Genomic DNA, 242,702 nt, shown 5'->3' with positions numbered 1-242,702 from the left:
GAGGAAGCAAATCATAACCATGAAAGGAGCAGCATAAAGGATTGCTTTAGAGTCAATTCTCCTGTCCACAATGCGGGGAAATGCTTCACTTCTAGGGGATAAAGAGATCTAACAAGGGAGACAAAGGGCTGTAATTGTAACTCCCCCATCTCTAAATCTGAGGTGATGAAGGAAAAGAAAGTGGGTGGGTAGCTAGCAAGAAGAACCTGAAACTGAGCTTTGTCACCAAAGTAAAATTAGCACACTGAGAACCTTTGTTTCCCACAAAACTTTTAGCGTGGCATTATTTCCCATATCTCCGCGGCGGAGAGCTCTTTTACAAATTGTAACAAGCAATCACTGAACTTGAACTAATTTCCCTTCCTTTTCCATTTCAGCTAATTAATACCGCGGAATTAGAGTTGGCTCTCTAGCAGTGCCCTATTTAGAGTCTGTCAGCATTGCCATTGTGGCCACCCTTTTAAATGGGACACTCAGAGCTGCCACTGATAATACCTTAAGCCTGAAACCTGACAAAGCCTGTCAATGATTGGTGAAACCCATCAGGATTTCTTCAGATGTAATCTGCCCAGTGTTGGTTTTCTAAAGTGCCATTCTCAACATTCAACTAGAAATGTAAAAGGGGGAGGACGGGGACTGCCCGGGTTGCCAACTGACCAGGAGGGGAAATAGAGCCAATTCTTCTCTTGTCCCTTTGTTGTTGTTGTCATCAACATCATCATTTAGATTTCTTACCTGTCTTTCACCATAAGGTCCAAGCACAGGTTACAACAATGTCAAAACGCATTATTAAAATTGGTTAAAACAATTTGCAGTCATCAGTCCCAGCATACTTTATTGGGTTATGTCGTGAACTGTCAGGACAATGGGGAGGAGGAAAGAGGATCCCCTGCGAGGGGTGTAGCTGAGTCTGGGACACACCAGGGCAAGCAGAGGATGGGGAAGAAGAAGAGGAGGAGGAGGAGTTTGGATTTGATATCCCGCTTTATCACTACCCGAAGGAGTCTCAAAGCAGCTAACAATCTCCTTTCCCTTCCTCCCCCACAACAAACACGCTGTGAGGTAAGTGGGGCTGAGAGACTTCAGAGAAGTGTGACTAGCCCAAGGTCACCCAGCAGCTGCATGTGGAGGAGCAGAGACACGAACCCGGTTCCCCAGATTACGAGTCTACTGCTCTTAACCACTACACCACGCTGGCTCTCCAGGAGAGGCTGGTGTGTAGGAAGTACTCACAGGGTGACAGAGGATGATGAGGGGATGGGGGTCAGTGCACAGGAACCAAAGCAGCAGGACCCATTGCCCGCGCCAGAGGGGCCCCTGTCTCCATGAACAGAGCAGACTCTGAAGCATAGGGAGCAGCAAGAGTTCTAGGAGGCTGAGGCAGACAAAGGCCCACAGCCCATCTCCCTAGCTGGCCAGGTGGGGCTCGTTAGCTCTGGGAGGAGGGGTGTGATTCCTTAGCTGGAGTAGGCTTGGAACAGGTGAGGGTCTCATGCCTCATCAAGCCCAGGTGCTGTAATCAGCATGCAAAAGCTGAGGTGCTGGGCCTGCTCAACTGCTCCTGTTGATGGACTCAGCTTGCATGCTGCAGGATTTTTGTGGGACCATGCCTCAGTTTGGACCTTGGACAAGTGGATTGACACTGGACTGGAGACTTGACCTATTGACTTGCCACCAGGTAGGCCAGGGGTTCAGGACAGGGTATCTGAAATAGTAAAGGGGGAAGTTTTGGAAATTGCAACAGTTGCAATCACATTACGCATACTAGTAGTCGCAAGAAATTGGAAATCCAACAAACCAGTTTATAACAGAATAAAAACATATGGGATATAGGATTGTTGGCAAAGCTTACATATTATAAGAGTTATTGAAGTACGCGTGCCCCGTGTGCCAAACAAACACTTAAAAATGGGGGTTGTTTATTATTATAATGTAAAATCCCAAAACTATGTTTGACTTTATATATTACTTTCACTCATATAATTTGACATTCTACTTACAAGAGAAAAGCAGTAACCAAAGACATCAAATAAGTCATATAATGTTTCTTAAATCATAATTGACTGTATGGTATTATGAAATTACCGTATTTTTTCGTGTATAAGACTAGGTTTTCCCCCTAATAAATTATGTCAAAAATTAGGAGGCGTCTTGTACATGGATAGTGCCGAGGCCATTTTCTTAAATCTGAGTCCCCCAAAATAGGGAGCGTCTTATACATGGGGGCATCTTATAGACGGGAAAATACGGTGTATATATATAGATGAAATATTTTATTTCTTTTGTAATCACTTTAATTTTTTTTAATTTTAAAAATAAAACAAAAAATGATGTGCAGAGATATACACACTATAGAGTCAAAGACCAGGGTAAAGAGGTGTAGCTTGAGCATGTGGCAAAAGCTGTACAATGAAGGTAACAAACAGACATCTGTGGGGAGAGAATTCCACAGCTTAGAGTCTGCCACAATCCCCCAAACATCCAAGGGCAGTTCAACTCTCAAAGCGCCCCCCTCTGTTGACTTTAACTGTAGGGGAGATTTGCAGACCCTTCAAGTGTCCCTATTTTCCAGGGACATCCCTGATTTAGAGAAGCCGTCCCGGTTTCTCATTTGATGACAGAATGTCCCACTTTTCCTTAGGATGTCCCTATTTTCATTGGAGAAATGTTGGAGGGCATGGAGTTATCTGGGTGGCGCTGTGGGTAAAAGCCTCAGCGCCTAGGGCTTGCCGATCGAAAGGTCAATGGTTCGAATCCCCACGGCGGGGTGCGCTCCCGTTGTTCGGTCCCAGCGCCTGCCAACCTAGCAGTTCGAAAGCACCCCCGGGTGCAAGTAGATAAATAGGGACCGCTTACTAGCGGGAAGGTAAACGGTGTTTCCATGTGCGGCTCTGGCTCGCCAGAGCAGCGATGTCACGCTGGCCACGTGACCCGGAAGTGTCTCCGGACAGCGCTGGCCCCCGGCCTCTTGAGTGAGATGGGCGCACAACCCTAGAGTCTGTCAAGACTGGCCCGTACGGGCAGGGGTACCTTTACCTTTACCTATGGAGTTATCTGCCCCCCCCCCCAAACTGTCTGAAGGCAATCCTTCATGTTTCATTGTTTTTATGTATGTTGGTAGCTGCCCAGAGTAGCTGGGGCAACCCAGTAAGATGTGTGGGGTATAAATAAGGATGTTCCATTCCATAATGATAATTTTACTGTTTTCATTGGAGAAATGTTGGAGGGTATGGTCTGTAGGGAAGTATTTCAGCTATTTTTAGCTGCATCTGGAGGTACAGAAATCAGTAGGCAAACTGATGACAAACACAGGTTTGACACTGCTCACATGTTCAAAATGTTTGCATAGGAGCCTATGTATTCACACATGTGGGCTCCCAGTGCACAAGAAAAGTGAGATTGCCTACCTGTTGCACTATACAACTCTCAGTGGGGTTTAACATTTGATCCTTCTTCCAAGGAACTCTGGGAATTGTAGCCCTATGAGGGGAATAGGGGTCTCCTAACAACTCTCAGCAGTCTTACAAAATGACACTTCCCAGGATTCCTTGGGGGAAGCCATGACTGTTTAGTGGTATGATAGTGTTAACTAGATAGTGCAGTTGGAGCCTTAGTTTGACTCTTCAAGGCTGGGTTAAAAGTTGTTTATGAGGCAGGAGGGGCAGGGTTGGGCAGCATAGAACGCCTGTTTACCTGGTGTAAGATGAGGCATGCTAAATCCAACCAGTCCCATCAAACTTGCTTCTTCTCAAGCACTCCACACAACATTTAATATCCCATCAGCATCCTTCTGTGAGGCAGAAGAAAGCTCTTCATTCAACACGGTGTCAGCTTTGTCATTTGTAATCATGTTCTGGTTCCTAAGCTTATCCATTCTTCCCTGTGTACCACATAAGTTTTCCGAATGATTATTTAAGCATGCCTCCTTTGCCTTCTGTGAGCTCCCTGGCCCTCAGTTTTTAGCTTACGTTTCCCTTCCCTCGTTTCATGCCCAAAGAATTACAATTGCCTCTTTCTTATCACACTCATAAAACATAGAGCTGTGCCTCATATAAAACCGCACCATTTGTTTTCTTTGCAATCCAAGATACTCTGGGCATGCATTAAAAATAAATGGGGGCTGTGTTTGTCAAAGGTTTCTCCACAGTCAAGAGGGTAAAAAAAAAACTTGGGGGGGGGGGGGAGAAGAAAAAGCTGTTTTCTCTAAAAACAGAGACAACGGTAATTTTTACAATTTTGTCATAGGTTCCATGGTTTCAGTCTTTTTTGCAAGGCCAATGTATCATCCATGTAACTAGGCCTGGGATTGTGTGATTTGCCCATTTATCATTTCAGAAAGAAATAAAGATACGTAAAGTAAAAAAGCATAAGGGCCCCTGGTCTTGCTATCAATGGGTCCTCAATCATGCTAGGGCCACAGAAACATCTTTCCCAGTATGCGATATTACTTTATTGTGGCGAAAGGGCTTGGGTTGTATATTCTTTTACTGCTTGATAAACCTATTTAGATACAATACCACAAATTGGGTGGCTACTTCTACAAGAGGTAGAAGTTGTTTTGGGGTTTTTTTAGCAAAAGCCTTCTAAAGCTAATGAATGCAATCAATCAGACACATTTTGCACTAATCAGTTAATTAGGCACTGGGGGGGGGGGTCCTTCCTTGTCGCTTTCCTGAACCTACAGCTGGTCAACTTAACTGGATGACCCTGAGTTCTGCTCACATAAGAGGTATAATCTCCTGTTTAGAATGTTATGTATGTAGGTGCAATCCAGAGTAAATTTAGTGAATCTAGGTGGTAGTAAAAAAATCTATGGAATTAAAGTTCAAAGTTAATTTCGGCATGTATTACCTTTGGTTAGTGGCAGCCCTTGTCTATAGCCATTGAAATTAGGGAATAGTCAATATAACTAGTCAAAGGGGAAAGTAAATCAATAAAATACAGGAATGTCTCAGTTGTAAAATGGTGTTTGTGTGTGTGTGTGTGTGTGTGTGTGTGTGTGTGTGTGTGTTTAAACCACCAACCATGTACTGCCCTTTGATGAACCCAGCTTAAAGGCCAATGACCATAAACATTCCTGAATAATGATAGACTTCATTAACAGACCCCTGACAGCTGCATAGGGGGAAATATGTCAAGACTTGAAGTTTTCACATAGCTTAGGGGAATAGAAAAATAAACTTTGTTGCTAGATGAATTTGATTCTACACTTGGTGGTGTGTCCGCATTACTTGAAATCCATTCAGTGAAAGGAGTTTGAGAATTGAAACATATTCAGCTGAATGGTCATTTTAACATTTTTGGCTGCTCGGGCACAGTTCCCACATGTCCACATTGAAAGGTCAGTCCTTATTCTGTTCTGATGCTGCACCGAACTCTTGCATCAGTGGTCTTTTTGCTTCAATGGAGGGTCCTTATTCATGAGTACATTGTGTTGCACAGGAGACTTAGGTCTTTAAGATGCAGGAGCTCAATGTACAGCTGTGGGCTCCTGCATGAAATCACTGTAATGTATTGGGAGGTCCATGATCTGACCAGTTCATCCACCCACAGAATAAAATGCCAATCAATGTGATTGTGAGGCAGGGAATGCAAGTTTCTTGTCATATTGACTATATTTTCCTGTATAGATTCTCAGTAGGCACCGAGAAGACAACAGTGCTTTGCTTTTGCCCTGGCCCAACTCTCTTCCCCAAGAAACTGCCACATTCGACTACTTCCATTCCTTCCATCTCTCCTCCAGTGAATACCACCAACAGAGCATCTTCTGTACTGATAACTTCCTGTCTTCAATCCAACTTCTCTTTCGCTGATTTCCCCTCATATGCGTGGGCAGTAGCCAGGTCATGGGCAGCCCTCGGCTTCTTTCTGGGTGGCCCACCAAGACCTGAGGAGTTCTTATTTTCCCTAACTTCCAAGCCGATAAGACATGAGCCGGGCAGCAGAGAAAAGATCATTGACTGTTCCTATGTTGCCTTGAAACAGCAGTTTAGGAAGGAAGAGATTAAAGCTTCCATTTCCCAGCAATGATCCAGGTGCAGCCTGAATGACTGTCATTGCATTGCTAATAGCGGCACAAAAACATTATCCATTTGAACATCAGGATAGCTGGGGTGCAGGCCTTAATTCCCCTCAGTGATCACTATGCAGCTTAAATGTGTGCCTGTTGACTGTGTGGGTGTTTACTTACACCAACCAGCATTAGCGAAGGCCACATCCATTGTCTGTGGCTCTCAGGAACCACCCACTGCTGCCTTCTGGCCCTCGGGGGCAAGAAAGGTTGCTCACCCCTGCCCTAATATGACTTTATCTCAAGAGCACCTTCAACATTTTCCAAGTGTTGGGACCATAGTGATAGAGCACATCCTTTGCATGCAGAAGAACCCAGGTTCAATCTCTGGCATTTCTGATAAAAGGGGGATCAGGTAAAAGAGTGGACAGTGTCACCACCAGAATACTGACCTAGGTGTCTCAGAACACGGTTAGATGGATGCTGACTTGGTCCAGTGGCCAGCCAAGGAATTTGTACTGAAAGACTAGATGAGATGGGGAAATAGAGGGAGATGTTCCCAAGTACACACACACTCTCTCTCTCTCCATAGTCCATTCTGCTAAAAACATTAGCCCAGGGTTCAGACGCAAGAAACAGGCTAGGGTCATTTTGAAAAGTGGGCAAAAAACAAATAAAATAGGATGCTTGTACTTCTGTGTCTGGGGTTGTTTTCTTTACATTGTGGAGCATTTTGACTGACAGATATATGTGGCTTCTCTAGCCCTAACACATAACTGGGAGAGGGGGATGGGTCACGTCTAGGGCAAAGGTGACAAGTCCGGACACCCTTTCTGGTGCGGCGGTGATGCAGGACAGCAGAAGCTCCTTCATGGACCCAATGAGGGAACCCCATCATCAGAGTCCCATCGGGATGGGGGGCTGAATGTAGCGCCCGCACCACCTATCAGAAGCCAGATCCTAGCCTGCATCCCAGATTGGCAAATGGGGATGCAGGCTCGGACACGGGCTGGGCCACGAGGCGGAGCAGGAAGGCTTCCCTTGGGTCCACTCCCTGGCCATTTAAACAGCCCTCACCTGGGGCCGGACCTGCTTTCCCCTTCTCACTCTGCCCTTTATGTGCCTGGTGCAAACAGTAGTGTTGAAACGAGTGTTTGCTTACTATCCTTCAGAATTCATTGTTCAGATGGGAAGCAAAGACATTTCAGACCGAATCTGAACTACCTATCAATGGAACTCTTCTCCCAAAGGCAGGAGATAAGCTTTATGCCAAATCCCTCTTCACCTGTAGTCAACTGTGCCCTCCCCCAAGAAAAAAAAAAATTATTCAGAGGGTTGGGGGGACACCTGAGATAAGATGCTGGAGGTTACAGGGAGAGTTGGCAAAAAGAATCATCCTCACCCCTTCCTCTAGCAGGGAGACTTCACTATATGGTGGTACCTTCTATCAGTGGAAGGTAGGATAGCTCAGTCAGTGAAAGCACGAGGCTCTTAATCTCAGGGTCATGGGTAGGTGACCCTCGTGGTCCCTCCCAGCTCTAAAATTCTATGATCCTTTAATACTATTAGTCCTTCCATGAACAGAAAGGCCAGTCTGGGACACATACTTTTTCCTCCTTGTTTTTGTTGATACCAGCAACAACTGCAAAACATTGGCAACTCTGTTAAAGAAAAACAGTTTATGCCTAAATTCTCCATTCCAAGCAACTACATTCTTTCTTTTTATCACCGTATTTGTTACGGGGCTGCGTGTGTGGATGGTTATTAATGGGGATGTTTTCAGGGATGTTGTAACAATTCCTCTTTCATGCAGCACTTAGTTTTGCCTTGCTCACACAATCTTTTTTTCCCCCAAAAGTAAATAAAAATATTACACTGAAGAACCTTTAAGACTGGGGGGAAAACATCATTTGTATATATGAGACCAGCTAAGGATCTGGAAATATGAGAAAGTCATTTCATGGAATCCTGGCCTGGTATCAGGAAACTGTGGAGAAGTAAACATTACCTCTCATCTACTGACCATGAGGTCATAGTACACTCAATTATGAAAAGTAATTTATAAATGATTTCTACATATTACCAGTTCTCTAAATTCGACTCCTTCAGAGAAATAGTTGGTCGCTGTTTCCCTGTGTTGTTGTGTTGTTGTCCCTTCTGCTCCTGGTTGCAGCTTTTGAAAAGCAAACATTTCATATTTAAAAGGGAGGAAGTGATTTTAGTTTGCGGATGAAGCCAGGCAGAAATCATCTGAGTTTCCAGCCTTTCCAAATGTGTGATATGAAACTGCAGCAGCAGCTGCTGCAGATTCTTAAGAGGGTCGAGACGAACAGATGAACTTGCTTTTCACCAATTATAATTAATTGGCACCAAGGTGTTTACATTTCTGCTGTCATCTACATGCATTAGCACTAGGTTAATGTGCAAACCGTAAGCTAAATTATGTACTATATAAATCTTTTCATTAGATACCATGCCCCTTCTCCTTACTTCCTGAGAGTAACCTTTGATCTTCCGTCAACAACAAAAATAATTACCATCTCTGCCCAACCTGGGTTTATCCATGTAAGTCAGGAATAGCTGCTGCACAGCTGGACACAGATGTTCATGTCTCCATACCTAAGCTCTGCAGAGCTTTCCACAGTCATTTATATCACTCTTGTTATGAGTTTATCAGTGTCCATATGTTGCACATTGTAAATGTACTGTAATATTCAGCAAATTTCAAACAATAATGAATCAGAGAGGGGGTGGGAAATAAAGGAAAAGAAACAGGAAAAGGCAAAAGAAAATGAAAGCTTTCCTAACACTTTAATTATGTGCCTAAGTCTAGATTTATTTATTTTTTAATAATGGATGCAAATTTCAACTCTCATCTGCTAGCAATGATTCAATCAGCTAGTCAACTGATTTATCAACTGGTCATAACTACAAGCAGGAACTAAACCTCTTTCTTACCTGCCAAGTATATTTCAAAGACATATAGGGACAAAGCCAACCAGTAAGATAGTAGCACCATAACCAAAAGCCCGTCCTTGACTTAATGTGGATTGTGAACTCCTTGTGCTTCTTTTAATTCCCTCTTGTTCGCCTTCAAATACTGCTGTCCCACACTGTCTCCTCCCCAAAATCCAGAGATTCTCTATGTGGTCAATATAGGTCTCCTATTTGGATTTTCAAACATTGGGACTGATGCCAGATAATTAGTTCAGTTCTGTTTCTAGCCATTACGAAGAAGGGTTCACCCCATCATAGGTGGTGAAATTGGATGCACCCGATCCCACTCCCACCACCTCCAAAAAGGGCTAATGTAAAGAAGCAAGGACCCAGCCCTGGGAACAGGTCTCTCGTTCTATTCAGTAGCCTGGTGCCTCAGCCAACCATTCTGCAACAAAGAGTGTGTCCAAAGGAGCACATCAAAGTTTATCCCAAGACTCTCTTCACCAGCCTGCATACCACTGTTTCAGGAAGTGGTTCTTGCTTTACTGGCTGAGGGAGCCGACGTTTGTCCGCAGACAGTTTTTCCGGGTCATGTGGCCAGCGTGACTAAGCCGCTTCTGTTCTGTCAAAACCAGAGCAGCGCATGGAAATGCCGTTTACCTTCCCGCCGGAGTGGTACCTATTTAAGTACTTGCATTTTTGGCGTGATTTCAAACTGCTAGGTGGGCAGGAGCTGGGACCGAGCAACGGGCACTCACCCCGTTGCGGAGATTCGAACCACCGACCTTCTGATCGGCAAGCCCTAGGCTCAGTGGTTTAGACCACAGCGCCATTATAGTGTGTCCTTTTTTACTATGATGGTGCCTATTGCTTGTCCAGATAGAGGATGGGGGGGGGGGATTGGAGGATGTCAAAACTCTGACTTCTTCAATGCTGGGATGTTGTCTACTGTAGAAAGGGAAAATGCACACACACACACTTTTTTTTTTTTTACTCAGGCCCACCCAGGTATGCAGCCCCCCAAAAGAGGGAATGTGACCCTCAAGCTGAAAAAGTTTCCCAGCCCGTGATTTAAAACATATTGGTGGACCATGGGGATTGGGGGGGGGGGACAGACCACCTAAGCCAGCCCACCCCTGCTGCAAAGTGATGTGTGTATATCCATGAGTATACACACATTACCTCATTGAGTACACAGACACTCTTATTTGCTGCATTAGTAAGCCTACGGTGCATTCTGATACCATAGACAGTCATTTTCTGGATCTAATTAAAACTCCCACTTTGGTTGATTTGAGTTTATGAACAGGCAACAGAAGGGGCAATGTTCTGTCCCACACAAGCTTTCACTTGCCCTGTGCTAGAATAGTGTCCTCCATTATGAAGCAAAGACCATGTCCTCAATGTAAAAGTCTTTCAATTTCAGACTGTTCTACTAATCAGCTGCTTAGTGTAAATTTCAGCTTTCTAGCTAGTGTGGAACTGGAGGTAGCTAAGTCATTTGGGGATATATTTTCTGTTCCCAGTTTCAAGGGAGAGAGGTAAGGATGCCCCATTTTCAGACTTGTCTAGCAGTCAGGGCATGTTGGGCTAAGTGTGTACAACATTTCAGCTTCTTGACTCCTCCATTTTGAGAGAGCAGGGTAAGAAACAAACATTCCATTTCCAGTTATTTTTTGTAACAATATTTTTTGGGGACTATGTGTACACAAGTTGTATTTCCTAAAGGCGAAAGATTTCCTAAAGGCCTCTAACCATTTTGACACGCCTCCAGTCTGTGAAACTTACATATGATGTGACTGGGCCCATTCATACATAAAGCTAAGCCAAACCATGGCTTAGCACGAAGACACAAGTGTGCTGGTTCCCAAGAGGAGTTGGAAGCTCCCTTGCTCTTCTGTGGCCATTTTAACTCAGTGCATTGTGGCAGCCAAGCCAAGGTTTGGCCCAGCATCTCATTGTCCAAGTCTAGGTTGAGTGGGGCTGAGAGACTTCAAAGAAGTGTGACTAGCCCAAGGTCACCCAGCAGCTGCATGTGGAGGAGCGGAGACACGAACCCGGTTCCCCAGATTACGTGACTACCGCTCTTAACCACTACACCACACTGGCTCTCGCCAGTGGAAGAGAGAAAAGCAGGTGTGAGTTCTTCTCTTGGGGTCAGCCATTGTAAGACATAGTTTGGCTTGCCATATTGTGCAAGCCAAGCCAACGTGTATGGATTTCAATGAAGGAAGAAGCATAACAACTTAAGTGTGATTACAAGTCACCCACTGAGCTCACTGGAGCTTATTCCCTGGCAGGCATCCTTAGGATTGCAACAAACAGTGCCTGTAGATGCCTGAAGAAATACTGAACTTTTCCGTGTATAAGACGAGGTTTTATTCCGTGTATAAGACGAGGTTTTTATACTCTAAAATAATGTTAAAAAACTGGGGTCATCTTATACATGAATAGTGCATTGGGGGGGTGGGGAGACTGGTTCCAGCTGTGACCTGCAGCTTGTCAGTGGTGATTTGGTGGGTGATTGGTGGCTGTGGCAATTGGGCATGCATTTGCTGGCTGCTGTTTGCGAGCGGGCAGACGCTTGTGGGCTTCTGCAGTGCGAGTGATTGTCAGCTCCACAACTATGGGCAATCCTCCCCCCAAAAAGCTCAACACCTCTGGGCCATTTCCCCCCCATTTTCTTAAAAATAGGGGGCATCTTATAAACAGGGGTGTGTTATACACGGAAAAATACGGTACTTCCTCATTATTGATAAGGTAGGAGTCAGACACAGAGTGCCGCCTCATGGGGGCGAAACTGTTTTGGGCTCCCTCAATGTTGAGGGGGCAGAGGAGGCCAAGCACAAGAGAGGAGCTGTCATCCACTGAAGCGGCTCAGCACTCAGTGCTCAGCTCGGTGCGCGGCACCACTCCGCGTGGGGTACTTGCCACATGCAGCCTCCCAACCTCGAAATGTGGTGCATGTACAATGTCAGGCCCCTCAATCATTGGCACTAGGTGGCACCTCCAAGTCAGACACTCAATACCAGGCCTTTGTTTCAGTTATTTTATTCAGCTGTTTTACTGCTTGCATTGATTATTGAATTTTTATCCCTCCTTTCTCCCAAAGAGCTTGAAGTTAGCCATGTTACATTGCAAGTGTTTAATGCTTTGGTACATACATAGTAATTGTAACATATGAGTACAGAGCATGTCCAAGTCAGCCAGCTCCTACTAGGGATGGCAAACCCAAGCCAACTTCCCTAATAGGTCTAAAGGGAGAGAGAAAAAGTAAGAAAACAGATTCTTCTAAGCCACACCTGAGAAAGGGAAAAAAGTGACCAACTTGGCAGGCAGTATCTGTGTTCTATTTCCTGAACAGGGTCTGTGCAAAAGCTATCCCTAGGAGAGCTGTTAGCCTTAAATAATAAAGCAGATAACATGCACAGTGGACAGCAAGTGAGCTTTGGAGATAAACAAACATCCTGTTATTTAATAACACAACACCGCAACAAAAATGGATGGCACACAAAGGCTAGCTGTGCTCCTCTCAGAATTTCTGGGCAGAGAAACTGGGATGGGGAATTCATCAGATTTCTCCAGTGGGAGGAACATTTTTGAAAGGCGAGACTTGCTATTAGCAGCAATACCACTTCTCACTTCTCCGTCTTGTGGCGTAGAGCTGCAGAGCTGCCCTCCCAACATCATAGTGGACGTTGGAGAACAACGCTGGGTGCTATTGTGGATGCAGGAGCTTGGGGAAAATGAAGAGTAAGGGTGGCGGCCCACTTAACTAAGACAGCAACCCTAACTCTCAAGTGGGAGGACTGGGTCTGAGTGGAGCAGTTGGAGCCACCACTCGCACTGGCTCCAGCCTGACATAGCAGAGACATCTGGACTGGGCCTATAAATGCAAGGTAGACTGAAGTGTAGGGGGGTTCCCACGAAGCAAGACATAGTGATAACAGCAAAAATCTTTACTGAACTAACAGAATTGGACAATGCAGCAAACTGCTTATATACATTTCTGAAGGCCTGGGCCACTCCCACTTTCAGCATGATTGGCTGTCTAAACTCCCAAGTTGCGAATCATAACTCAGAGTTTAATTGGCCAATGGCAGTGGCCCAAATCCTGAAATGTTCTGTGATTGGATATCATGTATCAAATCAGAACACAGGGGCTCAGAATCCTTAGTCCAGACTCAAGCTCAGGCAAGCACAGACCACTGAATACATAACATAGACCACCACATTAAAATCCAGCAAATCATTGGATACACCAGCTCCATCCTTCCCTGCCCTCTGAAACACCCCAATTCAGGGATCTCCTGGTGACTGCTGGTATGAGCTTCCACCTACACTTTCAGTAGGCATAGCAGGGTCTTCTGCAGCAGTGGAGGTCTCCCACCAGCAGAGCCAAACAGCCACTGCATCCAAACACCACTTACAATGGCAGATCAAGGGTTTGGATTGCTCCATTGTTTAATAACCCTAAAGAAGATTCCTTGTTATTAAGTCATTATGCTGTTAGTTCTACTTGAGATATGATGGTTTTATGTGCCTCTAGCCTTAAACCTGTTTGGCTATTTATGGAATCAAATATTTGCTTTCTCCCCCTCGTTGCACTTAAAACATATTGTTACTATACAAATATTCAGAATACAAATGTATCATAAATGGACGGTGATATCTGTAATAATAATAGTAATAATAATACACAGAATACAAAATGGAGAAAATAGGTTGCTGCCTCAAGGATAATGAGACAATTTAAAACACAGAGAGTAAAATTTGCCCATAGAATATGGTATTGACTGCATAGGAGCTAATCAATTTGTCTAAGTTTGCCTTTATTTTTGTTTGAAAGGAGAAGATTGCTAATTTGGTATTACTTTTCATGAGGAGTTATGACATGCTCATGAGAGTTTTTTATTTACTCTTTGCAGCGCCGTCTTACATCAACGGCCTCAAGAAATGCAAGGGATTTAATTTTCTCAAAATTTAGTTCTATTTAAGACAAACTAGTAGCTTCCAAAAGGGTTACAAAATGATGGGCTCCAAAGTAAATTGAATCAAGTAGATTAGTACTTGCCTATTAAACTGCAATTAGCTCTTGTAGCAGCAAGACGTCGTTTCCTGTAGTTTGTTTCATATTTAGTTAGCTGCTTTGGGAATATAATCAGGAATCCACTGTGGTCTCTCAGGAGCCAGAAAGTTTAAACTAATTAAAACTGGACCAAGAAAACTCTCTTTAAGAATCTTGCATGAAAGTGTAATGACCTTGGCCATTGACTTGCAAGGAAATGTTATACAAGTATTTTTCAAATTGACAGACACATGGAAAGTGTTTTATTAGCTACTGTGAGAAAGAGGTATGCTTGGACGCATGTGCAACTAAAATCCCAGTAGCGTATAGCAAATACAAGCCTTTGGAGCATGTGAAAATTCTTGTGCCAGTTTCCTTTTTCCCCTAAACGGAAGCAATGGTAGCAATGCATAAGGAGAGGGGGGTGGTTTGGTTTTTGTTTTTCCTTGTTTACAATATCTTTTCACTGATGATGCAATTGCAATGGTGGGTTGGAACTGCAGAACCTTGATGCTTTGTAACGTTTGCACTTCTGTCAATGTGTTGTTTATATTCTTGCTGAGCAGATGTACTCAGTTTGAAAACTTAAGTAACTATGGAGTCAATCCAAAAATTCTGTTCTACACTCAGAAGGATGCATTCCGTAAGTGGAACTCTCCTTCCATGAATGGAAGCTCCTTTGCTGGCCAGAAGGAGCCAGCTCTGGATAATAATGGGTTATTCCTGTTCAGCAAGTTTTCCATATAATATAGCCAAGAAAGAAAAAAGTCATGGCAGAGCAAACAAAGGTTTCAGATTTATTAGATCTTAAAATATAGACTTGTATTTCAACAGAACATTTCAAAGAATAATATAATCTTCAATTTCATACACTCAAAATGGTACACCTTTATTCAAAAATATATTACTTAATGTACCCAAAATACACTTTTCAAACTTTATTTAAAATAAATTCAGTTCCAAATAACCACAACCTTTAATCTATCTAAATCACAGGCAAATCCATTTCCTTTTTAAATGCTTCTCAGATTAATTTTAACCTTCATGATTCCTCTTCAAAACAGCAAGTCATAAAAGATACCTATATTAAAATGCATTACAGTACATGAACTGCAGTTTAACTAAGTAAGGCTTTGTGGTAAATTAAAAACATAGTTAAAAGCAGCTGGAATGGGAGGGGGTTTTTTGTCAAAAAGAACTCTAACAGAAGTAATTGTTTAGTATTTCAACAGATTTTTTGAAAGATATTTTAAAAACAGGAATAAATGTTATTTGTAAGTGAGATAAAGTAATTTTTCTGAAACGCCATACAGCTGACCGCATTTTTCTGCAACAGTGTGCACCCTTAGTTCCCCGTCACAGACACAAATCCTATTAAATAATGCTTGAAGGTGAGATTAAGTAATCCAAGAAATAAGTAAATGAGCATTCTTCTTAACTTAAATAATGCTCTTTGAGGACTGGTTTGAGGGCATTTGGGGCAGGGGGGTTATTCTCTGCTTATTCTCCATTTCATTAACTCACTCACTGGCTCATGTGTTTTGTTTTGGTCGATAAACACAAACAAATCCATCGCAGTAGCATTATAGTTTAATAGACCAATAGCATTTACTTGAGGTAAGAAGGTTGTTCTTCTACATTCCACCCTGCCCTGCTCCCGTAACTTCAAAAGCTATGGACCCAGGCAACAAGCAACCCCCAAAAGCTTAATGACTTCAGAAAAATTTGCAACCCCACAAGCAAATAGAGGTAACATAGCTCCTATGGTTACACTCCTTCTGCTAAAGAAAATAGCTTTGACAATTATGTGCAATCTTTCAGCCCCTGCATTTAAACTGCCATTTATTTATTTAAACACGGTTCAGCGTTTTTCTTTATCTAATGGAGTAGAACTTCTAAAAGGAGAATTGTTTTTAGCTAAGCATTTTTTCTCTCTCTCTTTTTCAGCCTTTCCTCAGTGCCTTTTCTAAATAAATAGCCCGCCAGAGTTTTCATTGGCACAATGTAGCCAAATGTATTCAATTTCCTTTAACAATATAAAACAGTCACGGGAGTTCTGGGGTTTCTGAGTTAAAGAGAGAGAACTATACAAAGGCTTTTTTAAAAAATGAAATAAATCTCGGCATGATTAGCTGAAAATCTGCCTTCAATATTCTAGTACATACTAATATAATAAAGCGTTTGCAATATCATTCATACAAAAGAAACTATATACCTTTAAATAAATTAATGCTACTATGTACATAATACTGTACATGAATGAAAAATGACATAAACTGGAATAAGCTGTTTAAGGTCCTCGTTTCCTTAAAAAAAGGCATTCTATCACCTTTACTATAATTAAGGGAAAAAACATATGATTGAGAATCTTCTTTTTTACAAACCGATTCTAGTGGCAACCACATGATCGCACCACCATGTTTCTGTACTTTTTCAAAATAACATTTGAACTGTCATCAAAATAGAGCACAGAGATTGCATTCAGTTTTGTTGGGGCACAGCAAGGCTTAGGGACATGATCAGGGAACATCAAATGGACCTGGAAAAGGAAGAGAGACAGGCAGGACTCAGCTACATTCATAAAGATAAAGTGCATTATATGGGTTATAACACTGTGACACCAGATGGCACTGTGGAGTCCCATTTTTCGCCAGTGGGATTTCCCTGTATGAAGTTTACAATGCATTTAACTGAAACGGTTTTTTTGATGTGTCTAGATCCAGCCATAGTTAAACTAAGGCTTTACTTGTGCAGTCGTACCTTGAAAGTCGAACGGAATCCATTTTGGAAGTCCGTCTGACTTCCAAAACATTCAGAAACCAAAGGGCGGCTTCCGATTGGCTGCAGGAAGCCAATCGGAAGCCTCGTTGTATGTTTGGGTTCCAAAAAAACCCACTCGAAAACCTGAACAATCACTTCCAGGTTTCAATTGTTTGGGAGCCGATTTGTTCGGGAGCAAAGGCATTTGAGATCCAAGGTACGACTGTAGAGTTATATCCATACTTTCTGCTTGCGTTGATGTACAGTAGGTACATTGGATTGTATCCCATAAAGGTTTCTCAGTTGGTCATGGATTTGCACTACTGAAAAACCCCTCCCTCTCTTCTCCCCATGTGTCCCCCATGCACCCTCAAATCTGCTCTGGGGCTAGGTGTGGAGAAAAGGGGATTGGAAGTCCCACTGTGCAAGTGGAGCTCCTTGTGCTAATGGGACAACTTCATTGGATTTGAGTTAGAGCTAGACTAAGTTGAACATAGATTCCATTGCAATTAATGCAACAAGTCGGCAATGGTTGTACTTAAATTCCACTTATTTCTCCTTCAGCCACAGCGGGCACCAGTGAATGGAGCTCAACTCAAAGGTTCTGCCGGCCAGCAGGAGCAAGCTCAGGATTCCAGCCAACGTAAGTATGTTACGGTGCTCCAGTAGCGCTGGCAAGGGTGGGGTGAAACCACAGCATATGTGATTGCTTTTTGGAAGGAGCAGGGAAGAGACTAGAGGAGGCCATTCCATGAAATGGGCTTGGATAACCATATGGAAGGCAATGCTGAACAGCTTCCTGAAATGAATGGGAAAGGTAGTGGAAACATTGGAGACTGAGGGAAAATACAGGGTCTTTTGTACTTGAAAGCAAGTTAGGAATAATATTCTGCACATGTTGGGTGAGTTGGGAAGCAAGGAGGCCGTAGAGAAGGGAGTTGTAATAGGAAGGACAAAAGAGTATTAAAGCCAGGATAAAAACTTCAGCAGTAATAAGTTTCGTTTGTTTGGTAAGACTGTTAAAATCTGTTATAGCCATCTGCCCAGCAGTGATATAAGTCTGTAGTCTTTGCCAGAGAACACAGAACAGGCAATCGGGAAACAGCTTTTATATAACTGTTACCACGAAAAGATCGTTTACCAGGGAGAGATCTTTTCGAACAACCATAAATCCTTTAAACACACACACACTGTTTAGTAGAAATAAAATGCACATGCATTTCCTAAGGTTGTTTAATAAATAAAATGAAACTTTTGGGAATGTGTGTGTCTAGTTTAATTTTGTAGGAACTGTGGAAATATCACGGGCTTCTCACTTTTGGAGGCAAGGGGAAGCACAATTTTCATTTTATCATTTCTTGCCTCTTTCTCATTTGAAGATGTAACAGATTAATAAGAACAGTGGTCAGCAGTAATACTGCCAAAGTTAATGAATGCACTTAGGAATGTGAATTTTCCCAGCTTGTAATGCCTGATTGTAACCCCTTTGCCTTGAAATTATTCCTCTGTTTCTAACCTAAATAAATAATATTTCTAGATTTTGCACATTCTGCAATCGTCATACTAGGTGCTCACATCTAATAGCCACTGCTGGCATAAGGTTAGAAAGAAATTACTTTAATGCCTCACATTTCACATAATTACACACACACACACACACACACACAATCGACTCAGGAATTTCCAAGTTCAAATAAGCCAAATACATCCCAAAGGCATGCATTAACCATGTACAGCCTGATTCAGCTGTAGTGTCTGAGAAAGTTAAGCTGCTGGTTGTTGTTTTTTTCAAAGTGTGCTTAATAAAGCTTTTCTTGGAAAGCTACAACCTCATTGGGAACAGCCTGGTTGAAACCTTCACTTAGGTGAAGTCCAGGGAAATGAACAGTAAATGTCTTTAAATATTTTTAAAATTGGAAATGCTTATTATCACAAGGCCCTTTTTTTATTGTTTCACAGCAAGTGTCCTAATAGAGGAAAGATACTTATTGGCATCGTCAGCATAGAGGTGTCTGTTTGCTACAGTCTTGGAGCCCAACTCCCATGCAGTAAGTATGCTAGAAAACACTTGCTACAATAAGCCAGTCTGCCATGTAGGAATCCCAAGGACTAATTGCCGAAAACAAAAGGCTGACCCTTATTGGAGTAATGTGATCACAGTGGAAAGGACTTTATTACAAGTTGCATGCATGAGCAGTTAGGTCCCCAAACTGCACCCTACACTGAATTCTAATATTCATAATTTGAAGTAGAACATGCCAGACTTTTGCATGTACAGTGGTACCTCGGCTTACATACGCTTCAGGTTACAGACTCCGCTAACCCAGAAATATTACCTCGGGTTAAGAACTTTGCTTCAGAAATCATGCAGGGGCAGCAGGAGGCCCCATTAGCTAAAGTGGTTCTTCAGGTTAAGAACAGTTTCAGGTTAAGAACGGACCTCCAGAACGAATTAAGTTCTTAACCCGAGGTACCACTGTACATCTAAATTGGAAGATGACAGCTGGAGGGACAAACAACAGGTGAGGCAAGATATTCATGATCAGATCTCAGGACACTTTTTTCTTGCAAGTTTAAAAGCAAGCTGGGTTGTGCTGGAACAAGATGCTGTGGAAGAGGGTAATCCTTTCGCTTTGATCCCTTCTTTCTAGTTCTAAATAGATCCACTTACTAAAAGCGTTATCAGCTCTGCAGTTGGGGTGGGAAATGCAGGTACATGTTTTTTGGTCCTGAAAATGAACGACCGAGTCAAAATTTTAAAATATCATGGGAATGTTACTGTATAACAGTGCTTCAGGGGTTTCTTACAGAAATATGATTATGTGGTTTGTTTAAAATATTAATCTGCTTGGAATGAAATGTTAGCCCAGTAGAGAGGTTTCTGGATATTTTCTTGCCTTTGTATTGAAAACTGCTGAAGCAGGGGAAGACAAAGAAAGAAGGGCAAGCCCAGAAAACGTGTGTGTGTGTGTGTAGGATGCTGTCTCCCAAATAATATTCTTACACTTAAGTACACTTAAGCAAAGCCCCGCTGGTATCCAGTGCCAAATGTATTGCTTTCCTTTCCTTTGGACAGCATCAGTGAGGCTGAGAAGAGGGTCTTGCTGTCTGGACTGTCAAGGCTTGTGCCCACTTCTGTGCTGCAAATGCAGCAAAAACAATGCAGGAGGCAGCAGTTACAAGTAATAAGCCCAACTTGATCTACAGCCACAGCAGGCACTGCAAGTTCCAACAGTTTGACTTTACCCCCGAAGGCACACACTTCCATTGTCTCCGGAGAAAGACTGATATCTATGAGATAATGTATTTACATTCCATTGGTTCAATTCAGACATAATTCCACCTCTTTTCCTGGATGGCACTCATTACATTTAGGGATGCATACGTACCAGAGTCTGCACTATGGCATGATTTGTTGCATTCATGTGTGCATTGAGAGGAAAGGAGCATTCTCCGTCACAATAAAAGGCAGCGTAACCCTCTGGAGCTATAATCCAATCCTAGGCAACAAACAACAGAACTTTTAAGTACAAACTCAGTACTTTACAGGTAAGAGAGATACTTTCAGGAAGCTGAGGTGCCAAATGAGAAGAAAAATCAAACAGAAAAAAAATCAAAGACAAATGAATATTGAATTCCACCCAGAAATGTATACAGCAGGGATGTCCAACTTCCAAGAGACTGTGATCTACTCCCACAAAAAAATAATAATAATGGCAGTGATCTATTGTGATCCATTGTAATGACCAAAGTTGTTGAGCTTTTTAGGGAGAGGAAGACCCAAAGTTGTTGTGGGGGGGGGATCGATCAGGATCACGTGATCGACCAAGGATGACCTGCAATTGATAGGTAGATTGCAATCAACCTGTTGGACATCCCTGGTATACAGTAATGGTCCCAGCTCTTCCAGATCCTGGGTAGATGTCAGTGGATTAATATGTATGAACTTTACAAATATTGTACTGGCGATCTTCTGCTCTGCTAGCAGCACATTGTTGTCAATTCCTGAAAGGGGGGGGCAAGGTAGCAGACAGCTTGGGCTAGCAATACCACACTGGTGTTGGGAAGCTAGCAGATCAACAGAACCCCAGTGGCAGCTACTGACCCTTGCTTTGGAATTATTAGAAATAAACAAGGGACACTGCTGACAGAGTGAGGTCCAACACTACTTTCCTGTCTCTAAATTGTTGGCATATCAATTTTCCATGAAACAATATTTATTAATCTGGGATAACTGAAAATTGATCAGGTAGTTTCCTTTAGCAGCTCACCAAAACGAGCATAATTACTACGGAATGAGTTATAGACTGAATTTCAAGATTTGTTGCAAAGATTCATGTTCAACATCCCTCCTCCTGAATCCTAAGCACCAGTTGCCATTATTATTCTTTTTTGCTGTCTAAAATAGGACTGATCATTGCCCCTACCTGCCAGCCTAGGTCTCTGAAGCTCACGTACAGTTCATGTTTTTTACAGGCTTGTTTCTGCTCACTTGTGTTATAATCTGCAGAAAGGAAATAAAATGTATAAATACTTCTATGGTTCAAAGCATTCATTATTTCCTCCTTAGATATTACAAACATCTTGATATGAGTAAATAGGAAACCTGCTTTTGATATATGAAGTGTTTCAGGTAATTGCATGTCATGCTGACTGCTGCTATTACTGACTACCGTAATATTAGCAGAGGAGCTTTAAAAGAATTATATTAACAGCAGACCCCCATACATGTCTACTCAGAAGTACATCTCACTGAGTTCAATGGAGCTTCCTCCCAGGTAAGTAGATGTAAGATTACAGCCTCATTTTCCCTCATAAACCCGGGGCAGGCAAGAGGCTCAGTTGTAAAGGACTCATTGGATGGGAGTATAATAGCAACTAAATAAACCTGCCACTGAATTATGTCAGTTATGGGCATTCACCATTTTCAGGTGGGTGGCAGATGCGGCCCCTCACTCTCTGCTGTCATCCCAGGAATTAGCTTGCACGTGTTTGCCAGCCATTTGGGAATTCCCCTAGTTGGCAGGATCTCAGGGCAGGACTTCCCACCAGAATGCCAGCTTCAAATGGGCCAATCAGAGGCCCCGCCTGATGGGCAGTACCTTGCTGTCTGGCAAGGCATTGACTGCTGCCATAACCAGCTATGATATGATATATCAATTGTAATTGCATGCCTATTTTAAAAAACAGTAGCTAATTATCTCCCCTTGCCAAAAAGCAAGCAGCATGATGGATTTTCCTCAACCTGCAAAAAGTTTCATTGTGGTCAAGGCACACAGACATAGGGTAGTTTTCATGATGCAAACGGCAATATAATAGAAAGAACTATAGGCTCTTCATCAACATCATGCATCTTTGTTGACAAGCCTCCCTGGCTACTCGTATAGTTGAGTCTATTGGCATTTAATACAGTGAAAACATTATTCTCAAACCCTTCTGGCTGTCCCAGTCTGTTCTGTGTGTCCTGCACCATACCTGTAGTACTAATATTGCTGTAATTTCCCCATATTTACAATGAGTTAATAACCTTGACCGTTAAGAGAAATGGGTATAAAATGTTACATACCTTCCACTTCTACTGATTTCAGGTTTCCAGAATGTTCATAGTCAAAGGAGTGTTTTAAGTCTCTAGCTTATTTTTTATAATAAGACAACACATCAAGGAAAGACTGCCTCATGAACTGATTTTCTAAGAATGTCAATGCATATTTTGTGCCCACTCAGTGTCCAACCATGTTAACATCTACTTGGTTACTGATTCGGTTTTGGCATCTTAATGTTCATCATTACAGCATTTCTACCATTATAAGAGTAATTCTGTCAACTTTGAGGGGCTTCCCTTCCTTGATTTCTGCTCAAGAGTTTTTCCAGAATAGGCCTGTCTATTAATTTTGCACACAAGATGGAGAGAGAGAAAAATGTACTGTATTTGCTGGCTGCTTTTTTTGGGGGGGGGGAGAGTTAGACCAGAAACACAAAAATGTACTCACCAGCTTTTTGGAAGTCCCCATCTCCCCTGTGTGAATTTTTATTCAAAAAAAACACAAAAAACCCACCCAAACCCCTCTAATATATGTAAAAGTATCATTTCAGCTTCTTTCTCCACAGTGTTAAAATTGTTTTTAGCATTTTCATAACAGATGAGTGCTGCCCAGATGTGAAAAAAGCCTCAGCACACTTGATGTGAAACTAGGCATTCAATATCCAATCATAGGGGGAAGGCGGGGGAGAATTTGATCGCACACTTATTTAGAATGCAAAAAAAAATCCCTAAATTAAATCCATATTCCTTCCTTACATTTCTGCATGTTAGTAGAGACAAATGTGGGATGCAATATTACATTGCATGGTAAGTGGCTAGGGTGACATTACTATACGGAATCTGGTGCCAAAGATCCAATTTCACTGACTAGGGATTCAAGGTCCATGTGCTTATTCTGCTAGGAATCAAAATCATGGGATACTGTGGCTGAATAAACTTTATACCCAAATAATTTAGGAACTGGAATTAGGTTTAGTAGAAAAATACTTTGAAGGGAGAACAAGGAAATCGGATATAAAAACTCCTAAATGTATCCATTGGCGGGCAGCAAATATTTGAGATGGGATTGAGTTTGTCTATATACTAAGGATTATTGCATGTTTAATTAAGTTATTACACATCTGGGCTGCAGTCATGTGCACATTTACCTATGAGTAAGTACCGCATATCTGACTAGACATGTATAGAATTGCACTATTAAGCATGTCCCACATCAATAAACAGAACAAGTTAGGCTTTTGTTTCTCAATGGAAGTCTGTATTTAGGGTGAAATTTACACTGTTAAAATACAGCTTTTGAATGAATATTTGACTCAGTGAAAGAGCTACTTCTGTTCATTTCAAAAACATGACTGCAATATTGGTAACAGAACAACACCATGGAAGTTGGGGAAACTCATTGCATTGTATGAGGGAAAGAAGAGAAACATAAGAGTAACACTTAGGCTGGTGAAACTCTATTGACTTCTGTGATTAAACCCCACTGGCGTCTATGGGAAGCAATGCACCCCTGGTTTAAAGTAATGGGTTTGACTGCACAATCACTTGTGCCTGAGAGGTCTATATGTCTCCATCTGGCTTGTACTGGGTGGGTAAAGCCTCAACCCTGGCTTACTGTTACGTGCAAACCTGGGAATGTCGGCTGTTTCACTGTAACGAATCATGGTCAGTAAACCAATTACCAATCATGCTACATGCGATCTCGTGTTTGGAGCAAAACAAACTACAAACCCAGGTTCAGGATTGTAGGTTTTCCCTCCAAACACAAACCAGGAGGAGGAAAGATGGAACAATCTGCTAATTGTGGTAAACCGTGGTTTATGGCTTACCATGACATGTGAACATGACCTTTGTGCTTCCCATTCTTTCTGGGGTGTATTGTTTACATGTTCTGTGTGTTCTCTACATGTTCTGTATATATTATGCATTCTTTGTCTTACCCCCAACGCTCTGCATTCTTGAGGAATCTTGCGGAGTGCTGGATTTGTTGCGGTTCTGATTTTTCTTTTTGTTGTTGGCAGCTCGGACAGATCGAAAAAGGACTTCGCTTGCTTTGAAGAAAGCAACCATGAATGGCTGTTTTGACTGAGGACCATGCCGTCCTATAAGGCCAGCAGATTTCACGTTGATACTCCTACCTGCAAAATCAATCAACATAAGCATATTTACCTAAACACAGAATAAGCTAAGCCAATAGGTGAAGGAGCCATGTTAGAATAATAACTCTGGAACATTATTATTATTGTTATTATTGTGTTATATTCAAAGTAGCACTGAGTAACAGCTATCTAGAGTAGACTGCCTACACACAGTGCCTCCATTTTGCCAGCAACCACAGTCAGTTTGTTGGCCCTGATTCAGCTCCCCACTGGCTCCAGGCACTGGTCCAGCGCTTACACAGATGTTATCCTGATATATGTTACAGAGGAACAGAGTTGTGTATCATTAGTGTACTGATGGCACTTCTCAAATCTCCCAGAAACCACCCTGGATGACTTCATGGAGATGTTAAATGGCATCGGGGATGAAATAGTTCCCGGCAGTACCTCACAGCACCCCACAGAAATACTCCCCAATGTTTTTCTCTGAATTTGACCCCAGAGAGAGGACCAGAAGCACTGCAAAACAGTAGTCCCAATGCCCATCTCACAGAGCTGGCTCAAGAGGATACCACGATCAATGGTATCAAAACCTACTGAGAGATCAAGTAAGAATAATGGGCTTGCATCCCCTCTGTCCTTCTCCCAATAAAGGTCACCCAAGATGACAAAGACCTATCAATAACCAGGCCTGAACCTCAACTGGAACAGGTCAAGGCAATCAGTTTCATCCCAAAGTATTTGCAACTGTTGAGCCACAACCTTTCCCCCAAAAGGGACCATTCATGACTGGGTGGTCATTTTCTCAAACCAATGGGCCCAGGCTTGATTATTTTTTCCTCAGGTGTGGTAGCATCACCGCTCCCTCCCACAAGCATACATTGACCACAGCTTGGATCCACCTGGTTGTACCACCTCAACAAGCTTTTAATAAGCCAGGAGGGAGAAGGGAATGTGTTGTTATTCACATCATTGCAAACACCTTGTCCACTTCATCAGGCTCCATCAACTGAAATGTAATGTGAAAGGCAGATATGCTAGACATACATAGAATAGCCTCACCTATTTTGAAAACGGTGTAGCGCTAGAAGAGAATATTGTGTGTATTAGAATCCCACATTGTGATGGCAAAGTAGTCAACTTTTTTTTAAAAGCCACTATCCTCTTAATTTAAAAAAACAAGAACGGCTGATGGGGAATCCTGTATACTCGACACAAATCAATACGAAAGAGAAAGGCAGGCATCCTACATATTTATACTTTGAGTCATAAATAATTTCAAAGCATTACTCAAATTTCACCAAAAGCCTTAAGTATAGGTACAGCTGAGGCTTCAGTCTTTCAAGGAATAATATATAATAGAGGTTGAAATATGTACATGATTGACTCTAGTTTTACTCCCAGGGGGATGTACATATTTCTCTATAATATTTGTTCAGTCAGGACTGAGCACTACACTAGATTATAGACTGTGACCCTCTGGGGCAACCGGGGGTGGAGGAGTGTTGGAGGAAGGCGTTGAAAATGAAAAAAAAAGAGGGGGGGAGCTAGTCACTAAAGCTGCATCCATATGAATTTCGAACAAATAAGCCCCCAGCTCTTAACAGAATTTATTTTGGCAGCCCGAACACCTTTGTGTCTCCACGTATTATGCAGAACCCTTCGTTCCGCCAGAAACCGAGACAGTGTCATGTGAAGCTATGCAGCTGTACAAGGGGAAAGCGTACAAAATTCCTTAAAATAGTAAAAGAAATTCTGAATTGCTAGCCTGGTTGGCAGCAACGTCCCTCTGATCTATAGCAAAGTAGGAGATGGGAAATGGTTAAAATCCTCTGAGAAAGAAGCATCTGCTTTGCAAATGTATCATGCCATTAAACTCAATCTCGCTTGAGAAAGAACTTACTAATAGTCATAGGAGTAAGCCTTAAACAAATAAGCATATAGGCTTCCCTTTTAAAGGCAAACTTACAGTGGCTCTCTGCCAGGGTCTATATTTCTTAGAAAAACTTCTATCATTGGCGTAAATGAAAGAGGCAGTTTGATTTGTGGTTAAGGCAGTTTCCATTCTACTTCCACTGTAACAAATGTATTAATTCAGCTCAGACTTCCTCCTCCTGGCAGCCCTTTTGCAGTAAAAAAGAGAAATTAGAAGTCGCAGCCAAATACCGTACCTTGAACTGACCCACTTCAATACATAAACACTTTTACAACATGTTTATTCAGGTGTAGCACTTTAAATTGCTTTAAGATGTTTCCAGTGACAGAGAAACCAGCAAAGGTGAAAAAAGGAGAACTGAGAAAGTTAAGCAGTTCGGGAGCGGAATGGAGTGGCCACATATTAAGAAAAAATATATATGAAATAATTGCTGCTTCATGGAGGGGGAGAGTCTGGAAAGGAAAATATGTATTTGTTCAATTTCTAATTTCATTTAAATGATTGTGAAATAATATAGTGCAATTCATTGTTGAATGTGAAAGTCTTTAGCAAGTCGGATCTGGAAAACCTTTTACAGATTATTACAACCTGGACCAAACCACAGCGTTCCACATTTACCTTCCTTTTTCTAGGAGTCCTTCTGACGAGGCTCTCTGTTTTGTTGCAAGGACTTTCAATAATTTTATTTTACCTATAAAAGATTAATACCTTACTGGCAGACATTTCAGGAAATCTATTAGATGTATATGTCCTGAATACTATAAAGGTATGTGTGAGACATTATTTTAAAGGGAGTTCACTTTGGTTTTGAAGGATCACCCCCCCACACACACACACACTTTTGCTTCTCACAACCTAAGTTTTCTGAATTTACAAAAGTGTTTTTTGTGTGAGAAGCAAAAGTGGGGGGGGGGGTTGAACCTTCAAAACCAAAGTGAACTCCCTTTAAAATAATGTTTAATATTATTAAGTTTCCTGTCGGTTTCTTTTTAGATTTCAGCAGTGAGATGACTATTAAGATGCCACAAGCTAAGGTTTACTTAAGTCCTCAAGATATACAGAGATACTCTTAAAAATTAGTCTAAGCCCAAATACCCTTTGAACACAGAGGCAATTTATGTGACTCTCTATCTGCTGTTTACTTGATCTTTTGAACAGCCAAGGTAAGCTGCGAGAAACAGTTTTCCCCACCCCTCACCATAGAATTATGGCTCAGCACTTCTATTTTTCTACATAAAAAAACCAATAAATAATCATTTATATTTCAAAAGGTTTGCTCGGCAGTAAACTCCCAATGACTACCATTCAACATAGCTCCACGTAAGTAAATTTAGCCTTATACAAGTTGATAATTCTGGAGAAAAAAGCATGTTACAATCATCAAAGCACTTAATTCAGAATTGCCCCATTGGTCTCAAAACTACTACAAAATTAGTGGTTTCATAACTGAAGGCTCAGCTTATTTATTATGGCCAGGATCCAAACAACCATGCAACTAGTTCCATGCACCCAAGGGAGTTTGGGGCTTGTGTTTTCTGAGCAGCAGACCCTCATGCCACATAGCAAACCTCTTTCGAACCAGAGAGCCTTTCAAAAACAGTTTGTGATCATGAGCCTGCTATTCAAAGGGAAAATGTTAAACCGAATGGGGCTTGCCTGAGGCACCTGGGTGGGTCTAAAGTAGCCATCAGTGTGTATAAATCAGTCAGTGTGCTTAAGTCATCTGATTATGGAATGCTTGCTAATAATTTTAATCAAATTCAGCTTGCTCAGATAAAAACAATGCATGTAACATAGATCTGGGAAGCACATACAGGAATCACATGTACTACCATTTTGGGATTCTAATTGACAAAAATAACCCCTATGTGTTTCGTTTGTAGATTTCCACTAGACAGTGTCCGAAAAAGCAGATGAGTCATTGCTGCAATCCATCCTTTCCCATGTCTGAGGAGTCCTCCCCACACATTGGAAGGCATATTTGAAATGTGGAAAACAAGGGCCTTGTGTACGGGGTGGGGGTGGGGGTGGGGTCGATGAGATTCTGGCACACAACTCCATGTGCGTTTCTGGTAGCGAAATTCCACAGGTAATGAAAATTCTTTCTTTCAAAAGCAACCCTGATCAAATCATCTCTTTTAAGAAACTCACCCCAAACTACTAGCTGTTTGAAAGATGCCAAAATTGTGTTTGGTCACAATGGCAGGAGATGACAGGTTATGCCCAAGAAACTTTAAAGCACAAGTCTATGTGTGTCTAGGCAAAAATAAATTCCCACTGAGTTCAATAGGGTTCATTCTCAGGTAAATGAGTACAAGATTGCCTTATTTAACTAGCTTCTGCATTGATGGCTAAATCATGCGTGCATCACACTCTGAAATCAGTAGACCTAATTACCCGGTTTTACACTGAGTTGCCATGGCTGCTGCGGAGAGGGATACTGAAAGTAGTCACCCACTACAGAATTGCATAAGCTTTCCAAAACTTGTGATCGCGTTGCTAAAGTTCATATTGCTTTGGCTAAGCATAAAAAACAGCAACTTCTAATGATTACCTTAAATGCAAGGCAGACATTACGGCTCTTAATTTTGTTTCTTTCCAGTCTAGATGCTAATGCAGAGAACTCATTCTCACTCATCCACTTGCTCAAAAAAAATGCCCACCTCCTTACTTCTTTGGCTGCTGCTCTGACAGTGATCTGCTCTCCTCTTTCTCCTTCCCACCCTGATGCCTGGAATTCTGTGGCTGAGACAGTGGCATAGCATGGGTTGCCAGCAACCAGGGCCACACAGTGGCAGTGGATGGATGGGAAACAGATGGAGTACATATTCACATCACCCAGGAGATCACAGCACAGATATAAGAAAAGAAGAGTCATTCTGTTGTCTAGAGAGGTCACTTCCTGGTTCACATGGAGAAGTCGTTCTCAACAGAGCCCAGTGACGGAAGCACAGAGCTGTATTGAGGCAGCACAAGGTGCTGAAGTTTTGCAGCCCTAACAATTTTACGCCCAGGGCAATCGCCGCTGTGCCCCCTCCCCCCCATGCTACACCACTGGGCTGAGATGCAGTAAATGCTCTATGCGTTCTGGACAGCAACACATATCTGGGGAGAGGGGGAGAGGCAGTGACATGCTCCCCCAGGCAGTGTTCTGACACCCGCCTGTTCCAGCGTGTCACAGCCTGTCCCAGAGAGCCAGCGTGGTGTAGTGGTTAAGAGCTGTAGACTCGTAATCTGGTGAACCGGGTTCGCTTCCCCATTCCTCCACATGCAGCTGCTGGGTGACCTTGTGCCAGTCACACTTCTTTGAAGTCTCTCAGCCCCACTCACCTCACAGAGTGTTTGTTGTGGGGGAGGAAGGGAAAGGAGATTGTTAGCTGCTTTGAGACTCCTTTGGATAGTGAGAAAGCGGGATATCAAATCCAAACTCCTCCTCCTCTTCTTCTTCTTCCCCTGCACTGTGAGGTCTGGGATAGTGTCATGCAGTTGTGAAATATGTTAGAACATATCTACTTGTCCTAATAAGGCCATTTATCAACATGGGGTATGAATTTATTTTCTTGATAGGTGCACAAATTCATTCCAACTGCTGGGTGAAGAATGCCCTCTCAGTTTTGCAGCATCACCAACAAGACCACATTTTTGGCGACATTCTCAGAGGGGTCGGAAGGGGGACCCCCAACTTCTCCTTCACAAACAAAGCATCTAGAACGGCACCACTTCATGATGTTGTGGCAACCAAGAGAAGGGGTAATGGGAAAGGAACATGGTGGCCTGGCTACCCACTAACTGCAAGTGCTCTGTGGTTTTAAGAAAAGATGCTGTCCACCCTCATCTTTACCGATAAGCTCCTCTGCCTTCCCAAATTTTAAAACTTTCACCAGTCCGAAGGTTAATTTTTCTTCCCACTGTTGTCCACTCAAATCCCACTACAGTAAAACCTCGGTTCTTGGACAGCTCCGTTTTTAAACGTTTCGGCTCCCGAACGTCTGACACGGCTTCTGCTTGAGTGCAAGAAGCTCTTGCAACCAATAGGAAGCTGCGCCTTGGTTGTCAAACAGTCTTCCGGAACAGATTACGTTCGACAACCAAGGTTTGACTGTACCTCTGAAAAGCTCAACACAGCTCTAATTATTTTTTAAGCTGTTGGCTTGACAGGCAAAATGAACTTTCTTTATCCATCTGATTCTAAAGAAAACCATAAGCTGCTATAAGGGGTTTTTGAATTGCAAATTACAAGTGCATTTGCATGGAAGGAAATTCCTTGTCATTTTTCACCAATACTTTCTACAACTTGAAGGTAGCTATAGCTTTTCAAAACATTTGGCTAGCAAAAGAAAAAGGGGGGGGGAGGCCAAGCTGACACTACTAATTTAATTCCACTCCAAACCCAATTTCTTTCATTTAGTCTCGTTACACACTATATTTAATTTTGCCCATTGATGCGTAAAGAAAATACGTTTCGGGAATTTGCAAGGAAAACTCCCCACCTCAATCTGTAAATCTTTCTTCAGGGATTATAAAAGAGCTCAAACTGACATGCTGCTTAGGCCTTTGTAAGTCTGACGTTGCCCAAAGAAACCATTTTCATTGATGCATTAGCACAAATAATTATCATGCCAGAATAATCTTTTCATATAATCTTTGTTGCGGAGTAATAAGAAACAGGAGGAAGGCAAGCAGTTCAGAGGAGGAGGAAAGGGATATGTCGGTGACCCAGGACCCAACCTTGGAGAGGCAGCAATGCAATTTCAAATGTTTCACATACCCCAACCCAAATGTTGGCTGCAGGAGGAGGGAAGGAAGGAGGGAACACATTTGAGACGTGTCTCTAGGGACACTGGATTGCTGGTGAATTCGAATGCAAGCTGGTCTTATCTGCACTGTCCAGAATCCACATATGTGTTGGAACTTGGTTATTCAGCATCTTTCACACACATGGAATCATAGATTAGTAGAGTTGGAAGGGACCCCAAGGGCCATATAGTCCAGCCCTCTGAATGTTCCAACACAGTTCTCAACTAAGAGAGAGAATTTAACAATTATACAGTGGTATCTTGGTTTATGAATTTAATCCATTCCAGAAGTCAATTCTTAAACCAAGGCATTCTTTCCCATAGCAGAGGGGACTCAATTTACAAATGGAACACACTCAACAGGAAGTGAAACATGTTCTTATTCCAAGGCAAAGTTCACAAACCAAAAACACCTACTTCCAGGTATGCAGCGTTCTTAATCCAAGTTGTTCATAAACTAAGCTGTTCTTAAACCAAGGTACCAATGTATTTAAAATTTTTGATAGAAAAACGTTTTAGAATTGCACAACTATGGACTCAAATACACATTTCAATGCAGAAACAGATGGATTCCCTCTCCTCAGCCTTCCACAAACCAGCTCCTCTGTGTGGCAGAAACCTGCTGCCCAGTCCCAAACTGCCCCATCTTTTCCTCCACCTGAAATATGCTTTGGAGGACAAAGAAATTGCATCACCAGCTGCTCCATCTCACCTTTAGCAGGGGAGGGGAGAGAGATGTTGAGAACAAAGGGGCTGAGTGGGAAAGCTGGGAATGTGAGAGTGAAGGACCAGGAGGTGTAGGAAGCCTCCTCCCACCAACACTTTCCACCCCATTTGTTAAATATCACAGGCTATTAACTAGTTAGAAATATGTGTGGCTGCCACTGGGACTTCCATTCTCCTAACTGCTAAACCATGCAGAGAGTTGTTAGGAGACCGCTGGTCCCCTGACAGAGCTCATGTTCGCAGAATGGTTTAACAGTCAAACTCCCTTCTCAGGTGGGAACTCTGGGAATTGTAGCTCTGTGAAGGGAATAGGGACCTCCTAAGAACCCTCAGCAACCTTAACAACCTACAGCTCCCAAGATTCTTTGAGGGAAGCCATGACTGTTTAAAGTGGTATAGTACTTTAAAAAATGTATAGTGCAGATGGGTGCCATGGTGGGATGTACATATATGTGTAAGCTGTTCCATGCAACCTGTCCACCAAAAAAATGGGGGGGGGGGATAGATCATGGTGGGGAAGTTATATGGGCCTTTACACCTCCTCTCATACTATTTCCTACATGGGATCAGGGTCAGGGGTGCATAAGCGAAAGGCTCATTTCTCCTTCCCACCGCTTATAGTGAATGTGAACCCATCTTTAAAATTCATTTGTTTGGCATTAAAAATGAAAGTCAAAAGAGCTGCATTCTTAAGACTGAACTGTAGCCAAATGGTTTTAAAAAAATAAAAATCCCTCTCATGGCTAAGGTCAGAATTAGTAGAATTAATTTGACAGAGTTGCTTTGGGGTTTATCTGTACATGCTGAAAATCATATCTGAAAAGCACTTTAAGGCAAACCTCTTGAAAGATTTATGAATATTTCAGGGGAATGTTTTACACATTCTTTCAGTGCGGCCTGACAGATTATTTAAAAAGGAGAAAAATGTTGTAATCATTGTAGAGAATGTGCTCATGAAATACTTGACCCACCATTCCAATTTAATACAGTTCCAGCTCTGAATGGTGTGTAGGAGTGCTGCTTTTTATCCCAGTTTAACTCGTTTGTAACGATCACAAAAAGATGATAGCATGGAAAGTAAACAGGAATCCTTAATAAATGACTTCATTAAAGGAACAAAAAGGACAGTGATTTTTCAAACAAATGTACCACTTTTATATCTAAACGACAGTTATCTTCTGTATTAAAGTGAATCTGTATCAGCCCAGTCTCCCATTGATCACACTAACACTTTCTGATGTGTATTAAACCAAGCCAAAAATGTCCTCGATCATTTGTTACACTGCATAATTAGAGTTGTGTTCTGTGCTATACATCAGTGGAGCCCAGCAGCATCTGAATCATGTCCCAAAATGTTTACAATCTCTTTTATACACTGAATAAGACGTATATTCAGCAGGGCTGCAGAGAAAATTTGCTATTTATAATAAATGGGAAATACACAATGCAAACTTGATGGGCTACTGTGAATAGACTCCACAGGGGAAAACACACACACACACACTGGTATTTAAGAAACTATTGCAAACAAGAGATTAATTAATAGCATTCAGGAAGAGGCTTGCATAAATAGAAAACCCAGAAATAAAACAGAACAAGGCCTAGATGCCAGAATGTACAATGTGCTGTATAGCATTTCAATTACTTTTTGTGATAAGCATCAAATGAGAGGGGACAAACAAAACTGGAAACTCACAACAACAGCATTCCCTTGGGACAATTCTTACACTGTGAAACTCTCAGATTAGATGCCTCCCAAATTAGATGATTGAAATCTGTAATCAGATCTCCTGTTACTTTAAATGTTTGGAGAGAGAGAGAGGGCGGGGGGGACTGGGACAGAGACTGAGAAAATAAATACAGCTATGGAAGCAATGGGAAGGAAGATCTGTCCCCCCACCAATTTCCTAGTGAAAAATTCTCCTCTTAAAGTTGTTATTTGCCCCTGCAGGGAACACCTACAGATATTTTCCTAACAGATCAAACAGCACCTTCAGGAAGGAAAATGGTGGGTAGAGGAGAAAGACCAGTGGTCCCACAGTGGCTTTTAACAAGAAATTAAAGAGAAGGTGATCCAATCACAGATCTCCATTGACTCATCTACTTTGCCCTTTAGCCTCACCCATTAAAACCAACCCATTAGCTAACACTGTAAGGGATCCAATGGTTCCTAAACTTTTCTCTCCCACTTGAAAATTGCTGAGGATCTTGGCAACAACTCACTGATTTTTCTGCCTGTTGCAGGACCTGTAACTCACAGTGCTAAATCCTGTATGATTTTTAATTTCCTTTTTGCAGACATGCCATGAATGAAGGAACATAGTTTGGGAACCCCTGGACTGATCCACATCTTCATAAACCTTACAGCTCTAGACTTAAAAACAAACAAACATAATATTTCGATGAATTTCATCCTACATATTGAACCAACTTGGACCCTGTGATCATCATCTGAAGCCCTTCTTTGTGTGCCTTCTCTACAAAAGGTCTGGATAGTGGCAACAATAGAGTGGGCCTTTTCTGTGGTGGCTCCCCACTTGTGTAATGCTCTCCCCAGGGAGGCTCACCTGCCACCTTCATTACATATCTTCAGGCACCAGGCAAAAAACGTTTCTCTGTAATCAAGCCATGGGCTGATTAAAATTCTATGGACTTTAAAATGTGCTTGTGGGAGAGGGAAAATTGGTTTGTTTTTGTTTTATCATGTATTTTGTGTTCCCATTTTGTATTTTTATGTTGTGAACCACCCTGTGATCTTTAGATGAAGGGCACTATACAGATTTAATAAATAATAATAAAAATACATATTGCTTTTCAGCAGAAGCATGTTGTTTTCTTACAGCCTCAAAAAAACGTAAACCACAAAAGCAGACTTCAGGTTTATTTTGTTATTTTTTATGTGTCAAAACACAGTACTGATACACAGGATGTCAAAAATCTTAAAGAATGTTCTGTATATATGAGAAAGGAGCGCAACATATTTCTCCTGCCCCCGCAAAAATAAAGTTTTCTGAAGCTACATACATTTTGCACTGAAATTCAGTAACTTGCCTCTCATGTCTTGTATCAGTGTAAGAGTCATCCTCTCTCCTTTAAGACCATAAATGTTTTCAGTCACCAAAAGCCTAGAATGTAAACTTCAAGGTACCCAGTGGATTATTGGAAAGAGATAGGCAGCCATTAGAAGGGAGAATTAAAACAACAACAACATGATCCTTTCTTAATTTACTGCAGCCCTGGGGAAACTAAATTGTATGTTGACAGCTTCCATATGTGTTTTGTTGCTCTTTGGACCTACAATTCAATATAAAATGTGGTTTTAGCAGAAAATCAGCTACATTTCATTCAGAAATGATGCTTATGATACAAAATATCATTTTTAAAAAATGGATTCCAATGCCATGTGGCCTTTTGTACTTTTCTCAGCATTATCGGGGGAGAAACATGAACTATAACAACCAGACATTTTCCCATAGAATAGATGTTCTCAGTATATGGTTATTTCATACCACATATTTTTCTTTCCTGCTCCTAGTATAACAAAGGATTTACAGTTAAGAGCCACAATCCCAAAGGAAAGCCATAAGGAATTTGTTTTAATTCAACAAGACTTAAGGACCAAAGCTCACAGCAAAAGTGATGGGGCTAAAATCTAGGTTACACAGACAATGTTGCAACTGGGAGAGGCAGTCCCTGGCTTTTGTCAACAGTATGAGACAAGCTAGCCAGTGATCTGGGTGTGTGGTAAAGCCTATATTCAGGGCAGAGTGCATGCCTATTTGCATACCAGATCACGTCAACCCATGTTTCTCTGTGCTCAAAAGACTGCAAAAACTAGCACCAAAAGCCCTCCAGCACCACATCAGATATATTTCGGTGGAATCTGCTTCTGTTTCCCTTTTGCATGAATAGACACTTCAATTGCTTGAAATTTCATTTAAAGATTAGGTAAAACTGATGGAATGTTGTTGTTGTTTTTCCAAAGGCCCTTTCACAGGACCACTGTACCTGTGGTGGCTCACAAAAACGCCTGTCTTGTTCAGCTTCTTGTCAGTTGCCTGGGGTCACCGGCCACAACAGGATCAAGCTATTTCCATATGTGAGTTTTAATTATCTTTTCTGATCATGTTATAAAGACACAATTAACCTGCTCAGAAGTTTTTAAGCAGCAAGCACAGGCCCAATTGCTGTGTGCGTTGGACCAATGTCAAGAGTACATTTTTTTTCTCTTTACTGAGGTTTTCTTCTGTCTATTAATTTAATTTGAACCGTCAGGATTTCCAATGGTAGCACCAAAACCAAAAATAGAGTTTTCAGTTTGTGTTCTGGCAATGCAATCATTTGACTCCTTTGCTAGTATCTATACTAACATATTATACTGACCTTATTCCTAGCTAGCCTATTGGAGTTTATTTGGGCTTTGAGCCAATACCTTTCTTTATAACTGATTAATTAGGGTTGCCGTATTTCAATAAGTGAACTTTCTTTTTGGCAAAGAGAAGTTTTTGAGGGTTTTTTTAAAGGAAATTCACCAAATTCTGCACTTCTGACATTTAAGTGATTTCCGCCCGGACACCATTTCTGACGGCCGAATCCTGGCTATGTCCAGGAAACTCCAGACGTATGGCAAACCTAAATAAATATTTAGATTGTATAGGCAAAGGGTCCCTGTTTACATGAATTCAGTTGCACTGCCATAATCCTGCACTAATCAAAGCCACTGCCCAGACATGAGAATTATGCAAGTGCATGTCTGAATTGCAGCAAAAGTAGGACATTCTGCATGTGTTCCCTGCATCAGTGAAAATGCCATGACTTGCAATGTTGTGCTCAGTGCTATTTTTCTATTTTAAAAAGAGAGGTGCTGGAGCTCACTATGAACGCCTCCCTTATAATGGCAATGGTGCCCATCTGAGAGGTGCTGGAACTGAGTTCCATCAAGTTCAGGGTTTAAAAAGCTGTGGTTGTACAGGTGAAAGAGCCACTGCATTTTGTTCACTGTCTCCAAGGCTACTGTAATATCTTTTATCCAATATATTATGTGCCAATGAACTGCTGGGTTAGACGACAAAACTACCACCAGGATGGGAAAATCTGTCGTTTTGTTTTCTCTCTATTTCCCATTTTTTCCTGCCTTAAGTTCAGTTTTCCAAGGTTCCACATCCGCTTATGATTAAAAAACAAAAAAGTCTTCACAAAAAATGAGTAGCATTTTTTTCTTCATTTCTAATGTACACATTTTCTATCCAGTTTTGTCATACAGATATATAGATTGCTACAATCTCTGATACTCTGTCTCCCTAAGAAAAAAAAAGAAGAGTTTGGATTTGATATCCCACTTTATCGCTACCCTAAGGAGTCTCAAAGCAGCTAACATTCTCCTTTCCCTTCCTCCCCCACAACAAACACTCTGTGAGGTGAGTGGGGCTGAGAGACTTCAGAGAAGTGTGACTAGCCCAAGGTCACCCAGCAGCTGCATGTGGAGGAGCGGGGACGCGAACCCGGTTCCCCAGATTACGAGACTACCACTCTTAACCACTACACCACACTGGCTCTCTAACCCCAGTGCTGAGGGTGTTGTTAGGTCATTTCTTCTAACGGATTGCCTCTTTAATTATACATTTAATTTTTATTCACCCTTTCGCCCAAAGGAGTCCAGGGTGGCAAATTGTAGGCAAATTTCAAACAATGCCTGCAGACCTTACATCAGTAAGTAAAATAAATGCAGTATTTCCCCATTACCAGAAGAATCAGTCCAGCTTACTTCGGCTATTAAGAGCTCTGTGTGCATTTCCGTTATTCCTAATCAGCCCTCCCTCCTTGCACATTGCAAGTTGCTCATGATCTGGACCAAGAGGAAGCAAGAGAGAGAAAGCTGCTGTTAAGCCCAGTAGGGTTTCCTTGTCATGTGGCCATTGAACCGTCACATGGAGGATTGTAATAAAATCACAGGGCAAGAGGGTATACAGTCCTTAAAATCTGTATAATTCATAGACCTTATGCAGCATAGATATCTACTCTGCCCAGGTAAATATAGTATAGTTCATAAGGGAGTCAGTAACTGGAAGCCCCAGTATAAAACCTGGCCTTCTAATAGCTGCAGTCTTCCCCATCCCTTGTCCCAAGAAAGATAGCAAAGAGATCTGTGGAAGGAGGCCAGATTATAGAAATGAAACTTGCTAGCTGGCTGCTGTGCAGGAGTAGAAGTTCAAGGATAGGTCTTGTCCCTCCAGCACCTTAGAGTGGCCACCCAACAAAATCAGTTGCTGGCTTGGGATCTATGCTACATATAACACCACCTTCATAACATCACTGTCAGTCATCACCAGAAATATGCTGCTTTGGCACAGTAATGCATGATGCAAAGGATCTGTATGGTAAGTGGTTACACATGTCAGTCAGATTCCCACATGGAGTCACTATGGCATGAATTATGTTTACAGAGTCTTTCACACATTCTAAAATGTAGAGCATCCCACAAGTGTGTAAACGACAGGAAAACCACCAAAAAATGAAAGAAAAATATCTATTTTGGAATGAGGTATGTAAATGTAGCTTACCATCCATCATTTCTGCACAGAGCTGCAATCCTAAATTATTCTGTGGATTAATCACCCAGTGATTGCTGGTCACGGTGATGTCAAACACAAGCCAGCCAACGTCAAACGCTTGAGCTCGTCTTGTATCTAACAGAAACAGGTCTGCGTCCCTAGTTTAGAAAATAAAGAGATAACATTTAGAAATTAAAAGTAAATTATGTCTTGTATTTAGACTTTGCTTCTGCCAGTAAAGCGTTTGTTCTGGCGTTGCAACAGCAATGGTGAAAATGGGTGCATGACATCACTGACATTTCTTTTGGAAATAAAGGCTGTGGTCCACAAACCAGAGAACTTCAATTTTGGTTGTCGGCGGTGATTCATAAACACTCTTCATTTCTCTTAAGGGAAATCTTTTCTGTATTGTGTCTCTTAGCTATGCTATGCTAGTTCCATGGTAATATATATGCAGTGAAGAATTCCAGTGTGTACATTAAACATCTATCTTTGATCGAGCAGAGGCTTCTATCAGTGAAATGGAGGCAATTTTCTCATTTCCACACATGTCCCCTCCCTCATCAGTTCCATGATTATTGAGGGACCCTTCAGAACCATATGCAGGTGGAGGGACGAATCAATCAAACTTGCCTCCTTCCCTGTTACACTGCTGGAAACCTCTGCTGGATCAAAGAGCCTTCTGTCGGTGCGCAAAGGATGTCATTGGACACAACCCATAGAAAATAACAGAAAAGCCCTACACGAATCAGGCTTTTGAACATGCCAATGGTATTTTGAGCAGTTCCCCCCTCCCAGTGATTATTAGGAGAAAAGTTATATATTTATTTGGTTTACTGTGGGGTCCAATGAAAACCACACTGAAAATCAGGTCAATTAATCTAGATAGGGCTTGTAGACATCAGAGCCTCAACAGCAAAACCTTTTCCAAACTCGGTCAGTAGTTTAGATGTTTTAGCTCTATAGCTCACAGATATTTCTGGAAACACCAAACCTAAAGATCATCACTTCGCCCACTTCTTACTAATGGAATATTTGCATTAAAAATTACTTATGGTGAGGAGCGTGGATGTGGCAAATCTAATCTTAAAAGTTCATTCATGGCTTAATATGCCCAACAAGCTATTCCACTCACACACAAAAGTCTTATACAGTGTATAGATTAAGAAAGTAAATGTAGCTCTTGGTTCTGTAAAAATAAATAAGAGTTGAGCCATATAGTATATCCCTTGTTGCAGTTAAATTAAACTTGGCTTGTCGTATTCATATTTCAGGGCAATGTGTGTTTTTCAAAACTAGCTATTTAAATTGTGCATGTAATTCCTACATTTGCTCATCCATAACGGTTAACTTAACTAATCATTTACATGATGAAATTGGAAAATTGGATACCTGTGAATTTTCCTTCTGGCACCCTCCCTGGGCAGCAGTACAACAGATGGGTTGTTCAAGCTTCCAACCACTAGGAGAAAAAGACTCCAGGTAGAGGCTGAAAACAGACATGCTGGTATTAGGAACCACGGCTCTGTTTTGAATCCAGATCTATATAACCTATTTTTCCAAACTTGCCAGGCTGTGTGGGTATGATGTAAAAGGCACTTGCTGGGCTCACATGGACTTTGTCCAGGGCTTAAATGAAACTACACACTGTGCAGAGGTACAAAAGAATAAGTGTTAAGAGCTGGGTTGAACTTTCCCCTTCATACTTCACAGAAAGCCTAGCATCCCCTTCTAAAGGGCAAATGAAATGCCATAGCACCAGCTTCTATTTATTCCCACGATTACGCACAGAAGCTTTAAGTTCTGAGCACACACCCCTGGGAGAAAAATGCAAAGTTCTGGGGTGATTTAGGCCTATTTTTTTTAATGAGGTGAGAAACCTGTGCTTGGGCTATACCACCTCAGGCTACAGATTGGAGGAGGGGTGTCACATGCTCCTCATAAACACCTAGCTTCTCAAGCTTCTAGTCTAGCCATCCCATAAACATGCTTGTTTTCTAAGTGCAGGGAGCATTTCTGTGTGAAGTATTAAATAATGTGTGCCCTCCCTCAACTACTGTTAGAAGCGGTACAGTTCAGTTACCACCTCAGAGAGGGTTCAAATTCCACATGATGCCACAATCTCCTGATTGATTGTTTTCTGTATGCATGTATTTTTACTAGATTTCTGGCTGCACAGGGTGAAGAGTGCTTAGTCCTTTCTCATGCATGGTCATTTCTGGAGGTAGTTCTAGTGATCAGACTCACCCTTCTAAAGTCGTATTGCCATCCATGAGGTAGGGATGGATCATTTGAGGTACCTGCATTCACATGCATGCAGGCACACACGAACATACACACTTGGGAATGCATACCTCAATTTATTCTTCACCCAGTGCACTCCCACTCCTAGTTTGGGAACTGGTGTCCACACAAGGTTAGCCATGATCCATATCTAGCATCCTGTAGAATGACCTAGCTGTGTTTTAAGCCTGTAATGTATACACACTTCCCATGTTGGGGGTAATTATGATTTTTAAAAGGGCATATGAGGAAAGAGATACTCCTTCCTCCAGTGCCACTCCTGGAATAAAATTTGCCACTCCCAACAAGCATGCTGAGTTGCTGACCCCAACATAATACAGCAAATATGAAAATGCTGAGGAGAATCATAACGAGCTGAGGAAAATTAACATGAAAACACTGCCATGATCCAAGAAATGCCAGTGACAGGTGGGATGGAAATCTGTCCAGGTAAGGGATCTTAAAAGGAAAATTCACAGGTAATACCCTTTTTTTTTAATTTTTCCATTCGTAAGTACCTTTACTATGCCAGATGAACATGAAGAATGGCATGGCCCCTTGGCAGACAAGAGTCAGAGTGTGACTTACAGAGCAGAACTGAATATTTATGTTGAGTCGCTGATGTTGACAGTTCCAGTTAATATGATAAGTAATGCTCAGATATATTGTGATTGGTTGCACAGCCACTCTACCCATAAGCAGGATTCTGTAAGCAGAAGTTTCCTGAGATAGTCTGCACCAGCAAGGATCAAAATGTGACAAATGTGTTATCTGATTTGCCTTTGAGTCAAATTGCCAGCAGCTATCTCCTAGCCATGAAACGAGCCTTGTCAGTGGTTTACGTTGAAATGATGCCAGGTCATGATCTAGGGTTCTGATGTCTTACAGAGGTCGGTCACATACCACTATGAAATTCTAAAGCAAAACATGATTCAGGAGGAAAGGGCAACCCTTCATTTCCACCCTGGTTTACTTGCCTCATGCAGCACAATCCTATGTATGTTTAGTTAGAATTAAGTCCCACTGTGTTCAGGGGAATGTAATCCCTAGTTTGTGTGCTTAGGATTTAAGGAATGGAAGTATTCCTCTGCTGGAATGTGTGCAGATAAATAAACACAAACGAAATTCTGACACTTAGGCTGCCATTCTATCCACACTTACCTGTGAGTAAGCACCACTAAGCATAGCAGAACTTGCTCAGGAGTAAACAAATAGTAGGGATGGGGAATGAATTTGATTCAGTTCACATTGAAAGGCAAACCTAACTAATTTTCACTTTCTGAAACAATACAGAAACTGAAATATAGCCACTGCTCTAAATTCATACTTCACAGAATTTTGCAATGCAGTTCTCTAGCTGAAAAATGTGTGTTAAATAAAAATGCATATAGTGGTCAAAACAACATTATGCTAGAGAAAATGATAAAAAATGTGTATATTACATTAGGCAAAATTAGATATAAAATGAGGGGAGAGGTTCACCGTGAGGCAGGGTTTAGAATTTAGATGGCATGCTAAATCAAACCTTGGCCTGGATCAGTGCTGCGCAGGAGCAAAAACAGCTACTGGACTCCTTGTACTGCTTATCATATTGTCTATATGCCAATAAAGGTTTGAGATTGAAGTGGGGGGAGTCACACTCCTTTTCAGGAGCTCACACATTCATGAGGTCCTCATAAGCCATAGTTTGACTTTCCATGGCATCTGAAGCAGGTCACTGCCTCACTCGCATACATCCCAGGCGCATAGAAAAGAGATTCAGCTCTCTTGTTGCTGCAAATGGAAAAATAATTTGAAAAAGAAGGCACCTGTTTGGATACTCCTTGATTATCTGATAAATGCTAATCTTAATGGTTTCGTTTTCAAATCGACTGTAACTTCGATCCTTGTAAATCCGGAATTCAGCTGCCGTCACTGCCTCTCCGTGAGGGATCTGAGTCAAGTCAAATCGAAATTCTTTGTAATGCCTTCGTTGGTGGGAAAAGTCCTTGTCCCTTTCAACTGTGAAAATAAAACAATGAAAGGGTGAAAAAAAATGCATATCCCATAGTTAATTCAGGATTCATTGTACATTCTTTAAAACATAAACAAAGAGGGCAACGGGAAATTAGACTAACAGCCAAACCACAACTCCTGAATTATACAAGTCAAGTGTCATTAGGTCAAAGAGGAAAGCCCCTGGTGATTGCATTCAACATTTCAGCAGGCAGAAAGCTGAAGGGAGATCAAGAAATATGACAAAAATATATGGCCTAAAAATGTGGGGAAAATAAAAAGTTACCAAAGAACTAAGGCATTGAGTTTGGTTTTGCTCTGTATACATGTAGGAATAATTTGCTGATTATCTTGGTGTGTATTACTGAATGAAGCATCAGAGAATGAAGAAAAGAAGAAGCCGGCTAAGTCATAATTCTATAACAGGGCAAAAGACTAATTTACACACAGATGTGCATTTGCATTGACTGAGTGAGTGTGTAGAAGAAGTCTGTTCTCATGGGGATTTGCTTGGCTGGACCAGGATGCCTGACTCCAGATTAGCAGAGCAATCCAAAGGATATGAAGCCAGTGGAACTTAATGCTGGTTTTAAGTTAAGTTGGTGTAAGTTCCCCCTATTCCAGACACCATTCAGAAGTGTGACTACTGCCACCTGAGCTAATCCAAGCTTGGTAAAAGGGAAACAAACCTTTAAAACAGAGTTTTATTGTACCCTCTTTTTACCAACATATATTCCATCAGGTTCCCAGGTCATGTGAATGAGATGAAAGAGGTTTGGAATAGGTGTAAGACTCTTCTTGTTCCATCCCATCCCTGCCATGTCCCTGGAACGCCTTTGGGGGAACTTACACCAGAGTAGGTTCCGCCAGCTGAGCCAGCATAGCTTCTGCTAAAGCAGGTTGAGTGACTTACATTGGCATAGCCCAGCTGATCCCTGGCTCAGCTGGGAAAGCCAAAGTTCTGCCTATTCCAAACTTGCTCACCCTGGTGGATCTTGGATTTGGGCTGGGCTGTTAGGTTTCATTAAAGATACACTTGGAAGTCAAAAGAAACTAATGCACACAACACTATGTTTAGCAGTAAAATCACACACCCACCCCATTAAGCATAAACACCTCCAAATATCTTCCTAATACTCTTTAATAATAATTTTAAAAACCATTCCTTGATGTTTTAGTTTATTTTGCCATTACTATGCAAGTCAGGCAATAATTTTGGCTTTATGCTGTTCAGAATAGCTAAGCCATAAATAAATTCGACCATCCATTAAGGATGTTAATTTTTTTTCAACATGACAAGGAACCCTAAGCTTCTGGGCTAAATAACCTACACTAGGACCCATAATAGGGCACTTGGGGTTGAAATATTTTTTAAAGGGTTTGGTTTTATTGCTAACAAGAAACTTGAACAGACACATATAAAGAGGTCATCCTGCTGTCATAAGATAGGGAATGTGAGAGAAAAGAAGCAGGAAACACCTGATTTGGGAACTCTATTTCAGGCTGCGAAACTGAAGGGGGGAAAATGTACCGAGATAAACTTGTCCTCTTTACAAAGACGCAACCACACTTAAATGCCTCTTAAGAAGCTGCAGAACTGCCTTAGTGAAATTAAAACGTTGTTACATTAGCACTGAAATGCTTTTCAGTGTGTTCAAGGAAACGGAGCACATCATGTTTTATGAGTAAAACTGGTGCCAAGCCCTTTCGCTGGTCTTTCAGTATTGCATATATCTAATGGTTCCAACAACAAATACAGCAGAATTCTCAATATTTTGGGAAATATGTGCTGTTCAAAGGGAAGCCTCCTGGTGTGGCAATCATCCTTCATTCTTTTTAAGTTTTCAGGGGACGTCAGGGAGAGATAACCATGTTCAGACAAATGCAGCGGAGCCTTCTCCTTAACCCTGTTCAGGTATTAGAGCTGAACAGGAGCTATTAACATGAGTTAAGAGCTTTGTGCACCAGCTTCACCTGCAAAGTTTTTGTGTGTGAGTCCTGCCCTATGTTTCCAACCTTCCTATATCTTGAGCCAGGCAGGGCTGAAGAGGACTCCTTGCATGCATTTGCTTGAACACAAGCATGCATAATCAGGAAATCTGAGAAAGCCCGTTTCCCAATCACACAGTTTTTCTACTTGCATTCAACTGAAAGTTGGTAGAAGCCCCCTTCAGATCTTCCCTGTTCAACACAGGAATATGTGGGACTGACCAGGCACGGGATGTGGGTGCTGGGAGCAGCGTGCAGAGCTACCTGCTTCCCATTCATATCAATATGTCAAATGATGTCTTGTGATGACAGAATGGGGAAGGAGGCAGATGGGAACAATAGGCTGCTGCCTATTTATTTTCTATTATTTATTTCAGTCAACAAAATTCAAATGTCACTTACTAGAACAAAAGGCCTCTAAGCAGGTTTACCAGAGTCTCAAATATTCATTTAAAATGCCAATAAAACAAAAAAACATGAAAATACAAGTTACTGGGGAAATTTAAAGTAGAAAATAAAACCAGGAATTTTAAAACACTTACAGTATAAGCTTTAGAAGACACCTGAAGGCAGCCCTCTATAGGGAAGCTTTTAATGTGTCATGTATTATCTAGTTATATATGTTTTTTAAAAATCTGAAAATGCAATCGTGAGCAAGACCTGAAATTAATTCACATGCATAATAGCTCTAACACTTTACAAATGTCTCTTGCTTTCTGTTAGGACAGCTTTATATGACTCTTAAATCTATTAAATATTATGTGATAGGGGATGGCTGAACCTGACTCACTATATTCTCTGCAGAAGCAGAAAAGTAAACCAGTCTGTACCAACCACCTCTGGGTGACGGAGGTTACTGTAAGCTGACACAGAACAAAGTGCACATGTTTACATCTTGAACCCAATGAAATGATAGTTTATCTTCAGTGAATACTTTTGGTTATCTGACAAGCTCAGGTCAAAGGTCTCAAGAGTTTCCTCTTGAAATTACTGAGTGCTCTTTCTGATGAATGATAATTAAAAGCAGAGGCTGGAGATATCAAATGTGGTAGGTGACAGATAAGTCTCAGATAAATGCAAGGACTCTGGTTCCTACACACTCAAAGGGCAGAGGCCCCAGGAATTAGTTATTGTGTTACTGGGAACAGACAGAAACATCAAACAGCTCTCTGTCCCTTTCTCTATCTCCCACCTTCAACCTGCTCTCACCCACACGTCTTTGATTCTTCTTCAGGAATCCTAAGTGACGCATGAGAAAGAAAGAACTTCCACAAAGTAGAAAAGGGAATTAGATCGGAATGAAGGACTACATGTATTATTATTTTTTCTTCAGGCACTTTAAATCAAAAATATATGAGCTGTGATTGCTTGAATATATTATGCACCATGCTGCCAATATTTGAACTCATTGAATTACAAAGCTATGAAAGGAGCAAGAGGCCACCAAATCTAATCCCTTGTCCAAGGTGGAAGTATTCACATATTAGCCCCCTAGGAATAACCCACATAATCCAAGCCATAAACTTGGGGCTGTGTGTGTGCCACAATCCCATAACAGTGTTGCCTCCAGCTGCAGGTGGTTCTAGTGTGGGTCAGCCAGAGTCCATAGGGGTCAGTTTCCTGATCTGCCACAAGAGAGGTTCTGTTTACATGCCCCTCCGCCTGCCAGCAAGACAATTTGGCTGCAACCTGGATCAGTTGAACGTGGATTACTCTGAAAGCAAAGTCACACTAGTTCCAGAAATGCAGCGCCAAGAGCTAAGTCAATGCTGAACGAATCATACCAAATTGTCAGAGCTAGGACAAATGGTAAAAACATGATCTCCTTCTCGTTCTGGTCAGACCACAACTTCTAAAATGCACTTATGTAGGAATCATTGTCTGTTTTTGTTCGCATCCCTTTGCTCCGAACAGAAATTAGAAACAAACATCACAGTTGATAACTGGCTCAAAAAGACTTTACATGTTGCACAACTTATCGCGTGTGTGTGCTGTGGGGAACTGCAGATCCTGAGGACTATGTGGGTATTTGATGGACCCTCATAACGTATCTTAATAATCACCCTCTCTCAATATACTGCCCACAAAGTACGGATTCATCTGGAAGTAGCTTTAAGTAGTATTTTCCCCTAGTTTTGCACACCTATTGCTTTCCTAGTTTGCCTATTTCCCCCCTTACTCTTTTCCTTAAAATTAGATGTTAATCTTTCATTGGGCTTTTTAAAATATACATGTGTAATATATTATATTCAGTATTGCAAAATCTATATTTATGCTATTATCTTCTTTTGCAGGGCTAATCTTACCTAATCTTTTGAAAGGGGTATCAAAAGCTTTAGCTGCTCAGTTTCCAAAATTACTAGAGCTAGGAGGAAATGAATTTTCTTGCACACTCATCTATCTGGAAAAGTCTATGTTATATTTTCGATTTCTTTTAGAGCCTAAGGCTAAATTGGTTCATAGAGTTTTAAAATATTCAGACACATTATAGGTAAGGAGCAACTAAACAAAATGACCCCTAGAACTCTCAATCTCTGCTACTTCCGTGCAGGTTTCCTTAGCTACTAAAACCAAGGTCAAAGCACTAGGTGCTCCTATTGCAAGCACTCTGAACCCCACACTCCTCCCTGCCCTGAAAAGAAATAGACCTAACAATTTGGTCCTTGGCAGAGACTCATCTGCAGACATGGAGATGTATTTATGGTCTATGGGCCTTGTGTACAACTTTTTCGAGGGGTCCTATTGATTGACCAAAATCAGTGTTTCCAAAACTTGAGTCTCTAGCTGTTTTTGGACTACAACTCCCATCATCCCTAGCTAGCAGGACCAGTGGTCAGAGATGATGGGAATTGTAGTCCAAAAACAATGGGAGACCCCAGTTTGGGAAACACTGACCCAAATAAATGTGGCTATATCAAAATTAGGTGTGTATGAGAAAATGATGATAATGTTTCTGCCTTTGCACTGTGCTCCTCATTCTTCAAACAACCTGGGAACAATTTGGGGAAAGGTGATAATGATGACGGTGCCTCTGCGTGGGGCTTGCCCCCTACACCCCACAAAACAACAACTTCACAAAACAAAACTGGGAACAGTCAGGGGAAATGTGATGGTGATTATGATGCCTTTGCATTGAGTTCCCTGCCACTGCATCGAACAGTTCTGGAATCATCCCAGCTGTACAGCATGCAACAGGGACAGGAAAGTTACCATATTTTCCACTCGCCCTCATAGTCAACTGATGGCCCATTTCTCCTGTGATTTCTAGCCAGGGGTACAAGATTGGGGTGGGGGTGGGTTGACTGGTAAAACCTGTGGTTCACTGCTGAACTAGAACAAACATCATTTGGGTTGTCTGTGGATTGACATTTGTTCCGCTTCAGCAATAAACTGTGGGTCTTCTTGGGAAAAGCAACAAAACAAAAAAACCCTATTGGATCCCTAACTAGAAACCATAATTATCTGCTCCATAACAGCAAACAAGCACTACAACATTTGTTCCTACATGCACACTTTCAAGCAGCTGCATGTCACATGGCTGGCAGGCAGCAAAATGAGCAACAGATGACTATCGCAATTTTAGTTCCCACCCTAACATACAAACACTTCTTTAAAAGAGTAGCTGCCTACCCACTGTTCCATGTGGCTGACAGGCAGCAAAACAAATAGAGCAGGAAATGGTCTTCCTCCACTTCCTCCACTATTACACAAACGCCCCCTGAAGCTCCCCCATGCCGCGAGCCGCTACCTGCTTCTTCCATGAGGCCCGTGGGCAGCAAAGCAAAGAGAAGGCAAACGTTCACAGGACATCTTTAGCTCCCCGCTTTTCAGAAAGCCCTGCCATGGGCAGCCAAAGGAGAGGAGGTGGAATGGCCTCAATACTTCCCACACCCTGACATCCTCCCTAAACCCAAAGAGGTGGTACCCATCCATCATCTCCTCTCCATCTTTGTCCCATGACAACTGCTCAGACAAATCCTTCCCTCCAGAAAGGAACGGAGGAATCAGCATTGCAGCCAACTGGAGTTGTAAGTGGGTGAATCCAGAAGAGGGTGGATCTTCTTTCCATCTCCATCAAGGGTTCTGTGCTGCAGAGCCAGAAAAAAAATTATACTCATCCCTCTGCTTGTGTTGGGTTCATTGCCCCCAACCTTAGAACTTTCTTTCTAGAAGAACTGGGGACTTTTTTTTCTTCTTTAAATGAAAGCTTGAAGTCTGGGGTCCCTGATGCTACAGGCTCCAGTGAAATTACTCCACAATTATAATTCCAAGGGATTCCTATTGCCCCGTGTCCAAACAACACACTTATCACAGCTCTGATCACTCATTGGCTAAAAACACTGAAAGGCAGGAGCAGCCAGGCTGGCTCATGTAACAGAAATGGCTTAGAAGGGTACCTGTGCATTATGCTTCATAATTTTATCTCTAGAAGGGCAAGAGATGTACTTTAAAAAAAAAAAAAAGAAAGCTCAGAATCTGGCACCCCTGTTCTGGGGTTTCAATCAAGGCCTTTGCAGGCACTGTGATGGCAACTCCATCCCAATGGAGCAGCCTCCAGTGACTTCAATCAGGGAATAGGAGAAATGATGAGTGGAAATAGTGCAACAAGCTAAAATACTAGAATTCAACCATGTAGCCAAAGTAAATCATTGTAGCCAAAGGAATCCTCTCAATAAGCAATGCATACTAATAACTTGGAGGGCTGTCAGATGCAGAGAGCCCTAATTTTGCACATAATGTGCATATCTATAAATCCGCCAGTACAGACTCCAACTAGCATATGATTTAGGCTTGTACTTCTGTAAACCCTCTAACCCTAAACCTGCCTTTATTAAAGAGTGTTCTCGGTGTCTTTCCTTTACTTTTCTCAATTTTTAAAGCCCCCATTTAAAATCACCCATGTGAAAACAACAACGTATTTCAATTAAGGAAACCATATCACCCCATAAAGCAATGTTCCGATGAAAAGTTAATTTGTAAACATGTGTTATTCATTCCATTTATAATTTCCTTTTACTTTCCAAGTCATATGTAGCTGTTTTGCAAGTCAAAACAAGCGCTACGTTGCAGCTGCCTCCCTAATTATTAAATTCTGGAAGGCATTACAGTTGTTGATTTTAAGTGGGGGAAATGACACCTTGTCTTTCCTTACGCTAGTCTGATCCTTACCAGCATCAGAACGTTTAAAATGAATGAATGAATTGGCTTGATAAGATGTCTGGAAACCAGAAATCAAGGAAAATATTAGTACTGCAACACAGAGACTACAAAGCTAGATATGTATAGATATTTCTTAGAGCCTGCTGAACTCTGTCCATTCCTTTGTAGACTAATATATTTAGCTGCTATATTATGACGTTATGTATCTCAAGATCAAAAAGTGTCCATATTGCAGAATCATACAGCATTAGTTAGTAGTTCCTAAACGTTTCTTCCCATGGACCACTTAAATGCCGTTATCATTTTTACAGACATGCCACAGACATTTGCAAACCACTTGGTGGTCCATGGATCTTTGCCCTAGAGTACTAATCTACAAAAACTCTCAACTGATCCCAGCATGGAGCCCTCTGATGTTGTTGGCCTACAACTTCTATCAGCTCCAGCCACTATGGCCAGAGATAAGCAACAGCAAGGGTTGCAGTCCAGGAATTCACTGGGTCCATCTGTTCTAGAATGTAGCTGATGCATAGCACTACAGCGGTGTGCTTTATTTCAGAATATTTCACATACATAAAATTTTACAGAGCAGACCCCATCACTTCCGTGGCTGGCTTTGGTTTCATTTTCATTTTTCATATGTCTACTTTGCTCTGTATGATACAGGCACAAATATTTTTTTGACCTCCTAGATGAATAATCCTGGACTACCCTAACACCTGCCCACTCTGCATATGTTCCTGTGTACAGTGGTACCTCAGGTTACATACGCTTCAGATTACAGACTCCGCTAACCCAGAAATAGTACCTCAGGTTAAGTACTTTGCTTCAGGATGAGAACAGAAATCGTGCTCCGGCGCAGCAGCAGCAGCAGGAGGCCCCATTAGCTAAAGTGGTGCTTCAGGTTAAGAACAGTTTCAGGTTAAGTACGGACCTCCGGATCGAATTAAGTACTTAACCTGAGGTACCACTGTATGGTGATCTGCAAAGAAAGGAGGTGTCTTAGTAACCTCCCCACCCCCTCACCATCCTCCAGATCCTCTAAGTGTCCCTATTTTCCAGGGACAGTCCTGGATTTACAGAAGCCATCCCAGTTTCTGATTTGATCCCAGAACGTCCTGCTTTTCCTTAGGACGTCCCTATTTTCATCGGAGAATGTTGGAGGGTGTGGAGTTATGCAGCCCCCCAAGGAGGTAAGTAATTATACAATCTTTAGAAGACATCCAAGGGAAGTTTTTAAATGTTTAATGTTTTATTATGTTTTCATATATGTTAAAAGCTGCCCAGAGTGGCTGGGGCAACCCAGACAGATGGGCGGGGTATTATTATTATTATTATTATTATTATGGAATAGGACGTCCCTATTTTCATCGGAGAATTGTTGGAGGGTATGCATCCTCTAGACCAGGAAGTAAAAATGATTCACCCTGTTACATGTAACAGGATTAGCAGTCACATTGAAGGTTCTTAAACTACTTAAATACCTGTTGTGGAGCGGAGTGTCCTCAGGAATGAAGCATGAGAGGGAAAAGGTTTAATCCTTCTCAGCAGGACAGAGTGAGATTTTTAAATCAATACTGCAGGACTTAAACCTTGCTTCCCTGGGTGCTGTGCTTCCAAAGACAATCACCTTCATCTGATGCACCTCATGTCCTTCCTGATTGCTCTTCACATCATTAACATCACGTGTAGTTTCTTCTTATAATTCTTCCAAGTCAGCAGAATTCAGCTTTCCTTATGTTAATCTTAAATTGGAGGTATTTCGCAAAGCATTGCTATGCTCTGGGGTGGGAATGCATTTGAGGGTGTAATTCTGGATCACAAAAACCCAGATCCGTCAAAACTTCACTTCTCAGAAGATAGCCAGTTTTCAGACTGATCCCACTTGCTCCTGTGCTGAAATCTGAGGGGTCATGTTAGCTTTCCACTGTTCTGTTTCTCCATAATAAAAAAGTAAACACCACTGGCAATTATTATAAGCATTTCAGGTGCTGATTTGCCAGATCTTAGCAACATACTTCCAAGAGAGCTCAGCTCATTTGCCATCTTTGCAAGAACACTTACTTCACAAATTTAAATAGATCTAAAATTTTTAGCTTCTAGATTGTTCAGACCTAAAGTCTTGCAGCCAGACCTTGCCAGTCCTTAGACCTGAATTGCTGTGGGATCCGAGTCAATTTTACATTTGAAATTTAATTAAATAAAAGCCTTTAGATCACAAACTAGTGCCCTAGGTCATAAATACACAAAGTATGGTACACTCAGGCTGTAATACCAATTTCCCTCCCTCAAAACAGAGAGCCCTCTAAAGAATGACGCTAACACTACCTTTTCAGTAAGGAAAACTTAAGAGAAATTAATATCATTCAGGTATGGATTGGAATACACTAAAGCTCCTGTTTCAAGTTGGGAAGTCAAATTTTCCACATTTACTTCATGTCCTGTTAGGGAGCCAGCTTCTGCTATACTGTTCCTGATTAGTAAAAGGGTAAGGTGAGTCTATAATTGCCTATAAGTCAAATAAATTATTCAGCCTGCTAAGGTTGAAAAATAAGAGGAAAATCAAGTTCACGTTATGTTGCTTTGGTTACAGTCTACTGTTTTCGACTTGACTTTACTTTTGTTCAGTAGCAAAAAAGAAAGACCCATTAATAGCAGAGTTTTCAAAAACCTACAAGTGAGCATGTCAGTTCAAATCAGCCTGGAGACTAGTGAAATACACAAAAAAATAAAAATCTGCTTGACACCCCCCACCCAGATACAATGAAGGCTCAGAAATCTTCACTGCTATTGAATGTGTCAGGTTCTTTGCAAAGCACTGATTCCAATAATACTCATAACTCATTTTCCTTGAATTTTTTCATACCCAGGGTCTGCTCTTACTTATGCACTACCTCACTAGAGCATTTGACTTCCATTCAGCTAGAAAAAAACAGTCATACAATTTCTGAATCAGGTATGTGTCAATTTGAAAATTTGCGTGGACCATTTGTGAAAAAACTATAGCTCAGGGGCTGAGCATCTGGTGCAAGGTCCCCGGTTTAATCCCTGGGAGTTCTGCGCAAGGCTGGAAGAGAATTTGTGAAACTCTGGAGAGCCACGGCTAGTCAAGTGTAGACAATATGCTGGTTGAACCAATGATCTGACTGAGTATAAGGTGCCCTCCAGTGATCCAGTGTTCACTGGTTTTGAAGCTAATAGAATATGTCAGGGCATGTTAAGAAGAAAATAGCCAAGGCCAACAAGTTAGGCAAGGATGGACACATTAATATTAAGAAGCACTTCTTGTTCTCAAGGACTTTTGCCTCCTTCAGAAGATCAGCATAAAACAGATGGGAAACCCAGGGGTGGATTAGCCATTAAGCAAAATAAGCACATGCCTAGAGTATCAAGGGAAGGGGGCGCCACCAAAAATTTCTACTGCCAGATCATAGCTGTCAACTTTTCCCTTTTTTTCCCGAGGAATCCTATTAGGAATAAGGGAATTTCCCTTTAAAAAAGGGAAACGTTGACAGCTATGTGCCAGATTTACCATGTGCCATTTGGTGCAGCTGAACAAAAATAAATATTTATACAAATATACAAAAATAAACATTATTTTCTATCTTACTGTAGATTATGGCTTATTATTTTGTGTGTGTGTGTCCCAAAATCTTTTAAGTGCTTAGCATAGATGCCAACTCCTAGGAACTGGGGCAGTTTTGCCCCCTCCCAATGTATTTTTAAGGGGGGCGGGTCCCCTCAATTTTCAGAGGGTGTTCAGCTCCACTCTTGGCTCCTCACAATGTCCTGTCAGGCCCCCTCAATCCTCTGCAGACGCTGATGCCTGGAGTGCTTAGGGTGTCTAAAGTTGTCCGGCCCTAACAACTCCCATTATCCCTAACCATATGCTGTGTCAACTGGTGCTGCTGGGAATTGGATTTCCAGCCTCAGATCCCCCATCCCTGACAATAAAGTATGAAAAAAGTAGGCACACTTTCTGTAAAATACTTTGGTTCTAAGGGTAGTGCCATCATATTTTAAGAATGGCAGCAGTCGTTGTTACAAAACAATAAACGATCTAGAAAATAGTACCTTGATAATCAGAATTAAGGGAAATTCCCCCCCCCTACACATTCTTGCAATCTACAGCTAATTAACGCATACATTTGAATTAGTAAACACCAATCCTCAGATGACTATAGTTGTGTGATGTTGCTCAGGAGTCTTGCCTGTATCTAAAACAGCTTTTTAAAAGTGAAGAATGTGCACACATTTTGAATGGAAATGTGTCACCCTTTCATATCACTCTTAAGAGTTCCCCCTCACCCCATACCAAGTACAAAGTAACATACATACTAATCCCTTTTTTAAAAAATGCTTTGGATGCCTTGGTTTTACATAAGGACATGGAGATCTTTAGGACTGATCTTGAGCATGCTTAAAACTCCTCTTTTTTTCACACCTGAAGCCATGTGCTTGCTGCTGCTGCTTCCATGACTACGGCTACATTGAGAAGGTTTGAAAATTTCCACCACGTGGTTTCACTTTACACTGTGTTTATATAACATGTAAGAGACACTTGCCCCCTCGAGAGAAGCATCACTCGCATATTATGTAAACAGACTGTAAACCAAAAACACATGGGACTGACATTTTTAGATCTTCCTAGAGCTGAATGCACATTGTTTCAGCTATGTGAAATGGATATATATAAATAATTTCTATTGAAATGAGCAGGGCTTGCTTTCAAGTAAACGTACAGTATTTACCAGCTTCCAGGTCTTAGAGGTGCACAACATTACCATTTTTATTCATTTGGTCAAAGCGCAAACGACTTGAAGCCAAAGAGCTTTCAGCATTTGGAATATACACAGAGGCTGGAAAGGTCATCAAGGACTTCCTGGAGAAATATTAGATGTACACAAAGAGACACACACAGAAGTCCTTATCTCCAGTCAGACAATACATCCTAGACTTACTTAGAATCAGAGTTGTGCCACTGTTTTGTGACAGAACACACATGTTGCATGTACTGGAGCCCAGGTCTGGATTCTGGCATCTCCAGTTACAGTTGTACCTTGGAAGTCAAACTGAATCCGTTCCGGAAGTCCATTCGACTTCCAAAACATTTGGAAACCAAAGCGCGGCTTCTGATTGGCTGCAGGAAGCTCCTGCAGCCAATCAGAAGCTGCAGAAGCCCGGTTGGACATTTGGTTTCCCATAACCAGAACAGTCACTTCTAGGTTTGTGGCGTTCGGGAGCCAAAACGTTCAAGAAATAAGCTGTTCGAAAACGAAGGTACAACTGTATTTTAAAATTTAAAAGGGTCAAAGAGCACATAATAATAACTACAATAGTAATAATTTTATTATTTGTACCCCACCCATCTGCCATGATGTGAAAAAACCTCAGCCTGAAACCCTAAATTACTGCGGCCAGTCAGAATGGACAACACTGGACAGATAGTTTGACCCCTTGCTATGTTCCAGATGGATGCTTCCTGTGATATCTACAAGCCTCAGATCAACCCTATCTGCACTCAAGTGCTGTTACTGATTATTCAAAGGGGCTACATCCCAAATAATGCTTTTGGAGAGCATTCCAACTCCCAAAAAAGCAAACAGGAAAGCCTTTTTTCACAATAGGAAGACAATCTCCCTCTTCAGAAAGAACTTGATTCAGAGTTCCACCTTACTTTAAGATCTTGAAACTACCATGCCACCCATCAGACTAAAGAAATAAACTCACGAGACTGGGCTTTATTACAACATTCGCTATTATTAGCCTTCATATCCTCTCCATAAGGCTTTAAGAACTTTCATCCTCATTGCAAAACATTAAAACAGGATGCAATTAAGTAAAATTAACAACAGGGGTCAGATGGTCAGCAGATAAAAATTGGCCCGAGCAAGGAATCACGCAAAGGCCAGGGCTGAAATGAATCCACAGTATTGGTTTTTGCTTTTGTTTCTTTTTTTAAAAAAACAAAGCAACTTTAAAATAAAAAGCAATTTCATTTTAGGCAATTCAGTTTTCATAAATTTAATATGCTATATTTTGCCTTCCTGATTAAATACATAAAGGCTGCAATCCTAAACACATATCCTAGAGAGCAAGCCACATTTAACACAATGGGACTTCCAAGTACGGTAACCAGGCATATGATTGTACTTTAAGGCTGCAAACACACCAGATCTTTAAAGCACATTAAAAGTACAAACCGTAGTTTGCTAAGGATGCTGGGAATTGTAGGTATGTGAGAGGTAAACTACAATTCCCATAATTCTTGGGAGGGGGCGGGAATGTACTTTAAAGGTCTAGTGTGTAACAGATAGATATACAGTGGTACCTCGGGTTACATACGCTTCAGGTTACAGACTCCGCTAACCCAGAAATAGTACCTCAGGTTAAGAACTTTGCTTCAGGATGAGAACAGAAATTGTGCTCCAGCGGCGCAGCAGCTGCAGGAGGCCCCATTAGCTAAAGTGGTACTTCAGGTTAAGAACAATTTCAGGTTAAGAACGGACCTCCAGAACAAATTAAGTACTTAACCAGAGGTACCACTGTACTGCATTATACCTTTTGCATACTTTGTATTCACCTGTAGTAGCACTAACTTTGTCCATCACAAACATGACACTAGCGCAATACTTAGAAACCCTGGAATCAAAATTTTGTTGCGCTGTTGGGCAGAATCTTTTATTACTTTAAGTAATTAAAACACATATATAGGCTGAAGTCGGTAGATTCCCCCAGACAATGGACTGATGTGTTCCCATTTCCAATTTAGCACTAACCATGGTTTGCCATGAAATCCAACTTGGCAAATTCTGTTGGGCTACAACAACTCTCAACATTCTTGACCACTGGCCATGCTGGCTGGGGCTGTCAGGAGTTGAAACCCAACAACACACGGAAGGCCATAGATTCTGCTACCGTACTCTAAAATATGGAATGCAGAATTCTGTGAATTAAGACAATGAATTAAAACAATCCATTAAAATCCCCTTTTAAAGATGCTTTGGAAGAATATATAATTAAAACACAAGCAAGAATTTTTAACTATTGAAGGATACATTCCAGTTCAGTTGCAGAAATAAGCAGAAATAGGTTACTCTGGGGGATTTTATAGACACTGAATCTAGTCTTTCTGTTTGGGGAACAGGGTCTCCAAAATGTGTTGGCTCCTCCAATAAGAAGGGCACTTAACTCCTAACATTGTCCAGCTGGACAGAAGGATATATTTTGTTTATAAATAAGAAGTCGGGTTTGGGCAGAAACAGAGCGTTGTACAAATTATTTGGGTGGAATTTCTTGGCAAGGCTGAGACTAAACTTACATGTTTTGTCTTATTATGTTGAAAGGCAGCTCCCAGTTTTCCATATTGTTTCACTGCAACTCTTCTCATTGCCCTTTTTCTATTTTCCCTTTGCCATCACAGTACAGTTCCTTGGCCACTTTTGTCCAGTCTACTGTTTTAATTCTGTGGCCAGGATGAACTATGTAGATATTTGGTATCTCCAACGTGAGGACTGCACAGATGCATGGAAACAGAACAACTGTGTTGTGAGTGACAGTGAGCAAACAGGACTGGGAACTATAAGGACAAAGAAGGAAGTGGGAAAAAGAAACAGCATAATATAGGAAAATAGGGAGCTGCTGTATCCTTTGTTCCGTCTAGCTCAGTATTGTCTACACCACTGCTATTTTTCTTGGGGGGGGGGAGGTGCTGGAATTCACCTCTTTCTCTTAGAATGGCAATGGCATCCACCTGAGAGGTGCTGGAACTGAGTTCCAGTGAGTCCCCCCCTGAAAAAAAAGCCCTGGCATACACTAACTGGCAGTGCTACCTGGAGATGTTGGCAACTGAATCAGGGACCTTCTGCAGAAAAAGAAGATTCTCCACCACTGAGCTATGACCTACCTTTAGCCTCAGCCAAGAGAACAGAAGCATTCTAAACACCATAGAACCAGCATGAATATTTGCCGGAAGGTTTTTGGTAGCATCTTTTTCATGATGGAAGCATAGTTTTTGTTTTTTGTTTTCCCATGGGTTGCTTATTACACACCACACTTTCTTCAAACTACAAGGTGGGTTACCAAACAGAGAGATTAAACGTAGACTAATGGCCTGCAAACAAACAATAATGTTTAAGAAATGTGTGTCTGAAAACAAGGACTGAACGTGAAACACCCTACGGTCAACTTTGCACAGAAAACATCTCAATCTTCAGGGTAAAAATTGAAAGTCCCTCCAACACCACTCCACCAAAACAAACTAACCGGTTGTCAGGACTGACAGGTTTTGCCTGCTATAGCACTCATGTGTTTTATAGGAATCTTTAGCCAGGGGTGTTATTTTAAGAGATGAGCAAATGGGGAAACCCCATGGCCTAGCCAATAAAATATGAACTTTAGGTGCAATGAAGCACTCATAAATATGACTCTGAACAAGGGGATTCATTGTTTTGACTGACCTCCTTTTTTGCTTCTCTTCTGATCTCAGCCTCTCTGTGTGCGTCATGGCAGCCCTCATCCTTTAACCTGTGGTTTTTAGAAAGCTAGCTACTATGTTATTTATGGCCAGAAGCATTAGTAGCTGCTCTGTGTACTCCCTGCATGCACACATACTGAGGTGGGATGGGGTCTTTTGGTGCATGTGTTTTACTTTGCTGGGATGAAAGGATTTGCTTCTGGAACTGAGGTGGTTGCTGCACTTTAAAGAGGCCTCAGCAATTCGGATCCCTCCCTCTGGTACTAAAGTTGTGATATCTCCCCCCCCCCCCCGGCTGCTCTCTTTTTAACATACTGTCATATTTTATTGATTATTTCACTTTTCATTTTACCTAGAATATTTTTCCCAATGTACCACCCTCATGTTATCCCACTGCCCACCAGTTTTCTGAAGGCAGCTCTGTATGGGAAGTTTTTAATGTTTTATTGTGCTTTAGTATTCTGTTGGGAGCTACCCAGAATGGCTGAGGAAACCCAGTCAGATGGGCAGCATACAAAATTATATTATTGCTACTACTACTACTTTTAGATAAGGAAGTCAGAGAATTCCAACAAATATGGGAAATGAAGTGCAGTAGAAATTGCTGTAGTTCATGTGCTTCTCTGTGGGCAGGAAAGGAAATCACTTAAGTGAATATAATCAAGTTACATTGTTTTTAAGTTTGCAAAAATCAGCTACTATGTTGTTTTTAGTCTGCAAGCAACATGTAACTGGGTTTTTTTTTTTTACATTGTTCTGGCATTTCCTTTTCATTGAAATGAATGTAAGGTGAAAGTTACATAAGTTACTTAACTTGCATTAAATGTTGGGCAGAGAAAATAATGTTATTTGGTGATAATAAAATTGTAGCACTACAGAAACAGTGCTGGCTGTAATGAATACAGGTTGAAATGGATATGATTGCTTCCTTGCATCCCTGTTTTTAGATCAAACATTGCAAGCATTGCTGCACGCTAAAGGCAAGTTCACACAATCACTAGTTACACAGAAGCATTACCACAATCTATGTTGTCTCGCCTGCTGCATAATGCAAGTAAAAAACACACACCATGAAATTCAATTACTGAAAGCTAATTTCCTGTGGTGGTATCTTGATTCTGTCACTTGGGAGCACATTTGTAAGAATGAGTACCCACAGAAGGATTACATAAAAATAACACAATAGCAGGGCTTATCCAAATTGTATCCCAATCAGTGTTTCCATGGTAAAAATATAGCTACTATAGATGTGTGATTTACATATTCATAAATCCACCCTCACGTAGTCACTCGTGAGTGTGACTTGCACACTGCAGAACACACACCACATATTTCACTTTCAAAGAATCTCACACCATCTCTACCACAATGCTTTCTGATAAGACTGAATATTTTACATGCAACAGGATAGTTAGGGTGAAAACCAGTAGCATGTATGGAATTCAAGTTCAAATCCCACATCTACCATGGATTCTGGATGGCATTCCACGAAGAGCACCAATCAACACAGTTTTAAATCCAAGATCTTCTATAGTATTATGGGCTTTGATCTTGTTGTTAAACACTACTTCAGCTCTGTTGCGTTAATGTTTTATATTTACAGAATCCTGGGAACTGTAGTTTGTTATGGGTGCTGAGAGTTGCTAAGGGAGCCAATTTCCCTCACAGAGCTACAAATCGCAGAGTGGTTTAACAGAGTAAATCTCTCTTCCCAAGGAACTGTAGATCTTTGACAACTCCCAGAACCCTTAACAAGCCACACTACCCAGGGGTCTTTGGGGGAAGACATGACTGCATTAAATGTATAGTGCTAATGGAGCCATGCAGTTAAGCACAGCCTATCAACCAACCAGCCAACCAACCAACCAACCAACCAACCAGTTTCTTTGGAAGGGTTTGCAAGAGCAGCCTGGGAAGCAGGGAAAGAATCACCACCTCACCGCTAGAGAGTCATTCTTCATGCAAGCACTTTCCTCACATGGCAAATACCTAATAGCCTGCCTTATTATTCATCATAGCCAGGGATAGCTGTCACAGAGGTCTTTGTGTAGGAACCGGCATGCTGGTTAGGAATATTACGCACCACATGGTTTTCCAGGAAACAAAAGGTTGCATCAACAACCAAGAGGTGTTATTATGGATGACTTTAATTGCTATTCACGGTTGCTATGAGGTTTTCTATGTGCATGAGTGTGTTTTTCCCTAGTAAGACATGTATTGTACCTAACCCACAGCTTCCCGCCCAAAGTCTGTGTTTAGTCTGAAAAAGCAACTGATACTGAAAAAACAAGCGGAACTGTATCAGTCTCCTTCCTAATGGCAAAACTATTAATAACAGTACATATTTTTACACATATGTATGTCCCTTCACCATACACTCCCAGCCATCTGCTACATCAGTTTCTCTTGGGTTATTGGTGATTTCTTTCATATTTTTCTGGCAAACCAAGATGCTGAGTCTCTTTCAAATCCACGAGGAAAAACAAAATAAAATATATGTTTTCAAAACACTGCTGGATCAATTACTTCAGAACAGTTAGAGTAAATGTCCTAACTGTACACATAACACACACACATATATATCTATTTCAGAACTCATTCATTAATGTGAATTGCCTGTTTTCTGTACCACATTTTCAAAATCATTCATGACCTTTCTGACTGACCTCTTTATGTGAATATAATACTTAACCAGCAAATGGGGGTGAGGGGCAAAATTGGAAATGTGGGAGAGCGCTGCCAGGTAAGTGAAACACGCTATTTAACTTGGTTTCATTTCAAATAAAGAAAATACAATTTTTACAGGTTTTCCAAGGTTACTATGACAATACTTCCCACCCTCATAACCTGAGTTGGCCAAGTTTGTGGCAAACATGTTTTTGTGAAAAACTGAGAGGCAACAGGTGTTATGCTACCATGAGCATAAATCAGAATGTTATGAGTACTGGAGAAAACAGAGGTTTGTTTGCTTGCTTGTGGAAATGCTTGCTTCTTTCAAAAAGGAAAAAAAAAATCCCACACCTAGCAGTAGCTGTCAATTTTACTGGCAGTTACAGTGGTATATAAAACTAGCTGTTTCCATGCATAGCCCAAAAGTCAGTTTTTTCCTCATTAAGATAAGAGAGCCTTGCTAATCTGAAGTGGGGCACCACAACCTCAAAACCCTGTGAACTGGCCCTCAGTTTGTACAAGATGTGTAAATCCTAGTGTTTGTGCAATGCTTTTCAGGATCCTGGTTTTTCCTTACTGATATATACATGTGTGTAAATCTTTCAGAAATTTCTTTGAACTATGGAGAGGTATATAAATAATAGTAGTTGATAAGATGAATTAAAAATTCCCATTATTCAGCTTATTCCTGCTGCTTGTAATGGGGTGGGGGTGGGAATCCTTCAAGAATTTGAAACAGAAAATCTACAGTGGAATCTAACTAAGGGTGGTATTCAACAAATTTCTAATCAGAGTAGATCCATTAAAATTAATGGATATTAATTTCAGTAGGTGTACTCTGAATAAAACTTAGTGGAATATTACCCTAATAAATTACTTCCTTGCTTTTCACCCTCAAACCTACACTTTGACAGTATTGGTAAATAAAAAGAAAATTGAGGATAAGTACAATCATAGTGTCTACTGAATTTGGAATTATCCGTGGGAACAATATGCCAAGCATCAATCATCCACTGCCTGTATTTATTTCACTCTCATGGGAGTCTCATTGAAAGTAATATACAGAATGTAAAGAGCCTTCCACTATTCAACAACTCATTTGTAAAATAAAAAGGTAACTTAGTTCCCCAACCCCAGTGATTCTTTGATAGTTTTTGAATAAATGTAAGCTAAAAATGGAAATAAATCTCCGTTGGCAAGTTTTTATTTCAATCTATAGGAGATCCTTTTAGAGGAGAAGCTGGGCACTATGAGTTAAAACTATTCTTAGCTTTTGTCTACCATAATCAGATAACGGCAATAGTAACAAAGGCATGGATTTACCTATCTTTGTTAAGTAAGGTGTCCTGGTTGTCTCTGAGTACTAGAATACTGAAGTTAATTATTTCTCAATAAATTTAAAGGGTTTTTGGTGACAATTTCAGTGTTACAAACGTCAGCTGAAAGGGAAGAGCAGAATGAGAGGTTACATTATTATAAACATAAATGAGAATACTACTAGCAGAAAAGAAAAGAAAAATTTAAAAAAGTATACATTTGCTCTTCTTAAGAAGAAGAAATCAGGATTCAGAGATGATGAAAAGGCAGACATCATCTTAATTGCAGATTACTTCGTTTTCCCCTCTAGCTTGTTTTCAAAATTAGCATTTCAATAACCCCTCAGGCACTTCTAAATTTCATTAGCAAAGCATGCAAACATTATCAAAAATTATTCTGTCAGAATAATTATTATGACCACCTTTTGTTCCTCAAGGGGGGGGCAGGAATGCCTCATAGTACAAGTGTCCCTCAAGACTAATTTTATTACCTCAAGCTCACAGAAAACAGCATTTCTAAGACTTAGCACTTCACGTTTGTTATTTTTAGCATATGGGTTTTTTAACAGTTACAGTTGGCAATGCAATGATTTATGCAAATTCTTTTATCACCTCATGGGGGATTAATGTACTGTAATTTGATAATAGCCCTCCACTTAAACACGGTCAGCTCCTTCCAAAACAGAGCAATTTGATTGCAACTGACTGATAGCTCGAATCACAAAGAACTCCAGTGATACTTCCAGTCACAAAGAGCTTCAATTATTTTGTAAAACAAATCTTGCGGAGTTAAAATAAGGACTGCCCATTTGTCGCTCCCATCTTTTCCCTTTTACACCTTAACCCAGATTGCCTGATGGTTTTCAAATAAATAATAGAAGATAGTTGCCTACATGAAGGATTAACCCTGCAATTCTATACATGTCTTCTTAGAAGAAAAGTCCCACGGCATTTCATGCTGCTTACTCCCAGGTAGGTGGGTATAGGGTTGCAGCATAATTTAATTGTATGGCAATGACATTAGGCTATTTAAAATTAAAATGTTTAGTTAGCTCACTTTATGCACTGATATTTTGAAATAGATGTCGCAAAGTGGGAAATGCTTTAGAAGCTACATAACGCACAACTACAGAGGGGTGAAAAACTGTAGCATACTTTGGGCCAGCTCATAGAAACCTAATAAAGCTTGAAATTCAATAATGACTGCACAGAGTAACCACAAGAAGAAAAAAAGCCTTCCATTCCAGATTCCATAAAAAGACTCTGATATGCAGCTGCTTCTTAAAGTGCTTCCAAAGTAGTAGGATATAAGCAATAACGATCTAGAAAGGGGGTCGGTGGGAATCTAACTCATAAGAAAAACAATAGTCTATAAAGCAAATCTTGTAACAGTTTTGTCTGTGTTCTGCATAATCGCTAACCCCTGAAGATCTATGAAGGATTCGGGCGTGGGGGGTGTAGGTACTGTATTTCCTTAATAGCACATTCATTTACTGAATGATCCTGTTTGAACCAGCGGAGCTCAGTCCTGACACAAGTCAGAGCAAACGAATACGAAGTGATACGTCAATCTGCCTCCATCAAGGATCTCTGTTAAAATGCATAAATTTAAACACTTGCTTGGTACTTTTTGGAATCCTTGGCTTCCCTTAGCAAATATGCGTGGGTCTATATAGCCATTTCAACTTTACTTTGGGCACAGGAGTTAAATCAAGCTACAGATAAGGGCAAAGCAAAGGTAACAGTAGGACAACATTTGAAAGGAATGCGAGAAATGAAACTCCTGAGGAATAGTTACACTTACAAAAACAAACAAAAATCCGGACTGCAATTGCCTTAAAAAGCACACAATAGTACATTTTCAAAGAGATTTGAAATCAGCTTTCTGCTACCAAAGAACTGGCAAAATATTGTTATTCTTATAGCAGCTGAACTTTGTCATTTGGTGCTTTCTAGGACATAAGGTATTAGCAACTGACTGGAGTAACTTCACTATAGCGAATAAAAATTCAGAAGATGCTATTTACAAGACACAGCCATTGCAAGATATTTCAGGTCATATGCTGGAAAGAATAGCTGTATACTAGGAGAAATAATGTTGTTGTGGTTATTTTGAAGAGCTGAACACACACTCCTTACTAGAGAACAGCATATGCAAGATATTTTCCCCCTTGAACTGAAAACTGGCAAACTGGTAAACAATTGCTTAGTAACAACATTCTTAAACTGACCTTTTCTATTACAAGGTGGGCATGTGGATCATTATTTCATTATGCAGTGTATTGTAGTTATATTCCTTCCTGAATCATATACTCAAAAACTGGAGACTCTAAAACATGCTCCATTCATTATGTTTCTGATTCTAAATATTATAGAATTAATATTTTTCAAATATGCATGGGAGGGAGAGAGGGCTCCCAGACTTAGACAAATATGAGAACTGTGGCTATAAAATAACAACAAAGGAAAGGCAGTGAATCCCACAATACAAGAATATTCACCACAGATCTTCCTCTTAGATAGGAAAAGCAACAAAAATCTCAAGAGATGTGAAATCTTTTTAAGGCTGCAATCTTATGCACAATTACTAGAGAATAATAACAACCCACACTAGTTGTGTCCACAGTAGTTATGTCCAAGTAAAACTGCACAAGGTAAGGCTGAATCACTATCTATAATCTCTGAAACAACTAAAACTTATCTTCCAAACTGTCTGTCCTTTTGCTTCTTCTCCCACACAATTCTGTAACTTTCAAATAAGACCCTTCAACTTCCTATTCCTTTAAGGTTTTTTTTGTAGTGCATAATCCACCAACTCACATGCTTATTTTTAAAAAGATTTTACCAAAAAAACACCAAATAAAAACCCTTGCTACTAGCCTAAGGCTACACAACTTCATTACATCAAGGAAAGAAGTCGAGAGAGGAGAATTATAAAAACTGACTTTAACATAAACAGTGAGAGAAACCTACACACCCCATGACCACCTACAATGTAGCCTGTTTTAGCATTAGCTCAACATCAGCTTGTATTATTAATACACCTTCCAGGGACCAATTTGGCCATGACAGAAGCCAGCTTCTAGGTCCTGGCTCCTAGCTTGTCAAACACAGAGGAACATATCAGAAAGAAAGAAAGCAACATACCTAAATTGACAAAGCTCATGACCATATCTGCATCATTCAGAAAGTTGGTATCATGCAGGCTAGCTAAGGGAGGGCTCCGTGTAGTCAGCGGAGTTGTGCGAGATATGTGTATCCTCCGAGAGTATCCATTTGGAGATGCTGGGTACCCCTTCCTCAGCCCTTTGCTCTCTCCGCCAAGTGATCCCCTGAGCGAATACTCCAGTTCTTCAGTATCTTCTTCATTCGTCATGGCATTGTAGAGGTCGAGCATGAAGAGGGGTGCTGAGGAAGCTTGCTTTCCAGGTGAAAATGGCCTGGGTCTGTGAGGCAAACCCAGGATGGAGAGAATCTCTCTCTGGATCTCTCTTCTTTCATGGTTCCGCAATCTCCTGTAAATGAAACTGGAGTGGACGTGATTGTCTCCTATGCCTGCCTTCACAGAACCCATTAGAATCCAACAATTCCAAAGTAAGCTCACCAGAGCTTTGAGCACAGTTTTGTCCATATTTATATATCTATAAATCTCAATATGCAAAATAAATAAAAACAACAAAAAAGTAATCCCTTTCTTCCACCTTCTACTTTTCCTTATGAGGTCTGCTTTCCTGGTGGCTGGGGGGTAAGGGGCAAAAAAAAGAGGTGAACTGTAAATTACCTATTCTTCATGTCAACGTTGTCATTTCTGAGCACAACATCTTGCTGGTTTTATTTCTCCGCTTATTTAAATATTACAGGATGTGTCGGGGCGCAGTTCTTTCTAAGAAAGCTGAAATTCGGACTTCCAATTTTCCACTGTTGTTACTGTTTTTTCTGCATTGATGGAGCAGAGGACCAGAACTTGGTTAGTTGATGCAGGCATTCCTGTAAAGAACCGTAAAGAACCAGTTTTGGGGGATGTGGTTCTATTAAGCGACAGACCATCTTCAGTCACACAGGAGGCATTCTCAGAGCAGTCTTCTCCTGCAATGTTTTCAACTCAATTAACTGCTTAAGACTCTTCTCCCACCTTTCATTCTTTCCTGGTCTGGGCTGCAGCTTCGTGGTGTAACATCTAATTTCCCCCCTAATAATCAGCTGAGAGCATTAACATCCTAAGTTCTCTCCTTAATGTCCAGCAAATCTGAAACATGTACCAAACATTTAAAAGGCCTTTCCCTGAATTCATTCAGGGAAGGGGGGAAGAGAGAGAGAGACCCTGCTGAAAATCCACCCTTTGAGTTCCTTAACTGTTATTTCCACCTCTAGCAGGCAAAAACATAGCAGCTCCCTTCAAGAGAGATCTAAAAGCTAATGTAAGCACAACCCTGCTGGGAGAGAAGAGGCTTCTCATTGTAATTTGAAACGGGCAAAGTGAGGGGGGAAATGGCTTAACCCTTCTGTTACCAGACAAAGCTATTTCCCCCCCTTCAGATTACAGTCCTGCCTCTAAGAGGGCGAGATAATGACCTCTTCAAAAGGAGTGTGGCACCAAATATCAATGAATATAATTATGTGTGTGGCACATGTAAAATGTTTTCAAAATCCTTGGTCCACAGGATTATATTTTTTATCATATTGATTAGCATAATATATGAAAAAACTTTTTTAAAAACCCCGCAACCCACCTCTCTCCTTGTAATAATTATGGCACAATGCACCAAAAGTTAAGTACTTTAAAATTCCGTCGATATTGTTGGGCAAGGACTTTGAGTGCTGGATGTGGGTTTGTTAATTTGGAAGAGCACGATTCAACAAAGTCAAGCACTCTAAAAACAACCTGAGATTGTGGGGACTGAAAAACATGTTGAAGCCATACAGAAAGTAGCTGGAATTAATATGCTTAATATGCTTAAACGTGCTTAACTTTGGTCAGGTTGTACCCCTTTCAAATAAAGAAAGTTGCATTCTTTTCTACTTAGCTGAAACTCATTTTAAAATGATAAATTAGAAATTATTTACCAGGTGTTGGAAGCAATGTGTTGGACATTTAACAAATAATTAGTTTCTTTGTCATTATGTATTAATAGCATCTTGAATTTCTAAAGATTTTCCCATGGCTGGATCTTGTCAAGTCAAATAAATGCAAACGTATAAATACATAAGTTTGCTAAATTATTTGTTTCATTTTTCTGCTTCACAAATTTCAAAAGAAAGGAAGGTATCTCATCAATACAATGAACTTCCCTCTGGAGACATATGCAGACCTCCGGGTTATACAAAATACTGCATTTGGCAGAATGGAAAGGTTTAGGGCTAAGTCACACCCACAGTGTTTCTCCAGTCAGTTGCTCAACCACTGCTAAGTCACAGCTGACTGTGTGAGCTTCTTCTATTGAAGTTAATGATTTTCTGTTTGTAGTGTTTGATCTGTCATTACTATAGCATGTGTGGAAGCCATCAGAAAGTGTTGCAGTCCTCAGATGAGGAGCCTGCTTGTGTCAATTCAGCCTTTGCTCCTGCCTGAATAGATCTGCCCTTCCACTTCAGCGGAAGGAGATATTGAAAGTATGCATCTGTTTCCATCCACCGAATTACACACTTCATTTAACCGAATGGAAAAACACATGGGCGCTTCAGTTATCAGCTGATAAAAGGAAGAAATCTCTGGATTTGGGCAATATAGTATAAAGTATCCAAAATAAAAAAAAGAGGTTGGAGTCATAAGAGGCTGCAGACACTTCTAAAGAACCAAAAATGTACTATCTCTGTATTAATAATAATCGACCCAATAAATAACAACATCACCTCATCCCTACAAAACCCTTGAAGACCAAGGTCCCCCAAGGAAGAGATCTACAGAGCAATTTTTCCCAACTGGATCTCCTCCAGATATGGCTGGACTCCAAGTCTCATCAGCCACAGCCAGCATGGTCAGGGATGATGGGAGTTGGGAACATCTGGTGATCACCAGCCCAGAGAATGTTCCTACAAAGGAATGGAAAGCGGCAAGGCTGTTCAAATGGGGGCAGACATTTGTAGAGGAGCATGAGTGTTTAGCAAACTGCTTAGGATCCCTGGGAGCATTGCTGCAGCTTGTGATGTGGCATGGGGTCTTCTGCTCAAAGACAGGCGGGGGGCTGGGGGTGGGGCAGAGGTCCCATGGAGTACATGCAAGCCCTAGGATCATTTAAAAGGAACTACTGGCCTCAGTTTACAGTATAAACATAAGTTTGACCTGACCTCCTAGCAGCTGCTGATCAGCTTGGCTGGTCTAACTAACAAGAGTAACTTGTTTCAAAACATCTGAGTTAACATATGATTATGCCGCGTATCTTCTTAGAAGTCAGAAGCTGAGATTTCAATCTTATAAATAAAAACACTAAGCTTAAAAAAACAAAAACGAGGCAAAATTGAGGTGCTTTCCTTGAAAGGAGAGTTACATTCTGGCTTCAATGGGCACATGAAAGACCTGTGATGTAAACCAAACTCCTTTTGAATTTATGGCTGTGTTCTATATTCAGTTTCTTTGGGGGACGGGGTTTGGCTTCTTGTATTTTATTATGCTTATTTGTTGCTTTTAAGTGTCTGTATAGGTTTTGTGTATTCATTTTATTCACGCTTCTGCACACCGCCCGGTAATCTTTGGATGAAAAGCATCCAAGAAATATTATCAATAGGTAAGAATGGGATCTTTCCCAGCCCAGCAGAACTTTATGGAGCAGCCAAGTCAGCTGGGACAGATAGCTGGGACAGGAGGTCGAGGCAGGCAGCAAACAGGCCTGGACTGGGCACAATGCCATCTCATGTGAAGGGTTGGTTCAAGGGCCAGCCGATCCTTACTAGATCAGCCCTGCCCTACCTCTGGCAAGTGCCATTCCATGGGATTTCTCTAGCTGCCACCACTAGCACCAGCAACCTCCGCCCTGCCCCCCACAAACACACATTTGGTGGGAGGAAGGGAAAGCTTTGCACCAATGAAGTACCACTGGCACCTGTCTGCAGGTGGTGGCTTGTGAAAGGCAGGCAGAGCTGGCCAGGCTGAGCACAGGAACACCTTTGCCCTATCCACCCCTGCTCACAAGGGGCTTGGATCGCCCTGTTCGTATTTATTGCTGTCTGTTTTGGATTTGTTCACATCATGGATTGTATTATGGTTTGTAGTTTAAATATGTTGTTCACAGGCCGGCACTGGTGTTTATAAGCTAACGTGCAATGAAAGTTTCCCCAAATGGTGGAATATAAAAGCATAAGAATAAAACTAAAAGTGTTTCCCCCCTTTTTTCAGCTTCTTCAAAGAACATGATCTGCTGCCTTAAATTTCAATTTAATGAAAAATTGGGGTGGGGGAGAGGTTTCCTTGGGCACATGGTGTTGCATTAGACTTCCTTCAAGTAGACCTATTAAAATCAGTGGTCTTAAAGTTGTTCCCGCCTGCTGATTTCAATGGGTGTCCCACAAGCACAATTCCAAACATGTCTACTGAGCGAGGGGAGGAAGACCTATGGAATTCACTGGGGATTACTCCCAGCTAAGTGAGGTTAAGAATGCAGCCTAGGTCTAATGTTGTTGTTGCTTAGTCGTTTAGTCATGTCCGACTCTTCATGACCCCATGGACCAGAGCATACCAGGCACTCCTGTCTTCCACTGCCTCCCGCAGTTTGGTCAAACTCATGCTTCGAGAACACTGTCCAACCATCTTGTCCTCTGTTGTCCCCTTCTCCTTGTGCCCTCCATCTTTCCCAACATCAGGGTCTTTTCCAGAGAGTCTTCTCTTCTCATGTGGTGGCCAAAGTATTGGAGTCTCAGTTTCACGATCTGTCCTTCCAGTGAGAACTCAGGGCTGATTTCCTCAAGAATGGATAGATTTGATCTTCTTGCAGTCCATAGGACTCTCAAGAGTCTCCTCCAGCACCATAATTCAAAAGCATCAATTCTTCGGCGATCAGCCTTCTTTATGGTCCAGCTTACAACCCACTAATAACCACGTAAGCAAAATCTTGCTGCTTCTCAGCAGCAGCCTATTACCCACAGTAGTCTAGTGGGAAGTCCACATGCAGGGCATGTATGTGGTAGCCCTCTTTTTGGCCCATCAAAATTGATATTCAGAGTTGTGCTGCCTCTGAACATGAAAGCTCCATTTGGTTATTGTGGAGAAGAAAGAAAAGGGAAGGAAAAGGAAAAAATATTGTAAGAATATTTCCTTTCCAGAAAGATACTGAACTATCTGATGTCTAGCAAAAAAAGAAGGAAAATTCTTATTTAATCTAATTAGCTGCTTCGATTTCATTTCACAGAGACACAGATGCAACACACACATACAAACTCTGTTTCGAACACCACCCACTTCGCTGCTAAGCATCTCGCAGCATCTGGATTTCATTCGTACCAACCCGATCAGCTCCTTAATGGGGAAAGAACAATACTGGAAGCTGCTCTTGCTTGTCCAAGAAAAAGCAAGTGAAAATGATACAACAAATCTACACAGCAAGTAAAGACCAAAGATTCATGAACATGCATGGAAAGCCTGACCAGTTCATGGGCATCGCCAGCAGAAATTGTCGCAGTGAAAAAATTAAATATGAAAGAAAATTGGGCTACCTATAAAACTGTATTAAAGGAAGAAAACGGAGAATTGGAATTAAAGAATTACACATAAATTAAAGCTCATATTAGTGATTGGTTCCAATATATTCAAATTAAGTATAGATTAGCAAAAGACCAAAAGTTAGGATTTGAAAAAGAAATATCAAAATTCGATAGATACTTAATACAAGAAAAATAAACAAATATATCTAAATTGTATAATCTGATTTTAGAGTGGGAAACAAAGGATGAATTGGTTAAAGCATCAATGATTAAATGGGCGCAATATATTGGGAAAAATATTATGTTTGAACAATGGGAAAAATTGTGGAAGGAAGATATGAAATTCACTATGTGTTATATACTGAAAGAAAATTACCTTAAAATGCAACATAGATGGTATTTAACACCTGAAAGAATAGCAAAAATGAATAAAAATTGTAGCGATGTCTGTTGGCGATGCAACACGGGAAAAGGTACTACGATACATATATGGTGGAATTGTTTAAACACCAAACAATTTTGGGAAATAATATATAATGAAATGAAAAAAATGTTTAGATACTCATTTAGGAAAACACCAGAAGATTTTCTATTGGGAATAGTACCAGGAAGCCTAAAGGAAGAAGATAAGACTTTATATTTATACGCAACAGTAGCAGCAAGGCTATTGATTGCGAAAAACTGGAAAAGTGGTATAATAGCGACAAAAACAGAGTGGCTTGCCAAATTATTGGAGTATTACAATATATTCAAAACAATGGAAAAATTGGAAGGATTTCAAAAGAAAAGATAGATAGGGACTGGAAGGTGTTTAAAAGTTACTTGCAAAATCCTATCGAAAAATCAGAACTCCTATTAGAATAAACAAGTTCCGTTTCAAATACTGAAATTTCAAATAAGATGGATAACAATGTGTAATAGAAAAAGAAGTATGAAATTAGGCTAAAGGTGTGTGAAATAAAGTAATAGAAGTGGAAAGAAATTGTAATTGAGTAGATTGGAAGTCAAACACAGAGGTGGGGTGTGGGGTGGTGGATGGTGATGGGGAAAGGAATTATTTGTGGGATTGAGTGTAAGTATGTTTGAACACTTTTAAGGATTGTATGAAATGTATGTTTGTATGCTTGTATATGTGTATTGATGATGAACTATTTTAACAATAAAAACTTATTAAAAAAAAAAGGAAAGCCTGACCAGTTCAGATCTAACCATGTTTACTTGAAGGTCCATCACTTCTTTTTCAATACCTAGTTATTAATACAACTTTCATGACAGATGTTTATCAAATCTATTTCCACAGGGTAAGGCAGAGGAATAAGAGAGATGATGGTGGTGGTGGTGATATTTATAACCCACCCATGTGGCTGGGTTGCCCCAGCCACTCTGGGCAGCTTCCAACACATACAGTGGTACCTTGGGTTACATATGCTTCAGGTTACAGAGGCTTCAGGTTACAGACTCCGCTAACCCAGAAATAGGACCTCAGGCTAAGAACTTTGCTTCAGGATCAGAACAGAAATTGTGCTCCGGCGGTGCGGTGGCAGCGGAAGGCCCCATTAGCTAAAGTGGTGCTTCAGGTTAAGAACAGTTTCAGGTTAAGAACGGACCTCCGGAACGAATTAAGTACTTAACCCGAGGTATCACTGTATAACATGGCAAAACATCAAACATTAAAAACCTCCCAATACAGTACTGCCTTCAAAGGTCTTCTAAAAGCTGTATAATTATTTATCTCCTTGACATCTGATGGGAATGTGTTCCACAGGGAGGGCGCCACTACCGAGAAGGCCCTCTTCCTGACTCCCTGTAATTTCACTTCTCGCAGTGAGGGAACCACCAGAAGTCCCTTGGAGCTGGACCTCAGTGTCTGGACTGAACAATGGGGATGGAGACGCTCCTTTAGGTATACTGGGCCAGGGCCATTTAGGGCTTTAAAGGTTAGCACCAACGCTTTCAGTTGGGCTTGGAAATGTACTGGGAGTCAATGTAGATTCTTTAGTGTAGATTCATACAGGCATGTATCCTACCAAGCTTCTATCATGTCCAAAGTTGCAACACAGAAGCAATCAAGTGTCAGATAAGGACTGCCGGAATCTTTATGCCACATATGAGCAACTGTGTCCTCCTGAGAAGATTGAAAAAAGTTCTGTTAATGAACTCATCTCTTGGTTTTAGTAAAGGCTCATAAAGTGGAAGTACTTTTTGCAGAGAAATGACAATGAAGGCACCAAAACAAGAGCACGGGGAGAGAGTAAACATTCCTAGAGACTGAGACATAAAATCCAGAGGTGTTTTGTTGAGGTAGGGATCAACATTGCTCTGCCGAGGAACCATTTCTAAAGCTATTCACTGGGACAACTGATCTACTAATAAGGAAGAATGCCTCAGAGAACATGCAACAAATACATAGCACTTTAAGATTAACAGATTTACAGCAGAATATATTTTGTGTGTTACACAGCCCACTTTGCCATATGCACCTGACAAAGTAGGCTAGAGGCTGGATCTAGACACATTTTTAAAAAAAAAAAAGTTTCAGGGAAACGTAATGTAAAGCTCATAATGGGAAAAAGATGTTGCTGGAGGATTGAACTCTACAGCCCATATGGTGTCACAGTGTTATGACACATTAAAAACTTTTTTTTTTGAACTAATGTAGCCGAGTCCACAGTCTAAAAACGTTTTATTGTAATAAACGTGTTAGCTTTTAAAGGGTACTACAAAACCCATTTTTCTCTGCAACAGACTGACATAGCTACCCTTCTGGAACATGAGAATGTGCAGATTATCTTTCCCTCACCAGTGAATCTGTAAATTCCCCTGTCTTCTAGGACAGGAAAGCGGAGTTTGTAGGTCCGTAAATGAGGCATGCAGGTCTGCAATCCTAGACATCTTTATCTTTTAGAAAGTGATCACTGACTGCATGAAATTGGTGACTTACAATGAGACAAGAATTGGTCAGATGCAATATTCCATGATTTGATAAGGAGTAGTAAGCGTGGATTATAATATATTCTTATCCATGGGTTTAACTTGCTTTGTTGAAGACACACATTGATTTAGGGAACATATTTTTAATTTGCATGTGTTACATTCAAAACTTACTTTCGCAGAACATTTTCAAAGGTACTGAAAGAGTAGGTTCAGGTCAGAAGCACTTATGTTGCATTTACACAGAGGTTTATTCCATTTTCCTGATGTTTCCCTAACCATTAATTTCCACATTATATTTGAGCTTTCACATGATGCAAAGGCCACCTCTGGAAATATAGTGGAGCTTAGTGTAAGTTTAGCACTCATTTCTTTATGATTTGCAAACAATCCCCCCCCCCCCCGAAAGCAAGTAACAGAGAAATGAGTACTAAACTTGTGGTAAAGGTAAAGGTAAAGGGACCCCTGAATATTAGGTCCAGTCGTGGCCGACTCTGGGGTTGCGGCACTCCTCTCGCTATATTAGCCGAGGGAGCTGGTGTACAGCTTCCAGGTCATGTGGCCAGCATGACTAAGCCGCTTCTGGCGAACCAGAGCAGCGCACAGAAATGCCATTTACCTTCCCGACGGAGCGGTACCTATTTATCTACTTGCACTTTGATTTGCTTTCAAACTGCTAGGTTGGCAGGAGCAGGGACCGAGCAACAGGCACTCACCCCATCACGGGGATTCAAACCGCTGACCTTCTGAACAGCAAGTCCTGGGCTCTGTGGTTTAACCCACAGTGCCACCCGCGTCCCTAAAAAACTTGTAGTGCATTCTGCTATATTTCTGGAAGTGGCTTTTGTATCATTTGAAAGTTCAAATATAATGTGGAAGTTAACATGTCATTCAAGCTAAAAGATTCCTAACCAGAGACAAGTGTGAATTTAATATATAAATATGATGCCTCTATAAAATCAAGCTGGAGCTGAAGTGCTCAGGTGTGCGTTTTGCTATGCTAGGAGAAAGAAGCAAAATCAACTTGCCTCCTTCTACCTGGAGTGACATAAACCCCCCTTTCTGCCAATTCAGACACAAAAGATCATTCTTCCAGCTAAACTGCCCAGTCATTTGTGACTGTCTTCTCCTTCACTTGTGAAGCTGTATAAATATCACTAGAACACATGCTTACTCTCTCCCCTGATAAAGCAGAATATTTTTAAATGCTGGGAAACCAAATGCAGGGAGGAGGAACACCCGCATTTGTTTACAGTGGACATGGTTTTCTGAAATTTGATGATTCATAGGAAAAATCATTACGCTCTGTCTTTAGTGTTCATTACTACCATTTGACCCTCCATCTCACACAATTAATGACACAATCCATCACCACACCACTGTGGTTTGTAAGTTTGGATACCAAAAGAGACTCCAGAAATCCTCTTTGGTTTATATTAAGGCTATGATTAGTGCAAGAATTGCACAGTGGCAAATGTAAAACATTTGGCTGCAGAAAGCATTTGCAAGTAGCAGCGAAGAGCACTCCTTTAAATTTTGATATTTGGCTTACCTACTAAAGTGTTTTATTGAGCTCCAGCTGCAGAGTTGTACCTGTTAAACTCATTGTTCCTTGGCTATACAATTTCCTCAAGCACATCTGTTTTGCTCCACTGCTGTCCTTATTTCTCATTCAAGGAGTCACTCCCTAGTTTTTCAGATCTGCTTGAGGTTCCGTCATGATTTACAGGAGAAGGAAAAGGAGACATGGGGCAAATGCCCTGATCATATTATTGACTTTCCCCTTAAATAAACTTGATTCTCTTACAAATTGAAAATGCTAGTATTCATAGGGACACCGGAATCTGCCTTGTACGGAATCAGACCACTGATCTATCTAGCTCAGTATTGTCTACATTGATTTCCAGGGTATCAAACAGGAATCTCTCCCAAACCTGTTTGCAGATGCTGGGGAAAGAACCTAGGACCTTCTGCATACGAAGGAGACACTCTGTTGCCAAAAGCCTTTCCCCTCTGCACACATGCACACAGCCTACCGGTTTCCTTTACTGAGAACTGCATGCCTTGTTGTAGCATCTGTGCTGTTGTGTTTTAAAGAAATGATTCCCTTCCATGTTCGGTAGACTAATATACACACATTTCAGGTGCAATGGTTGAGAGATCAGAAGCATGCCTCATGCTCCTGCAGTCCTCTTCCCTTCTGACATGGCAAGATCGGATTGCTAACTCTTAAACAGCAAACAAGTTCCATGTTGCATGGGCTTTACCCTTTGCCAATCTTATATTCAAAGCTGAAGATAATATCTCTGCCATGGCTCTATGCCAGGGGTCAGCAAACTTTTTCAGCAGGGGGCCTGTCCACTGTCCCTCAGACCTTGTGGGGCGCCGGACTATATTTTGGGGGGAAATATATGAATGAATTCCTATGCTCCACAAATAACCCAGAGATGCATTTTAAATAAAAGAACACATTCTATTCCTGTAAAAGCACGCTGATTCCCCGACTGTCTGCAGGCCTGATTTAGAAGGCAATTGGACCGGATCCGGCCCCCGGGCCTTAGTTTGCCTACCCATGCTCTATGCCATACCCTTTGAAACCAGCTCTCTAATCTCAGGAAAATCTCAGACATTCTCCAGGTTGCTGGTGTGTGTGTGTGTGTGTGTGTGTGTGTGTGTGTGTGTTGTCACTGCCATCCAGGATGCAATTAACATAAATGCTATCAAAGGCTTAAGCAGCTCCTTTTCAATCTTCCTGTAACAAATATTTAAGAAGGAAACAAATACAAGTGGGAACCCCTATGCAAATTCAAACACTAGCAGGTGTAGAATATTCTGATCTAATGTGAACAGAGGGAAAGTGATTTGAAAGCAAAACAACAGTCAGATGTGAACAAGTCAACTGAATGCTTGTTGTTGACATTTGTAAGCTGCCCTATGACAAAAAAAAAGTTCATAGGCTGGCTTAGCAAAAAGAAAAAAGATCATACTATATAACTAATCTTACAAGCCAATGCAGTAACAAATAAAACTCAAGAGCAGAGGGTTGGGTTTTGGTTTTGGTTTTGGTTTTTTAGTGTGCTAAAAGGCCTGGGGAAATAAGGCCTATGTTGTCCCCTCAGCACCAGGCGAGTCTGCCTGGGGATGGCATCTCGCAGAGGTGCCACCACTGAGAATCTGTGGCCACCTGTCTCACCTCACCTGGCAGTGGCACTCAGAGAAGGCCCTCTGGAGAGCAGTCTGGACAGGTACGTGAGAGAAAAGGCAACCCTTCAACATGAAGCTAAGTCTGAGATACACATGCAATGGAGCCACATCAAAGGAACCACACAGAGAATGGCTACCATGTGTGGGTAGCTAATTTGGGAGACACACCCCAGACTGGCAGCGAAGCTAATCCAGGCCTCACTGGACTGTTTGCCTGTTCCTCTCAATGGGCATCCCCTGCCCTAAAGCTATTCGTTATTACATGCAATTAGTTGCTCACAGAAAGAGAGGGATCTCGGGGCCACTATTTACTTATTTTCATACCCCAGGATGGTCTTGAAATTTGCTACATGCCACAGGGCCTTGGAACTAGCCAGGCTAGAAATGTAAACAAACAAACAACCTTTTCTGGGTCTCAGACTTCCCACCGCCAAGCTTCAGCCCATTATGATTTTTAAAAAATATATATATAAAAAGAACGGTTACATTATAAATTGCTTAAAAATGGGCTTTACGGTGAAAATGGTGACAGACTTTACTATGGCAGCAGCAGCAGGCGCCAGTCTAATTACAGTCTTCTCAAGACATAACTTATTACAGGCTCCGCAGCAGAGCCCGCGACTTTGTGTTTTAATTCAGAAACCTGGATTTTGTTTGTCATAATTGACTATTATGCTGCCCCCTTTTGCCAGGACGCTCTTGTAAAAAAGAAAAAAAGAAACTCTTGCCTTAAGTGGTCATTCCTGCTTAGACATTTTGAGCAAACCGAGCCTTTGGAGAGCCTCTCACAGCTAATTATCAGCTGTCCTTTTCAGATATGTCATTTGCCCAACATTTCCCTCAGCTGAGGTTCATATTACTCTGCTAATATATGTAGCCAATAGATAATTTGATCTATTCCTTTTTCAGGGCATTGCGTGCTTTCGGAGGATATACGACAGAGGCAAATGCATCACTGAGAAAGAGGAAGCCGCTTTGTGGCAAATTTGCATTTGTTCATTTGTATGTGTAGATGCAGATCAAGAAATAATAATTTAAATAGAAATACAATATAGCTCACCATTGGGTGGGTGATGGTGACCAAGAAACCTGTGGAGAAGACTAACCAGATTATATCTCACGTCTGCTGTCCAGCTGCTAACTGTTGGTGGGCAAAGTGGTCACAGTCCCTGCTTTCCCTCATTTTGGCACTTTGTTTTTGAACTGGACTTGGGCCAGTTCTAATATAGGGCATCTTACAATGTAAAGGACTGTTCTCAGACAACCCTCCTCTAGAGGACAATGCTCCATATTTTAAAAATGACACATGGCTACCCGATTGCATTCAATTTGAAGGAAAATCACCGAATGCTTTTGGAGTCATATATAACAGGAATCATTGAGAATATTGCATGGAATGCTGCCACCTTTTGGTTTTACAAATTATTTGCATGGGGCATAACTGCTGTATTTTGCGACTTCTGCAATGACTAATTTCAAGAGCACACACGTACCCATATCATTGATCCATTTCCATTGGACTTATGTTCACATAACTCCTATGTTCACATATAGAATACAGAGTTTGTTAAAATAGTATGTTCTCATTTCTACTTGGACAGGGTATATAGTTGATGTTTATCTACATCCTTCTCTTCTGTTGCACTAATATGTCTATTCTCTCAGGACAAGGATTTCTGCTTGCCAGATAGCACAATCTCCCTTCTCCTCCCCCTGCATGCTGTTCTGGGGGAGAGCAGCTCTCCAAACCTCTCAGAGACCATTTAGTGGTGCAGGGGCACACAGCGGAGGAAAGGGGGAGTTGTTGTGCTGGTTCCTGCACAACTCAAGCTTACTGACACCCTGCCCCATGCCCAACCAGGTAAGCAGTGGCAGATACAATTACTTAAAGAAACATTTGATATGCATAGGGGTCTTGAATAAGCTGGTGATATTGCATAATAGCCAATAAGTTTAACACTGCAATCATTTTTTTCAAGCCTCAACCGGCAAAATAAGCCCACCGGTAAACTTACCGTTAAAGGTACCAACTGATAGTACCCCAGTCAAATAGTGCTTCTAATACCCCCTGGTATAGTTTAACTAGAGTCACGTACCACTGAAGCATCATTTTAAACAGAGCCCTTTTAAAGTTGAAGCTACAGGCAACTCCCTGCTTGCACAAGGGTTGCGCTCTGTGTCTTCATGAGCATTGGTAAAGTGTGCATAAGCCCATCCCGTTCTACCCCATTCTGCCCACTTCTGGAACAAAAAAATGGCATGCACATCAGTGGTCACATGCCAATCGAATGCATGAAAAACGGTTGGTACCTGCATTGTGCATCAGTTTGGCTCCTTGCGGCAGATGTGGATATGTGGCCAGATACTATGGAAAGAAAAGTCCCACAGAAGGCGATAGTAACAAATTACAACCATAACCATAAGGGCATTCTCTGCGGCAGCCCCTAAGCTGTGGAATTCCCTCCCCACAGAAGTGGGTCTGGCACCTTCACAATATAGCTTTTGGTGAATGCTGAAGATGCTTCTCTTCACCCTGATCTTTGACTTTTGAGGCATGTGCTTTTCAGGACCCACCCTATTCCTATACCTGTAATTTATTTTAATTGTTTCTAATTTATGGATTTTAAATTGTTATAACCCGTCTTAGGACCTCCCGGTGAAGGGCAGGAAGCAACAACGACAAATGCAGGTTTGCCACAAAAATGTCCAGTACACTCAGTGGGGAGCTTCAGATCTACTTAGCAGCATGTGAGCTATCAGAAACTAAAGTACTTTAATTCAGAACAGAAAATAAGAGTGTAGATGAACAGTTAATACTACTAGCAATTCAACAGGCTAATTACAGGGTTTTTTCAGGCTTCTCCTAAGCTTGGACTCAGCAGTGATTCCTTCTCAAGTCAGATGCTTAGAACAGGCCTACAAAATATATGTATATAAGCTGAAACCCCTCCTTTTGGATGCTGTACCCAAGAGAAAAGACATGTTTAGGTGAGATTTGAAATGTGGAAGTGACTCACTCATTCAGACAGTTCCTGACAGATGATGCAATGTAAGTGAAAGACCACAACCAACCAAGGGGGAGATCTCCAGGAAGAGAAGAGAAGATTGGAAGAACAGAGAAAGCAAGCTGACGGAGGAAGTAAATATAAGGTCAAAAAGAGAGGGCGGAGTAAAACCCATGGAGATTTTTGCAAGCCAGGACTGCAGTGAGGCAGCTGTTTGGGAGACTGGCAGTGCAGATCTATAATGACACAAGGACTGTAGGTCTCGGCTTAATAAAGACTTATTGTAGGCTACCCACAAAAAAAACTGTTCCTCAAAGAATGCAGCGTCACTAAGCTAGTACCAGACTGCTTGCCTTAGAAACCCACACCCAGACCTTTAAAACTGGCCTATAATTCACCAAGTCACCTGTGTTTTTAGCATAGGGGAAATGCAGAATTGAAGGAAGCTACTATTTAGTGCTGCTGGCATTTTTCCCTGTTCCACTGTATTATGGGTTTTAGTGTGAGATCCAATGAAGTATAAGCCAAAGTCCATTCATGCTTCCTTTTCCTCCACCCTGCAGCTCCCTCTGCACCCCCAGAAGTTGGGGACCCCTCTGGAGTAGATCTGGGGGGAGAACAGGAGGCTGGAGAGGAGAGGAACCAGCAGTCCAAAGGGCAAGTGAGAGAAGCGACACTCATACCTCCCACAATCTTAGCTGTGTTTTTGAAAACCAGAAACTAAAACAGAACCCTAAGGCCTGACATGCAAATGCAACAGGCATTTCTACTGGTTCTGCACAAGCAGTGGTTGCAATGTTAGACTGAACCCCTTGTAATTTTAGGGAGAAATGTTTAGCAAATTGATCACAGCCGTCCAAGAAGGAATGTAATAATTCCTGTAACCATATGAAAGAGCTAATGCTAAGCCGCTAGACAACACTTTGCTGACGCAATGCAAAAGGCAAATGTCCACCACTTTAAGCTGTGTTTAGTTGGACTCTGCTTAAGTCTTCTGCCAGTTGTGCTTATATTCCTTTGTAGCATTGTTGCCCTTGATAAACAATGAAGAAACCAGGGAGAGAACGTTGGAAGAGTAATTATATCAAGAGGCTGCAACAGTCAGTTCCAGTAACCAACCCGACTACAGATAGGAAGTCCACTGAAAATGGCTGATATGTCCTCCATGACATTTTGGGAAATCAACTAGATACATTAGGTTCCAGGGATGTGTTGTTTAACCTGCTCCCATGACCTCTAAAGCTCTCATGACCTTTGCCTTGACCAAGTAATCATCTTCCCACAGCAATAGCAAAAAACCCCACACACCCCAAATTAAGATTGCAAACATGCAAAACTTCAGGTTGAACCCATCAGCACATGTGGGATCATGGACCAAGGGGGAAAACTTCAGACTTGTCATGGAAGCTATGCAGCCTTGAGCTGTATCTGACAAGGCAAATTCATGGATGGGTGGAAACAGCCAAATATAGCACACAAAACAATGTTATTTAGTCCCCAAATATATACGCAGTAAATTTGCATTACCATTGTTTTTAGAAGCTGCTCCCATGACAGCTTGACTATTTGGATAGAATGGCTTTAAAACACAACAGATGGCTACAATTACATGCTGGGAATTACACTTCTGGGTCTAGAATAACTGAACAGAGCACAATAAAATAAACACACTAATTCCAACTGGATTGGCCACAGTTTTTGAAAACGTATACACTGACATATACAATAAATCTTGTCACCAGGAGAGGCACGCTTCAAAAAATCTTGAGAGCCTGGAGTCAAGGCATGGAAGGTCCCGTTTTGCATAGGACAATCTTCTGTTTGCAGCAGCCTTCAATTTGAAGGGCTGACTAATCCAAGTCTGCTTTCAAAATAAAGAACAGTAAGGAGGCAGAATGGTGGGGGCAGGGCTTGAAGTTGCCCATCAACAGTTAGCACCTGGAAAAGGAGACTGAGCAGGCACACAGTGCTGGAATGCTTACTTGAAATCTGATAATGCCACTCAATTGCCTAAACAAAGGATAGAAAAGTGTATGTGAGTGCATATCAAAAATAGGCTACGTTCTATATGTAGAATGTGCATGTGTTGCTCCACCCAGCTGCCAATGGCATGTGGCCCCTGTTAGGCTGGCCAGAAGGCAACGTGGCCCTTGGGATGAAAAAGATCCTGCACCCCGCACTACGACAAGAGTTGAGCTTAGGTGGGAGCCAGCCGCTTCCTCCTACTGAGTCATAATGGCTTTTCCTCCACTTGCTCAAGCGTGCTTTGGGGAAAGGAGATTAAGTTTAGCTTTAATTTAGCCAGCTAAATTGAGCTTTATTACTGGAAACAACTCTGAGCTTTTCAGTTCCCCCTAATAAAGTCAAAAGGCCGGCGGATGCTCTCACCTGAGACCACTGTAATGTTTTATTTGGATTAAATCTTCCGACTTGGCAGCTCTGTGCTGCCTCCATAGACACGATTCATTTTAGCTTTATATCCTCCCAGGTGGTTGATTACTTATTAGCAAGAGGACTCTCTCTCTCTCATAGTTGTGAACTTGTTCCCAGCATTGTCATGAAATGCTAAGCAGGCAGGCAAGCAAGTCTTTCCAACTCCGCTTGTTTTGCTATGCAGTCCAGTCTGGTAAATACACTTGAATCATTAGATCCGATTTGATCAAGATGCCTTAATTTGTTGAGCGTCTTTAGTTCCTGGCTTCACTAAAGCAGAGAATAAAAGTGCAACTCTAACCATATCACTTCAGAAGTCCCAGTGAGTTAAACTGAACAGTCATGGCTTCCCACAAATAACCCTGGGAAGTGTAGTCTGTTAAGGGGGCTGAGAGTTGTCTGGAGACTCCCTATTTCTCAGAGAGCTACAATTCCCAGAGTTCCCTGGGAAGAGGGGTTCATAGGATCAGAGAGTTGGAAGGGACTCTAAGCGTCATTGAGTCCAAGCCCCTGCAAATCAGGAATCTCAGCTAAAGCATCCATGACAAATGGCCATGCAACCTCTGCTTAGAAACCTCAAAGTAAAGAGAGTCCACACCTCCAGAGGGAGTCCATTCCTCTGTCAAACAGCTCTTACTGTCAGAAAGTTCTTCGTGTCAGAAAGGGTTCATTGTTAAATGAAAGGCTTCACTTAGTTAAATGAACCCTTTCATTTAACAATGAAAGTGGGTAACAGAAACCTATACTGCAGGGATGGGAAGCTTCGGCCCCTGGGGCCAATGCAGCCCCCGAGGAGGGCTTCGTATCTGGCCCTCAGCAGCTTCCAGAGGCCACACCCCTCTCTGCCTCTGCATTGCACCCCCCTCAGTGTTTTTGCCTGGCTGGCAGGTGTCCTTGAACCCTGCCTTTTTGCTGGATGGACAACTGAGTGTGTGTGTGTGTGTGTGTGTGTGTGTGTGTGTGTGTGTGTAGAAACTAGCCTACTGTGGAAGGCTAACATTTACATTCCTTTTGCCTCCATTTACTTTTGCCTCTGGCTCCAACCACAGCTGTCAACTTTTCCCTTTTCTTGCGAGGAATCTTATTCGGAATAAGGGAATTTCCCTTTTAAAAAGGGGAAAAGTTGACAGCTATGGCCCCAGCCTCCACAGAAGGTGGCCCAGAGGCAAATGCAGGTTTTCGCTGAAAGAGGTCCCCTGCCCCCCACCCCCGCCGCCATGCAGTATAAACCTGGATGAATTGGTGCACCATCAGTTGACGCTGAAAGCTTCAGGAAGTCTGTGCCAGCTTTACTTTGGAGGTGAGGACATTCGAAAGAGTGGAAATTAGGAAATTCCTTTCTCCCCCACCTCTCTCTCTTCTGCCCTGGTTCACACGCTGGTGAATTCCTCTCCCCCCCCCCCCCCCCCATTTCCAGTTCCCTCTTTGGTATTGCAATGAGCAAGAATAGCCACATCGCCCCGAGTCTGTTAGCATCATTGCCACAAGGAAGGGAAATAGCACCTCCATGTCTGTGACATGATGTCTGAAGTCCACACTGGCAATTTGCCTCTTGGTTACATGGTAGAAAAATAACTTGCTGGGTTTTAATTTCCCCATCAGCCTCCAATAAGGCAATAGTACTTCGGAGGTTTTAAACTCTTGCTTCTATGTTTCTAATGATTTGCTTTTAAACATACTTGCTTCGCTATCACACACAAATGCAGGGCAGCTTAATTTATCGCTTGCAACTCTCACATTTTATGCTGTATTCTGCAAGAGGCATTTAAGTAATGCCAGCATAGCAAGGTGTCCCAATAACTAGTTGAGCTAAACAGGGGGGGGGGGATGTTGAAGGGCTGATTTGTTTTCCTGTTTCTGTTTTGCTCTTATGAGTGTAAAATGTATGTAAAATTCAACGTATGTAAGTCAACGATTCAAGCACACACACACACGAACTGAGCACAAATGGCCTCATGAACTTGTCTGCAGTATTTGTGAGCAGAGTAATTGTGTGAACCATGCCAATGAATTTGTTGAGCAGGAGGAGAAATTATTTCAACGGGTTATCAGGACTGAAGCAGTGGCAGGAGGAAGAAGAAGAGTTTGGATTTGATATCCTGCTTTATCACTACCCGAAGGAGTCTCAAAGCGGCTAACATTCTCCTTTCCCTTCCTTCCCCACAACAAACACTCTGTGAGGTGAGTGGGGCTGAGAGACTTCAGAGAAGTGTGACTGGCCCAAGGTCTCCCAGCAGCTGCATGTGGAGGAGCGGGGAAGCGAACCCGGTTCACCAGGTTACGAGTCTACCGCTCTTAACCACTACACCACACTGGCTCATTTCCCCTTTGCCTAAGATTCTATGCCCACGACAAGTGACACGCAGTGATGCAATCCAGTCACCATTTGGCATCCTTCACAGCATCCTAGACCAGGGATGGGGAGTCACGTTTCCACATAACCTTCCAAGAGCTACAAGCATAGGTGGGGTTAGGGCAGTGCAACTGATTCTGCCGCACTGGGCACTGAGCCTAGGCATCACAACAATGACATTGTGAATTCAGCAGAATGGAGGGCGAGACATGGCGGGGGAGCGAGCACCAAAGTTTGGCCTCACAGAGGGCACCGCTGAAACTCGGAAGACCAAAGTCCACCCCTGACACAAGCCAGCGACGGTCAGAATAAAAAGTGGCTGGAGGAACCATTGTGACTTTTACTTTTGCACAGCAGCGGGCTCCATTTCTGCCATGCAAACGTCAGAAAACCTCTTCTAGGCCAGCGGGAGGGATGGCGGCTATTCCATGACACCTTCCTGTCAGGCAAATGTGCTCAGGAAGAGCACCAAGCAGGATGTTGTGGGTCTTGTGGAGGGTTTGCCTCGGGCTGCATTTTGACCTGAATTTTGGACATACTGGCATTAGGCGGCAAAGGTATATTGATCCGAATTATTTATTTTTAGCTGTTTTTATTGTCATGATTTTGCTGTTTATCTTGTACATAATTTTAAATCAGGAGAGGGTGTCCTGCTGGCTGAATACGGTGCCAGTATTATTTATGTGGCATTTCCTGCCCTCACTCTTAGTCCTGCTATTTTGCACTTTTGCTTCTGGCTACTAAACAAGATGTCCTCTAAGCTAAGGGACTGAGGAACTGAAGCTTTCTCTCCCTATGATGGAGGCGGTCTTCCTTTGCGGGCTGTTGCCAGTCAACAGCTCCTCCTGCTGGTCCCATGAAGCAAAGGAGTTGAGCTGAGTGCCCAGACCTCATTTATATAGGATGGATTGGGGTGGAGTGAGGAGTTAGCTTTTTTCTCTCTTTGATGGCCAGTGTAACTGATAAAGATATGTTACCATTTATGATGGGGGCAGCTAGGCAAATCACAGCTAAAAACTGGGGAAAGAAATCTAGATTTGGATCACAAAACGATAACATGTAGAATGGTGCTCTAGCAGAAAAGCTGTGAAAAAGCCTTTAAGAGCTACAGAGTGATGAGCAAATACTGATGATTTGAGTGCTTTATAGCATATGGATTTTATATATATATAAAAAGAAACCTGGGCAAATCAAACCTCCAGTCACACATGGCAAGCTATGAAGAGACATCTTGGCATAATGCGACTGGAAGATAATGTATAATAACATGTTTTCTATTACTGAGGCGTGACGAGATATATGTGACATGACTCCCTAGCCAGATTGTTATATGTATTTTATCTGTTTCTGTTATGAAAACAATACAGGTATTTTGGTTGTTTTTTAAAAAACAACCCACTGCTGATGGTCTGACATGCTTTTCAAATACACAGTTGGATCTGCAGCAGTAGAAGAGCAGAAAAATATTTTTTTAGTGTCCTTGCCTTAAGCATTTTCTGCCATCTAGTGATCACTGATTTGTAGTACTTGATTCTTGAGAATCTTGTGTGTGTTTGCATGCTAAGTGCAACATTTTTTCTTAGTTGTTGTGGATAACCCCCCCCCCATATATATATATATATATATGGCGAAGCTCCTAGGAGACATTTCCCCCTCCCCCCACCCTTTTCTTTTTTAAGAAAACTAATGAGAGTGATTGACAAGCAACCTCCACATTTGCAATTTAAGGCCGATGGGAGTGAGGAAAATGGAAAAGTAGGTTTCAGATACAGGAGCAGAGGAAGAAGAGAAGACTTAATGCATTAAAAGGGATGTGGATAAAAACAAACAAAATGGAAGTAAGGTATCCAAAGATATGACTGCCAAAGTTTGAGGACTGGATTCAGCTAAACAGTTGCACTAGCTTGGGGCCAGCACATCGAGTCACACTGCTGCAATGGGTCTTTCCACACGCCCATGCCCACCAATTGGCTCTGGGGGAAGATTGTTCTGTCCGGCCAACAGAAACATTCTGCTGACAGAACTACCACAATAGTACAACACCGAGTTCCTCCTGATATTGCAACATATGATACAGACTCTCCATATTCTAGATAAAGTTAGTCATGACTCAAGCCCCATCCATTCAGAATTATCTTCACTGGGCAACTGGTATGGGAAGTGGGATGAGGCTTGTTGGCATCACTGCTAACGATTCAGGATTCCCAACCACATCAAAGTCTCTATGTATGTACAAGGGAACTGTACAGGGGTTGTTTATGCATGGAGTTTGGGGTGGGAGAAAGAGGCTCATGGGTGCCGTGTGGGGGGCAATGGGTGCCACCTTGTACATACCCCATGCATTCAAGGAACAGGCGGACAGAAGGGGGCTGTGCTCATACTGAAATCAGTGGAGCAAGTTAGCCACTGCTGCTTTCATTCCCATCGTTTTGAATGGGACATTAACCCCCTTCTTTTGTGTTGATGCAATCCATTCGCTCTCCAAATATTACTGGACACAATAATTGTTGGACTGCAATTCCCTATTAGCCTCAGCCAGCATGACTAACAGTCAGGGATTATGGGAGTTGTAGTGCAGCATCATTTGGAGAACCACAAACTCACCCCTGCCCTGCTGTAATGTCTTCCAAACCCTACCTTAAGGTCTGAAATTGCCATGCATGCATATTCTCAGCACCCGAATAAGACAGGATCATAAGGATAAACAGCTCACATAACGCTTGTTTAAGGGATTGAGATGGGAGTTAAGGCAGCCAGTTACACTACTCTGTATTATTTATCATTCGTTTATAAGATTTATAGCAGCTCGCTTGTCCCCCCGTAAGCATTTTCTCCCTTGCTTAAATACTGTGCGTCTGTTGCCTATCTGCTGAGCTCTATCTAATCCCGAAGCGGAGACAAAGACCAGACCAGCACTTGAAACGAATGTTGCTGAGTGTCTGTCTTGCTGCTGCAACACACGTCACAGCTGCTGTTTCCTGGAGCAGTCAGGTTTCAAACAACCCCTTGAGGTTACTGTCAGGTGAGCATTCTGCACAGCTATCCTGAGAGATATCTGGTTACTATCTGCCTTTGAAAGCCGGCAGCTGAAATTGAAAGGGCTACTAGATGATAGTTTGGAGAAGGGTCGAGGGGGGCAGGTAGGTGGGCACTATTTGTGACAAAGGAGGAAAGCAAGGAAGACTGTATTTCTTATCAGGGAATATCAGCAATCTGAGTCTTCCTCCTCCAAACAGCAGGGACCAGGCCTCATCAGGCCTACTGTGTCATTCAAGATGTTTCTTTGCAGGTTTCTCTGAATGTTTTCAAACTCCTTTCTTTTCGTAAGAAAAAAAACCGTTGTCATTTAAAGGAAAGATAAAAACAGCTCCATACGGTCAGAGAATCATCTCTGAATATTCCACAGCAACAAACACAAATTAATACGTATTAACCTCCATCATTTGAAATTGTTGCCCACAGCTATATTGTATCTGCATCGGTTCTGGTTTTACACAGAGAAACAGGAGGTGAGGAGAAAATATAATTAAAATATGTGCTTCATGCACATCCAACTTTTGCAACTCCTCCAAGTGTCTAATAAAGTTAATAAATATATAACAGCAGCAACCTGTTATTTTTAAAAAAAATAAAAATCAATAGAATATGCTAAGTTAATGAAATTGTCCCGTATGAAACAGGGAAAGATGGAGCCTATTGTATCTCAAACTTTAGTCTTGTATTAAGATCAATAGCCAAATGCAAACAGTTATCTCTGTAAATCAGATGGCAAAATTGTCACTAGGGGCAGACAACAACTGAAACTTTAGGCACAGATTAACTACGTAATTCAGCACCTGGAATAGCTCCACTGGATGCAATTACAGCTGAACCTAACAAGATGGCTTCCCTCCTGCCATGGTGTTGCCATTAAGCCAAGTTAGCAACAGAGCAACCATCAAAGCTTTCCAGAGAGAAGCAAAAGCGAAAGAGCCCAGGCAGGAGTTCCACCAATCTGCCTGGTGGGTGTTGGAAAACTAGCCCCCTCGGGAGAGGCTGGCCCCTCTCCCAGGCTCCAGGGGCTTGTTTGCCGGTGATCTACCCTGGCTGGCATCCCGGCAGTCCAGGAAGATCTTGATAGGCAACACCTCCCTGCGTGAAAGGTGCACACCCCCCTTCCCCTTGCATACCAGCAGGAGAAAGAAGATAGTCAGAAAGTCTATTACATCTCTACTTTATTTCTGACTTTACAACTGTACAAAAACAGGTCCGTTCACTCAGACTTCTCTGAGCAACTGAAAGAGACTTCCTTCACAAAAGCAACAGGAAGGTCTCATATTACACAAAGAACAAACCCCTGTGAATTCCCTTGAACATCCTGTCCCACGGTCAGGGCCATCATGTGATGTAAACATCGAGCTGCTAGTTTGCAGCTGCGTAGTACTCATATCCCAACAGTGGGAAGGCGAGGAGGATATAGATGAACAAAAAATGGACCACCTTCCTTCAGCAGCTGCCCCTGTAGCCTCTCCAAGAGCCAGATGACAGACCTCTAACATCAGGGTCTCTTTGGTCCCCGCCTCACATGGACAAGGATGGACAAGGCAGCTGCTTGGAGCTCCTTCTGCTTCAGGCTCTGCCTTGTTTCATGCTTCTCTAGATTCCTCTCCTCCTTCACCCTGGAAGAGGGCCTCCTGCTGCTGTCACACTGTTGGAGCACGATTTCTGTTCTCATCCTGAAACAAAGTTCTTAACCTGAAGTAAAATTTCAGGGTTAGCAGAGTCTGTAACCTGAAGCGTATGTAACCTGAAGCGTATGTAACCCGAGGTACCACTGTAATGCATTGCAGTAATCTAACCTAGAGGTTACCAGAGCATAGACAACAGTAGTTAGGCTATCCCTGTCCAGATAGGGGTGTAGCTGGGCCACCAACCGAAGGTGATGGAAGGCACCGTGCCACTGAGAGCACCTGAGCCTTCATTTGACAGCAAAGGATCCAGACCTTTAAAGCCCTAAATGGCCTTGGTCCAGTATACCTGAAGGAGTGTCTCCACCCCCATCGTTCTGCCTGGACACTGAGGGCCAGCGCTGAGGGCCTTCTGGCGGTTCCCTCCCTGTGAGAAGCCAAGTTACAGGGAACCAGACAGAGGGCCTTCTTGGTAGCGGCACCTGCCCTGTGGAACACCCTCCCACCAGATGTCAAAGAGAAAAACAACTGCCAGATTTTTAGAAGACATCTGAAGGCATCCCTGCTAAGGGAAGCTTTTAATGTTTAATAGACTATTGTATTTTAATATTCTGTTGGAAGCTGCCCAGAGTGGCTGGGGAAACCCAGCCAGATGGGTGGGGTATAAATAAATTATTATTATTATTATTATTATTATTATTGGAAGCTACCTCCTACTGAGTCTACTGGTTCGCTGCAGCTCTCCAGTATTTCAAGCAAGATGTGTTGGGAGTTGAACCTGAGGCCTTCTACATTCAAAGCAGATTGTCTACCGTTGAGCTAGGGTCTGGGTTTGGATCAAGTGGAAAACCTGTATTTTCTAGCCTCAGCGTGCAACGGCTCCAGTTGCAGTGACCAAAGAGGTGCTAGGAACGGCAGGCAGAGGCAGCACATGCTGGGCAGGGAGTTTGAGGTCCACACTCCAGAAAGCCGTTTCTGCAGATAAATCTCTTTTCAAATAAGCTTTCAACCAGATAATTCCAATTTAGAATGAAGGACACCAAGTCACGGCATGCAATGACCATGGAGGAATTTCCACACAACATGGAGAAAGGTCATCACAAATGTGTGCCAAGACCAGAGACAACCAAGGAAGTGATTGTGTTGAGTCGAACAAAGCACTGTCAGTCATTAGTAGGACAAGAGTCTGACCCGTTAACCTTGTATGTTGCTGCACCAGAAAAAAGGAAAATGGAAAGTAGTCCCAGCAAAAGAGATTGCCTGCCAAATCTGATTGGAGCTGCCGCTGATTTAATTTGTAGAGAGGGGATGCATTTATTTAAAGGGGGGGATACAGTGGTTTCCCAGACAATCATTGGGACTGATTTGCTTGGCAATTTCATAGTGTTTATTTCCTTAAATTAGAGTGTACCAAGTGTAGGTGAATGGCCCAGAACTGCGAAGCCTGCACCAGAACAAAATGCATGCTAGGACAACTGGCCTCTTATAGAGAATTCCACTATGTGTGGGTTCCCTTTTATATGCCATGGAACTGCTGCCTGCCTCCATTCCAGTCACAGAACCACAGAATTGTAGAGTTGGACCAGGAGCCCCAACGGCCATCTAGTCCAACCCCCTTCCAGTGCAGGAATCTGCAGCTGTCCCATACGGTAATCGAACCTGCAACCTTGGCATTAGCAGCACAACGCTCTAACAAACTGAGCTAACCAGGCTGAAACCTATACTAGGAAACAGGGACTCTGCAAAGGATGACAAACCCAAACTGGGGAAACCTAATCCGAATATAGTGATTTTAAGTTTCTTGAGCTATTTCTGCTTCTTTTTCCAGCATACTGCCATACATCCGGGTTTTCCTTGCCATTCTGCCAATTCGGCACACCCCGCCATTTTTACACCCGAAAAACAGGACATGTCAGGAATTCCTCTCATGTATGGCAAGCCTAAACAAGATGGGAACACCTATCACTGGCTCTGGCTCCTCCTGCTGCTGTTGTCCTCCTTTTCTTCTGCCCTACCATTCTCAATGTGCATCACCCACCATGGAAACCACATGCCGCAAGGAAGCATGGGGAATTATATGTACAGTGGTTCCTCTAGTTATGAACTTCATTCTGGAGATCCGTTCTTAACCTAAAACTGTTCTTAACCTGAGGTACCACTTTAGCTAATGGGACCTCCTGCCGCCGCCGCACCACCGCCGTGCAATTTCTGTTCTCATCCTGAGGTAAAGTTCTTAACCCAAGGTACTATTTCTGGGTTAGCGGAGTCTGTAACCTGAAGCGTCCGTAACCCGAGGTACCACGGTATTCAACAGGGAAGGTATTCTTCCTTTCAGGAGTAAAACAGAAGCGTTAAACCAAGTTTGAACACTAGAGGGCAGTGCTTTCTTTACAATACTGTATTTAGCAGAAGTCAGTTTCAGGGGTGAAAGAAATGTCTCACTTTGCACTAAACATGAGAGCCATTGGGCATTTTCATAGGCGCTGTTATTTATTTCTAGATAAACGATCTGCACAGCAGATGACTCCTGGTATGATTTTTCAGATAATGTGACTGGCGGAGTTGCTGAAGGACACCACCAGTCGCCCCACCCCTGAGCTCCCATTTCCCAATCTGCCTTGTAGTTTATCTGCTAGCCATTGACCTAAGACCTGGAAGGTACCTGAAAGTCCAACCCTTTGCTGGTGCAGGAGGCCCACTCCTACAACCAGCCAACCTTTGCTTAGAAACCTTCAAAGTATAAGAACCCATCACCCACCAAAGTTGTCTGTACAAGGTTGTCTGCCATTAATCTGAACTGATTTTATAATGAACTGATTTTAGAATGTTGTATCATTTTACTGTTGTTAGCCACTCTGAGCCCGGCTTCGGCTGGGGAGGGCGGGATATAAATAAAAATTATTATTATTATTATTATTATTATTATTACTCTACAAGGTTTGTACCATCAGAAAGTTCTTCCTAATATTCAGTCAAATTTTTATGGTTTTCAATTTGAAGCCTTTGGTTCAAGTTCTTCCTAATATTCAGTCAAATTTTTTATGGCTTGCCATTTGAACCCTTTGGTTCAAGTTCTGCCCTATGGGGCAAGAGAAAACAAATTTGCTCCAACAACAGCAGCCTTTGAAATGTCTGGAGATTGCTGTCGTATTGCCTCTTAATTGTCTCTTCTTTAGACTAAGCATAGCCACCTCTTTTGTTCATAGTCTTAACACTTTTTCCAGCGTCCTTCCAGCCTCTTCAGTTTATCTGCACAACTCTCCTTGCCAGCCTCCCACATAGTTGACTGAGTAAGAAAGATCCCACACTGCCTCTCAGCACTGCCAAGGGCTTTCCTTAGCAGCTACAGTTAAATTTCCAGTCTTCTTGCCATTAACACCTCCAGAGATTGTTCCGCCTTCCCACTTTGGCTTTGATCTTCAGCTTTTGACACCCCCTCCCAAAACAGCTCAGTCACATAAGGACATAGGAACCGACTCATGAAAATCCACAAGAGGGAGATATAAGTTCTTCCAACTTCCTAAACATCTCTATGTATCTGTTACCTGTCCCATTATTTATGAGAAGAGTGTCGATAATGACTTATATTTGCCTTTATTCAGCAGATAAGCAAAAGCACAAAAAATATACTAAGATGCAAGGCTTGGTGATAAGTTTCATTATACAAAGCAATTTCCATTTGCTCGGATGATTAGCAGGGCAGCTCAGGTCTTTTGTTGGGGTTTTGTTGATACTGATATTAATCTTTGTATTTCTTTTATATCTTATGACTTACGTGGAAATTTTTCAGTTTGGTTGTGTACTTTTCAATGTGTTTTATTTCTTATGATTCCTGCATTGCAGGGGGTTGGACTAGATGACCATTGGGGTCCCACCCAACTCGACTTCTGTTATGTCTGTAATTTTGTAAATGTAAATTATACACAGCTTTGTAAACCGCCTTAACCATGGTTTTAACTATGAAAAGGCAGCATACAAATAAAATGGTGGTGGTGGTGGTGGCAACAACAGTGGGATGGAGAATTTGTTTATGGTTTTGCTGATATATATATTTGGGGGGGGGGAATAACAAAAGCAAATTAACTTTAGAATTAGCTGAAATTTAATTCACTTAAACTTGGAATTAACTTTAAATACAGTTCAGCCCCAGTTCTGTTTGGGTGAATTAAACTCATCCAAACATTGGCATAAAGGGGAAGCTGAGATCGAGAACATCTCCTGCACAAGGCCTCATTGAAACCAATACCAGTGGGGTGGGGGAGAGGAATATGCCTAGCACACACCAACTTACAGCTCCAGTTCTTTCCCCCCCTCCCCACCAGGTTCTGTGCAGAGGTGAAAACACCATATAGAACAAAGTGCTTTGTCAACCTTCTCTAGCAAGCATCAGCACTGCCAATATTGTTGTTACACTCAGCGCGCATGGTGCTTTTGCAGAGTACAATAGGTTAGATCTGTGCCCCATGGAGCTTACAGTTCAAAGGTGGGAAACAGCAGAGGAAGGGGAGGTGGGATATAGAGGTGTCCTGAACCCCTGGCCTACCTGGTGACAAGCCAAGTCCCAGGTCCAGGATCGATCCATGTGTCCAAACTGAAGCATGGTCCCACATAGATCCTACAGCATCCAAGCTGAGCTCCACCAACATGGGCAGTTGTGCTCTGCTTCCCTTTTGTACTTTGCCTGCTAATGGCAGCACCTGAGCTTGATGAGGCATGTGACCCTCACCTGTTTCAAGTCTAATCAAGCTGAGGAATCACACCTCTCCTCCAGAGCTAGCGAGCCTCACCTGGCCAGCTAGGGAGATGGGCTGTGGGCCTTTGTCTGCCTCAGCCTCCTAGAGTACCACTCCTGCTGCTCCCTGTGCCTCAGAGCCCACCATGTTTGTGGAGACAGGGGCCTCTCTGGCTCTGATGACTGGTCCTGCTGCTCTGGTTCCTGATCGTCATCCTCTGCCACCCTGTGAGTACTTCCTACACCAGCCTCTCCGCATCCTCTGCTTGCCCTGGTGTGTCCCTGTCCCGGCTACACCCCTCGCCAGAATCCCCTTCCTCCTTCCCGTTGTCCTGCCAGTTCATGACAACCAGGCAGCCTCCAAATTCCATGCAATATGGCCTCCGTGGAATATTCCACAGAATTCTCTTGGATGGCTTCGCCCGTCTCCAATTTCATCCTGACATCTCCACTACTTCTGTGGTTTCTTTTCTTCCTAATTGTTCAAACATATTGATAAAAAGCTAGAAAGTTGCTCGAACGTATATTGTTCCAAGAACGTTAAATTCCAGGAATCAACTCCTATTCTGCCAAATTATTTGTGCAGTGTGTTGAATTGGAAAAAGAAAAAAACCATGCAGCTGAGGCAAAATTAAACAGCTTCTGTGTGTGGCTGATGTTGAAGGAGTCTGTCTTGAAACCTCCACACTTTAATAGAACTGCCACATGTCCTGGCTGCTCAAAGGCATCTTCTTGCTTGTTGCTAAGGCCCTTGCTTTTGGAAACTTATTTCTTCTGCCTAATGTTAAAACACGACACTGTGCTGTAAACAGGCAAAGCAAAATGGGAAACTCCTTTGCTAGGAGCCATTGTTATACCTTTAAGGCAGTGCTTTTTTCAGGGTACGCAATGACTGCACCTTTTGTTGTTGTTGTTAAAAAGTGTGGCACTTGCTGTAGCTACTTCATGGTGAGTACTGGCACCTATTTTTCTAGAAAAAAACAAGCACTGCTTTAGGGTATATATTAAAGATATGCTTCAGCTTGGATATACAGGGCAAGCTTTTTAATTAGAACCAAGTATGCTGCCATAACGGTCATTCTAGGGAAAACTTGAGTTGGCTGAAAGATTTTCATCTGCAGAATATTATTTTCTGTGAATTCTGTACTCTGACCTTTCAAAGGCTTTAAGCTGAGCATTTGCATGATGCAATAGGCAGTGATTTGGATGCCCTGTCAAATTCTTATTAGAACTGGAAAGGCAAAGTAATGCTATTAGGTGTTATTGTACAAGACTGTGGAGAGGAATACTATAATTGAACAGAAAGCTCTGCATTTATCAGGCTCTTTTGACAATGCAGGGCAGGGGGTGGAACAGGGTACAAGCTCCCGAGCATCCAAATGTTAAAAAAAAAAAAATGTTGCCTCTGTTGCTTCTACAAGCTGAGGTGTGTTTAGTACACAGTAGCATACTATGTGCTGAAACGAGTGCATAGGAAGCAAAGTCATTGTTGCCTTCCTTGCCTGATCTACTACAGTGGTACCTCAGGTTACATACGCTTCAGGTTACAGACTCCACTAACCCAGAAATAGTGCTTCAGGTTAAGAACTTTGCTTCAGGATGAGAACAGAAATCGTGCTCTGGCAGCGTGGCGGCAGTGGGAGGCCCCATTAGCTAAAGTGGTGCTTCAGGTTAAGAACAGTTTCAGGTTAAGAACAGACCTCCGGAACAAATTAAGTACTTAACTTACTTAATTCCATTTTTGGCTCGCAAGCCAACCAAATAGCTCTGAATCTGAACGGCTCTACTTTGGACTGTAAAACTACTTGATATGTACCAAAATGGAAAGGATGTATAATTCATCAACGATGTTTTGAGGCATCCCTGAATGCAAACATGGAAATTGATGCTTGTTTCATTGACAGAGATGTTTAATAAATCATGTGCAAGGTTTCTTGGCTTTCAGATGGGGACAGGACAAGGGACGTTTCCTAGCCAGGACATCAGTTCTCTGCTCTAGGGATGGGAGCCTATGGTCCTCCAGATCTTCTTGCTTTTCAACTAACACCATCCAGGCCAGCTTGGCCATTAGAGGTGATAGAAGTTGGATTTTGTTGTTTAGTCGTTTAGTCGTGTCTGACTCTTCGTGACCCCATGGACCAGAGCACGCCAGGCACTCCTGTCTTCCACTGCCACCCGCAGTTTGGTCAGATTCATGTTTGTAGCTTCGAGAACACTGTCTAGCCATCTCATCCTCTGTCGTCCCCTTCTCCTTGTGCCTTCCATCTTTCCCAACATCAGGGTCTTTTCCAGGGAGTCTTCTCTTCTCATGAGGTGGCCAAAGTATTGGAGCCTCAGCTTCAGGATCTGTCCTTCCAGTGAGCACCCAGGGCTAATTTCCTTAAGAATGGATGCGTTTGATCTTCTTGCAGTCCACGGGACTCTCAAGAGTCTCCTCCAGCACCATAATTCAAAAGCATCAATTCTTCGGCGATCAGCCTTCTTTATGGTCCAGCTCTCACTTCCATACATTACTACTGGGAAAACCATGGCTTTAACTATACGGACCTTTGTTGGCAAGGTGACGTCTCTGCTTTTTAATATGCTGTCTAGGTTTGCCATCGCCTTTCTCCCAAGGAGCAGGCGTCTTTTAATTTTGTGACTGCTGTCACCATCTGCAGTGATCATGAAGCCCAAGAAAGTAAAATCTCTCACTGCCTCCAATTCTTCCCCTTCTATTTGCCAGGAGGTGATGGGACCAGTGGCCATGATCTTCGTTTTTTTGATGTTGAGCTTCAGACCATATTTTGCGCTCTCCTCTTTCACCCTCATTAAAAGGTTCTTTAATTCCTCCTCACTTTCCGCCATCAAGGTTGTGTCATCTGCATATCTGAGGTTGTTGATATTTCTTCCGGCGATCTTAATTCCAGCTTGGGATTCATCCAGCCCAGCCTTTCGCATGATGAATTCTGCATATAAGTTAAATAAGCAGGGAGACAATATACAGCCTTGCTGTACTCCTTTCGCAATTTTGAACCAATCAGTTGTTCCATATCCAGTTCTAACTGTAGCTTCTTGTCCCACATAGAAATTTCTCAGGAGACAGATGAGATGATCAGGCAGTCCCATTTCTTTAAGAACTTGCCATAGTTTGCTGTGGTCGACACAGTCAAAGGCTTTTGCATAGTCAATGAAGCAGAAGTAGATGTCTTTCTGGAACTCTCTAGCTTTCTCCATAATCCAGCGCATGTTTGCAATTTGGTCTCTGGTTCCTCTGCCCCTTCGAAATTCAGCTTGCACTTCTGGCAGTTCTCGGTCCATATACTGCTTAAGCCTGCCTTGTAGAATTTTAAGCATAACCTTGCTAGCATGTGAAATGAGTGCAATTGTGCGGTAGTTGGAGCATTCTTTGGCACTGCCCTTCTTTGGGATTGGGATGTAGACTGATCTTCTCCAATCCTCTGGCCACTGCTGAGTTTTCCAAATTTGCTGGCATATTGAGTGTAGCACCTTAACAGCATCATCGTTTAAAATTTTAAATAGCTCAGCTGGAATATCATCACTTCCACTGGCCTTGTTATTAGCAGTGCTTTCTATGGCCCATTTGACTTCACTCTCCAGTATGTCTGACTCAAGGTCAGCAACCACACTATCTGGGGCGTACGATACATCCATATCTTTCTTGTATAATTCCACTGTGTATTCTTGCCACCTCTTCTTGATGTCTTCTGGTTCTGTTAGGTCCTTTCCACTTTTGTCTTTTATTATGGTAATCTTTGTACGAAATGTTCCTTTCATATCTCCAATTTTCTTGAACAGATCTCTGGTTTTTCCCATTCTATTGTTTTCCTCTATTTCTTTGCATTGCTCGTTTAAGAAGGCCTTCTTGTCTCTCCTTGCTATTTTTTGGAAATCTGCATTCAATTTCCTGTATCTTTCACTATCTCCCTCGCATTTTGCTTGCCTTCTCTCCCCCGCTATTTGTAAGGCCTCGTTAGACAGCCACTTTGCTTTCTTGCATTTCTTTTCATTGGGATGGTTTTAGTTGCTGCCTCCTGTATAATGTTACGAGCCTCCATCCATAGTTCTTCAGGCACTCTGTCCACCAAATCTAAATCCTTTAACCTGTTCCTCACTTCCACTGTATATTCATAAGGGATTTGACTTAGATTGTATCTTACCGGCCCAGTGATTTTTCCTACTTTCTTCAGCTTAAGCTTGAATTTTGCTATAAGAAGCTGATGATCTGAGCCACAGTCAGCTCCAGGTCTTGTTTTTGCTGACTGTATAGAGCTTCTCCATCTTTGGCTGCAGAGAATATAATCAATCTGATTTCGATGCTGCCCATCTGGTGATGTCCATGTGTAGAGTCGTCTCTTGTGTTGTTGGAAAAGAGTGTTTGTGATGACCAGCTTGTTCTCTTGGCAGAACTCTATTAGCCCTTGCCCTGCTTCATTTTGAACTCCAAGGCCAAACTTGCCAGTTGTTCCTTTTATCTCTTGACTCCCTACTTTAGCATTCCAATCCCCTATAATGAGAAGAACATCCTTCTTTGGTGTCATTTCTATAAGGTGTTGTAAGTCTTCATAGAACTGGTCAATTTCAGTTTCTTCAGCACCAGTGGTTGGTGCATAAACTTGGATTACTGTGATGTTAAAAGGTCTGCCTTGGATTCGTATCGAGATCATTCTAACATTTTTGAGATTGCATCCCAGTATAGCTTTCGCCACTCTTTTGTTGACTATGAGGGCCACTCCATTTCTTTTACGGGATTCTTGCCCACAGTAGTAGATATGATAGTCATCCGAACTGAATTCGCCCATTCCCGTCCATTTTAGTTCACTGACGCCCAAGATGTCAATATTTATTCTTGCCATTTCATTTTTGACCACATCCAACTTACCAAGGTTCATAGTTCTTACATTCCAGGTTCCTATGCAGTATTTTTCTTTACAGCATTGGACTTTCCTTTCGCTTCCAGGCATATCTGCAACTGAGCGTCCTTTTGGCTTTGGCCCTGCCGCTTCATCAGCTCTGAATCTACTTGTACTTGTCCTCCGCTCTTCCTCAGTAGCATGTTGGACGCCTTCCGACCTGAGGGGCTCATCTTCCAGCGTCATAACTTTTATATGCCTGTTGCCTTTGTCCATGGAGTTTTCTTGGCAGGGATACTGGAGTGGCTTGCCGGTTCCTGCTCCAGGTGGATCACGTTTGGTCAAAACTCTCCACTATGACCTGTCCATCTTGGGTGGCCCAGCACGGCATAGCTCATAGCTTCTCTGAGTTATTCAAGCCTCTTCGCCATGGCAAGGCAGGGATCCATGAAGGGGAGAAGTTGGATAGTGGTTCCCTTTCCCTGTTGTAAACACTTGCCTGGGAGTAAATCCCAGTGAGCTCAGTGGTGCTTATTTCTGCTTAGGGTAGACATACATAGCATCGCAGTATAAATGTCAGTGGGCCGTTAAAGGGGCAATGGCTACTCTCACATTTGTGCAGCTGTCAGTTCCATTCAGGTTTCCTGACTATAGAAAGTCTGCTCTTGCCACACGACTAGCCACGAATCGTGGCACAGAAGGAAGGTGCCATTGGATGAGATATTCCACACATTCTATTACAGGTTTGGACCTGGTTTGGGGGTTGAATTGGCCTTGGTCACCCTGATGGAAGATCTTTATTGGGAAAAGTATAGGGGGAGTGCAACCCTGTTACTGTTGCTTCATCTCTCAGTGGTTATTTACCACATTCGTCCTCCCGTCAATAATGAGGGCAGCATTCGCAGGATGGTCTTATTACATGTTATCATTGTAACCACTGCCCTATGAGGTTATGTCAGGCTGGGAGATTATGAATTTCCTATTTAAAAATACTAACCATGCAGCTCTATGTGTGGCTATTGAGAAGTATACATTACAGTGGGACCTCGGGTTACATACGCTTCAGGTTACAGACTCCGCTAACCCAGAGATAGTACCTCGGGTTAAGAACTTTGCTTCAGGATGAGAACAGAAATCGTGCTCTGGTGGTGCGGCGGCAGCAGGAGGCCCCATTAGCTAAAGTGATGCTTCAGGTTAAGAACAGTTTCAGGTTAAAAACAGACCTCCAGAACGAATTAAGTTCTTAATTCAAGGTACCACTGTATTGGATTCAATAGACTTACTCCCACTATCTTCTCAAAGTATTTATAGAAGACGTGCCTCAGATGATGATCGCAAGGTCCAGGTTGGTTCATATGGGGAGAGGCAGTCCTTGAGGTGCGGCGGTCCTGAGCTCTTTAAGGCTTTATAGGTCAAAACCATATAGGATGCATAACTGTTTATGTAGAGAACAAACCATGTAGCAGATTTCTCCTTATAATGCAGAACTGAAACTAACCACACCCTGCCAAACAGGTAATTCAGCAGTCCCATGTATGGAAAACCAGGATGAGGCAATACACTACAATAGAGGACCCCTATAGTAGTCTCTCTGTGATTTAATTGACTTACGTTCATTTATGGGCTTTTCATTACACAGATCATAACCTTCTGCTGAAAAGCGGATTCACAATAATCCAAATACTTTCATTTAATTCCGAAACAGACTGTAACATTTACCATCATCAGTAAACCTTTTGGCATCTCGCACTACTCAGAGATGCCAATGATTTCTTATTTCCCCTCCTGTTCCTTGTTTTGCACTAGGGTGGTATGAAAGCAGTAAATGGGGAGGTTTGCAAGAGGGTAATAAGAATGTCAACAACAATTAAAATGAAGCTTCTAGCCTTGACAGCTATAAAGAAAAACCTGGATAAAACATTAAGCCTCTGTAAACAATTAGATGGCATATAAAAAAGGGGTTGTGTAACTGAAAACATCCAGGTATGCATGAGAGAAAACTGTGGGTTTTATTAAGGGCCTTTGGGGCATATATAGTGTTTATCCTGATTGGCCAAGGATCAGAATACCCAATGGCCTTAGCCAGCCATTATTTGTGGCCACCATTTCCCAGAGTCCTCTGGCAAACACAGAAAACAATGGAATGAGAGGGGGCAGCCCCTCACTTCTCACTGGGCTTTGCATACACACTGAAGTACCAAGATAATATTCTGCTTTGAAGGTCTACAAAGCCCAGCCTTTTCAGAGGCTGATTCTTCCTCTCCTCCAAGTCCTCTGCCAGAAGACTCAGGAAAGTGATGGGAACTGTCTTTTCCACATGACATGAGGTAAAAGACCTAGTCTGAGATGCCTTGAAACAATGTGTGAGGTACTTGGGGGGAGGGTGTCCATAGGAACATAGGAAGCTGCCTCATACTGGGTCAGGCCACCGGTGCATCTAGCTCATTATTGCCCGCACTGACTGGCAGAAGCTCTCCAGGGTTTCAGACAGAAGTCTCTCTCAGCTCCATCTGGAGATGCTGGGATTGAATTTTGGACCTTCAGCATGCAAGCCGATGCTCTCCTGCTGAGGTGCAGCCCATCCCAGTGTGGTGCAGGCAGACACAGGGAAGGGTCAACGGCATTCACATGGTGTACTTGGACTTTCAAAACAGCGTTCAGCATGGTACTTCACTGAAGGCTCCTGTGCAAGCATAGCAGTCATGGAATAAGAGGCAAGGTCTTCATGTAGATCAGGAACCGGTAAAGAAACCGGAAGTAGATGGAAGAATTGAATGAGCAGTTGAAAGAAGAGTCCCCCAAGGATCGGCCTTGGGGCCTGGGCTTTTAAACTTGTTTATAAATGACCTAGAGTTAGGGATGAACACATCCAATAGGGGCATGTGCTATCTCAGGGAAGATCATGCCACTCTGCCTGGTTGCTAAGCTACAACTCCAACCAATCTTGTTGTAAGAATTTCAGACTGTTTGCAAGTTTTAAAAAAGGGCTATAGAATAATGGAATTGGAAGGAACCACAAGGGCCATCTAGTCCAACCCTGGAATCTCAACATGTGGTGCCCAATCCAATATGAAACCATACTGGACCCTGCTTAGCTTTGTAAATTTACTAGCAATTTTATAGCTATATACCAAGGCTTTGGATTGAAGTTAATAAACTTTATATTCAAATCTTTGAATTATACGATTAGTCCAGAATGGATACGATTAGTCCAGATGGTGTTTGGAAGTGAACAGTCTTTATGCTGAAATAACTCCAATGTTCCTCCTGTAAAGATGTTTTGTTTTATTTATTCCTGCTGGAGTTATTGTTGCTCCCTGCTGAAAAAGAGTAAACAACGTTTTCTCCATGGAGCACTTGGAAACTCCTGTGTTCCGCAAATCCACATCAAGTGTAAAATACTAGTATTATCCTCCAAGTTCTCCTTAAAAGTCTAAAAGAGAACATCTTTAAGCAATAAATCTATCCCACCCCCCTCTTCATTGTGGTCCATGGATATTTTCCATAGATGACTTTAGCAATGTCATAAATTGAGGACACATCACATTTTATCTCTTAACAGTAAATGTGCTAACAGTTTGTCTAATTGCATTAGGCACATCAAAAGCACAGGATGACATCTAGGCTATGATTGTTTCATTTTTATTACTTATTCATTTCAGAAGCACCAGCTAACCCTGGCCAGTAGCCGCTCCCCTGCCCCCAAAGCCAGCTGTGGTTTCCAAAACTGTGCAATGTGTAATTGGAATCTATTATTTGGCATGAGCAGTAAATTATTTGTTTTCTTGCCTTCCTGCCTTCCCCACCGCCTTCCCCGAAAACTCCTGCCATGCCATTGTATCCCATCAGAGATGTCGCAAATGGTAAAGCACTTTGCAAACCTAAAACTGTTACATAAATATTGCTCCTGTTTTGATAAATGTGAGATGAGAAATCTGAGAAAGCCAATAAACAGTATTGCATTAACCTTCAGAGGAAAGCTAGATAGACTCCTGTTTCACAACTTAAGAACCTCACACATGAAATTGTTTTTTCTTATGGGCACATTGAAACATCACCAGTTCCCAGAAAATAATTCCTGCCATCATAACAACTAGGCAAAATATATTTTAATTTGTCAACGCTTTATGCCTTACTGCCCCCAGGATCCCATAACTGATAATGATTTGTTGAAATGTTTGTTTAAAGCATTGTGCATGGAAGAACATTTTGTTACGCTTTCATAAATTGTAGCAGATCCAAATATTTCCCCTGGAAATTGAAGCCAAGTTTCTTCCCGTCCCGAAATTTCTTTACCTGACAAATTGGCAGTTCAGCTGATGTGCACTTTCTGCTACCAGCGAACATTTGCTGTCAATGTTTGAGATTTGGGAACTAATATTCTAGTAGATGTCAGGTAAGACTTGAAGGAATTTTGCAGTATATTCCATATATCTGCTGGAAGGAAAGGGGGCAATTTTTAAAACGCCTCCTATTCCTTCCCCATCTCCTTTGAAGTAGGTTGGGGGAGATCACCTCACCAAAATATGCCTCCTTCACAGTTCCTTCTCTTAGCAGAGAGATGTCAGTTGAATACCATCCATTATCTACTGTTATTTGTCAGAGCCTTAGTTCAAAAGAAGCCCATTGCAATTATTTTGTCTCTAGAGTGAAGTTTACAACTTGGGACTGGAAACTTTCAGAAGACAAGGTGCGCCATGCTGGCAGAATTGATTGCTACCCACATACTGGCAATGAATGGCAAAGGAAGTTTAGCCAAACAAGAAAACAATAGGGAGGAATCTAGGTAGATGCAAGGGCACACATCCACTCACACAATAACACTTCCCTTCCTTGCCTATCTGCTGAAACCTTCTGTGCCCGTCAGTTCTGTTTCAGAGTGTCTCCCAATCTGGAGAAGATTGGGGGTCCATGTGGTTGGCTGTGGGTGGGGAGAAGAAGGGAAGGAGAAGAGGAGGACCGCAAACCTGTACTATAAGCAAAAGTCCATGCTGTTCACAGAGAGACCCATTTGGACGTTACCCTCTGCGTAAAGGTATGCTGTATTGTAACTAAAAAAGGAATCAGTTCCTTCGTCTGAAAAATGAGAAATAAAGTCCTGGTCTACACATGCTGCAGAATAAGGCAGAGCACGAGAAATGAAACAATAAGATAATGATGTGGTAGAAATAAATGGAATCATTTCAGAAATGGTGGTGGAAAACATCTAATGCTGATCTTTATTTTTGTTGAAAATGAAGCTCTCCACCAGCTAGAGAACTAACACCGCTGGGAGTGCGATGAGCTAAAATCTCTCTCCATCTAAAGCTTTGTTTTACCTAGCAGAGAATTTTGGCTGGGAGTGAACATTTAAAAGTGGCACCTCCATCTGCAGGCTGACTTGGGACAACCCAATCTGCCATTTTAGAATGCTGCGTTGCTTTGATCAGGCCAAAGAGGAGCTCAGAGAAGTGAATTCTTGCCAAGATGGGTCCTGAGAATTTGCTCAACACCAGAGTCTCTTAGAAACTAGAATACTCTTTTGCAGCATCCGTAGGGACAGCTCTTAAGAGGAAAACACACACAAACAAACATATATTGTATTGGCCCGAATATAAGCCACGCCTTTAAAATTGGAGGAGGGGGAAGGGGAAAAAAGAAAAAATATATGAATATAAGCCACTTCATTCCTCACTGTTCCTGGCTGCATACTGGGTGGGGGAGGGGTTGCACTGCATTGCCAGAGGCCTTTGCCCTTCCTCGTTCTCTTCCTTCCTGGCCTTGGTGGAGAGGCGGGCACTGCTTTGCCATGCTCCTAGCGCTATTTGCCCCACACTCCTGGCTGCATACCATAAGGTCAAGAATATAAGCCACACTTTAACTTTTCACGGTCAGAATTTGGGGGGAAAGTGAGGCTTATTTTCAGGCCAGTACAGTATTTGAACATATTTTCTTTCAAAACACACAATTGTCAGTGTCTTTTGAAGCTTTTTTTAAAGGTCACAACTATGTCACAACATTCAGAGAATTGCATAATTTGAATCCACCTTCCAGGTGGGGCAGATCAGGTCAGTGTGTATCAAAATTCACAAAAATAAAATCCCCAAAGCATTCCTACATCAGCAATCATTACTGTATTTCGTATGTCCTTGAGCCTATTTTTTAGTTACATTAGCTTAATATTTGGTTTCTAGTCTAAATAATATACATTTTCATATTTTTGCAATGATTTGGTTCTATGTTTTATGGCTGTCTTTCTCTCTCGCTGCAGTCAGTGGCTTGTACACTACATTAATTTGCTCTTGTGCAAGTTGCCCATAAAGGTTTATCATCATAAGGCTAATAGAGTCATTAAGCAGCATCGGTTTTGCTACAGTAAAGGATCAAGTAAGGTGATCTTTTTCAAAAAATGAGAATGTGGAAATGTGAAAGCAGTCTGTTTCACATCTGATGTAAGTTTTGAGCATTTATCACTATGCCACTATACCTTTTATCATCTTCTCAATGATTGCCCTCTCCCATTTTCTGAGAAATAAATGTGAAACTACTGGAAGGATGTATAAAAAGTCATATTTGGCTTTTCTAAAAAAACAAACACTACTTAGGAACTTTTTGTTTTTACTGCCAATTTCCAACCAAGATATTAGATAGTGTTGTGCTGGGATCCTTCTGATTTCTTGCCCGATTCTCCAGACCCTGTTCCTAGATGCCAGTTATTTCCTAGCACTCAGTAGAGCTATTTTCCTTCATCCTTTGCTATCTAAGGGGCCAAGTTCTTCAGGCCAAGTGAATGACTACTCTCTTCACAAATTAATACTTATGTGTTTATTTAAAATTTAGGAAAGCCCCAAAGCAAAACTGGTGCCACATTGTTACCAGTTGAAAAGATGGTGAAACCTACAAAGGGGTTTGCTTGTTTGTTTTGGTTTGTTGTTGTTTTTGGTAGAAATAAGAGCATGTTCCTACTGTTGGTAAGGATTTGACTCAAATCTCCATGTCTGCAAATACCAATTCCAGATGGTATTTACCTTGCAAGATTCCTATCCTCATTAAAATAATCCTCACAGTACTTTGCTTTTCCCCCCCATACATTGGAACACTCTTATTCTGAGTCAGACCATTGGTCAGTATTGTTTACACTGGCTGAAGGCTGCTTCAGATCTCTTAGAAAGTGGTATAACTGCCCTCCACTAGGCCCTTTGCCACAGCTCTCTGGAACAGATGGGGGGTGCAGGAGGCTTGCAAAGAGAGGACTTGGGGGGAGGGACTTGGAAGTCTTTGCTCAGACAGAATGACCTCACTGGATACCTTTTTTTTTTTGCATCTGTTATTTTATATACCGTATTTTTCGCTCTATAAGACACGCCAGACCACAAGACGCACCTAGTTTTTGGAGGAGGAATACAAGAAAAAAATATTCTGAATCTCAGAAGCCAGAACAGCAAGCGGGATCGCTGTGCAATGAAAGCAGCAATCCCTCTTGCTGTTCTGGCTTCTGGGATAGCTGCGCAGCCTGCATTCGCTCCATAAGACGCACACACATTTCCCCTTACTTTTTAGGAGGGAAAAAGTGAGTCTTATAGAGCAAAAAATATGGTATTTCTTATTGTGGGTTACGTTGGTACTTACATTGCAACCCACCCTGTAAAAGGTAGGCTTATAAACTGTAGAAAATAAAGAACCATGAGATATTCTCTGAAAAAGACCATCGGCACATGCATGAAATGAGTTCTCAAATCTGGCACAGAGAAACAGATTTCCAGGCTGAGCCACACTGAGCTGTCACTCAGATTAAGCTCTGCTAGCCTCATGTACACAAAGACGTATGTCTACAGGCTGCCAATTAATCTCTGCATCAGAAGCCTATTCCAAGGGCGTACTGAAGACAAAACACCCAGCTCCTTAGTATTATAATGTTCAAGCTTGATCTTAGTTCCTCCTCTACATAGTCCCTTGGGGAAAGAACACAGCTCAGTGACAGACCATGTTTTGCCTACAGAAGGTCTCAGGTTCAATACCCACCGTGAGCAGGGCTGGACTTTGTATGTTCCAGTTTTATTTTCAAGGGGAATAAATGTGCTTAAGTTCTACTTGGGATGCACCTAGTGCTTGAAGGGGGGCGGGCAAGATTTTTCCCCCTGATTTCTCCCCTCTTAAGTCTCCAGCACCACCTCCCATCTGAACCCTTTGGATCAGATTTTTAGTGGACATAGCAGCCTATTGTGAAGTGGGGAACAGATACCAAAATTGCTTTCTTCCACTATTTTGCAGGCAAGATTTCTCAATGAGACTTACTACCAAGTAAATGTGTAATGGATTGCACCTAAAACTGCTTAACTTTGGCTGCTGTGTGCCCCTGATATGTAGAATAACCATAAGCTTTTGGTTACATCAGAAATATTTGGTCCAAACATATGAATAAAAATTGAACCTTCATTCAAATCTTTATTTTTGCATAAAATTTATGTGGTTTAAGCTAAATGGCAAAAAGCACAATACTGTTTCTGAATTTATGGTTTTGCTGTGGTTGCCATTGGAATGTTCCTTTTGGAGTCCAGAAATTATGGACATAAATAGAACTTTTAGTTATTTGGTGTTTCTTTGTTTTATGCTGATCTTTTTAAAGGATGTTTTGCTTCAGAATATTAAAATCCAAGGCAATTACAGTACAGGCTGAAGCATTCCAGATAAATGCTTTGAAATTTAATGAAATAAATACTTTTTAGAAGTACAGAGGGAAAAATTATACATAAAGAGTGGTGTTCCACATTAATTATACTCAAGATCAGGCCAGTGAAAAAAATCAACTTAAATTACTAGTTTATTTATTTCTTTGGGTCTGCTACCCACAGTATGATTTACATTGATAACAGTCAAATAAATGTCAGCAAATCGACATCTCTTCTATTGAAAAGTCACTGCTTTTAACTCAATACCACACTCCCTGAAGGCAGGCAATTACCCACCAAATACAGGAAAAACCAATTCCTCATGAACTCTACAGTGAAGAAAGCAAGTTTAATGACTGATATTGCTACGCAGAAGAGCTTTCTGCCAGGAAAGAAAACCCTACATTGCTAAGCAGTGGAAAGATCAGTCTGTGTAATTATTAGGACATTTGTAATTGTAATTAGTCCACAATTACAATTGTCAGTTCAACAGCCCATATTAAGTTGCAAACTCAGACATTATGAAAGCCAAGAAATAGTTGGCATGTACAAAGCTAGCACAATTTGCAACGTTAACATTCCTTTGCATGTCTTTTTTGTTGTGGTTTGTATTGGCTCATTGAGCAATTGGCTCGTATGGATTGCGTTTTACACAGCCTGAGTGTTGTTTTTAGTGATCGTCATGGAATGCTGGTATCTGTGCAACAACATTATACTACCACTGGCCTTTCGCATTGTGTTTTTGTGTAGTGAGGTTGATAGTATGGCAAGGAGGAGAATAGGCTTCATTATTCGTGGACTGATTGCTGCAAGTTTGCACTCATGCAGTTCTGTTTAATGGATATGCCTGTCTGCATACAAATAAGATCACCAAGACCAACCTATTTTTGTTATCATTAGCACACCTATATTAAAAATGGCAGGCTATTCAGAGGGAAAAGAGCAAGTTAGCTGCAAGGCCCCAATCTGGCATGTGCTCGTAAACTGGATCAGAGTCTGTATCAGTTTGCTCTCCAAAATCCCCCAACTGCTATTATTGGGAACAACTGACCATAATCTGTGCCACAGGGCTTTGTTTTGCTGCCATCTGCTGGATATCACATATGAAGGAGCACAAAGGATCTATGCCAGGTACCTTTTATTCTCAAACGCATCCAGACACTGACATTTGAAAATGTAGGATTTACATTTTAAGAAACAGTATTGAGAAAAGCATAATATCTGGACAGCTCCAGAGCTGGCTTCAACTGGATTCTTCACCAGGTATTCTATAAATTTGCATTAGAAGTGGCAAACAATTACGATGAATATTTAAAAAATAATTATGCATTTTTAACCAAACTAACTGCACCAATAACATTCTCAATCAGTATTAAATAGCACCTGTCAGAAACCCATTTAAAAATATTAATCGGACTGAATAATCGTACTTTGTCTTCAGTAATTACAGACTTGAAGCCCACAGACAAAATGGTCCCCTGGTTCTATGGAAACAGTTCCTTTGCAGCAATCAGTCTTCCATTGCCTGTACAGCTTTTTCTTGCTCACAGCATATTTCTACTCCTGTTTCTAGGCTATGTGCAGTTTATCTACAACTCCCCTTTCTCTTCGGTTCCTCTCTTCTTCAATTCCCCCCACCATCTGCCCATCTTCTTTAAAGGACTTCACACAACCTTTCCCTGTATTTCTGCAGACTTACTACCTGCTTTGTCAAGGGGGTCTGTGGGATTTTGGAGCAGCATTTTGTATACTGTGTCCCTTTGCTGTCGGGAGGTTTTCAGAGGTGGTCAAGGGCCTAGTGGCTGCTGATTTTACTGCTGGATTGTTTAAGAAGGCATGTAGTTGATGATGTGTTAGCCAAGGTATTTGGGTGTCCCCCAGTTTGTTGTGTGTTTCTTGCATTGGTGGGGGTTTGTTGTTTTTGTAGCAGTCTTTTAGACAGTGTAGACCTTTGGTTTGCCAGGTTTTTATCTGGAGGTTTTGTGCTGCGTGTTGGAATAGTGGGTGATAGGCCAGGCGGGTTAGAGGGGATGGGGATAGTGATAGCGATAGGGATAGGGATAATTTGCCTACTTTTCCCTTCCAGGATTTAAGCATGGACTGTGTGAACCTGTTCAGTGTTGTGGGGATTTTCTTTAGTTTGTTTTAGAGAAATGGGTATGCTGTTGCGGGGATGTTCAGGTGGCTTGCGGGAGGTATACAGATTGGCGTAAAATTCAGCAAATTCTGAGGTTATTTCTTTGGCAGAGAATGTTATGTTACGGTCTTTTTTTAGTGACGCAATGTATTCTTGTTTTGAGTTATTTTTTCCTGCATCTGTTTGCTAATAGACTGGAGTTCTTCCCTCCATATTCGTAAAAGCGTTGTTTAGAGTATAGGATGTTAATCATTGTTCGAGAGAGTCAATTTCCCTTCTTTTTCGTTCTATGAGTTTAAGTAGCTTTTTGGCTCCTGTTTGTAGTTTGATGAGAGGGTTGTAATTTGTTGTTCTAATTTACCCATTTTTGAGGAGCTTTGTTTTTTAAGGGATGCCCTCTCCTTTATGCAGGCTTGTCTGATTATGGCTTTCATTGTGTCCCGGGGGGTGGGGTGAGTTATGTCACCCACATCATTGTCCATACAGTAGTTTTGAAGAGACACTTTTTAGCTAGTTGGTTTGTGATTAGGATGGGGCTAAAGGACCATGATGGGGGTAATTTGTGCTTCCTCTCCTGAGGGTAGCATCTACTGGGGCGTGGTCTGTGATTTTAATGTTACCAATGTTTGTTGTTTCTACCAGGGGGGATCAGGCCTTGTAAGCAGAATGCTGTCCAGTCTGGACATTGTTGCCTTTATCTTGTTGGTATGCAGTTGGGCGAATAATGTTCTGTAGAACATAATTCACGTGATTAATAAAAACTCAGCTCAACAAGTGAAAAAAATTGCTTTTATTACCACAAAATCTTAAAAAAACTTTTTACCTTGAATGTCAAGCATATTACTAATGACAGAAAACAACAACAACAAAAGGCCAGTTATAAAGCTTTGCGTAGGTGCAATAAAAGACTTTTTGCATTAAAGCTTAAAATAGCGTCAACTTCGGATAGAAATTGTACAACTGAATTTATTAGGATGCCAGCAGTGCTTCTTGATTGCATCTTGTTTTACAAAATAAACACAGAAATGCCTTAATTAAAATGTACAAAGAAGCAACATAAAGAACACTGTAGTTATGTAGTAAGCATAAAGCACAGCTTGTAAACTTTTGTTTGACAACCGCAGTCCTATGGAGCATAGCAAAAACACCCAGTTCTATAGTCAGCTGAAAAAAATTAAATATGGTTAAGCTTGGTTGTGCAACAGTATGATAAAAAAATGTCCAGAATATAATTAGAAACCTTTTTCATATAAAAAAATGCATTTTTAAGTTTTTAAAGGTGCCTCTAGAGATTTCTTTACTTGTAGATGGAAATGTAAAATTGGATAGTCGCATGGTTGTTTTGAGGACAACATGGGGGTTGTTGTTTTTTATATATATAAAAAGACTTGGATTCATACATTTTTCAAAAGAAAACCGTTAACCAGAAAAATATGAAACATACACAAATGGATGAAATCGACAAACGAAATAAAAATCAGCCATGTTCCATTAAAATTCAGATGCTGCATATTTAGGCTGGATAAAAAATACTTCACAGTGGTATACAGCTGATCATGAAACATTGAGGACCCAATCCAGCTTCCAGCAGTGTTGCCAATGGACTTCAACAGTATCATTCAGTTAAAATTCACTTTCCAATCCAGATAAAGTTAGTCATGACTGATATCAATGGGATTTAAATAAACGACAACTATGTGGTTTCATTGTTTTTAAATGTACAGTGATAACTAAGTTTAACTGGATGGGGGAGCATGTTATTTGATAGGCCCATTACATATTTAGATTCTTAAATTTAATATGGAATATTTTACCATATTACATTACACATCAGAGGTACTTTAGTTTCTGGGAAAGAGGGTTATTGCCAGTCATCTTCCTGAGACTTGAAAGATTGTTGAAGACAAGCACCAGGTCTAGTCTGCCACTAACACATCCCAAATTAATAGTTTGGTCCTTTTCTAAACGGATCTCTTCCTACAATTACACTAAAGCATAAAGACGGGTCACAGATGCCAGGTGGTCCAGTTTGTCCCGGATTTCCAGGATTTCCACGGTCTCCATCTTTACCTGGCTTCCCGGGTTCTCCACGATATCCTTCTTTACTTATCCCAGGTGGACCTTCAGGACCTTAACAATATATACATGGAGTGTGTTTAGTGCCGGTAAGGTATTATAATTTGTTAAATATTTCTAGCATGATCCACCCTGCCTGATTAAGTATTTACTTTTTTAGGTTTAAAGGCGCTGACGTGAATAACACATGAAAGTGTCTTGGTTGCTGCAGTAAGAGAGGAGTCTGTGCCACCCAGGCAGCCCTAGTAGTGGCACAGGAGCATCTTCCAGAAAGCTGATGTCCGTCATCCCTGAGCAAAAAGAACTGGACCTCTGCTAAGGTGCAGCAGTGGACTTGATGTGCATCAATAAAGTGAGATGGAATCCTGGTAAGACAATGTTTGTGAGCAGTTCCCAGATCAGATAAATAGACCAGCTGCCTGCCCTGGATTGGGATTGCACTGCTCCTTGAGGAGCAGATATGTAGCTTGGGAATGCTCCTGGTTTCCTCTTTGTCACCGGAGGCCCAGGTAGCTTCATTGTGTATTCTGCAAGCTTTGACCACTGTGGCAGCTCTGGTTGTTTCTGAACTGGGATAGTTCAGCTTTGGTGGTCGAGGCACTGGTTTTTTACTGGATTACTGCAATGCAACCTTATGTGGAACTTTCCTTAAGGTTGGCCTGGGCACTGTAGCTAGTGCAGAATGCTGCAGCAAGAAGGGATTGCCCTACTGACAGTACATAAAACCTGTGCTGAAAGAGCAGCACTGGTTGCCAACAGGCACTGCAGGGGTTTTGATGAGATGACCAACCCTTGGGGTCCCTTTCCAACTCTACAGTGCTATGCTTCTAGGTGGAGACCTGTCCAACTTGGGACACAGTCACCTCTGGAAGCACCTTAACTTGTTTACTCCAGCCTAGTCATTTTGATCCTCAGGCAGGATACCTTTCATAGTGCCATGTGCTTCCAAGGTTTGCCTTGTGCCCACTAAGACCAGGGACTTTAATATGGCAGCACCTGCCCCCTGGATTACCCTCCCAATGATAATCAGGAAGGCAGTTACGATACTGGTACTAAGGTGCCTACTTAAAATTCACCTGTCCACCCAGCTTTTCCCTGAGGAACAACCAGCTATGTAGCTGCATTAAGATGATCTACTGATTTGATTTTTAAATTCCAAGCCGCAGTACTGATGGCTGGTTCTGTGGAAAAGTCCCACTAAAGCCAACATAAGTGACTCTTTGAAAGGGTCAGCTAAGTAGTGCAATCTTAGAGCACGTTAGCTCCAAAGCTTTCTGGCTTCTCCAAACAATACCTGGAGGTCCTGGAGGTCCTTGCATCCCAGGGACCCCAACTCCTTGGCTTCCTTTAGCTCCATTTTTTCCAGGTAGTCCTGTAAAGTGCCAGACATAATATGCATATTGTCAGTAGTTCCCAAAGTGTGCACTAAGACATACCGGTGTACTGAGAGTAAAAATGAATTCCCATAAGCTCAGAGTTCCTATTTTGGCATGGCTGAACACTATCACCCTGCCTCCATCTAATTAGGTTCTGAAGGGGAGGTGGGAAATTCTGCTGCTTTTCTGCATTGGGTGTGATTTAACCATTGAACCGCTTTGCATGCAAACGTGCATCAGAATTCTGCAGCCTCAGAGGAGGCTGTCCATAGGTCTGCCTGAGTCACTGTTCTGGTGTCACCTCTTGCCAATCAGAGATGTGCCAAAATCAGTAATTTCTGCAGTGATGGGCTTTTCTGAGTGCTGGTAAGTTTCACATTATAAAAATATCCTTTGTAAAAATCAAGTGTACCTCCAATTTTAATTCAGGAAGTGTGTCAACATGTATCAGGAGTATATGGTACCAATTTTTTAAGGATAGAAAGGCAGAATTAGAGAGGCGACATATGATATAATTGTGCCCTAGGACTCATCCCAACTGGAAGCTCAATGGGTGACCCTTGGCTCACACTCAGTCGTAACCTGCCTCACAGGATTGTTGTGAGGATCAAATGAAGGAAACAGTTCTGAGAGAGCAGAATATAAACACAATAAACAAAATAACTATCATGATGAAAGAGGCTAAGATAATAAGTGGTGTGAAAATATTTCACATGCATTGAAGACAGATGATCAACAGATAAAAATTCTGAAATGTGAAACAGACAAAATTGTATCCACACTGCTCATTGTAATTACTGTTTATGTCTTCAGACCACATACTTCAATTAACGATGTGCTTAAAATGATCTAGTGGTTCATGGATATATTACATTTAAAAAACTGTAAAAGTAGAAAAGAAAGGCAACAATAATAACTGAAAAAGTACTCAGTTCATGTAATGACCATTGGAGAAGAAGGTTCAAGTTTTAAGAACACAATTAGCACATTGGTACATAACACTTTGAGAAAAATGACAGCTACTGAATAAGAACATTGTTATTGCTGCATAAGAATCTCAGTAGTCTTGGGGAATATTTCATATAAAAGGTAAGTAGGCCTCTACTAGAATCTAATATAATATACAGGCTGTAACCCTACACCAGGCAGCCCCAAACTCGGCCCTCCAGATGTTCTGAGACTACAATTCCCATCATCCCTGACCACTGGTCCTGTTAGCTAGGGATGATGGAAGTTATAGTTCCAAAATATCTGGAGGGCCAAGTTTGGGGATGCCTGCCCTACACCCACTTGCTTCAGAGTAAGCCCCACTGCACTCTGGGGTTTACTTCTGAGTAGACATATGTAAAAATTTGTTCCTTGATAGGGTTAGGCTGTTTTAAAGGTGTTGGGTTTTGTTTTTGGTTGTTCGTGGTTTGGTTTGGTTTTACTGTTATTCTTGTAACTGAAGTTCAGAAGTTTATAGTACCTCTTTAAACAGATTAAAAATATAGGTTCTGGTGGTTTTGCTTTCATCAAAAATATTTTCCACATAATTGCTCCCTCTTGGCTAATGAAGAAAAGAGCTCTCATGGGGTAAGTGGCAGATTTCCCAGGCTTTCCAGCTTAAAACATATGCACCCAATTCCTCAAGTAGTTGGAATAAAAATTAACAGGGTGGGGGGAGAATGAATCTGTCCCCAAATTTCCCTTAGAACCCCCAGTTTGGGGCCTCATCCATCCTACGAAAGCATTTTTTCCTCTTCCTCCCCTGATCCCACCAAATTTGGTGGCAGTAGCAACAAATAATTACATACAGATATATTTAAAACAGACACAACACTGGGGCATGTAGAGCCCAGCACCCTGATGGGGATTACAAATCACCACCTCCCCAGTCATCTTATTGATGTGATAAATAGAGGGGAGTGATACATCCCTCTTTCTCAGCTGATTAGCACGAAGGACTGGGTGCCTAGCTGGGTGTGCATGTGTTCAAGTAGGAGCGTGGGGTGTGGTCACACCTACATTCAGCCACACTCATTGCTGCCATCTGACCCTCAGAAGGAGTGCAGTGTTCCCTGAGCCAAAAAAAGTTTAGCCACCAATGTCCTAGAAAAACTGTACATATGAAACTGTACAATTCAAATGAATACACACACAACAGCAGACAATGCCTAAAGCAATGTTACAGAAGCACTATTTCTTTATTTGGTCAATTCGCCTGTCAATAGAATGGGCAAAAGCATGTGTTTTAACGAACAAAGCCCAAGCTGTGACAGTTTAAAAGCTAGTAGCACTTTCATTTCTCTTGATTTAGACCTTCCTCCTAGTATCCTAATGGATATGATAGGATCGAACCATGAAAGGAACAGGATTCAGAAATGTAAACTTTCATGCACTTCAAATTAAAGTGTTAATGTAATCCTCCTACTAATGGTAAGCAGAGCTATGTGCAACCATTTCACCACAATTTTTGGTTCATGGAACATATTTTGGGGGAGGGGGCAAACAATATAATCTACATTTTTTTTAGTAGTTGGTTAGGTGGAGGGTAAGATATTCCTTCACTAAAATAGAACCCCGTCTTTAGTAAAAGACACTGTCTTAAAAAACAGACAATCAGAATGTTTAAAGCAGCAGCTCTGTAGAAACTTGCTGGTCCATTGTGCCTGATGTGAAGACAGTATGGTGAAGATTATAATTCAAAGGCCCTAAATCCCTCTGCAGGTAGCTTTCCAAATATGCATACTTATTTGGGTTTCAGCTCCACTGAGACAGCGAGATATACTTCCAAGCATAGGATCAAGCTATAGAATAGCAATCGTATTACAGACTTATTTCATGGTTAGTTCCACTGAAGTGTGGGCAATAACAAAAAATTCTCCTTCTGAAACCCTAGAGAGCCACTGGCCACCAGTGTAGACCACACTGAGTTAGATGAACTTAGTATAAGGCAGCTTCAATCCCTTTGAGTTTTTTAATAAGAGAAGAAGAGGAGCCAGATTGAGAATGGAGAGATAATGAAACCTGGAGGCTCTATGGATTGCCTGTGGCTAAGCATGCTGCCCTGGCTGACTGACAATGTGCAAGCTCAAGTTTTTCACACTCTCCAGTTCAATGCCTATTCAGTACAGATCTCTAGGCTGGAAAGAGAATTTTGTTTGAAGAGGCATACAGACAATTACCTTTTGGTCCACGCGATCCGTGACGCCCAGGAGCTCCTGTCAGGCCCGGAACACCATCATTTCCTGGCAAGCCAGGAAATCCTCGAGGACCTTCTTGGCCAGGTGGGCCTGGTGGACCAGGAGGCCCTGGGGAAGGGCCACGAGACTGGCAATGATCACAGTGCTGTAGCCTCCCATTCTGAAGTATTGTAGGCAACTGGGCTAAGGGGAATGCAGATAAAAATGCTTAGACCAAAGGGAGCATATCCTCACCATCAATACACAAAGCTAACCAAACACCAAACCAAATCAAATTGTCTGAAAATATTATTGCATCTTGGTCAAATTGAGATCTAGTGATGCCAAGTAATTAAAAAAGCTCCACTGATTATAGTGGGAGATTTATGCACATGCTCACCCCTTGAGATCAGTCAGATTTAAATTTCCTTAGTTGTGACTGTGTCATGCCCACCATGTATTCCCTCCCTTTAAACCTCTGCACACTGTAGAGCAGAGGTGGAGAACCTCCAGTTCACAGGCCAGATTTGGCCAACCTGGCCTCCCTACTAGGCCTGCAAGGCTCTTCCAGGCAAGCCACGCTCACTTGCTCTATCCCTGAAGTCATATATGATGAATGCAGGGCTTGAACAAAAGGGGATTTGCAGGAACTGCCAAACCCTTGCTACCCCTACACTTGGCAGTTGCACGCAGGGCTTCCCAAACACTCATCAGCTGGTTTTCAGGCATTTGAGAAGCCTTGTGCACAGGGCTGAGCAAGCCCTTTCAACTATCTCCCCTTACGCCTACAGATCAACTTTGATAGGTGTCAAGCACCTGTCAAGATTGGCCCCCAAGGGTGGTATGCAGGGAGATAAAGATCTGGCTCACTGGGCCAGAAAGGTTCTCCACCTGATTGTAGGAAATTTAGGCACATGTCCTAAAGCTCACACAGGTGCATCCCAGCAAGGTGACTACAGTGCAGCACCGTGAATCAATAGGGGGACTCACTTCTCAGCACGTCTGCACAAACTTGCCGAATAAATTCTTCCGAAAAGCCTCTTCCCTAAATTGAACAGAGAAGCATTAAAAAGGTGGCATGGGCTCATTTTTTAAAAGAAATTGGTCAGCATGAAAAAAGTCATCTCAGGCAGCATACATACAGGTTTTCCATCTGCCCCCGGAGTTCCTGGAGATCCCCTCTCTCCTTGTCCTCCTCTTGGGCCTGGTGGGCCAATCAAACCAGTAACTCCTGGTTCTCCCTTCTGCCCAGTAAAGCCACTCATGCCAGGATCTCCTTTCTCGCCTTTCTGAAATCAAAGGTAATAACTGCAATAGCCAACACCTGACAACTCACAGAGAGCTTGTTTTCATTTTTTTTAATGAAAAATATGCATGCTATAATATGCATGAACAAAAAAGAAAAGAAAATATTTTTATTAGCAAGTTTCACTCTCTAATTGTGTATGCGGTAACATCTAAATCCCAATGAAACCATTTCATATACTAGTCCAGCCTTCCCGCAGCCTTGTCCCTTCTAGATGTTTTGGGCTACCATTGCCAACATTCCTGTCCAATGGGATATGATGGGGGTGACTGACAGGAGTTGAGAGCCCAACAACAGCTGGAAGGCACCAGGTTAAGGAAGGGTACACTAAGTCAATGTTAAACATTCCTGAATGGTGCAAGAACAAGAAAATGGATTGTTTTCTCTACAATCCCCGTGGACTCTTTTCATGATGTGCCAATTAAAGTAACCACAGGAGACCACCTAGCCTGTCATGGAGCTGGAAAAGATTAAAACCCAGAGGCACAGGTGCTGTGAAAGGAAAACCACTGAGATAATTAATCGTGTCCAGGGGACATTACTAAATGAAGTTATGTTAATAAAGGGGGAATAATTAAAGCCACAAAGCCTCATCAAAGTGAGTTGCCTGTGTTTAAGCTCATTGTTTTTCCACAGGCTCAAAATGTGCTTAACTTCTATGCTGGACTGTGACCTACAATGAGTTCTACAATTTTAAAAAATAAAGCCAAAGCCACTTCAGTCACAATGGATTAGATTCTATAATCATTACAACATTCCCAACCTCTGTATTTTGTTTTGCTATGGCTTTTTATAGCTTTTATATTATTCAAATATATCTTATTAGCTGGGTATAATAACCCCATTTCAGTTTTCTAGCCAAATGGAATAATGCAAAGCCACAGATGTGCCAGGAATAGGTTGGCAGACCTTATACAGACTTTGTGCTTATAAGACACCTGGTGGTTATTTGAAGAGCATCTTAGGAGACATTAAGAACATTTTTAAAAAAGCTCTGAGGAAGAGGTACTTGAATACAGTGGACTAATTTGCTTACAATGCTAAGTCATGGTTAACACAAGCCAAGGTTTATTAACCAAAAACAAATAATCGTTTATGAGTGTGGTTTGTCATGGCTACTATACTAAACCACAGCAAAGCTGCTGGGCTAGGTTCAGATGTTCAAATTAATCTTTGGTCTTCAGCTAGTAGGTCGAGACCACTGCAGGGTCATAGTCTAATCTGAAGTGGGTGACAATAGCAGCACTACCACCATACAATTGTATGGTAAAAAGAAGATATGGGTCCCCAGATGCAAATTTGGGTTAAAGGCGGTTCAGTAAACCACAGATAAGAGTAATGTGACAACCAGGCCAGTGTAGCCCCTTACAGATTAGTTAGTTTAGCCCCCTTGGCACTGACTGTTTATCAAATGGATGTAAGCCATGCAAATGTATGTATACACAAGTGGTGCCTGCATTCAAAAAATGTTTTGGTATGTTCTTCCTTCTACAAGGAGCGCTTCTGTTCAGGGTGCCAGTCGGTCATTCCCTGAAAACAAGCGATTCTACTCTTCCAACCCCTCACATTCTCTGTTTCCCCATATATGCCACTGTTACTGAGCATGCTCGGGTCTTCATTAGACTCTTGTTTCTGTTTCTGGGTTTTTGTTTTTTGAAAAAAGCTTCCTTGTACTTTTGCAGGTTTTTCTGAACATGCCGATTCATCCAAAGTCTCCCACTTTGTTTGCAATCCTGTCAGCACTCACCATCTGTGTTTGCTATTAAAATGAGTGCTATTTATTTATGGAGGCAATTTATACCCTGACTGTCAGCATTTTGGTCCCCTGTGCAGCATCCATAAATAACAAAGGGCAAAACAAATTTAACACAGTTTAAACCTTTCTGCAGAAACAAAAACCACAGTAATAATAACAGATTCTGTTATCTTTCTGGTACTGGCCAACAGTCTTTGTCCTCTTTACTGTTCATTTGCCAGTGTGGAAAAGTCTTAGAACTACTGTATTTATATCCAAAAAGAAGAGTTTTTACTGTGAGGCTTGTGAATGAAAACTAACAGCTTGTAGAATTTGCCAAGAAGCTTGCTGAAAGTATATTTTTCAGAAGCGTTTATTTGGCTTTTAATAGCTAGCAACATCCTGTTTGTGACCTTTCTTAGCGACCCTTTACCATTTGGCCAAGACAAAAAGAGATGCATTTTTTTAAAATGCTAAAATTGTTACTGATTTGAAAACAAAGCAAAACTGTGTGTTAAAAGATTCCTGCATATTTAAAAAGTTGCAAGAAAAAATATTGCCATAAAATCTGAAAATAAAACCATAACTTAATGCACAGGATATATTTATTTAAGAGTATAAACAGCATCAGACTAAGTTTAAAGCCTACTATGCCATTCCCTAGATGTCCGATGCTGTCTCTCAGCCTAGCCTACATTGCAAGGCTGCTGTGAACTTAAAAGAAAGGGGGAGGCAATTGCCACAAATGGCAGCTCCAGTCACAGAAGGTGTCTCCAGCTGATATTGGAATAATCCCTTTCCAATCCCCAGCAGCACAAACCACCCATTCAAGAGGGTCCTCTGACCCTCAGTGGAGTATTTTCAGAGGCCAGAAAAGCTGTTGTGGGGAGCATAGGAAAAGGGAAATCAGCTTCCACCAGCCCCATTACATGCGCTTAACTCCAACCTTACAGACAATAACGAACATGGACTTAACCCCATAGATTTCAATAGATCTACTCTGAGTATGACTTAGTTGGATATCACCATTAACGTTAGGTGCTAACTTCCAGCTACAAGGATTGTTAGTAAAGTTGTTGAAATCTATTATTTTTCACTTACTTTCTGCTATGTCTACAATGTCCCACTATCAGGAATGTGTTTCTCTACTTTTAAATGTGAACTTTCTGCAATCAATTGGAAGCCAGCATGCTTGGCACATAGCTGAACATTTTTTTCCTTTCCATTCTACCTGATGAATTCTATAAAATGTTAAAGCTTCCCTCGCCCTACACATCCTTAAGTTGATAAAAAAAATTTAAAAATCCCTTTTGTTCTGAACATATTTCTGAGGGCAGATTAAACAAAGGCAAAACACAGAGCACATGTGAATTATGCCATCTGAAACAGCCTTCAGATATATTATATTCACTTACACAGCATACAAATGATAAATTATCAAAAACTATTCAAAATCATCCTAAATAACAATCAAATAATAATACTGAAAAGTAGAGGTTGTGACCTGGCAACATATTTATTATTTATTGAAAGCATGTATCTTGCTTTTTTATTGGCTTTTTTTAAAAAAAAACAGCACTCAAAAGTATTTTTAACAACGAAATTAAAACCAACAGCCAGCACAAAATGTATGCTAAAATGAAGCAGTCAAAGAGACAGGGAGAGCAGATGTCGGGGCATATAAAACAGCAACACAAACACTTACCTGTCCTTCAGCTCCAGTTAATCCTGTGTCGCCCTTTAGGAATCACAATTTCAGAAGATATTAATAAACGGATGCTGAGTTATTGCTATGCTGTTTCAAATCTACAAACATAAGGCTAAACTATATAAAAAATAAATATTGTATTAAAATGTCATATGCTAGAGAAATACCCTCCAAAACACAGCTTCATGCTAGCCAAGCATCTAGTGATAGGTAATATTTATTGATGCTGTTATCTAAGGGCTCAAAACATTTTCCCCAAACTCACTCTGTAATTTTAAAGGAAGAGGAAAGAAGGGCACCCTATTTCAGAGATATGTGCCCTGTTTGGCTCCAGATCTATTAGTATTACTCTGCTCAGAAGGTGCTTTTGCTAAAGGAAGGTAATGAGGCAATTTTTGTCAATTCTTTTTAAAAGGAAAAAAGTTTTACCTTCTGGCCTGCAGTACCTGATCTGCCACTTTCTCCCTTCTGACCCTTTAAAAAAGAGGCATTACATAATAATTATTTTAATTATATGAAAAAGTGTGTTGTTTGCATTTATTAACATGCCCCTTCCCCCAATACTTCAAAACAGCTGGCAATTGACAAGCCAAAATCATACAATACATCCACTATCTGTAGAAAACAACAACCAACACATCAGAAATGTAAAGGTGTTATCATCTCCAAGGAGATGTATCACCACCACACACAAAAAGTCTCTTTCTTTTTTCCACAAACCTCACTGTCAAAGGAGGAAAGACTGGTAAAATACTCTCTGATGCCATCAAGGAGATAGGCAGAGTAATCTTGGGGCAAGCATCCTTCAGATGTCCTGGAACTAGGCTTTAGTGCTTTAGAGATGAAAACCAGTTGTTTGAATTGCAAACTGAAGATGTGTGTGGCTTTTTTTCAGGGGGAACTCACAGGAACTCAGTTCCTGTACCTCTCAGGTGGGCTCCATTGCTATTATAAGAGAACAAGGGAGGTGCTCAGGGTGAGTTCTGGCACCTCTTTTCCTAGAAAAATAGCTCTGTATATGACATATTTTGGTCTTGAAAGGCAGCACCACATACAAAACATTACATTGATCAAGAATTGGCATGTCCTTCAGTCAATTCTTCTGTTATTTGACAATGGTCAAATATTCCATGAAGGTGAAGATAAATTGCCTGTTTTACCCAACTGCCTTTAGGAACTAAATTTTGTTTTGAGTAGTAGCGGCTTAATTTCCTCTTTAGAAATCAACCCAAACCTAGCTGGGTTATTAAAGAATTATGTCTCCGTCCATTTTTTAAGTTAAAAAATATTACTGTAATAAGATCGTAACTTTTCATTTTCAGATTGATATGGTTAATCCTTTAGATCAGGCTTTGGACTACTTATATCAAGGTTTATTCAAACACCATGACTGCACCATGATGCTGAGGAAAATTCAGCATGCTTGATGTGATCTGTGGCAGGAGTACCAAACATGCTGCCCTCCAGATGTTGCTGAAGCACAACTCCCATCATCCCTCACTATTGGTCATTATAGCTGATGGGAGTTTGAATCCAAGAACATATGGAGGACACCACATTGGCTACTGCTTGCTCTGTGGGACATACCATGCTCTGACATTTTTTTAAGAGTAATTATTTTCATTTAAAAATACTAATGCCATATAGAGTGAACTATCTACAGCGAGCAGGCATTCCAAGTTATTTTAACTGTTGAAAAGTTTATACCTGGATGCCTCTTTCCCCAATGTTTCCTTTATCTCCCTGAAAATAAGAGAAAAAACAACTTCTATTGAAATGTAAGTTACAATGATTATGCACACAGGTGAAATAAAAGCAACACACAAGTATAATATATAAGTAATAATATATGTAACTACACTAGAGTCACAAAACATCAAACTGTCAGCCACAGAGGCTTTTTCCAACTACACAAGATCCCTGTGATAGAAAATGAGAACAGAAATCTTAATGTAAGTGTGTTTCTGTTTGTGGCAAGGCACTGTGCAATCTCATGCACATAATGGCCACTAGAAGTCTCACTAATCCAACTGTCCAAGAATGGACAACTTTCATTTAGAATCTCAGTCAGTAATTTCCCCTCTATCTGTTTCTTTGTAATAAAATAATAATCCATTGTGCTTCTCTTTGATCCTTGTCCTCTTAATGCACTGATTTCTATGGGTCAATATTTTTTTTAAAAAGTATGAATAAGAGTAAAACACAAAATGTCAGTAATATTGTAGATAGTAAAACACATGTATCATTTATAAAATTGGGGGGAAAGCATAATGCTGTCATCGTCCTCCCCCCAAAAAAGTTATGTTTTCTAAATATGTCATTTAATTTTACTAGCTGTTATATAATAAAGAAAAACTTTTAATTTAATTGTTTTGGTCCCTATTTCATTTCTTTAGCACAGATAAACTTAAATTAATTTGAATGAAAATCATTATTGTTTAGACAAGTCTACCCAGATGCTTAGAATGTTGAGGTAATTTTAATCTGTTTTAGTATTTTGTATCTTTTGAACTATGGTTGTAAATTTTCCTTGATTTTACTGCTGTACCTTTTGTTAACAGCTTTGAGGGTGTCCCCCTCCACAATCAAGCAGTGTATAAATTTTATGAAATAAATCTATAATAAAATAAACTGTGAAAATTAACCCATTGGCATGTATATCACAGTCTTTGATTATAAACCATATATAATCCAGTCCTTGATTCTTATTGTATCTTCTTTTGAAAGAACTGACAGGAACTAAGGAAGTGTATTGCCAGAGAGTAAGAGGTATAGTTAGGAGTGTGTCTATTTTTCATTAATACAAGTTAGCAGAACAAGCATGGAAACTGGCAACAGACTCAGAAATTGTGATCCTGAATGGGATTGTTATCTAGTTCTCATAGTTAATGGTAATTACCATGCATTACTCTTATCAGGGTGCTTGTAAAACATAAACCACTTAGCAGTTATTCCATATATCACAGTGTTTTAAACAGCAGCAGACATACCTTTAAACCCCGTGTGCCAGGTATCCCGGGATAGCCTGGTTCACCTGAAGTACCTGGTCTCCCTTGTTCTCCCTGAATAATACAACAGCTCTATAAATCTGAGATTATATAATGAATGATTAAAGTATGCATTGCTTTAACCATCCTATATGTACCAAAGAAAAATCACCAATATTTTGCTTTGCTGTTAAGCTTTTCTTAAGCCACTGAAAATACTGATCTAAATTAAGAAAAACATTGAACTATTTTACAAAGACACTGAACAATTTTTTATAATCCAGTTATGAGCAGCTCTGCCCATTGGTGAGCGAAGGAAGGGTTCTGTACCTCCTTCGTCTTCTTATTCTCCCCTACGTATATAACTCCAGCCTCCACATTTGGGATGTCTCAGCAAAGAGTGGTTTGGAGATACACATTTGTAAAGATAACCTGTTTTGCAATCTTTCTTTTTTTAAAAAAACAACAACACAGACAACCATGTTGATTGACTGAATAGGTGTTTATACATGTCAGAACAAAGGACTGTTAAGACATAGACCCAGTTCACACATAATGCTAACCCAAACCATGTACTGGCACAAGCAAGCAAATATGTGGGTTGCTGGAGAAAAGATCACAGCCACTTTGTTACTCCTCTGTTCCTGCTGCTACCATGCCGTTTGTGAGCTAAGCTATGGTTTGGCTTAATATTATGTCTGAACCAAGGCTCATGGATTGTCTCATTCCATGAGGTCAGGTTGAGATGTAATGCTAAACCAAACAATGGCTGATCTCAACAGCAGCAGGTCTGGAAGAAGAGCAAAACAGAGGTGATCTTTTCTCCAACAACCCACACATTTGTTTGTTTGGCTTACAGTTAAATGTGAAATGGACCAACGCAGGAAACCATGGTTTCTGGCTTTGAGCACAAGCTACACCATACCGTGGGTTCCTGTGGTCTCCCCTCCTCCTCTTTCATGCCTGGAAGGATAAGCCACTGGATCACAATCATAGTGTAATCCATGGATCAAGTTCCCAACTACTACATGAAAGTTAGTTCATCAACTAATCTGGGCAGGCTTATATTGTGATTTAGACCAAGAATGTTAATTTTTCTATTAGTCACTAGTTGAGTTTTCGTACGGAACAACATTATATTGATGCTCTCAACACAAAGATGATATCATTACAAATTGAAACTTAGCCACATTTACCTTAATACCTGGCACTCCTGATTTCCCTTGCGGCCCTTGTTCACCTTTGCCACCCTGTGAATATAATGATTTCGACAGGTTGATGAAGCAATCAATGAAGTCACTTGGGAAGAGAACCACCTACATAAACAGTTAACTTACAAGAAAAAAAATACCTGTCAAACTGTGGCTGAAACTAGGCAGAGATTTGAAGGTTTTGAATTCTGAACTGTACGTAGTTCTACTTCCCCCACATATAATAAGGCTGAACAGTGACACAATTCATTTTAACATGGTTGTGGAGCTAGATCCTTTTGGAAATCTCCAACAGCAAAAAAATGTAGCAAAATGGTGAGAACTGAGTGGTTTGAATATGTGTGACTGAGTACATTTGTGTGTGAGAGAAAGAAGAATGAATAGCCAAAGTTCACACATTAATTAATAAAAGGGGGCTCACATACTGTGAGAGTCAGCAAGCCCCATGCCATGACCCAAAGTCATGTGGTTTCCTAGTCCCACCCACTATCCAGTTCTGTGGGAGTTTGAGGCTCGCAAGGGATATAGGCAATGTCATGTTAAACTAGCCAACTAAATAGTAAATAGAACTGTTTTGTTTTACTTCTGGGGATTTCTCTTATGTGTTGGTAATTCATTATTTGTAGTCTTTTGTTTTAAAAAGTTATTAACTTTTCTTTTCAGAAAGAATAGGAAGGAGGGGGAAATAGAGGACAGAGAATATCAGGATCTTGAAGAGCTCAAAGAGCTACCTGGTGGCTGAAATATTCTCTTCCTCAGCAGGGAGCCAGACAAAATTGAAGCCTTATATAGGTTGACAAGGCCTGGAATGTGGTAGAGGCTGTCTGTCTACCTGGAGGAACTGCCTATAGGTTAATGGGCCCTTGCCTCATTTTTCAATCCTTGACACTATGAGGCTAGGGAGACAAAAGTACTACGGAGAAATTTATCATCTGAGCAGAGGATGATGGCAGGGTTTTGTCTTCTGATCAGAAGGACCTCTAAAATGTACTTGGTGGTTCTTCCCCTGAGAAAACAGCCTGAATTTTGTTCTCATCAGAATCTTCCGCCATGTCATCATTCCTGGGTCATCATGGCCAGTAGTGGCTAGCAAGGTGGGGCTGCTCACCTGGCTTCCCAACGCCGAGTGTCACTGCCAGTTAGGGAGACAAGCAACTGAGGTGATGGGGAGCTCAGAAGAATGTAAGGAAAGTGTTTAAGCCAATCTGTTGCCTCCCTGCCACCTCTTCTCGAGTGCTCTCAGTAACCGGCAGCAAAGCTCAGCACTGGGAAGCCAGGTGAGCAATGGTTCGCCAACCATCCCACCAACTGCTACTGGTCATGGAAATGAACATAGATGCTGATTTGGGAAAACCACAGACGGCCCAGGAGCTGGTACCCTGATCAGACAAGCTTCCCTGTGCAGATTGTGTCAGCTGGGCTGTACATGATTAATATGTGGACATCAGGAGGCAGCACCAAGGAGTCATGTGACCTCAAGGGTATGGCTAGAAGTGAAGCCTCGCAACCCCTTTTTGTGCATGGGGCCCTTCATGCAATTAATGTGGGAAGGATTTTTCTATTGTTTCCACTGTAAGCTACAATAAAGTGTCCAAAGAAGCATTCGTTTCTCACATTAATTTACTGATGTCGCCTCGTTTTCCAGAACTTTGTTCCCAAAGACTAAGCTCAATATGCTTACACAGCATATAGAGCTCCTTATATGTTTTAATTCCCTCTCACTTTCTTAAAATTGATGTCTGCAAAAGCTAAAATCCCAAGGCATTAAACATTCAGCCTAGAGGCATTCAGCATACCTTCGGCCCAGGCCCTCCAGGTAAACCCAATGATCCTTCAGGTCCAGGAAGACCCTAAGAAACAGAAATAAAAGTCTCCAGTAAATATCAGAGGGAGAGCCTGCCCAGTCAAATCTTAATAGATATACAAGCTGTGTCTTGATCTTAAAATTTAGGGACAGAATTAAGCATATACTTCATAGAATCATAGAATGGTAGAGGCAGAATAGAGAGGTGCTTCCCTTGACTGGAACACTTGGCTTCTGTTGATGCAGCCTAGAACAGTGTTAGCTTTTTTAGCTGCTGCATCACACTGTTGACTCGTGTTAAGCTTGTGGTCCACTAAGACCCCTAGGTCTTTTCCACATGTACTACTAGTAAGCCAGGTGTCCCTCATCTTATATTTGTGCAGCTGGTTCTTTCTGCCTAAATGCAGGATCTAACATTTGTCTCTATTGTATTTCATTCTGTTAGTTTGGCCCCAGTTCTGCAATCTGTTAAGGTCATTTTGAATCTCGATTCTATCTTCTACCCCTTCCAGTTTGGTGTCATTTGATGCACATCATCTCAATTCCTTCATTCAAGCTGTTTATAAAGACAATGAACAACAATGGGCCCAGGGCAGAACCCTGCAGCACCCTACTTGTCCCCTTTTTCCAGGATGATGAGGAACCATTAGTAAGCACACTCTGGGTTCGGTCAGTCAACCATCTACAAATCCACCTAACGGTTACCTCATACAGCTCACATTTTACCCACTTACTCGCAAGCATATCATGGGGGATTTTGTCAAAAGCCTCACAGAAATCAATATACACTACATCCACAGTATTCCCCTGATCCAGCAAGTTTGTAACTCTATTGGGGGGGGGGGATGAGTTTTGTCTCACATGACTTGTTTTTGAGTAACACATGCTCACAGATTGTTCAATTTGTTCCAGAACCTTTCCTGGTATTAATGTCAAGCTGACTGGTCTGAAGTTACCTGGGTCTTCTCCCCCCCCCCCCCTTTTTTTTAAAAAAAAGATGGAGACAATATGTGCACACCTCCAGTCTGCAGGGACCTCTCAAAGATTATAGAAAGAGGCTCTGAGATTACATCTGCAAGCTCCTTTAGCATCTTTGGGTGCAGCTCATCAGTCCCTGGAGATATGAGTTTTGTTTAAAGTAGCTAGGTGTTCCTTTACCACCTCTTGCTATCTTGGGCTGCAGTTCCCTCCTTGCATCATTTATTCTGTTATCCCCAGGCTGGGCACTGCTTTCCTTTTGGCTCAAGACAGTGGCTAAGTAGGTGTTGAGCACTTCTGCCTTCTATCACACAACTGAAGTACAAGGAATTGAAAGAAGGATCTCCCTGTGAGTTTTGCAAGGTCATAAGAGGTAGCTCTCTATACTTTTTAAAGAGAAAATTCTACTTTACTAAAAACCTTTTACTTGCAGAGTATGTGGAAACCTTACATATGAAATCTTAAGCGATGAAACAATAATTTAATAAATAAGATAAAATGTATTAAATTGTTGTTTCATCACTTAATAGATTTCATACGTAAGGCTTCCACTTGAGTAAAAACAAAATAATTTAGCCATCACTGCTTCCTTTTCCAATATTGTGGCAGATAAATCAATAAATTATTGAAACTGGCAACCATAATGAGGATAATTGTTACTTAATAATAATTTATTACTGAATTTCCCTAATGTATTACATATAAACTGTCAACAGGATTTCCATCTGTTCTTTTCTGGAACAAACTGTGTGACTAATAGAAGGAAAAACCAACTCTATATTATGGTCAATTTTCCTTTGTGGCACTCACAATATTCAAATATTCCATGCATTGAGAGTACATCTATGTTTAAAAGGGAAATAGAGACAGAATAAAATGGGAATAAACTGGTAATTAAATGAAATGGTTCGGTAATTAAATTGGTAATAAAAATAGTAATGAATCCTCCAGGAAATGAATCCCACAAAATTATAGGAACCAGAATAGCTGTCAGTTAAGACATTAGGAAAATAGAAATTATATTGGAACAAAACAGCACAGGGCAGATCTAAACCTGGAACACAGGCAATGCAAAGCTTTCAGACAGCAATTACTAACAATAATAAAACAATATAAAACTTGTGGGATATTTAAGGTCCATGTTGCATGCTACCCCAATCTCCAAGCAGTGTGAGATTCCAGGGATTGTTTCCAGCAGCTTACCCAGGGTTTGTGTTTCCTTTGGGAATAAGGCATGGCAGAGTGTCTCTATGATATTTGGCTTATTTATGCATTAATACAACCTGAGCCTGCGATGGAGGGATTCACAGCATCTCCCATTGCCACAGCCTTGGATTCAAACAGACATCAAACATTGCTCTCTGACTCTTAATCCAGTTTACTGCCTTTCCACTGGCTCACATCACTGCTACTTTAAATTTTGCAACTGACTTCATCTGTTGAGGAAAGGGCCCCCACCCATCTCCCTTCTTGCACCAAGCCCCTTAATCCCCCATCACCTCACCAGGAAGCTAGCTTGGCTATTTCCCAGAATTAGAAGTCTTGATTAGCTTTTAACCTTTGTTGGATCCAGAGATTAGAGGGGTCTGCCACCCTCCACCAACTCATAACAGCCTACATACATGACTTCAACGTTATTTACTACTGAAAACTGTTCCTATTTTTCTCCAGGAAAATAAAGGTTGACAGGCAAGTTGCTGCAACATGCATGGACAATGTTATATGGAAAGAGTTGCAGGATGAATGGATGGATAAATTTGCAAGCCTTAGGTTGTTTCTCATAGCTTTCCACACTTGTGAGCAGAATTTAATTCCAATCCACGTGTGAACTAATTTTATCATTCTGATGCAAAGTTCCTGTTTGTGCTCCAGAGCACACACAAGAGCCTACACTCCATTTGGCTTCCTTATTGGCTTGGTGCAGAGTTAATAATGCTAATAATGTTAATAATACATGAGATTAGGAGCATGCCACAAGCTCACAAGCTTGCTCTCCTGCCCCTCTTCTTTCATGACTTTTCTCCTCCTTACATCAACACCAGTGACAACCCACAATTACCTTTTAAAACTAAAGGATATAAAGTAGACGGCATCCCCGGTGAGAGCTAGGAGCAGTGCAAATATAATGCATAACAATATAACTCTAAGCAAAGAAGACTTGGAGTGATTTTCAAGCGGAAGAGAGAGCATATTAACACACACACACAGCACGCTTCCCAGCTCCATCTGCTGACCAAGGCTGGGAGGTGGCCAGCAAGATGTCTGCGCCAGGCCACTGTCTCCAATACTCGCAACAGCAATCTCTTAGTGCCATATTATATATATATCAAGGTTTCAGCTGATTAAGTCTCTCGTATGAGTAATTCAAACAGAAGTCATATTCACAAGTTGTAAAGCTGACTAAAGCTCCAGCTCCTCCAAAACCATCTCCACCAACAAAATGAAAGATGCGCCACTTGCCATCAGTTCTGAACTACACTGATGAGGCCTAGCATCTGCTGAAAATTAATACCATCCACTCTGGAAAAGAGATCATTTGTGGAAGTTATTACCAGATCAGAACAGAGGCGCCTCATAGTTATAAAAGAGCTTAATAAACTGGAAACAATCGCTTTCAAGTTCCCAAATAAATGGGTGACATTTGTCCTCTTGAAAGCTCACACGCAAGCCTTTCGAAGGATCTTTGGGATACCAGACAGCTTACCCTTTTTAGGGGAAGTTTACACACAATACTCATCGTAAACATAATACAATTCAGAATGGTGTGCTTACAGTATTGACCTTAAGTTTCTAATTCTTGAGGCTTGATTTAGTGCAGTTATATTCAATGGACTGTAACACTTGACTTTTTTTTTAACAAACTGAATATTGTTTGCATTTTCTGCAGTAATAATATGATCAACGAAGTTGATTTGATTATCAAGTCCATACTGTACATTTGTCCCTTTGCTTAATTCAGTCTTATGAACTTATTGATTCCATAATTCTATTTTTTAATTAAAAAAAAACCTGTTAAAATACAATACCACAGACATACAGGTGTCCCTGGTGATCCTTTAGTTCCTTCATGTCCTGGTGGTCCAATTTCACCCTAAAATGCAAGAACAAATTTCAAATAAATTCAGTATTTAGAAGAAGGCTGATCGCCGAAGAATTGACGCTTTTGAATTATGGTGCTGGAGGAGACTCTTGAGAGTCCCATGGACTGCAAGAAGATCAAATGCATCCATTCTTAAGGAAATCAGCCCTGAGTGCTCACTGGAAGGACAGATCGTGAAGCTGAGGCTCCAATACTTTGGCCACCTCATGAGAAGAGAAGACTCGCTGGAAAAGACCCTGATGTTGGGAAAAATGGAGGGCACAAGGAGAAGAGGACGACAGAGGACGAGATGGTTAGACAGTGTTCTCGAAGCTACAAACATGAATCTGACCAAACTGCGGGTGGCAGTGGAAGACAGAAGTGCCTGGCGTGCTCTGGTCCATGGGGTCACGAAGAGTCGGACACGACTGAACGACTAAACAACAACAATATGAATTCCAAAGAATACCCCATTTTACATCTACACCAGTGACAACCCACGATTACCTTTTAAAACTAAAGGATATAAACTAGACTGCATCCCTGGTAAGAGCTAGAATTCAGCATAGTGCTGAATTCAGCATAGTGCTAAGGAGATTGTTATATCAGCACAATCTCTCCTCCCCCCAACACCTTGCCTGCTGTTTCAGGGATCTCGCCCTCCCCATCCATTGACAGATGTCTTCCATCAGTGAAAGGGGCATCAGGGACCCCACCCAAAGAGTTTATGCAGTCACAGAAGATATGTGTGTGTGCGCGTGTGTGTGTAAAAATTGCTGTATTATAATTTTATATCTTTATGAATACCTTTTCTCCCTTTATTCCTTGAACTCCAGGGATCCCAGGCATTCCCTTGAAAAGAAGTTGAAACATTTTGAAAGTTAATGGAAGCAACATTATTTAAGGTTGTCACTTAGGGCTGCTTACTCATTTACTGTGCAGAGTTCCCATAGATACGGGTATGGAAACAGGCAAGCACGCACCTTCCATCATGCATATGAGGCAACATGAGGTGCAAGATACATTTGTGTGTATATGCACCCCAAAATTTGCTTAGTCCATCACAATTTTCAAGCAGAAAAATCACACTTGATCATAAACTTGTGCATCCTGACAACTTTGCACATTGCTCCTTATGATGAGAAGGCAGAGTACACACTCACCCAGTGAATTGACAAGATTCTTGAACTGTGTACATACGAACCAGCCCAGAATGATTGACAATGCATATAGAATATAGCATTTGAAATCTCTAATTTCCGCATCACCAACTACAGGTGTATTAATATTCTTGCCTAGACTTTACTTTGCTGAACAGTTTGTATCTTCTGCTTCTAACCTATCAAGTTATACTACCCACTTTAAAACTGGTTCAGTCCTTTGGCATTAAATATCACTTCTATCAAATGCTATATTGGATTTTATTTTATGAATGTTTTATCTCTGTGTATATGGCATTTTGTTTGTTTTCTTGGTTTCAGAAAGCCCGCTACCAGTAAGCTTCTTGTTTTTTTGTATGAAACTTCCTTTTCATTTTTTGAAATACTGGCCTGGAGGAGAATATATTTTTTAAAAAAATAAATCTAAAAAACAGCTGGTTTATCTGAAGCTCCGGTTGTGGCAAGGTTAGTCATCTTTTACTTTTCTATTTGGAAAATTTCTGAGAAACAAGACAGTTATTCCTGTCTTGCTCCTGGGAGGATTTTCATTTTCATTCCCATTTCCCACCCCCACTGTAGCTGGGAGATGCGTTGTGACCCTTCCCTCCTACACCAAAGAACACTGGCAGGGGAATACTGAGAAAAGTACTCAGTGTCTCTACTACCTGATTATAATGCTCCTTTTTGGTTTGGCAATATTGCCCTGAACTATCTCCCCACACTGTATTTCTAGTGACTCATTCAAATGACCACCAAGACACATGGCAGCTACCATAATTTGGATCAGGCCACAAGTGCATCAGGTCACATGGCTTGTTTTATATCTCCTTGCAGACACAGATAAGTATGTGACCTGGTGTGTAACACTCTTTGCAACTGCCGCTAGGAAAATTAGAGCAAATTATATAGCCAAGGTAGCCACCAACTGTAAAGGAGATGAATTTATTTGACCCTATCTACATCAAGCTATATTCTAGCTTTATCACCAAACTCCGAATATAATTGTACATTGTATTAATTAACATTATTTTTTAATATATTAGCGGCCATGTGATAATTTTAGCCTATAAATTTTATAGTTTATTATCTTAACCTGTATATTAAGGTACTTTTATAGCTCTGTTTAGAGTAGTTAACGTCTTGATAATATAAATGTTTTAAGTTTTCTGTATCAATCCAGTAGATTTTCTTTTAATTGTTGAATGATTCCGTGTACACTGTGGCAGCCTTTGGCTATGTGCAATAAAACTGACTGACTGACAAGCGGAAGCTGCCATCATTACCGCAAAGCCCTGTTGAAATGACAACACGCAAAACTGATCCTGCTTGTTGTGAACGTGTCACGTGACCTGCTTGCCAAGAATTGTCCTGTACTGGAAGGGCACATGTTGATCTTGTGACCTGGACATAGCCTATCCCATTAGGTGGTAATTATAAAAACACTGAGGGAAATGGCTTTTCAAATGTCTGTAATTTTAAGCACACTGAAGAGGGTGCAAGCCTCACCGACCTCAGCAGCAACAAGCACTGTATTCAGAAGTTAGTAGCAAGACCTAACAGGATTGGAATGATGCTACTAGTGAGAGTTTTGACATTTGGCTATGGAACAACATGAGCAAAGACCTACACCGTCAACAGCACAACTTTTTTTTGGGGGGGGGGAGATTCAAATATCTGTATTGTTATACAGATAGATTGCTACAAGCATTGAGAATCATTTCTAGAGCAAATTTGCAAAGCATTTCCCAGTTTCTATTGTGTTGACCCTCACAACCCTGTGAGCTAGGTCACTACTTTGTCTATTGTATGGATGGAAACTAAACCAGAGTGATTAACATACACATACCCTAATGCTGAGTTGTGGACTTTTCAGCATGTCAAGCACAGTAATGTATACGAAGGTTCAATCTGGAATGGCAAACTGGTTCTTTGAACAGGCTATCCTTTCTGGACTGGACCCAAATGCAAAAGGCAGAGTTTGACCTAACCAGCCCATCAGCAGAAGCCATGTGCATGGACCTCTGGGTCCCCCCCCCAAAAAAATTGGCTTTTTTGAGAGCACCCCCCAGAACATAGTGGGGGGAGGAGAGCTATCATTCCGTCTGGCAAGCTAGAATGTTTGCACAGGTGTAACGAATGGAACAGTGCAACACTGAATTCCACCCGAAATGTTGCAGGCTAAATATAAACAAACAAACAAACCAATTACTGCAGAGAGATGCTGCAAAGCATTATATGAAACTATGAGTTCGAAATATAAATTGAAGCTGGGAACTCCAGCAATTCAAGAAATCTCGGCGTGGTGCAGAATTTCTTGATGTTGACACTTCCAAATACAATAGCAACTGGGCTTCATGCCCATGAATTGAGCTAAGTAAGGTGAAAACACATTTTGTCTAGCTGCCTTTGCCAGGGAAAGAAAAGAAAACTAAAATGCGCTTCAGAGCAAAGTAAAAAGTAAAAAGTAAACAAAAATCAACAAAAGCCATGTGGCACATTAAAGGCTAACAAACTGTATTATGCAACAAGCTTTCATGGACTAGAGTCCACTTCATCAGTTGTAGGAACGTGGTGGTAAGATTGGGGGGGGGGTATGGTAAGCAAACACAGAATCAATGCTACAGCAATTATTCTTACAGAGAGCATGACTGATACAGGACAAATAAACATGACCAACAACAGTACATCAACAGGCCCATCTGCATGTTATACTGAAGGGCCCAGGACTCTCCATTTCTCCCCCATTGTACATTTTTAATTTATATTTTTCTTCAACAAAATATATCCTGTCTTTCAGCCCTCCATGGGGCCCCAAAGCACCTCATAACCAAGTTTAAAAATGTAACACAATGTGAAAATAATAAACAGAAACAGACCTTTAAACCAAAAACAACTAAAAATAACTAACAGTAGCCCTGGATGAAAATCTTAAACCAACCCAAGGCTTGGCAAAAATGAAAAACAAGTTCTTAACATAATCGCAAAAAGCCGATCAGGACCTGCTGAGGTAAGGACAACAGTGGACAGTGGGGTGGAACTGTGCTGCCCATCTGACTGTCCTCTGGCTAATTCACTGCAGCATACCAGGCAGAGGGCAGAGAGAAGAGGCAATGGCAAGGCTGGCACAGTGCAAAACTGCCAATCAAGCCAACTCAGTGCTCCTGCCAGATGCAGCAGTGACTGTGCCAGAGGGAGGTCAGGAGAGCAGCACAGCTCCACCATGCCATCTGCTCCTGGGCAAGAAGATCCACAATCTGGGTTCCACAACCAAAAATTCCCTGTTCTGCATTTTAAGAGACCAGGTTTCTGGTGGCAAAGGAGCAGGCAGGGTCTTGGCAGGCTCATGAGGAAAAAGGAGTTCCTTCAAAAAAAGCATGGACTCAAACCAGAGCATTAGATTTAAAAGCCAGTGCCATGAACTGAATTCACAAATTATCTGGTAGCCAGTGAAGACTGAACAAACCCAAGTGAGATGTTCTAAAAAATGAGGCCCAGGCAACACTTTGTAAATTAATCCATAAGTATTTTCTGGCTGATTCACCACTACATGGATGAAAAGAGCAACAACAGAGGTTTTTCATTTTCTTAATTCAAGGTTTTTCATAGTTCCAACATTCTCCCAAAATTGATCCTGCCCCAATATCCTGTAATCCATGAACACCACAACATGGTATTAAATGTGACTTACATTATTTTGATTTTAGGTGGGGTCATAGCCCATAGGCTTAAACCCAAGTGTTTTTCATTCATTCATTAGCTTTAGTTTTCTGAGGAATTATTGTAATTCTGATAGCTGGTTTAGGATAAATGCGGGGTCACCAGCAGCAACAGCAAAATAGTGAGATTCACCTTAAAAAAGTGAGGTAACACACACTGAAACAAGTTGTCCTTTTTGAATCTTCTATGTAGCCCACTTCAAGGAAGTATCCAAGGGGAGAAGTAAAGACGTGAGGAGAATCACCAGGGACAATACCTCTGACCCCTCCATTCCACTTTCATAATTCCAGTTTGTGGAATGTTCCAAAATGTGTAGGGATCTTCCATGGATACAACCAGCTCCCCGCCTGCCTATAGTTATGTATCTTCCATGATTCAGCAACTAACAAAGATGCAAGGTGGAAGGGGGCAAAACCAATGTGTTTGTTCCCACTGCCCTCCTCAATATCCCCATTTGGATAATGCGCAAAGAAGGCTGATGCTGTTGGTATAAACATTTGTATGAAGAACAAGTGATGGAAGAATCAGTCATCATCTGGATGGATTTTATTAACAGGCCAGACACATTTACTTTTTCCTTCAAAATTAAATTTCCTAGTTACACAATATCTCTTCCTTGATACACAGAAGGCTGGCAGGAGAATAACCAGACTATGGAACATTTGGCAAGAAGATCAACAATGAAAGTTTCAAACATAGCATGAGCTCTCAAACTGTGAGGTGAGCCTTAAACGGGTTGTGAAAGACACTGAGAAAATGGGCAGAGAGATCCAGTGATGGACATGATCCTGCAACAGGGGGCTCTTCCCTCTTCCTACCCCGCCTCCCACCTAAAACTGTGTAGGTTAAATGAATAATCCCTATGTAGTATTGGATATTTGACTGGCCCATTATCAAATAATGAACCAGTATTTTTAAAGCATGAACATTACAAGAACAAAACAAGCAGAGATACTTCAACCACCAACAGTTTTTATACTGATGCTATTTTTAAAAAAATCAAATTAGCAGCTACTGTGAAACGATGAAACCAAGTTTCGAAAAAATCAGAATGAATTACTACAATGTTAGGTAAATGTTTCTGTAAATACAAACAGTGTACTCAACAGCTACTCTATTTGACTTTTATTGAGGAATATCCAGGTCAGCCTATAGTTACAACTGTTTATTTTAAAGAAGATCTTTAAACAGAAATAAAACTAGGGAAAACAGTGATTTAAATAAATAGAAGTCAGATTCAAAACAGTATGGGTGGCCCTTGCTAGTGTGACCTTTCCAGTGGTGACTGTTTCTGTGCTTGTTTGTGGAGATGCCTGAGGTAAAAGCAAAGCCCTGGTAGAAGAACCTTTGCCATGCTGCCATGCTTGGTATGGCACCACCAGCCACAGTTCCTGGACACAAACTAGTCTCACTCCTGCCCTTGCTAACTAATGACACCATAGTGATGCTTGTCAAAGCTAGTCCACCACCACCTACACATAGTATTCTTGGCTTCATGGAATTCTTGACAGTGGGTGGCCACAGCCAAATTATATTTGACAGGTCAACTGACTGGTGTGCCAACTCTACCCCTGGTAAAGCATCCTCATTTATCTATATTGTAGTTGTTGAAATTATTGGTACCTAATAATTTTAGGAGCAGGTCAGAAATGTCTTGTCCTGTTCCACTTCTAATATCAGTGTTTGATCAGTGTCCTAAATCCACAGATTTGTGCGTGCAGGTGGCACATGGGCCGCCTGTGGGAATTTGAGAAATAGCTCTATTGGAGGCCTGGCAAAGGTTGCCTTGGAGAGGGGATTATCTCCTGAAGGGAGTTTCACATGGGCACTAGGCAAGGCATTCAGTCACTCGTTCTTGAACAATACACATCTGGCATTTGTTCTGAAGCCAATATGGCGCCCCTCCAGATGGTAGGAAACTACAACCACTGCCAACATTGGTTGTGGCAGATTGTAGTCCAACATCTGGAGGGCACCAAGTTGACTATCTCTGATAAGGGCAAATAAGATGGCAAGAAGGCAGAATGAAGCAAGCCCTGGAAACGAGCAGAAGAAATGCTGCAGCCTATTATCACCTATGGGAATTAGGCTTTATCCTAAGTTTTTTTGGCAGAGCAGCCCCAGTTAGAGAGGCATCTGGATCAAGCCTCTCTGAATTCAGCCACTTTCCTATGACTCACCAATAAATGACACATCTGGAATATCTGGGTGAATCTCCGAAGCAAGCATAGTAAAGCTAATGATTAATATATGGAACATTGAGAAATGCCCTGCACAATTTAGAGGCTGCTAAAATAAAAGTAGTTTCCCATCAGCCTTGTTTTCCTATTCAAATATCACTTACCAACAGCTGCAAAGGCTACTTAATGTCTGTTCAACCCCAGAAGGGCCTACAAAATTGGGTTTTTCCTTTGCTTTCCGGGTATAGTTTACTCTCTTTCCTAACTTGCATTCATTTTAAGTGACAGGGCTGGCTTGGGCCCAAAGGAAGATGTTCAAGAAAGGCATTCAAAACCCCTTTTAAGAGTTTGCTTCACACTTAAACCATCCTGAGTTCTGGAATTGTTTTAGAAAGCCACTAAACGAATTCTTTACATGCAACACACAGATTCGTAGCCCAAGTAAGTTAACAGCCAATGTACTGTATGCGGTTGATTGGAAAGGCAGACATTACCTTAATTGTCAGGGTAATATTTCTGGGTGATCAAAAGATCAGGCCTATCTTTTAGGCCTTGCCACAAAACTTGTTAAATTCAATCCGTGTCATTAAAAAATACAAATTTTGCAAGGGTTGCATTAACTGAAATGATAAGGAATGCCTGTCTCTAATCAAACGCTAATACAAAACAGATTTTTCATGCAATTGTTAAACCACCAAGGGAAACAGGATCTTTGGAAGCACTACAAATGGGAAAAGTGCCACTCTCTGGGAGTGTTAGAATAAATTGTATGGAATAATTCATGATTCACTGGCTTAAGGGGAAAATAGCCATTGGGGAAGTCCTTTGTAGAATTAACCCTATTCAACAGGACACACATCTCCAATATATCTTTCTTTTCTCTGTACAGAAGTTTTCTGCAAGAGCAACAGGGATAAACACTACTTTTAAACAGAAACTCAAACGTGCCATTTTATGTATCTGATCTCTGTTCAAAAACTTAAAGAGTCTTCGGAGAAAATAAATATCCTTAAAATCTTTCCTTGGCTAGTACTCAGACCACCATACCTGCTCTTGTTGTTAGCTATATCTTAACACCAATCCCTTCATCTGCTATCACTACTATTGATGACATGTCTAGTCTGCTGCTCTTCAAACTTTCTTACTCAATTCTCTTCTGCATTGGAAGAATTAGCCATTAAAAAAACTTGGGCACAGTCCAACCAATGGCCCAGCAGTCTTAGCATTGTATCCAATGGAATTCCATTCGCACTTCTGGACTTCCTCTTCCTCTCCTACCCCCATGCCCTCCCTATAAGCCCCCCCAACATCTGCTTTAGAAGTGCATTCAAAAAGGAAATTAAGTGAGAAGAAACCAGATTTTAAAAGAAGCCCACAGCATGCATTACGTATTTTTAAAATATAAAATTGTGTAAAAAAGTTATATTCTCTTTCATCTCCATTTGCTTCCTGAAAACCAGACACAGCACCTTTTCTTTCTCTTCCTTTCTTTCTCTCCCTATAAATTATTCCAGTGCATAGGAAGTTCAGAGCTACATATATGTTGTAAAACAAATTCCTTGCCAAAAGAATTACGAAATACATTCCTAGTGTAACAGAATAACTGAGCACAATCAATGAGATTCGGAGCTCCTAACTCTCTGTTGAATTCATAGCCATTAGGTTTGTCTGAAAAATGAATACAGTGGTGCCTCGCAAGACGAAAAGAATCCGTTCCGTGAGTCTCTTCGTCTAGCGTTTTTTTCGTCTTGCAAAGCAAGCCCATTAGCGGATTAGCGGATTAGCGCTATTAGCGGTTTAGCGGCTATTAGCGGCTATTAAAGGCTTAAGGGATTAGCGGATTAGCTGCTAAAAGGCTATTAGCAGCTTAGTGCCTTAGAAAAAGGGGGTGAGGAGCGGGGAAAAAACCCCAGGAATCGCAATACATTTTCGTCTTGCGAAGCAAGCCCATAGCAAATTCGTTTTGCGAAGCACCTCCAAAACGGAAAACCCTTTCGTCTAGCGGGTTTTCCGTCTTGCGAGGCATTCGTCTTGCGGGGCACCACTGTACATTAATCATTCCAAATGATCACAGCTAAGATTGTTTAAGTATTTGTTGCAATCATCCTTTAAAATTAAAAAAAAAAGAACCCCGCTCATCAAGCCTATAGTCTGGGTCTGGGCAAATATCAAGGAATTAGCTTCACTAAAGGCTGCACTCATGGAGGAAAAAGGATTCACCATGTTGAGAGACCCAGTGCATGCTGGCTCCACCCGTGCATTCATGTGTAGAGCAGGAAGGTTTGAATAGGGAATCGAGGTGCATTCAGCTGAATACATTTAGACTTCCCTTCATGGTTTGGAACCCTGGGTGGCTGGGGATAAAGCTGCCATAACCAAAGAAGTTGGAGATTGGACTCTCTGCACAAGTCCATGCAAAAATGCATGAACAGGGTTTCAGTGAACATGCAAAAAGATACCCAGGTTGCTCCTCTACAGAACTCCTCCAAGGGGTATATCAATCCAAGAAAGCTACCATGGGATACAATTTTCTCAAGGAATTCACAGTAACTCAAGGTAGCGAAACATCGCCCGCTACTTTTAAGCCATCTTTGTAGAGTAGCCCTACGTTCTTGAGGACAGCTAGGATGGATGTCTCTTCTTTTTAACATCTGCCACCCTTTCTAAATAGAATTTACGAGGTTCCCGATCCAGAACAAGTGCTGCACCCATTCTGACTTCAGTTAAATGAGATGGCTAGACTCAATGACAAGCTGTAATCAGTCTTGTCTTAATACGGTAATGTCTTTGGCTAACACTGAACAGCTGAAATTAATGAATATTTATTAGGAATTATGTGAGGGTTTGTGTTGTTTTAAAAAAAGCTCATCGATTCATGGGAAAACAAGAATTGAGTTATCAATGAACATACATGAAACTGAAATGGATCAGAAATAGACAATCTGTCCATTTCTAACCATATGCAAAGCATATTTCCCTAGAGAAACTCTCAGCAGATCAAGTGATTAATGGACTGAATGTATCATGGGATATCCCGTGGGCCTCAAAATTCCAAAGTCTGCCTCTGGATATATTTTGAGGTTTGCTTTATTAAAAAATATACTGTGTGACCCACTCAAATGCATATCCTTGGTTGTTGGGCTTTACCATCATATTCCGGAACACAAATTTCTGTCCAGATCACACACATCACTGTTTCTCAGATTACTAAAATATTTAGTCTTTTACCATCAAGCATAATAATGAACAAATCACAGGCCCAGTTCAGACATAATGGAAAGCAATGGTTAGGGTCCAGGCTTGTTCTCATTAACCACAGTTCAGTTTTAGATGTCACAGAGAACTGTGGAAATGAAAGCCTCTGGTCTCCGTCTTGCATGCATCCAAGAGGAGGAATGCACATTCATGAGAAACCATAGTTTCCGCTTACATCAGAAATTGTATTCCAATGCATCTGCTATTTTGCAAGTTCAAATATAAGAAAGAAGATCTGAAAATCACATGGCAACTTACCTACCTGGTTATATTTTTGGATTTATATTCTACCTTTTTACAGACTCAAAGGGGCTAGTGGATAATAAAACACAGACCTAAATTTTAAGAAGGACTTAAACAATTTGCATCCAAATTTCACTGGCAGAAGAATAACATTGTTTGTTTATAGGGAATACAAACACTGATTTTCCTGGCACCAAACATGGCTGAAGTCAGCGCAATGAACAAAAATGCAGACAGCGGTCCAGGCATGTTCCTCAAGCATCTCCTACTAGCAGAGATTTTGGACATGGAAAGGTATCATATGTTTCTACTGACCCAGTTTTTATCCTCACTGTACACTAGTTTCAGACCACTGTAACTACATAATAATTTCTCTGATGTTCATTCCCAAGAATAACTGTAAATCTAAGTGTTTGAAACAACCTAACATTTAAACACATATATCATTTTGAATTATAGGCGGAGTGGGCAATACAGTTAATTCAACTTTTTTGTTATATATTTAGTAGTCATTATCTAGGACACAGAGACTGCTGATCAGAAGAAGCAAGTTCCAGTTCTCTTGCTCATCCAATGTTTATGCATCTTAGTAACTATGAGGTCACTCACATTGGCAGAATCTTAATTTGAAGTGCAGCCTCAGAATTTATTTTCCCCCAAGCACAGGTGCACTCTGGTTATGCATGTCAGCAAGTGAATTCAGAGAACCACTTTCTCTTATCACTAGGAATGGGGGGTGGATTCAATTCAGTTCACATTGAAAGCTGAATCTATTGAATTTGTACTTTCCAGAATAATATGAGAAGAAGCCAAATACAGTCATTGCACAAAGATGCCTATATTAGTGAAAAGAACATAAAAAAATGAATTGTATTAGGAGAAATTGCTTGCAAAAATACAAAACTGCATGAAAATGTGCTTGTTAAAATAAATTCACACAAAAATGCTGGTGGGGATTTTAAAAAATATGTATTTTTGCAAATTGCTACCAAAATATAGAGAACTGAATTTAAGATTGGAAAAATGAGAAATGGAGAGAATCAAAAATGACAGATCCCTTCCATCTCTGCTCATCAACACTGTGAGATCCTTACACTGAGGTCTACATAGAAATGCAATGCAAACCTCTGTTTATTTACTCAGAAGTAGGTCCCACTGTTCCCTGATTCTAAGCATGTATATATGCCTGTGAGCCACTATTTTGAGGAGGTCTGGTTCATGGGTAAGCCTGATCTACTCATCAGTATAATAGAGCAAACTGGACTCAAACTTCCTTGACACCAGAGCTCTAAAAACATATATTTCCAAGAAAAATGTTGAACCCCTGCAAAACTGTAACAAAATATCAGTGCAAAATATAACTGAAGTATAAAACATTGGGGTGGACTTACAGGCTCTCCCCGTCGTCCTTCTAGTCCTGCAGAACCTGGTTGTCCGGCTTCTCCCTTAATATTGATGACAAACAGTTAAAATTAGTTCAAAATATTAACTGGTTAAAATGTTTGCCTTTCAGTGCAGGGCTTTATTTCATAAAAGGACATGCACTTTCTTCAGCCAATATAGAGGAAATGAGCAAAATCTGCTGGGAAAATATTACATCACCATGAACAGCTATGACATTTCTTCCCACTGCCCCAAGCCATTGTTTAGGTTATCCTCCTGCACTCATCTGAGTTACAGACATTGCACGAGATCCAAAGAGGTGTCTTCAGACTACTAGTCATATCTTAAAGCTCCTCCCTACTACAGCCTCTCATCCTCCCCACCCTGAAGAGCTGCTCCTGAATGTCAGAGAACCCTCTGGGAATGGCATCCAATGCAGGCCAAGTGGCTGCTTTACTCAAATTTCAGAAACACACATAAGCAGACATGGTCCTTTAGATCTAAACCCTCATTATTTTTTGGAATTGTGACTGCACCAGTCACTATTTTTCTTTGAACACAAGAACGAAGGAAGAAGGTTGCCTTACTCGTACTTCGACATATTCATTCAAATCTAAACAAACTGATTTGAAAGGCTGACTTGGCAGCCTTGGCAGTAAAACTAACTCTGGGCATAATGCTGCCAAACTTCTTCTTTTTAGGGAACCTGTTAAAAGCCTGGCTGTCTTTCTGTCTGCTAGCTGTGATGGTTCATTAGCTGTGATGGTTCATACTGCAGAGCCCTTAAGTCACTGATATCCATTGTAAGGGAGACTGGGGTACAGTGGTTAGGTTGTCGGACAAGGGCTGAGGAGACCCATGCTCAAATCCCCACTCAGCGACAAAGCTGAGAGTGTGACTTTGGATCAGTCACCATCTCTCACACTAAACGTAACTGACAGGGTTGTGAAGATAAAACTGAATTGTGGATTGAATTTAAGGAAAGTGTAGCCCCGGCTTGAATTACAAAGTGAGATCCTTCCTTTGCAGCCACAGCTTGAATCACCTCTGAACAAGAAGGGATGGTGCAGATTAACAGTGACTCCCCTGGCAATTAAGAAACCAGGAGCCCGTCTCAGAAATGCTGTGATCTGCCCTCACCCACCCCCAAAGCAAATACACTCCTCCCCCTTAAACCATGGTTAAGCACTGTCAGTGCCAACATTAAGGCTGTCCAGTTCCCCTTCACCCAGAATTCAAACCTGCAGTTTAAATTGCATTTCAGATACTACTGTGAGGGGAAATCCTAGCTAGCCTTAACCATGGTTAGCGCTGGTGCTGAATGACTAATTGCTTAGCTGTGGTTAAGGACTGGATGCGTTCTTCCTTCTGCAATGGGAAGGAGCTGCGGAATGGGAGTGCATGATCTCAATCGTGGTTCGTAATTTGTTAACTATAGTTACCAAAGAGCCAGCATGATAAAAGTAGAGCACTGGTTATCATAAGAAGCGTAGCAGTTAAGGGGAAACTATAGAGAACATCTTGTGCAGGCTTGATTTAGCTATAGCTTTGAAACTCGGCAACCATGATTCAGAGATTTGCAAATCATGCCTGATGTGGATCTGTCTGCAGTAAGAAGGGTGAGGCTGGCTGAATCTATTTTTTTGCAGCATTTCTAGAATCAATGGAAAGAGACAGGGGAGAAAAACTCACCCATTTCACAAAGAAGGGTTGCATTTTGGATCATTCCACAGAAGAGGATCCCCATGTGTGTGACCACACAGAGGCCAAATTGTAGAAAGGATGGGTTTGGTGTGCAGCAAAGTATTTCTTACTGTTTCCAATAATAAATCTGTTTCTGAATTTTTCTAAGAAAATAAGGAAGGCTCCAGCAGAAATCTCCAAAGATGCTTGTAAAAATCCTCTGATTTTGATTACAATAAAGCCCAAAGTAAAGTGGTGTTTTATGGAGAGCAGATGTTCAAAGGCAAGCTGACAACATTTTACTCCAGCAGAAATAAGAGACTACTGCTTTTATAGCTTAAAGAAAATGAGAATATGAGCAGCAAACTCTTCCTTTTCTGTATCTTCCCATTATCAAAGAGTGACTCGAGAATGTAATGATTTTCAAACATAAAGACATACAATTTTAAAAGAATGCACTGAGCCCACATCACCAGCAGGAAAAACCATTCAGATGACAATCCAATACATTCTCCCTATTCCCTCTATTTCTCATCTTCAGCTACTGAGTGCTGCTGGTTATGCAGCCAAACCAGCACCACCCATGAAGAGAAAGGATCCATGAGGACTGTACATGTGTTGAGTTTACAGGAACAGGGGTAACTACAAGAACTTCTGCTGCAGCAACAAAGAAAGCTTTGGTACAGGGGTGGCCCTAATGGCAGCATTTAAAAGATAAATGGAATGCAAGTAACTGCATATGACTTCAGTCCTCCTTACATACATTTTATTATTAGTTATTGATTACCTTCCACATATATGTCTCAAGGCAATGTATGCAATATAAAAACAGCTTAAAGATAATTAAAAGCAGCACAGATAATGTCTTCAATTGTTTCCAGGAAGTGCAGATAGAGGGTGCTTGTCGTAGCTTGACCAGAATGCTGTTCCACGAAACAGGAACAGCCACCCTGAAAATTCTCTGCGTTACTATGAAGTGGGGCCTCTAATCTCTTTGGGACTAGCAGGGGAAGTTCTCCTGCAGAATACAGTGTCCTACTGTGTATTCAAGGGATGAGGCGGTCTCTCAAGTAACCTGGTCCTGAGTTGTATTGCTCTTTGCTTAGGCTGCAGCTTCCACAGGGTAACCACTAAAACACAGGCATGCACACACACCCTCAAATAAATACAAGCTCCCTTCCCTCCCTCCCCCATATGCAACCTGTAGGATCATTCTACTTGCTTTCTCTCACGGGTGCAAGCTGTCTCAGGAGAACTAATGAGCTGGGCATGCAGGAGTTAACAGGACCCAGCAAGTTTCACAAATGTTTTGCATCTATCCCCTTCTCTAATATAACGTCTGGCTGCAGGCAATGAAACAACCAGGCTGCTTTAGGCAAAAAACCATGCCTGCCTGCAATCAATTTCCTCCCCAACTCCAGGGAGGTTATTCCACTAAGGCTTTTCTTAGCAAGGGAGATCCCAGACAACCTCTCCTGGGACTAAGTAAATACTGTGCTTCCTTTCTTCTTTTCTTTTTTCCTGGTAGACATCTTTGCTAGCTCTTTGCATGGGGCATGTGTGCTAAATCTTTTCATCCTCTCCTCTGCCAATTGCCTTGGGGTTGCAGAAGTGAAGAGAAGGGGACTTTGGCCAAAAGACTAAACGCGGGGGTAGCTGCATTGCTTCTATCCAAACCAGAACACCAGCAGAGGAAGAATATGAATGATTATAGGGAATGCGAATAGGAATGACTGCTTGAAAAGCAAATGCATTCCAGCACTGCCAAATTTACCTCCCTCCTCTCTCTTTTCCCACTAACTCCCCTTCCCTTATTTGCCTTGTCTTTTCAGTCTGTAAGCCTGTTTGACTGACGAGAGCTCTTTGGGGAGAAAATATGCACCTGAAAAATATCTCAGTACAAGGTATTTGTCCTATTGCATTTGAATAGAGTCAATATTTCAAATACCTTAAAACCTGGATTTCCAGGTAGGCCGTCTTTCCCGCTGCTCCCAGGATTTCCCTGTGACAATAGAGTGAAGATGCTATTATTCACATTATGTAATGAGAGAGAACTGTCAAAAGGAAAAGGAAAAGCAACAACATGAAACTTACAGGCCTCCCAGGCATTCCTGGAAACCCTGCTGTACCCCTTTCTCCTTTTGCACCCTGTCAAAAGAATAAAAGAAGGCAATAAGAAAGGCAACTGTATTGTTTAAGCAAAGTAAGCCAGTGTGTCATCACGACCTGAGGCAATTCCAGAGTGATTAATCCATGACACAACATCCATACACATGCAGTGAGGGGAAGTCAGCTCATCAGTTCCTAGCATGACCGTGGCAGGATAGATTATTGTCCCATTGTTCATAAACCTGGAGCACTTACACTCTACAGCTGAATGGCACGTAGGGTGTGTTTGGTGTATAGAATATCTGGAGTGATTTTAGGCATGGCAGCCTTTCACTGGAGAATACAAAGCTCCTGCCAAGGCTAAGGTGGGAGTCACCAGGGGGAAAAGGTGAAAGGAACACATCATTGCACGCTCTGCCCTCCATCACAAGAGAAAGGACCATCATCCTGCTAATTCCAGAGCAATCACGAAAATGAGAGATTTAAACATGCCACAAGTACTGCAGGCGTAGGACAGTAACAGAGAGGGAGGTTGTTTGAAAGGCACAGGGAGGTATTCTATTAACTTTTTGTGCTAGTACAAGAGTTAGCCCTAACACAAAAGAATTTTCAACCTCTTTCCCCATACACACCCCGCACCTCCCTAAATCTGCTCTGGATGGTTGTGGGAAGAGATTTAGCAGGCATGTGAAGCAAGGAGAGAGGGAGAAATCCTTGCACTGACAGGACCGTGGCATTAGGACTACATTGAACACAACCACAGCGGGGAAAAGAAAGCCTCAGCCAACGTCTTCTAGACCAAGGTCTGGCCAAAATGGTGCCCTCCAAATCCTGCTGGACTCCTATTACCCCTAAATATTGGTGATGTTGGCTGAGGCTGATGGAAGTTTATTTCATTTCATTTCACAAAGTTTGTACATTGCTTGATTGCAACAACAACAACTCCAAAAACCTCAAAGTGGCCCACAAAAAGGTACAATAATAAAAGCAAGAAAAAATTACAACCATTCTTAAAAACATACAAAAGTTAAAACACTAAAGCAGATTAAAATTACCTCAACTTTCTAAGCATTTGGATGGATCCCACATTTGCAACCACTGTTCTAAAGCAAAGACCAGGACAGATAACAGCATAGCAGGACACCAAGGTAAAGTCCTGCTAGCCATGAAGATATGTAGCCAGAGCACTGGGGTAGGGGGACAGAACTTCCCTCTCCCTGTGCAAAGCACAGAAAGAAGGAACATGTTGTAAAGATTGTGGGGCTAGCTGCGGTGGGGTTAAGGAGAGTTGGCAGGGCAGGTGGGAGGAAAGAATTTGGGAGCTAGTGACATAGCCACTTCCGGCCTGCCCAGGAGGTGGGGTTGCGGGCTTCACGCCCACCCCACGTGAGCGGGGACTGGTTTCAGCCCCCGCGAGAGCAGGGAATCCCGACCGCGTCATCTCCCCCAGCCAGCCAATCGGGTGGCAGGGGGCGTGGCCTGCCCTATTTAGGGCTGGCGCGGCCGGGGCTAGTAACATTCAGCTCTCCTTTGGAAGCCTTCTTGAACCCCAAAGCTTGTATGCAACGCTGAGCTCAGGGAACTTTGCCTGCATTTCTACCAGCAATACAATTTTAAATATTAAATTTATACTTGCCTTTTTCCCATAAATTCCTGGTAGCCCTTGGTCTCCTTTAGGTCCCCTGTCACCCTGGATTAAAAAATGTGCATACAGAAATCATTTTGATTTAAGAAAACAACTTACATTGTTCAGGACAGGATGTCCCACACATTGGGAATCAGTGAGATAGGCAACAATTTAAGTGATATGGATGTGGTTTGAATACACATTTGCTGTCCTGGAAACACATTTGCCTAAGACTGCAGCAAATATATGTTCAAGCCACCGCCTTATAGAATGCGAGTCTGCCTTCACCACCTTGGAGTCAGAATGGCTATATGATGGGATGGTGCCACACAGCTGCCCTCTAAAATACCAACATCAATGCTGCTTGGTGGGATAAGGTCAGGGTGGCAGCTAGGTTAGAGCTGCTCAGGCATACCAGCAGAACCAATCTGGCATTGCTGCTGGTGCACTCAACGCAGCCCCAACCTTGCCACAACCCTACTCTGTCCCTATACTGCCCCAGTAAACAGCAGCAATGCCTGGTCCTGGGGAAGCAGCTCTGCAGCTCAATCAAATAACTGAATGGCAGGGAGAAATGAAAACCCATGGTCTTTCACTGTATGAAAATCCATTGGTAACAATTTATAGGAAGCTGAATATAGAAAAGCTAAATTTCAAACAAATGCCTAAGCAAAATTTCAAACAATTGCATGTTGTAGGTTATCAGAAGTATACTAAAGTACAAGGCTATCTGAGGAATATATGACAAAAGACAGGTTTTGAACTGACATTGGGCAACATATCTACATGTTACACTAAACCATGGTTCTGTGGACAAGCCCAAGCAAAACATCAAGCCCCTGCACTCCCCTTTTCTCTCTTTTTCCTGTGTGGCCAGGAAACCAACTTTGTTAGCCTCTACCTTCAGTTTCACAGAACATCAGTTTGTCATTATGTTCCAGCAAAGGGTCCTGGTTTCAAATGAAGTGTGATTAGTTTAACAAGACTGCTTTGTAAACCATGGTTTGAAGCTGATGTGCTATAAAACTTACCAGAGTTCTTTTTAAAACAGAACCCCTGGTTCAAATCTAACACTAATCCAGTGAATGTAAACACCACTAAACCCTCCTTCTGGTTATAAAGAAGGAAAAGAGGGGCAGGAGACTACAGTATTGCTCATTTACATGTCACTAAAACATAGATTAGCATTGCATGTACTCACAGCCATAGTTTTTCATATGCCATCTATTATTATTTTCAATTTATTACCTTTCCTGCAATATAAGGTCTCAGAGCAGGTTAAAACTATTTAAATTACAATATTAGTTTAAAACAATCTCGATAAATTAAATGGGAATGCCAGTTTCCTTGGTCAGGGTGGGGTGTATACTAGAGAATTGTCTGCTTAGCACCGTGTCACGGCCCGTGTGATGGAAAAGAGTAGATAAAAGATGGTCATCCTATGTAAGTATAGCTGCCTGCCTACACTAATTGAAAATAAATGAAGCTAAAAGTTATTGGATGAAGTAATTTCACCATTTACATTTTCATTGAACGAGCTACTAGGCACCATTTTTTGCTTTTCAACATCCCTTGATTCTTTTTAACATCCTACCAATTTTTACAAGAAGCATTTGGTTTGAACCTTAGATGCTGGCATCCCATGCAATCCAGGGAAACCTGGAAGTCCACGTTCACCCTAGAAAAAGGAGGTAAAAGGAACCATGAGACAAGATAAGGAAAAGAGCAGAAGAATATAAGCCACCCAAAGGCACCACACCTTGAGCAAGAAGAGGACCTTTGCTCCATTGAATTCAGTGGGTAAAGAATTGCAGCCTGAATCTGGTAGCAACCAGAGATGTATGCAAATTCTCCTCTTAAAATCCTCTGCTCCATTTGTGGATATAGAAATTGAAGGGATCATTTCACTAAACTTCACTGAGGAAGAAGTTCTCCCAACAGTTGCTCCCACTCATTGGATTAAGGAAATGAGCTTCAACTCAGGAAACCTGACTTCAAGTTTCAGTTCAGACATGAATTTTACAGGTGCTATTGAACTAAATCATAATGGCAGCCTACCTCACATGGAATGAAGAATTTAAGCATCTGATTTAAAGGCTCATGGCACACCTAGAAGCACTATATTTAGGAAGGAGCTCAAACACTCATGGGTTCCCTCATTTGCCCCAAATGTTAGGAGACATTCCCAAGCATACCTCTTCACTATGCATGTTGAGTTCCCTTTAACATTATAGAGAATCATGTGATCATTAGGAGCTCTATGTGCACACTGAAGAGCTCATTGGAATTTGGTTCAGTCAATGGTTTTTTACATACTTCTGTAGATGTACAAGAACTATATAAAAGGATGGTTAGAAGGATTCCATGTCATACAAAAGTACACTACATTTCCAGGAAAAAGACATGTCAGAAAGTTGAAGCATCTGAATTTTCCACACATGTAGAATTATGTTTATAAAAAGAAGAGCTGAAATGTAGCCAATAAAATCACACCCACTTTGGCATGAGCGCAGCTACACCCAGAAGCCTCACACACCAAGATCGTAACTTTTTAGTAAGCCAAGCTTTTAGAAACATTGCTTACTAATTAAATGCATTCAAAAATACATCTAAGCATACAGATGTAATGAAAGTTCCATGTGTGATTGGCTGAATATCCTGTGAACCCATGGAAATTTGGAACACAGGAAAAAACCAAAGCAAATCAAGCAAGAGTGGAAGATGGAACTGATTTGAAAAGAAATGAAGAATAATTTTTTTAACAAACACACAATTCTTCCAGAAGTATTATTATCTACACAAAGGCATATATTATAAGTACCGTATTTTTCGCTTTATAAGACGCACCAGACCACAAGACACACCTAGTTCTTGGAGGAGGAAAACTAGAAAAAAAATATTCTGAATCTCAGAAGCCAGAACAGCAAGAGGGATGGCTGCGCAGTGAAAGCAGCGATCCCTCTTGCTGTTCTGGCTTCTGGGATAGCTGCGCAGCCTGCATTCACTCCATAAGACGCACATACATTTCCCCTTACTTTTTAGGAGGGAAAAAGTGAGTCTTATAGAGCAAAAAATATGGTAGTTATAATGTGGCAGCTGTAAGTTCATCTTTGGAACATTCTAAATATATAGTTCTTCATAAAGGTGTTGTGTTAATGTACAGAAACTGCAGCTATCAAAAGTAGGCTTACCTTTGCCCCATCTGACCCGGCTTCACCTTTCACACCTGGAAGGCCTCGTGGCCCCTAGTAAGGAACAATTGCATATTACTAATGTTATTTATAGATATAATTCATTTAACCTCTTTATAAGGACTCCACTTTAGAACTATGAAAAGACGCCGTGAACTTACTTGAATCCCTGGGGATCCTGGAATCCCTGGAGTCCCTGTTACTCCTTGGTAGCCCTAAGAAGAGAAACCCAAACATTACACCAAAGTGTACTTTAAAGTGTACTTCTGCAGTTCAGATGTAAGTGCTTAGGACTTGAGCAGGCCAAGCTTGCTGACAATACTAAAGCATTCAGTTGTTAAAATACAAAGAGATTGCAAAGAGCTTCAAAATGACCTCTCCAAATTTTGTAAATGAGTAGTAAAATGGCAAATGGAATGCAGTGCAAAACTATGATTGTTGTGGGGGGGGGGATCTGAATTTCACATCTACATTCATGGAGTCTGAACTGGAGGTGACAGATCAAGAACAAGACCTTGGGGTTGTTGTGGTAAATAGCTCAAGGAAGACGTCAAGCCAGTATGAGGCAGCAGCTGTGAAAAAGGTAAATTCCATGCTATGGATGATTAGGAAATAGAAAATAAAACTGCCAATATCACAATACCATACAAGTCTATTACATGACTGCATTTGGAATACTGTATAAAGTTCTGGTCCCCTCACCTCAAAGAGTTGCCCATCCCCACTGTAGAAACTGTGGCAACACTGGTGTAGAAGGCTGCCACAAATATCTCTTTGGTGACCAAACTTCTTATTACCAATTATCTGTAGCAAATTTTCATTCATATCTTAATTAGTATACAGAACATGCCACAATCCATGCTTAATTCATCCTTGCAACAGCTGTTTGTAGTTGTATGTATATGGCATTATTGGTCTCATTTTTCCAGAGAAATAAGGAGCGTTAATGGATTTGCCAAGTAGCTTCATGGTCACTGAATGTACAAACCTGCAGTGCAAGCCTAACTATCTCTCTCCTCAAAAGCAAGTCCCATTGCAGAATGCCTGGTTTAAATCATTATTTCAACTGTTTGGTTGATTGTATTTTATTTCTTATAAATGGCTTCAGCTACTCAAATAATCAGTATTCGTACTAGTCCCAATGAATTCAATATACTTACTCCTAAGTAAATGTGGGGTTATAACTGCAGTCTTGATGTTTTTGCTACTGCTATCAGAACCTGTTTTGAAAATGGTTTGTTGTTCACTACTATCCTTTGGAAACCGATGAATATTGTCAAGAAAATAAGTTATAACAGGCCAGTGACAGAAATGTCCACATTAAACAAATAAGCAAACAACCAACAGCCAACCACACAGATCAAGCATTAGACATAAGAGCGCCATTCACCATGTGGTCCAAAATGTCTGACAAGACAGAAAAGATCTAGCTTAAAAATGGCTGGTAATCCCTTTCAGTTTTCAACCTAAAGCAGCCTGTGGCCACTCCTGATTTTGAATTCCAACTTCCATCAGTCCCAGCCAGCATGGTCAGTGGTAAGGGATCATGGGTGTTATACTCTGGCGGCATCTGAAGAGCCACAGTTACCCCACCCCTGACCAAAACAAAGGGTCACCACCACCACCTGTCCAAGCTTGACCTGTACAAGTAAAGATCACATGGTGCCACAGAGACCAGATACTGGTTAATGCCTATAATTCTTGCAACAAAATGTAGGAAAGCCATACCCAATACTAACTAATTTAATGAAGATGTAGAGGGCCATCATTCTCTAAACCAATTCCTTGCTTGTAAAATTTGTGGAAGGAAGGCCTCCATAAGGCACTTGAGGAATTCTCTTTGGGCTATCTCAGACAGCATCTAAGTGGGAGCCTAAAACACAGCCAATAGTGGTGTGCTAAGATGGGCCATATGTACAGAAGACAATGAAGATAAGATAAGGGGTTTTTTGTTTGTTTTTTTAAGCCTTAAAATGGTGTTAATGTATCTGGCTTTTATACAAAGTACACAGTGTGAAGAAGATTCCTCTTTAGGTCCTTAACAGGGAGAGAAGCACAAAATTGTTGGACCGAAAGTCAGTAACAATATCCTGCAGCTCTTTGTTCAAGGAAATGCTGGCACCACCAGAAGAAAAAAAAGTACTTTATTAGGTGAGACATTTGATATTCTTTTAAGAAGGTCAGCAACAATGCTCCACGTGTAGAGTCTGCATCTGGATATCTCAGTAAAGCTAGCTCTGCCAGGTCAGTTTTAAGTTGCACAGCACTTAACTGGACACTATGAAGGAAGAATAAATATTATAATAAAACTCCAGAAAAGGATGCAATATGGGATGTTGGTGCACATCTCTTCCGGAGGACAAATTCTTCTCATTTTCCCCCTCTCAGTTTGGATACCTTATTTTCCAGTAGGCATGTCAAGAATAATTTCCCCTGTGCTTCCTCCATATAAGAGCAGCAACAGAATATACTGGTTTTGTATTTTTTAAAAACAAAAATACTGTCCTCTTTTTCCAGTGACCATATCATACTTTCTATCTGACATACTTAAGCAAGCTGTGGAATAGGAAACAGGTTTGCTATAGCAAGGAACCTAAGCAGGACCGACCAATCAATCAATCAATCAGTCAATGAAACTCTCATTTATATTGAAACGCCTAACATATTTTTATGCTGATAGTACTATTCTGATAAATAAATAAGGCAAATTAATTTATTTACAACATTTACACCTGACCTTTAAAGTATATGACTTTCAAGATAGCCTTAAATTTTAGATGAAAAGCTAATGTGTGTTAGAAATGTAAGGAAAAGGAAGGTACTTTTTACCACATGTGATGGTCCTGTAGAAAAGTGAAAGACTTCTGGGAAATGATATACAGTAAAATGAATTGAAAAAGATGTTTAAGATAACTTTCCCTAAAAAACTAGAAGCCTTTTTACTTGGACTAACAGGGGTTGGAAAACCTAGGGACCTAAAAACGTTATTTATGTATGCGACAACAGCCACAAGGATGTTGCTGGCCCTGAATTGGAAACAGGAGAAGATACCAACAAAAGAAGAATGGATAATTACGATGATGGACTATGCCGAAATGGCAAAGATGACCACGAAGATCAGAGATCAGCATGAGAAAAAGTTTGAGCAGGAATGGAAGAGATTTATAGATTATAAAAGACCACTGTAAATATATTAAAGTGTTAGCAGGTTTGATATAACATTTATGTAATCTAATAATTGGAAATTAAGATGAACAAGAGGGAAAAACAAAGAATTTTGAGATAAAATGAGATGCAAGAAATTTTGTGGGAAAAGATTAGAATCCAGGGGAGGGGAGGGGGGAAGTCTACGTTGTTTGTTTGTTTTTTGTTCTTGATTGGAAAAACATTGAATTTATGAATTATTGTGATTATAAAATTTGAAAATAAAAAATATATTTTTTAAAAAAAATAGATGAAAAAAATAAGTACTTCCTATTTCTGCCATTTTTTTAAAAAAATCACTTTAATTTCTACATTCAATCACTGCAAAACCAATGGTCATAATCATAATATAATTATGCACAATTCAATGAAACAGAGCCAAATCAGATATATCAGGCAATTCCCTAATCAAATCTCCTGTGGGACGTTATTTAGGTGGGGGGGGGGGGGGAGTTAGACTGGGATTTCATTGCTTAGTCCTACCCCCATTTCCAGTACCATTTCCTTGATTCAAACTGCACATAGTTAAGGTATGGCATTCACTTCCAAACAGTGGGTGACAGCAGCCAACTCAGATGACTTTAAACAGGGACAAATCCACTAAGGCTAAGGCTATTAATGACAACTGGTCGTGACAGCTATCTGCTGATTCCAGGGACAGGGACACCATGGCTCTGTACACCAGTTACTCGGGAACAACACTGAAAATGACCTGCTTTGAGGGCTTCCCAAAAACATATGGTTGACCACAATGGAAAATAAGCTGCTGGAATAGACAGACTTTTGGTATGAGATCCAGCATATATTTTGCTTTTGCTTATATTCTTGGCTACTGACATGGGAAATCAATGTACACAAGAAAAGGAATGCACAGTTGAGTCCACGTGATGTCCTGAGTTCCAAATTACCAAAATCTGAGTACAAGTTTACACACCAGTCTTCTCCACACAGACTGTCACATTGGGAATTGCTGCTGATTACATCCATGGTTTGCCAGTCACATGTCTCTCTGAGCATACATTACCCATGGAAAGTTAGGTCTGCATGCATGAAAATAAAATGACTAATTCAGTGGAATATTCCATCATATTTAAAGTTTTATGGCACATGGCCTGTATACTTTTATTAGAACTTCTGTAAAGCCTCATCAGGAGAGGCATCTAACATCACACAACTTAAGGGTAGGGGGATTTTTCTGGCTACATTTTAGTCCTTTCATATAGCCCTTTCTACTCAGACGAGTGATCTGTGTTTTACAGCTCCAATTATTCAAAAAATAATAATACTTAAAAGTAAATTCCACTGAGTTCAGTGTGTGCTTGGGACTACAGCTTACGAGTCATGACTCATGGGATCATCGAGTTCATTGTGCCTAAGTTTGTTTAGGATTTCAGCCTACATGTAATGACTGACTCATAGAAAGGTCTGTTTAAAAACAAAACACCCCCCAAAAAACCAGTTTACTGAAATCAGTGGAATCAACAGTGCAATCTTCTAACCATGTTTACTCAAAAGCACTGAGGTCAGTGGCACTTACACCCTAGAAAGTGAACATAATATTGCAGCCTGAAATATAACTGTGTGGGCATGTGGCAATCCACTAAGCCTGGCAGCACAAGCCTATGCTTGTACCGCTCTATAAGCAGATGTCAGTATCTTGTGCATGAACTTGAGCACAACCAGTACTACTGGCTCTCTTTTTCTCTACCTATGTAGCAAACTTCTCTGTGCAATTACAAACTACCTGAACTTTATATTTTTTTTTTCTGGACTGTAGGGATTTGATTTTAAAATTAGCAAAGCACAGGATTTGAAAGGCTGCACTTCAGATGTTGCTTGGCTCTTCCACCATTAAACCATTTGCTGATTGAGAAGAGGTTCTTACCGTGCAGAATGCTGACCTGAACACACAACACTAACTTTCCAGTTCCTTTCTTAATCGTCAAGGGAGCTAGTGCATTATGTTGTGTTAAATGTTCACATTTGAAATAAGAGATATTGCATTGTCCAGTATTTTGCATTTTTTCCTCCTCTTTAAAAATGTGTATGGAGACTAAGATGGTATTAGAACTGGGCCCCAAACATGTGTACCAAATTTCACTCCAATATGTGTGTGTTGCAGGGGAGGGATCCAGTGGAATTATTGCACTGCAAACAAATTGACAAAAGCAGAAATTTGTATATGGAAAGTTGGCTGGGAAAGATTGAAATGAAGACTTCACTCTCCTCAGCCTATCATGATCAAACACAAGCTAAGAAATCTAGGTTTGAACTTGACTTCAACTTCAGCAGTTACTCCTAACTAGAACCAGGAAACTCAGTGGTGGTACTTGTACCGGTGGAGCTCAGAGGATAGCCCCAAAATGGGGTGTTTCAAAGATGTGGAGGGGCTAAGCCAGTCTAGGATCCCCAGCCAGTCTCACAGTCATCACAGGCCAGCATCAGGCTCAGTCCAGACTCCATTGCTATGCCAACCAGCAGCTGGTGCAGTGATGAGCTTGATCATCCTGCCACCATCATCTTCTGCTGTGGCCACCATGAGCAGATGGGCTGTGGATGCAGTGGTGGTTCTGCAAAGCCCTGTAGTTGAGGAGGTAAGGATTGCAACCTCAGTCATCACTAACTTTAGGTAGATCAAGGCAATATTCGAGTGTTCTGACGTTTCCATTACTATTTCTTACTACCCTAACTTTCTATCATTTTTCCTAAAACTGTTCTAGTTCTACACTTGGGAAAACGACCAACTTGACATCTGAGGAATATATATATATATATATATATATATATATATATATATCTGGCACATTAAGTAAAGGTAAAGGTACCCCTGCCCGTACGGGCCAGTCTTGACAGACTCTAGGGTTGTGCGCTCATCTCACTCTATAGGCCGGGAGCCAGCGCTGTCCGCAGACACTTCCGGGTCACGTGGCCAGTGTGACAAGCTGCATCTGGCGAGCCAGCGCAGCACACGGAACGCCGTTTACCTTCCCGCTGGTAAGCGGACCCTATTTATCTACTTGCACCCGGGGGTGCTTTTGAACTGCTAGGTTGGCAGGCGCTGGGACCGAGCAACGGGAGCGCACCCCGCCGCGGGGATTCGAACCGCCGACCATGCGATCGGCACATTACAAGACTACAAAAATGATATATTTTTCCTCCATGGTTCATTATGCTATTATTTATATCAGTACTGGGAATATATGTCACAAGCTAGAATCAAATGCTACAGCAAAGATGTGGATTTCTCTTTTAAAAATGTATGCTGTCACCACTGATAGCAGAAGGCTGTCTTATCACATCTGAGATACAGTATTAAATTATGGTAGTCTTTGTTAGCAGTATCTTTTCTCAGTTAGTGAGGGGGGAAAGAGACTGAATGGAAGTAGGTAGTTGCATACAGCAATGTATACCTGAAGGAGCGGCTCCACCCCCATCGTTCTTTCTGGACACTGAAGTCCAGTGCTAAGGGCCTTCTGGCGGTTCCTTCACTGCAAGAAGCCAAGTTACAGGGAACCAGGCAGAGGGCCTTCTCGGTAGTGGCACCCGCCCTGTGGAACACCCTCCCATCAGATGTCAAAGAGAAAAACAACTACCAGACTTTTAGAAGACATCTGAAGGCAGCCCTGTTTAGGGAAGTTTTTAATGTTTAATAGGTTATTTTATTTTAATATTCTATTGGAAGCCGCCCAGAGTGGCTGGGGAAACCCAGCCAGATGGGCGGGGTATAAATAATAAATTATTATTATTATTATTATTATTATTATTATTATTATTATTATTATTATTATGTTAGATCACGATTAATCATATAAAACCTAAAATATAGCTTATATTTGCTTGATCAAGAACACAACAATCCTGAGAAGTACAAAAAACTTGGTAACACAATGAAAAGGGGAGTTGTACAAATCCAAACCTGCTGCAAGCAGCTTGTTTTGTTGTGGAAAATTACATTTCCTTCCTGGTATAGTGGATAAATCCAGATAAATTCAATTGCAAAAGGAGAAGCCTACATAAAATAGACAGGAAGTCTATTTGCATAAGTGCAATGAAATTGTTCACAATGCCCATGCTTGGATGTCATGCTAATCCACATTTTAGTGCACTGAGCTGCAGGATTAGGTACGGTACTTACCTCTCCAGCACAACAAGAGATCACTGAAAACCAGATACAATGCATAGTGGAAAGCCTGGACAATGTTCTTCTTACAGTATATGGTACAGAGAAGACATCAAAATTGGCAACAGCCAAGTTTCTCTAGAGAGTGCACTTCATGTACAGGGTATCACAACCAAAAAAGCTCTTTCGCTGGTCACCACCTGCCTAACTCCTAAAGGCAAAGGAAACTCAAAGGATGGCCTCCGTTCAATAATATACTACCTACACACTATCTATCTCATGTGTTAGTCAGGAATATTCTGGCCAGATGTTAGCTAGCTGGCACAGCTCCACTCATGTACAGTGGAGGGCTACAATGCTCTGTTTTTTTTTTGTTGTTGTTTCCAATTACCCTTGCTTGCGTGGTCATAATTATCAAGGGATTACTTGATAATTAACTAAGAAAGGGATTGCTGCAAACTGTAAGAAATAATTTGTGCTACATTAGAAGTTGCTTCTTCTTTTTGTCCTAGAGCATTTTAGCATTTTGTTGAAATGGTAGATTTATAATTTATCTGAAGGGTTCAAAATGAACCCTTGAAAAGAGTTCTTTAAATTGCTCCCAGGTTCTGCAACTAGGAGTTCTCTTTGAACATGGCTCCAGTATTGCTTATTGAAATTATTGGACTCTTCCCTAATATAATCTTCCAGTATGTGGAAAGAAGTGTATTTTTGGTATTACTGCTCTTCATACTAGCATTGTGTCAGCATCCAAAGGGAACCACCACAATAATCTCAACCATCTGTTATACCTACGAACATGGCCAAAATGTAACTAAGCAACCAAAATAAGAAATTTGGACATTTTATAAAGTGCAACATGGAGTTCTCCAAGTAATTGGCAATGTTCCTCAGATTTACAGAGTTTCCAGCAAGGATTTGTTTAAGATTTTCCATACAGAGCTGATACAGAAAACCAAATATACAACCACCACCATCAAAAGACTCCTTACCAGAAATAGAATGTGAAATGCAAAAAATAAAAAATCACAGGCCTCATACATTCTGGGCAAGAACCAAATGCCTTAAGTGGCATTAACAATAATAAAGGCCACGTTGCTTAACTTGGAGCTCATTTTCTTGAGATTTCTGGAAACCTTCTAAAGGCCCATAAGAATTAAAACCAAATTCTTTGAATTCATTATTACCAAAGTCAAAAGGAGATGAATGGTTTTGGGAAAAGACCCAAACTTCTGCTTCAACATTTTAATTTGCCCTTACTTTAATTGCCTGGTAAAGTAACTGAACTCATTTGAACCTTTTAAAGCCTCCCTTCTAACACTTTCACAACACAGTACTATAAATGTCTATTCAGAAGTTATGTGCAGAGATGCTTATTCCCAGGGTGAGTATGGGCACTGCAGACTTATTCGCAGTACTAATGATAACCATCCATCCACATTTTTGCAAGAACTAACAGGAACAAGATATTACATTTCTTATTTCTTTTTGGGTGGGATACAGTTACATATTGTTTTACCCCAAGGAGGAAGCCATTAGACTAGCTAGTGAGCAATTAGCTGCATTCCTCTTCCTTCTACTCTTTCTTAACAAAAATCAGCCATGTGAACGAGGGCTCGCTGCAGCTTGCTCTCGTAATGCCATTGTGAAGATATCACATCAGAACTGAGCGAGCACAGCATTCAGAACTCATTTCTTTTTGTTTTTTTAATGGCTGAAACTATTTTAAAGAAAAGACAAAACTAATCCTAACTTGCCGTCATTTCAGTTTCTGAAACTTGGATTATATATCCTTGTTGACATTCTATGCCCCTTCCGCAATAACAATTAACAATTTATGACGCCCGACTGTAAGATTAGAAATTGCTGCACAAAAACCCCAGTAAATTATAAATTTAAAGGAAAGGGTAGCACTGACATATTACTTCTGTGGCTTTTTCAATAAAAGGTATGGATCTTCCCTGAATCCTCCTTGATTGGGAATTCCAAGTGTCACCCCTTACTCGTGATCCTGATGTTAATAATGAGCATTTGCCACCCGTAATAATGTTCTGATACAATTCTAATGTCAGTTTTGCATTAAAGTTACTATAGATGACTAAGTTTTTAGTACTCACAGGCTTACCATCTCGACCAGGTTCTCCAGGATAGCCATGATTCCCAGGTTGTCCAGGATCCCCCTAGGGAGAAAGCAAACATATTAGAACAGAACAGAACTGAGAAGGTTGCAGCAACTAAATGCTGCACAATACCCCCGCCTCTAACAGATGCTACTCAGAGTTTCAATCAACCTAAACAGGAGCCTTGTACAGGGCTCTTGAAAGGAAGGAAGTGGTTTCAGATGCGGACAAAGGAATGGAAGTGGGTGCCCTCCCCCCAGCTCTTCTGAAACCTTCACTGCCCTATAAAGTGGTAAAGGGCTCGTGGTTCAGGGCTAGTTGTCAGCCCTGAAACTAAACTCTTTATTGCTTCCACAGGTGGAAGGAGTGGGTGTTTCTCCTGGGAAAGTTATAGAAAATATATCTTTTCCACTCCTGAAATCTTCTGAAATAACATGGAGAAGAGGAGTTTAACATTATAGTACATATCCTCCTAACCCTTCCAGGGTTTATATATAAATATGGGGGAGGTTTCTGGAGAGTGTGAAGGAAAAAATGTCCTTTTTCCTCTTGTCCCTTCTGAAACCTCCTCATAAATAGTGCAGGGAGGAAAGGTTGTTTTGCCTCACTCTATTCTGACATAGTAAATTCTGACGCACAAATTTTATGCTTTGTGTGAAGCTCACAACCCATAGATCTGCACGGAAACTACAGCGGAATTGGTGTGGCCATCTTGCCTTCTCTGTGCATGTGTGTGTTTCCCCAAAGGGTTACCTCATCTAACATCAGCCACTCATGCTTCTTCTGGAAAATGAAATAAGCCTGTCATTCTAGCCCATTCATTTGCCTGGTGCAGCTTAGGCAGGTATAACCCCTAACCAACCACCTCCTATCTCCCTCTGTTGTTCATTCATGGAGGGCCAAGCTAATGTTAATTGTAGCTAATGTTAATTGTGTGGATTAAAGCAGTACATTTTTTTCAAACTACTAATTACCACTGCAGAGGGGCCCAAGCAGGAGAAAGACCACGGGATATAGGAATGGGGAGTTTAACCCATTCCATTATGGCCCCAACATAAATCACCCCTGAAGGTGCTATTTACATTGGTGCCAAAAGAGACTTCCCTGCCAATGTAAATATAAACTAGGGATGGGGTGGTGGAATTGATCGGGACAATGGCAAGCTTGAGTCTCCCTGAGGCTGACATTTACATTTGTAAACATTTGCACGTTAACTGTACCCACATGACTAACACCATGTCTAATATTTCCCACAAGGGCCTTTCAGCCACAAGAGAACCTGATCACATGTTGGGCTGGTGGGTTGCAAGTGAATGCACCCATTTGCTGTTCATCCATATTTTGGCACTTCAGGAAATTCATAAAAAGTCATAAAAACTTGGAGAGAAGCCCAGAAACAGTTGGCCTTTATAATACAGTCCTTAATCTCTCAGCGCAATACATCCTCACTGGTTGCGGTTCTGTTTTCACAAGATATGTTCTTCTGCTTCATATTTAAGATGTTACAGACTTTTATAACATGCATAACTACATAAACATGTTCTGAAGAGATGATGTTCAAGTGGAGACTCAGGGAGTTGGCTGAGTTGAGATCATTGTCTTCTAGAGTATTTAAGAGTGTCAGAACATCCATTACAAGAGAACATTGGGTGAAAAACTGAAGATGGTGGGGTCTGCCAGGGGCCATGTCTTCAGCTACAACTGTGTGGTCCAAAACCTGGGCAAAGTTGCTTGGCCTTAATTTTGCAGCTGCATTAAGTCTTAGTACTATGCAGAAAACAAATAACGAGATAATTGCTACGTTCTAATCCAACATTGGTAGGGGCGTGGGTGGTGCTGTGGGTAAAACCTCAGCGCGACTTGCCGATCGCATGGTCGGCGGTTCAAATCCCCGCGGCGGGGTGCACTCCCGTCGTTCAGTCCCAGCGCCTGCCAACCTAGCAGTTCGAAAGCACCCCCGGGTGCAAGTAGATAAATAGGGACCGCTTTCTAGCGGGAAGGTAAACGGCGTTCCATGTGCTGCGCTGGCTCACCAGATGCACCTTGTCACGCTGGCCACGTGACCCGGAAGTGTCTGCGGACAGCGCTGGCTCCTGGCCTATAGAGTGAGATGAGCGCACAACCCTAGAGTCTGGCAAGACTGGCCCATACGGGCAGGGGTACCTTTACCTTTACATAATCCAACATTATTATAATAACCCATTACATTTAAAAGCTATACTTAAGATCTCTGTCTAGCTGACGATGGCCCAAATGAAGCATGCCTCAGTTCATTTTATTCTCCCACCTCCACTCCTAATACACACTTAGATTCCAGAAACTGTAACAAATTTTATTCTAAGGAAAGTCAACAAGCTGCCCCTCCAGATGTTGTAGAACTCCAGCTCCAACCAAGCTCAGCCAGCATGGCCAATGGTCAAGGGTACATGCACTCTCCCCAACTGACCCCTAGCTAAGAGGAACTGATAGCAACAGTAACAGCTTCTTCTAAACAGCCATTCTCTTTCCCATTCTACTTTAACTTCTTTTTAACTTGGCACTTATTGTTGTAATGATCTTATGTAAACAGATTTGTAAGGTCAACCTGAAAAGCAGTATATAAAACTGTAAACTAAGAAATAATAAATGCAATTTTCGCTTTGGGCCTTTAAACTAGAAGGGGGCATATAAATAAGGCATTATGATCATAATTTGTGTTATGGCCACAGAGTTAAACATAATGAAAGCAACTATACATTATGAAAAGCTCCACTCACTTTGGGGCCTGGTGGTCCTTGTTTTCCTGGAAGGCATATACAAGGAGGTGGTGTAGATCCTACATCGCTTGGTCCATTCATGCACTACCAAAAACCAAAAACAATTTTCAATTGTGCACACCAAACCAACTTTATGCTTATTAACAACCTACTCCACAAAGTCCTTCACCCCTGAAATCCCTGCTGAAATCTACCATGTTGGCTTGACAGTGATTTCATGATACCAATGTATGATGAGGAAATCAGAGTGGCCCAGTTCACAGGTAATTCTAAGCCGAACTATTCCATAGTATGAACAAGCAAATGTTCAGGCTCCCGGAGAGGAGGAGAATGTGACTGCTTTTCTCCTCTCTCCCGATTTTGCTGCTGGAATAGCATGCCATCTGAACCTGGGCTCATGGTTTAGCTCTCTAAGTGCATATATTTTCTTAAATGTTAAGCATATTCCTTCTATGACAAAGCAGACTACATAAAAGAGATTCAACAATGTGAGAACTAAATGCCACTACACATGTAAAAAATAGCATATAAATTGCATGCCAAATTCAGTCCAATATAATTTAACACTCCCCCACAAAAAAAGGTTGCACATATTATTCACTGAGCACAAAAGCTGAAAACAGAAAAAAAAAATGTTTACAAAAATATCCTCACTATCCCAGACAAACAGCATGCTCTTACCTGGTGATGTATTAACAAAGGAAGCAAGGGTGAGGGTGATACTAAATACTACCTTAAAGTCCATATGAATAGGCATGTTTTTGCCTACCTCTCCATTCTGGAATAAATAAATAAACAAAATCAGTTCAAGACTTTAGAAAGCCTGCAGAAATTGTTAAAATCAAAGCATATATAGTTGTAAAGGTAAAGGGACCCCTGACCATTAGGTCCAGTTGCATACGACTCCGGGGTTGCGGCGCTCATCTTGCTTTACTGGCTGAGGGAGCCAGCGTATAGCTTCCGGGTCATGTGGCCAGCATGACTAATCCACTTCTGGTGAACCAGAGCAGTGCACGGAAACGTGGTTTACCTTCCAGCTGGAGAGGTACCTATTTATCTACTTGCCCTGCATGCTTTTAAACTGCTAGGTTGGCAGGAGCTGGGACACAGCAAATGGGAGGTAACCCCGTTGAGGGGATTTGAACCACCGACCTTCTGATTGGCAAACCCTAGGCTCTGTGGTTTAACCCACAGCGCCATCCACATCCCATATAGTTGTAAAGTAAAGGTAAAGGGACCCCTGACCATTAGGTCCAGTCGTGGCTGACTCTGGGGTTGCGGCGCTCATCTCGCTTTATTGGCCGAGGGAGCCGGCGTACAGCTTCCGGGTCATGTGGCCACATGACTAAGCCGCTTCTGGTGAACCAGAGCAGCGCACAGAAACACTGTTTACCTTCCCGTCGGAGCGGTACCTGTTTATCTACTTGCACTTTGACGTGCTTTCGAACTGCTAGGTTGGCAGGAGCAGGAACCAAGCAACGGGAGCTCACCCCGTCGTGGGGATTCGAACTGCCGACCTTCTGATCGGCAAGTCCTAGGCTCTGTGGTTTAACCCACAGCATCACCCCCTGTGAACCTTTTAATTACACTATGTCACATGTTACCAGTGTCTCCCTAGCATAAAGAGACTTCTGTAACAACCTCTAATGGTAAACAACAATTTCTCCAAAACACATTTTGCAGAAATTCTGTCCTGAAGGAATTTGAAGGCTGACAGATAGCAGTGTGGTTTTTTTTAATATATATATATATATATATATATATTTGCTTTCGTAGATTTTCACGGGTACAGGAATGCAGGTTTTGGTGTCCTCGGGTGTCTTCCCGTGTAAAAGTTGGGGTGTCTAGGCGACGTTTCGACGAGGTCTCACTCGTCATCTTCAGGCTGGTGCTTTCGGCTTCTTGTTACTGGAACAGAGCAGGATCTTAGTGTTTGAGTTCCTATAAATACTGTTGAGGAGGTGTGGTGTATAGCCTCCAATGTTCTGGGCAGAGAGGAGGTTCCCAGGCTAGTGTGCCTTTTCTTCTTTTGTTCCTTAATTACTTGAGGGATATCTTGAGTGATTTCTTGAGTGATTTCCTGAATCCCACTTAGGTGGGTCATTAGGTGTGGATTAGTTGCTAAAGCCTTCGTGTCTTGAACTCTTGAACTTTGTGAAGAGTTTTTCTGAGAAGATGGCTGTACTGCACTTGGTTGTGCTCTGGCTTGGCTTCGTGTATAGGGGCGAGCTGTGGTTTTGTGGTCTGTGCCAGCCAGATCTGTGTAGGGATTGCAGGGGGGTGCAGCATCCGGAGGTGCCACCCTGGTTTGGCTACTGGATGGTGTCTGTAATTTATCTGTGGAGAGGGTCTGGGTTTGGGTCTGGTGTGGTTGATTGGTGATGGCGTTCTGTGTGCCTCTGGATCTGGTGTCAGATTTTGTGGGGAGGGCTAATTTCCAGATGTCTGGCAAGCGGGATGTGTCGTCACGCTTGTTCATGTTGTGAGGGTGTTTCTCTATCTCGATGGCTTCCATGATTATTCTCTTGTGGTGATGTTCCATGTTAAAGAGCAATTTGGAATCTGCAAAATTAATTTCGTGTCCTGTTTCTTTCATGTGTTGGAAAAGAGAGGAAGTTTTTTCTTCTTTTTTGACGGCATTCTTGTGTTCTGCGATACGTGCATTTATTCGTCTGTTTGTTTGTCCAATGTACGTGGCTGGGCAGACTTTGCAGGGTATTTCATAGACCCCTTGGTTTTCCAACTGAATTTTATCCTTGGGGTTTCTGAGGATATTGGCTATTTTTTGGTTGGTGCAAAAGGCTGTTTTGATATTGTGTTTATGGAGGATTTTGCTAATTTTATCTGTAGTGCCCTTGATATAAGGAAGGAGGGCTATGCCATTGTTTTCTTCTGTGTCTTGGTTTTTGGGGGGTGTTTCTTTTTGGATTAGCTTCGTAACCCTGTTTTGCTGGTATCCATTGGCAATTAACACATTTGAGAGATTCTGTAACTCAGTTGTCAAGTGGTCTTCGTCAGCCAGGCGTTTGGTTCTGGAGATGAGAGTCTTGGCTACGGAGTTTATTTGTGCAGGGTGGTGGTGTGATTGTGCATGTAAGTAGCGGTTGGTGTGTGTTTTTTTCCGGTAGATAGTGTGTCCTAGGGAGCCATCAGGTTTTTTGTAGATTAGGACGTCAAGGAAGGGAAGTTGGTTGTTGGCTTCTATTTCCATAGTGAATTGTATTTTGGGGTGTAGGCTGTTGAGATGTGTGAGGAAGCTATCCAGTTTTTCCTTCCCGTGTGGCCAAATTACAAAGGTATCGTCAACATATCTGAGCCAAAGTTTGGGTTTGTGTTCTGACTTGTCTAAAGCATTGGTTTCAAAGTGTTCCATGTACAGGTTAGCGATGACCGGTGAGAGGGGTGATCCCATAGGTGCTCCTTCTATCTGTTTGTATCTTTGTCCATTGTGGATGAAGTACGTGTTGGTTAGGCAGTGGTTGGTCAGGTCCAAGATGTATTCGGGGGGATTGTATTTGTTTTGAATGGCTGTCAAGGCTTCATTAATGGGCACTTGTGTGAAGAGAGATACAACATCGAAGCTCACAAGTAGGTCATTGGGTTGTAGGTTTTGCTTCTTTATTGTTTCTTCTTTATTGTTTTATTGCTTCTTTACTGTCAAGCCAACATGGTAGATTTCAGCAGGGATTTCAGGGGTGAAGGACTTTGTGGAGTAGGTTGTTAATAAGCATAAAGTTGGTTTGGTGTGCACAATTGAAAATTGTTTTTGGTTTTTGGTAGTGCATGAATGGACCAAGCGATGTAGGATCTACACCACCTCTCACCGGTCATCGCTAACCTGTACATGGAACACTTTGAAACCAATGCTTTAGACAAGTCAGAACACAAACCCAAACTTTGGCTCAGATATGTTGACGATACCTTTGTAATTTGGCCACACGGGAAGGAAAAACTGGATAGCTTCCTCACACATCTCAACAGCCTACACCCCAAAATACAATTCACTATGGAAATAGAAGCCAACAACCAACTTCCCTTCCTTGACGTCCTAATCTACAAAAAACCTGATGGCTCCCTAGGACACACTATCTACCGGAAAAAAACACACACCAACCGCTACTTACATGCACAATCACACCACCACCCTGCACAAATAAACTCCGTAGCCAAGACTCTCATCTCCAGAACCAAACGCCTGGCTGACGAAGACCACTTGACAACTGAGTTACAGAATCTCTCAAATGTGTTAATTGCCAATGGATACCAGCAAAACAGGGTTACGAAGCTAATCCAAAAAGAAACACCCCCCAAAAACCAAGACACAGAAGAAAACAATGGCATAGCCCTCCTTCCTTATATCAAGGGCACTACAGATAAAATTAGCAAAATCCTCCATAAACACAATATCAAAACAGCCTTTTGCACCAACCAAAAAATAGCCAATATCCTCAGAAACCCCAAGGATAAAATTCAGTTGGAAAACCAAGGGGTCTATGAAATACCCTGCAAAGTCTGCCCAGCCACGTACATTGGACAAACAAACAGACGAATAAATGCACGTATCGCAGAACACAAGAATGCCGTCAAAAAAGAAGAAAAAACTTCCTCTCTTTTCCAACACATGAAAGAAACAGGACACGAAATTAATTTTGCAGATTCCAAATTGCTCTTTAACATGGAACATCACCACAAGAGAATAATCATGGAAGCCATCGAGATAGAGAAACACCCTCACAACATGAACAAGCGTGACGACACATCCCGCTTGCCAGACATCTGGAAATTAGCCCTCCCCACAAAATCTGACACCAGATCCAGAGGCACACAGAACGCCATCACCAATCAACCACACCAGACCCAAACCCAGACCCTCTCCACAGATAAATTACAGACACCATCCAGTAGCCAAACCAGGGTGGCACCTCCGGATGCTGCACCCCCCTGCAATCCCTACACAGATCTGGCTGGCACAGACCACAAAACCACAGCTCGCCCCTATACACGAAGCCAAGCCAGAGCACAACCAAGTGCAGTACAGCCATCTTCTCAGAAAAACTCTTCACAAAGTTCAAGAGTTCAAGACACGAAGGCTTTAGCAACTAATCCACACCTAATGACCCACCTAAGTGGGATTCAGGAAATCACTCAAGAAATCACTCAAGATATCCCTCAAGTAATTAAGGAACAAAAGAAGAAAAGGCACACTAGCCTGGGAACCTCCTCTCTGCCCAGAACATTGGAGGCTATACACCACACCTCCTCAACAGTATTTATAGGAACTCAAACACTAAGATCCTGCTCTGTTCCAGTAACAAGAAGCCGAAAGCACCAGCCTGAAGATGACGAGTGAGACCTCGTCGAAACGTCGCCTAGACACCCCAACTTTTACACGGGAAGACACCCGAGGACACCAAAACCTGCATATATATGCAGGTTTGCACAAATAAACTCCGTAGCCAAGACTCTCATCTCCAGAACCAAACGCCTGGCTGACGAAGACCACTTGACAACTGAGTTACAGAATCTCTCAAATGTGTTAATTGCCAATGGATACCAGCAAAACAGGGTTACGAAGCTAATCCAAAAAGAAACACCCCCCAAAAACCAAGACACAGAAGAAAACAATGGCATAGCCCTCCTTCCTTATATCAAGGGCACTACAGATAAAATTAGCAAAATCCTCCATAAACACAATATCAAAACAGCCTTTTGCACCAACCAAAAAATAGCCAATATCCTCAGAAACCCCAAGGATAAAATTCAGTTGGAAAACCAAGGGGTCTATGAAATACCCTGCAAAGTCTGCCCAGCCACGTACATTGGACAAACAAACAGACGAATAAATGCACGGATCGCAGAACACAAGAATGCCGTCAAAAAAGAAGAAAAAACTTCCTCTCTTTTCCAACACATGAAAGAAACAGGACACGAAATTAATTTTGCAGATTCCAAATTGCTCTTTAACATGGAACATCACCACAAGAGAATAATCATGGAAGCCATCGAGATAGAGAAACACCCTCACAACATGAACAAGCGTGACGACACATCCCGCTTGCCAGACATCTGGAAATTAGCCCTCCCCACAAAATCTGACACCAGATCCAGAGGCACACAGAACGCCATCACCAATCAACCACACCAGACCCAAACCCAGACCCTCTCCACAGATAAATTACAGACACCATCCAGTAGCCAAACCAGGGTGGCACCTCCGGATGCTGCACCCCCCTGCAATCCCTACACAGATCTGGCTGGCACAGGCCACAAAACCACAGCTCGCCCCTATACACGAAGCCAAGCCAGAGCACAACCAAGTGCTGTACAGCCATCTTCTCAGAAAAACTCTTCACAAAGTTCAAGAGTTCAAGACACGAAGGCTTTAGCAACTAATCCACACCTAATGACCCACCTAAGTGGGATTCAGGAAATCACTCAAGAAATCACTCAAGATATCCCTCAAGTAATTAAGGAACAAAAGAAGAAAAGGCACACTAACCTGGGAACCTCCTCTCTGCCCAGAACATTGGAGGCTATACACCACACCTCCTCAACAGTATTTATAGGAACTCAAACACTGAGATCCTGCTCTGTTCCAGTAACAAGAAGCCGAAAGCACCAGCCTGAAGATGACGAGTGAGACCTCGTCGAAACGTCGCCTAGACACCCCAACTTTTACACGGGAAGACACCCGAGGACACCAAAACCTGCATTCCTGTACCCGTGAAAATCTACGAAAGCAAATATCTCACCTCTACGGGGAGGAAACCTTCCAGCTGACAAGAACCTACGAGAAACTAGAAATCCGAAGAGCCACCATCTTATGTGATCTCTTGTTCCTACGCAACTGCCGAGACAACAACTTAATTCCCACATGCTTCCAACTTAAATTCCACTCTAAAACCCCAGCTACCGAAAGGATCCTGAAACGAACTGAACTATCTCTAATCAGAAACGAACTACACAAGAAAAGATACCTACTAAACCAAACCAACAAAGATCTACTCACTCTTCACCTCAAACTCTGTAACAAAATCCACCCTGCACTCTGGGACAAATGCAAACAACTAGCCGTCTGGAGAGCTGAAACGGAGACCTCACACAAGACAGACACACACACCAACAAACTCCACAAACTAGAGAAACGCCAGAAGCCCAGCCACCCTCCACAACAACCCATGAAACAAACAGTACATAACATATCAGACAGGATCCTCACCTCAACTGAAACCAAAGTACTCTCCAAAGGTTTCAACTTTGCAGTCGCCCCGAGACGCATCCCCACGGAAAACATCATATGCGGAGTCGAAGCTAGCCTAACCAAAATCAATCCAGATGAAGCCAATAAAATCAGACTTGAAGTCACCAACATCCTCTGCTCCAGCAAACCACCCAGAAGCAATTTACACAAAGAAGAACAGAAAGCACTCACCAACCTGAGGAAAGACAACAACATAATCATTCTCCCAGCAGACAAAGGTAATGCCACTGTTGTGATGAACACATCGGACTACCAAGCAAAACTATCAAATCTACTCCAAGACCCTACCTACCAACCTATAAAAACAGATCCCACCACCTATCTGGAAAAAACCACCAAATCCAAAATAAAAGCCTCTCCTATCAGTGAAGAAATCCAGCTAAGAATCATCCCCAGAGAAAAATCATCCAGATGCCCCAAACTCTACGGCCTCCCCAAGATACACAAAGAAGGAACACCACTCAGACCAATAGTCAGCTCCATAGGCTCACCTCTACAAAATCTCGCTAAATTTCTCGCCAAGCAACTTCAGCCCTATGCAGAATCCATCTCTTCACACGTTCCAAACTCCTTCCAGTTCATAGAAACAATAAAGAAGCAAAACCTACAACCCAATGACCTACTTGTGAGCTTCGATGTTGTATCTCTCTTCACACAAGTGCCCATTAATGAAGCCTTGACAGCCATTCAAAACAAATACAATCCCCCCGAATACATCTTGGACCTAACCAACCACTGCCTAACCAACACGTACTTCATCCACAATGGACAAAGATACAAACAGATAGAAGGAGCACCTATGGGATCACCCCTCTCACCGGTCATCGCTAACCTGTACATGGAACACTTTGAAACCAATGCTTTAGACAAGTCAGAACACAAACCCAAACTTTGGCTCAGATATGTTGACGACACCTTTGTAATTTGGCCACACGGGAAGGAAAAACTGGATAGCTTCCTCACACATCTCAACAGCCTACACCCCAAAATACAATTCACTATGGAAATAGAAGCCAACAACCAACTTCCCTTCCTTGACGTCCTAATCTACAAAAAACCTGATGGCTCCCTAGGACACACTATCTACCGGAAAAAAACACACACCAACCGCTACTTACATGCACAATCACACCACCACCCTGCACAAATAAACTCCGTAGCCAAGACTCTCATCTCCAGAACCAAACGCCTGGCTGACGAAGACCACTTGACAACTGAGTTACAGAATCTCTCAAATGTGTTAATTGCCAATGGATACCAGCAAAACAGGGTTACGAAGCTAATCCAAAAAGAAACACCCCCCAAAAACCAAGACACAGAAGAAAACAATGGCATAGCCCTCCTTCCTTATATCAAGGGCACTACAGATAAAATTAGCAAAATCCTCCATAAACACAATATCAAAACAGCCTTTTGCACCAACCAAAAAATAGCCAATATCCTCAGAAACCCCAAGGATAAAATTCAGTTGGAAAACCAAGGGGTCTATGAAATACCCTGCAAAGTCTGCCCAGCCACGTACATTGGACAAACAAACAGACGAATAAATGCACGGATCGCAGAACACAAGAATGCCGTCAAAAAAGAAGAAAAAACTTCCTCTCTTTTCCAACACATGAAAGAAACAGGACACGAAATTAATTTTGCAGATTCCAAATTGCTCTTTAACATGGAACATCACCACAAGAGAATAATCATGGAAGCCATCGAGATAGAGAAACACCCTCACAACATGAACAAGCGTGACGACACATCCCGCTTGCCAGACATCTGGAAATTAGCCCTCCCCACAAAATCTGACACCAGATCCAGAGGCACACAGAACGCCATCACCAATCAACCACACCAGACCCAAACCCAGACCCTCTCCACAGATAAATTACAGACACCATCCAGTAGCCAAACCAGGGTGGCACCTCCGGATGCTGCACCCCCCTGCAATCCCTACACAGATCTGGCTGGCACAGGCCACAAAACCACAGCTCGCCCCTATACACGAAGCCAAGCCAGAGCACAACCAAGTGCTGTACAGCCATCTTCTCAGAAAAACTCTTCACAAAGTTCAAGAGTTCAAGACACGAAGGCTTTAGCAACTAATCCACACCTAATGACCCACCTAAGTGGGATTCAGGAAATCACTCAAGAAATCACTCAAGATATCCCTCAAGTAATTAAGGAACAAAAGAAGAAAAGGCACACTAGCCTGGGAACCTCCTCTCTGCCCAGAACATTGGAGGCTATACACCACACCTCCTCAACAGTATTTATAGGAACTCAAACACTGAGATCCTGCTCTGTTCCAGTAACAAGAAGCCGAAAGCACCAGCCTGAAGATGACGAGTGAGACCTCGTCGAAACGTCGCCTAGACACCCCAACTTTTACACGGGAAGACACCCGAGGACACCAAAACCTGCATTCCTGTACCCGTGAAAATCTACGAAAGCAAATATCTCACCTCTACGGGGAGGAAACCTTCCAGCTGACAAGAACCTACGAGAAACTAGAAATCCGAAGAGCCACCATCTTATGTGATCTCTTGTTCCTACGCAACTGCCGAGACAACAACTTAATTCCCACATGCTTCCAACTTAAATTCCACTCTAAAACCCCAGCTACCGAAAGGATCCTGAAACGAACTGAACTATCTCTAATCAGAAACGAACTACACAAGAAAAGATACCTACTAAACCAAACCAACAAAGATCTACTCACTCTTCACCTCAAACTCTGTAACAAAATCCACCCTGCACTCTGGGACAAATGCAAACAACTAGCCGTCTGGAGAGCTGAAACGGAGACCTCACACAAGACAGACACACACACCAACAAACTCCACAAACTAGAGAAACGCCAGAAGCCCAGCCACCCTCCACAACAACCCATGAAACAAACAGTACATAACATATCAGACAGGATCCTCACCTCAACTGAAACCAAAGTACTCTCCAAAGGTTTCAACTTTGCAGTCGCCCCGAGACGCATCCCCACGGAAAACATCATATGCGGAGTCGAAGCTAGCCTAACCAAAATCAATCCAGATGAAGCCAATAAAATCAGACTTGAAGTCACCAACATCCTCTGCTCCAGCAAACCACCCAGAAGCAATTTACACAAAGAAGAACAGAAAGCACTCACCAACCTGAGGAAAGACAACAACATAATCATTCTCCCAGCAGACAAAGGTAATGCCACTGTTGTGATGAACACATCGGACTACCAAGCAAAACTATCAAATCTACTCCAAGACCCTACCTACCAACCTATAAAAACAGATCCCACCACCTATCTGGAAAAAACCACCAAATCCAAAATAAAAGCCTCTCCTATCAGTGAAGAAATCCAGCTAAGAATCATCCCCAGAGAAAAATCATCCAGATGCCCCAAACTCTACGGCCTCCCCAAGATACACAAAGAAGGAACACCACTCAGACCAATAGTCAGCTCCATAGGCTCACCTCTACAAAATCTCGCTAAATTTCTCGCCAAGCAACTTCAGCCCTATGCAGAATCCATCTCTTCACACGTTCCAAACTCCTTCCAGTTCATAGAAACAATAAAGAAGCAAAACCTACAACCCAATGACCTACTTGTGAGCTTCGATGTTGTATCTCTCTTCACACAAGTGCCCATTAATGAAGCCTTGACAGCCATTCAAAACAAATACAATCCCCCCGAATACATCTTGGACCTAACCAACCACTGCCTAACCAACACGTACTTCATCCACAATGGACAAAGATACAAACAGATAGAAGGAGCACCTATGGGATCACCCCTCTCACCGGTCATCGCTAACCTGTACATGGAACACTTTGAAACCAATGCTTTAGACAAGTCAGAACACAAACCCAAACTTTGGCTCAGATATGTTGACGACACCTTTGTAATTTGGCCACACGGGAAGGAAAAACTGGATAGCTTCCTCACACATCTCAACAGCCTACACCCCAAAATACAATTCACTATGGAAATAGAAGCCAACAACCAACTTCCCTTCCTTGACGTCCTAATCTACAAAAAACCTGATGGCTCCCTAGGACACACTATCTACCGGAAAAAAACACACACCAACCGCTACTTACATGCACAATCACACCACCACCCTGCACAAATAAACTCCGTAGCCAAGACTCTCATCTCCAGAACCAAACGCCTGGCTGACGAAGACCACTTGACAACTGAGTTACAGAATCTCTCAAATGTGTTAATTGCCAATGGATACCAGCAAAACAGGGTTACGAAGCTAATCCAAAAAGAAACACCCCCCAAAAACCAAGACACAGAAGAAAACAATGGCATAGCCCTCCTTCCTTATATCAAGGGCACTACAGATAAAATTAGCAAAATCCTCCATAAACACAATATCAAAACAGCCTTTTGCACCAACCAAAAAATAGCCAATATCCTCAGAAACCCCAAGGATAAAATTCAGTTGGAAAACCAAGGGGTCTATGAAATACCCTGCAAAGTCTGCCCAGCCACGTACATTGGACAAACAAACAGACGAATAAATGCACGGATCGCAGAACACAAGAATGCCGTCAAAAAAGAAGAAAAAACTTCCTCTCTTTTCCAACACATGAAAGAAACAGGACACGAAATTAATTTTGCAGATTCCAAATTGCTCTTTAACATGGAACATCACCACAAGAGAATAATCATGGAAGCCATCGAGATAGAGAAACACCCTCACAACATGAACAAGCGTGACGACACATCCCGCTTGCCAGACATCTGGAAATTAGCCCTCCCCACAAAATCTGACACCAGATCCAGAGGCACACAGAACGCCATCACCAATCAACCACACCAGACCCAAACCCAGACCCTCTCCACAGATAAATTACAGACACCATCCAGTAGCCAAACCAGGGTGGCACCTCCGGATGCTGCACCCCCCTGCAATCCCTACACAGATCTGGCTGGCACAGGCCACAAAACCACAGCTCGCCCCTATACACGAAGCCAAGCCAGAGCACAACCAAGTGCTGTACAGCCATCTTCTCAGAAAAACTCTTCACAAAGTTCAAGAGTTCAAGACACGAAGGCTTTAGCAACTAATCCACACCTAATGACCCACCTAAGTGGGATTCAGGAAATCACTCAAGAAATCACTCAAGATATCCCTCAAGTAATTAAGGAACAAAAGAAGAAAAGGCACACTAGCCTGGGAACCTCCTCTCTGCCCAGAACATTGGAGGCTATACACCACACCTCCTCAACAGTATTTATAGGAACTCAAACACTGAGATCCTGCTCTGTTCCAGTAACAAGAAGCCGAAAGCACCAGCCTGAAGATGACGAGTGAGACCTCGTCGAAACGTCGCCTAGACACCCCAACTTTTACACGGGAAGACACCCGAGGACACCAAAACCTGCATTCCTGTACCCGTGAAAATCTACGAAAGCATATATATATATATATATATATTAGACAGGTAACACAATTATAGTTCAAGCGTTCTTTCTTTCTTTCTTTCTTTTATTTGAGAGAGATAGATAAAGAACTCTCTTAATAGGAGAACTGTCCTCCCCACTATGATATGGTTTCGTTTGTTTTTTATGAAAATGAAAAACAAGCTTTACCAAAAATAAATAAATCCTATCATACTCACAAATCCAGGGATCTCACAGGCTGTTTCTCGGTTATTTTGTTCTGGGTCACAGTAGATCCTTAACTTTTGGACATCAAACTGTAACATGAAGATTATGAACTCATTAGATACCCATTTTTGATGTTTTTAATTAAAAATAACAGATTACTGCAAAAATGGGGAGAACTGGATTTAAGAGTGGAAAAAGGAGAAACAGATAGAATTGAAATTGACAGAACCCTCCATTCATACTCATGAGCACTCCAACCAAATATCTTGAGCCTCAGATGGTCCAAGGGGAAATAACTCATTCTGTCTTACTCATACTGATTTACAGCACTATTTTACAAATTAGAAACATATAAAGGTCATTCATAATCAGAAATAACATCCATAATCTCTTGGAACATCTTATATTCTAAAATCCATTTGATAACAGCTAAGGAATTACTTGTAAAAGGGCAGGTTGTGCTTATATTTGTGTAGCAGAATGCAAACGTGGGCAGAAAGTGCTGAAAGTTCCTTAAAAACAGTTCAGACTCACACATTGGTAGTTTATGCATTTACTTATTGTACACCAAGTCCTCTGTAATGACACCAAGGTCAATGAATGCAAAAGGGAAACAGCTGCTTACAACTCATATTCCCCTTGTGCAAACAATTCACACTGGGCATTCTGTTCTTCAAAAACATTCAAGGCAAATACTGGTTTGGTCCTGACATCTCACTAAATAATGGTTTATGCTAACCATAGTTAAGAATCCACACCATGGTTTGAGCTACCAAACATACAACAGGCTTATTGTTTGTTGATGTTCATCTGCTTTTGTTTTCCATCTGTTCACCCTTATTCACTAAACTTAATTGAACTTGTTCCAAATAATCATGCTTAGGATCAGGCTTAAATCTAAACATTGGGTAGGTGTAACTGCACTCCACAAATGTAGTATTCTGAGCATACATACCTGTACAGTCTCCTCCTTCCCAGAATATTTTCCAATTTGAGTTACTCCACTGATATAGATCCCTAAAACAGGACGCAATGGCTTTATTTCAGTTTCTTGGTCATCTATATACAACGTAACATCTGCTTCTGTTACTAAGAGACGGATTTGATGCCAGCCTTCATCAAACAACATCTAGAAAAAAGGGAGAGAAATTGTAAATATATATTCAACATTCATGTCCATAAATGTAAAGACATAAACTAATACAAGTTTCAAAACTTGCTACCACCAGTCTGAATTAAGGGCTCAACCACTAAAGTGCATTATCTACTATAACAACTTAAAGAAATGGCCTAATAATTATATCAGACTGGAAAAAAACCCAAAATTCCTTTTGGATTTTCCCATTATTACATGTAGGTGAGTTATAACCATGCCAAGCTTCATCTGTCCAGCTTGTGCGTCTCTAGAAGATAGCTAGGCATAACATTGATCTCCATCTTCTTTATAGAGATTACGTATCTATTTTTGTATTTCTATCATACTTTCCTATACCAAAGGCATAGAAAGGGGTGTATCTTTGGCAATCACTCATAGCCGAGTAAGATTGTCTTCCATAAACACGGTTCTAACAATGAGTCCGTAAGTGAATAACAAAATAGAATAACAAAATAGAAGAGCAACCTCAGTGTGTGTTTGCTTGTGTAATACACATGCACACACACACACACACTCACTTTGCAGATGGCATCTATAAATCGATCTATATATAAACACTAATTGCTTAATTTGGTTTGTATGGGAAAGATAACGGCACAGCTAGTACTGCACCATTTCAGATTACAGGTTTTCCCAAACAGTGCTACGATGGAATCACATTGTACAACATGAGCAGAGACGTGCCACCAAAAGGTGGTTTCTGGGTCTACTTCTTAAGTTTTCTAAAGGAACACAGGCCACATTTTATGTGGCATGCCGTTCAGACGTGACAAAGAGGAATGAACGTTTTGTCCTCAGAGATCCGTATTCAAGCACTAACTTCAAAACATGAGAATCATCTCTGATGCTTTGTTATAATGAACAGTGAAACACTGGATCACTTCACGTTCAAAATCACAATATGGATAACAGATATATCAACACATGAGTGATGTCTTCTTTACCTTCACACGGGGTGCAGTAAAAGTAACAACCTGCGTATCATTTACTAGGCTTGTTGTAGTAAATGACAGCGTTCTGTCTTCTCCATTTACAGTAACAGCTATTTGTGGCCTTCCATCCAGGCTTAAAATCCTCCACAAATCCCATGTTTTTCTGACTTTAAACCTCTGAGTGGATACAAACACATATGATGGAGGAAGGCCTTCTGGAAAGACATTCCTAGAAAGCAATTTTTTAAAAAAATTAGCAGAACATACACTCTGAATTCCTAATTCTTAAACAATTATCTAGTCCATTATAAGGAAGTCTTATTTTAATTTAAAAGGATATAAACTTTAAAAAAAAAAAAAAAAAAAACCTGTACCTTGTCAATTCTGACAAGTCAATACGCGAGGTTACTTCATAAGCTTTCACATTGGTAGATGGAATCTGGATTCTCTTTGTCACCTTTTTCTTCACACCTAAACCTAGAAGTATATCAAATCCTTTTTCATCTCGTGATGCCACAGGAATTCTTGTTGGGCAAACTGATTCTGAAAAGCAACCAAAATACATACCATGTTTAATTCATGGATGTAGTAACCGATGTATAACTTTGAAAGCATGAGGTGCAATTTTATACCATTAGGCTGGTGCACAAGTACTGTAATTAAATTATTGTGTTGTTTGAACTGAGAGTCCAGCTCAAAGCATCCTTTGGAAAACTTAAGAAGCTCACCATTGACTTTAGTGTGCTACGTAAATCAGAGATAATAAAGCTATTTTCAACCTTCTAGGAAACACCCCAGTGATGGGTATGACATCAGTAGATGTAGACAGATACATACCACTCTCCATGCAAGGAAGATGTAGAATCACAGTTCAAGAGGACATTTCTAGCCAGCTAAAATCACAACAGGAGGGCACCCTGAGAGATCTGGGAGGTCTGGGAGGATGTGGCTTGGTTCGAGTCCTGTGGACCAGACAGAGGGGTGTGGAGGCTCATATTCAACCCTTCGACCTAAAGTTTCCCATCTGTGGCATAAATGTGAACTATGATCATATTTTTTCCTATGTGAAATATCAGGTCTTTTGGACTGCGATTGTCATTGACCACCCCTGTTTAGCTTTGATGCTCAAAAGCATTTTATGGTACTCTTAAGTTTTCATATATGCAGCCACACATGTGGGCAGCTACCTGCACCACAACTATCTGAGAGAAGTTCTGTGTGAGCATGCAAGGGGCCACCAACGTGGAGGGATATCAAGATAGTGCAACAGTTTGTTTCAGCAGGAGGCCAATTTGTGCTGGTGTGATTAAAATCTGTGAGCCACACGTTGCCAAATGGAGAATTCATCTTCTTGCACTGGGAGGGTGCAAGCATTAAACAGGCTAATCCTACACAATGCTGCCATGTTGTCACATAAACTGGTGCAGGTTAAAAGCAGAAAGCCACCTGCTTTAAAATTTAAATTAAGAGGGTGAAAGACATACTTTGCTGCTGTGAAGGGACTGAGAAACACAACGTCATTAAATTTGAAATGCGCCAAACCTTGCTTTAGCTTTATGAGCTGCGGTGAGTCTCAAGTTTATGCACTTCTCTCTCTGCTCTTTCTGCAAGAAGAGGACACTAAAAACTTCCACTTTTGTTTTATAATAAACTGCTGTTATGTCCAAATTCAGGAATCTGTAGTTTAATCTTACTATGCTTCATTGACAAACTTGGATTCCTCAGTTTGAAGGTAATACTATAAAAATTACAGCTTTCAGTCTGCTCTGCTCATACCTGAAGATAGAAAGGAGAATGTAGGGTGGTGTGCCAAAGCTTGCCACAGCTCTCTCTCATAACAGGAAACCATGGTTTGATAATATACCTGAGCTAGACCACTGTTTACACTTTCCCCTCTAGAGCTATTGGCAAGCCAAAAAGAGGCAGACCTTGTGCCAGACACTACTAACTCCTCTCTGTTGCTCCTGTCCTAAGGATCCATTCTAACCTTTTGTGCTGGTTGCCCTTCATTCTACAGTCCCTCCTGGTATAATAAGGATTATCCACTGAAGAAATCCACTGAAGCCCCATTCTGCAGACCCTACAAAAAATCAAGGGCCAGACCCAGAGTCAAGCAAACTACAAACTACTTGCATTCAACGAGCTGTGTTTTGACTTCTTTGCATTCACCAAGACTGCTACAGACTGGAAATGAATTTCATTCTAAAAGAATGTGATATGAAAAAAATTGTAGCTGGCTGAATGCTACCTAAAAAATAACACAAAATACAATACTGGGCGCTTAAGGTACAATGTTAAAAAGGAATTTTAAAAAGTAGAAATGTGCCAACTTTTCTTTGCACTGACACAGAATTTATGGCGAAAGCTCTGTTGTTAAGACTTTAGGGAATGGAGAAATGAAGATGTGGAACTAATGATGATTTTGTAGCATGCTTTGCTAAGATGCAAACATTCAAAGCACTGCATAAAATGAGTCTTGTTTCAGATACAAAAATAGGCAACCCACTCTTTCGTTGTGTGTTGACCAGCCACCCATTTTCACAACTAGCTCCAGAATGGTAGTTGCTGTTCCTACTGGAAGCCACTGGTGCCATGAGTGCAAGCAATTACATGAGAACTGGGAATGAATTCAGAACTGAGTTTTGCCATGCCCCTGCCAGGAAATACTAAACCCAGCCCCCCACCCTAAATTTCTGCACATATGCCATTATCAAACTCCTTCTCATCATGGTAATGACAGTTCAGCAGTCAGCAAGACCAACTATCATATCTCTGGAACTGGTTGGGGAAATGGGTTTTTAATCTCAATTCCTGTTGAGAGACATGAATTTAAGGGCAGATAATCTGTTCCCAAATATGTCATTGTACAGTAACGTATTAAGCAATGACAGTGGAATGCTTACAATTATACATGAAAGCAAACATCTACTTAAAACAGAAAGTACAAATAATCATAAGGTATCTGATTAATAAAGACACCAGTACAGTTTGTACACCGCAAACCATTTTTTAAACATCTGTGACATCAGAACACAGCTGCAAGGTTTAGAATGTAGTTCTGCTATTACTTAAGAATCTTGATATTTTGTTTTCATCTTACTAAGTCCTTTAAAACAAATCCAGTTTCTACATTCAATTACAATGGAAGTAGCAAGTCACATGAGGGTTAACAGAAGGCATACATGGATTTGATGGTTGTTAGTTCCTGACCCATAAATAAAAGAAATATTATAAAATTGTTATTATTACCATTATCTTTATAATTATCATCATCATCATCGTAAAACAACAAATGATTGCACCATCCATATTCATGGTTCTTTAAAGAGTGGAAGAAGCAAGAAATATGTGGAGAAGAAGTCCTGACCTAAAGAGTTGACACTGAGGCACAACTAGATACAAAGGTGAGGAGGGCCTTGATCAGATCTCCTGTAGCGTATGCTCCTACGATAAGTGTAGCTAGAAAGTGGAATTCAGATCAGAGCTGGGGAAGGAAGCCACACAGTACATATCTATTTTGCCCCACGAGGCAAACAGCAGTTCTGGGAGAGTGACTCTGATCAGAAAACAACAGCTAAGCAAAAGGGTTAACCCAGGAGTATTTAATGGTATGTCCTCTCCATTGGCCATGCTAGCTGGAGCTGGGAGTTATAGTGTAGTTGGACTACATCTGAAGAGCATCACTTCGCTACCACTAGGTTAATCCCTTTCCACCACAGCCCAGTCCAAGCTGGGCCCTCTCTATGGCTCACTTCACCCTTTTAAAGGGCTCAGTTTACCCTTAAAAGAACAAACAAACAGTGCATCCATCATGGATGAACAGCTGCCTTGACTCATCTTGTTCCTTTTTGGCAATGCTGGAGAGAATTGCAGTCATGGATTTATTTCTGTTAAATGTGCAAAGTGCCAGCACCTTTAGGAACAGCACTGTTTCTGACTTGTTTAAAGGATTTTTAAAAATTATAATAAATATTCAGAGAACCTTCTGAAATCTTATGCATTGCAGTGGGTACATTACACGTCAGGGGTCTGGATCCAAAGGATCAAGTCACAGAAGACTCTTTCCATGAATGGAACAGAACCTTTGGATCCTATCCAGGATCTTCTCTTTTCAAAACATAAAAAGAGAGCAGACTTCAAGTGCTAGGGCTTAAATTTCATCTCGCATCAAGCCTGAAACACAGCTATGTCATATAGTTTATTTTAAAATCCCAGAGGGCAGTCTCTGCATTGCCAGGGATAGCTGCAGCACATTGTGTAGGGAATATTTTGAATGTCTCTGAAACAGCCCCAAGTATCCTTTGCCAGCAACTTTTGAAGCATAGGGAAAGAGCAAGAGGGGTGGGCGTGAAAGGTTCTGAGGAACATTGCAAAAACAACTTTGTGGTAGAGTAGCTACACACAACCTCCCTGCAAAGAGAGAGTACGTGGAGGGAGAGAAAGATTTTTCAGTAACACAACTGGATGGGAAACCCAGGAGCCTCTGGGTGTTGTTGGACTCCAACTCTCATCAGCCCCAGCCTGCATGGCCAATAGTCAGAAATGATAGGAGCTGTGGTCCAACAACATCAGGAGAGGCACAGGTTCTTCATCCCTGATTCAGTCATTCCACTGGCAGGGTCAGAAAAGGTCAAGCCCTGCAGTTGCTTTCTGCTGATGCATGATACTACAAAAGCATGGAAAGCTAGACTAAAACAAAACCATGACAAGGTAAGTAGGCGCTCAACCCTACCACAAGCACAGGTAGATTCTGCTTAGGATGAGGAACGTTGTGTTGTGTTGATGAGAGCTTGCTCCCATCTCAGCCTTTTCAGTTTCTGAACCAACCGAAGATGATAGTTTCTGACCATACCAGTGGTTTCCACACTCAATCAGGTAACCAGTCCCTCTTGGGCCTCTCCACTCACAATGGCCGAGCCATATTATTTATTTAGTATTATTATTTACTGAATTTATATACTGCCCTATAACCTGGAGGTCTCAGGGCGGTTCACAGAACAATATCAAAATATAAAACCACAACAAATATAGTCAATATAAAAACAACAACCCAATAACCCCCCATAGTCATCAGTTCACCGCTAAGGCTGCTGCAAAGTCTTGGGGAAGGTCAGCCAGCAAAAGTTTCATATTCTTAACCACTAGTCTAGACTTGGGAATTGCCAGATGCGATGATTACAAAGTCTGCCTTGGCAGTGAGCTTCATTTCCTCACTTCTCATGCAAACACGTTTCTCTTTCATACCAAACCTGTGTGTCCTTCTGCTGTACACAATGGTTCCTTGTTCAGATCTACTGAGTGGCATTAATTAAATTATATCTGCCCTTTGTCAGAAATAAAACAAAAACATTCAGATCCATACATCAACTTCTTCTCTAAGACTATCAGGGTTCTGATTTTTAACAGACAGCTCACAGACCATCAATAATCCTGTACACATAATGGGGCAGCAGGCACATCCATACATCTCCCACTGAGTGGAAGGATATACGTAAATCCTAGAAAAGGCCCATTTCTGAAACCCTGGGAAGCTCCTGGCAGTCAGTGGAGAGAAAGTAGGGGTAGGGAACTGGATCCAGCTGTTGGGTCAGTATATCACCCCCACCCCATCAATCACATGTCGTCACAATGATGTCAGGTGACTCAGTTTTGCTCACACATGGGCAAAGGGCTCTATAGATGCCACCAAGCCGCTAACTGATAGTGTCTTCAAACCTCCTTTCAGCCCAGTTGCATCTTTACCTGACAACAGCTATACAACTGGTGGGCGTGGCTTGGCTAAAATGGCCTCCTGAGTCAAATGGGGAGGTCTGGTGGCCTAATTACACCCAAGGGCCAGAGATGCCCCACCCCTGAGCTAGAGGGAGTGATGGCCTGCCTGATGGTATGGCAGCTTCCTATACAACCAAGTACTAAAATAAGTGAGGCCAGCATACCACTACAGCACATCATACTCCTTAAAGGAAAAAGAGGTTAATGACTCTGCAGAAAGGCATTAATATTTACCTTCACAGAGTTTCTGCTTTATGACTTCTCTTATTCTGGATATTGCAATATAATCTTCAACATAGAACACATATGTTGACGAGGGCTTGTTGGCAATGGCTCTTAGTTCATCCTCTTCGGTTTCTGACCCAACTCCAATGGCAAACAGAGTGATCTTGTTTTTTCTTGCTTCAGCTGCCACTTCTTTGACGTCATCTTGTGACTTTCCGTCGGTAAGTACCACTGCGATTTTTGTAAGGAACCTTGCGGATTTGGCAAATAGGTGATCGATTGCAAACTGAATGGCTTTCCCTGTTCTTGTATTTCCACCCAAGTACTGTATGTATTCCATTCCTCTGACGAGGTTTTCATTTGAATCATGAGACCCAAGTGGGATTTCAAGCACAGGATAATCACTGTACTGAACTACTCCAACTTGAATGAACTTTGGTCCAATGTCAAAGTTACTTGTAATATTGACAAGCCACCTTTTGACTATTTCAAAGTTTTCTGGGCCAACACTCCAGGAGCCATCCAATATGAACACTAGATCTGTTGGGGCAGTTCGACAACCTTAAAAATGGAGAGAGAGGAGAGAGAGAGAAAAACAGAAATCAAATTCAGTAATCTGTATTGAATGTAATCTCAGTGTTCTATCTTCAAGGGTCAAGGACATGATATTTTTGCAAACATTTATGCCATGATCGGGTGGGATCGAAACAAAGTTAATTGAAGTTAGGTTCCACTTAAATCAATGGGGGAAAGTTATTCATGACTTAAGCTCCACTGATTTCAGTGGGTACTGAATTCAACTAATCGGCAGAGAAATCCTAAATAGGGGGAGCTGTCATATATTACATTGTCTTAAAATAAACTGGTGAAGTATGCTAGATCCAAACTTTGTTCAGGAGCCCCAGGGAGGTTTAAACACCAGATGAGCTGGCTCCAGCCCAGCAGAGAGAAAAGGAGCCAGCAAAACACAGAGCCAGCTCAGCCAGCATTACTATGGGAACTGCAGCCACCTTTTGGTGCACAGAGGATAGTCCACAAGTGCCCTTAACAGGTGTATACGGACTGTAATAATGCTCAAAGACAGCTCATGGGAAGCAGCTCAAAGTGCAAGTGTAGGCATGCAGATAAACAGGGGACAGAGTGCAGGTGGCATCCCTATAGACACTCACCACAGCAGTCAGACAGCAGGCACTGCATGCCACGCACCAGAAGGCACACTCACCACACCAACTGCACTGTCACAAGAAGGAACAGCGCAGCACAACACAACCAGATAGACAAACACATGTGAAGCACACCCTGTACCCAACATCGCACCACTGACAATCAAACATCCGCACAAGCTGCTGCCACCAGCCGCACACCCCTAAAGAATGGCGCACACAGGGAGATGCCAAAGGACAGTTCACTGAAAGCACCCTATGAGATGCTCATGGCTAAAGGGCAGAAATGGCAGGGAATACATGCACTCCACTCCTAAAGCCCCAGAAGATGCCCTTGAGGCAGCTGTGGTGTGGACAACCCTGGGCAGAGGCAACAAGTGCCTCCCCCACAGCCCCAGTGCAGTTAACATGCACAGGATTGTGCTGCATTTCTCACCAAAATTAACAGGTCTTACATATTTCATGACTACAAAAGGTTCAGCCGGATTTAAGGAAAATCAGCTTTCTTTGAGCTGGAGCCTGTGATTCCTGTTTGTGGTCTTATCACCTGAGTATTATGAGCTTTTCCGAAAGATGTGCATTGAGCTAATATTTTCCCATTTCCATCTAGTGATTTTCCAATGCATTTGGGCTCCAATTTTTTTTGCAATGATTTTGGCAGGGAATAGGAAAGAAACAGTAGCCTAAAAATGGATGACAGAGCCACTTGCAAGTTTCTGTGTCGATAGGTATTTTCTGCTTGCAAGCCATGCCTCAGGTGGTTGGATTTTGTGTGTGCGTGTTTTACTAGACTTTCGTTGCTTTTTAATTGTTGGTATATAATGAGCGCCGCAACCCCAGAGTCGGTCACGACTGGACCTAATGGTCAGGGGTCCCTTTACCTTTATATAATTTGTCAGATACATTTACAATTTTCTGAAGTGGTATATATTGCTGGGCTATTACATCGAGAAACGAGAACTTTCAAACAGATGTGGTAGTCATTTGAGTGAGGACAAAATACAGCAATACGCATTGCTTTTCCATCGTTCATAGGGAGTGCTTTAAACCATTCAAAACTCTGCAGAGTGGTTTGTGGTTATCATAATGCACTGGAGAGAAACCACAAGCTCTCAGACATCATCCGTAAATGGTCACACCTAACCACATCTGGTTGTGTCTAACCACACAGTATTTAACTAAATTCAAAAGTGCACCAGATTAACACACATCCTAAAAATATCTTTCCTGTGCCTCCATTTGTTATTGTACCCACTACACTGAACACTTGGCATGAGATACTTAGTTGATTGCTTCACCTGAATTAAGTCAAAAGACATGGCCAGTGATCCAGAGCCTGGTACCTATGTGGGTTTTCTTGCTTTTCTTCTGTCCATGGAAAACACTCTTCACATGCAAAGGCATTTCCCATCTAGATGTTGAGGGTGTCTCAAGAGCTGCTGGACAGCAGCCAATGTGCGGCAGAGTGGACTACAACTCCTATCAACACTGATCACTGACCATGCTGGCTGAAGCGAATGGAATATGTAGTCCAAAGTACCTGGATTTTGCTACCCCCTGCACTAAAAGTCATATTTGGACGCCTTTCTTCAGGTACATATTGTGTATGAGGTGAAGCAAGTGATGGGGGGGGGGCTTAATTAGTGGTAGCATCTTGCTTGTGAATGTTCTCCACAGGGAGACTTGCATAGTACCCATTCTGACATCTCATTGGTGCTAAGTAAACACTTTAAAAAAAATTTCCAGACTTCTCCATTTTTACAATGTTTTTATCTACTATTCTTTTACTTTACTTTGGTTATATACATCTTATTTTTAAAAAAACTTGTAAGCTACTTTGGAAATATTTACATTAAAGGGTGGTCTATAGATCTTTTTAAATCGATTGACTGTAAATAAAAAAATCCTACTGTAAAGAAAAATAATCCTACCGGGAAATACAGACCTATCCCTTGAAGATAACTTACTAGTGAACCTGAATTCCACAATTTTTATTGCTGGCTTCAACCAGTTATAATGTATAAAACAGAGTACAGCTTAGCTTCAATGTACTGTTAAATAACATCAAGCCTGCCACATCGCTTCCCCACAGCATCATTCAATATAATTTTCTCTGAGATGATTTAGAGTTCATTGAGGGTAGCTAAAATAAAAATAAAAATGGGCTGCATATTGCTCAGGGGGGAAAAAAAAACTTTAGCTCTGTCACAAAGCACACACGCCAAGGCCATCCAAGGTCAATTCCAGACCTCAAAACAGTGCTACCTAAACACAAGAAGGACGTATAAGCATGCTTGGAGGATTTGAAGAAATACAAAAAATTATTTAGGGTTGAAAACAAAAGCGGGGGACCCAATACAGTCCAATGAACACTGGGCATGCTCATTTGCCACAGACTGCCAAGTGACATGTAAGGCAGAAAATAACTTACAGGGGAAAGAATAGATTATTGTGGAAGGGGGAACAGCTGATTGGCCAGAACACAAAACAGAATCACTGAGCACTGTAACATTTTGTTGCAGGTCCCATTTGTGACTGTGGTCTGTTGAACAGGGAAGATGATGTCTAAACTAGACCAAGTGTAAAAAGGACCAGGTTACAACAGTACCGCAGACCCAGGGAAAGACTGTAATATTGTTCTGTGGCCAGAGAAGCTGGGAAATTAATGTAAGGACTTATTTGCACTATACATTTAAAGCTGCATCAAGCCACTTTGAACAGTCTTGGCCCTTCCCCCCACCCCCGGCAAAGAATCATATTGCCCACACAAGAGCTACAACTTCCAGAGTGGTTTAACAATAAACTCCCTATTCCCTGGGAACTCTGGGAATTGTAGCTCTGTGAAAGGAATAGCACACTATACTTCTCATGATTCTTTCAGGGAAGCCACAACTTTTTAAAGTAGTATGATACTTCTTTAAATATATAATGCAGATGGACCTTAGGTTTGTAAAGATCTCTGATCCAAGCTGTACAAAACCAACATTACCTTCCTGTGGGAAAAGTCTGAACTTGTCACTTTTGAACTGTCATGCTATGTAGCTTAAATATGGTACTTTAATATAGTCCCTAAAAGTACATTTATAAGGTATGCAAATCTATCTCCAAAGATATTATCAAGCGCATTAAAATATTTTAAATGAAACATTACAATGAAAAATTGCTTATACATTATTTTAAGGAAAGAAGGAACCTCATGGAGGAGAGAAAATGGGGACTATTAGAGAAGCCTCCACAATTTATTAAACAGCCATGGTTAGCAAATAAAGTTGATTCTTACTTGATCTTACATCACCATCTTCAGCCGATATGTAATCGCGCAGCAACAACATTAAAAATGCCTGAAGAAACTTTATGTTCTTTGCCATGTATACAGTATTTCCAGCACTTCAAATCCTAAAATAAACTGGGAAAAGAAAAGTTACTTTATTACAATTGCATTAAAATACAGATGCAACATATCTGAACTGTTTTGGCTTTCTATAGGGTCTAGCCTAACTAGTCCTACTGTGTGCATTTCATGACTTTAATGGTGTTGAGCGAAATGAATAGCGCTAAAATGTATAATACATTTCTGAGAGTTCAAAATTATTTATTTTACTTATTTATTAGATTTATATACAGCCATTCATCATAAGATCTCAGGACAGTTCACTGAATAAAATGTTGGATAAAAATAAGTAAAACAAAACAGCAAAACAATAACGTCCCCCCCCCCAGGCACATTTAAAAGGATGTAGAATATTAACCAGCCAAAAGCCTGGTTGAAGAGGAACATTTTAGCCTGGTGCCTAAAAGTCTGGAATGAAGAGTTTGGAGAGAGCATTCAACAAATGGGGAGCCACTATAGAGAAGGCCCATTCTTGTGTTGCCAACCTCCAGACTTCATGTGAAGGAGGCACATGAAGGATCTCAGAAACAGGCGTCTGGGATGGCTTACCTGGGGAGAGACAGTCCTTCAAGCATTATAGTACTGAGCCATTTAAGGCTTTATGGGTCAAAACCAGCACTTATGTAAGAAACTAAAGTGGACATCAGGGGTGGGGCAGCTGTGGCCCCTCCAGATGTTTTTGGTCACTAACACTCATCTGCTCTAGCCAGCATGGCCAATGGTCAGGTGTGATGGGAGGTGCAACTCAACAACCTCTGGAGGCCCACAGGTTCACCATCTCTGGCCCACATGGCTTCTCTGCCACTGGGGATATAAGAGTCAGAAATTCACTACAGTGGGTTCAGTCTACTAGAGTATTGTGCTAGTGCTCCCCCACTGAGTCTTCAGCCCTGGCAAAGTCCCAAAGTATACCCAGATAGCACACTCAAGCTGCATGGAAGAGGGGACAAAACTGCTTGCAAGGAGCAGCATGCTTATGGCTCCTCCTCCTCCTTAAAATGTTTATTATAGAAACACTGCTCTATGATGAATTCCTACTGGGTTTTCCAGAAAGGCATTACAGTCCATACAGAGACTGCTGCGCAAGTGGCATGCCGGTGACCTGTTATGAAACTTCTCAAAGAGCTGCATAAAACCTGAGAACCTGCTTCAAGGATGCCAAGCTCTAGTCTGGCATTTGCAAGCATCCTCGGGGCTGCAAGTCTATGGAAACCAATAGCTATTTCCTTTGCAAAGAGCAGCCAGGGAAGTACAATGAAAAGAATGCCATTGATTTGCCATTAACATACATACAGCCATCCAGCAGATGGAAACCTCAACTTCAACAAGCCCTTGGCTTCACAAACACCAGTACAATGGTTGCCAGGGTTTTATTAGAACAGTGAGCAAAATAAAGTTTTATAGAGCACAGGGAAGGAAAACAGAAGGTGCAAATACAGTAAACAATGGCTAAGGCTCTGCTCCAACTCTCCTCTTTAATGGAGGTACACTATGCCCCTAGAAATGAGGAGGCCTTTTCTGTGCTGGCACCCCAGAGTGGCACGGCTAGCACCAGCATTACAAGATTTTCAGGTGAAGCTTTTCCTATTTGTGCGAGCATTACAGATTGGGAATATGATTTTGGGAACTATATTTGATTCTGCTTTTAGCTGCCTGGGTTGTTGTTTCTGTCATGGGAAAGTGTGATTTAATCTCAGTCTTGTGCTGATTCCATAACCTAGTTTGTAAATCAATATTTGCAAAGCAATCCAGCCCTTACACCCTGCTCAGCTCTGCCAGTCAAACTGGCTTCCAGCCAGCCATCAAACTTGGAAGTGAATAGGAGGCCCACTAGTCAGAATGGGCGCTCCAAGGGGGAGGGTGGGGCTTCACTGTCCTGGGATCTGCAGGATCTCAAGGTGGTCCCACAGCTACAGACAGCCAACATCCGGCTCTTTCCAGTCCCAATTGCTGTGCCAAACTGGAGCTGGAGCAAGAATCAGGCCCTTCATCCTGCTCCCACCACAGCACCACTAAGCATCCTTAACCCATTTTTGTTGTTGTTATTGTTCAAAAGTACGGTGATTTAAACAAAGGAAAATAGAAGTGCTAAAGCTAATGTGTGAATAAAAGAGTGCTGGGACTTAGAGCAAGATTCTCAATAAGCCATGGTCATTGTTATTTGAACCAGGCCTTAGCGTGCAATTCCACACAAACTTGCATTGTTTTACTCCCAGACTTTAATGAGATTTGAGCAGCCTAAACTCCATACAGGATTATAGCCTTAGCCAGTTTGGGCGTGCAAAGGGGACTGCATTTTGTTGTTTGTTTAACTTGCACATTTAGGCTCCAATCCTGCACATAGTCTCCGATAACAAGCCAACATATATTTATTTTGGATTTTCACTAGTAGTGTTACATTTGTATACAATTATATCAAATCCATCATGGTCCAACTTTTAAAAAAACTTCTCTCTATGAACAACTTTTGGATACTGTATTTCACTGCTGACTTGGGACTATATGAAAGGGAATAGTAACAAAACCTACATACAATGTTTATTTCCACTCAAACCAAGTTCCTGCTATTTATGTAACAAGAGAGAACTCTAAAGAAATTATACCTGTAACATTTTAGAACATGAGGCTAGAGAAGCTTGATCAGCATTTTGTTTCTTTACTTTAAAGCAGCTAACAGGACTGCTGCAGTTTTGAGTGGACGAGGGATACCATCCAATCTGACCCAAACCCATATCTGAGTTCACTCTCAACCCTATAAGCTGCTATTAGCAGACTGACTGAGGAAGAAGACAGGCTTGCTGGGGGTATTTATATTATTTTTCTCTGTTGGGGAAAACAGCACTGCAGGTATGTGGGTTACAAAGGAAAAACAGCACAGAATGAGGAGTTAAAATGCCACCTACCCCAGGGCCTATGTTCCATTTAGAAAATTATGATGCCAAAATTTATATACTTCTAAGCTAAGGAGTCGTTTAGACCACTCTTCCTTTGCTTTCTTCTAAATGTTCCCAACTGCAACAACCATCATCCTTGAGTATCGGCCATGCTGGCTGTGGCTGAGGAGATTTACAATCCATAATGCATGGTCAGCACTAGTTTGTGGGAGGCTGGTTTAGACCATCTAAGGTTGCAATCTGAAGCACAGCTAATACGTTGAGTTCAATAGGACTGTTCCGAGTGAACTTGCTAATGATCGCACTGTAAGTGTGGAATGGGATTCACTAAGGGCTACAGCAGCACAGCAGCCTAACTTAGTGAAACCTATGACAACAGCATTGTGATTATCAGAACACAGTTTTGCTGTGCAGAGAGGACTGTTGAGGAAATCTGCTCTTGCATTTGCTCTTGCATTTGTTCTTACAGCCATCATGCTTTGCCCTATGATTCTAAGACATCCCTCACACGAGAAGCCTATTTAAAAATGAGCGTTCTAGATGAAGCATCTCCCAGAAGACAATACAGTGGTACCTTGAGTTACATACACTTCAGGTTACAGACTCCACTAACCCAGAAATGGTACCTCGTTTTAAGAACTTTGTTCAGGATGAGAACAGAAATCGTGCAGCAGCAGCGCAGCAGCAGCAGCGGGAGGCCCCATTAGCTAAAGGGTGCTTCAGGTTAAAAACAGTTTCAGGTTAAGAAAGGACCTCCGGAACGAATTAAGTACGTAACCAGAGGTAGCACTGTACAGGTAGTTCTTTCTAAAGGTAGTTCTTTCTAAAGTTAGGTTATCAGACAACCAGTCAAACTTAGCTACCTACTGATACCACTACAGTAGTACCTCGGGTTAAGAACTTAATTCGTTACGGAGGTCCGCTCTTAACCTGAAACTGTTCCTAACCTGAGGTACCACTTTAGCTAATGGTGCCTGCCATGCTGCCGCCACACGATTTCTGTTCTCATCCTGAAGCAATGTTCTTAACCCGAGGTACTGTTTCTGGGTTAGCGGAGTCTGTAACCTGAAGTGTATGTAACCCGAGATACCAGTGCAGTTGAAAGAATCTACCACAGAAGCTATACATTGATAATTTAAAACAAACTGATTCAGTCCTAAATAAGTGATAGGCAAATTCCCTGCAAAACAATTCTGAATTAACTTTGTATTTTATGAGCTTTCTCTGCTCATATGTTTTTGAGTTTTTGCTCTCAAGAGTCCCAGGTACAATGTTAGCACATACATTCATGGTGCTGCATGCATCTAAGTTATTGTACTGTTCCTGAGAAATTATAGTTTAGTTACACCTGCCATCATGGGGAGTCATCTGTAAATTCAACTCCCCTCCCACTACAAACACCCTTAAGTAAAAAGAAGGAGTTTTAGATCTGGATAGGAAGGGACCACATCAAACATTTGCAGCAAGAAGCAATCAAGCACTAAAGAAGATACTCACCAAACTAAAGACTGCTTTGTCAGGTCATGGAATTCATAATGATCCACCCAAGAGGGTCATCAAGAAAAAGGCTTAATATTAAATAACTTCTATCTTTGGGGCACTTGCTCTTCTGAATGCTATCTGTGCATGCATAGCTCTCATGTAACATTCCAAACTGGATAAAACTTCTGGAGGAATGCCAGTCAATTTGCAAAACACTTGAGCATTATGACCTGGATAAATCCATAGACTGAACCAGCTGATTAAAATTTCAGCACCATCACTACACTAAATTGTCCTGACAGAAGCATAAACATTACAGCAAGAAGTTCCTCCAAGAATAGGACATCCAATCACCCTCCTCCCAAATCCTGGTGCACATCTAAGTATCAGCAGAAGAAAACTATGTGGAGCTTGCAAAAACATTGAGGGTAAATCTGCCCTAACACACAAACGCCCCTGAAACAAAACAGAAACCACAGAAAACTCCCCCCAGTTATGAATAATGGAACTCAAAAGAGCCCACATCCATGAAACATGTAGTAAAACCAGAGTCTCTTCTTGGCTTCCACATGATGTCTAATTCGCTCCTTCCAGCTTGAGCCTTTTGTATCCAAATGGTTCACGGGAGCTTTAAAAAGTATTGTACTTCAGTTCCTTAGTGTCCTTTTGCTAAATAATCTTCCCAAGTTTAATGCCGAAGTAGCATGATCTCAACCTTTTTCCAGTCTTCCAAAAACATGTTAAAGATCATTTAGATTAGCCTGTGTTCCAAGAGAAACTTAACACTTTTCTCATGTTGCACTGTGACATGAACAGCTCTCACAATCAGGCCATTACATTTGGCTTAAACACAAAAACCTAAAAATGACTGCAATAGAAAATGAAAGGAGGAAACAGATCTAGAATTATCTTATTTCTGATATACCGCCTAGGACCTTCATACACAATGCCCAGAGAGCTCACTTTGGGGCTGCTAATACAGCGAAAACAACATGGGAGGCAGCAGTTACAAGTTACGGGTCTCTGCAGCCACAGCAGGCGCTGTGATTCTCTAGCGGTTTGACTTCACTCTAAGGGGCACACTCCATTGCCTCTTGAGATAGACTGATGCCAACAACTTCGTTCACCTCATTGGACAATAAAAACCCATGCATATTTACAGCATAAGGAACACACACACACATACACAGAGCACTGTCTAATTTTGGCACCCAGCACATAGGGATACATCTATGTATGGTGATGTGCAAATAGAAAAGACAAGAAATCAAAATAGCAAGGAGTGAACAAATACTGGAACAACAGAACTCATACCAGCACCCCTTCAATTAGTACCATAGTCATAGTGTTGCTTCAGGTTTGATACAGGAATACTGATAAGTCATAGTTTTGCATACATCTTCAGGGATAGCTGTATTCCATTGCATAAGACAAAGTGTATGGATGAGTTGGTAGTAATGTTTTGGATTGGTAGAACCATTCATTGAAATGTGTTTTTTTTTTTTTTTTGAAAAACAACTCTTGGAGAGACAGAGCTTATTTTTGATATGATTCAATCAAGGCCACTGAACCCACAGACTCCTTGTCTACAACAGAGGAAGTTCTTGTTGTGCACTAGTGTTTGAAGCAACACAGAAGGTCTGTCCTGCTAAACGCAGTTTGTTCTGGCAAGTGATCCCGCCTGCTAAAGTCGACCCATTTTAAGATTACATTGTGCTAGAATGAAATTAGTCATTAGTCATTAAGAGGGTGGAAAGGAGGCCGGGGGGGGGGCGAGTCTTAACCACAACATAGGAGATCCTTGACTTGATATGCTTGATTTACTGAAAAACATGTACGCTGTAGGGTGAATGAATTGCGTAACATTGCCAGAATTGCAAGCTCAGGATGTTGGCTGTTAACAACCAGTTAAGTCAATGGTTTTCCCTGGAAACCATGATTTCATACAGCCTATGAAAAAGAGAACATAGATGTTATTTTTCTCTCTGTCAAGGAACATGAGATTCCACAGTGCTCTCCCTTCATAAATTAATCTAACAAAAATAAAACATGCTAATCATTGAGAGAGAATGGGCACAGATTCAAGAGAGCTGAAAATACACTTTCTTCACACTGTGGGCATTGTTTTAAGCAAGAGGCATGCTTAGAAATGGCTGCATTCAACACAAAGGCACACTAAAATTGAAGTGTATGCATTTTGTTTTGAGGAGGAAGAAGCAAAGCTCAATTGCAGAGTATATATTTTGCATGACGAAGGTACCACGTTCAATCCCTGGAAGCTCCAGTTGAAAAGGGAATATAAGCAGCATTGGAAAGACCCCAAACCTTAGGGAGTTGCTGGAAAGTTGGAAGTTGCCACAGAACAGAGAAAGGAGAAGCAGAAGTAAGATGGGAGGCGCATGGCAGAAAGACAGCTGGAGAAAGGAATATGGGGCTAAAACTCAACACTGAACATTTAAGGCCACATTTCCATATAGTACATTCCTGCCATCTGATAAGCATTGGGCTAGTATCCCTAGCTAGCAGGACCAGTGGTCAGGGATGATGTGAAATGTAGTCTCAAAACATCTGGAGGGCCAAGGTTGAGGAAGCCTGACATACTAGTATAGCTAGTATGGGGGATTCAAAAGCTGTTGAGGGGTAAATCTGCAAGAAACAACCAACAAATAAGAGAAGCATTAAACACCTGTCACCATTTCTCCCCGACAAATGACCCTCTGCTTCACTTTAGGGCTTTGAAGCCCCCTGTCTGAGTAGACCTAGTTAACATTGTGCTTTCAAATGGCTTACTCACTAAAAGGGGCCATCACTACTTTCAGCCACACTGACGGAGGCTCTCAAGAACAAAGTAAGGCTTATCACATTGCATGTTGGGTAATCCGATAGTGGGTGGCCCTGCATATGTGAACTGTGAGGATCCCATTTAAAAGTCTAGCTACTACTCCAGAGATCTAGAAGGGAGGAGTGCAGATGGGTGAGTGGCCAGCACATTAGAGCCAGGTGGCTGCATTACCCCATGGGTTTCATGCTGCCTTTGAGTAGCTGGACTCCCAAGGACAGCCTCGATGGATGCTCTCAGTCTGTGGAAGGAAGGGGCTGGCACAGCAGCAGTTCCTGCCTGCTGGCCCAATGCATACAGTTGGGGTCCTGAAGGTGAAGACTGCTAGTGGACCACTTGGAGTGCCTGTGCCCTCAGCTGGCCCCTCCATGGCTCTGGGCCTGTACAGAGATGCAGTGACTCCTCATGTAAATCCCTAACTTTCTACAGTGTTAGAACGACAGCTTTGTGACTGCGAATACACAATGTTCTGGAAACCTGAGAGGAACAGAGAACACTTGTCATGCCAGAAATCTGACATTACTAAAGGTGGCAAGTGCATTTTCATACACATTTTTGGAGCTCATTTAAATTCTGCAGAGAGAGGGAAAAAATGGGTGGAGTTCCTTATTAAAACCACAGGAGGCACATATATTACATTGGAATCTATGGTGCCAACTCGTACTAATTTATGTAAAAGACCAAAATATCTTGCAACTTTCAAACAGCCTTTCGCTTCCCTTCAGGTCTGATTCTAAACATGATTCTCTGCAACTGCAGGAGGATGGATGGCGGCTAACAGATTGAGGTTGAATCCTGACAATCCTGACCTGACAGAAGTACTGTTTTGGGGGGGGGCAGGAGGCGGGCAGGTGTGGAGGACTCTCTGGTCCTGAATGGGGTAACTGTGCTCCTGAAGGACCAGGTGCGCAGCCTGGGAGGTATTTTGGACTAACAGCTGTCCATGGAGGCACAAGTCAAATCTGTGTCCAGGGCAGCTATTTACTAGCTCCATCTGGTACGCAGGCTGAGACCCTATCTGCCTGTGGACTGCCTCGCCAAAGTGGTGCATGCTACGTGGGGCTACCTTTGAAGGTGACCCGGAAACTACAACTAATCCAGAACACAGCAGCTAGACTGGTGACTGGGAGCAGCCGCCGAGACCACATAACACCGGTCTTGAAAGACCTACATTGGCTCTCAGTATGTTTCCGAGCACAATTCATAGTGTTGGTGCTGACCTTTAAAGCCCTAAACGGCCTTGGTCCAGTATATCTGAAGGAGCGTCTCCACCCCCATCGTTCCACCCAGACACTGAGGTCCAGCACCGAGAGCCTTCTGGCGGTTCCCTCACTGCGAGAAGCCAAGTTACAGGGAAGCAGGCAGAGGGCCTTCTCGGTAGTGGCGGCCTCCCTGTGGAATGCCCTCCCACCAGATGTCAAAGAGAACAACAACTACCAGACTTTTAGAAGACATCTGAAGGCAGCCCTGTTTAGGGAAGCTTTTAATGTTTGATGTATTAACAGTATTTTAATATTCTTTTGGAAGCCGCCCAAAGTGGCTGGGGAAGCCCAGCTGGATGGACGGGGTATAAATAATAAAGTAGTAGTAGTAGTAGTAGTAGTAGTAGTAGTAGTAGTATTTCTGATGCTGCCTTAGAGCTACAGGCTGCAGAGCTTGGCTAACTTCCTGGGGAAAGCAACTTCAACATGAGTACATGGTCACTTCTACTGCCATCAAGTGCCCTACATCAGCAAGAAACTGATGGGTGAACAGTTTCTGATTATATAATCAATGGCAGTGTCTACATTTTCTTTGCTAAGACAAGGTAAATTTATGTTCAGTGGCTGCTTTCTGCAGGCGATTGAGGTTGCAATCTTGGAAGAAAGCCCACCCAAGAAAGTGTGACTTGCATCTGAGTCTAACCGTAAGAGTACATTGCAAAACTCATTGTGTGTATCTCCGTGGAACCTAAAACATCATTGCTATTTACAAATAGTTACGAATCATGCACTTTGCAGTAAGCGTAGTAGAGAGCCACAACTAAGAATATGAAAATGAATGTTAAATGTAGTTAGAATTTCATGACCAAAAAATGGCTGTTCTGTCTTGGAAAATGTGTTATAATAGGCCTATAAGAAGCCGGTGTTCTTCCCAATCTGTTTTTTTAAGGAAGTCATGAGCAAAGGAAATACAAGTTAACATCAACTGCCAAATATGTGCAACATGACAGCAACATATGTGGATGGCTGGTATTAAGAAACTCTATTCTTATGCATCATTTGCTCTGCAATAGTTTTTATACTATTTGTGAACGAAATTGGAATGTTTCTTGTAAGATGTCCAAAACAAAAAAGACTTTTCATGAAGTCTTTGATCTTACAGTACTAAAGCTTTATAATTTGGTACTCTGCATGCAGCTACAGAAAATCATGCTTGGCCAGCTTTATATTATTACTTTTCCTTCTTTTGTCTTCTACATTCACTAAGTGAAGCTAAACATTGCACCCAGTTCCATGACTTCTTTGAGGGTTTTTTTAAAGCACACAATGAAGCTGCTGGTGCATCAGATTTGAAGGTGGCTTAAGTGGTGGAGGGTCACTACTTAACCCTTTTCCTTCACACCATTTTCCACTCCCCCCACTTTCAGCTATTTCTGCCCCTGCAAAGGAAAATATACCAATTTATGAGATCCAGATTTGCAGAGCTAGAAAATATTTAGAAGCAATATAGCACATTCTCTCCCTTGTTCCATTAGCAGATTCCTTCCATCACAGGGCAAACATCCCTAGATGCCACCCACAGAAATTCCAAATAAAAAAACAACCACAACTTACTTTGTATTAACCAATATTATATTAACCAATATTTAATAACAACATAGTTTGCATTAACCAATAACTCAATTAATTAATAATAATAATAATAATAATAATAATTTATTATTTATAGCCCGCCCATCTGGCTGGGTTTCCCCAGCCACTCTGCTAGGGTTACCAGACATCCCCAGTTCCTGGGAACAGTCCCCAGATTTGTAAATCTGTCCCCAGAAAACATGGCAGCGGCAGCCCCAGCAGCTCAGAGCCAGCCTGGTAGCGCAGTTGGCTCTGGCTGGCTTCAGGAGCTGCTCGCTGCCTGCTGCCGTGGCGCCCGCCATTTTCCTCTCCGGAAGTCCCCATATGATGTGTTGCACACAAGACACATCATATGGGGACTTCTGGAGAGGAAAAATGGTGGGCGCCACGGCAGCGAGCAGCTCCTGAAGCCAGCCAGAGCCAACTGCGCTACCAGGCTGGCTCTGGGCTGCTGACTGCCGCCACCACTGCCAAAGGGGAACCGGGGATGTCCGGCGGTACAGATCTCCTTCCTCCTTTGTTTTGACTGATCAGGGGAGGCTCAGGAGTTGTGGGCGGGTGGCCGTTGCCCAGTTTTTTTAAAAAAACTATGCATTTTTGTTTCACAGGGTGCAAAAGAAGAGCTTTGTACCTTGCCTGGCAGAGAAACCACGTGCCTTGCGCCCCTCTTGGGCAACGGCGGCCCACCCATGACTCCCGAGCCTCCCATGATCTGTCAAAACAAAGGGGGAAGGGGGCAGGAGATTGGGCAAGGCTCGGGAGTCACGGGCGGGCAGCGCACCATTGCCCAGGTTTTTAAAAACTCTACGCGGCAACCGACAGGTTCCTTGTTGAAGTACTATTGCGGCCCACGTGGTATAAAAAGTTGGACCACCCTGTTCTATACTGTTAAGAGTTTTTGGAAATGTTGGCTATATGCCTAAACCCTGGATCCAGCAAGTGTTAAAATCTAACCAAGGATTCAAATTCCTGGAATAGCCAGGCTAAGTGTGGGTTTTTAACGTAAATAAGGGAGTGACTCTGCGCCAGAAGCCAAAAAACTCCAGGATGAAATATTCATCCATAGCCCACAATGAATTTTATTTCATAGAGGCACAGAATTGTAGAGTTGGAAGGGACCATGAGAGTCATCTAGTCCAACCCCCTGCATTGCAGGAATCACTTGCCCAGCATAGATATTAAAAAAGGTAAAGGGACCCCTGACCATTAGGTCCAGTCGCGAACAACTCTGGCGTTGTGGCACTCATCTCACTTTACTGGCCGAGGGAGCCGGCGTACAGCTTCCGGGTCATGTGGCCAGCATGACTGAGCCAGAGCAGTGCACGGAAATGCCATTTACCTTCCCGCCGGAGCGGTACCTATTTATCTACTTGCACTTTGATGTGCTTTTGAACTGCTAGGTTGGCAGGTTGTTTTACACACAGGCATGTAAACTTTCAGTAACTTTCTTGTTTTTAAACATCTGGCAATCCAAGATCATAGGGCACAATTTTGAAACAAACCCATTAGGTCATCTTGCCCCGACCCTGCCAATACAATTTTCCTCTGAACGCTATAGCCGTAAGTGTCCTGCTCAGTCCAAATCTACATGTTACAAAACTGCATACAAGTTTGCCAGGATTCCATATACTTTTGCAAGGCAAGCAGCCAAGGGAACTTCTGAGCCAGGATTTTCCAGATGGTGCAGAAATATGCTGTTGACCCAGCACAGTTATCCAGTGACCTTTTTTCATTCCATGGTTGAGTTTCAGTCATTTTTTACAACCATATTTGAGATCTAGGAACTAGGTTTAAAGTCTGGTAGCCGTCAGGGCAGGAAGCACCACTAGGGGATAGGCTACAACTCCCATCATCCTTGACAACTGGCCAAGCTGGGAAGAGCTGATGAAAGATGTAGTCCAAAACATCTGGAATGCACCAGATTGGCAAAGACTGGTGTATGTGATGGAGAGAAGAAATGAGTTCCTGGCTTTCTCCATATCCATCAAATTTCACTATGTTCCTTTGATCTTTCTCTCTGTTGAGAATGTCAGCTCATCCTCTGCTTCAGTTCCTCCTCTTTGCCAAGTTCCCTGGTTCCAACACAAACACACTGATAATCATCAGATGTACAACCTCCAGCACTCTACAACACTCTACAACTCTGGCGCATGATTTGAAGGGGCCCCCAACTCAATGCCTTCCATGGGCCCCTTCCTACATCATTAATGCCAACCTGGCTGCAAGCTTACCTGTCATATGTTTACAAATTGTCATTTAAGATTCTCACAATGCACTGGAGTAATGTTTCATTAGGGACTGTAGGGCACCAGGGGAAATTTAAAATGATGGTTCATAGCTGCTGGGGGCAGGGATCAGCAGCACCAGTAGGCCCTGATGTATATCATTTTATAAAGCTCTCCCAGTGTTGATGTCGGTTCTGGGAAAGTGATTTGTGCACAACTATAGGGGCTTTATAAATTGATACATGTGCATTTCTCTAGAATGCCATTACAGCTCTTTTCTGAGGAATGGTGTCACCAGTGGTGCCAAACTTGTATAGCCTTATGAATGCTAGCATTTTTGAACTGCATAATAATCATTACCGCTGTATTTAAAGGTAAAGTAGATACCCAGTCATAACCCGTAAGGTAAAGGTAAAGGACCCTGGATGGTTAAGTCCAGTCAAAGATAACTATGGGGTGCAGTGCTCATCTCGCTTTTCAGGCCAAGGGAGCCAGCATTTGTCCACAGACAGCTTTCCGGGTCATGTAACCAGCATAACTAAACCGCTTCTGGTGCACGGAGGACCACGATGAGTGCCAGAGCACACGGAAACACCACTTAACTTCCTGCCGCAGCAGTACCTATTTATCTACTCGTGCTGGTGTGCTTTCGAACTGCTAGGTTGGCAGGAGCTGGGAAAGAACAACAGGAGCTCACCCTGTTGAACGGATTCGAACTGCCAACCTTCTGATCGGCAAGCCCAAGAGGCTCAGTGGTTTAGACCACAGCGCCACCCACATCCCACGTAACTCGTAAGATTCAATATGTGACCATCCACAGACAAGGTTTGAGGTTTCTGCATAGTCTGGGGACACCCTGAGAGAGACAAAGGCGCACCCACACGTGGAGTACTGTGCACAGATCTGCTTGCCAACCGTAAACGTCATAAAAACTGGAAAGGGCACAGAAAAGGACAACCTAAATTATCAGGGGGTGGAGCAGCTCCCTGTTTGTTCATTTGATTGATTGATTATATTTATATCCCACCACTTCTCTAAGCAGCTCAAAGTTGTAGCATACATGGTTCTCTCCCTCCCAATTTCCCCTTACAACCAATCCGTGAAGCAGGTGTGGATCCGCCAATTTGGAAGGCTTTAAAACGGGTTTCAACAAATTAATGCAGGTTAATTTGCCTCTGAATACTAGTGGATGGAGAATAAGGGTGGAACAGGTAGTTACCCTCGTGTCCTGATTTTGAGATCCCCAAAGCATCTGGCTGGCCACTGTGTGAAACAAGAAGCTGGACCAGATAGGCCTTTGGTCTGATCCAGAAGGGCTCTTCTAGAAGATACTGAACCATTTTGCCTTGATAAGAGGAGAAGCAGTTCCCCCTAGTCTAATGCTTCAGTACTATATAGGACTGAATATAATAGTATGGGGATGGGAATTGTTTAAAATACCCACAACCGCACAAACCCCACCCATTACCATGTTGTATCTGCAGTGATCCTTCCACCACCATTGCTCCCTCAACCAATAATCATCTTCAGAAGAAAGCTACTCCCAGCTTGCTATATTTACAATTTGCAAAGTACCTGAGAAAAACCCAAGCACTGTATCAAGGGACTACATTCTAGTTTAGAATACAGGAATAAATCAGCCACCCAGCCAAAACTGGTCTCCTTACCCCGCATGAAAACAACTCTCCTTACATCATTGGGATCAGAGGAACACAGAAGTCTTTTTTTGGTCTTCCAAAAGCCTGTTAGTCTATACATCAACTTAAACAACGCAGCAATGCAGGGGAGGTCTCTTGAAATCCAAACCACATGGACACTGATTTGTGCAGCAATCTATATATCCACACATTGCACAGATCTGATAATTTGCCACCACAAATCGTTTTTGACAGTCTACAGTGGGATGGCAAAATCCACAGGGCAAACATCCAACTGGCATGCTGCCACACACAAATGGCTTCCCACGTGAATCAGTTGCCATAAAGTTTGGATTTCAAACCTCAAGCAATCACTATGTGGCTGCTTGTTTGTGTTAATCAGGCACTCATGCCAATGAGCTGGGAAACTTTTTCATATTTTGGCAAACAAAATTCATATTAAGAACACACCATGATATATGGATTTCAGTAACTCATTGAGTTCCCACTGTGTTCACTGTTTGAAAATGAATACCATTGTCAAGAGTCCTTGCAAGTTTCACACATATTGGTTAACTCCATTTAGACACTACCCTTCAACTTTGCCTCAGTATCCCCTCTGTTAGGAGATAAACAGCTGAACATTTAAGGAGTCAGTGATTTCCCCACATAATAGGAGAGATGTCAGCCTTGAAATACAGAAAGGTACTTCTCCCATCACCCTGTCCACAGTAACTATTTATATATCTCAGGTTTGAGCAAAGCTGCACTCATTCATCTTTAAAACAGCCTTTTGAGTAAAGTCCCTACACTTTACAAACACGAAACAGGGGGCAGAGGGTGACTTCTCTAGCCAGAAATCTTCGGCATTGGGTCGCCAGACGTTTTGTTGCACTACGAGTCCTATCATCCCCGAACGCTGGATAGTATAGCGTGGGATGATGGGAGTTGTAGTCCAACATTTGAGGACTCCAAGGTTACTTTAGCAAAAGCCTTACTGAGCACAAGGGTCTTGGGAAACATGCACAGCGACTAGAACAAAGCTTGCCCGGGGGCGGGGGGTGCTGATGGCCGAGAATCCGTGGAAGCGCAAAGTGTTCCAAATTTCAGCTTTCACCGAACGCTCTTATTGCATTCCTGCGTTTTGTAAAGCACGGCACCAGAGAGTTCAAAGAAACTCGTTATCACTGACATACCCACCCAAACACAGTTCCCGGTCTGAAAACACAGATTCAGCAGAGGCTTCACTCGTTTGCGCAATTACTTAGGAATAAATGCCCCATCCAAGGGGAAAAAAGAACATAGGAAAGAAAGGAAACAAGATGCCAAGAGGAGGAAAATATGTGATGTTTGTCATTTTCTGGAAAGGCAACAAACTTTGCTATTCTACTTCGGCAAGTCTCCTAGCATGCAGTTTGCAGTATTTACATTTAACTGATTAGGCAAATGAATAAAAAAAGGGCACCTTTAATTTCACAGCTTGCAAAAAAAACCCCAGGCTGCAATGGATCTCCTACCTGCTTTAGAGTGCACAGAGTAGCGGCAGATGCAGCTGCGGACTGACTGCAAAGAGTTTGCTGATAGATCCAAGCTGAGATAAGAATGATGTATTATGTGTACAAAGGCAAATGGAAAGCAGTTCAAGTGGGAGCCTTCTCTTCCAAAATAAAAGGGGGGGATCCAGATAACGTGTTTCTTTTTGCCCCCTTGTGTATCCAACAGCTACAGCCTGCTGAGCCTCTCTGCAACTTAACGCAGAAATTTTCTTGCTAGGCACTTCGCAGGAGGTGGGTGGAGGCGGAGCCTGGGAGATAAGGAGCCCTAGAGGGAGGGGGGAGAGGGAGGAGGCTTTTCTGCCATCTACGCTGCGCCTCCACGTGGAGAAACTATAATATGAGGAAAGTAGCCGGACGGGAGGGAGAAAAGGATGCGAGAGAATGTTGGTAAGACTGCTGGGGGCGGGGCGGACGGAGCACTTGTGAATAATGAATTTCATGCAGATAAATTGCTGACTGGGTGGGTGGGGGCCATTGGCTTTATTAGTTATTCTGCAATGCTTCGCTAATTATTCCACAACATTGATGCTTTCCACAGGGGCCGTATCGCAAAGCAGGACCAAAAAACAACAGCGCGCGCGCGCGCGCACACACACACACACACACACACACAAAAAAAATCTGGGTTATGAAAAGTTACGGAATAACAGCAGGAAGTTGCAGGATATGCACTGATTGGAAATGAAGCAGTATGCAACCCAAAACTTGCAGGTGCAAATAGCATTGTAAGTCGGATCGTGTATGACCATCCTGATAACATCATGAGCAAACGTTAGCATGAATGCGCAGTAAAAAGGACATGACAGAAGGGGTCCCAAGTATGCCGGGTAAACTCAGTAAGGAAGAGGTGAGAGATGGCGGAGATTCCATGCAATTAGACAGATCATTGTCCAAACTAGCCCATAGATGCCAGTTCCACTGATATAAGCTTGAAACTTCTACATAACTTTGCCCATGCCAATGCAATCAGTGATGGGGAACCTCTGGCCCTCTGTTGCTGGACTACAACTCCCATAAATCTTGGGCTGGTGGGACTTAGGCAGATGTTATTGGAGGGCCTCCAGTTTAAATGAAGAATAAAAATCTGATTACAATGCTTGTTAAACTGGCTTATTTGTCAGTGTTCAGGATTCGCCTCAGCAAGCCCAGTTGACATATCATATTTAATTATTTTACTTGGGTATGGAAATATTGTATTTCTTCCTCTAAGTTAAAAGTTTTGTGGCTAGATGGAAAGTTTCTGGTGATTCAACAACTGCTTTTGGTTGATGGCCAAACGTATTTGGACAGAAAACTCTTGTGGAAGAAGCTGTAATGTAAAATTAAATTGCTATCATCTAAAAATAAAGCTGGGTGTCTGATTCAGATTTAAAACAGTACATAAAGGCTGCAATTCTATACATGCTTTCTAGGGAGCAGGTCTGCAATCCAAAGGCCCAGTCTGCTGTGCTAGGGCAAGGTGGTTGGACAGGACATTGTTTGCCCTACATCCAACCTAAAGCAGCTGTGGTGGCATCTGTTCCTAGAGTAATGCATTCCTCTAGCCTGGAACTCCCTATTCCACCCGTCAGATGGGCAGGCAAGCCAAAATGCCACCTTTGGAATTTCCAGTACTGATAGCCTGCAGGAAGACCTAAATGAAGGTGTTCACAAATGAGGTTCACAGCATTTATACCCCAAGAAGGTCCTACTTTTTTGAATGCCGCAGCCTAGGATTCAAGCCCTTTTTCTAGAGGGTTTGCCCATGTGTCCTAGAGAGGCCCCTTTCTGTGGCTGCAATCCTGCATGCATTTAGGCTGCCTGTATCCCACCGACATCAGTAAGAGTTTAGCATCCAAACTGATTTGCATCCAAGGTCAGTGCAATATGCATTAAGAGAAAACAAAGCATAAACACTGAGGCAAATTCCTTGCTGGATCAACTTTTTATGACGTAGGGCAGATGCAAGCAAAAGCTAAGCTCCATTATTTCTCAATGAGCATTTATTACTCAAGACACATTATTCAATCCTAGGGATTTACTGGATAGTGTTCGAATTGGAAATCTGAGAGAGTACTTAGATCCAACTACAAGGATTGAATCATTGCCAACCAAATCATATCTCATGTGCTGGCTGATGTGCCAGGGGGAATTTTAGACTGCCAATATTTGCAAATTACATTTTAACAGTCAATTCTCTTTATATCTACTCAGAAAGAAGCCCCACTGAATTGAACAGTGCTGAGTCCCAAGTAAGTGTAAAATAAAGGATTGAAACACATATGTCAACATCTTAATGCCACATTAAGTTTTTGAAAATCAATTGATTTTGAGAAACATTAGGAATTCAGTGACTGGGGGAAAGTATCATTGTCCAGAATGTACAAAAAATGCCATTAAGTTTGCAGAATGTAGAAGATTCATATAAAAAGAAATCATCTGGAAAATGGAAATTCCAGGTGTTTTAACCTTGGGGATATAAAAAGATGAGATATAGGTTTGCACACTGTATGACTCTAAAGTAAAATGGTTTTATAGGCACTTATATGGAAGATTTGATGCAGAGCTTGTAAAGATAGAGAAGGTGACTAGCTGCTCACCTGCAAGAGGGGTGTTTAAAAAGGCGGGCAGGGAATTCAGTGGGGAAACTCAGTGTGAATAGTCAAAAAAGCTGGGGGGCAGCAGCCCCCATGAAGCTCAAGCTAAACAGTTACCTTGCATGGCAGAGCGACAAACCAAGCTCGGATTCACACATCACAACAAAACAACAACATGGGGGCTCAATACAACAGCAGCCAATCCCAGCTCTTAAATGAACACAGCTTTATGAACACAATTTTTTTCTGTCACATTTGTCACAGTCACTTTACATTTTGTGCTCTTTAAAAAGGAGGGGTGCATCTAAAAACATGGTGCATGAAATAGTGGGAGGTGGTGGAGAAACAATCTGAAATGGTAGAAGGGAAAGACTTACAGAATGGAAAGAAGGTTTGGGGAGGAGCATGGGTATGGAGATTTCTGAAGGATCACATTTGGCCCCTGAGCCTGAGGTACCCCATCCCTGCTATAGTCCAAGGACAGAGTAAGTACCTTGCAAGAGAGAGCATATTCTCCCTGTAAATCTACAAACTACCATCACATATACCTGCCTTTACAAACAACAGAGTAATTGAATTTTCGGAAGAATTTGCATGCAGATGACCTCGTCGGTTTGTTATAATCAATTTCGGTAACACAAACACAGAGCAAGGCAAGGCTAAGAACCCAAGATGGGTGCTAAATAATGACATGCATCCATTACTTGGGTTTCATAGAACCATCCACACAGAGGTTCTGCACTTTTGAAAACTGCAGTTCACAAACACAACAGTGATGGTAATGGGTTGGCCCAGTCTTGTATAAGCATCTTGGCTCTCCCAACCATCGCCTTGCATACACAGCCAGGTATCAGCACTGCCCATGCCATCTACATAACTGGCTGTGTGTTTTGAAAGAATGAGTTTTTCCCCTGTATGCATTCTGGATTTCCAGTTTAGAATGACTGTACAGTGCTAAATCAATAGCCTGAAAGCTGCTGCACTGATGCTGCCTTGAGGACCACAGATAGTGTTAATGCATTATTCAGGATTCCCATAATTTAAAAAGACAATCCACACACACCATACCACATGAAATCATTAGGCCCCACTCCACATTGTATGAAGGCATCAGAGAGCTGGAACTCTGCCACATTTTTGTCTGTCTGTCCTGTATTTCTTTGTCAAATTTCACTGTTGGAAAACAGGAGAGCTGAGAAGTTAGATCTGCAATATGATGGATGCAGCAGGAGCAAACAACTAGAGAAGGCTACTTGAATCCTAGGATTATCAAAACAAAGTTTAGTAACCTCTGTCCAGCTCAGTAATACATTTGCCAAGTCGCTGAGCCAGAGTTAAAAGACACTCAAAAACAAATGATAGCATATTGAATTTTTTGACCCAAAGAGCTGGTGGAACTAATAACTATATGAGAAAGATAGCGTGTCCATAGCTACACTTAAAGGACCACATTATGATACGTATTAGCATTATAAGGTATAATTATTATGAAGTCTTTCAAATGGTTAATTCTGTGTTGGAACATATTCTGCTTTCCTATTGTTCTAATTGTTCTTTGGAATATTCTTGCTGCTTAGCTAGCAGACAATGCATTCCTTTTTATTTCCTTTTCTAAAAAATAATAATTATTAATTTTCTTTTCTCAAAACAAATATCCAGTATTATTGTTAAACATACATTTTCCAATTTCCCCCCTCCCTGTTGACTTCCCTCAACTACCATTTCTGGTTTAATACATCAGATGATACATTCTGCTGTTTATATACAATATTATGTTATGTTATATGTTATGTTATATCAATATTATGTTGCCATTGTGCTTTTGATGGTACTTCTCCGATCTTCCAATTTTGAGCTATTAAGATTCTTGCCGCTGTTGTAGCATACATGAATAATGTCCTTTTTTCTTTCGACAACTCCTGTCCTAAAATACCTAACAAAAAAAGCTTCTGGTTTTTTTAACAAACGTTATTTTAAACATTTTTTTAGTTCATTGTAGATCATTTCCCAAATTTTTAAAATAATCTTACAACCCCACCACATATGATAAAATGTACCTTCCCCTTCTTTACACCTCCAACAATTCTTTTGTTCTGTTCTATACATTTCGCCACTTTCTATTTATTTCCTAGGCCTTACATATAGCAGTCCTGGTAGTTACTTGCCATAAAGATAGCCAGAATTCTAGTGGGAAATGATTGCGGCTATTCGAATTTGGTTCTTTGAATGTCTGTGGATCCACATGCTCCTTTTTTATCCTGTTTAATTGAAACTGGACCTTTCATCGCCAGTGTTTGGACAGATGATGAGCAGTATCTGCCCCATTGTTCTGTCCTTCACTGATGGCATGGACACAAATCCCATTGGAAGAAAGTGGTGGCGAGGTCTTCTTTCACTTCCTGAAATAACAACATGGTTTCAACTGTCTTCACTTGCTGTATAGAGGAGGGGGAAATAGCTGCAAAAACGTTTCTCGCTGCAGAACTCTTTCCTAACTAAAAACTGGCTTTCCACACCAATTATTACTTGCAGCTTGTGTGCAATTACTGTAATAGTAAGAAACAATATCTAACCATGTGATCGTTTTTAAATCCAACAGGCTGTTCCACATACTACTAGCCAAATGGCCTGAATCCAGAAAAGTTACAACTGTTCCCAGGCTCTCTCTTGTTTTATTTATCCATTTAAAGGCTTTTAAGGCCCTTTGGAACTTATTGTTTCCTTTGCCCTGAAGAGTATCCCCTTTCACTTTAGAGAAAATGGCTTTACTGCTAAAGAAACATTGAGAAGATTAGTCTAATGGTCTGATCCTGTGACCTGCTGTGCTGGCAAATGCATCTGCTGGTTAGATGCAAGTGCTTCTGCCTCTCTGGACTGCAGCACCAACACAATCTCACAACTTGTGGTGTTCTGCCGACGTCTTGCCATATTTCAAAAAGTGAAAATCTGGAGTTGAGCTTTTTTTTCTCTCTCCAAAGTTTCTGAGCTATTTTTAATGAAAATCACCAAAATCTACACTACCGACATGGCTGCCATGCATCCAGATTTTCCCAGACGCTGCTTAAGGGGGCTGAATACCAGCAATGTCAGGAAAGTTCCGGATGTATGGCAACCCTACTTAATGATTGTGATGGTGCAATAGGGTCAGTCATCATCATCATCATCATCATCATAAATTATTTCTATCTGACTGGGTTGCCCCAGCCACTATGGGCAGCTTCCAGCAAATTAAGACATCACACACAGTAAAACATCAAACATTTAAAACTTCTCTATACAGGGTCTGCCTTTAGATGCTCTGTCCCATGAGACTAGGGCCCTGCAGGACTTTATCTCCTTCCGCAGACTGATCCTAAGGGTTTGATAGCCCCTATTAGCATGCAACTCAACTCAATGCCTGTTTGTACAAACAGAAGAATCAAGTGGTGAATCTTTTCCTTGATATCACCCACAGCCAGGCTGCACGTCGAATTTATATGGTTGAGTTTGGGGGGGGAAACCATCTTGTGTGCAGAAAAATAGCAGAAGGAGTTCAGGCTAGCCTTTTCCCTGACATTCCATTTTTCTATGTGCAGGGAGATATCCCTTCTACTGTTAGGAAGAATATCCAAATATTCAGTCACCTAATCTTCTGCCTCAGTGTTTTCTGCCTAGGGGGAAACATTACCACTTGACCAGTTTCATTCTCCTGACCGTATGAACTGGGCTTCAACTTGCTTAACAGTGCAATTCCAAACACACTTATCCTAATGAGTAAGTCCTACTGAACGCAGTGGAACTTAACTTTAGGCTATGTATGTGTCACATGTCACATGCTCCAGGACTAATTTTGTATGTCCAGCTGTGTGGCAAGCAATTTTTGGATGGTCTTTAATTCGGTGATATTTCCAAGATAAAATGATATTTCCACAATAAAATTGTAACTGCACAAAATAAGCAGTTATAATGAGACTGGAGCTGAAAAGAGGGATAGGGCAGGATGCTTCCCCTGCACTATACTGCTTTTTTCTTTTTAAAAAGAAATAAATAAACATGGAGACAATTTTGAAGAAGTATATGCCTTTGTTAAATTGATCAATTTTCCAGGGGGGGAAATTATTTGGGAACATTTCTGGTGGGAATAAATCAAAGCTATCCTGTCCATTAGCCCATGACCCTATAAAGCCATGTGGAACAACTAGTTCCACATCTCGGGCAAACTTTTATGGAAACCTTGGCAGAGACCTGCAAATCTAAATAAAGGTCAGTTTCCTCTCTCGGATTGGATTGATCTCCCCAGTGAAACTGGGTTGGGTCTGGCTGCATTCAGATGCTTCCTCTTTAAACCGTGGTAAATAGAAAGGCTGAGCCAGGGAGAAAGCAGCACTCTACCTTTTCCCATTGCACTGCTGGATCAAATCTGCCACGCAACCCAGAGGCTGCTGCATTTTTGGAAGCTGCACAGTTAGATTGCACTGTGGGTACTAATTTAACCATATGCGGCAGCTGTTTGCATCACCTATGGACTTGAAGTGTTATTTACTTAGTGCAAAAGTGTATGCATGTAGTGTATATGCTCATCTATAAACAAAAGGTAAAGGGACCCCTGACCACTAGGTCCAGTCGCAGAAGACTCTGGGGTTGTGCGCTCATCTCGCTTTACTGGCCGAGGGAGCCGGTGTACAGCTTCCGGGTCATGTGGTCAGCATGACTAAGCCACTTCTGGTGAACCAGAGCAGCACACAGAAACCCCGTTTACCTTCCTACCAGAGCGGTACCTATTGATCTACTTGCACTTTGACGTGCTTTCGAACTGCTAGGTTGGCAGGAGCAGGGACCGAGCAACGGGAGCTCACCCCGTTGTGGGGATTCGAACCGCCAACCTTCTGATCGGCAAGTCCTAGGCTCTGTGGTTTAACCCACATCGCCATCCACCTTTTTTCCTTCCTACCATGCAGCCTTCTCTCTTATCCCTGCCCTACCCACTTACTGCTAAAGCATTTGGGCATTGCGGGGGTGGAGAAATGACACTGTGGGATTGGGGAGAGAGCTCTGATAAAGGCTTGTAAAAATCACCAAATGATGTGATGAAATCGGATGAAGATAAATTCTGTCTCCTTCTCCCAGAGCTTTGGGTCTCCCAACTAATTTGACTGGCAGTAGTTCCAGGGCAGACAAAATAAACAACTTCTACACACGATGCATAATTAACTTATGGTCACTGTTGGAGACAGGCGGCAGGACTAACTGGGCCCTTGGCCGGATCCAGCCCGCCTCTCCTTATTTGCTTATGTGTTGTTCTGCCAAGCAAAGAAACCTACGTTTTGATCCTGCTGCCTACAAAACTTGACATTTTCTCCAAATGTTTCCATTGAATATAATTAACATCTGGAGAAAATGACAACGTTTGGCAACATATGTATTAAGTTTAAATTGTATTAAAATGTTAACTGTGGAAAAGGCATAGAGCTTGGGGGGGGGGGGAGCACCACCCAGCAGGATTAGAACCCCCAGTCCGTAATGTTCCAAACCACTGTGCTACTGCTCCAGAAGAGAAAACTGCTGCTTTTAATTTATCCCTATAATATTTTTCCCATAATGAAAACTTAAGCGAACAAAAGGAAAAATTTTGCTTATCTCTTATACTTTATTTTGTTGCTAGGAAATGCAGTGTGGTGTAGTGATTAGAGTGCTGAGGCAGGACTGGGAAGATCCAGTTTCAAATCGCCACTCAGCCACAAAGCCTACATGGTAACCTTGAGTCAATCACCCATCTCTCAACTTATCCTATCCACCCAGGGTTATGAGGTTTAAAAATGGAGGGAGGGTGGATCATCACATATCCCACCATGAGCTCCTTGGAAGAAGAGGAGCATAAGAATCAGGTAAAGAGTGCTACTGTTTAGCACAGCCTTCTCCCAACCTGGTGTATGGCCTATAACTAGAACCAGCTCTTGCAAAGCATGGCCAATGGTCAAGGGTTATGGGAGCTGTAGCCAGCTTCAGTGTCAAATAATAATAATAATAATAATAATAATTTATTATTTGTACCCCGCCCATCTGGCTGGGTTTCCCCAGCCACTCTGGGCGGCTTCCATAGAAACAAAAAATACAGATATCACAGATTAAAAACTTCCCTGAACAGGGCTGCCTTAAGATGTCTTCTGAATGTCAGGTAGTTATTTATCGCTTTGACATCTGCTGGGAGGGCGTTCCACAGGGCGGGCGCCACTACCGAGAAGGCCCTCTGCCTGGTTCCCTGTAGCTTTGCTTCTCGCAATGAGGGAACCGCCAGGAGGCCCTCGGAGCTGGACCTCAGTGTCCGGGCAGAACGATGGGGGTGGAGACCCTCCTTCAGGTATACTGGGCCGAGGCCGTTTAGGGCTTTAAAGGTCAACACCAACACTTTGAATTGTGCTCGGAAACGTACTGGGAGCCAATGTAGGTCTTTCAAGACCGGTGTTATGTGGTCTCGGCGGCCGCCCCCAGTCACGAGTCTAGCTGCCGCATTCTGGATTAGTTGTAGTTTCCGAGTCACCTTCAAAGGTAGCCCCACGTAGAGCGCATTGCAGTAGTCCAAGCGGGAGATAACCAGAGCATGCACCACTCTGGCGAGACAGTCCGCGGGCAGGTAGGGTCTCAGCCTGCGTACCAGGTGGAGTTGGTAGACAGCTGCCCTGGATACAGAATTGACCTGTGCCTCCATGGACAGCTGTGAGTCCAAAATGACTCCCAGGCTGCGCACCTGGTCCTTCAGGGGCACAGTTACCCTATTCAGGACCAGGGAGTCCTCCACACCAGCCCGCCTCCTGTCCCCCAAAAACAGTACTTCTGTCTTGTCAGGATTCAACTTCAATCCATTAGCCGCCATCCATCCTCCAACCGCCTCCAGACACTCACCCAGGACCTTCACCGCCTTCACTGGTTCTGATTTGAAAGAGAGGTAGAGCTGGGTATCATCTGCATATTGATGGACACCCAGTCCAAACCTCCTGATGATCTCTCCCAGTGGCTTCATATAGATGTTAAAAAGCATGGGGGAGAGGACGGAACCCTGAGGCACCCCACAAGTGAGGGCCCAGGGGTCTGAACACTCATCCCCCACCACCACTTTCTGAACACGGCCCAGGAGGAAGGAGCGAAACCACTGTATAACAGTGCCCCCAGCTCCCAGCCCCTCTAGACGGTCCAGAAGGATGTCATGGTCGATTGTATCAAAGGCCGCTGAGAGATCCAGCAGAACCAGGAAACAACTCTCACCTTTGTCCCTAGCTCGCCGGAGATCATCAACCAGCGCGACCAAGGCAGTTTCAGTCCCATGGTGAGGCCTGAATCCCGATTGGAAGGGATCCAAATGGTCCGCATCCTCCAGGCGTGCCTGGAGTTGTTCAGCAACCACGCGCTCAATCACCTTGCCCAAGAATGGAAGATTTGAGACTGGGCGATAGTTGGCCATACTGGCCGGGTCTAAAGATGGTTTTTTAAGAAGCGGTTTAATGACCGCCTCTTTCAGCGGATCTGGGAATGTTCCCTCACAGAGAGAAGCATTCACCACCCCGCAGAGCCCATCGCCCAGCCCTTCCCGGCTTGCTTTTATTAGCCAGGATGGGCAAGGATCAAGGAGACAGGTGGTTGGTTTCACGCGTCCAAGCAGCCTGTCCACATCCTCGGGGGTAACGGATTGAAATTGATTCCATGCAACTTGACCAGACAGAGCTCTAGCACTCTCCCGCCCCGGCCCTGCTCCCACGGTGGTGTCTAGCTCCTTCCGAATATGAGTGATTTTATCTGCAAAAAACTTTGCAAAATCGTTGCAGGAGATCTTGGGGTCTTTACAAGGCCCCGGTGGTAAAGGTGGTTCCGTTAAATTGCGAACCACCTGAAAGAGTCTCCTGCTACTATTTTCTGCAGATGCAATAGAGGCGGTGAAGAAAGTCTTCTTCGCCGTCGCTATCGCCACTTGGTAGGCTCGACGTTGAGCTCTAACCTGTGTCCGGTCAGATTCGGAGTGAGTCTTCTGCCACCGACGCTCTAACCGTCTCAACGATTGTTTCATCGCCCTCAGCTCCGAAGAAAACCACGGGGCTGTTCGGGCTCCATGCAATCGGAGAGGGCGCTTCGGAGCCAGACAGTCGATAGCCCTGGTTAACTCCGCATTCCAGCGGGCCACCAGGGAATCAGCTGAAAGGCCATCAACATGGGCTAAAGCATCCCCTACCACTCTCTGGAAACCATTTGGATCCATTAAGTGGCGGGGGCGGACCATCCGAATTGGTCCCACCTCCCTGCAGAGGGGAAGGGTCGCGGAGAAGTCCAGTTGCACCAGGAAGTGATCTGACCATGGCACTTCTTTTGTTTCACTTTTACTTAGTGTCAGATCACCCACGTCACTAGAGGTGAACACCAGGTCTAAGGCATGTCCATGACTATGAGTTGGGCCAAACTTATTCAGGGACAGCCCCATGGAGGCCATGCTTTCCACGAAGTCCCGAGCAGCCCCTTGTAAGGTCGTGTCGGCATGGATGTTAAAATCCCCTAGGACAACCAAACTAGGTGTCTCCAGGAGAAAATCCGCCACGACCTGAAGCAGCTCGGACAGGGAATCCTTGGTGCAGCGGGGAGGTCGGTACACCAAAAGGAATCCTGTACTGCCCCTATTGCCCAACTTCCAGAACATGCACTCAGAGAGCTGGATCTTCCCAGTGGGACGCCTGGTGCAAGCTAGTGACTTCCTAAAAATCACTGCAACCCCCCCTCCCCGCCCACATGACCTGGGTTGCTGTGCGTAAGAGAAACCTGGTGGGCAAGCAGCGGCAAGGACAGGCCCATCTGCTTCCTCCAACCAGGTCTCTGTCACACATGCCAGGTCAAATCCTCCATCCACAATCAAGTCGTGGATGGCAGTGGTTTTATTCATCATTGACCTGGCATTGCACAGCAACACTTTCAGGTCATGTGGGTTTCCCCTGTTGATTCCAGTATCCATCCGGTCAAGGCCAGACCCGGAGGCAGGGATAGTCTTCAAACAACGACTAAACCTGCCTCCTCGGTAATGACATGGTCTGGTCTTAGCGTAACTCCGCCTCCTGCCCATGATCACCGAGATCGGATGTCCCAATGCTTTCCCCCCTGTGAAACTTGTCCCAGCCATTGTGTTAGCTGGGGAGCCACTCCCAGGCAGCCCTGATCCCACCCCTTAAAAACAAAACACAAACTATACAGAACCAATAAAACAACAACAAAAGGAACAGAACAATTGTACTGAAATTAATCCCCAACCAACTATCCATCCCACCCACCCACCCCCAACAAAGGAAAAAAGAAAAAAAGGAATAAAAATTTAAATTGCCACCGACTGCTTGAGGACATTTTGAAGCACATTGACCACCTGGAACAGGGAAGCAATGGCAGAACACTTCCCACACTTCCCCAAGAGTTTGTTCCAGATAAGGGCCTGGGCCAGTTGGAAAAGGCCCTGGAAGGGAGCAGGCCCTGCAGTCCTCACCCAGCCGATGGTCCGAGGCTTTCCTGCAGCAGGAGTCCCTTTATAGCCGGGAGAGAGGGCCTGGGCCACGCCCCCTGGGCCAGTTGGAAAAGGCCCTGGAAGGGAGCAGGCCCTGCAGTCCTCACCCAGCCGATGGTCCGAGGCTTTCCTGCAGCAGGAGTCCCTTTATAGCCGGGAGAGAGGGCCTGGGCCACGCCCCCTGGGCCAGTTGGAAAAGGCCCTGGAAGGGAGCAGGCCCTGCAGTCCTCACCCAGCCGATGGTCCAAGGCTTTCCTGCAGCAGGAGTCCCTTTATAGCCGGGAGAGAGGGCCTGGGCCACGCCCCCTGGGCCAGTTGGAAAAGGCCCTGGAAGGGAGCAGGCCCTGCAGTCCTCACCCAGCCGATGATCCGAGGCTTTCCTGCAGCAGGAGTCCCTTCATAGCCGGGAGAGAGGGCCTGGGCCACGCCCCCTGGGCCAGTTGGAAAAGGCCCTGGAAGGGAGCAGGCCCTGCAGTCCTCACCCAGCCGATGATCCAAGGCTTTCCTGCAGCAGGAGTCCCTTTATAGCCGGGAGAGAGGGCCTGGGCCACGCCCCCTGGGCCAGTTGGAAAAGGCCCTGGAAGGGAGCAGGCCCTGCAGTCCTCACCCAGCCGATGGTCCGAGGCTTTCCTGCAGCAGGAGTCCCTTTATAGCCGGGAGAGAGGGCCTGGGCCACGCCCCCTGGGCCAATCTACACATTTTGCCCTAGGAGGCAAAGATCTGCACTTCTGCACCCTACCCTGCCGCTGCCAAGAGCGGCCGTGGCAGGGGAAAATGTAAGCTTCTGTAGAAAGACCTGCTTCCTTGTCCACGCCAGGAAGAGGAAACAGAAACTGTTTTCCGCCTTTGTTGCCATCCCACCACCACTGGACCTCAGTTTCTCTTCTTTAGCTCTAAACAATTCAGAACAAAACAGCTGGACTGGTACAATCCTGAACCAAGCAGGAGCAAAAGGCATGAAGGTGTTGGGCTAGGGAGATTTTTGCATCCCAGGAAATGGAAGAGGCCTGGTCCATGATGTCAAGGTGTACATACCTGGTGTGGTTGTGTGTAGGGGGCATAGGTTAATGGTGGGAGCACAGTTGCTACTGAAGTTCTAGATTGTTTACACTTCTCCCTAATGAAAACAAAGGCACTTTCAGCATGTTCCAAAACAGCCTTCTTTATTACATCTCATGGCTAAGTTCTGGTACTAAATGCAGGTTCAGGAGCTGAGCCTTAGTAAGCCTAGCACAACCTTAAGTTTGACAGAGACAGTACAGACTAAGGATAATTGCTGTCCCCCATCATGCCTGGATATGGGAAGGAAAAGGTTAATCCTTCTCCTGCTAGGAATTCAACTTTTCATTTAAGGCAACAACAAAAGAAGCTTTTAAATGCTAATTGATTCACAATTAATCCAAGTGTGGGTGAGAATTCCAATAGGAATTCTGCCAAGTGAAACCACATCTCAGAGTGCAAGGCCAGTGTGTTGGGAGGTGAGAAATAGCTGTGAAAAAGAAGGGGAATTCTTCCCATCCCTAGTATTTTTTGCTCACATTAACTCCCTTGAGCTTGTTTGTTTGTTTCTTGGCCAGTCACTCCACCAACACATGCTGCTCTTTATATGTAACAAAGCCAGCTCTAGCAACAATTCTCCAAGATCAGCCCAAGATGTTCTAAGGAACTGGAAAGTATTATACACCTGCCCAAAGTGGCCTACTACCATTCCACGTGTCACAAAAAAGCCCCTCATTTGAAGACTGGGCAGAGGAACCTTAATCATATTTCTGAACACCTGTGGGGTGTTCATCAGTCTTAAAATCTATCAATGGACACTTAAAAAAAACAAAACAACTGATGGTCCCAACTGTGCATTGGCTCTTTGAACAAGATACATCATGATACATATTTTTTTTAACAATTATCATTGTAGGGAAAAGTGGATAGCTTCACACTGGGCTCTGCCCCAGCTGTCCTCTAGCAAGAATTAAGAATTTTAGAATGCTAATAATGGAAAATTGTGTGTGGGGGGGGGGAATTCCAGTAGAAAAACATGGTCACTCCTTTGAGTCCTTTTTGTTTAATGCTGGAGTATGGCAGCACTCATGCAAGGTGTTTAAATTCTGAAACGTTCAAACGAAGTATAAACATTTCTTACAGAGAATTGGGGTCTGTGCTAGAACACTGGTGCATGCCTGCAGATAGGCAACTTTGAAATAAATAACTCAAGGAGATTGGAATTTTAAAATATACATTTCAGATTTGTTTTGTTTATTTTTTTTAACTACTGCTAGAGCACTGGAGAACTCCAGGCATAACATTTAAAAAACAAATAACACATTAAAAATAATCTAAAACGTAAGACTGAATTAAAGAAAACATGCAAGAGAGGGTCTCCCAAGGGCTGTAAAATACATCATATCATCTTTTCTAAGGTTTACATGAGAGCTCCAATTTGCAAGAAGGTGATCCGATATTGGGACACACACATACACACCCCTAACTGAGCAACCCTGCCCTGGCGCTACCAAAGTCAGAGCTCCGACATCAACAGGGTCAAAGGAAGGTGAGGTCAGAGTGGTTGCAGGGGGGTTAGAGGAGAACCAGGAAAATGCTTGGATCCAGTACCTTTACAATCACCCAATATGCCCCCAATTGTGGGAGAGGTTGTGCCAGCTCTAGACATGAATTTCTCCCTCCTATTTCCTTCTCATTACTCCCAACAAGGAGGAAAGAGTAATAATAAAAAACCCCTCTGTCCTCACTTCTGTGCTGCCAGCAAATGTCCAGAAAGACTTTGGATTTCCTCCTGCCAAGCCTTCTGTAGGTAAAACAAGACCTACTTCACTGAAAGACATGCTTGTTCCTTTGAGTGACTAAAATGTGCGTGCTTTCAAAGGAAGAAAAAGAGTTGCCTTTCTAGCGGCAGCAACTTGCTGCTTTCTAGTAATTCTAAACAAACATCCATGGAGAAATTTAGGAGGAGATAATTCCATAAGTGGAAAAAGGGGAAGGAAGAGATTATGGGGAAGCCAAAAAGTGCCCCCAAACGCTTCCCCTTTTCAGTACAGCTCACCGATATTAGCAGAGCTAAACCACTGATACTTCTGCACTTTTTTTTTTAAATTTAAAGGTGGTTCTTTCTAGGTTATCAGACAACCAGTCAAACTTGGCTACCTGCTGATACCACTACAGTGGTACCTCGGGTTAAGAACTTAATTAACTCAATCGGTTCTGGAGGTCTATTCTTAACCTGAAACTGTTCTTAACCCGAGGTACCACTTTAGTAAATGGGGCCTCCCACGGCCGCGCAATTTCTGTTCTCATCCTGAAGCAAAGTTCTTAATCCGAGGTACTATTTCTGGGTTAGCGGAGTCTGTATCCTGAAGCGTCTGTAACCCGAGGTACCACTGTACAGGTAAACAAAGCTGTTCAGAGTTAGGGTGTTTGAACAAGATAGCAAGGAGAAGGGGCTGCTGAATTTCAGAGGTTGTCTAAGTTGAGGTGCAATGCTGAGCACTGCCCTCTAAATCATTGTCTCAAATATCAGATTCCTAATCAGTAACATGCCATTGGGGGAAAGGCGGGGGCGGGTAATGATTAAAGCTCAGTTTGAATGTGCGTGCTTATTGTAGATTGAGAGAACTGCAGCTAGCACTAGCCGACATCAGATTTCTGTGTTTTGATAAGTAATAACAAAAACATGTTTGGCCCATCTGATATTGGTTCACTAATTACACTAATTGATTATTTTGCATCTTCCCATAATACAAAATTCAACAGCAGCAATGAATAATGTGGGAACTGCAGTCAAGTGCCCATTTGGAAAAAGGAAAGAGGAATGGAGAATTAAAACTTTGCATACCTATTGAATAGACAAACTTGCATAGTTTCAGAAATAGCTTGATAAATGTTTGCACGTGTTACACTAGCTTACCACAGTATCAAGGGCTGTTAATTGCATAAGCTTTTCACAGATACACAAATGAAGGGGTTCTATTTTGGTGTGTCTCTGTGTTATGAAGGAGAAGGAATACTTAGAAAAACTCAGGGAAAATACTGCTACTGCTGCAGCATTTATAATCTTGTGCTGCCCCACAGTGGATAAGTTCATATGGAGAGCTGTATCTCAGTATCTTTTCTTCCCATTTGAAAATGCTAGGATGGAATTAGCTAAGAATTCCTTGACGTTGTTACGGTACCCTGAAGAAAAGTGCTCTTCACAAAACATTTACCTTATTTAACTGCTTTCACCTTGTGAGCTGACTTCTAGCTCCTTCCCTTTTGAATCACGTGGAGGGGGCATCTCACAATGATGGCCAGGGAATATGGCCATGCTGCTGGGATCTTCTACCAAGGCACACAGCTGGCCCTGAATGTCCACATGTGTTTGCATGGATGTCTGCTGTGGAAAAGCCTAAGCATGATTGTGCAGTGCCCAAACTGAATGAAAGCCCATGCACAAACCTCTGTTCATGGATAGGCTTCTTCTTCACTGCAGACATCCATGGCAGGGCCAGCTGTGTGCAAGGGGGTGGGGCCAGTAGTGCCTGCTTGCTCTGCTTTAATCACATGATGCCTCTGTCATACAATGAACACACCAAGGAGGCTTACGCATTACCTGTGAAGTCAGGCTGACCCAGCATAAACGTAAATATGAGCTGCCTCAGCAAATGCGTCAAGGAACTGAGGTCTTGCTAAGGTTATCGAACTTAGTGTTGTCAAGCATTGTCTAGGGGGGAAATCAGTGAAACCATATACAGTGGTACCTCAGGTTAAGTACTTAATTCGTTCCGGAGGTCCGTACTTAACCTGAAACTGTTCTTAACCTGAAGCACCACTTTAGCTAATAGGGCCTCCTGCTGCTGCCACGCTGCCGGAGCCCGATTTCTGTTCTCATCCTGAAGCAAAGTTCTTAACCTGAAGCACTATTTCTGGGTTAGTGGAGTCTGTAACCTGAAGCGTATATAACCTGAGGTACCACTGTAATCACAAAGAGGTAATAAGTAGATTACTCACAAATGGGGGCTAATTTGCCACTCAAGATCAAAATGGCCTGTTTAACTGTAGTGCTTCTGGACTTAGTGGGGTGCGGTGGCATAAGAGTGACTTTCAGATGACAAAGGGATCAAGGTTCCCTGCACCTATCCTGATCTGCTTTGTTTGTTTTATTCACTGTTTATGTATATAGTGCTTTACAGAGTAATACAGGAAAAGCAGGTTCCTGCCATGAGGAACTCAAAAATTTAGCATTCTGCAGAGGGAGAAACAACAGAGGGGGAAAGACACGACACAAGGGAACAAGAAAAATAAATGCAGCTGTTCTTCGGACAGGAAAAGGTTAAGTGAAATGCTTACATGGTGTCAAATAGAAGTTAGTATTTTGAAACAGTAGAGCTGTCAAAAATTATACCAAGCTGTAGTTTTTCCACCCCTCAAGCTCTCTTATAAGACCTTGGATGGTTAAAAAAAGTTGTTTGAAACTAAAGTATAATTCTTCTTACTCTTGCACTTTAATTGAACGTGTTCGCTATAAGTAACTGCATGAGAAGCCTTAGTGAACACGTTGTCATTATGTGAAATCCCTTGTCACGAGTGAGACAGTGAGTGAGAGGATTACAAGCCTTTTAATCATGTACAGATTTCCACAAGCAGTTGCAGGAAGCTAAATTACTTCCAAATTAAAGAGTGGCATGCAACTGTATTACAAGGATTTTCACGTTAAAAGGAAACAGGGCACATTCTTCTTCTGTGACAATCTCCTCCAGCCTCTCCCTATGAGACTAGCTCTTCCAAAGCTATAACAGATTTTTAGTCAGCACTAGGAAAGAACCGAGTGAACAACCTGTTGTGCAGAAACCTGGAGTTCCTCTAGATCCCAGGTACCCTCTTAAACCAGTCTGACCTAGAAAGCATAAAGCAGAAAACCGTTCAGACATGTGTTTTCTGGGCACAGGATAAGTGGAAGTGTGGACAAGACCTTTGTTCTCCTTAAGTCTTCCATTCTGAAGCCAAAACTAAAATGCATTCATTAAAAGTATTTTCACATAACTTAAATCCAGCAGATCCAAGTAGCCCTATATGGCCCGGTAAAAGGAAGTTTTGATTCTTAGAACAGTGGTACCTCGGGTTACATACGCTTCAGGTTACAGACTCCGCTAACCCAGAAATATTACCTCGGGTTAAGAACTTTGCTTCAGGATGAGAACAGAAATCGCGCGGTGGCAGCGCAGTGGCAGCAGAAGGCCCCATTAGCTAAAGTGGTGCTTCAGGTTAAGAACAGTTTCAGGTTAAGAACGGACCTTGGGAACAAATTAAGTACTTAACCTGAGGTACCACTGTATACTTGCTACTTAATTGCTCTTTAAAAAATAGAATAAATGGGCAAGATGGTTTTGTGAACTGCGCAAGGACTTCTGCCTGCAAAATGGTGCTTTCCCCTCTCTTCCCCACGTTCTGTCCCTGCATCCCCAAAATTGGCAGGGGGGGGTGGGGAGAACCCCCAAAACAGCACACAGGGGGAGGATAGGGGGATCATTCCCTCTGTCAAGCTGATATGCTTGCTCTGACAGAACAATCAGAAAAGTGATATTGAATTCCTCCCAAAATGTTTTATTGAATTTTTCTGTATCAACAACAATAGCCAGTTTAAACTAAACACGCATGGTACAATTATGGCCGTCTCAATAAGCTCATTGTCCTCCTCCTATAATTCAGAAACTGCTTTAATTCAGAAACTGTCCTCCTCCTATAATTCAGAAACTGCTTTAATAGGTACTAATGTCCCTCTCTCCCACAATATATCCACAAATGAATTTAGCAAAATAACTCTGAAGCTGCAGGTTGGCTGGTTCACATCCTGTTATGCTGAAATGAGGCAAAGTGGAAGAACAAGTGATGCATGCTTTGTTTCCCATGGCAGACAGGAGGACAAGTTATAAAACAGGTGCTGCAACAGAAGTTGGGAATCTGCAGTCCTCCAGATGCTGTTGAAGTCCAACTTCTTCCAGCAGCCACAGCAAGTACAGTCAATGTCATAGTTCAGCAGCGTCTGAAGGACCACAGGTTCCACAAGCTTGTGATAGAAGCAACTATGGTTGTTTTGAATGGCATTAGTCAAGATGCAGTGAAGGTGCTGCACAGCCTACATGCAGACAGAGGAGCCAGGTATGAATCTAGATGCAAGTCAATCCAAGAAGTGGTTATAAGCCGGTGGAAACCTGACACCAACCACCTGGTGACAAGATGATCAGTGGCCTTTCAAGCTGCTTGGTAATCTTGATGTTCCTGGATACTGCTTTGGGCAGTTTCCCAGAAAGGAGATGCATTTGGCTTATTTTCAGCAATTATGGTTTACTGTCCTTAATTCTAAGGGTGGAATTCAATGAAGTGTTCAGGCAAATATTCTCCTTGTGCAATGAAACATTCTCCCCCTCTCCTCCCCCTGTGCATCCCTTAAATCTGTTATAGTATTTCCCCAACCCTGCAGAGCATATCTGGTGGTGATATGGGGTGCATGAGGGGAACAGAGAGAATAAATAATAAGCAAGTATCTCACTACATGCCTTTGAATCCAAGGAGAGGGAAAGCAGCACTGAATACAAAGCAGGCTTTCTCCAACCCACCCCCTGCTGTTGATGGTCCAGTGTGGGCTCCAGATATTCCCAGAAAAAGCCAAGAATAGGCTGCAAACAATACATGTTTGGAAAGTCCCCAAATAAGCACAAAACAGTCAGTTGTTATTGTTTTTTAGTCATTTAGTCATGTCCGACTCTTCGTGACCCATGGACCAGAGCATGCCAGGCACGTCTTCCACTGCCTCCTGCAGCTTGGTCAAACTCATAGCTTTGAGAACACTGTCCAACCATCTTGTCCTCTGTCGTCCCCTTCTCCTTGTGCCCTCCATCTTTCCTTACATCAGGGTCTTTTCCAGGGAGTCTTCTCTTCTCATGAGGTGGCCAAAGAATTGGAGCCTCAGCTTCAGGATCTGTCCTTCTAGTGAGCACTCAGGGCTGATTTCCTTAAGAATGTATAGGTTTGATCTTTTTGCAGTCCATGGCACTCTCAAGAGTCTCCTCCAGCACCATAATTCAAAGGCATCAATTCTTCAGTGATCAGCCTTCTTTATGGTCCAGCTCTCACTTTCATATATCACTACTGGGAAAACCATAGCTTTAACTATACGGACCTTTGTCAGCAAGGCATAGCTGTCAACCTTCCCTTTTTTTGCAGGAAATTCCCTTATTCCAGCGCCGCTTCCCGCTGCTTCCTGCTGCTATCCCGGATTGTTAGATATCCCATAGACTGTCCCTGGGACAGGTGAGGCTGCTGATCCCTTATTTTTGAGGCTGCTGATCCCTTATTTTCAAATCTGAAAGTTGACAGCTATGCAGCAAGGTGATGTCTCTGCTTTTTAAGATGCTTTCTAGGTTTGCTATTGCTTTTCTCCCAAGAAGCAGGCGTCTTTTAATTTCATGACTGCTGTCACCATCTGCAGTGATCAAGGAGCCCAAGAAAGTAAAATCTCTCACTGCCTCCATTTCTTCCCCTTCTGTTTGCCAGGAGGTGATGGGACCAGTGGCCATGATCTTAGTTTTTTTGATGTTGAGCTTCAGACCATATTTTGCGCTCTGCTCTTTTACCCTCATTAAAAGGTTCTTTAATTCCTCCTTACTTTCTGCCATCAAGGTTGTGTCATCTGCATATCTGAGGTTGTTGACATTTCTTCCAGCAATCTTAATTCCGGCTTGGGATTCATCCAGCCCAGCCTTTTGCATGATGAATTCTGTATATAAGTTAAATACACAGGGAGACAATATACAGCCTTGTTGTACTCCTTTTCCAATTTTGAACCAATCAGTTGTTCCGTAGCTTCTTGTCCCACAGTCAGTAGGGGGCCCTAATCAGTCCACATGCTTACTCTATGCAGGCCAGACCTAAATATTTCTCATCAAGGTTTTTAGAGCTGTATTATCACCACAAGAGGGGGCTCCAATTCAGTAAGATAACGAGGGCTGAGACTGTTCTCTTTTAGCTACAGATTGTAGCATAAAGGATAGCTAGCGAACAGGAAACACCCTCCTCAGAAAGATCACAGCATAAAACACTTAGGGAAATTAATAATGCAATAGGAATGGGCTTGTCTATGCCACGTTTTACAAAGCATAAATAATATGTGGGGTGGATTCCCAAAGATAGCAAGAGCTGCAGCTGTAAACCTATTAAGAAAATTGATTAAAAGAAAATCAATAAACTCTATCAAGGTGTGCTAGCCTTCCCAGATGGCTTTTTCCCCACCCCCAAGAGATGATTATATTAACTATTACTTGAACTCAAAAACCATACTTACCAAAATGTCAGATTCATCAATGGACCTTTCTCCAAGAGAAGAGCATCCATTTCAGTAAACACCAGCCTCTTCCTTCCCTGGAACTGGCACTAATCTCATGACAATCAATAACTGCACATTATCTCCAGCAGTCAGACTAAAAGCCTATTTGTGCCACGAACCACTGAAAATCTGGCCAATGTTGGTGAACATTGGGACTGCTTATGGGACTGCTATCAAGCAAGGCATACAGAGCATCCAGGGTTTTCTTATGTTCTGGTTTTCTTATGTTCTGCTTATTTTGGCATCGCCTTCAGAGTCATTAACTTGCCACCAGTGCCATAGGTTGTGTGTGTGCGTGTGCACGTTCATGTGCTGACATCTTAAAGGTAATTATGATGGAACATTCTGAAGGAATACCACCTGAATAAATTCCATCTGGATGAAAGGAACTACAGTACAAATTCTCAAAATCACCGTTAGTTTGGTAAATGAGACTCAAGTTTGCTTTTGTTAAAAGTAAGGGGTGTTCACAAATAGTGTACCGTCCATGTATCAGTGTAACCTGTGTATGCAATAGCTGAGCTGAAGAAAAAAATCAACTAGCGTACACTCACAAAAAACCCATTTGTACAGTGTATTTGTAGAGACTGCTTGTACCCATCTTCAGTGTGACATGTGAACATGATCAATAATCCATTCAAGTTATATCAATATACTTTATCAGAAATGCTTTATCAATACATTCAAGTTATATTTGTATAATGTTTTGGTAACTTGGCTGTGTAAGTGGGAACATTTCTTTCCAGGTAGGGTACACATTAACCACTTTGGACCACTGGTTTGCCTCTGAAAGGCAGACTTTCTCTCAGGATCACACATACACACACATGGTCTTTATTACTTTTTATTCATGTTTCATACTGCAAAGCGACATGTTATGGAAAGCACAGAGTTGCCTCCCAAACCAGCACCCCCTGTTGGGTTCTCCAAATCCTCTCTATAAATGTACTAACCCCGATTCTGTGTCCATAACCTTATATGAATCCTTTCTCCCTTCATCAGCAGCCTATTATGTAGAGCAAGTATGAAGAAACACACAGTGAAGTGAGGACACAAGTTAATGGCAGTAAAGTATTACTGCTTTTTATGGGGGGGGCGGGGTTTTGGCACAGGAATGCTAATTTCTGCAGCAACCCTGTAATTTTTCATGACATGTATGTCTCTGAACTGTGTAGTATCTGGCCAGGGTTATATTTGCCAAGTCCAGTGAATATCAGTAAAGGTTTTAACACTCAACCAGTTTGACATTCATTGGCTGGATAATGTATTATGTACATGCTATCTGCAGTTGTTCACTATGGACCGTATCAGAAACACAAAAAGCAATTACAGTGGTCCAGTAATAGATGCAGGCATTAATATACATTCCCACACATATGTAGATCTTCAAAACATACCCACACTTTTAAAGCATACACGCCATCCATTTAAAGCCCATTACTTTCCCCAAAGAATCCTAGGAACTGTAGTTTAAGGCTCCAGGGAAATGTAGCTCTGTGGAGGTAAATTACTATGATTCTCTTGAGTGGGTTTTGTGGGATGTGCTTTAAATGGAAAGTGTGTATGCAGTTAATGCAGGTGGCACTGTGGGTTAAACCACAGAGCCTAGGACTTGCCGATCAGAAGGTCGGCGGTTTGAATCCCCGCGACGGGGTGAGCTCCCATTGCTCAGTCCCTGCTCCTGCCAACCTAGCAGTTCAAAAGCACGTCAAAGTGCAAGTAGATAAATAGGTACCACTCCGGTGGGAAGGTAAACGGTATTTCTGTGCGCTGCTCTGGTTCGCCAGAAGTGGCTTAGTCATGCTGGCCACATGACCCGGAAGCTCTACGCCGGCTCCCTTGGCCAGTAAAGCGAGATGAGCGCCGCAACCCCAGCATCGGTCATGACTGAACCTAATGGTCAGGGGTCCCCTTTACCTTTTTATGCAGTTGAAACAAAATAAAAAATAAAAAATTCATTCCAGTAGCACACAAAAGCTCATACCTATTACAAACTTAGTTGGTCTCTAAGGTGCTACTGGAAGTATTTTTTTTATTTTTTATTTTGTTTCGACTACGGCAGACCAACACGGCTACCTACCTGTAACTAGAACTATGCAGTCTACATTTTTCCTCAGACACCATTCTCTCCAACCCCTCTATCCAATAACAGTACAATGGAGCAAGGGATAAACTCTCACCATGTTCCTTTGAAACCTCACACCTGATTTATACAGACCTTACTGTTCTGCCATGCCACTAAAAACAAGTGTAGGACCAAATATATATGGTCTATGGGATGATGGCAAAAGGCCAGGCAGAAATACAAATCCCTTTAACCAGCAAAAGTATTTGGAATCCTAGCCAACGGAAAACAGAAACCAGGGTTTGAGGGGGAAAGGAGATGGGGAGAGAGACTCCCCCCCCCCCCATTTTGTAGCTGCAGTCCAGACCTACCTATCTCCTGTCATATATGGAGATGAGGCCAAAAATTCTCATACTTGTGGTAGAATGCAGCCATGCAGTGAATGGGTTGATCCACAGAAGACTCCATTAATGAAGTTGCAAACTAATAGCCCCAGACAGACAGTGGACAAGCTTCTCATAGATGGATTAATTGTGAATTTTGTATTCATGCACACTAAAAGTCTACTGATAAATGATGGGTGTTTTGCATGAGTGAGACGGATCAGGCTCAATGATCATCAGATGGTGCAGATGGAAAACTTTAATTAACAGATGTGTGACCCTGTGGCTCTGTTGTAAGTTATCAGGACATTTATTGGACTGCAGTAAAGGGAACACACGTGTGCACAACATGGGCACCATTTATCATTCCCCCCTCTCCCAGTTCTAGTCTGCTTTCCCTTTTGCTCAAATAAAGCCACTTCAAGCCATAAGTGCAAGGAAAGACTGGTAATTTAAACAATGCTTTGAGCCAGGAAAGTCATGCTTTGAGCACCAAGTCAAGATTACCATTCATTTGACTTAATTGGCCCCACAGTGAAATCCCAGTTTTACAAAAAGGCCCTGAAACTTGTATAATTTTAAGAGTTGATAACACCTCAACTTCAGATCCTCTAATATAGCACTTGTAAGGTCCCCAGCTTGTGCACAAGTTGTGCTGAGTCCTGAAGGAAGGGAGTGGATAAACCAAAACACAGCACCAAATTCTTGCTCACTTTTCTGGGTGGGTTTAATGCAGAACAGCATGTACTTCCTCCACTGCATCTCTTCAAAGCCCAGACTTTCTCCCTTGCAAAGCAGGGGAGTAGAGGGAATAGCTTTCAGTGGAGAAGCAGTGGGGGGGGAAAGGAGAGTGCTTAATCCAGGGGTGGGGAACCCCTGGCCATTCAGATATCGTTAGAATATAGCCCCTATCACTCCTGACTATTGTCCTTGCTAGCTGGGGCCAATGAGATTTGGAATACAACAAGATCTGAAGGGCAACAGGTTCCTTATCCCTCAGCCATTCCCTTCTGTCTCTTGCTGTCACTCCCAGAAGATTTTCCCAAACCCCAGTTAACAGATTCAGGTGATGGGGAGAGAGAAAAATTACTAGTATGGGGAAATTAGGAGGGAGTGGTGGGTGTGGGAAGGTGGAAGGATTCCCTTCCCCATAGGAGTTAATTCCTATGGGCTCTACTCTCCCCATAAAATATTTGAGGGGGCCAAGGCCCCCAAAGTTGATGGGCATGCCCCCCAATATTTTATTCAAGTTGATACCCCGCCCCTCCCATCTGCTGCTCTCTGCTGGGAACTGTTCCTACCTACCACCCTTTTTGCAAAGAAAAAGCAGCAGCTGGACTTTGAAGATACACAATAGAGACAGGATATGTAGTCCACCCTAAATGCCTCTCCACACAATGTTTCTTTAGGTGCACACTTAGGATGTTATATCTGTGCACCTAATAATGTAGAGTGTGAATACAGCAAGCTGTGTTGGAACTGACAGTGCTGAGCTAACTGGCAGGTTTACATGCACATTGAGCACTTCTGAGTACACAGAACTCCAGACCAGGACACTCTGGACTTTTTAAGAAGGAATCTACAAAACTTAATTGAAGCCATACCATGCAGCCTTCAAACCTTGGACCAGATTCAACTAAATAGTTGCATTAGCATAAACCAGCACCAGGACACCCACTACTGCAATGGGGCTTTCCCCACTCTCCTCAATTTGCTCCGGGCATCAGGAGAAATCTCCAGAACACAACATATGTGAGGAGGAGGGAGGGGGTCATCATTCCATCAGGCAAGCCCTACTTTGAATTCCAGCTCTTGGTTTTTTTTTATATGGGTCAATGAGGACCAAGAACCTTAGTCTTCTGTTCTAAACCCAGTGAAATAAAATTCTGACTCATGACACTGTATTCAGGCCTAATGAATGAGATGTGCTTTGAGCACTGTATAACTAAATGGAAGCTCTAGTTTTCTTTCAATTCCCCCACTATGCATCAAGACATGTCTCAGAAGCGAGTTGCTGCTCAAGAAGAACGCCAGCTGTTTTTAATTTTGGGAGCTCAGATGCAAACTGGATCCACAGCAAGAAGTCATCAAAGGACAGGTTAAAAAAATACTTGGTGCAGACAAAAGCTGGTTTGCAATGATTATGTATCTCCAGTAGAGGATATCCACATACCTTCTTCAGACAATGAAGCACTGTAGAGACTCATCAGAGGAACAAGGACTGGAACTTTCATTGTTTAACACTGAACAGATGCACCTAAAAGGAGATTCAATGCATAGTTAATAATACTGGTTGGTATTGATGCCATTAATCAACAATTGGACCCAAATTTCAGTTAGTTTGTGGACTTTCCTGGAAGACATGTTTCTCATGCTCATCCTCACCCCTGCAGTCACATGCAACTTCCAAAAAGAATCCTCTGAGAGGTTAAGAGGAGATGGGGCATTGTGGGCTGGTGGGACTTCCCCAAATCAGACTGTGGTTCTAAAAATAACCCAGGAAGGTAGATTATTTCTTCTTGGAAGTCACATAGAGCCCTTCTCCAAACTGGATTACCACAGGGAGCGAGGGAATAGGTATTAAAACTATGTCACTGAGTCGGCATTCAGGGTGTTAGTCCAGCTCTGTAACATCTGCAAGATGAAGTGTGGCATGCACTTGATTAATGAGGCTATCAAGAGGCCATGGCTGACATTCCGAGATTTCAAGTTACACACAAGCTCTCTCTTGGGACAGAGCAGTAAAAAGCGGCAGGGGGAATACTCACTTTGGAAATATAAACAAAAATGAGTAATACATTCTTATTCTCCACCACTATCCTGATCTATGAGGATCCTTGTAAAGGAGGGCGAGTGGTAATTTTTGAAATCTATATAATTACTGCCTTACCATGGATACTAAAAATGTTCTGTTTCGTTATCATGTCAGGTAATGCTACAGAAGTTGCTGGTCTTGTTTGGAACAAGGCTAGACTTGCACAATTACAGCATCACTGAAGCGTAAAACATGAAACTGATTAACTTGCGTGGTAGATTAACTAATAAATCAGAATTAAATGGTGTTTTCTGAAACACTTTTCTGGGTCAGTTGCATAGCTGTTTAGGGTGGAGTCTGCCATAAGTCACAATGAATTAGGGCAACACAGCAGCATCACAGGATTTCTACACTGGAGCCTTGAGCCAATATTGATATACCAGCATAAATTCTTAGCAACAGTGACAATTGATGTATATTTAATTTGATATTAATCTGTGCTTTTTTAAAAAAATGTGTTCACTATTAAACATAATTTTCAATCAATGTCTGATCTAATTTGACTGAGAAAGTAGTTGTAGTCCAAAACTCCACAACAATGCAATGCAATGCATGTTGGATTGAGTAGAGGCTAAAAACCTCATGCAATTAGAGGATTTGATATAATAGTCAACTTTTCGGAGAAGATACCCATTGTCATCCCCTTTGCATGTAGCAGTGTGATGTTCTGTTCAATATGGTGCTGTGGTCTAAACCACTGAACCTCTTGGGCTTGCCAATTGGAAGGTTGGTGGTTCGAATCCCTGCAACCGAGTGAGCTCCCGTTGCTGTGTCCCAGCTCCTGCCAACCTAGCGGTTCGAAAGCACGCCAGTGCATGTAGATAAATAAGTACTGCTGTGGCAGGAAGGTGAATGGTGTTTCTGTGCGCTCTGGTTTCTGTCACTGTGTTCTGTTGTGCCAGAAGCAGTTTAGTCATGCTGGCCACACAACCCAGAAAGCTGTCTGTGGACAAACACCAGCTCCCTCAGCCTGAAAGCAAGATGAGCGCCGCAACCCCATAGTCACCTTTGACTGGACTTAACCATCCAAGGGTCCTTTACCTTTTACCTTTATTCCAGTCAACGAGCCATATTTCCAGGATACTCTATTCCATTTCCCCTTCTCCCCCTTAGTAGTCCATTCTCCTCCTCAATCAGGGATACAATATTTCATGGTCTTATTTGAACGTGGGTTTCTGTGTGGTTTTTGCCACCTTAGGTTCTGGTTTTCCTTTTTTAAAAATGTACTTCAGCATTGCAGGGGGTTGAACTAAATGCTGCTGAATCTATGTTGACCCCCTAAAATAAAACATTGTATTACTTAGAGCAGCACCTTATTTCATGCTACCTTTTTTAGTAAAAACTTGTACAACGCTGTGATATGTGTGTGTGTTTCTTTTATATTTCATTGTGCAATTAATCTAATTAGTTGCTTAAAATCAAGACATCTAATCAGCCCAGTGTTATCATCCAGCACTCTGCAGGCTAGCATATATATAAATATGCTGACTTAGCTGGTTTTTTACTTGCTCTATTAAAAAAAAGTCAGTAGGCAATTCTAAGTGAAACACGCTTCAATAGGTCATTCCACCTCCTACTGTTGCTGTCTTTGAAAGTAATTAAGGATTAATCCTAGATCAATAGTTAACCTCACTGCAAAATTTTATAAGAAACATTGATTCTTTACACACATGTCAATAGAGCAATTTCTTAAAGAGGAGACATATTGCAGAGATTATAAATTTAAGAATATATCAGCAGCGGAAATACAAAATGCATAATAATTTAAATCAGTGTTCCATTTGGTTTTGTATTGAAGGATAATGTTTCAAGCAGCAATACTTTTGAAGGTAGCAAACATTTAAAACCACAAAAAATAGGGGAGGGGGATCATGCCCAGCTGAAGCAAAAGGAAAAGGAAAAGGAAAAGCAGAACTGGCCCAGTAGAAATATCAGAAACATTCAGGTGGGCTATCAGACCATGTCTGCATGGGTGCTGGGCAGAAATTAGAGCCACAGATGGCCTGAGGTAGTTCACTGTTCAGGCTCATTTAGAAAACTTCTTTTTTGCTCTATGTGTGCTACAATTCAGCCCCAGTTGGGAGAAATGCTTCCCAAATAAAGTGTCTGGGAAGTCCTTGCTGAGAGCCATGCATTGCCAATATCCCTTCTCCATGAACTCTTTCTTCCATACAAATGTGACATCTTTGTTACAAGGATGGGCAAACAGGTAATTTAAAGAGCTTCTGATACAACCACTCACTTTAACAACACCAAAAATAAAATTAGTCACTCTCTCTCTGACGTTGCTGTTTTTTTACCTCAGGCAAAGCCAAACAATTTTAGTGTGTCCAAGGGAGTGGAACTCTGCATTCTTTGGTAGTTCTAGGGATGCAAAATCCATCTGTTTGCCTAGGTGTATAGGTAAAACACAGCTATGGTGCAAGGCTGGACTTGGCCATGTTTCTCTGGCAATAGGTCCAAAAGCCTGAAGTCTGAGCTAACTGTCACAGGCAGACACATGTAGGTGTACAACGTTATTTAAATGATAATGCGCCCCTGAAAATGCACCCCTGAAAAAGCCTGGTTGAACAATTGTTCAGAACCCCTGACTTACCTAGCAGCAAGTCAGTATGTCTAGTCCAACGTCTGGGTGTCAAGCCACACAAGCAAAGTTCAAAGGCCAGGAGACAAAGTCCAGGGTCAATTCAAGTAATCAAGTCTGAAGTCCATCAGTCAGAACACAGTCCAGAATCAAACCAAAAGCACAGTCCCGTAGAGGTTCTAGCACATTCTCATCAAGCCAAGGTCCATCAACATGGGCAGTTGAGCTCTGCTTCCCTTTTGTACTTTGCCTGCTGATGGCAGCACCTGGGCTTGATGAGGCATGTGACCCTCCCCTGTTTCAAGCCTAATCCAGCTGAGGAATCACACCCCTCCTCCCAGAGCTAGCGAGCCCCACCTGGCCAGCTAGGGAGATGGGCTGTGGGCCTTTGTCTGCCTCAGCCTCCTAGAACTCTTGCTGCTCCCTATGTCTCAGAGCCCACCATGTTGGTAGAGACAGAGGCCCCTCTGGTGATGGGTCCTACTGCTCTGGTTCCTGTGCACTGACCTCCATCCCCTTGCCATCCTCCATGACCCTATGAGTACTTCCTGCTCCATCCTAACATTGTGCAAGCCTAGTAAATGAAACAATAGATGTGTAAATTAGTATCCAAATTAATTGGTCTTATGCTAGCTAACTTGGAACTAAAGTGTGCTAGGGATGGAGAAGAAATTCAATTCAGCTCATATTTAAAGGTGAAGCAACTTCATTTGTCCTTCCTGAAACCATATGCAAAATGAAACTTAGGCATTCTTCAAAATGTGCACTTCTCTGAATTATGCCATGCAGTTCTCCAGCAAAGTAATGTGCACAAAAATGCATATATTAATGAAAATAACATACAAACATGCATCATGTAAGGTATAATTGCATATCAAAATGAAGATGTTAGGAGAAATTTGTATGAATTTGCAGATTAATTTTTATGAGGACACAACTGATTGGGAAATGTGGACAACTGAACGTCAAATTGGAAAAAGGGAGAAACGGAGAGAAACCAAAATTAACTGGTCAACCCACCTCTAGAAACAACATTGAAACTGATGGAGCTATTGTAGAGCAGGCATAGGCAAACTCTGCCCTCCAGATGTTTTGGGACTACAACTCCCATCATCCCTGACCTATTAGCTAGGGATGATGGGAGTTGTAGTCCCAAAACATCTGGAGGGCAGAGTTTGCCTACGCCTGTTGTAGAGTAAGTGGTTCGACACTAGCAGTCAATGTTGAGCCCAAACTTGTGTGAAAATTTCAGTTTCATCCACAAAGTAAACCCTTGTTACAGCAAAGGGCTGTGAGTGAAAGAGTGTTAGAAGTGATAAGCACTCACTAGGTCCAAGATAAAGATCCCATGGTAGGAGGGAAGGCACTCCAGGCACAGTGCAACTTTTGTGCAGTTCCTCAGAGATAGCATTGTAAGCTGTGTGAGATAAAATGTGTTCATTTTCACTGTTCAGAATGTGTGTGTGTGTGTGTGTGTGTGTGTGTGTGTGTAATAGCAAGAGAATTGCAAATGGCAGCCACTGATAACTTGTGGAGACCCTCAGAGTAACTGATGATATGCTGCCTTGTGGGCAACTTTTAAAGAACCCCCCCCCCCCGAGGTTTGGTTCTAAGCTTAAACTGTTAGACTCCCCTTTGGATTAAGGGTTTGCAGCTTTAATCGCAAGTACTTTTCAGGAAGAAAACATCTGATCTCAATACCTGAAAAGATGAAGGCATCTCCCTTTCATCCATTGTTCAAAAGTTGAAAAGCCCCAGTAGTACACCACATGTAAGAGTAGCTGCTGCCAGACATCCCTGGGAGCAACTTGATAAACAACTCTCTTTTATTCCATGCAACTCTGTTCAAAACAGTCCCATTCCACAACGCATGTCACTTTCTACCATTACTGCTTTATCAATCCCCTTTGTTTCATCAATCACCACCAGCCACTTTGACCCATAATCAATGAAAGGAGGCCTCTGTATTCCCAATGACACTTTGCCTTTCTTAAGCCCTTCATTACGAGTGGGTATCTTTGTCTAGAAAACATAATGTCTTCTGAACACCTCTGACCAAACATAACTTGATACAATCTCAGTCTTATTATTAAGAGTTATCTGCAGCTGAATCAGAGAAGAATGAAATGGAGATAATAAAGAACGATTACCAGTTTGGGGATGAACTCTATATGAAAAAGCCTGCTGATTTATGCAACTTGGTTTCTGACTGCCTGACTGGTGAATCAGGCATGCTGTTAGAGAAAGTATATTTCTGTAATATTGGTCACTGCAAGTTGGACAGTGTTCTTCTTATTTGATTTCAGAGACAGTAGCAATATTAGAAAACATGTCAAAATCTTGGCCAATGATTATTCACATTTAAAGAGTTGGACTACAGAAGCCAGGGCCATCTTTAGCATATACGCTGCTGGGGTGCAAAGATCCACCCAGCGTCCCCAAATTTAGTTTAGCTGCCCCCAATTTTTTTGGGGGGGAGTGCAAACTCAAAGTTGTTGAGCTTTTTCAGGGGGAGGGAAATTGCTCACCAGTAACAACGACACAGCAGAAATAACTGCTTTTGTTTCCTGACTCATCAGCAATATTTGACGCTACAGAGGAGGGGGGCAGGAACTTTCATTCCATTGCTTTTCGCTGCCGCCGATCAAGAGGGACTGGCATACAGTAGGTATACTTTTGGCGCTCCCCAGAATACATTTGGCGCCCCCCGAATTCGGCGCCACGCACCCCTTGCACCCCTGTATAAAGACGGCCCTGACAGAAGCTATGGTAAACAGAATAACGGCTTGGTCCAGAGATATGTACACTTGAAAACAATCTTAATACAACCAGTATTGCCTGCCGCCATTTGACGGCAATGCACATTTGAAGAGAATTATTTATGCTTGAGAGCTGAGACTTGCAGGCTGGAGTGGCATCCTCTTTGCCTGCATGAATCAGAACTCTGCATAGCTTACACACATACCCACACACAAGTAGAAAGTTTGTTTTTTACACATACACAAAGGCATGTTTCTGCCGACATGGGAGAGGACAGAGCTGAGCTTGTGAAACAACTTTTCCGTGTGTGCGCACTGTTAAAGAAAGTTGCCTGGACACCACAGAGTTTTTGTTTTGTTTTGTTTAAAAAAAGTCAGATGATTTTTTTCCCCAGGATGCTTTTTAATAGTAGCCCATTAGAGGGCATCAAAGTATTACATATTTGCGGAAAGACTATATTGGGATAATGGGCAATGGATTCATTAATAGAGGTGTTATTGAACCCGAACCCAGCTCATTAATTTATATTGGAATGTTAAGTGTGTGCTTAAATCTGTCCCATTGAAACTAATGGCATTGCAACATGTTTAAATGTAGCTGGCTTTCCCTTGAGTCTCAAACTCCTTTGAGGTGTCACAGAAAAAGAATAGGAGGAACTCTAAGAATTTGTATTGGAGGGACCCAGTGGGCTGCAGGTTGATGATTCCAGGTCTCAAGGGGTGTCTGATCCCTCAGGAGGGAACCAGTCTTCTGGCAGGGGGTAAGGGTGGAGAGTTAGACCCCAGGGAAGGCTCAAGTGAGCTAGCAGAAGAGGGTCCCAGCACTCTCCTTCCAAATACGCCTTTTGTTTGCCTTTTGTGCCACCTCCTGTCACTCACAAGTAACCCTGCCTCCATCTCCATGGAGATGCCAGCACAGAGCAATCAAATTTAGTATAGCCAACCCACTCAAATGGATGCCTTTTTTTGCCCAGTCTCAGGACTTCAGCTGCCCACCCTGGGCACCCTTCCTTCCTTCAAAAGTAAACTGCAGAGTGGCGCTTGTTGGCTCAACGTCTGAGCTCGCACCTAGCCCTGCATTTAGTCTGTCATAAACCTGCTTACCCTTGTAAATTGTAGCTTGCCTTATCCACACACTAAAGCCTTTGGCAGAAATAGGGTTGCGAGTTCAAGTTCTCCATCAGACGGGGAGGGCCAGGACACAAACACAGTCAGATTGGAACAATTTATTCTGGTTTGTGGTGTTCCTAAACTGGTTGTAATGATAAAAGTAGAGATTTCCCCTTATAAACTGCAATGGTTTCTGTGCAAATAGTTCTGCAGTGAGACTTGTGGCATTCTTTATAAATGACATCAATATTTCATTTGTGGCAGGGTATAGGAGCATCCAAATGCTAATTTTAAAAATGTTCTCTTGAGGAAATCTTGCTGCTCACTCAGCAGGGGTTTATATCCATTGCTGAGCAATCTTGCAGGCACAGCATGACTTTGATTCCTTATTCTTCAGATACAGAGAAGAAAAGACTTGATCCTTGGTGCTGGGAGTTAGACAAGAGTGTTTGCCCCATGCTTCCTGGCAGCCTGAAACCTAAAAGAAGAGAACAATGTTAGCTTCCCTCCTGAGGCAAATTGCAGCAAGGAGGGTAGTTTTCACTGGGACCAGAGCAGAGTGGAAAGGATCAAACTCCTCTCTGTGGCCCATCCTTGTGTTGTTTCAGCCTGGGCTCTAGAGGAGGATGTGGGCTCCCAGAGAACACATTTCCTCAGAGGTCATTATCCTTATCTATCAGTGTCGTCCGCCCCGCCCATGAGATCTCACTTGTTCTTAAAGTGAGGGAAATGAGGTCCAACCAAAAGCGTGCCACATGTTTTATAGCCTTTAAAAAAAAAAAAAGACTCCTTGTCAAACATGTTTTTTTCCTACTGTCCAGGAAACAGGATTTCCAGCAGATTTCTGTGGGGACAGTAAAGCATAATGTAGTAGGAAATTATACAAAAGTAATGACATAAAGTAGTCAGGGAAGGTGGAAAATCGTTAGGCCCTGCTCCAGCTGGGCTGATCCCACCCCTCCCCCCACCCAGGGCCAACTGTCATTAACTGCCCTGAGGGAAGGAACAGTGTGGCTGTTTTTTGAGCTCCCAGTCCTTGGTGCATCTCTTGTGTTTTATAAATGTCATTAGCTGCCTTGAGGACTTCCGCTAGCTGTAAAGCGGAGAAAAAAATCTAAATAAATGGAATAAGCATAAATAAAGGATGTTTGCGTTATTGCCCCCTGCCCTGCCTGTTCATTCTATGCACTGAAACTGTTTCTCATCACCAAATTCACCCTTGGCAACGCAGTGGGGAGACAGATGCTTGGTTCCCACCAGTTTTTGGAAATGAAGCCCCCACTGCTCAACTTCAAATCGCCATTGAAAGAAACAGAGGAGCTCCGTGCAAATGGGGAAAGTTTCTGGGGAAGCAAAAGAACAGCCACCCACCTCAAAAAATAATGTGAAAACACCAAAGCACTTTTTTTTGGGGGGGGGGCTCACAAAGAGAAGAGACTCTTTGGTGTGAATTGTTTGTAAGGTTTTGCCAAGTAGTACTCATTCAATGGACTATGTGCTAGGAATACCATAATATAACAAAACATTCTAGAGGGTTCCTTCCAGCTTTACAATTCTACAATTCTATGTACCTAAACAGTGAGAACTACATGAATTGGTTCTCTCACATAGTAGGTGAGATTCAGTTGGGAGCCCAAACAAAAAATAAAATACCTGCAATAGGTGTCAAGGGAAAATGTTTCTATCCTTGATTTTGCCCTGATATACTGCTTTTCTATGGCCATGTTTTCAGATCATGCTAAGCCATGGTTTAGCCCGATGTACAAAAGCAGGAATATGCCTCTTCCCCTCCTCCTCAGCAATCCTCCTGCATGGTCATGAGGAAGATTTTGAAAGGATTTGGTTTTCCTTTACCTTAATGTCAGCTTGCCATGTCATGACCAGGCTTTGTGCTTAAGTGCTAACTGTGGTCTGTTTAAGCTAGTCTGATTCATAACCCATGGTTTAAACTGACGTAAAGATTTGGCAAATTAAAGCAGAGGTCCCTGTCAGCTATGCTGCCTGAGAGCCTTTTAAGTGGAGATGCCATGAGTTGCACCAAATACAATTGCCATACTCTACCAGGCTTCAGCTATTTCATCTTAAAAAGGTATAGGTCAAAGCCTTCATAGTTAACAACTGTAGGTTTACTGGTGCATGCTAGAAGCAGCCGACATACAGGAGAATGCCGTCTGGACAAAACCCAGCGTTCTAACAGAGAAGACCTCAATTGCCAAATATTTGTACGCCAGCTGCTATTTTAGTCTACGACCAAGTCAACAAAACCTCCAAATAGAACCCCAGAAATTGCAGGCAGGTCAAACTGCCCACAAATCTTCATCTCAAAAGCAGCTCCAGGCAGTAGGTTTTAAATCTAATTCTTTTCAGCATTAGGTGGAGCCTCTTCTGTTCTGAGAGGAGCAGGGATGTGGGGGGAGACATTTCCCCTTGCCTTCTCACAAGCATCAATAAAAAAGGCTCTAGATGAATAATCTTAGAGTAAACACCAACCAGCTTCTATATTCAGAGGGCAAGGAGCCTCTCTGCTGTGTGACTCGAACAACCCATTGCAAGGAATAACTACACCCGAGTAAAGGATTATGAAACTGTATAATAGCCTTTAGCTAAGAGTTTTTGCAAGACAGCTTTGCAAGGAACACTCTTGTCCTTGTTGGCACAATATTGGAGTGGGATATATTTTCTTATTAAGCAGTGGAAGTCTCTTATGCACAGCTGCTCATGAATTCCCAGCATATTATTTTCAAAATACACTCTCAAAATATGAACAGCTCTATGGCCAGCAACTTTTCAATTAGCAATTATCTAGGGCTTGATATAGCATCAAACCCATTTATCAGAGTCCTTTGCCAAAGCCTACAAACTCTTTTTTCCCCTTCCCTCTTCTGGCACAGCTATGCCTCCGGCTCTCACATGATTCATCTCGCATTTCCTCATATAAAGGCTAGATTTAATTTCAGCTAGGGGACTTGTCTATCAAAGGAACACTTTACCTGAGAGGAAATACCATTGAACTCAATGAGACTTGGTTCCAGGTGGGCATACATAGGCCTGGACAGTAAAATACAGTGCCAGGGACAAAGGGCACTTTTAAGTTTCTTTTCTCCTTGAAATGGGCCACAATGACCTCATTGAACCAGGTCCAAGGGCAGAAAATCTGCTCTGAGGGGGCTTAAGCAGGGACCAGGGAGAATTTCAATTCAGTTTGCCAAAGGCAAACCTCCCAAAAATGCGAACCTAAAGGCTATCGTCCTTTCAGCCAAAAACAAAATCAGAATCAATAGTGGGCTCTCTTCAGCCAAAACATCTGAGGAAATTTGAGGGATCCTAAGGTACATCATTAAGACTATTAACTGACAGTTTATATAGTGTCAGCAACACATTTTGTTCTAGGGAGCCAATAGAAAACACACCAAGATCTGTTCTTAGACCACTTGTTGTGCAACATAGCAGTCATGGTGTGTGTGTGTGTGTGTGTGTGTGAGAGAGAGAGAGAGAGAGAGAGAGAGAGAGAGAGAGAGAGAGAAATCAACTGAAGAACACCAGAGTCTTTTGCGATTTGCCATTCCTTTATTGAATTTGTGTCAAAAGGATCTTTTACAAGGTGACCTGCAAATCAAGTCTGGCATATCTGGCAATATACCTGGTTGTAATGTCTCTTTTGGAAAGATCTTTATGACATATACTTTCCTCAGTGTGATCTTAGATATGATGAAACCCTGTAAATGTGTAATTGCTCTCTTGGAACTCAGAACACATATGAGATATTGTTTGGTTCATTGGTTACGAATGTAGTTCTTTTTATTTCTTGAACATCTGTGAGAAGGACAAGACATTGTGAGAGAAGACAATAAAAGTGCTTTAAAACAAACAAGCTGTTAACATATCTTCATAGGTTTTCCTATTCACTCCTTGGCAATTCCATGGGGTGAGAATGTGCTTCTCTACCTTAAACCTGTAGAGAAAAAGTCACATGCAGAGCATGGAGGAAATACTTTTGTTCAATTTAGGCTACAAGTTTCAAAAAAGTAGTAAGCAATTGCTATATGTCAGCAACTGTTCTTCTAACTCCTTTTCACAACAAGCGGCTTGCTCTCCAGGCAGACACTAATGAGATTTTTTTGTTAAAGTCTAGGAGGAGGGAGGGAAAGATCATCACTAAAATTGGGCATGGCAGCTGAATGTTGGAGGTGCTAACAATAGCAAGTCTTGGATCTCTTGGAGATGAGGATGCCTGTGATTAGTAAAGAAATCCAGCCAATGGTTCATGTGATTTCTTCATTTTTCAAATGCCTTGACTAGAACCTTGTCAAAATAAAGGGTGGATTTGTGCTTATATGGCAAGGCTGATCCACAACGATACTATCACAGAGCTGTAAAGCAGAAAATTTTGTGGTTCCTGCCAAAGCATGAATCAGTTGCAAAATAATGGTTTGAGGTATGCTTCTTTTTCCATTCTCTAATATTTCTTTGCAGAACAACC

At 42.1% G+C, this 242,702-nt stretch overlaps 3 protein-coding genes across 4 annotated transcripts; 1 reads left to right on the top strand and 2 right to left on the bottom strand.

The window, feature by feature from the left end:
* Window positions 1–14,794: 14,794 nt before the first annotated feature.
* BMP5 (bone morphogenetic protein 5) lies at window positions 14,795–66,742 on the bottom strand. 2 transcript variants are annotated; one of them, XM_083432308.1, is made up of 8 exons: window positions 66,099–66,742; window positions 65,465–65,832; window positions 42,520–42,712; window positions 38,438–38,586; window positions 24,261–24,458; window positions 21,206–21,282; window positions 20,168–20,278; window positions 14,795–16,557 (listed from the first exon to the last, which is right to left on the bottom strand). In XM_083432308.1, exons 1-8 carry the CDS (start codon window positions 66,107–66,109, stop codon window positions 16,408–16,410), a joined length of 1,257 nt encoding a protein of 418 aa, XP_083288434.1. In that variant the 5' UTR covers window positions 66,110–66,742; the 3' UTR covers window positions 14,795–16,407. The 2 variants fall into 2 exon arrangements, with proteins under 2 accessions (XP_083288434.1, XP_083288433.1); XM_083432307.1 differs by having other exon boundaries at window positions 65,465–66,742.
* Window positions 66,743–110,689: 43,947 nt separating this feature from the next.
* COL21A1 (collagen type XXI alpha 1 chain) lies at window positions 110,690–238,625 on the bottom strand. The gene is made up of 31 exons (XM_083431899.1): window positions 238,217–238,625; window positions 231,128–231,211; window positions 189,478–189,603; window positions 185,044–185,595; window positions 179,412–179,580; window positions 179,050–179,266; window positions 177,905–178,078; window positions 176,961–177,038; window positions 164,853–164,861; window positions 164,084–164,167; window positions 161,325–161,387; window positions 152,045–152,098; window positions 151,884–151,937; window positions 150,317–150,370; window positions 148,702–148,755; window positions 147,051–147,104; window positions 146,905–146,958; window positions 143,282–143,335; window positions 132,143–132,187; window positions 131,294–131,347; window positions 127,271–127,324; window positions 125,460–125,513; window positions 124,267–124,338; window positions 122,984–123,019; window positions 121,706–121,750; window positions 121,274–121,306; window positions 117,670–117,816; window positions 117,518–117,572; window positions 116,531–116,731; window positions 113,282–113,359; window positions 110,690–112,041 (listed from the first exon to the last, which is right to left on the bottom strand). Exons 3-31 carry the CDS (start codon window positions 189,563–189,565, stop codon window positions 111,854–111,856), a joined length of 2,874 nt encoding a protein of 957 aa, XP_083288025.1. The 5' UTR covers window positions 189,566–189,603; window positions 231,128–231,211; window positions 238,217–238,625; the 3' UTR covers window positions 110,690–111,853.
* LOC310673721 (uncharacterized protein) lies at window positions 167,905–176,848 on the top strand (the record flags this gene model as incomplete). Its single annotated transcript, XM_083432312.1, has 3 exons — window positions 167,905–169,209; window positions 169,702–169,955; window positions 176,837–176,848. Exons 1-3 carry the CDS (start codon window positions 167,928–167,930, stop codon window positions 176,846–176,848), a joined length of 1,548 nt encoding a protein of 515 aa, XP_083288438.1. The 5' UTR covers window positions 167,905–167,927.
* Window positions 238,626–242,702: the final 4,077 nt, after the last annotated feature.

Source organism: Podarcis tiliguerta (genome assembly GCF_965153285.1).
Source record: "Podarcis tiliguerta genome assembly, chromosome: 3".
Lineage (NCBI taxonomy): Eukaryota > Metazoa > Chordata > Lepidosauria > Squamata > Lacertidae > Podarcis > Podarcis tiliguerta.
This window is presented reverse-complemented; position numbering and strand designations above follow the sequence as displayed.

Excerpts from the sequence above, each read along its gene's own strand:
- COL21A1 (XM_083431899.1), bottom strand. The coding sequence starts at position 189,565 with ATGGCAAAGAACATAAAGTTTCTTCAGGCATTTTTAATGTTGTTGCTG. Across the intron at positions 177,039-177,904 it reads GGAAGGAGGAGACTGTACAG|TTTGATGTCCAAAAGTTAAG; the intron begins GTATGTATGCTC and ends TTCATGTTACAG. Across the intron at positions 117,817-121,273 it reads TAACTGGAGCTGAAGGACAG|AAAGGCGAGAAAGGAGATCC; the intron begins GTAAGTGTTTGT and ends CTTTGATTTCAG.
- BMP5 (XM_083432307.1), bottom strand. The coding sequence starts at position 65,948 with ATGGACAAAACTGTGCTCAAAGCTCTGGTGAGCTTACTTTGGAATTGT. Across the intron at positions 38,587-42,519 it reads ATCAAGGAGTATCCAAACAG|GGACGCAGACCTGTTTCTGT; the intron begins GTGCCTTCTTTT and ends TTTCTAAACTAG. Across the intron at positions 24,459-38,437 it reads CTGTGCAGAAATGATGGATG|GTAGGAGTATCAACGTGAAA; the intron begins GTAAGCTACATT and ends TTGATTTTGCAG.